Source organism: Salvelinus fontinalis, chromosome 11 (assembly GCF_029448725.1).
Source record: "Salvelinus fontinalis isolate EN_2023a chromosome 11, ASM2944872v1, whole genome shotgun sequence".
Lineage (NCBI taxonomy): Eukaryota > Metazoa > Chordata > Actinopteri > Salmoniformes > Salmonidae > Salvelinus > Salvelinus fontinalis.
The window spans coordinates 22,362,064-22,588,594 of NC_074675.1; the positions used below are offsets into that span (position 1 = coordinate 22,362,064).

The following is a 226,531-nucleotide window of genomic DNA, read 5'->3' on the forward strand; positions in this document are numbered from 1 at the left end:
TGTGTCTGTGTGTGTTGTGCACATGTTTTATGACTGCGAGCATACATGGTTATTGGATATTGGAATGTTCCGCCTGCCTTCGCCTGGTATGGACAAATCATGCATGTGATCCAGGTTCTAGTCTCTGACAGAGAAAGGGGAAGTTTACATTCACACGACCCAGATTAATTCCATTTTTCTTATTTGATCTCTTATCTGTTATTTCTAGCCAGGGCTGCGTGTCAATATTCGACAACAGCTTCCTCTTGTTGCCTCCCTTTCCTTTATCCATGGTGATCTGTGAGTCCTGGACAGGTCTAAAGTGAGTAACCTAGCTCGCACACTTTGCATCCTGGGACGGCAGGTTAGAGCGTTGGGACAGTAACCGAAAGGTTGCTGGATCGAATCCCCGAGCTGACGAGGTAAAAATCTGTTCTGCCCATGTTCCCCGGTAGACCGTCATTGTAAATAAGAATTTGTTCTTAACTGACTTGCCTAGTTTAAAATATTTTTTAAATCCTCCATTCTGGTCTCACCAATCCTGTCTTCTCAATTTGGCGCAAACAAGAAACCCTGTGTTTATAAATGTTGATATCGGCTTTGCCACTCCAGCATGCTTTTGTGGCACAGTCGATGCCAAGCAGGGCTAAGGGCCAGAAGGTGGAGGGTTCACCGACCACCACGGACGAGCTCCCTGCCTGTTTCATTAGGCGTACATTACGATCAGAGCCAAGGGGGAAATCCGATGTTCGACATTTTGATGCCATATTTATAATTATATAAAATACTGTATATGCAACACATTTTCCACCAACAGGTTTCTGTATCACACAATCGACAAACAAAGCATAACGATTTCGGGCGCTTCAGTATCATGCTTTGCGTTTTCAACACCACAATAAATAGACTATGTCAATCTCGGCCAACAGAAAATATATCCCGCCCTATCTTGGGAGGCCTACCCAGTATTGAAGGCTTGCCGATAAAAGTATGTGCGAAAAATACGTAGTGCACATAAAAATAACTTTTGCAGTTAAATTCCCATGTACTGAATCAAATTAATCGTTTTCCATCACATTTTCAACTTTAGGCCTACTGATGGTTTTACCATCAGGTATAGCAAATATGCCCAGTCTGGTATTGGCACGTGCGCTCTAGCACACAGCTCGCAGATACAGTGTGGGTATAACCTACATGATGAGATTATTGTGGACAAAAGCGCGATATCATTTTTATTTGTCAAACAGCAGCCAAGCATCGATGATCAGGTCATCAGAATAAGACCCTCGATATTTATTGAAAGGAGCATCAAGCTCATCCCCTTGCACTTTCACCACCCTGTAAAGGTCATCATTATTTAAATTGCCTGCTTTCCCCTGATAGCGTGGTAGTTGTTATCCTACATGTACTTTACTCACACAAAAAGGTTGGATGGAAACCTAGTTAATGTCAAGCCATTATGAGGATGCTGGAATGATATTTTGGACGAACGTGCATATGCCTAAAGGAGACTTTTGAAGTAGCTTAAATCAGATTAAAACACTGTGACTGGTTGTGTTTATGCCACATATAAAAAGGTAACATACTTTAAAAGTTAAATGACAAATATTTAAACGTTAGCTTTCCTGAATAAATGGGCCTGCCGGGAGCATATGTGGCATCATTGCTATAGGACAACATGGGCGAATGATGAACCGCAACAGTCTGCGAATCACCAGTCTGCGCACATCACCCTGTCCCCATCCCTGTCCCGAGCTAATGAATATCTGACATCATCCAGGCCCCAAACTGGCCATCATCAATAACCCTGTGACTGTCACCTGAAAGATGTCCAAGGCGACCCACACCTAGAGCCATGTTTCCACTCTTACTTTCCATTTACCCTTTCTAATGAAAGGCCATCATTCAGTTCCATAAACTAAGCAGACAGACAGGGTACAGGAGGGCTGCCAAGCCATTACACACACACACACACACACACAGACAGAGACAGAGAGAAAGAGAGAGAGAGAGAGAGGGAAAGCATTTTGTTCTAACAGCCGGAGGAGAAATATATATATATATATATATATTATATATATATATTTAAATATATGTATCCTTTAGTTATCTAGGTGAATCCCATTGAGATATGATTTGTTTAAGGGAGCACTGGCCCAGCAAGCTTTCCCTGACTCTCTGGATTAGACTTGTAGATTTATAATTAAACATGTTTATTTACATTTTGGTGTTCGGAGAACACACCGGGGGGGTTTCTTATCCCTGAGGTTGTGCTGTGTTTCAGGCCAAAACAAACTTACTCCCTCAAACAACAGTCTTTTAGGGAGTAGGGGAGGGTAAGCACAGAGAAACAGTCAGGCATGGTCAACCTGAAATAAACTCAAGAAAAAACTACCACAAAACTTTTGGATTGATAATAGTGGCTGTCATTAAGTCGGCCAATTGGTGACAGTTGTGTTGATAAGAGGAGAGGCAGTCTCACAGAGAACGAGATGGAGAGGGAGATCTGACATCTAAGGACGCTGTCAGAGTCAGTTACACACTGACAAGGAGAGAAAACCCAGGAGAGAGGGGGAAAGGGGAGAGAGGAAAGAGACAGGGGGAGGGGACAGACACATTGACAGGTATCCAGGAAAAAGTGAGGGAAAGAGAGGAACGAGCGAGAGACAAGACGAGTGAGAAAGTGAGAGGTGTGAGAAAAGGGGAGAAAGGGAGTGAGAAAAGGGGAGAAAGGGTACACAGCTGGGCCCAAACATGTCAAGGTACCCCTGGTCCCTGTGGAGCTCCTGGTGCCCCCCTGCCCTCCTCTTCAATCAGTGAGGTAATGAGGCCTCCAGCTCTGACACCTGTACTCCTATCACTGATTAGACACATCCCTGAACAAGCACTGAGAAACCCAGACACCAAAGATTACCATAAGCACAGCCAGACACCACACATGAGTGATGTTCCCCTAAACAACAGGGAACCACACACTACACTACAGTACCACAGAGACAACCAGCCAGATACCACAAATCAGATTTATGTACCATGCACGGAAATAGCAAGATAATGCAATATCCAAACAATTCATGCATTCTAACTCAGAGAGCGGTAGAACCAATCACTGGATTGGGAATACAGTGCTTGTACAATAAAATACTTCATGAAACAGTTAGGCCCGCTTTATTACACCATGCCAAGGAGCAATTTACCCAGGAGGATCCGAGGGGTACTGAGAAATGCAGCAGAGAAGAACACCTCATAAATATCCACCAACTTATTCATATTAGCTGGACTCTGGTCCACACAGAACTTTACCGTGTCATGAGGACAGTAAATAGGCATAGCCCAACCTAACCAGAGCAGAGCCATCCAACTACAGTAGCCTACCGTACCCAAATGTAAACATGACATCAGATGACTGCAGGCAGGGAGGGAAGAGATATAGTTATCTGTACTAACAGTCTGGGCCTCCATTGGAGCTCTGGGCAGAGAGAAGAAAGTAAGTCAGAATGAGAGATAGAGCAAGAAAGAGAGAAAGAGAGGGAGGGACTCTTATCCTTTCGTCAGACACACAGTGCATGCTTGTGTGTGTGTGTGTGTGTGAGAGTGTGTTTGAGAGCAGAGCCTTGTTTGTTTGTGTGTGTGTGTGTGTGTGTGTGTGTGTGTGTGTGTGTGTGTGTGTGTGTGTGTGTGTGTGTGTGTGTGTGTGTGTGTGTGTGTGTGTGTGTGTGTGTGTGTGTGTGTGTGTGTGTGTGTGTGTGTGTGTGTGTGTGTGTGTGGTGATAGAGAGAGGATGAGAGATCAGAGCCTTTCAGGCAAGGACACACACACACACACACACACACACACACAGACCTGGCCACGTTACCATGGTACCTCACCTCCTCTCTGGGTTGTAATGAGTGTGAAGGCATTCCCTACAGACCCCCTCTATGCCCAGCAGGCACTAGAGCGTGACTCAGTACCAGCATTTACCTAACATCCCTTATGTATATAGTGCCACAACCCTCCATCTCTTCTTCAGAGGCTGACACATAAGGGGTAATATGTGACTTATTCCCTGGAGATGATAGAAATAACACATTTTAATGGATTGATTCCCCTAGAGAAGTAGGCTACTGGTTCAGTATGGTATGGTCAGATATTGTGTAACTAGTTATTGTTTATTGTGTGTGGTTATTGCGAAATTAATTTCCCTTTTATTCAATTGAGTCCACTGTGAGAGATCGAAAGGGAATTTCCTTGGGAAGTAGGCCGACACGTTGTTCCACTATGACGTGTTATTGAGCGCTTACAAAGTCTCACTGTGTGTGTCCTCTTTCCTTCAATATCTGTTGATTAAATATTGAGTGACAGTCCAGTGACAAAACGATGATTCCCATTCCAGTGAGAGAAGCATTCCCTCAGTTGATCTATTCTTAAGGGACCCCTTAAAAATACATAAGGTTTGGCAGGGACGGGGGGAGCCGTTACGCAACAGGAAGCCACCGCTCCAGAGAGACAGGGTGGGTATGAAAGGGCTAGTGATACACCCTCAACCCGCAAATACACTAGTCTGTCTGTCGTTGCACGTAGGCTATGCTACATCAAATCCCTAGCCTACTCCTGGCATATAGCTTACATTTTGTAAAATGTCAATGTAAATCTATTTATGTTCCTCTGTTCAGTTCGTGAGTGACAGCCCACAACAAGCCACGAGTCAGAATAAAATAAGTGTCAAATTATTCGGTGAGAACAGCCTTCTAACATACGGCAGTATACCAACATAGGGAATGTTGGTATTGTTGATGATGCCTGATAAAGCCTGTTGATGTCCATTGCCTGTCCTCTAACAGGCAGAATGCCAGGTTACTGCCTATTAAATACCTGACATACTACAGTTGAAAAATAATTGTAAACTTACCACCCAAAACTAAAACAAAGTAACAACTTGAACACCTCACTCTTATCTAGATCCAACGTAGCCTAAAATAATTAGAAACAGTACCGTTGGTTGAACAACATTGACTTTTCAAAATGTTACTACAACCAGAACTTGTTTGACAGTTGGCCAATTGGAATGGCAGATAAAACCCGGAATACTTGCCCATACCATATCCTTCTACCGTGACAACAGTCATATCAACACCCGACAAAAAAAATGGGTTACACTGAAACCATTATCTTACCTGCAAGACACTGTGATTTCAACTTTGGTGGCGGGGATGGAAGCATTGAGCGGGTCGAAATCTCCTATCGACGCCATGTTGACGAAGCTATTACAGTTGTTCATGGTGAAAAATATTTTTGTCCAACCCCTTTTAGCAGCAACAATCGGACAAACTACACCTCCTTTAGCGAAACGAGAATGAATGCATGTGGACGGAACGAAGAGGAATGCTCGGAGCAGGCTACTAGCGGTGGGTTGATGTCACTTCAACAGTCAGCGTCACCTACTTGCGCTGCGAGCGGAATGTGCGCCTTAGACAAAATAATTCCACAGATACCCATCAAATAGGAGTTAGGCTAACACTGCCCATGTCATTACTTATAATAATAGATAGAGCGAGTGTGTGTGTTTGTGTGTGTGTGTGTGTGTGTGTGTGTGTGTGTGTGTGTGTGTGTGTGTGTGTGTGTGTGTGTGTGTGTGTGTGTGTGTGTGTGTGTGTGTGTGTGTGTGTGTGTAATAGGTCTTAAAGCGTTCCAAATTATATTTTATTATTTCTTTTCCCATCATAATTTTCCTGACACCAGGAAAAGTAATTACAAAGAAAGTATGTGTTTACTATGTTTGGATAGAAGACATTTGATCCTTGGGGTGGCTCATCCTTTTCATCACCCAGTATTTTTCAGCCCTGACCTCCCCCTCTAAATATAGCTAAAAAACAGCCCCCATGTTAGGTGGTGAGAGAAACCATTACCACACCTTTAGGCAACCAGCCAGCACTCATCAAAGAGTTACTGTAAGTGATGCCCAAATAGATCCTTTGAAATATGTACACTCACATGCACGCACACACAACACACACAGTCATGACCGCGAATGCGCACATGCATGGACGCACACACATGAAACCACACACACACACAGACAGAGAGAGAAGGAGAGAGACAGAGACACACTATATACACTACTATATAAACATATACATAAAACATGAAACAGCATCCATTTCCACTCATAGGTGTGAGGAATCCGGGTGAAAGTAACACGGTAGCCTATTTAACGCATGACCACACAGGTCAAGAAGGAGAAAGATGAGTCCATGTGGAAGTCCATGCCTGTATCCTCTAATGTTTTATACAGTAGGCCTATTTCACTTTATTTAGTGGCGTGTATGTATGGCAACAGTCTTGCGCTCTCAGACCAGGAGTAATTGACCCCACTTGTATTGCGTGCCCTCCTACACATCCCTACAGAGCTGCTTGAATATAATAAAACAGCCTATAATGTCAGCTGCCCACTCAGCTGTAATAGGTCAATGTGTTAAAGATAGTGAGTCTACTGCAAGGCATATGGGCAATTCTACTTTAAAATGTATGCCAAACAAAAAATATTGATTTCACAGTTTAACAAACCATACAACTTTATGAACAAGGACTACTTTTAACAATTTCCACTGAAAAATGTACAAAAACAAATTAAGTGGAAGAACTGTGCAGATGCAAACTTTGGTAACGGAATTATGGTAAAATCTCCCTCAAGTTTTTATGTGACCGCGTTTTCCAAAAGTTATAACATGGCTCCTTGAGTTTGAAAAAAATCTATTTTGGTTATTGAACTACAGTAAGTGAAGTGTATTTACACCCGTTATCAGAATTATGGTAACATAATGACATCATGGGTCCCTGAGCTGTAAAACACAGAAATACATGATTATGGATTTGATTGTCATTCTCCCCATGTTTCACAAGTTTGGACATCACAGCACAGCACAGCAGAGCACAGTAGAGGTCAATTGTAGTACAATACAGCACAGCAGAGCAGAGTAGGGTAGAGTTCAGTACAGTGCAGTAGAGTAAAGTAGAGTACAGTACAGTATTGTTCAGTGCAGTACTACTGTACTTTACTGTACTGTACTATACTCTACTTTTCTTTACGGTACTGTCTCGTATTGTATTGGACTGTACTTTACTTGCTCGACTGATTGTACTGTACTGAACTGCATTGTACTGTACTCTACTTATTGTAATGTATACTGTACTGTGCTGTGCTATCCAAACTTGTGAAACACCAAACTTGTGAAACACACGTCTATGATAGGTTCAGATTTGGTCCAGTCATGTCCGTCTGTGGACATTAACATCAAGGCTAGGGTGGACTGGTCAAATTTCAACTACTTTTTAACGTCCATGGACGTCCGGTGTTGGTCGGTGCTCAGCAGGTGAGGATGCTAGTAAATGGAAATGGAAAGAGGGAAAGAGAGAGGGGTCATGGGTAGGTGTCAGTAAGAGCTGGGAGGGGTGACATTAACTGGAGAGTGAGAGACAAAGGCACACAGAGAGAGAGAGGGAGAGAGGTGAGGGAGGGGTAGTCCAGACTGTTATAACACTCTTGCTTTGATCACGATGTGACCAAGAAAGAGAAAGAAAACAGTTATGAGCTGAACATAACAGTATGATAACCGAATTACGAGTTTTAATCACTTAATAATTCATAAACAAAATGAATATCAGTAAAATCACTTCAATGAATTGGTAAGTCTACCACTGCTTGTTACTTCTGCGAACTTTAATTATCCTCCCTCCTCATGAGGGAGAGAAATTAGAACATATCTCAAAGATGCATATAAGGCCTTTTGGGAACGGAATTGCAAGGCACGAGGCAATATTTCTTGAACTTACAGAAGGTAAACAATTTCTCCAAAACGTTAATATTAGTTGGCAGGAGTCCCTATGTCAACATTATTGTGTTTTGACATCATTTCTGGTATCTTTTAACTTCTGGTGAATGTTTTGTCAGACCCCCTTTCCATCTGTTTATCCAGAAATCAAAGCATTTAATTATGCCACATTTTTAAGATAGAAAATGGTTGAAAAATGTATCTATGCCTTAACTTCCCAAAAACATAGACTCTTTCATTTGACACCCAATTTGATATGCTCCCATGAACTTCACATGTTGGTGCTCATGGGTCTTTTAGATGGAAATTCCCTTATGTAATTAATAGAATACACCTCATCATAACCCATGATCTGTGTACTGAGGTCCAGAATTTCTTCCCCTATTCCTCTCGTCCCTCTCTCCATCCTCTCATCCTCTCACCACCCTCTCTATGCTCCCCAGGCAGATGCTAGGAAACTCACTCTGGCTGTGTCCAAAATGGCACATTATTCCCTATATGTGAGGTAAGCACTGTTGTGTTTGGTATTGACCCTCTCACTGTTTCTCAGTCTAATCAATCTATCTTACTCCCTCTCTTGGCCAACCCTTTATTCCAAAAGTCAAATGACACAACCTGTGACTTAACAGGGAAATACAGGGTATTGCAGAAACATCTACCTGTATATCTACAGGCACTGAAGGGAGTGATGATTCAAGCAATGATTCACAGGGTTACTATGATCACACACACACGCGCACGCACGCAAGCAAGCACGCACGCACGCACGCACGCACGCACGCACACACGCACACACACACACACACACACACACACACACACACGCACACACACACACACACACGAGAGATTGGATGAATGTAGCCAGTCACATAATCCCCATTACAAATTCCAAAGCCTAAAAATACTATCAGTCTCTGGCTACAATGGTTGCATCCCAAATGGCACCCCATTCCCTATGCTGTGTAATACACTGCGTTTGGCCAGAGTATGGACCCTGGTCAAAAGTAGTGCACTATACAGGGAATAGGGTTCCATGTGGGACACAACCTATTTACCATACACCTCAGCTCTTTTCCCTCAGGTATAAAGGATACTAAACCAGGTTCAGAAAAGCACAGAATCCCCCTGTCAAACCCATATAGATTGAGCTTAAAATAAACCCGGACAGGAACTCTTATCCCATGTAGCCGTTATTGAGGTCGGTCTGTACATTCATTTATTATGAAACTGTAAGAGTACCGTCTGGGTCTTGGTGATAACTTGGGATAAAGTATGTTATAAATCCGAGAAACAGAGAACAGACCAAGAAACCCTATAAGAATATGCTGACAGTGCAGTAAGAATCATGGTTATTTTAAAACTCTGATGTTCAGCGTTTTAAAATGGAAATAATAATTGATGGAGAAACAATGCAGTGATTAGACCAATAAACTATGTCAGATTGTGTTGACAGTTCAGTAAGAATCATGGTTATTTTAGGAACACTGAATTAACTCTATATGGCTGGACCACATTGTATTACAGTTTTTTAATTGCTAACATGCATTGGTCAAAACTGAAGTCACACTGTCAAAACTCTTCACACAGTCAGCGAAACAGAAGTGTATGGGGACCAAACTGTGAATCATTTTTCATTGCTTTCACACAAAATGCATTCTCCGAAATCCAAGAACTCTTTTCTCAGTCATTCTCCACCACCTGCAAAACTATATATTTGCAGCACATGTTTTCAATTGCTAACACTGTTTCCAAAACTGTTAAAAACACATTCAAAACAGAATGATGGCAAACGTCGAGCATTTCTGCAGTAACCAGATTGAAATAGAAAACCTCCGAAGAATATTTAATCAATCCAAACACAGCTAATTGCAATTTCAGCTGAAAGACCACCCAAGTGTCCTGTTTTTAGTCTCGTTACCAAACAGGCAAAATAGGACGGCTTCAGAATGATTTATTTTGGAAACATGGATCAAGGAAGACAGGTTGGTGGGGAAAGAAGAGAGGCAGGGAGAGGGAGAATGTGTGGAGGACAAAGGAGAGGAAGACCAAGAGCGGTGGTCTCTGATGAGATAAGGGCCACAATTATTGACCATGTTGTAAACCATGGTCTCTCTTTGAGAGAGGCCGGTTTAAGGGTGCAACCAAGTCTTCAGCGTTCAACAGTTGCATCAATAGTACAAATTTTGCAGCAAATCAACAGGTGAGATGTGCATCCTCCAATGATAATTGAACAACATATTACAGTACGGTACAGTATGTTCACATTTTTACATTTACTGACATTTTGAAATATATTGATTGTTTTGTGTTTTTCAGTAGGATCCAAAGGTTGCCTCCCACAGGAAGGAGAGGCAGAATATTATCAGATGCGCAGGAAATTGCCATTGTTGACATGGTAATAGGCAAAAATGCCAAAAAACTGCGGGAAATTCTGGACAGAGTGCTGGCAGACTATCACTTTTGGGAATGTGAATACGGTCAGCACAACGACAATGGCTATGTCAGGTTTTGGCCAAGACTGTTCGGGTTTTGGTGACTAGATGTCCCCATTGCACCTTTTTTGTACCTTTTGTTTTTCTTGCTCTAATTATTGTTTGCACCTGTAGGTCATTCCCTTGTTAGTTTTTAAACCCTGTGTGTTCCTCAGTGCCTTGCTCAGTGTTTGTAAGTTAGCACCCAGCCCCAGCCCATGCCTTGTTTTATACAGATATTTCTCTTGTTGGATTTTCCAGAGGTTCTCTGGTTTAGTTCTTGTGTATTATTTGAGTAGTCTTTTGAGGTTTGTTTTTCCCTGCTGTTTTTTACCACTTTGTGGAGTTTCTTTTGTATTTTTTTCATTTTGTGCCTCTTGGCTTTATTTTTGGACATTGTGGATTTAGTTTCTTTGCCTGAAGATTTTGTTCTTTTATTAAACCACCATCTCTAGTACTGCTGTGTCTGCCTCATCTTCTGGGTTCTGACGATTATTAGTGACTGTTTCTAGCACCGGGTCCTGACAGGCTAGAGTCCTAGAGAAACATTAAATAAGGATGAAGCAGTTGTACCCTTTGAGAGAAACGGTGAACGTGTGAAAGAACTCTGGTATCAATATGTCCAGGTAAGATGTCTGTTCAATAACCAAACAGGGTACATACACAGCTATGCATAATGTAAAGTACTGTAAAACTGTGGATTTACTATATTTTAGAGAGTAATGGAGATGGAAGCCAGGCAAACTGCACACGCATTCATTTTTGTGGATGAAGCTGGATTCAACCTGGCAAAAACAGGGGAAGAAATGTGATTGGACAGAGAGCAACCGTGGATGTCCCAGGCCAGAGAGGAGCTAACATCACAATGTGTGCAGCACTGTCCAATTGTGGTTTGCTGTTACACAAACCACTCATTGGCCCCTACAATACAGAGAGACTTGTTTCTTTTCTGGATGACCTGCATAATCGACTTGTGCCAGCGAGGGGCAAGAAACTCCCCTACCTTCGTTGTTGTGTGGGATAATGTGGCATTCCACCACTCTGCTGCAGTCAGACTGGTTTGCTGCACATCCCAGGATGTCAGAACTATTCCTGCCTCCATACTCCCCCTTTCTAAACCCCAGAGTTTTTCTCTGCGTGGAGGTGGAAAGTTTATGACCCCCCTCTACATGACCAGATGTCCTTACTGGATGCCATGAATGCGGGGTGTGGAGACACTTCTCCTGAAGACTGCCAGGGTGTGAAGACACTTCTCCTGAAGACTGCCAGGGTGTGAAGATACTTCTCCTGAAGACTGCCAGGGTGTGAAGACACTTCTCCTGAAGACTTCCAGGGTGTGAAGACACTTCTCCTGAAGACTGCCAGGGTTGGATTAGACATTCCAGAAGATACTTTCCAAGATGCATCGCCAGAGAAGACGTAAGGTGTGATGTTGATAAGAACTTGTGGCCAAATGCAGGAGAGAGGGAGAACTAGAACCCTCACAGTACTGTACAGTATGAGTGATTATACTATACATGTTGTTGATGTTTTTTTTTTGTCATTATTATTGCAGCCCTGGAATTTCAGGATTTTGTTTCAACTTTTTATTTTTCACAAGTAAATTACTAGATGCAAAGATATAGAAAAAATAAAGGCTGTTGAAGCAAATTGCTGCATCTCTGATTCATTCTTGTTACATATACTTTAGTACAGTCAATAAAGTAAAAAGGTGTTATTCTTATTCTATAATGAAATACGGATTTATGTGAAAAATCATTCAAACTTCAAAGAGAAGTTAATCATTTATGTAATGCTCCCTGTTGTCAGTGTTTTGTAGGTCAGTGTGTTATCAGTGACAACGTATGCTTTCTGACTGAGAACTGTTGCCAGTGTTATGGTCGAACGAGCTTATTTTGAGACATGTCTGAAGTGTTTTGGTGGTTTGAGTGAGTTTTGGAGGTGAGAGTAACTGTTTGGCCAAGACACATGTTGGTAATGCAGACCGTGTGAAGAGTTTTGAAAAAGTGGCCTCACTAATGACCGATGCTTGTTAGCAATTGAAAAAAAAACTGTAAATATACAGTAGCTTGTGGTTTTTGGAACAGTGTTTAGACATGGAAATAGTCCGTGGTACAGAAGTAACGCAGTGCTTATGGTGCAAGAGATTGTTCTGTTCTTATTGTACACATGAAACTCTGATGCACCAATTGTTGTACATTAAATACTGATTCATTCCCATCACTTCTCTTCTTCAGGGGATGTACGGAACAAAGTAAAGGAACATGATGATTCCACCTGCAGTGCCATCAAAAGGAGAAAGAAGCTAATGGAAAAAAACAAGGACTTTATCGTAGTTCCTCCTCTATAAATGTATACACTGTTGGTCACCTGTGTGCCTATGTAACCAGCGACCCATGATGACCCCACATATGTTGGGTCATGGGTCACTGGTCATATGCATAGGTAGGCACACAGGTGACAATGCAGGAAGTGGGAATTCACAGGTATATAGAAAGCCTACTGTATAGTTCTTACCATGGTTTATACCTTGGATCTATGATATGTGCCTTCAGTCTGCCTTTATGGAATTCTTGCAATGCTTTTATCTTCGCTGCAAACAAATGAGAAAACAGACCCAAACAAAGATCTACGTTTAGAAAGCAGGTTGATTTGTATGCGTTTATGAACATATGCAAATCCACCTGTGCTATCAGGAATGTACTACAAAAGTAAGGACACCTGTCAAGGAGATTGGTTCGTGGACATTGGATAGAATCGTTTTCCTGCAACAAATTAAAACTGCCATGGACTGAATATCTACCGAAGAACAGAAGAACAGCAGTAAAACAAATCTCCCGCACCAAAGCTTTCTCTGTTTTGAAACCGTGTCATGTTTCCTAATGTGATACTGTATTATACTGCCACCAATTGGTGGCATTATGGCAACACACATCTCCACGTTGAAAGATATACCAGTTCATGTTATTTTTGACAGAGGACATTTATTTCCACACTGCATCTGAAATTAGAATCACTAAAAAGTTGGAATTTGTGCGCAAGTTGTCCAGGAGGAAGAAAAACGGATTCTTATTTACATAAAGATGTGGTCATATAACCTATGTCATCCCAATCTAGGGATCCTGGGCTAGTCCACACAGATTAGGTTGTGATACTGTATCTACAGTATAAGATTGACAGGCACTGATAATAACACACACCTCTGTTTTGTTCTATTCTGTCCAGCCTGTTCCTAAATCAGATTGGGGGAATGGAATACGTGGGCACAGGAAAACTCACTCAGAAATGTTTTATTACTAAGTATTACTGCACTGTTGGAGCTAGAAACACAAACATTTTCGCTGCACCTGTGATAACATCTGCAAATCTGTGTAAACTGAGTTGATTTAAGATAGGGCATACGCCTGTGCACAGGTAACCTCACTTTACCTGGGCTCTGAAATGATTGACGCAGTCCATTGGATACAACATCAAATGGAAGCTCAGAACTTTGGAGGTTTCAAAGTCACCATGAAAACACACATAAATACAAACATTTTGACAGAAAATTAAAGATCAAACCACTTTTTGTAGTTTGAGGTTTGAATGTACTTGCATGATACAAAAAGAGTAAGACCACTTACCACAACACAGAGAAGGTTTGTACTTAGGCCACCCACAATCTGCAGGTAACAACATTAAAAGCAACACTTGAATTTGGTTGAGATGAAAATCCACAATCGCATTTGTGGTGTGATGACGATACACCCTCATTGAGCTTTGTTTCTGTAGCTAGGTCACTGTGCTATTCCTACTGAGACATCCCTATTCCCCACTAAGGCTATATGAGTCTCCCAAAGGGTTTGGCAGTAACAGCTGAAGTAAGACCAACTTCCATAGGGCCTTTATTTAGAAGACCCCCCCCTCCCCCTCCTAACACAGAGAGATGATTCCACGCACTGTAGTGGATGATTCCTCTACGATATGTATAGAGAGGATACAGCATGAAGCAGATCCAGGGGCATCACACTGGAGTTTCACTTTTCTTCAGGTGAATACCGTGACTGTTGTGTTACTCTCCTCCAACCTTGTTGAGTGAATGTCATATCTTGGTGAACTCAAGGGGTCATATGTGTGCCAGGGCTGGCCATCTGCCCTGTGACCATCTTCGGACGTCCTTCATCCATGGATCATTGTGCAGAGCAGCAGCAAATAGATCGAGTAGTAGATCCAGCAGGCAGCAATAGACCCATAGGCTGTAGTAGATCCAGAGTAATCTAGTAGGTCCCCAGAGTTGCGTCCGGTCACAGTCCAGAGGTCTCCTTCTCAGTGTCAATGGATCCCTTCCTCCAAAGAACCATTTGCTTGCCAAATCTTCACTGTCCGGTCACTGTCACACAAGAAAGAACATGACACAGCTGGATCAACATGTGTATCAGAGGTTTAGGTTAAACTATGAATTTGTTATTATAGTAACAGTGGGTTGATTTACTCAGATGGTTAGGGTCAGGGTATGAACGGGATCATGGTCAAAGTTAGGAGATATATTCTCTGAAAGTAGGGGTTGTGGTCAGGTTTGCCGTGAGATACAGCTGTAGACTCCTATGGCATTCGAGGGTCATGTTAGGGTTAGGCGTTAAACTCACTCTGAGGCAGTGAATAGTTGGCTGCTGTTGGTAGCCAGTCCGTTAACAGGGCTGTCGTGTCCCCTCAGGTCTCCTAGCGGTGCCAGGGTATCAGCGTGCCACAGCTTCAGCAGACCTCCCCTGTCTGCACTCAGCACTACCGGGCACCCTGGCACAACACCCAGCGCACTTACCCAGTCAGAGTGGGCGCTCGCCGCCTGCTGTGGAGGAAGCAAGTAAGCACTAGGTCAAAACAGGGCTACAAACTGTTGAAAAATAACTCCTTGGGACAATACATTTTGTTTACTACCACTACTGGCCTTATAATGATGATAATGTTGCAGCTAGCAAAAAACAATTCAACAGAACAAGATTTGATGCTTACAAAGCAACATGCAATGTGAAAATCACAGCTTTCAGCTCATTGTATGTTTTTGAGAGCCTTGTCTCTCTTTCAGGTACTAGCAGTACTGTATATACAGCTAGTGTCCAGTATGTCTCACCTGTACTAGTCGTTTCCGGGACAGATCCCACTTCTTGATGCAGTAGTCTCTAGAGCTGCTGTAGAGGCTGTTCCCCTGAACAGCCAGAGAGACTATACACTCCTGGTGTGGTGGCTCAAAGTTGTGACAGGACACAATGCTGCCCTGGACACCCTCCGTCACCTCAAACATCTTGAGGGTGTGGTCCTTGGACCCCGTTAGGACCACGTCTTGACCGTTGCCCATCTGATCGACGGTCAGACACAAGACTGGACCCAGATGACCAGTCAGCTTCCCAGTAGACACAAACCTAGAGCATAAGGTCAGGATTCAAGGGTCAGGGAGAGTTCCGATCTAGGATTCTTTGGTACAACTAAAGATCATACTTGGAAGTAATGATGAGCATTCACTAGCTATCTTTTCTACACTCTACATTCAGCACCTGTGCCTGTTTTGGCGAATGCAATTCCTCTCCTTTTATCTTCATTTTGTGCCACCTGCAGTCCTTACTTAAACTAAACAAGATATTCAACTACTCTTGGTGGGGAAAAAATAGATTTTTTTGGCCTTCATTCTTACTTCCTGAGGTCCCACATGCGGACTAAGTTGCCAGAGGCGGAGTAGAGGTAGGATCCCGTAGGGTTCAGAGAAATCTGGTTGATCTGGTTCTCTCCTGGAGGGATGGACAGGGACCTGAGAGACACACAGCTGTCCCCTGTACTCACCTGGCCCGACGACCTGCGACACACACACACACACACACACACACGCACACATTTAATACCATGTCAATGGGAATGACATTGTGTAAAAGTACTTTTTTCATGTAGCCAATAAGAAACTGAAGTTCCCTGGGCTGTGTTGGAATGTGTTAGAATCTCCTAGAATGTGTTGAAAAAGGAACTGGCACGCTCAACTCCAACTGTTGACATAACAAAGGTCTTTGGTTTATTACTAGAGGTGTATATAAATACTCTTGGTGTTGGTATATATATTTACTCACGTGAGTGTGCGTATGCACTTGGCGGAGTCTCGGATGTCCCAGACCTTGATGTAAGCGGTGGAGACAGTGAAGACCAGGCTGGAACAGTATCTAACAGACACCACACTGCTGGGATGATCTCCCAGAGACATGATCTCTTGACCAGTCACCAGGTTCCACACCTTACACGTACGATCTGACAACACACGTACACAAACACACGCAGACGCAGGGGTTAGAGGTCGATGGTTAGGGGTTACGATGAGTGTTCAATATGGCAGAAACGCCATCAACCATACCAGAAAGCTAGATGAAGCTAATACCAAATAATACGACTTACACTTATCTGAGCCTTTCAGGTGTGAGAAGTCTCTAGGGGTCATGGTTTAGAGGTCAAGGGTTGATTTTATTTCCGAACATTATAGAACTAGAGAGCTGTACCTTTAGAGCCAGTGAAGAGCAGGTCATCAGTGCAGTCGACACACATGACAGGTTTGGTGTGTCCCTCAGCCACATAGACACACTGTAGTCTGGCAGCATGGCTGCTCTTAGGGGATGACACGGGGTTGATCACCCCTCTGTAACAAGGACAAAATACACTGTTAGGACAGTGGTTCCCAGACTGTGGGGGGCAGGGGGGGCACGGGCTAGAAGGATGTTCCTCAATTCTGGAACGGGGGCCCAGAGTTAAAAAGTTTGGGAACCCCTGTGTTAGGAAATTAGACATATGCAGTAGTATAGTATATAGGTAGACATACAGTAGTGTTACATACCTTTGTCCTTGATATATAAGTGACTCTTCCAACCTGAAACACAAGACGTAGGTACTACTATGACCATCGGGATGTCGTACGAAACATGACATTTGTGGCAAACATTGTGTGGTGGTGTGTTAACGGCTTCATGCAACGGCTCTTACGTTGGTTTGGTGTCTGTGATTTTGGTCTTCTCTGTGGCTGTGGGTATGTGTGACTTTGTCTCTCGTGCTGGGTGACCCTTGGGGTCCATAGGTGTGTGTTCCTTGATGTCTAAGGGGGGTTGTCCTCCCTTCTCTAGCATCCTCCTGGGTGTTAGAGGCGAGCGTTCCAGTGATCTCCTCTCAGCTCCCATAGAAGACCACACTCCAGAACTACACAACACAGAGACGGACAGTTGAATTGATACCCACTGGATGATCAGCTGAAGTCATATGCATCATTGACGGTTACAATGCAGTCTGGGTCAAGTTAAACGTTCTATCCTTCTCGTGCTGATGCACTCGTTCTTTTAAACAATAACACCGCTAAAACGTGAAGCCTGACCCATCGAATGCACATACAGTAGGTAAGGATTTACTCCGCAAGTATCTCACTGTATTTCCTGTACTATAGTTCTAAAAACTAAACACAAAGACATTTGACCAAAATAAGGACTTACAGTCCAGCTATCCTGGTGGACAGTGCTGAGGGGGACACAGTGAGTTCCCTGTCCCTGAGATGTCCTGCTACTGTCCCCGTGTCCCTTGTCCCTTCCAGGGCCTCTGCCAGGGGTAGCAGGGAGGCAGAGAAGTCCCCCGTAGGGGAGTCAAATTCACCACTACCAGCATACAGCAGCTCCATCTGGGTGGTTGTCCTTCTGCGTGCCTGTGATAGAGGGATTGATCAAATCAATCAATCAATCAATCACATATCCATTCATAAAGAGTGTTTTACAAATACCATTTATCTCAAAGTGCTTATCAGTAACTTCTTTACTTTAGACATTATGAAAATGTAATACAAATGGCATTTAGAAAATTGCTTTGCGTGTGAAGTACTGTAGATGACTGTACCTTCCTAGGTTTGGCCTCTCCACACAGTTTCAGGAGGTCAGAGGCCAATAAACTGATGCAAAGATAGAGGGGCAATTTACATGTTACACATAGTCTATTGATCGTTTGTTGATGGACTACCCAAATAAAGTATAATCAGAAATGAAAGATGGAATCCGCAGTAAGAGAAACAGCGCCACTGAATAACCCACGGCCATTTTTATTGTTTAGTGACAAACTAGAGGTGATGAAGGGCGGCCAACGTGGTAAAAAAATTGCATACATATTCTGCTGTTCTATCTCACGTACAATGATGTTCAAGGGAGAAAAATACAGTGTTCATTTGCAGTAACTTCTTTGTTTTTGTAATATTGCAAACGGATGTGGCAGTCTCACCAATAAGGATTCCAGCTTTAAGTGATGAAATTCAATATTCAATATCCTCATTGTCTTGTCTGAGTCAAATGGTTTTTACCTTCCCTCTGTGGCTGGGCTGGGGGTAGAGGACTCATCACTACTGCTGTCATCTCCATTCTCTGCTTGAGGACAGAACCATACAGTACACCTTGTTACACTGGGCCCTCAGATACACAACATGCCTCAGTTACCTCATGTTCTGACATGGGGTAGTTATGGCTTCACGGCATGTTTTCAAATATCCCATTACAAGCGCTAAACTTGTGTTACTTTACTATTTTAAACTGTTAGAGGTAGACCATTTTCAAAGTCAATTTACAGTCTGGATATCACAAAGAAAGCAAATGCATACAGTGTTTTCAAACTAATGCTGCAGCGGGCAGCAAAACAATAGTTTGAATTCAAAAGAGCTCGAAGGTACAGGGTTCAAAGTTCAGAGGTCAGTTCAAATACATCAGGGGTCAGACAAGGTCAAAAGGATAGGATAGTATACTATATATTAGTATGATGCATCTGACGTTTCCATTTTAAGGAGGGTAACTTAGTAAAGGTTGGAGTTGGAGTAGTACTCTACTTAAGGCCTGAACTTCAGGTTTGCGTGGGGGTCAGGGTTTAAGCTAGTGCTGATTCTTATTATTCAGGTCATCCTGAATGAGTCTGCTGAACAGGAGAAAACTATACATTTGAAATTTTGAAATTTTTGTCATTTAGCAGACGCTCTTATCCAGAGCGACTTACAGTAGAGTGCATACATTTTACATACTGAGACAAGGATATCCCTACCGGCCAAACCCTCCCTAACCCGGACGACGCTATGCCAATTGTGCGTCGCCCCACGGACATACATCCACAAAGAGGACAGGGGAGGGTCAGAGAGGGAAGTTGGGGTCAGACGACAGGGGGCAACATACTACCTCATGCACCTCATGGCAAAGTTACGGTCTCACGTTAGTCTTAAAGGGGAATTTTAGAGGGAGGAGGGGCTTTAAGGGAGACCCACGGTCTCTGGGACCAGTCAGTCTGGTGTCTGTTACTTACCCACCAGTAGGTAACCTATCTCTGTTTGAATTCAGGGTGAACAAACAGGAAAACAAAACAAAGAAATCAAAGTCAAACAAAAGTTAAAAGAATGGAGACACTTTATTTTACAGTCCTGTTTCAGTGGGTATTTTACTGGTAGGCTATTTACTAAGAGAATATGTAATGGTACATGTTTTACTGAATCCAAAAGAAAAACAATATGGGAAATATGTTTCTATAAATTGTTATTGTTAGGTCAATCACTACCATTGTGAATGTCAGATAAAACAGTGGACTATAAAATAAAGTGTAACCAAAAGATGAACAGAAAAGCAGCGTGTTTATACCACCGAGCCATCTATACCTTGCAGTGCGTTGCCCAGCAGAGCGTCCAGCTCAGGGTTGAGTTCAGCTTTCTCCTTCAGCATGTGGAACAGCAGCTGGTTCTGAGTGGCGCTGTTGATCTCTGTCTGCTTCAGCCTGCCCTCCATCATCTTCACCTGGGAATCCTTCTGGGCTGCCTGCAGACCCTGGGAGATGCACGTACCAGCAAAATCATACATTACATAGACGACAAACACACACATAAATCTCACACTGACATCAACAGAGTGGTGTGACATTTAGCCCACAGAACAGCAGATACGCATGTTTAACTCTAAAATAAAAATTGTGTTTAAATTTGGTAGTATAAGTATAAAGTTCGTAAATTTACAATAACCTGAATGCCGCTTAATCGAAAGGTAGAGAGAACTCAGTAGGGACAGGTGTACTGTGGTTACCTTGTTGATGGCCATGTGCAGGAAGTGATCAAGCAGGAAGCGGGCTTCTGATAGGTTACAGGAGCTGATCACCGCGGTAATGTCCACTGTGTCTCCCTCCTCCTGCATCCCAACAACATCACACAGTCAGTCATAATAACAACTCTGAAGAAAATGTGTGTGCTGGCGTCAGCTGTACTAATAACTAGAAAGGGTCAACTTCCTGAGGAAAATGTGTGTGTTTAGCGTCAGCTAACCTTCGCTTCCTCCATCTGCATGATGTTAGCCTGGCAGTCAGCGATGCTGTCGTTGACGTAGTCGATGTTGGCCGCCAGGGCATCCATTTCTTCGTTCAAAGACTGGATGCTTCGGTCCGTGTCGGTCCCCTCTGTGGCGATCTTCTCCCTCTTACGAGACACCTTCTCCCTTCGCTTGGTCAGGTCCTCGCGTTGCTGTAAGAGGCAGGAGGAAGGGAGAGAGAGGAGGAAAGAAAAAGTTATAATAAAAGTGTTTCCGAATTGCGTTCCTTTCTAGCTATTGCTTTACGATATTAGAAGTAAAGGAGTCTAGAGGAACCTTTTGGGGTTCCAAAAATTGCCACACGGGGGGAACCTTTCCAGGTCACAAAGGTTCCTCGAGGAACACCTCTGAAAAGGCCATTTGAGGAACCCCTGTGACATGAACAATATGTTTTTCACATAAGTGCCACAGGAAAGGGTTAAAACTTTAGCATTCATTCTGACTGGACTTGCTGGAGATGGTGGAGGAGTCTAAGCCTCTGGCTCCAAAGACCGTGTGTTCAATCCCAGTGTTTATCCCCCCCCTTTTTTTCTTTTAGTGGCTAGTTTTGATACAGTCTCCTGACGTCCTGGGGACCTGCATAAATGTTGAATTTCGCCTTGGATCTGATGTGATTCCTCTGAATATAATATTAACTTTGCTGATTACATATACAGTGCCCTCAGAAAGTATTCACACGCCATGACTTTATTCTCATTTTGTTATGTTACAAAGTGTGATTAAAATTGAATACTTTTATTCGGTACAGGCTTCCTTCTTTCACTCTGTAATTTATGTTAGTATTGTGGAGTAACTACAATGTTGTTGATCCATCCTCAGTTACAGTATTTCCTCTCACAGCCAGTAAACTCTGTAACTGTTTTAAAATATCTATTGGCTCCATGGTGAAATCTCTGAGGAGTTCCCCTCCTCTCCAGCAACTGAGTTAGGAAGGGCGCCTGTATCTTTGTAGTGACTGGGTGTATTGATACACTATCCAAAGTGTAATTAATAACTGCACCATGCTCAAAGGGATGTTCGATGTCTTCTTTTTTTTACCCCTCTATCAATAGGTGCCCTTCTTGGCAAACCATTGGAAAAATCTCCCTGGTCTTTGTGGTTGAATCTGTGGTTGAAATTCACTGCTCGACTGAGGGACCTTACAGATAATTGTATGTGTGGGGTACAGAGATGGGGTAGTCATGTTAAACACTATTACTGCACACAGAGTGAGTCCATGCAACTTATTATGTGACTTGCTAAGCACATTTGAATACTTATTGACTCAAGACATTTCAGCTTTTCATTTTTAATGAATTTGCAAACATTTCTAAAAACGTAATTCCACTTTGACATTTTGGGGTATTGTGTATAGATTAGTGATACACAATCTCAATTTAATCAATTTTAAAAATGTGGGGAAAGTCCAGGGGTGTAAATACTTTCTGAAGGCACTGTAGAGCCATGACAGTCACCTGAACGCAATGCCATCTTCATATAGTAATAAAGTAGTAACTTTCCAACATTGGGCTTTGCATACAATATCTTCTTATGGCTGCAAGGGGCAGCACTGAGTAACCTGAAAATAGGTGGCCATTTCAAATGGCCTCCTACTCAATTCTTGCTCGTACAATATGCATATTATAATTTCTATTGGATAGAAAACACTCTCTAGTTTCTTAAACCGTTTGAATTATTTCTCTAAGTGAACCAGAACTCTTTCTGCAGCCCATTTCCTATCCGGAAGTGAGATTTCCAAATGCGAGGTCTCTTTTCAAGAGCTTGTCTATAAAAGGGCATGTCACTTGGGACCATAGAAACACGTCATACGCCTTCCCCTGGGTGTCATGCGGAAGTGAGAGCAGAAAGGACTTGAATATCTCGTTCAGGGATTGAATACAGCCTCTTGGAGTGAGAGGACCGCCATAATTTTTTTTCTCCAAGACGCGAAGTTGGACTTTGTACTGCCTCCTGGAAAACTGTCTTAGTTATACGTGAATATAACCTCCGGCTTCGATTTGACTTGATACATGTCACAATATCATCCTAAAGTATGTTTTTTCAATATAGTTTAATTATATTATTTAAATTTATTCGGGACTTTAGACGTGATGCTTTGGAAGAATTGTTTCAAGAAGGAGAGGTTAGCGCCGCACGGCCAGTGTGCTTGCTAATTCAAGAGGGAAATAGTTTGTTCTGGATCCAAACAAAGACGGTACTGGACAATGGACCCCTTTACAACATTCTGATGGAAGATCAACAAAGATAAGGACCCAATTTGGGATGCTATTTAATATATCTGTCGAGCTGTGCTATCGCTACCGATTACTTGGAATCAATGTTGTTGTGTGTTAGCCATTGCAGTAAGCTAATATAACGATATATTGTGTTTTCGCTGTAAAACACTTAAAAAATCAGAAATATTGTCTGTATTCACAAGATCTTTGTCTTTCATTTTGCTATACACCATATATTTTTCTGAAATGTTTTATGATGAGTAATTAGGTTGTTGACGTTGGTGTCTGTATTTACTCTGGCTACTCCCGTGCGATTTCTGACTGTAGCTATGATGGTAGCAGTAATGTAAAACTGATTTATAGCTAAAACATGCACATTTTTTGAACAAAACATAGATTTATTGTGTAACATGTTACAGGACTGTCATCTGAGGTAGTTTTTTCTAGGTTATTTAGGTTGGTTCTAGGTTAGTTAGGTTGGCTTGTGCATGCTACTTGCATCCTACTTGTGCTGTGAAAAATGGCTGTCCTCTTTTTTATTTGGTGGTGAGCTAACATAAATATATGTGGTGTTTTCTCTGTAAAACATTTAAAAAATCGGACATGTTGGCTGGATTGACAAGATGTTTATCTTTCAAATGCTGTATTGGACTTGTTAATGTGTGAAAGTTAAATATTTAAAAGAAATAGATTTTGAATTTCGCGCCCTGCACTTGAGCTGGATGTTGTCATAGGTGTACCGGCGTCGGGCTGCAGCCATAACAGGATATGCTACAATATCACGAAAACGATACATGCGCTTCAATGGGTCAGAAGGTGGTGTGTTGTTGTGATTCTGGATGGCAAGATAGCCAGCAACAATGACAAGAAGCTGCCATATGGGAAATCGTAGTTGGCTCGTTTCAGCTAGTTTTATCTTGTTCTTGATACCATGTCTTGTTTTGAAGTGTTTTGACTGATGTCACATCTATGCTAATATGAAAAGAATTCGCTAGCTAACCAATAACTGTAACTATGTATTTATTGTGCAAATGTATTTGTTTTCAATAAGCATTGGAGACTAAATATAGTTTGCATGTTGTCTACAATCTAAGCCAACCCCGTCTTTTTTGCCACATTAGTTGCTAAACGACCAACCCGTCAAAAGGCTCTTGAGGAACTCATACAAGTCTGCAAGCCTCATTAAAGCTACAAATCTATCAGTGTTCCACCTTAACATGTGATGACAATACAACAGAAATGATTAATGGGAATTACGTTTCTGCCCACGGCTGGACAAATAGAACAACACCCTTACTAAATCACGCTCTGCAGTCTTCTCATCTGACCCGCTGGGTCATATCTTAATAACCCAGCATCAATAACCCAACCTGGCCCTTTTTAAAGAAAACAACCCAACTTAGTGACCCAATTCCTGCTACCCAGCAGTTGGGTCATCCAAACAACCAAGCATTTTTAAGTGTTGGCTAGGTTGAAGATACTGTAGCTAGCTAGCAACCTAAGCCAAAACCTAATAATTAATTATCATAAACACATGTCATTACCATCACAATAAACTTTTCGGAATTAAAACAGGAGCTACAGTCATATAATATAATTGGCTTGACAGCCAATCATGTATTATTCAACATTGGTATTAAAATAGTACCCGTATAGGAATGCGTAATTGTTTACAAGTTGCTAGCTATCCCATAAAGCCATCGGTGAAAACAACATTTTTATATTCTTCTGAATCTGGCAGGACAACAAATCCAATGGCGAAATAAATTCAAAGTGCTCTGCATGTGTCGACAAAAAGGTTCTCCGAGTAACCTTTGCTAAATTTAAACTTTAAAGGTTCCTTCAAGAACCCCTCAGCTAACCAATGGTACAAATATGAACCCATTGACTGCAATGGTTCATTGAGGAACTCCAGGGTTCCTTTAGTCACCCTTAATTCTAGAGTGTAGCAAAAACGGCAAAAATGATAAGTCTCTTTTTATACTCCCCTGTCGGTTTTTGCCTTTTTCCACTGACAGAAAACCATGTTGACATCAGTCTGATAGGAATACAGTAGACCTGGTAGTAATACAGTAGCAATACAGTAAAACTACAGTGGATCTATTTTACCTTGAGGAAGCGGTTCATATCAGCCTCCATGTTTGAGATGGTCAGCCTCTGCATGATGATGTCAGTGATGCGTCTCTCCAGAGACTGCCATTTAGCCCGGGCTGTCCTGGTGGTGTAGACACTCGTCCTCAACGGGTACTTCCTGATAAGTGGGATTCAACAGAGATCAGTTGTTGACTTATTGTTGTCCTGTTTCAGCTAGAGTAGGAGTCCTTTCATGTACACAAATCAAATCAAGTAAAAAATATAATAAAATGTTATTTGCCACATGCTTTGTAAACAACAGGTGTAGACAAACAGTGAAATATATACTTACGGGCCCTTCTCAACAATACAGAGAGAAAATATCGAAAAAATTATACCACAAGGAATACATACACAATGAGTAATGATAACTTGGCTATATACACAGGCAGAGATGGGCAGTATTTATGTTACATAGAATTGAAATAGATTGGTTTAATTACTTCTGAGTATTTTGACATTTGAATAACACTAGGCTGAACTACACTCCAATGTATTTTGTATTTTCAAAATACTCTAATTTGTATTTTCAAAATACTAAATACGTTTCTAAATATTTTATAGTGGTACACATTTTGTGTCCCCCCTGTCACCCTGCATTGGTATCAGTCTGATAGCGCTATGGTGTGATAAAATGATCTGCTAAATGAATGGCAGGTAGCCTAACGGTTAGGAGTGTTGGACCAGTAAACAACAGGTTGCTGGTTTGAATCCCTGAGCCGACTAGGTGACAAATCTGCTGACATGCCCTTGCTCTGGATTAGAAAGTCTGCTAAATGATGTATATATAACACTTGCAGAGCATGCTGAGTATTATTCTAATGAGCCCTGCCCTGAAACAATTCAATTTGGTATGTGCATTTTCATATATACATTTACATTTTGGTAATTTAGCAGACATGCTTATCGAGAATGACTTGCTCAACTAAGATATATAAACAACAATATATCACAGTCATAGCAAGCAAAACATTTTTGCAACCGTTACTGAGAATGTTGTTGCTGTTCGGGCCGGCTACTTGTATTTTAAAATACATGTATTTTTATGAAATACATTACAAATATGTATGTTGTAGTTTATTTTGACACATAGATCTTTTATGGTATTTTGTATCTGTATTTTGTACTTGTATTTTGTGATTTTAGGCCATCCCTGTACATGGGGTACCAGAACATAGTCAACGTGCAGGGGCACGAGGTAATTGAGGTAGATATGTACTGTAAATATAAGTAGGGGTAAAGTGACTAGGCAACAGGATAGATAATAAACAATAAGAGCAGCGTATTTGATGAGTCAAAAGAGTTAGTGCAAAGAGGCTCATCGCATATAGCTATTTGGTTAACGAACACATCATGCCTATGCACATGGCAAGCGCACGCGCACACACGCACACAAACACTCTCACCCACACCATCAGTACCTTGGGGTGCCATTGGGGGCTGCTGCCCCAGCAGAGTGAGGTCTGCCTGGGATGCCGCGGTGTGAAGGGTCCTGCAGGGGCTCCGGTAGGCTCACCTTTCTGTTCACCTTCCCTGAGGTGGGCCTCACCTGTCTCCTCAGAGCTGTCACCTAGTGAAGGGCGAAAGCAGGGCCACGTTCAATATGGATCATTTGAACGAGTCCAAAAAGTACAAAGATGTTTTGTTTTCCATTGCAAAACGTGTTGCTACAGTTTGCCATACTGAACATGACCCAGTTTATCTTACCTCCTCATTTTTCCTGCGTAGTATCAGGTCCTGCTGCCTCTTCTGAGCCTCCAGCTGTCTCAGTTGGAGCTGTAAGTGACATGCAGATAATATCAATATCAAAACCATTTAATTTAATTGAACTTTGTCACAGGCTAACACACAACTTCACAACACACATTATTTCCTGTCTGTAACATTACCTCATGTTTGCGCTGGTCCTTCTTCAGAGTAGCGATCTCTCGGTTGCGTCGGCACTCTGACGCTCTGTTTTTCTCCTGCACCTCCTTCATCTGGCGCATCAGACCCACCTAGCACAACACCCACCATTTACATGTCACTCAATCAATCAGTCAATAAAACCATCCATCCCCCAACCAATCACCTACCCCCAATTGACCCACCCATCTCTCCAACAAACCACCCACTCACTCACCCACTTTACCATCGCCCCACCCATCCTTCCATCCACAATTTTTTCTGTACCTTTGTTTTCTTCATCTCAGCCACATCCTGGTTGAGTTTCTTGAGCTGTTTCTCGTACTGTGATTGGTTCTTGAGGAGGCGTGCGTGTTCCTTCTGGGCTGACTGCAGTTTCTGCATCTCCTTGTTCATGGAGCTCAACTTCTTCTCATACTCTAACTTAATCTTCTTAGCCTTCTCCTCCGTGCCCGTCTCCACCGAGCCTGCAGACACAACTAACTCGGCTAAGCACAGGCACGGTGGAAACAACACAACACAGTTCAGTTCAACCGACACAGCTCAGCACAGCCACAATTGAATATCAATCAAATCAGTCATTCAGATGTTAGTCTTTTTAAAGCAACCGTTGTCCCAGTCACAAAGTGATTTATAGAATATGACAGCCCTCTAGAAATAAGGGGTTTAAACACAAGCGCATGTACTTTATGGTGTCTAAAATAACAAATATTGATAGAGAGACTTACACAAAATACACTCAATTGTTATGTACAGGTATGGTGTCATTGGTGGTGGATAGGATTAGTTAGATAGAGTTAGTTATATAACTCCATAATATACTCACTCTGAGATCTAGCGACATAGCACATACCACCTAAACAAATAAATGCAACCCTTCATTAATCTGTCACCATATTCCTGTGCGTTTCTGCTGTACCGATGTTGTGACCATGATACACGACATCATATCCTGTGCACGTCTCTTTGTCTCATATACGTACCCATGTTGTGCAGCACCTTGTCCCTCTCCAGCTGTGTGTCTCTGATCTTGCTCTGCAGCATCATGAGTTTCTGTTCATACTGCTGTTTGAGCGTGTGCAGGCGGCGCTGGCTGTTCTCCAGCTCGTCTATCAGCTTCTGCTTGATGGCGATCTCACACGTGATGTTGGCCAGATCCGCCTGGAAGTTCTCTGTTCAGAGAACACACACAGAACTAGCTATATGAGACAGGCTTCATTGACATATTCACTATTCTTCACTACTTTTATTAAAATAACAGAATAATCTAATCATGGTGAATGAATAAGGAGTGCTAGACCTGGGTTTGAAAAAACTCTTCATACACTCCCCACAGCCCTCCAGGACCAAAGTTGCGAGGGCATTCTGTATGACAGCGTAAAAGCACCTTTGGATGTGTGTGTGTAGGTGTGTGTGTGAGAGTGTTTTACCTTTCTCATCCAGTTCTTCAGAGTCTGACTCGTCCGAGCTCTCCTCTCCCTCCATCTCATACTCCTCCTCTTCTCCCTCCAGCTCCTCTCCTTCCTCGTGGTCACTGACGTGGTCATCCTGTTCACACACATTTACATGACGTGAGTACAAAGAACACACACACGGCACACACACGGCAGACACACACACACTGACATAAATATGCCAATTAAGGACATTCTAAGACGTACCACCTCAGCCTCGTCGTTGCCTCGTTCCTGTTCGTTGTCTGGTACCCCCTCCTTGACCACACTGTGAGAACAGAACCAGAGGTTTAGGTAGCCATTGACCGGAAAACGCAAGACATCAGGTCACTAGATTATCAGGGAGCACCACCATACAGCACATGAACACACTATCTTGATTTTTCTGCACACTGTAAAAATGCATTTAAGGTTAGAATCACGATTCAATCAGAACCCAAATCACTTGCTTGTTAGAATCATCCTTGAAGTAGACGTTAATGAATGATTGATTGACATTATGCGGTTGCATCATGGCAAAAAGAGCTGAATCCTTTAGTTAATTTATTTAGTTTAAGGGTCTCAACAATGCAGAAAGGGGGAGAGGGGTAAGGAGACGAACAAGAGATTTCAAGTGGGTTTTCCTCCAGGTGTGGCAACTACCTGCAGGTGTAAAAGCTGTGTTAGAGAGGTGGGAAGAGGGGAGTTAGATAAATGGAGGAGAGTGGGAGGATGGGGGGTTAGAGAGATGGGGGAGAGAGGGGTATAGCAAACCTGGGAAGCTTAACCTCATGGCGACTCTCCTCGAGCCGCTGCAGTCTTCAGAGTGGGGGAGGAGAATAGGGGAGACAGTTGGAGAGAGTGAGGTTGGCAGGGGAAGGGAGTGAACCAGAGAGCAGAAAAGAGTGTAGCAAGGAAGAACAGGTTAACCTTCGAGGATTTGGCACTAGTTGTCTTCTATTAGCTTGTTGATGTGTACCAGGTCATTTATGTGCTATGTTGTTTATCAAATGGTTATCAAATGTGTATTAAACCACAGAGAAAGAGAGATACCAGTTGTACAGTACAGGTACATCTGAACATGACTGGGCCTGTTATATAAACCCATCATCATGTATGGGGTATTACAGTAGATAGACATTAAAGAGGGAATAGGTATCTGCTGAAGTGGAAAGGCTGGGTGCCAGAACTAATTACCCAAAACACCTTGGGACAACAACGGAAACCAATTCCCCTCGCCTCTGTAATCCCGCCACACCCTTCTCTAATCCTCCCCCCTTCCCTCCCCAGTACCACCTCTCCCCCTCACCCCACCAGCCCATCTCTAACCACCTCCAAACATATCACTGTCAGACTCAAGGCCTACCATCAAAGTCTACCCATTGCTTAGTTTTATTCGTATTGTTTCATCCACAAGTTTGGACATATACACTTAGTTACAAATTGTAACAAACCTAATGCAATCGGTTTCATGACATGTACTGTATGTGAAATGTACATCAAAACAGCAACGTGGAGTGAGTGCAATATCAAAGAGTACAATATCAAAGGTATGAAGGGAAAAAAACAACTCCTACCTCTTCTTTTTCTTCCTCTCTTTCTTCTTGAGTTTCTCCAGATCTTTCTTGGCCATCTCGATGATGTCGGAAGCCACTATCTCGGGGGCGAGGGAGAAGGAGCCCCCACCAGCGTACAGGGAGGAGCGTGTGTTGGCACGGGACAGGGTTTTACGGAGGTTCTCATTCACAGACTCACTCTCCAGGAGCTTGGCTCTGCAGACACAAAACCAACGGTCAGAATACTGTTGTGGGTCTCCCAACACCAAAACCAAAGGTCACAATACTCCTGTCTTCCTTTCCACAGACACATCATACTGTACATGTAAGAGACATGTCATGCAATCATACCTGAGCTCCTCGATTTCTTTGATATAGTTCTGGATCATATTTCCAATTTCCTCATTCCCCTCACCTGGAAGATAATCGAACATGAGGGCATTTTCAGCACTTTTTCCATAGACTTTAATGGAGCACTTCCTATCCCACTAGCCGAGATTTTGAATCATCACGGTGCAGTGTGAATAAGGTCCATTATTCCTGTCCCAGTACGTACCCACTTTGGCCAGAACCTGGTTGGCCTGATCACTGAGGTACTGTGTGAGTCTGGCCCTCTGGGCATCAATGGTCTCCTGCATAGCTTTCACCCTGATCCTCAGGTTACTGTTCTCTGTCTGTAGCATGCTGTTCTCATGGACCATGTCGTTGATGCTCTCCATGCCGTCTTCCCCCACCATACGCTTGCCCTGAGACCAGAGAAAGACCAGAGGACTATGGTTATTATAGTAGATCATTATAGTAGATCAGTTAGGCCAATACAACTATACATTGTTATACCTCCCCTACCAGATGCCTGCCCTGCTCAGACCAGAGGGACCAGAGAGATGAGTGTAGGTCATAGAGAAATATAGACTCAAATCCACACTGAATATCCCTCCGTTTCACTATTGTTTAGTTGGATTCCAGGCTACCAGGAATACAGCCTCAATGGACACATGTGCAGCCGTTAGTATGTTTTTAAAATTATATAGATCCATATTATGGTACAGTTAACCATATGACTAGACCTGGAAAACAGGGCCTATATAATGACATCTAAAATAGCAAAAATAATCTGATCTCCCTCTCTCTCTCGTGCACCCTCCATCCCTCTTTCCTTCTCTTACCGTCTTGTACTCCATCAGTTCCATCTGTAGCCTGGCAATATCAGTCCTGAGAGCTGATATCTGCTGGGAGGCTTTGTCCTGGTTCACCATCACCTTGTTCTTAATGTTCCTGGCTCGGTTAGCGTAGTTCAGACAGCTTAGTGTCTCCATGAAGTCCCGGTCAGATGGGCTGATACACGCTATCATCACCGTTTGACTAGGGATAGAGATAGAAGACGGATGGAAGATGGACGGAATACAGACACGGACCGTAGACAGACACAAAAAAATAGGACTACATTAGAAACGGAATAACTATATAGGCAATGTCAATGTGAATCACTTTGTAAACTACTTCGAAAATAAATCAAATGAATTACTTGAATTTATTTAAAAATAGATAAATGTTCAAATATATGGTAATTAATTCACCCACTAGCGTAAAGAAATTCTGGTTTTAATAGATCCTTCATTACACAGATAATTAATTAATCTACATAATAAAGCTTCAAGGAGAGGTTCTAGTGATATTCTAGAAATAGAATGTCACGTTCGTCTTCCTCCTCTTCTGAGGAGGAGTAGTTGGAAGGATCGGAGGACCAATATACAGCATGGTAAGTGTTCATCTTGAATTGATTTAGAAAAGAGAACACTGAACGAACTAAACAAAAATAACAAACGTGAAGCTATCGAATAATAGTGCTGACACAAAACACTACACATAGACAATCACCCACAACCCACATTGACAAAACAGGCTACCTAAATATGGCTCCCAATCAGAGACAACGACAAACACCTGCCTCTGATTGAGAACCATATCCGGCCAAACACATAGAAATAGACAAACTAGACATACAACATAGAATGCCCACTCCGATCACACCCTGACCAAACAAAACATAGAAACATACAAAGCAAACTATGTTCAGGGCGTGACATAGAATACAACTGCTATCATATCTATATCTTCAAATACCATTACATACAGTGTCTTTATGCGGTTTATGAGGACATACAGACCTGTTTCCTCCCAGAGAGTCCTGCAGTAGCCGGGTGAGTTTCGAGTCCCTGTAAGGCACGTGGGTGGACCTCTTACTCCTGTCCCCCAGAGCACTGATCACGTTACCCAGCGCAAGCTGCAGCGAGAGAGTAAAAACAGACCAAAGAGACATGAAGATGAGATGAGATACTTAATAATGAGGCTTAAACATCTGCATTCTATCAAAAATAAAGGCATAAAATCCTTCCTTTAATGTGACGTTTAAATTCAGTTGTCAATCAAAAAGGTGGTGGCAGACAGTGTTGGTAGGACATCTGCAATATCTTTCTCAACCACCAGGTGGCGCTTTCCCCGATAGCTTCTCAGCTCTACACAACAAGTGTATCATTGAAACAGTTCAGGTCAGTCATCCAAGAAGAGGACATGGCATCACCACTGTCCTGACTCTCTAAAACCTCCTAGTGCTGAGTAACCTATGACCTTTACATGCACTATTCTAGCATTGGGAATGGTTCGGGTCAATTCCATTTAAAGTCCGTCAACTTGTAATAAATTGACCCAAACCAGGCACTGTGTGTTCACCCTTTTTTCTAACTATAGCATGCATTATTTTACAGTGAGAGTCTCACCAGTCCACAGTTGATGGAGATGCCTTCCTTGGCTCGATCCCCAGTAGCTCCTGTCCTCTTTAGTCTCTCCGACCCGGCCAGGTCCACAAAGTGAAACTTAGCCGTCAGCGTCTCGAACTCAGAGTTGATCTCAGAGGAACCGTTGGCCAGACGGTTGTCTGTCTCATTGGACTCCTGAAGGAGGAGATGGGCATTGTGAATCAAACAAATAAGAGACTGTGGGGGAAATAAACATGGTGATTGTGTGTGTAATTTCATGTCTTGGACATGTGTATCGACATTTCGGCTGTAGCATTGATTAGGCTTTTGAGAGAAATATAACTGGTGGTTTTCGTCTTCCCTTATAACTCTCAATAACAACACCAGTGGATAGACATATCTGTATCTGTAACAGCCTGTATGTTGTCCATGTAATCAGCGGAGCGAGAGTGACATCATGCCCAGCTGGTGTGTGTGTCCATTGGGATTTATGTGGGGAGATATGCTGTGTGGTGAGCTGTGTCACTGGCTGGGGAGCTGTGTGGGAGGCTTGGGTAATGCTGCATTTCGCAGTCCTCTTGTTTATCAGCTGGTGTGTTTATTGTTTATCTCATAAATACTAGGAAATGAAATGTTATTAATGTGTATTTTAACAATAGGCAACAAACGGGTGGTTGTATGTTACAACAACCCCCAAATAAAACGGTAATAATTATACAGCCTAAGAACCTTTTCGTCATGTAATTTCAAAAGAATGACAGGGTAAACAGATAAGTGAAACTAGTACAGCCAGTGAAATAGACTGTGAAAAGCTTATCCTATCCTAGGCTTGGCTCTGGAGAACTCCAGGCCACTGGTGCTATGCCACGTACGCTGTCGTCTGGAGTGCAGACTCTGACTTGGCACAGGTGGATGGTGAAGATGGCATGGGAGCGCGAGCTCTGGATGTTCATCTGGGTGCTGGCTGTAGTACGGGACAGAGCACCCAGCTTCAGACACTGCATCATCTGTACAGGAAGGGAGGGAGGGAGGGAGGGAGGGAGGGAGGGAGGGAGGGAGGGAGGGAGGGAGGGAGGGAGGGAGGGAGGGAGGGAGGGAGGGAGGGAGGGAGGGAGGGACCAGGGACAGGAAAAGAATGGGAGAGTTTAGAGTTAGTACAGTGTATTCAAGAGAGAAATTCTGTTTGACAATTTCAAACAAACTGTCACACCCTGATCTGTTTCACCTGTCTTTGTGCTTGTCTCCACCCTCCTCCATGTGTCGCCCATCTTCCTCATTATCCCCAGTGTATTTATACCTGTGTTCTCTGTTTGTCTGTTGCCAGTTTGTTTTGCTTCGTCAAGCCGGCCAGCGGTTTTTCCCGTGCTCCTGTCTGTGTCTAGTTCCTGTTTTCTAGCTTTCCCGGTTTTTGACCATTCTGCCTGCCTTGACCTTGAGCCTGCCTGTCATTCTGTACCTTGTCACACCACCCTGGATTACTGACCCTGAGCCTGCCTGCCGTTCTGTACCTTTCGGACTCTGCTCTGGACTACTGACCTCTGCCTGCCCTTGACCTGTTGTTTGCCTGCCCCCCTGTTTTTGCAATAAACTTTTGTTACTTCGAAACTGTCTGCATCTGGGTCTTCTCCTGAGCCTTGACCCAAACACATACACGGACAGATTTAGGCTCACAGCAATAATATATGTCTAACCAATGACCATAGGTACAGATTGGTGTTCTTCTGCTTTAGATTGTGATTGAGACTAACCTCTGCCTCGGAGGTGACCGTGCGCGTGGTGACTCCCACAGTGTAGATGCCTCCGTTAGCGTCCTCATGAATCTTGATGGTGGATTTCTGTCTCTTCCCATCCATGTCCCGCGTTGATTCAAACAGATCCAACACCTCCTCATTGTACAGCTGGGATAAAGGGGGGAAAAACAAGCCAATGAACCAATACCCCAAAGCCAAATAACTGTGCATGGAAAACATCAACAGTTAAGTGATTTTGGTTATGGAAAGTATACTGCTTTATTAGTTTTTAGAGACATGTATCAGCAAGCGATATCAGATTGGAGTGAGACACGTAATTCCCTAGTAATTACTCTATGGTGATAAATCATCTGCCTGTAGAGTTACATTAGCTGAACACATCACATGAGCAGACAGAAGTGCAGTATACTTCCATCTGCTCCAGGTTGCTACACACAGCTGCTGCAACCCCTAGCCAGAACCCTTTCCCCTAATACCTCTCTTGTGTTAGCAGCTCTAAGGGAAGGGAACCGGATAGGTTTAAGTAAGCAATAATGAAGGCTCCACACCTTGCCTTCCATGGCCAATGGGCTTCTTTTCAGAGATTTAGAATCCTGCATCTCCAAGCTTCCTCATGTTGCAGAGCTAATGGGAGACTACCGAGAGATTGTATTTCTGGTTCAAAAGTGTAACTAGTGGGGATTGAATACGGGTCTCCCGCTCCCCAACCCAACGTCTTAACCAAATCGCCTCAGCCACAAAAAGCACATAGTACGTTTTGTCCTTTCCATCACACATACCTCCAGGAACTGTGCGTTGATCTTGAACTCGGGTACAGGCTTGCCCTGCTCTGTGGCGGCCTGCCGTCGTTCCTCAATGCCCCTGAAGAGGTGCTTGACTGCCCGGGGAATGATGCCCAACTCCTCCTCACTGATGTTCACGTCAAACCCTGTACCCATGGTGTAGGTCTTCCCCGAACCAGTCTGGGGGAGAGGGAGAAGAAGGGGGATGATATGATAGGATCCCTAACCAATGATATTGTTTCATTTATTTACTAATCTATCTTACTTCAAACTTATTCAGACAGTCAGTGGGCCTATGCTGCTATTTCATGAATACAGGAAGTTATAAACGGGGAGCTTTTCTTACTCAAATTTAAAAAACAGTACAAAACGCCAGAATAGAAGAAAAACAAGCCCTGTCAAATGACTCTCCTGGACTAAAGCCACTCCTAATATATGTAGCTACTACTGCACAGTGCACACACATTGGGGTTGGGGGCTTGGTTGTCATGGTGACTACCATAGGAATGCGACGCCAATTCACACGTCACCTGACAGTAGTGTGTGTGTGTGTGTGAGTGTCTGTGTGTGTGTGTGTGTGTGTGTGTGTGTGTGTGTGTGTGTGTGTGTGTGTGTGTGTGTGTGTGTGTGTGTGTGTGTGTGTGTGTGTGTGTGTGTGTGTGTGTGCCCGTGCCTTTTTGTGTGTATTTGTGTAGATGTCATGTGAGTGTGTGTGCATGCATGCGTACATATACATTGTTGTGTGTGAGTGTGCATGTGTATGTGTGTTCGTGTGTGCGTGACCCGCTGAATGAGAGTCTGACAGGGAGACAACGGGGCTGAGAAGAATGGAGCCAGCAGAGGAGAATGGACAGAGAGATTAAGAGGAGGAGAGGAGTGAAAGGAGAGTTTGGCAGAGCTCCACTATAGAGCTTCAGATCAGAGGAAGAGGTGGTGACAGAGGCAAAAGCAAAAAATACGAGAGAGAAAGAGAGAGAGAGAGAGAGAGAGAGGAGATAAAGTGAATGAGTTTGAGAGAGTAAGAGTAAGAGCAAGAAAGGGTAAGGGGGATACCTAGTCAGTTGTACAACTGAACGCCTTCCACTGAAAGACAGACAGGCAGAGAGAGAGAGTAGAGAGAAAGAGAGAGAGAGAGAGAGAGAGAGAGAGAGAGAGAGAGAGAGAGAGAGAGAGAGAGAGAGAGATAGCGAAAGAGAGCCTGATAGATAGATATGAACATGTACTGTAGAAAGTCAGTCACATGTGCTAATCTATCAAGCCAATAAAAACCCTGAGGTTGGTCACGTTAGAACATGCCTGCTGTTGCTGAGTTGACTGAGTTTTCGTGGCCTGTTGGCTTCTCTCTTCATCTGAAATGAGCTCTATGAAGACGTGGAGCCTAACTGAGAACAGTTTCAAAGCAGTGCTATATCACTCACTGAGATTGGATAAATGACGTTGTTATGGCCAATGTGAGTTTAGCAGAGTTACAGTATATCCCTCACTGAGTCACAGATAGGGGTTTGATGAATGACGTTGCAATAGCCAGTGTGAGTTTGGTATTGGAAACAAGGTGTGATAACATGTTCTGCTTGCTTACAGTAACACCACTGTTTTTGAATTCATCCGCCAAGGGACCAGAGACCACAGGACACGTGGTGGATTCCTGTGTGTGGCAGAGCCACGCCCTTTCCTTGGGTGTGTCCAGCATTGCACCGCATTGCGTCTGTAGGCAAATATGGTGCGTGTATGTGTTTGTGTCTTTTATGCGTTTGTGCGCATGTTTGTAAATGTGTGTGTGCACGTGTGTATGTGTATGCATTTGTGCATGTACGCCTCTGTGTGTGTGTGTGTGTGTGTGTGTGTGTGTGTGTGTGTGTGTGTGTGTGTGTGTGTGTGTGTGTGTGTGTGTGTGTGTGTGTGTGTGTGTGTGTGTGTGCGTGTGTGCGTGTGTGTGTGTGTGTGTCATGCAAATATCTGACCTGTCCATAGGCGAAGATGGTAGCGTTGTACCCCTCGAAGCATCCCTCAATGAGTTTCTCAGTGCAGTGTGTGTAGATGCTGTCCTGCTGGGAGTCCATGTCAAACACGTAGTCGTAAGTGAACGCCTTGTCTTTACCCAGCATCACCTGGGGCTCGGCGGGCATGCAGAACGTACAGATGTGACATCCTTCGATCTTCTCCCTCGCCAGCTGAGGACGAATCCTGAGAGAGGGTCGAGAGAGATGCCGGGTTAGGGTTTGTAACTGTATAAAACGTTAAACATGAATAGATATACAGAAAAGGAGAGGGACGGAGAGAGAGAGAGAGATAGAGAGAGAGAGAGAGAGAGAGAAAGAGAGGGGGAGAGAGAGAGAGAGAGAGAGAGAGAGAGAGAGAGAGAGAGAGAGAGAGAGAGAGAGAGAGAGAGAGAGAGAGAGAGAGAGAGAGAGAGAGAGAGAGAGAGAGAGAGAGAGAGAGAGAGGAAGCGAGAGTTTATCATGGAGATGTTTTGTGTGCTTGGTTTCCATCTATGCTTTCTTAATTGCTGAAGGCAAAGTTACATTATAGAAGCTTTATTGCTTCTATAAAACAGTTAGCTTCATCTGTGCTACATACAGTAGATCTGTTGGTCCAGCTATTAGTAATACGTGTATTATTCACTAATCTGTTTTTCTAGGGGTCTGGAGTTTGTGTGTGTGTGTGTGCATACCTGCGTGTTTGTATGTGTGCCTGCGTGCGTGCATACCTGCGTGTGTGTGTTTGCGTGCCGGCGTATGTGTGTCTGTGTGTGCGATTCCCCTCACGCTGCCAGCACACTCCACCACTCTGCCCCATACAGAGCCCCCAGTGTTCGAGCATGGGCTCAAAGAAGAGTGGAAGCTGTGGAGCTACACTAGGTAAACAGTCACACCCTGCCTTGCAATTCCCCCATACACGCTGCCCCTGCGCCTGTCTAGCTCATCACAAAAGTCACTGGACAAATATCACAGGATTTCAACTAAATTCAAATGGGAAACATTCAGAAGACTTGATGGACGAGTACTGTAAGTAAACGCATCACTTGTGTTAGGCCTGTAATTGTGTTTATAAGGACAGTATTGTGATTGGAGAGTCACAACAGAGTCATGCTACAAAACACACACACACACACACACACACACACACACACACACACACACACACACACACACACACACACACACACACACACACACACACACACGCACACACACACACACACACACCAGTCAGGCTACAGTGGTGTTATTGTGCCCCAGTGACATCAGATCCCAGCTATTTAGCATCCTCTCTCTGGGATTACACAGTGAATGAGAAGAGGGGACAAAGCGAGGGAGGGATAGATGAGAGGAGAGGAGGAAGAGAAGAGGGGAAGGGGAGGCTGCATTACCTGTAATGTTACACCTCTAGTACATAATCTGGGTCATAACTTCCTTCTGTATTTGCTACAGAGTATTTCAGTATTTCCGTATTGATGCTGCCTCAACAGGTAGGCTAGTTGTTGACTGTATAGTGTACTAGTCCATTACTGATCTCTTTGTTCATGTTCCTGCAGAACACCCCTCTGACAAACCAGCCAAAGATGAGATCAAAGATACTAGATAATACACAGCACTGGTCATGAGATTACATTCAATAGCATTTCATTTGGTGTCAAATGTCCCAACATGAGGAAAGATAGTGAGTCCAGTGCAGTGTAAATCACATCATTGGTCTGATTGATTGTGATGAAAGCATCCCAGCCAAGGCGGTGACGCAAGACAAACAGTCAAACACTCCTCCTTGTGTGTGTGTGTATGTCTAGGACTCCAGCCTTGCTCTGTGACATCCCCCAGTGTCTTCCATACACAATGTCCTGGGGGAATCTCAATTGCATTTCCTTGTTTCCTTGCTTCCTCTCTCCTTGAGGCGAGGAGAGAGAACATGAGGAATCAAGGAAATTAAAGTGAAATTCTCCCAGGATATTTGACCAGCTCAGGATTGTTGACAGATTTCTCCTGAATTAGACCAATAAACTTAACTGATCACTGCCACTTCAAAGCTGCTTTCTCAACACCAGAAAGACATTCCAGACCAGAAGTTTGTTTAAACAGTATAGGCCTCTAGACCAGAGCCATATAGATCAATGTATACCACCGTTAAAAAGTTTGGGGTCACTTAGAAATGTCCTTGTTTTTGAAAGAAAAGCACATTTTTTGTCCATATAAAATAACATCAAATTGATCAGAAATACAGTGTAGACATTGTTAATGTAAATGACTATTGTAGCTGGAAATGGCTGATTTTTTATGTAATATCTACATAGGCATACAGAGGCCCATTTTCAGCAACCATCACTCCTGTGTTCCAATGGCACGTTGTGCTAGCTAATCCAAGTTTATCATTTTAAAAGGCTAATTGATCAGTAGAAAACCCTTTTGAAATTATGTTAGCACAGCTGAAAACCGTTGTTCTGATTAAAGAAGCAATAAACCTGGCCTTCTTTAGACTAGTTGAGTATTTGGAGCATCAGGATTTGTGTGTTCGATTACAGGCTCAAAATGGCCAGAAACAAATAACTTTCTTCTGAAATTCGTCAGTCTATTCTTGTTCTGAGAAATGAAGACTATTCCATGCGAGAAATTGCCAAGAAACTGAAGATCTCGTACAACGCTGTGTACTACTCCCTTCACAAAACAGAGCAAACGGGCTCTAACCAGAATAGAAAGAGGAGTGGGAGGCCCCGGTGCACAACTGAGCAAGAGGACAAGTACATTAGAGTGTCTAGTTTGAGAAACAGACGCCTCACAAGTCCTCAACTGGCAGCTTCATTAAATAGTACGCGCAAAACACCAGTCTCAACGTCAACAGAGACGAGGCGACTCCGGGACTCCGCTGGCCTTCTAGACAAAGTTCCTCTGTCCAGTGTCTGTGTTCTTTTGCCCATCATTTTTATTGGCTAGTCTGAGATATGGGTTTTTCTTTCTAACTCTGCCTAGAAGGCCAACATCTGGGAGTCGCCTCTTCACATTATATATAATGAGAAGTTTATGAGTGTTGAGCACACTTCACAGTGCAGTGTGAGTGAGTAGTGCACTTGTGTACATTATATTTGTCCTCTAGCTGGGATAGTTGACTGACAGGTTTTAGGCTATGAGTGAAATGAAAACACTGGCTCCTTCAGGGTGATGAATGGTTGACATATACAGTAGCTGCTCCATACCTTCATGTAGACTTTAGACTTGAAGCACTAATCCACCCTCTCGTCTACATCAGTGTTTTTCAACACTAGTCCTGGGGATCCAGAGTGGTGTAAATGTTTGTTCTCGCCCAGCTCTGACAAAACGAATCAAGGTAATCAGTGAATGTGTTGTTTTCGAGTAATCTAACTCTCCAGTTCCTGTACCTTTATAGGGGACCCAAAGCTTTTGCCTAACACAGTACAAGGGGACTGACTGACTGACATTTATCCTCCATGACAACTCAGTCAACCCCCCGGTCAGGTTAAGCCTGCTTCGGGGGAATATAAAGTATATGTTGAAAGTATTTAATAATCCGGGTCAGAAGAGGTGGGCTGTAGTTAACTGAGGTGGGTTAGGTCGCTTCTGCGAGATGAAAGGCTGACACGCACATGGACTGACGCACACACATACACGCAAGCAAACACACGCGCGTACGGACACACACCGCAGAGCTCCTGACAGACTCTCCCCATGTGACATGTCCAGTGAGCCTCACGCTGGAGACCTCATTACAGCGATTACAGTGACAGCCAGAGGAGCCATGCACCATGGCGGCGGCATATGCTAACTCACTAACTCCTCTCAGAATAAAATGGAACAGCGCCAGGCTAGCTCACTGTAGCTCTACCCCATTCAGAAGCAGCTGTCCTGGGCCTGAGCTGAGACTCTCCTTTCTCTCCTATGGACCCAGTCCGAATTATCTGGGGCAGCCTTGCCTGTCTGTCTCTCTTTGTCTCTCTTTGTCACATTCTCTCTCTGTCCTTCTCTCCCTCTCTTCTCCCTCTCATGTTCTGTCTCTCTCATTCTCTCCCTCCCTCCCTCTCTCTCTCTCTGTCCCCTTCCTCCACACAGCTACCACCACCACCACACATTGACCTGGTTCAAAGGGCAGAAAGACGCAGGACCAGGCGGTAGCACAGTCACATTTCTAGCCAGCATAATCTCCTACTAAACAAACACACTTCAAACAGAATGGCTCTTGTAAAAATTGAAATGTACTGCAGGCCAGAGGCCAGGGTGCACTGGCTGCACCGGAGAAGGCTGGTGACCATCATAACCAGTGTTCTCTGCTATGGATATGGTTGAGTCTATACAGTATGTGTGTAGATATCCTTGAATAATAATACTATGCTGGTAAGAAAGGTGATTAAGCAACAGCTTAATCTTGCTGACTCACTGCAGATCAGGACCTGACCTCAGCCCCTGCCTCCGCCTCAGCCAACCACAATGGTCCCCTGAGAGACCATCACGCATCATTTCCTATCTGCAAACCACAACAGTCACAGCCCTAATCTAATTCTAGAGCTACAACGAGTCCAGAGAAGCATCTGGACCCACACTGAAGGGAAACAACAGGCACGATACACAACTAGATTACAGGAAACAATCAATCATTCACTCATATAGACTTCTTCGGATTCATTTGAGAAGAAAACAGAAAGAAGAGGGAGGATTGCTGCCCTGTGTCCACACATTGCAAAGAGAGGAGAATAGAGATAGGCCGGTGGCTTTTTAACTCCACTCATATCAGAGGTTAAATTGTGGCCAAGTACCTGGGGAATTCAGGCACTAGGAACAGGGTTTTTAAAGGCCCAATGCAGACGTTTTTTTCCCATCAAGAACAAATCATTTCTGCGTAACAATTAAGTGCCTTACTGTATTTAATTAGGGCTCTCGGCGGCGCAGTAGTCTAAGACACTGCAACTTAGTGGAAGAGGGGTCACTGCAGTACCTGGTTCGAATCCAGGCTGCATCACATCCGGCTGTAATTGGGAGTCCCATAGGGATAAATAAGAATTTGTTCTTAACTGACTTGCCTGGTTAAATAAAATAATAATTTTAATTTGTCTGGGAGAGGTCTGTGTGGGGAGGGGGAAACTAAAAACTGGCTGTTATTGGCGGCAGGTAACCTAGTGGTTAGCGCGTTGGGCCAGTAACCGAAAGGTTGCTGGATCGAATCACCGAGCTGACAAGATACAAAAATCTGTCGTTCTGCCCCTGAACAAGGCAGTTCCCTGGTAGGCCGTCATCGTAAAAAAGAATTTGCCTGACTTGCCTAGTTAAATTTAAAGAAAATTGGCAGAGAGGTTTGGAACTCTCGTTGTTATTGCTCTATTAATCAATTTACTGCATGGTGATGTCTCCATGGAAAGCCCAAACTCCATGCAAACCTTCTGATTAGACGGCCTTGTGTAGATTGTATTTTCAACCAGCAACTATCAGTAAATAACAGTGATCAAATTTGTTCACACTTTTACAGTGTTAGTTCCATCAGCTATTGTACAATATGATATACTGTAAACCATAGTAAAAAAATATTTTGACTGCATTGGGCCTTTAATGAGCGTTGGAGCAGACCCTTTACTCCCCAGGTTGTCTTTACCCTGAGACACTGATGCTGTAGAGCAGAGGTTAATGAGGGACCGTTCTACACACACACATTCATACATACACACACACGTGCGCGCACACACATACAAAAACATGCCTACATACACAGGCATGCACACACACCCTTCTCTGGCCCTTCACTGCACCTGAAACGGAGACCAGGGAACTTTAGACACCAGATTTACAGTGAACTTCTGATACACACACACACACACACACACACTGATAAATGGTTCTGTTGTTGTGCTGCTTACGACAAGTGTCTCAATCAGTTTTGAAAGGTCCCCTTGAAAGAAGAATGAAAAGCTTCAGCTACGCCCTCTATTCTTCAGGAATCAGTAACTACAGGAAACACTACAGCAGCCTCTCCTCTCTCTCGTAAAGTACCTTTAGTTTGGCGGTTAAGTTGTACATGGTCATTATGTAACTAACTACAGCAGTCAAGGGAGCAGGCAGCTGATGTACAATGGCCTATGGCAAGCAGGTTGTATAACTTGTCTCCTCTGGAGCAGAACAGGCCTGGGTTAATGGATGCCCAGAGATAGAGGAAGAAGAGAGGGGATGGGGAAGGAAATGGCACTTTAGCCCTTTCCTGCAGTCAAATGACCTAGTGGCCTAATGGGTGGAATTGTATTCATATTTTTCAGGATTTCATAATTAATAAACATAATTTAAAATCTGGTGTTTCTATGTCTAAAGCTTTTGTTATATTTTAGTTTTCTGTAATGTACTGTACAGTACCAGTCAAAAGTTTGGACACATCTACTCATTCAAGGTTTTTTCTTTATTTATACTATTTTCTACATTGTAGAATAATAGTGAAGACATCAAAACTATGAAATAACACATATGGAATCATGTAGCAACCAAAAATGTGTTAAACAAATCAAAATATATTTTATATTTGTGATTCTTCAAAGTAGCCACCCTTTGCCTTGGTGACAGCATTCCACATTCATGGCATTCTCTCAACCAGCTTCACCTGGAATGCTTTTCCAACAGTCTTGAAGGAGTTCCCACATATACTGAGCACATATACTGTTGGCTGCTTTTCCTTCAGTCTGCGGTTCAACTCATCCCAAACCATCTCAATTGGGTTGAGGTCGGGTGATTGTGGAGGCCAGGTCATCTGATGCAGCACTCCATCACTCTCCTTCTAGATCAAATAGCCCTTACACAGCCTAGAGGTGTGTTGGGTCATTGTCCTGTTGAAAAACAAATGATAGTCCCACTAAGCTCAAACCAGATGGGATGGTGTATCGCTGTAGAATGCTGCGGTTAAGCATGCCTTAAATTCTAAATAAATCCCTGACAGTGTCACCAGCAAAGCACCCCCACACCATCACACCTCCTCCTCCATGCTCCACGGTGGGAACTACACATGCAGAGGTCATCCTACTCTGCGTCTCACAAACACACGGCGGTTAGAACCAAAAATCGCAAATTAGGACTCATCAGACCAAAGGACAGATTTCCACCAGTCTAATGTCAACTGCTTGTTACTTTGCAGCAATTAGACCATGAAGGCCTGAGTCACGCCGTCTCCTCTGAACAGTTGATGTTTAGAGGTGTCTCTTACTTGAACTCTGTGAAGCTTTTATTTGGGCGGCAATTTCTGAGGCTGGTAACTCTAATGAACTTATTCTCTGCAGCAGAGGTAACTCTGGGTCTTCCTTTCCTGTGGCGGTGTCACGGCCGTCGTAGGGAGGAGACCAAGGCGCAGCGTGGTAAGCGTACATTCTTCTTTATTAAAGAACGAACACTGAACAAAAACGAACAAAATAACAAAACGAACCGTGAAGCTAATATGGATAGTGCAGACAGGCAACTAAACATAGATCAAGAACCCACAAAACCAAAAAGGAAAATGGCAACCTAAATATGATCCCCAATCAGAGACAACGATAAACAGCTGTCTCTGATTGGGAACCAATTCAGGTCACCATAGACTTACATATACCTAGATTTACCAAAACCCCTAGACATACAAAAAACCCTAGACAATACAAAACAAGCACACCTACCCTCGTCACACCCTGACCTAACCAAAATAATAAAATAAACATAGATAACTAAGGTCAGGGCGTGACAGGCGGTCCTCATGAGAGCCAGTTTCATCATAGCGCTTGATGGTTTTTGCGACTGCAGTTTTCCGGATTGACTGACCTTCATGTCTTAAAGTAATGATGGACTGCCGTTTCTCTTTGCTTATTTGAGCTGTTCTTGCCATCATATGGACTTGGTCTTTTACCATATAGGTCTATCTTCTATATACCACCCCTACCTTGTCAAAGCACAACTGATTTTCTGAAACGCATTAAGAAGGAAAGAAATTCCACAAATGTACTTTTAACAAGGCAAACCTGTTAATTGAAATGCATTCCATGTGACTACCTCAAGAAGCTGGTTGACAGAATGCCAAGAGTGTGCAAAGCTGTCATCAAGGCAAAAGGTGGCTACTTTAAAGAATCTCAAATATAAAATATATTTGGATTTGTTTAACACTTTTATGGTTACTACATGATTCCATATGTGTTATTTCATCGTTTTGATGTCTTCACTATTATTTTACAATGTAGAAAATAGTAAAAATAAAGAAAAACACTGGAATGAGTAGGGGTGTCCAAACTTTTGACTGGTACTGTATATAAAGTGTAATGTCGGGATGCAAACTCAAAATTTCAACTCTATATGTAACATGTTACGGGTGTCTTTTTTTAAAGCCCATAACCATATTTGTGAGGTGCATACTTTTATTTCAAAGTAGACCCTGATTTAGCCCACTGCAGTAAAAGGTTAATGGGAATATTCTTATTGTCCTCATCATCATCATTATCTGACAACATCCACTGATGTCATATGATATGCCTCTGATAGAGATGGGCTGGGCTGGGGGAGGATGAAGAAATGGACTGGGGGAGAAAAAGGCACTTAAATGGGAATATTACTTCCACTGTCATATGACTGACATCATGCACTGTCGTCATATGGAGTGGATGTCATACTCCTGTCCTCATGCTCCAATGTTGTGGGTTTGCTTCAATTATGACATTGTGAAGCAAAACGCAAAAGGCAACACTGTGTGTTGTGCGTGTGGATGACAACGTCATCTGTCATCATTCACTGTTCAGGACATCAGTTGCCTTTTCCAGGACATCAGGTGTGATTTCTCTTTTTCCCTCTACCTTAGAGGCCCCTGACTCACTGACTGACACATTGTTTAGAGTCTGTCATAATATCAGGGTTGTAATGGGGAGTACGTGCATTAAGCTATGTTTACAGAGCATCACTGTGAGTAATAGCTACAGCAAAAAAATAACAGCTGACAACAGCAGTGTCAGTGTTTAATGCTCAGTCTTTCACTAAGTTATGGTCCATTGTACTTGCTTTTAGGAACAGTCTGTCCATTGTTAAGTACTGTACCGGAGTGGAGATCATGAAGCAAGTCATTGGATAATTCTCAACGTCAATGCGCTGTGATTAACAGGTAGTAACAGGCTTTTCCCCCTTAGAGCACAGAAAGACAAACTCTGCGGATTTCAACAACGATCAACTGATGCAAACGATACATGTAAGCGCCTCCAACCAAATAAACCAAAAAACTTTTTCCTAAACCTTTTTCCTAAAATGTCTTCAACAAATGGTCTTTGAATTAATAAATGTCTCTCTTAGTGTCCAGTCTCCACACAGGAAAATTATGTCACTTCAGTTACCAAGGCCACTAGTGAAAGAAGGGGAATATTCAGCCAGAGAATTCTGCAACTCAAGAACCCCGACTTCTCTTCACCTGGCTTAAATCTGTCAGGGCTCTTCTACACGGGTGAGTGATGTCCATGCACAGGGTCACCACACTGGGCGGGGTGGGGTTCACTGACCAGTGGCCACAGCTCTAATGCTTCCTGGGTCAGAGGTCACATTGCAGCTACAGGGAAGAGCAGGAAACGAGGAGCAGGGGTCCACGCAGTGGCTGTCGGTTTCACACTGTCAGTTAGGGGGGGAAACCAGGACAAGAGACAAAGGACACACACACATACACCCATCTTCTCTTCCTCAAGCCAAGCACTATGATGAATAACACAAAATAACAGCGATCATATGTGGAAACATTCTGTTGTGACAAGGGCAGTTAAATACCATTATGCCACAAAGGGAACTCTGTCAAAACACCAGATAAGAGGATGACACTAACAGACATACAACCTTGTGAGTTGGAGTTATTTCGGATGGGAGAAAACAACCCAAGAATGTTTTGCAATGACACAGCCAAGGGCAGAGAGTGATTTTTGCAGAAAATAAATTGAGAGACGCATTATTTTCTTCTGGCAATGGGATACCAGTAAGATTCCTAAAACACATTAGTTTATCAATCTGGGCTAAGTTAATGTATCTGACCTCAAGCCAACACAAGCTTATCTTGTGATATTCTGTTGTGCCGCTTTAAGGGCTTGTATTGTGGTCATGTTCGGGTTTAAGGGCATTTTGTGATGGTCTTGTTGTGTGAAAGATAAAAATCTCATATCTATGTGTGAAACTAAAATAAAACAAATTTTAGAAAGTAAACACTCTGTCCCTCTGGCTAACAGGCTGGGGCAATGTTGTCGAACTCGAGTATAAAGGACTTGGACTTGGACTCGGAATCGAACACTAGGAACTTGGGAACTCGATACGGACTCAAGGTTTAGTGACTTGACTACATCACTGGGCTGGCGGTTGAGTGCAGCAGCTCAGCTGTAAAGTGCCTGTCGACAGAAGAGAGTCAAGAGACCCATCTCTCTATATATAAACAAAGAAGCTGTAGGTGAGGGAACGATACAAGGTGCAACACTGACACAGACACAAAGAAGTACTCAGCTATCAGTTATGGCCTAAGAGTAAAATACATATAGAGACGTCTCAGCCAGAAAGATTAAGCTACAACACGTAGCCTTACTTGTATACTGAGAGAAGTTGATGAAATTGAATAGATACTGTAACTATTGTTATTGTCTCCCGTAGTAAGTAAGGACACGTTGCAATATCACATGATGTGTGCCTGCAGCTGGTTTGCATGTATTTGTATGGCGGTTCGTGCATATGTATCATGAATGTACTGTAAAACAATAACGTTTTCCAGTGCCGTGGCAGGAAGTGCACTCTTCTCCTAAAAAATAATCCACCCTGGGCTAAGAGCAAGAGGAGGAGCTGGGCTTTGATAGACACTGAAAAACCAATGGGAGGTGTGGATGGTCAGCATAGACAAGGTGTCCGAAGAGGAGCATCACGTGCGTTGGGAGTCATAACCACACCTTTTAAAAAAGGTACCAGGCTTGGACTGAAATTAGAAGTAGCTGTGGTGCTACAAAATTCCTTAATTGCAAAGTGTCTTAACTGCAAGGGGTATACGGCATTCCAAGACGGCGTAGCAGTGTAGACGTCTTTGTCCTGTCGTGTCCCGTGTATATATCTTTTTACATCTTTTTCTTCGCATATCTTTTAAAAATACTTTCTTAAACCTCAACTTCTAAATACTCTCCTGCAACCCGCCTCACCCAATGTGGCGTGGATCTGCTTTTTTCTAAAGTATTTCTATTTACTTCTGATCTGGAATCCATCTACTGAAGATAGCCAGCTAACTGCCTACCAGCTATCAGTTAGCAAACCATTGCTAGCGGTCATCAGCTAACCTTTAGCTCGGAAAGCTCTCGCTAGTTCGAACAACGTGACTAAAACCAGAGCATAACGGACCTATTTCTCTCCATATCCCCGGATTCCTACCGCAAACTCTGAACATTTTCATCTGGATCTTCGCAACTAGCTAACCACAATCCCGGGTGACCACTCCTGGCTAGCGTTTCCATCCCGGAGCAGGCACCGGAGCAGGCACCAATTAGCCTGAAGCTAATTGGCTAGGGCTCCTGTGCTACCACTGAAGCCCACTCCTGGGCTACAAGACCCGGACCCATTTACTGCCGGTACGGAGCACGGAACCCCGCCTATCCTCTACGACTGGAATACCGACATAGTCTGCCCGGGGACTCCAACAGGCCCCTCAGGCGTGACGCCCGCTGAAGGCCCATTCTGCTAACCTACTAGGCCTGTTAGCTACCTAGAGCTACCTGGAACCCTACTAATTCCACGACTGGTCTATCGACGTCACCGCACGAAGAGGCAAAAACAGACTTCCCCCCCATCGCGACGTCCCCCAAAGGCTAACTTGCCTGCCCCGGTCTGCTAACTGCTAGCTTATCTTGCAGCTAGCGCAGCCAGGAAGCTAGCACCAGTTAGCAAACACAATTCTACAATTCACAACCTCTCTTTCGCCATCGCTATCCGGCTTGGATTCTCTGTCGACACGACCACGTCTGGTTTGCAGACGTGCCCTCAACCGGTCTCCGTCTGAGCAGACCCCCTCCGTCTGAGCAGACCACCCCCCCGGGCTACTAACTTTAAACGCCGCGGGCTAGCTTAGTGGAGGCCTCACTACTCCATCTACGGCTGCCCCGTGGACACTATGATCACTTGGCTACATAGCTTATGCCTGCTTGACTGTCCATTAATTCACGGTACTCCATTCTGTTTATTTGTGTTTTATCTGTCGGCTCTGTGCCTTAACTCAGGATCTGTGTGTAGTTAATCCGACCCTCTCTGCCCAGTCGTCGCCATTTTTACCTTCTGTTGCTGTGTTAGCTGACTAGCTGCTGTTATCTCACCTGCTGTTTTAGCTAGCTCTCCCAATCATGACCTGCAATCACTTTATGCCTTATTGTATGTCTCTCTCAAATATCAATATGCCTTGCATACTGTTGTTCAGGCTAGTTATCATTGTTTTGGTTTGCAATGGACCCCGTAGTTCCACTCTCCGTACCTCTGATACCTCCTTTGTCCCACCCCCCACACATGCGGTGACCTCACCCATTGAGACCAGCATGTCCAGAGATACAACCTCTCTTATCATCACCCAGTGCCTGGGCTTGCCTCCGCTGTACCCGTGCCCCACCATACCCTGGTCTGCACATTATGCCCAGAATCTATTCTACCACGCCCATAAATCTGCTCCTTTTATTCCTTGTCCCCAACGCTCTAGGCGACCAGTTCGAACTTCTAATTTTAAAAATTAATCTCTCCAGAAATAAATCTCTCACTGTTGCCGCCTGCTACCGACCCCCCTCAGCTCCCAGCTGTGCCCTGGACACCATCTGTGAATTGATCGCTCCCCATCTAGCTTCAGAGTTTGTTCTGTTAGGTGACCTAAACTGGGATATGCTTAACACCCCGGCAGTCCTACAATCTAAGCTTGATGCCCTCAATCTCACACAAATCATCAAAGAACCCACCAGGTACAACCCTAAATCCGTAAACATGGGCACCCTAATAGACATTATCCTGACCAACTTGCCCTCCAAATACACCTCTGCTGTCTTCAATCAAGATCTCAGCGATCACTGCCTCATTGCCTGTATCCGCCACGGGTCCACGGTCAAACGACCACCCCTCATCACTGTCAAACGCTCCCTGAAACACTTCTGCGAGCAGGCCTTTCTAATCGACCTGGCCCGGGTACCCTGGAAGGATATTGACCTCATCCCGTCAGTTGAGGATGCCTGGTCATTCTTTAAAAGTTACTTCCTCACCATATTAGACAAGCATGCTCCGTTCAAAAAATGCAGAACCAAGAACAGATATAGCCCTTGGTTCACTCCAGACCTGACTGCCCTCGACCAGCACAAAAACATCCTGTGGCGAACTGCAATAGCATCGAAGAGCCCCCGTGATATGCAACTGTTCAGGGAAGTCAGGAACCAATACACGCAGTCAGTCAGGAAAGCAAAGGCCAGCTTTTTCAAGCAGAAATTTGCATCCTGTAGCTCTAACTCCAAAAAGTTCTGGGATACTGTAAAGTCCATTGAAAACAAGAGCACCTCCTCCCAGCTGCCCACTGCACTGAGGCTAGATAACACGGTCACCACTGATAAGTCCGTGATAATCGAAAACTTCAACAAACATTTCTCAATGGCTGGCCATGCCTTCCACCTGGCGACTCCAACCTTGGCCAACAGCCCCGCCCCCCCCGCTGCTACTCGCCCAAGCCTCCCCAGCTTCTCCTTTACCCATATCCAGATAGCAGATGTTCTGAAAGAGCTGGAAAACCTGGACCCATACAAATCAGCTGGGCTTGACAATCTGGACCCCCTATTTCTGAAACTGTCCGCCGCCATTGTCGCACCCCTTATTACTAGCCTGTTCAACCTCTCCTTCGTATCATCTGAGATCCCCAAGGATTGGAAAGCTGCCGCTGTCATCCCCCTCTTCAAAGGGGGAGACACCCTGGACCCAAACTGCTACAGACCTATATCCATCCTGCCCTGCCTAGCTAAGGTCTTCGAAAGCCAAGTCAACAAACAGATCACTGACCATCTCGAATCCCACCATACCTTCTCCGCTGTGCAATCCGGTTTCCGAGCCGGTCACGGGTGCACCTCAGCCACGCTCAAGGTACTAAACGATATCATAACCGCCATCGATAAAAGACATTACTGTGCAGCCGTCTTCATCGACCTGGCCAAGGCTTTCGACTCTGTCAATCACCATATTCTTATCGGCAGACTCAATAGCCTCGGTTTTTCTAATGACTGCCTTGCCTGGTTCACCAACTACTTTGCAGACAGAGTTCAGTGTGTCAAATCGGAGGGCATGTTGTCCGGTCCTCTGGCAGTCTCTATGGGGGTACCACAGGGTTCAATTCTCGGGCCGACTCTTTTCTCTGTATACATCAATGATGTTGCTCTTGCTGCGGGCGATTCCCTGATCCACCTCTACGCAGACGACACCATTCTGTATACTTCCGGCCCTTCCCTGGACACTGTGCTATCTAACCTCCAAACGAACTTCAATGCCATACAACACTCCTTCCGTGGCCTCCAACTGCTCTTAAACGCTAGTAAAACCAAATGCATGCTTTCAACCACTCGCTGCCTGCACCCGCACGCCCGACTAGCATCACCACCCTGGACGGTTCCGACCTAGAATATGTGGACATCTATAAGTACCTAGGTGTGTGGCTAGACTGCAAACTCTCCTTCCAGACTCATATCAAACATCTCCAATCCAAAATCAAATCTAGAGTCGACTTTCTATTCCGGAACAAAGCCTCCTTCACTCACGCCGCCAAACTTACCCTAGTAAAACTGACTATCCTACCGATCCTCGACTTCGGCGATGTCATCTACAAAATAGCTTCCAATACTCTACTCAGCAAACTGGATGCAGTTTATCACAGTGCCATCCGTTTTGTTACTAAAGCACCTTATACGACCCACCACTGCGACCTGTATGCCCTAGTCGGCTGGCCCTCGCTACATGTTCGTCGTCAGACCCACTGGCTCCAGGTCATCTACAAGGCTATGCTAGGTAAAGTGCCGCCTTATCTCAGTTCACTGGTCACAATGGCTACACCCACCCGTAGCACGCGCTCCAGCAGGTGTATCTCACTGATCATCCCTAAAGCCAAAACCTCATTTGGACGCCTTTCCTTCCAGTTCTCTGCTGCCTGCGACTGGAACGAATTGCAAAAATCTCTGAAGTTGGAGACTTTTATCTCCCTCAACAACTTTAAAAATCTGCTATCCGAGGAGCTAACCAATCGCTGCAGCTGTACATAGTCCATCTGTAAACTACCCACCCAATTTACCTACCTCACCCCCATACTGCTTTTATTTATTTACTTTTCTGCTCTTTTGCACACCAGTATCTCTTCTTGCACATGATCATCTGATGATTTATCACTCCAGTGTTAATCTGCTAAATTGTAATTATTCGATTTCTTGCCTACCTCATGCCTTTTGCACATTGTATATAGATTCTCTTTTTTCTACCATGTTATTGACTTGTCTATTGTTTACTCCATGTGTAACTCTGTGTTGTTGTCTGTTCACACTGCTATGCTTTATCTTGGCCAGGTCGCAGTTGCAAATGAGAACTTGTTCTCAACTAGCCTACCTGGTTAAATAAAGGTGAAATAAAAAAATAAAAAAAATAAAAAAAAATACGTTTTTTTGTTTTTTTTTATCATGGTGACAGTTTAACTAGTGGAATGGATGTTACTCTGTGAGGGTTTGGTCCCATTGCACAATAGCAGCTGTTTTGGTGACTTACGCCCCACGTGAAAATCTGAAACAGAAGCCGCACTCAATATATTACACTAACATAACAAGGCATATCCGTTATAGTGTCAATTGTATTGCTTTCTGAAACAATGGTCTTCTTTTGACTTTACCTGAAATAGTGTAAAAGGCCCGTCTAGCTTCTAACATGAACAACTTGAAACCTGAAACACTGTTTGTGACCACTGTAGCCTAGCTCCAGGCTTGAGGGTATGCATAATGCATTCACTTCAAGGATATTGATGAAACAACCACTTGACTGGCTCCTCTGGGCCCACTTTACTTTATCAAACATACTAACACTTACATGGGCCAAAGTGCTCAAATCTAGTTGTTTATTCCATTTAGACTGAATTCATATGATTATTATTTTATTTGTTTTACTGCCCAGTGAATAAATACTTTAATATAGTTGTGTCCAGGACAGCTATAGCATTGTCTGTGTGTTTTAACAGCACTGGCCTAAAAACATGAAACAGAAGTAATGAGCACAGAATGAAAATGTGTAAAGCACAGGAAAAAGTCGAACCAAAATCTATGCGGCAGTCATTTATGTTCAAGAACAGCTTTGGAAAACACATGTTCATGAGAGTCACTGACTGACTCTGTCTCAGTAATGCACCAATGAATTGGTGAAAACAGGACTGTGCACTTCTGGTGGCAAAACATTGAACTTTTACTTGTCACATTCATTAACTCCACCAGAAGAGCATTAGGATGATAATGGACCATTTGAGCCTTGTGCGTGAAACTGGGGCTGAAGCATTAAGCCTCGCTAACTGACAGCAGTTGGCCAACTGGCACAGGCAGGCTGTGTATCTAACAACAACAAGCTACATTGGTGATCGCTGTGTGTGTGTGTGTGTGTGTGTGTGTGTGTGTGTGTGTGTGTGTGTGTGTGTGTGTGTGTGTGTGTGTGTGTGTGTGTGTGTGTGTGTGTGTGTGTGTGTGTGTGTGTGTGTGTGTGTGTGTGTGTGTGTGTGTGTGTGTGTGCATGTGTGTGTGGTGACTGTTTCGAATGCTACAAGTCAGTGAAAACCTGTCAGTCAACCTGTCTTAAACATGTACTTAGTTGCTGCTCTACAGTCTCCACCACCACACAGAAGTAATTACAGTGGGGGGGTGCAAACTCAAAATTGAATAGTGGGTGGGGGTTCTCTTATGGATATTACTACAGCTCGTCAAAGCTAATGTGCAATGTAGTTGTAACGATAGCAGCTTTGATTATGTTGTAAAGTCATGACAAGAATGATTAAGTGGATGCTTTAACCTTTTGTGTCATGTTTTTGTATTTGAAGTAAGTTAGCTTCGATGCCAGATATGTACTCATTATGTGCTTTCAAGTCAGTAGGGTTGGATCAAGGCAAGCACATACAGATCTGGCGGCCACCAGGCTGCAAGTATTACATTATATCAGAATATGAAATGTCCTATATAATAGCATTATCCTTGAGACAGGTTGGCAGACAGCAGACAAAGCTTTATGTTACCATGCAAGAACTCCTCTGATACAGAGACAGATAGACAATCAGCCTAATGGACCCAAGGCAACAGCAGAAAACAGGCTTAGACAGACACGGGGCTATCTCTGAAATGACTCTCTAGATCTCAGGAGTGTGTGTAACATTTTGTACTGGAGGTCTGCGTCTGTCTGAGGGTTTTGCGAAGAAAAAACAGTGCCTATCTATTTATGAGCCAGTGTAACGGCTGTCGTGCCAGTGTGTGTGTGTGTGTGTGAGAGAGAGACAGGGATAGGTAGAGAGAAAGGAAAAGCGAGCTACAGGCTTAGAGAGGGACTTGGCAAGAATGTGCCAGCATGTGGGTGCAGTGAGTGAATGTGTATATAATGTGATAAAGTGAGCTTTGGTCTGCTGGGCCGGAGTTCTCAGAATAGCAGAGAGAGCAGTAAGGTGCAGGGAAGGTATCCATTTACTGTGGGCTTAAGGGATCTGCTTACTGACCCATACACTGGACACTTGGATTAGTGACAGGTACCAAAGTTTATATCAGGGCCCAAGGGCAGGTGAAGAGGCAATGGTGTGTGGGGGATTTAGAACAAAGACCCAGAGTTATTCGAACTCAGGGTCCTATATTACATATTATGAACATGTTATTACATGCTATCTGATCATCTGAGTCTATGCGTGTCTTCGTTTTCGTGATCACAGTTAGATACAGTAGTTGGTCTTGTCCTGTATAGACTCTCTCCACTGGCTCCTCCAGGAGAATAATGAGTGGGAGCCTGATTGTCGAGGAAACAAATGACCAAATTAAAGTTGCAAAAGTGAGAGAGACTAAAAAATAACTGGCAAATGCGCACAGTAATGGCGCTGACAGAGATGGTCGCCTCGCTTCGCGTTCTTAGAAAACTATGCAGTATTTCCTTATTTTTAATGTATTATTTGTTACATTGTTACCCCAGGAAATCTTAAGTCTGATTACATACAGCCGGGAAGAACTATTGGATAAAAGAGCAACGTCAATTTACTTGTTAGATTTGCGTGTATAAGTAGTTGTTGGGGAATTGTTCGATTACTTGTTAGATATGAATGTTGGAACTGGAAGCACAAGCATTTCGCTACACTCACATTAATATCTGCTAACCATGTGAATGTGAGCAATACAATTTGATTTGTACAAAGCTAGCAAATAATTCATGAGGCATGTGCTTTCTATGCAGATGGATACATGGGCAGGGTTTACACACACTTGTGTCTGTCTGCGATTGTGTTGTGGGGAGCTAGCTATTTTAACACTGAGGACAGTCTCTGTACTGTTTATGCTACCAACAGTTCAGTGGCTATTATGCAGTCATTGCAATTAGTACTTAGTCCTAGCAGTTAAATACCTTTAACGTGAAATGACATTATATCGTTTTTGAAAACTCTAAATGCTGTCTGCCTGAAATGTCTGCAATTAAAACAGTCTCTACAGTATCATGTTATGTAGATGTGCTTGCTGCTAGTATATTGTCTCATGAATATGGCTGCATGTATGGCTGCATCCCAGTGCAGACAGAGACTTGGTAAACAGAGTACTGGGTCAAAGTCTGCCTGCAGTAACGAGAGAGAGGTGTAACCAGGTCTTAGTCTGTCTTCCACCGATCCTTCTCACATGACATTACAGATCTATGACACACACAGACGCAAGCGGTATTGCTTTCTCTTATCATATCCGCCCCTTCTCCCTTCATTCATAAATCCATGTAGTCATTATGTCTGCAGCCAGGGCATTGAGAAAAGGTGTACTGTAGCTTAAGCACCAACAAAGGAAACCCATTAAACATTTCCTACGAAATTGTGTTGGTCTATATGGGGGACTGATGGTGACACTTAAAACAAATCCACGGCAGTGCTGTTTGACATTTGACATGCGTCCTAGAATAAATGCAAGGAGAAACATAGTGGTATTGCTATCACTAATCCCCACGTAAACGTCGATTGCTTTGCCACATTGTAGTCTACTGTGCGTTATTTTGGAACCAATGCGCAAATGTTTAGGCTATCCACACATTAATGCTATTACACAGTAAACAGGCCATTATAACAGCCCATGCTGTGGTTTATCAACACCGGCATTGTCACAATAATAATCTAGGTACATTATCCTGGAGAGGCGTGACCAGGATGACCATTATTTTCCGACAGAACGGAACACCATCCATGGTCAGAGGCTTACCTCAATGCGACCCGCACCGAACTTTCGTCCTGTCCACTCATGGTTACGACGTCCGGAGGGTCGTTGCCGCTGGAACAACCACGATATAAACAGCTTGGTTTTCTTTTTATTTAACGGTTTACAGCAGGCAGCTTCGTTGCCGATGCGCTTGAGCCGCCACAGCTCACATCCACCTTATACAAATCATTTCAATACGAAGTCAGCATTAGTGTGATATTCTCTGTGCTATATTTCAGGCGAGGCGCATTCTGAATAAACGTGGGCTACGATATACGAGCTAACATTTTCAATGACATTACATTATTCCCGTGTGGAGGCCAGCCTTGCTAGGTGATAGGGACAGACAAATACACTTGCCCGCTCCTGTGTGTGACCGGAGGAGTGAAACGTAATCAAGCCACGCCTTCTGAGATGTACCCTACCAACCTGACAGTGGGAAAATATCAACCCCATTGAATGAGTGAATAAACATCGTAGCCATTCTATTTTAACACCATTCGTTGTAATCATTAAAGTGAATGTATATCGTTTTCTTACGAATGTAAAACGGTTCGGGTAAATGATAACCTTCTCAAGGCCAATTATAGAGGCCAATTGATGGACAATGTTGGATTATTGATGACCACTAGCTGAGTCTCAAACAATCACACCAGCTTGTTATCGGCAATGCAATTTAAAACGTCCAATGCAGTTAAAAACCGCCGATCTAATTCAAAATTAAGAGCATTAGCATATTGTATGTAGCCATATAGTTTGACATTCCAATCTAACGTGAATATGTTTGTGAAATACCAAATGGTGTAGGCCTAATAGTTAGTGTTGCAATGACATTACTGATGTGCGGGTGCATGGATGGCGCATGGCACCATCGTGTGGTCATTGGTTAAGATTATAAAAGTGCAGTTTGATCCAAATAATTCCCGTCTTGATACACTAGATGGAATCAGATACACGTTACATTGAATGCCTCTGTACTCTGAGGCTGGAACAAGCAACCAACCACAAAATGCTGACTAATGACAACCCAACACAACAATGAATCAGTCAATTACTTGAGTTTTACAGTCTTAGTGGTTGTCTTATTTTATTTACAGGAAAATACATTTTCACATCGATGTAAATGAACACTCAGTGCACATCCTCACATGCAGAATGAACAACAGTACCAGAACAGGTGGGATTAATTAAAACGATTAGTCTGTTTTCTCACTGTAAAAAAATTCAAAAGGAGACTAGAAAAGAGGGGAGACAATGCCTCTTATTGTCTGTCAGTCCCATGTCTTTCTTGACTGAAAGAGCATCACTAGGCCTATTGCACGACACAGACCCCATTCACATAACATGAATGAGTTTCATAAAATAATGACACAACACATGCATTAGTTACAAGAGGAACCATTAAATAAACAACCATTTTGCAAATCAAACTTAAATTGTCACAGTTGCCAAAATTGAATGAATTGCCCATGTCAAAGTAAAATCCTATGATACATGTCAAATACAGTACATTCGGATGCTCCACTTATTAAAAAAATGACAAAAGAATTGTATCCATTAATTGTTAGTAAGTCAAAGTGTTGTGGGAACATACTAGAGTAGGCATAACTTAACAGTTGCAATTTTATAGAATATCAAAGTATATTTTATTTTGTTTGACTTTGATCCATAGTATTGGTTAGATAGCTAACTCACGGTCATGTATACAGTTTCAAGCATCACCTCTTGATTCTACTCATTTCATACTATTCTCAGTCACTTTAAGACACTGTTTCATCCAGTAGTATACTGTAGATACTCCCTATCAACAGGGCTGAGCAACACAGAATTTTTTTTACAGTACAGGGAAATCAGGTTTCACTATGTCAGGTGTCCATTTCAAGACACAAAGTATTAGTTAGAATCCCAAAGAATGAGGAGAAGCCTGAATATGTAGGTAATTTTCAGGCTTATAACCTATTTATAACAGTAGTTAAACCCAAGTATATTACCAAAGTGAAATACTTTACTTCCATGAACAACTAACTATTCATGGTGAAAGTGATTGTATTTATCCTGCCACAATGCTCTCTGTTTAGCAATGATTGAAAGAGACAGTTCAAATATAATGTGATTGAGGCATCACTCACACTCACCCATTCCATGCAAATATAAGTACCATATTAACAAAGTATACATTACAATATATAGTTTACATATTTACAACTTACATACATTCTTTTCCATGTCACTTCTCTTTAAGACAGTTTAGTCTGAGATGTAGTGGTAAAAAATATCGCAGTTGCACTTGTTCTACACTTGAATGTGTTAAACAAGTGTAAATATTCTGCCATATGCAGTTACCGACTTCATTCTGTGACACTGGTGTGTTACAGTCGGGGTATAAGCCAATCAAATAACCCAGCACTACTATGTGCCACCCAATCAGTATACTCAATGTTTGTAGGTATTAATGATTGAAAATACCGTATAGGGCAGGAATCATCAACTAGATTCAGCCACGGGCTGATTTTTTTCTTGAACGGATGGTCAGGGAGGCGGAACGTAATTACAAATAATTTGTAGACTGCAAATTGACGGCAAGAAGCGCAAACATATATAATATTTGACTTTAACGTAATCATTTCAAACCTTGCTTACATCTGTATTCGATCACATACACCTCTCTATTATGCTTGGGAATACTTTGACATTTCCAAAATGTAAATCACTGCGGGCCAAATTCGGTGCACGGACCGCCAGTTGGAGAACCCTGGTATAGGTGATACACTAACACAGCCAGGCTATAAGGCTACAGTACTAGAAGGACTGGTCTTGGATTTGACATATAGTAACCTCAGCAGAGCTGACAGCTTTGTTCAGCAGAAGATTTACTGTACATATACAGGTTGGAACAGAGGCAGCATTATCAAACTCTAAAATGCATACATTTTATGACATTATCAAAAAAAGAAACAACGAAGTTCACAGTGTACAGTCTGAGATAGGTCGCTGATAAACAAATATGAATTGCTGAAATAGATTGATTTTAGTGTGGGTGAATATAACAAGGTAACAGTTAATTAAACCCAGCAACCAAGTAAACTGTACTAAGCCACAACGGAAAACAACAGTGGTTATTGTAAAACACAATGTAAACCTCTTGCTGAAGATGTGACATATTTCTTATAGGGGTGAAGATTGTCGACCGAGACAACACTAAACTTCCTGTTCCACAGATACTACCCTAGTGACAGTGAGTAGGGCTTTGCCAGGTGATGTGTGTGTGTGTGCGTTAGCGGTCTTGTGCGGAACCCAGTCCAATTCCTGCTGTGCTCTGCCGAAGACAAGACAGGATGCCTTAAAATCCAAGGCATCCATTTGTTCAGTAAACCAGAAGCCTATTGCAACAGACCAACAGCTCTGTCACTAATGCACTAATTTCCAATAAAAGCTCCTAATATAACCATCTCTTAGCCACTAACAAAGGCAAATCTGGGCTGCGGTCAAAGTAGTGCACTATATAGGTCTAGGGAAGGGTGTTATTTAAAATGCAGAGCCAGATAACTTGAAACTACTGAGGTATTTTGAATATATTACTATACTGCAGTTCTGATGAGAAAACCCATGAAAAACACATTCAGTAATGTTATAAGGAAGATGTCCTTATGACATAACCCAGCACTAGTGGCTGAGATAACAGAAAGGGACACACATGTATTGTACTTTAAATTTGAGCAGCTGGGCTACCTTTAAAACTGTATGCTTATTAGCCTAACCTTAATGAATAACTTCATATGATTGTAAAAACGTGGATGATCATTGTTTGATGTCATCCAATTACCTTTCTAGTATTTGTTTTATATATGGATGTAGAGGGTGCTCAACCAAAGTGAGTCAAGGTTAAATAAAAACATTGGTAGACATCATTGGACAGGTAAAGGCGCAATGCTCGCTCGCCTTAATTAAAACAAAGTTTTATTAGACAAGTTTAAAGACTGACGTAGAAGGCTATTAAAGGCCGAAACGTCAATCTTTTAAACTTGTCTCATAAAACCACGCATTTTTTAATGGAAAGCTTTGCGCCTCATCCTGTCCATAGTAGTTTTTTATTAACACAAACAAATCTACACAATAAAATAAGGAAAACACTGTCTCACAAAAAAAACATAAGCCTACTACTTCACTTGATAACTACTACAGCAATAACAATTAAAATGTCCTATAATTAAATAAAGTGCTAAAAATGAAAAAATATTTTTACTTCATTGTTCAACCAAATAAAATGTAAGTCTCAGCTTGTCAGAGATTTTAAGTCTCAACCATTCCAGCGATGAAAACATCTATAAAACAACATTGTTGAATGAATTCTTAAAATTCAACCCCAACACTGGAAATGTATGGGAATATGCGGTCAGTGTGCGTTGAAACAAAAAAAAGAATACTTTGACTTTCCTGAACATCCATCTTGCTCTTTCTTTCATTCGTCTTCTTTTCAGTCCGTTGCTGCGTCGGCTGTTTTGAGGACTGAGTCCTCTCCCAGGATCTTACAGAGTTCGTTGAGTCTGTGTTGCATCTTGGGTATTCCTGCAAGTGATGATTCGAGGCGCTGTTTCTCCTCGGTCAGGGAGAGACGAGTAGCGGTGTCTAGCTGCTCGAACCGCCATCCTCCCTCGCCATCAAACTGTAACAGGTGGGTGTGGTACTTCCTGTCGGTATGAAAAGTGGAGCAAGAATATGGGTTAAGGATGGGATTATTTCATGGTTGCGCTATGTTTCTCTTTTTTATTCATTCATTATCCAGTCCAAGCACAACATTATTTCAAAATAGTATACAATTGTCTTTGACCTTATGTTATGAAACATTATTGCAGTGTCAATGATGGTGCATGTCTTCTGTTCTATTGTGGTTGCAGTTATGCTGTGATTATTTTGTGCTGTGCCCAACCTTGTTGCGTGGTGTAGTGTCATGTCATGTTGTGTAAAATGTCATAGGGTTATTAAGTGACTGCTAAGGTTAAACAAGCAACTAAATAGCAGCAGAAATCTCCTGAGAGGAACAGACTTGCACAATATTGTGCTAGTACTCTTTGTGTTTGCGCTGCAATCATGTTTAATGCCTGAGGCTAACTCAGAGAAAATACAGAACAGAGCACTGCTGACGTGACAACTAGTGGTGCATTTGCTTGTAGCCTATTAGTTGTTTTGCGTTAGTTTTTTTTTTTACATTTCCTTTAAAAATTCTACAGGTTTCTATACAGTTCTCCTTTAAAACTGTTCTACAGTGTTCAGTACAGAATCTGTGTGCTTCAAGACAAAAAGCGGCATAAAATATTACATATTGGACGTTGAAGAAACTATCTGACTAGTCTTGCTTGCCATACTCATGGTGCTCTGCCTAAGTGTCGGAGACACAGCGGCTGTCGGAAGAGACACTATGACTGCATTTACACAGGCAGCCCAATTCTGACATTTTTTCACGAATTGGTCTTTTGACCAATCAGATCAGCTCTGAAAAATATCTGACGTGAAAAGATCTGATGTGATTGGTCAAAATACCAATTAGTGGAGAAAATATCAGAATTGGGCTGGACAGACTGGTCCAGATATGATACATATCTCTTACCAGAGGGAGGGCCTGTGGGTGATTGACAGTAATGATATCCCAGCATCCTTTGCAGCCTGGAATATTTTTCCCTCCACGTCAATGCTGACAGCACTGGTGCACTCATCCAACAGGGCATATTTTGGCCTGACACACAGGAAAATGGAAATTAGTAATTTATAACTCTCTAATGAAAAATTAATTAAATCAACTAGCCACCAATCAATCAGCTGTCAAACAAGAGAGGAATATGGGCTATTCAATCAACAGAACCTCTAAATATCTACTATTATGTTTTCCAACAGGGTATAAGAAGGCCTAAGATGGCAGGCCAAGTCTTACCTGTTGTAGAACATGCGAGCCATGCCCATCCTCTGTTTCTCTCCCCCAGACAACACATCCTTCCAGTCCATCTCTGCATCCCAACCTACACACAGACAAACAGACACACATCACAGTCAGTTAATATTGGAAGTACTGTCATTGACTACAGTTTATTCTCCATTGGAATAAGTAGGTTAAACACTACACATAGAACAACGGAAAGGGTTTAAATTGTGTACCTGTGTAACTGTGGTTGTGTAACTGTGGTGAGAGTTCAAAGTTCAAGAATATTCAATGCAGTAAAAAAAAAATAATATTACAAAAACACCAACAACAAAAAATAAGAATAAGAAATAAAAGTAACAAATAATTAAAGATAGAGCTGATTGTTGGAGAATAACAGGACCACTGGTCTCCAATTAACTACACTCTTAACGTCCTTAATAAAATCAATGATATGGAGAGGGATAGACTGATGCCACTAGAAAAATACAGAAATAACTTATTGAGCGGTCAAATGCACTACAGACAGCGCATAGTATGAGATACAAAAAGAGAGAGAGAGATACAAAAACTTTTTGAGGAAGGATGTGTTAGCTGAACTAAGAGGGCCCCATTCAGTATATGTCTGTTGTTGTTTGGGAATCCCCTTGGAAACCATATCATTCATCTCAAGGGTAAATGGTTTAAAAATAGGTTACTGGGAGTTGTCAGGCTTCAGCTACCTCTTTTCAAAGTGCATCTGTTACTACGCCTTCAGACCCACGCAACCGTGTTGTTCTAGGCTGACTCGGATCGTATTTCCTTCACTGCCCCTCCCCGGGTTCTTACCGCCCTCGCGGGTCACTATCTGGTTGAGGTTAACGATGTCCAGTATGACCTCTAGGTCCTTGTCTCTGTAGCCTCTGTCATGCATGTCCTTTAGAGAGTCTGGGTAGATCACCTGGTCTCTCAGGGTTCCAATGGACATGTACGGCCTGAGGAGAGAGAGAGGGAAGGGGGAGATAGTCAGACACAACATTTAGGTAAAAACGTCTGTGTGTGTGTGTGTGTGTGTGTGTGTGTGTGTGTGTGTGTGTGTGTGTGTGTGTGTGTGTCACGTTTCACCATTCCAGTAAAGCCGTCAAAACACCTGGAAGATCCGGTAGATCTTTCACGACTCTAAGGTCTGGTTTCTCTCTCTCACTCTCCATGGAGAGTCTAGAGGGTAAGGTTAGCTACTGCAGATTTTTAATACATTTAACTGTGTGTGTGTGTGTGTGTGTGTGTGTGTGTGTGTGTGTGTGTGTGTGTGTGTGTGTGTGTGTGTGTGTGTGTGTGTGTGTGTGTGTGTGTGTGTGTGTGTCTGTGTTTTTATTTTACTATCCTTGTGGGTACCAGAAGTCCTCACAAGGATAGTAAAACAAGGAAAATTCTGACAAGTGGGGACATTTGCCGGTCCCCACAAGGAGAAATGCTCTTTTAGGCTTAGGGGTTAGGTTTAGGGTTACAACTAGGGTTAGAATTAAGGTTGGGGATAGGGTTAGGGGTTACGGTTAGGAGTTAGGGTTTGGTATAGTTTTAGGGTTAGGGGTTAAGGTTAGGCTTAGGGTAAGTTTAGGGTTATGGTTAGGTTACGGTTAGGGTTAGGATTTGATTTAGGTTTAGGGGTTAGGGAAAATAGGATTTTGGATGGGAATCAATTCTTTGGCCACAAGGATAGCAATACAAATCTGTGAGTGTGTGTGTGTGTCACGTTTCAGCATTATTGAAAAGCCGTCAAACACCTGGGAGATCTGGTAAATATTTCACTACTCTAAGGTCTGGTTTCTCTCTCTCACTCTCCATGGAGATTCAGTTACTGAGTCTAGAGGGTAAGGATCCCTACTGCTGATTATCAATACCTTTCACTGTGTGTATGGTGTGTGTGTGTGTGTGTGCATTCATACAGAATATTCATCTGTGCATGCCTGTGTGTGTGCCTCTATGCAAGCTTGCATGTACAAATGTAGGATCTTAATTTGAGCCAGTTTGCTACAGCAGGAAAATAATCCTGCAGCAACAGGAAATGTGAATTATTATGTGGATTATAATTAATGGAAATGTTTTGTAGGAGTTGATACATTTTTCGTTAGGGAAAATCAAGTCTGATATATTAAAGTGGTAATTACAAACTTCAGAAGCTTTTTTAAAACCTTGAACTCCCTACAAGTTTGCATTTCCTGCCGTGCAGGAAAATCCTCAGCAACAAAAGAGTGATCAAATGAAGATCCTACATCTATACATGGGTACATGTGTGTCAGAGTCAGTACATGTGTGGGCATAAGGATGTGTGTGACAGTGACAACCACTGACCTTTGTGGTATGTAGAACATGTGTTGTGGGGAGGGTTTGTGCAGCAGCCCCCCATAGACAGGCCACAGCCCACTGAGGATCCTGAACAGAGAACTCTTCCCACAGCCGTTAGGGCCTGTGATCAACAGGTGCATACCTTCCTCCACCTGCAAGAAACAGCATTCACACACACACACGTTATAGCCTTGGAGGACTGAATAGTCTCATCACAGCTGATGTGTCTAACAACCCATGACATGAGTTTGGCAAAGCGAGACTAGTCTGAGTCACTTGATTCTATATAGTCCCTACATATTTTTTTGACATGGTTTATGTTGGGTATTAGGAAGCCATACTGTCCTTATTTTATACAATGCAATTTAGTGTGTGTGTGTGTGTGTGTGTGTGTGTGTGTGTGTGTGTGTGTGTGTGTGTGTGTGTGTGTGTGTGTGTGTGTGTGTGTGTGTGTACGTGTGTGATTATTACATGTGTGCTTCCTTCTCTTAGCCAGGGTTCACTTCAAAAATAAATTCAAATCTCAAAGTAAGCTAACTTTCCGGTAACACAACAAAGAACAAAGCATGTCCAACCCTACCCTGGGGGAAGATGGCTAGAGGGTTAGGCAAATATAGTGACAGCAAACACATCACAGATATTGTGACATACTGTATAGAATGTTTTAGTAGGATGCTGAGCAGGATCTTCAGTAGGACACACTTTCACAACACGATGGAAATGGAAAACAAAAATCTGTTTTCTTATTGGATAAGTTCAGGTAGTACTTAATTTGAAGTTTTTCACTTAATTTGAAAACGTTTTATTACTACTGAACATTGCCCAGGATTTTGCTGTAATATTTCTCACCTTGAAGTTGAGACTGGAGACCACTATGTCTCCATTGGGAGTGATGATAGGGACACTCTCACACACGATGCCATTGTCCACATCGATGACTCTTCCTGCAGAAGACCGAGACAAAAAACAAAGGAGAAATCAGTCATTGTGTGTCGATCACTAATTCATATGATCAGTTCAGCCAATGAGAGTACATGTGGCTGCCAGAAAAATGTGTAGCAGCATTTAAAAAGTGTGAGAAAGTGTAAAAAAGTGCAGCTGTAGATACTGAGGATGTAGCCAACTGACTAACTAGCTGTGTTAGTGAAGAGTATGTCCAGATGCACACGTTCACCGTTAGTATTAGCCTATCGGTTAGAGCGTTGGGCCACTAACCGAAAGGTGGCTGGTTCAAATACCGGGCTGACATGGTAAAAAATCTGTCGCTGTACATATCAGGTGTATGTGAAAATAAAACATCACATAACATGATTACAGCTGAGTAATTTGACCAAGATGGTCGAAAAAAACAGCAATAAAGATACACTGCACAGGATTAGCCTATGCTGTGTCCCAAATCGCACCCTACTCCCTTTATAGTGCGCTACTTTTGACAAAGGCCCATAGGTCTCTGGTCAAAAGTCAGTGTTTCCCTGAGGATTCTTTTCAGCAGCGGTGGCAAAGTTAGCGTGGGGCGAACGTCTGTGACAAGGTCACTTCTGGTGACCTTTGAAAAGAGCATTCTACTCCAAAATGAAAGAATATATGATTATGTTGACACCATCTGAAATATAATTTCCACTTTAAAAACATTATAACCTGTAGCCTGAAATTAATAGGCTGAAGCTTGGGATGGCCCATCTGCATTTACAGTGCATTCAGAAACTATTCAGACCCCTTGACTTTTTCCCCCCAAAATTGAAATTGAAATATCACATTTACATAAGTATTCAGACCCTTTACCCAGTACTTTGTTGAAGCACCTTTGGTAGCGATAACAGCCTCGAGTCTTCTTTGGTATGACGCTAAAAGCTTAGCACACCTGTATTTGGGGAGTTTTTCCCATTCTTCTCTGCAGATCCTCTCAAGTTCTGTCAGGCTGGATGGGGAGCATCGCTGCACAGCTATTTTCAGGTCTCTCCAGAGACGTTTAATCGGGTTCCAGTCCGGGCTCTGGCTGGACCAATCAAGGACATTCAGAGACTTGTTTCCGAAGCCACTCCTGCGTTGTCTTGGCTGTGTGCTTAGGGTCATTGTCCTGTTGGAAGGTGAACCTTCACCCCAGTCCGAGGTCCTGATTGCTCTGGAGCAGGATTACATCAAGGATCTCTCTGTACTTTGCTACATTCATATTTTCCTCGATCCTGATTAGTCTCCCAGTCCCTGCCGCTGAAAGACATCCCCACAGCATGATGCTGCCACCACCATGCTTCACCGTAGGGATGGTGCCAGGTTTCCTCCAGACGTGGCGCTTAGCATTCAGGCCAAAGAGGTCAATCTTGGTTTCATCAGTCCAGAGAATCTTGTTTGTCATGGTCTGAGAGTCCATTAGGTGCCGTTTGGCAAACTTCAAGCGGGCTGTCATGTGCCATTTACTGAAGAGTGGCTTCCGTCTTGCCACTCTACCATAAAGGCATGATTGGTGGAGTGCTGCAGAGATGGTTGCCTTTCTGGAAGGTTCTGCCATCTCCACAGAGGAACTATGGAACTCTGTCAGAGAGACGATTTCTGATTGTTATGAAAACTTGAAATCGGCCCTATTTAATCGGCCATTCCGATTAATCGGTCGACCTCTAATATAGACAGGTGTGTGCCTTTCCAAATCATATCCAATCAACTGAATTTACCACAGGTGGACTCCAATCAAATTGTAGGAACATCTCACGGATGATCAATGTGAACAGGATAAACCTGAGCTCAATTTCGAGTCTCTTAGCAAAGGGTCTGAATACTTATGTAAATAAGGTATTTCTGTTTTTATTTTTAATACATTTGCAGACATTTCTAAAAACTTGTTGTAGCTTTGTCATTACGGGGTATTGATGAGTGTCACGCCCTGACCTTAGTATTCTTTGTTTTCTTTATTATTTTGGTTAGGTCAGGGTGTGACGAGGGTGGAATGTGTGTTTTTGTCTTGTCTAGGGTTTTGGTATGTCTAGGTGTGTGTGTGTAGTCTAGGCAGTATGTAGGTGTATGGTGGCCTAAAATGGTTCCCAATCAGAGGCAGCTGTTTATCATTGTCTCTAAATGTGTCACGATCGTCGTAGTGAGGAGACCAAGGCGCAGCGTGAGAGAAATACATTCTTCTTTTTAATAACGAAGAACACTTAACAAACAATACAAAATAACAAAACGAACGTGACCGCTATAATACTGAGTGCAAACATGCAACATCACATAGACAATTACCCACAAATCCCCAACACAAAACAAGCCACCTATATATGATTCACAATCAGGGACAACGATAGACAGCTGCCTCTGATTGAGAACCATATTAGGCTGAACATAGAAACAGACAAACTAGACACACAACATAGAATTCCCACCCAGCTCACGTCCTGACCAACACTAAACAAGCAAAACACACAAGAACTATGGTCAGGACGTGACAGATCCTATTTAGGTTGCCATTTTCTAGTTTGGTTTGTGGGTTATTGTCTATGTGAAGTTGCATGTCTGCACTCAATGTTTATAGCGTTCACGTTCGTTTTGTTATTTTGTATTGTTTGTTTAGTGTTCTTCGTGTTCAGTCGTCTTCTATTAAAAATATGTATTCACATCACGCTGTGCTTTGGTCTCCTCACTACAACGTTCGTGACAATGAGGAAAAACATGTATTTAATACATTTTAGAATAAGGCTGTAATTTAACAAAATTTGGAAAAAGTCAATGGGTCTGAATACTTTCCGAACGTACTGTACCTAATTGAAACCCCCCAAAAGACTGAATGCATAAAATTATACAAATATATGTTGTAACTTGTCACTCCAGGCGACTGAACATTTTAGAGGCCCTCCTCCTGGCCGCAGAGAAAAAATGTAGCTGTTTTAAAATTCTACACATTCTGTCATGGGGCGGAGAGAAAACATTTAAGTTTTAAAGCGAATTCCCTGCAATTGTATACATTTTGCCATGGGGCAGAGAGAAAATGTGCCGATTAGAGCAAATTTCCTGCATTCTACACACTTATGCATTGTTCTTATGCTATCTGTATGACTCAAACATTCTAACAAAATTATGCAATTGTGGGAATTTTAGATTCTGCCTGACTGTCTAGCTTTAATTTGGTGATTGTTAGTTCTCAAAGATTATCATATTTAATTTTTAATATATAGATCCATTATCGTTTATACATACTTTCTCTGTTTTAGTCATTTAACTTTACACTGAAAACGTTTTACCTTGGTGATTTCTTTTTTTTATACACTGTATATAAAAAATATATATAAATATATAAACAAATATTTTCTACAATGTAGAAAATAGTAAAAATAAAGAAAAACCCTTGAATTAATAACTTTTGACTGGTACTGTATACATACAGTTGAAGTCGGAAGTTTACGTACACTTAGGTTGCGTCATTAAAACTCGTTTTTCAACCACTCCATAAATGTCTTGTTAACAAACTATAGTTTTGGCAAGTCGGTTAGGACATCTAATTTGTGCAGGACACAAGTATTTTTTCCAACAATTGTTTACAGACAGATTATTTCACTTATAATTCACTGTATCACAATTCCAGTGGGTCAGAAGTTCACATACACTAAGTTGACTGTGCCTTTAAACGGCTTGGAAAACTCCAAGCTTCTGAGAGGCTAATTGACATAATTTGAGTCAATTGGAGGTGTACCTGTGGATGTATTTCAAGGCCTACCTTCAAACTCAGTGCCTCTTTGCTTGACATCATGGGAAAATCAAAAGAAATCAGCCAGACTTCAGAATTCGTTTTTAACCATAGGTCTGGTTCATCCTTGGGAGCAATTTGCAAACGCTTGAAGGTACCACGTTCATCTGTACAAACAATATTAAGCAAGTATAAACACCATGGGACCACGCAGCCGTCATACCGCTCAGGAAGGAGACGCGTTCTGTCTCCTAGAGATGAACGTACTGTGGTGTGAAAAGTGCAAATCAATCCCAGAACAACAGCAAAGGACCGTGAGAAGATGCTGGAGGAAATAGGTACAAAGTATCTATATCCACAGTAAAATGAGTCCTTATCGACATAACCTGAAAGGCCGCTCAGCAAGGAAGAAGCCACTGCTCCAAAACCGCCATAAAACAGCCAGACTAAGGTTTGCAACTGCAAAGTACAAAGATCGTACTTTTTGGAGAAATGTCCTCTGGTCTGATGAAACAAAAATAGAACTGTTTGGCCTTAATGACCATCGTTATGTTTGGAGGAAAAAGGGGGAGGCTTGCAAGCCGAAGAACACCATCCCAACCGTGATGCACGGAGGTGGCAACATCATGTTGTGGGGGTGCTTGCTCAGGAGGGACTGGTGCACTTCACAAAATAGATGGCATCATGAGGCAGGGAAATTATGTGGATATATTGACGCAACATCTCAAGACATCAGTCAGGAAGTTAAAGCTTGGTCGCAAATGGGTCTTCCAAATGGACAATGACCCCAAGCATACTTCCAAAGTTGTGGCAAAATGGCTTAAGGACAACAAAGTCAAGGTATTGGAGTAGCCATCACAAAGCGCTGACCTCAATCCTATAGAAAATTTGAGGGCAGAACTGAAAAAGCGTGTGCAAGCAAGGAGGCTTACAAACCTGACTCAGTTACACCAGCTCTGTCAGGAGGAATGGGTCCATATTCACCCATATTGTGGAAGCTTGTGGAAGGCTACCCGAAACGTTTGACCCAAGTTAAACAATTTATAGGCAATGCTACCAAATACTAATTGAGTGTATGTAAACTTCTGACCCACTGGGAATGTGATTAAATAAATAAAAGCTGAAATAAATAATTCTCTCTACTATTATTCTGACATTTCACATTCTTACAATAAAGTGGTGATCCTAACTGACCTAAGACAGGGAATTCTTACTAGAATTAAAGGTCAGGAATTGTGAAAAACTGAGTTTAAATGTATTTGGCTAAGGTGTATGTAAACTTCTTACTTCAACTATATATATATGCGGCAACGATTTAGAAGCGGTGGCCTGCCACTGGTAAATTAATATGGAGAAACACTGAAAGTAGTGCACTATATACATTTACATTTAAGTCATTTAGCAGACGCTCTTATCCAGAGCGACTTACAAATTGGAAAATTCATACATATTCATCCTGGTCCCCCCGTGGGGAATGAACCCACAACCCTGGCGTTGCAAGCACCATGCTCTACCAACTGAGCCACACGGGACCACCATATAGGGAATAGGGTGCCATTTGGGGCGGACCCTATGTCTCTCTGTAACCTTTAAAAAATATATGTTGATTCAACGTATACTGTAATTGTAAGGCAACAAGTTGCAATAGGATTGTGAGTTTGCTCAACATTTGTGCATATACAGTGAGCTCCAAAAGTATAGGGACAGTGACTCTTTTGTTGTTGTTTTGGCTCTGTATTCCAGCACTTTGGATATGAAATGATACAATGACTATGAGATTAAAGTGACTGTCAGCCTTAATTTAAGGGTATTTTCATCCATATCGGGTAAACCGTTTTAGAAATTACAGCACTTTTTGTACTCCCTGCATGCAGCTCGGGGATTCGAACCGGCAACCTTTTGGTTACCAGGCTACCAGCCCGCCTCTCTAACCCAGATGCTACCACCACCCCCTGATGTAGTAAAGGTAGTAAAGTGGTATACTATGGTATAGTTGTGTACTGAATAGCATTTAACATTTAAGTGTCTCAGAATGTGTATGTGTATCCTACGTACCGCTGGACAAATGCGTACTAAATGCTTAACATCTCAGACACTCTACCTTTGATTTCCAAAGGCCCATCAATGTGCATCTCTGGCCTGGCCACGTTCTTCTTCTCTCCTGTTCCCGTGGTAGATGTGGACGAGCGCTTGTACATGCCCCTCTGCACCTCGCCAAACACCAGGAACATGTTGTAGACACGCGTCGTGTAGCCCGCCAGCTCTGTGACCTATTACAGACAACCAGAAAGGTCAGAGGTCATTCGTAGAGGTAAATAACACTGGAGTCAGGCTGAACAGAAAGGGGTCAGTTAGGTCATCTTACCCAACAGAGTTCACTACCATTGCCCGACAGTAGATGTTTGCAAAGAAGAGCAGTGTGTGTGTCTTTGGGAAAACACTTACATTAATGCACGTGAACTACGGGAGCAGCCAGCAGCAGAACTGGTGTATAGCAGTGTATTGTAGCGTGCACTGAAAATCTGGTCAGGTCAGTACAAGGTGAAGGGCCATTATTTGATCAGATGATGCAAAAGCCCTCTGTATAATTTATGCAACTAATTTTCACTCATAGCTTAATGTGACTCTAAACAATGGCTGTTTTTGTTTTTTAATAGCTGTTTGTATCTGTGTTTAGGGAACACACAGTACTGATGATGGCCCGAGGCCTTCCTAGAGATAAAATAGCCTGTATAATGAGGCGGCTGTACACTCTTAGAAAAAAGTGTTCTAGAAGGGTTCTGCAGCCGTCCCCAAAGGAGGACCCTTTTCAGTTCCAGGTAAAACTCTTTTGGGTTCCATGTACAACCCTCTGTGGAAAGGGTTCTATTTTTTTTCCCTAATAATTGTTTTTACCTTTATTTAACTAGGCAAGTCAGTTGAGAACAAATTCTTATTTACAATAACGGCCTCCCCCGGCCAAACCCGGGCGACGCTGGGCCAATTGTGCGCCGCCCTATGGGACTCCCAATCACAGCCGGATGTGATACAGCCTGGATGACTGTGACCCAAAGGGGTTTTACCTGGAACCAACAGGGGTTCTTCAAAGGGTTATCCTATGGGAACAGCTGAAGAAACGTTTTTTGTTCTAGATAGCACCTTTTTCTCTAAGAGTGTAGTGTCAACAGGAGCAACAGCCTACACACACTTGGAGATGGAAGGGAGGGAATGAGGGGGATGGAGAGAGATAGTGACAAACTGTAGCCTAGAGACAGAAACAATTCCAGTCATGGAATCATCTCCCTATAGGGTACTGCTAGAGGGAACTCCCTGAAAACAACCTAAACCGACTAGAAATAGGCCTACAGTATATGATCATTACTGAGATTATCTAGCCATTACAGATTGCCTAGACACATACAGAGCCTGGACACAAACAGATTACCTAGACATTGCAAATTGCCTCGGCATTACAGAGGATGCATGGTCTACAGTGCAGCATGCCTACAAAAACCAAATCAGTCATACATACGTGATTCAAATGAGTTGCATGCAAAACCTCAAACATTTCAAGGAGATCTCTTCCAGGTTAGTTAGGGTGTTATTGGATTGGTAATGAGGAGCTGAACCCAGCCAGACAGGCTACATGGGTTGTGGCAGGCAGTCTCTGGGGCTGGCTGGCTGTGTTAACTCTCTCCTGGGAGAGAGGGCTACTTGGTATAGCCTTCCCTGGTGGAGGATTATAATTATAAACCAGGTGGAGGATTATTCACAGCTAGGCAAAGCCAGCCAGCCAGCAGAGTGGCAGAGGGGGAAAGCCTCTAAAGTGGAACTGACAGCACTTTGACAATATTCAATCTTATTCAAATCTGTACACCCCCAGGAAGAATATATTTTTTTTTTCTGACAAGCGAGCATTTTTCACGTTTTCATAAATTCATAGAATGTTTGGGAATGATGTAGTAAGGCATTTGTGACATTTCTATAGCAATATAGAGTGGGAAAGCGGCCGTGCGTTTGGACAATTAGGACACTGGAGAAAATAAAACAGAATAAAAACATATGTCCAGGCCAGGACCGGAGTCTACACAGACCTGTGCGCCATAGCCAATCAGAGCTACAGTAGGCCTATATGCAAATAAGCCATTTGCCACAAGGACCTGACGATCATTCACTTTGAACTGGACTGTGTGTTTACAGGCAGTAGCAACAGCGCAACTTTAGATCATTAGAAATCATTCGACAAAAGCCACAAAATACACCTGAATGGATTTCTGCAAATACTGTATGTAAATACCACTGGAGTCTTACATTTGGGAACTTTAAAATCCTATTGATCAAACAACCATGAAATGGTAGCCCTCGTATGCCTATGCACATCAACAAGATCAACAACTAATGCTAGCCAGAGTGGAATGAGCTAAAATCTATTGAGGGAACATTAGATAAACCCTCTCAAACTTTTTCAGTGGCCATCAAAATTGCACTGATGAACGATGGAGAATAGTAGCTTGCTCGTCCTCCTGCAGCTTGCCTGCCAATGCATGTTTGTCCCAACCCACGTTTTGATAACTGAATGGGAACTTGCCTGCCTGCCTGCCCATTTGATCAATGCCAAATACATTTGATTGACAACTAAGAGATATGCTAACTGTGGATAACAGTCATTCAAGTTCAGCATAGCTAGCTAGCTAGTCATCTATGCACTTAATTAGCGAATGGAGGACATGTTTCCCTTGCTTCATTTTCATGCCAGCCAGGTCGGCTATACTCCTGTTGTAAAGATAAACAATGTGCTTAATATTAGGAAAGTTGAGAAATAAATATAGTAGGCTCAGCCTATAGAAAGCTGATGGGATCCTCCTCTTTTTAATAGTGGCCATCACTTTGTTTTCTCACGCATTTGCATAGCCTATAGAACCACCTGGTGGTTTACTCAATAAATTACTAGTAGTTTATAAATAGAGTGTATGACTATTTTTCTTTAGATTTATTGTGATGGTGTAGGCTATATTACATGGATTTCTTAGACTTTTTAAAATGTAGATGCTCCAAAGATATGCATCAGTGGCTTGTAGGTGTCACGCTGGTATAAAGGAGACAGGCGCAGGAATACACAATAGGGGTTTTTAATACACCCGAAACAAACACGTATACAAAAACACTGGGCTGTACCCAAACAAAAGAGCGAGGGTAAACCTTGTTGACCGACACGGGATGATACTCGTAATACACAATATATATAGCACGCAGCATAACAGCTGCACCAACACATAGGTAATCACACCACCAACAAACATGGGAACAATAACCGACAATATATAACATACTAATCAGGGGAAATGGAAACCAGGGGTGTGTAATCTGACAAGACAGTCCGGGGTTGATGATAATGAATCCCGTTCAGTGAAGCCTAAAAGGCCGGTGACGTAGATCTCCGGAACTGGTGAACAGAATGAGCATCAGTACCGGGGGGGATCCGTGACAGTAGGCTATGTGTGGAAGCCAGAAGATGCTAAATGTGTTTATGTGAATTAAAGGTCAATTACCGTGAGACCGGCAGTTATTTGCTTGACAATCACCGGCTGACACAATGTCATGACCGCCACAGTCTCAGGCTGTGTTCAGACAGTGTGCTGTGACAGCAGCAGTAGCGTAACGTGTACTACCTGTGTCTGTCTGAATGTGTGTGCCCCTGCAGCATAACATACCATACTATTCCATAACCTATTGGGGTGTGTGGCTCTGTTCAGACACTGTGATAGGCTAGCTGCAGGGTGAGCTGCAGTGAGTGAATATTACCTCAGGAATGTATCTCTTAGGGTGCCACAACAAACACACAGCAACAATCCCTGCATGCACAGGCTTGTTGGGTGACAGCCAAAACACTACCTAATAATCACATTCTGTCCATTTTCATCCTCTGTGTGTTCTCCACACTGTATGGTATATGACTAAATGTAGCCTAACCTTCAGCAGGAAGTGTGATACTGTAGATCCAAAACAGAGACAGCTGTCTAATTTGCAAGGCAAAAGATTACAAAAACCAGTCTGACACCAACAATACTCAATTCCTCTTATTGAAAGGTCAACCCTCCCCCACAGAGTGAACCAGTGCACATTTTATTGTACATCAGCCCTTTTCTCACATCCATGTAATACCGTAGATATAACTGTCATATTCACAAATATTGAAGTGGGCATAATGACAACCAACACAGACAACATTCAAATCAGCACTGTGATGGGGGACATAAAATGTCCTTTTGGGCCAAATTCTGGTAACTCATAAATAAATGACTGCTAAAAATATATATGCATGAATAGTCATCATCATTTTGGGATTAAAATAAGGGATTACGTCCCTATGATTCAGTGAATGAGCGCGGCCCTTCTTTGGTGTTGCTTCATGTTGGTCTGCAACCTTGACAGACAGTTTGAAAGTCCTCTTGTCATGAGTGGGTCTAGTGGCTCACTCAAACACTGTCCTATCACTCGATAATGCCACTTGAATGTAAGAGGAGACGAGACAGGAGAGAGAGAGAGAGAGAGAGTGAGAGTGAGAGTGAGAGTGAGAGTGAGAGAGAGAGAGAGAGAGAGAGAGAGAGAGAGAGAGAGAGAGAAGGAGAGAGGACAGAGAAGAGTGAGACGTCACCTCTTTGTAGGAGGACATGATTCTCTCGATGGCGTCAGCTCCAGAGGCCAGGAGATTGCGTGCGGTGGTGAAAGCCTCCGTCCTCTCGCTCACCAGCACCTGAGTCTGACCGTCGGCAGTTTCTGTGAGAGGGGAAATGAAGGTGAGACACTATGAGATGACATACTGGGCCCCTAGCCCCTTGGCTTTCTGATCAGTGAACTCCTAGGGGGTATGGCCTAAGGAAGGGCCTAGGAACTAGGGAAAGGGGCTAAAGACTGAAATGGAACAGAGCCATTCTGTGCTTAGACCAGTAAGACTGTAATGACGGCTCGTTTTTTGTGGCCAAAAACCAAATAGTTGCCATGTTATCAGTGTGCATGACACTGATTGGGGTGGAGAACACAGGAGGTTGGTGGCACCTTAATTGTGGAGGACGGGCTCGTTGTAATAGCTTGAGCGGAATTTGCGGAATGGTATCAAATATATCAAACACATGGTTTCCATGTGTTTGAGGCCATTCCATTCGCTCCATTCCAGCCATTACTATGAGCCGTCCTCCCCTCAGCAGCCTCCACTGGTGGAGACAACGGTAGCATTCAGTTAGTTAGCAGCTAACAGGATAATAGGGACAATAGCATGAATATACCTTTATCGGCACAACAAAGTTCTTGACACCATTCAGTTGAATAACACCTTAAGGGTATCATTGAGATAGTTGGTTCCTGTGGGTTAACACATGCGGATCAGCTACTACTACAGTTGAAGTCGGAAGTTTACATACACCATAGCCAAATAAAATTTAAACTCAGTTTTTCACAATTCCTGACATTTAATAGCAGAAAAAATTCCCTGTATTAGGTCTGTTAGGATCACCACTTTATTTTAAGAATGTGAAACGTCAGAATAATAGTAGAGAGAACGATTTATTTCAGCTTTTATTTCTTTGTGGGTCAGAAGTTTACATACACTCAATTAGTAGTTGGTAGCATTGCCTTTAAATTGTTTAACTTGGGTCAAACGTTTCAGGTAGCCTTCCACAAGCTTCCCACAATAAGTTGGGTGAATTCTGGCCCATTCCTCCTGACAGAGCTGGTGTAACTGAGTCAGGTTTTTAGGACTCCTTGCTCATATACGCTTTTTCAGTTCGTCCCATAAATTTTCTATAGGATTGAGGTTAGGGCTTTGTGATGGCCACTCCAATACCTTGACTTTGTTGTCCTTAAGCCATTTTGCCACAACTTTGGAAGTATGCTTGGGCTCATTCTCCATTTGGAAGACCCATTTGCGACCAAGCTTTAACTTCCTGACTGATGTCTTGAGATGTTGCTTCAATATATCCACATAATTTTCCATCCTCATGATGCCATCTGTTTTGTGAAGCGCACCAGTCCCTCCTGCAGCAAAGCACCCCCAAAACATGATTCTGCCACCGCTGTGCTTCACGGTTGGGATGGTGTTCTTTGGCTTGCAAGCCTCCCCCTTTTTCCTCCAAACATAACAATGGTCATTATGGCCAAACAGTTCTATTTTCATTTCATCAGACCAGCGGACATTTCTCCAAAAAGTACGATCTTTGTCCCCATGTGCAGTTGTAAACCGTAGTCTGTTTTTTTAAATGCCGGTTTTGGAGCAGTGGCTTCTTCCTTGATTTGCGGCCTTTCAGGTTATGTCGATATATGACTCGTTTTACTGTGGATATAGATACTTTTGTACCTGTTTCCTCCAGCATCTTCTCACGGTCCTTTGCTGTTGTTCTGGGATTGATTTGCACTTTTCACACCACAGTACGTTCATCTCTAGGAGACAGAACGCATCTCCTTCCTGAGCGGTATGACGGCTGCGTGGTCCCATGGCGTTTATACTTGCGTACTATTGTTTGTACAGATGAACGTGGTACCTTCAGGCGTTTGTAAATTGCTCCCAAGGATGAACCAGACTTCTGGAGGTCTACAATTGTTTTTCTGAGGTCTTGGTTGATTTCTTTTGATTTTCCCATGATGTCAAGCAAAGAAGCACTTAGTTTGAAGGTAAGCCTTGAAATACATCCACAGGTACAACTCCAATTGACTCAAATTAAGTCAATTAGCCTATCAGAAGCTTCTAAAGCCATGACATCCCTTTCTGGAATTTTCCAAGCTGTTTAAAGGCACAGTCAACTTAGTGTATGTAAACTTCTGACCCACTGGAATTGTGATACAGTGAATTATAAGTGAAATAATCTGTCTGTAAACAATTGTTGGAAAAAATGACTTGTGTCATGCACAAAGTAGATGTCCTAACTGACTTGCCAAAACTATAGTTCGTTAATAAGAAATTTGTGGAGTGGTTGAAAAACGAATTTTAATGACTCCAACCTAAGTGTATGTAAACTTCCGACTTCAACTGTATGTGGCATATGCAAATTAAGAGGGACTGTTTTTTGGGGCTTTGTGAGATCAGCACAAAATTACCTAAAAAGAATCAAATGTCAGTCGGTTCAAATGAAAAACGGAATAGGCTACCTACTGGTATGCAGAAACAGAGATAACCCATTACAACTATTCCCTCTTCCACAGGAGATGCTGTACTCGAAAACAAGAGGGTTTAGAAGAAAACAAGATGATGTTGTGATGATTATTACCGCTGTCAGCGAAGCCAGTAGCTGTGATGATGGGCACAGCCACCATGACCAGTCCACAGCTACTCCACACGTACTTCATGAGGAACTGCTCTATCATGATGTACCACAGACGCTTGGACAGGATCAAGTTCATCTGCTCCGCCAGGGCCCGGTAGCACTTCTGCAGCTGACGCATCTCCACCTGACACACACAGGACAGACAGACACAAACAGGCAGTTTACATTGCAGTCACAAAAGTATCTAGCCTACACAGTATAGCACATTTACAACAAATGTACTACAATAGTTTTCACATTACATTCACATTGCACTTGAGTTATTTTGCGCTTGCAGATAGACAGTCTTATCTAAAACAAGTGCATATAAGGAGGCTGTCAATCAAATGATTGAAGATCACTTTTGGGAATTGGATATGATGTCATGGGTGTTCTTTGGATCCGACTCCAAGGGATCCAACCCATGGGTATTTATATAGTAATAAATATAGTGACTTTGCATGGAAAATCCTCCATGCATCCTTCCTCATATACCTTGTGGCCCCTGTAGAAGGCTATCTCCTCTGCATTGGCAATGATCCTGGAATGCACATAGCGCAAATGGCCTTTCCTGTGGGCCTCTTCAGCTACTAGTTTTCCGAATTTCGGCGAGCAGGCCCTCAGAACCTTGGCCGTGCAAAACACCACCAACCCAGCCAGCAGGGTCGGCCCGCTGGCGTTGGCCCCCCTGGACCGGGCCGTCTGAATGAGGGTGTAGGAGGTGAGTATCACATCCAAGATGGGCTTAGTGAGGTTCGAGTAGAGATGCGCCACGGATTGGGAAAACATCATTACGTCCTCGGTAAGAGACTGGTCCGGGTTGGTCAGTCTCCCGTCCATGTTGCTAACTTTGTAGTAGGTCTGGTCTGTGAAATAGGTGGTGTAGGCATGGTCCACTAGCCGTGTGCGGAAGGCGAGGGCCAGCTTGCATTCCAGGTAGCGGATAACGCTGTTCACGAATGTGGCCGGGATAGCAATAAGGAGCCATTTCATCAGTTGGATGATGAAGCTTCGTGGTTCTTTCTCAACGATTGTTTTCACAATCTTGCCATCCAAGCCTGCGACATAGATAGACAGAAACGTCCGGGAAATCAACGCGACCGAATGCAGAGAAAGCAATCCAAGCTCTTTGGAGACAAGCTTTGGAAAGAGAATTTTAATGAGTTCAAGTATCTGCTTAAAAAATTCTGCGTTTACACCAGGTGACTTTGTATGACTCAGTGCATCTGTTTGTGATTTAACCGTCGAGCCATTTTCCTCTCCTTTAGACCCCCTGCTATTCTTGCATTCTTTCCGTTTCACGAATTGTCTGCAGACGATGGGGTACAAGGTTTTCACTCCATAGGCAGCGGCCGCGAGAAAGATAGCTCGCTTCGCTGCAGTCGCCCGGTCCCATTTCACTCTGGACGCCGCATCAAGTATATTGGACATCTTTCCCCTACAAAGCGATCAAAGAGCTAGTCTTCTTTGATGTTATTCCGTTCTACATTCACCAGGAGTTAGTATCATGATGGAAAAACAATCTACCTCATACAATGGTGCGAGGTTTCAGCTAGAAAACCCAACCGCTAGCTACGTTCTAGTATTTCCGTCATTTGGTTTGGCAGTGTTTTCTTTGGGCAACACCCCGGAAGGACATGATCGGTTGTGAGTGACATATTAAAATGAGGTCCTACTGTACGTTTTACTGTACATACTGTATTGTGACTATTTCCCCAGCATCTGTGTATAGTACACTTAATAAACTAATGTCATAATTAAAACAATAATAATGTTATTTTGTTATAGAGTGTAATAACATAGTTACTACCAACGCCTCTCTCATCTCTGAGAGGGACATAGTAGCTACGTTATTTACGTCATTTATTTGATGTCTGTTGGCTTGGCTCCAGCATCTTTGTGTCACGCGCTGTACCTGTCAACTCAACTGAAGCATCGTTATAATCGGCTACTTCATGAGAAAGTTTCACTAGTAGCTAGCTAGCTATGTTTCATAAAAACTCAACAACTGTCACCTCTTTTATACTGTTAGATACATTTCAAAAGTGCTGATAAAATACATGGCCTAATAGAGTACATTTTTTCTGTCTGATTTTACTGGACAAAATGAATTGGGTCGGTGGTTCAAGGTAAGTTTGACAGCTAGCTAGCTAACGTTAACTTGCTAAACTAACGTTAGCACTTGTACATATGTTCTTTTTGACAGTCTGGGTGGAACGAGTTTTAGAAAACCTTGTTAGCAAATATTCAACATGAACTTTCTCTTTCTTTGACAAATAACATTAGAACTATAACATAACTGTTACTATTTAACAAAAATATTCTACTGAACCCCTTTTAAAAATATTATATTGACCCCATTTTAAATAGCAATTTTAACTTGATTTTCCATTATAAATATTCAGGAACCGGTTTATGATGAGAAATGACATGAAAAAGCAGAGGGTAAGTTAAACCCACAGTGGCCTTAAATAAGGTCCCATATTGTATACATTATAATACAGTATACACTACCGTTCAAAAGTTTGGAGTCACTTAGAAACAGACGCCTCACAAGTTGTCAACTGGCAGCTTCATTTAATAGTAACTTACCTGCAAAATACCAGCGTGAAGAGGCGACTCCGGGATGCTGGCCTTCTAGGCAGAGTTCCTCAGTTCAGTGTCTGTTCTTTTGCCCATCTTTTATTTTTATTGTCCAGTCTGAGATATGGCTTTTTCTTTGCAACTCTGCCTAGAAGGCCAGCATCCCAGAGTTGCCTCTTCACTGTTGACGTTGAGACTGGTGTTTTATGGGTGCCATTTAATGAAGTTGCCAGTTGAGGACTTGTGAGGTGTCTGTTTCTCAAACGAATGCACTTGTCCTCTTGCTCAGTTGTGCACCGGGGCCTCCCACTCCTCTTTCTATTCTGGTTAGAGCCAGTTTGCGCTGTTCTGTGAAGGGAGTAGTATACAGTGTTGTACGAGATCTTCAGTTTCTTGCCAATTTCTCACATGGAATAGCCTTCAATTCTCAGAACAAGAGTAGACTGATGAGTTTCAGAAGAAAGTTCTTTGTTTCTGGCCATTTTGAGCCTGTAATCGAACCCACAAATGCTGATGCTCCAGATATTCAACTAGTCTAAAGAAGGTCAGTTTTATTGCTTCTTTAATGAGCACAACAGTTTTCAGCTGCGCTAACATAATTGCAAAATGGTTTTCTAATGATCAATTGGCCTTTTAAAATTATAAACTTAGATTAGCTAACACAATGTGCCATTGGAGCACAGGAGTAATGGTTGCTGATAATGGGCCTCTGTATGCCTATGTAGATATTAGATTAAAAAATCTGCAGTTTTCAGCTACAATAGTCATGTACAACATTAACAATGTCTACACTGTATTTCTGAACAATTTGATGTTATTTTAATGGACCTAAAATGTGCTTTTCTTTCAAAAACAAGGACATTTCTAAGTGACCCCAAACTTTTGAACGGTAATGTATGTGACATGATAATACATACGCCAACATTTTATCAGGAATTCTTTGAAAAGACAAAAATGCAGAGAAAGATGAAAACATTAGGAATACCAACCTCTCCTAAAGGAGCCAGTTCTGGAAGTATGGACCTAGTGACTTTATTCATAGTAAACCAGATTGCTGCAAAGAAAGAAAACAATGGTGAGTTCAGACAGGCATCTATAGATTATGAATAAATACTAATAACATTGAAAAAGGATCCCACCCACCCACAACAATAACTTTGTTTGTTCCAGATCAGCCAAAGATAACTCACATCACTGATGATAAAGGAGGACCCAAGTCGATGAGGGAGGGGCCCCTGGAGTTACCCATGAGCCCTTGCTCCCCATCACGGCTTTCCCTTGTGGAGAGCCAGCCTTTGTACAGGTATCGGTTATATATATCAAATCAAATTTATTTATAAAGCCCTTCTTACATCAGCTGATATCTCAAAGTGCTGTACAGAAACCCAGCCTAAAACCCCAAACAGCAAGCAATGCAGGTGTAGAAGCACGGTGGCTAGGAAAAATTCCCTAGAAAGGCCAGAACCTAGGAAGAAACCTAGAGAGGAACCAGGCTATGAGGGGTGGCCAGTCCTCTTCTGGCTGTGCCGAGTGGAGATTATAACAGAACATGGCCAAGATGTTCAAATGTTGATAGATGACTAGCAGGGTCAAATAATAATAATCACAGTGGTTGTCGAGGGTGCAACAGGTCAGCACCTCAGGAGTAAATGTCAGTTGGCTTTTCATAGTCGATCATTCAGAGTATCTCTACCGCTCCTGCTGTCTCTAGAGAGTTGAAAACAGCAGGTCTGGGACAGGTGGCACGTCCGGTGAAGAGGTCAGGGTTCCATAGCCGCAGGCAGAACAGTTGAAACTGGAGCAGCAGCACGGCCAGGTGGACTGGGGACAGCAAGGAGTCATCAGGCCAGGTAGTCCTGAGGCATGGTCCCTATGGCTCAAGTCCTCCGAGAGAGAGAAAGAAAGAAAGAGAGCATTAGAGAGAGCATACTTAAATTCCCACAGGACACCGGATAAGACAGGAGAAATACTCCAGATATAACAGACTGACCCTAGCCCCCCCGAACATAAACTACTGCAGCATCATTACTGGAGGCTGAGACAGGAGGGGTAGGGAGACACTGTGGCCCCATCCGACGATACCCCCGGACAGGGCCAAACAGGCAGGATAAAACCCCACCCACTTTGCCAAAGCACAGCCCCCACACCACTAGAGGGATATCTTCAACCACCAACTGACCATCCTGAGACAAGGCCGAGTATAGCCCACAAAGATCTCCGCCACGGCACAACCCAAGGGGGGTGCCAACCCAGACAGGAAGATCACGTCAAGCAATTATAGAATAATTTTAGGAGGAAAAGTGAAACAGTAGCTCATCTTTAATGACATTAAAGTATTTGTAATAACGGTAGTGTACTACTCATGTATTTTAGTATCCAGGCTGCTAGAAAGAGAAAGCACTGCATTCCTGATCGATTCAAGTGTAGACAGGTCAGTCGGCATTTACACACACTGATTCATCTTTTCTGACAAGACAAATACATCACCTTACATCACTAGTACTCTTTTGATCATATTTCTGAACATACAGATACAGTAAGCTTTATGGAAATGTTGACTCAACCTTGTGACATTTGGCTGGTTCATTGGTTGTTGCTCTCAGCTCTCACCAGTGCTGGAGTCGAACATGTCAGACACCAGTACGTCAGACTACCAGCAACGCATCCAGGACACCCTGAGCCCCTTCTGCTCGGCATCATCGTCAGTCTCCCCCTCAGGGGCAGGCCTGTTCTCCCTCCAGCAGAGAGCACAGGTCCAGCCACAGCTACACTGCTCCCCTAGACCCCCCTGGGATACCTCCACCTCAGAGCAACTACAGGTATTCATACAAATACAGTCATAGTAACAGTATTTCTTCATTTGGAATGGATTTAACCCCACCTCTACCCCACAAACACATGAAACAAAGACAAATTAATGTGCATTCATTCCACTGTACTAACAGTTTTGTAAAGTAAAGAGAAAGTATAACTGAAACCTAATGGATATTTGATTTTGTAGTTTAGACCTTTCTCTCAGCCAGGAGGGAGGAGAGAGTGTTCCCCGTGGGCCACAGGACCAAGTGGACCCAAACAGCAGCTGAACATGGCCCCCCCTGTGTCCAGAGTACGGTTTGGAGGCACAGAGCCTGAGTGAGTACTGAACTGAAATATCAAAGATGTGTTTTTACCTGATATGCAGGAAATGTTGATTTTCTTTATCCATCTTCTGTACATACATTATTGAGATTGACAACCCCCTCTGAACTGATATTCTTCTTATCCTGATTTCCATTGCTGTATTGATTCTGTCCGTGAAGACAGATGTATTAGTTGATATTTCCATAACTTGTGCACTGACTAATGGGGTATGCATCTGCCTACCCAGTAGCACAGACACCAGAGACCATGTCATGCACGCAGTGGGGTTCTCTATCAACCAATCGGAGGGCAAAGACCACACCTTGGCGTTCTCTCTCAAAGATCAGACAATGAAGTTCTCTCTCAACCAAATAGAGAGTGAAGAGCAACACGAGAAAGCACTCTTCGGGGCCTGTAGTAATGAGGAATATGGAAGTGAAGGTACTGTTTAATCCCAGATGGCACCCTATGCCCTATATAGTGCACTACTTTTGGGCAGAGCCCATAGGGCTCTGGTCAGAAGTATAGCACTGTAGGTAATAGGGTTCCATTTGCTACGAATACACTGTGTAGTGTGCATTATGTAGGCTATTAATCATGTCCCTTCACTAAAACTATGATACATGTTTTTGCATAAAGTTTGCCAATCTCTCTTTATTGACATACAGTACCAGTCAAAAGTTTGGGCACACCTACTCATTCCAGGGTTTTCCTTTATTTGTACTATTTTCTACATTGTAGAATAATGGCGAAGATATCAAACTATGAAATAACACATATGGAATCATGTAGTAACCAAAAAAGTGTTAAACAAATCAAAATATATATTTTATATTTAAGATTCTTCAAAGTAGCCACCCTTTGCCTTGATGACAGCTTTGCAAACTCTTGGCATTCTCTCAACCAGCTTCATGACGTAGTCAGCTGGAATTAATTTCAATATACAGATGGGCCTTGTTTCCTTAATGCTTTTGAGCCAATCAGTTGTGTTGTGACAAGGTGTGTGTGTGTGTGTGTGTGTGTGGGGGGGTATACAGAAGATTGCCCTATTTGGTAAAAGACTAACTCCATATTATGGCAAGAACAGCTGAAATAAGCAGCAAGAAACAACAGTCCATCCTTACTTTAAGACATGAAGGTCAGGCAATCCATAACATTTCAAGAACTTTGAAAGTTTCGTCAAGTAAAGTCGCAAAAACCATCAAGAGCTATGATGGAACTGGCTCTCATGAGGACCGCCACAGGAAAGGAAGACACAGAGTTCTGAACTGTTGATGATCAAGTTCATTAGTTACCAGCCTCAGAAATTGCAGCCCAAATAAATCCTTCAGAGTTCAAGTAACAGACAAATCTCAACATCAACTGTTCAGAGGAGGCTGCGTGACTCAGGCCTTCATGGTCGAATTTCTGCAAAGAAACCACTACTAAAGGAAACCAATAAGAAGAAGAGACTTGCTTGGGCCAAGAAACATGAGCAATGGACATTAGACCGGTGGAAATCTGTCCTTTTGTCTGATGAGTCCAAATTTTAGATTTTTGGTTCCAACTGCCATGTCGCAGAGTAGGTGAATGGATGATCTCTGCATGTGTGGTTCCCACCATGACGCATGGAGAAGGAGGTGTGATGTTGTGGGGGTGATTTGCTGGTGACTGATTTATTTAGAATTCAAGGCACACTTAACCAGCATGGCTACCACAGCATTCTGCAGGGATACGCCAACCCATCTGGTTTGCACTTAGTGGGACTATATATATTTTTTCAACAGGACAATGACCCAACACACCTGCAGGCTGTGTAAGGGCTATTTGACTAAGAAGGAGAGTGATGGAGTGCTTTGACCTGGACTCCACAATCACCCGACGTCAACCCAATTGAGATGGTTTGGGATGAGTTGGACCACAGAGTGAAGGGAAAGCAACCAACAAGTGCTCAGCATATGTGGGAACTCCTTCAAGACTGTTGGAAAAGCATTCCAGGTTGTCACGTCTACTCCCGCTCCTCCCCTCCGTCGTTCGACGTCGCCGGTTTACTAGCCACTGGTCCTGGCATTCATCATTACGTGCACCTGGCATTCATCATTACGCGCACCTGCTCTTCATCATGAGGCACACCTGAACTCAATCACTTCTCTGATCACCTCCCCTATATCTGTTACTCCCTTAGTTTCATTCCCAAGGCAGTATTGACTATGTGTTTCATGTCTGTACACTGCTCGTGTTTCTTGTTTTGCTCCATTTTCCCGTTTATTATTAAACTCACCACCTGCACTTGCTTCCCAAATCCCAGCGTCCACGTTACAGAATACTGCCTCACCAAATGGAAGCAGCAGGAAATGTCAGTTTGTCCCTCCCGGATAAATATGACGGAACCCCATCTAAATGCTGTGGCCTCCTACTCCAGTGCTCCCTCTATTTTGCGTATCAGATGGGAGCCCCCACCACAGAGAGGTCCAAGGTTGCCACGGTTATTTGTCTGCTGACTGGGCGGGCGTTGGAGCAGGCTACGGCCGTCTGGGAGAGAGGAGAGGAGGAGCTGGCTTCGTAGGGCAGAGTGGGGGGTGAGCTACTACTCCAACTACAGCAGGATGACCAGACCGCTGCCGGTTACGCGCTCACCTTCCGGACAGTAGCAGCATCCAGTGGATGGAATGAGCTGGCGCTCCGTACGCTATTCCAAAGAGGACTGCGCGAGGAGGTCCAGTCGGAACTGGCATGTTGTGACGACAGCCTCTCCTTGGACGCACTCATCGCGATGGCCATCTGGTTGGATAATCTAATTCAGGAGCGTCGGTACCCACATCGCTTCTCTCCCTCCCTCAGTGAACACTCTGTAGCAGAGCCTGAAACTATGGAGGTAGCGGTCCTGCGTCTCCCCGCGGCGGAGAGACGCAGACGGAGACAGGTGAGGCGCTGTCTCTATTGTGGTCAAGGGGGGCACCAGCTTCAGAGTGTCCGGTACGTCCCAATTCGGGATCCACAAGCCCAGAGGGACGGTCACGTGATCTTCCACCTCCTGGGGCAGGTGTGAGTATCCCATCTTCATCAGTATCTGCTAAACCCTTTTAGTGTCGATCACACTAGCTGACTGTCCCTCATGTACTGTTTCTACAGCGCTAGTGGATTCCGGTGCCGCAGGGAACTTTATTGACCAGACCCTTGCCTCCTCTCTGAACATCCCCTCATACCCGCTCTACTCTCCGTTTCCGGTTCAAGCTCTTGATAAATCGGCCACTAGAATTCGGAACCATCACACACATCACCACACCACTCACCCTCATCGTTGAGTCCATTCATCAGGAAAACATCCCTTTCTTCATCACTAGTGCACCAGCTCACAAGATCATCCTCGATGATGTCTCCCATGTCCCATGTCTCCAACGCCATAACCCCACCATCTCATGGTCAAGGATGAGAATCACGGACTGGTCACCCGAATGCTGGAGGACCTGTTTTCCTGTTGCCTCTCGTGTCGTAGCCCCTGTGGTCTGGGACGTAGATGTGGACATTCGCCAGGCTCTGGAGAGGGAACCCGCTCCCACTACCTGTCCTCCTGAGCGCATCTACATTCCCATGGGGATAAGGGGACGAATGTTGACCTGGGTACACACAGCTGTCGTCGCTGGACATCCTGATCACCCGTACTAAAAAAAGTATTGGTGGCCCACCTTGGCGCAGGACGTTACTCGCTACGTGAACTCCTGTTCTGTGTGTGCCGAAACTAAGTCTCCCGGCACGCTCCAGCAGGGAAGCTCCTTCCCCTTCCAGTGCCTCAGCGTCCCTGGTCTCATCTGTCCATTGACTTTGTTATCGATCTCCCGTCCTCTGACGGTTTCACCACCCTTCTGGTGGTTGTGGACAGATTTTGGAGGGCTTTCATGGAGAATTTGGGGGTCACAGTCAGCCTCACTTCCGGGTACCGGCTTCAGTCCAACGGGCAGGTGGAGTGGATGAATCAGAAGCTGGGGAAGTTCCTGAGGAGTCACTGCCAGGACCGGCAGGGGAAGTGGGCCCAATTTCTTCCCTGGGCGGAATATGCACAGAATTCATTACGTCACTCCTCCACCGGGCTTACTCACTTCCAGTGTGTCCTGAGTTGTTAGCTGGCCCTGGCTACATGGCCTCCGAGCCATACCAAGGCCCCTGCGGTGGACGAGTGATTCCGGCGCACAGAGGAGGTTAGGAGTGATGCTCATGTGAGGATCCAGCGTGCCGTCCATCGCCAGAAGGAGCAGGCGGATCGCCACCTCAGTGTGGCGCCCGTGTTCCATCCTGGTGATCGTCTGGCTTCCCACCAGGAACCTTCCACTCAGCCTCCCCTGCAAGAAGCTGAGTCCCCGGTTTGTGGGGCCGTTCTCCAGAGGGTTAACGAGGTGACATAGGTTACAGCTTCCCAGTGATTATCGTATCTCACCTTCATTTCATGTCTCCCTTCTGGTGGTTCCTGGTCCCCTGGCTGATGCTGTCCCCCACAACACCCACCCGCCCCCCCCTGGACGTCCCGCCTATGCCGTCAGATCCCTACTGGACTCCCAACATCGTGGGGGTCGGCACCTGCACTTGCTTCCTGACTCCCAGTATCCACATTACACCAAGCATCCACATTATACAGGGGAAGCTGGTTGAGAGAATGCCAAGAGTGTGCAAAGCTGTCAGCAAGGCAAAGGGTGGCTACTTTGAAGAATCTCAAATATAAAATATGTTTGGATTTGTTTAACACTTTTTTGGTTACTACATGATTCCATGTGTGTTATTTCATAGTTTTGATGTCTTCACTATTATTCTACAATGTAGAAAATAGTGCAAAAAAAAGAAAAACCCTTGAATGAGTAGGTGTGTCCAACCTTTTGATTGGTACTGTATGTATGTCAATTCATCCCAGCAGCTAATTTTAAGAAGGGGATGTCTAAGATATATCTCAAGGAGGAAGTACCAACGTCTTCTAGAGATGTGAATGAATCACAGAGCCAAGACCCTGAACCTGATTTTCTGACTCAGGTAATTGCAGGCAGCAGCATTACATCAGGTGTCTAATGCCACCTAGTGGCAGAATTGGAATAATTTCAGAGCTAAACAATGATGATGATAAAATACAGTACCATTTAGCAGACAGTTTTTCCAAAGCTACTACAGTCATGCGTGATAACATTTTACATACTGGTGGTCTCGGAAATCGAGCCCACTATCCTGGCGTTGGAAGTACCATGCTCTACCAACTGAGCCACCGAGGACCTGATGAGAGAATGATAATAGGTAAAGGTAAGGGGAAATGTGTTCATACGGTGAAGGCTAGCCTGTTTCATTGTTACACCTGTATTCCAACAGGTTTCCAACTGCACTGATGTCAGCTCATGTAAGTTTCCACAGTATATTCAAAATCATCTGCTGTTCACCATCTGTCTGACACTGATAGGCTGAGTCCCAAATGGCACCCTATTCCCTATATAGTGCCAAATGAGGAGTTTAATGAGGAATAATAGGGTGTCATTTGGGACGCAACCTGGTAGAGACTTACCTGCAGATCTGTCTTCAGCTTGTCCTGGAAACACTCATAATGGTCCTAAGGAATGCTTTGAATCATCGCCCAGTTACTCTCCAAGAGGAGGCTACTTTAGTTCAGACTCTGATGATGACGTAAGTAAACAACAATTAATACTGTTTACATCTGCTTTGGTTAATATACTGTAAGGGGATGGTTAGATTTTCCATAGATCCCATAGGCCTACCATTACTGACTTGGTAACACTTTACATTTAATTGCTCTTATAAGTCTGCGTAATTACTGTTTATAACATGTTGTTACATAGTAACTGCTTTGCATTTACATGGTAATATCAACATATTTCTTAGCCTGAGTCCCAGATCTGTTTGTGCTGTCTTGTCAACTCCATTGCTGTCATGTAGGTTGACAATGACAGCAATGGAGTTGACAAGACAGCACATACAAATCTGGGACTTAGGCTGCATATTTTCATACTAATCTTTAAATGTCATACCAGGAGGTGGAGGATTATCACCAGTCTCACCAGGGTGGATCCTCACAGTCACATACAGTGAGGTCCTGTAGTGAAGAGTTCCCTGTCCTCAGCCAAGGCTCATCACATTGGAACACACAACAACTGGGTCACCCTCAGTCTCAACCCAGACCTTACACCCCACCCACTAGGCCTCAATGCACAGGGAACTGTGGAAACGACCAGAGAGATCATAGAGACCAGAGAGTTTTGGAGAGCTTTGGCTACACTGAGAGACGGTCAGGCTGTGTAGTTACAGATGACAGTAGCAGCCAGGTTAGGGTTATAAGTGATCAGTATGTCCCATATTGTCCTCTGTCTGAATCACAGTGCTCTGAGGTTCACCAACAAAAGATGGAAGCCACCGGAACACGAGAAACACAAACACGAGAAATGGGAACACAGACTGTCGCCAACATCACCTCGAAATGTCCAACATCGGACGTTTCAACTCAGTGCAATTTTGGACTGGAGTGTAAAGAGAACAACCTCATGGACTCTGAATCCCACAAGTCTGCTTACAATGTAATACCGACCCCAACTACCAGAGGGCAGGCAAGTCACAGAGATGAGTCTATGAGACAACAGACACACAGAGCATTATCAGACAGATCCAGGAGGGAGGGAGAAGAGCAAACGCCCTGGAGAAAATCAACAGCCAGAGAGCTTAAGGCTGGACCTGGGCACCATCCATCAATCATCCCTTCTAACAAGTGTCGTAACACTAACACTGAGAGTAGAGTGTGTATTCAGAGACCCACTTCCTCTATACTAGATGCTCTCCTCATCACCAATGATGTAAAAGGTATAAATAGCAAATGTTGGATGTAATTAACAAATCAGTGTAGCCGATATAGACATATCTATGGCAGATGATTGCCAAATCAATGCAAACAACTTCATATGTGGTGTAATTTGTCATAGATAATCGATTGAAAGTAAAGCTAGTGAATGCGTGTAACAAGCACACGTTATACTGCAATTATATTTACTCTGATCTGTATATGTTGACATTCTTCCATACAGTTTGTTGCAGTTATTTTCTTACGGACCGAGATTCATGATGGTGTTATTTTTTGTATTTTCAGTAGTATTTTGAAACTGGATGTTGCTCCCAAATGATTTTTTTTTCTCTTCCATCCAGACTTGAGAGATGAGCAGCTGCAGCATAGAGGACAGGGAGATGAAAGAGAGGTCCTGGACCCTGTTGAGAATGTTCCTCTTAGAGAAAACCTTCCAGATGACAAAGAGGAGAAACGGAGTGGGAGTGCAGAGGAGAGGGAGGAGGTCACTGCTGAGAGCGGAGTTAACAGGCTTTCAGAGGAGGTTGAGACACTTCAGGAAATAGCAGACATTCTGCTCATGCTGAAGCAGAGGAAAAAAGATTAGAGGTGGGAAGGACAGGAGAGGAGGGTATCCCTTTAAGAGTTGTGAACAATACTAGCAACTACATTCCTTTACCACAGAATCTGTTTCTGCATATTTAAAGATTTATAACAATGTCCTTGGGATTCTACATTAAAACGAAAGCCAGACATTGCAAGATAATTCGTTTATTTTTTCCCAATACATATTTAAGTGTTCAAGATTCTCATGAATATATGTACTTTGATAGAATAAAAATTCTAGCAAAACATTTACAGCAACAATAATTAAATGTATACTATACAGCACTGGATACATTTTTTAAAATCTTCACTAGTTCTTCATAAGCTAGAATAGAAACACTGCATTTAATTTGTTTTCACATAGAAAAAAATTGCGCCTGCTCACCATAAACACATTGGATGTCCCCATTTAGGAATTAAAGCAAAGAAGGCAATATAATAATAACACAATGGGTTGTCAAGGGGTTGTTGAGCATCTTTCCTAAAATCACAAAACATCAAATAACTTGTTTGACACTATCTCAAGTTTGTTACATGACGGCAATGTTGTCACCTCTGTGAAGGGGGTGTGCAATAAAGTGTTTTTTCTCTATAAAACGAACTGTGATAATAATAAAAAAGACATCTTCCAGTGAACCTCCAGTTTAGACTACCTATAGTATCCTCTCTTTTCTAATCACATTTCTAATCAAATACTCAAATATTGATAATAAATACTCAATAATCCAGTATTGACACTGATGTTCCAATGAACTGGCAAAACACATCTAGTGATCCTTTGAAATGTTGTCATTTCATTTCAGTCTAAAGAAAATCCTATTTGAATTCCCAATAGTAGCTATCTATCTTGTTTTGTCACAGACAATAATACACAGACATATTCTCATCGACATTATGTTGACCACTTTAAACAAGAGTCTGCTACACACAAATATATGTGTACTCAAGTACTCAACTAAAAAGGTGTCACCTTACATAGTTTTATGATATATAAAACAACATTAGCAAGTACAGTACAGTACTCCTTGACCCTTTAGAACACGAGAACCCCAGCTATTTTACGTGAAGAGTATGCTTTGCAATTTGTACATAAGGCTGTGGAGGAAGACAACGTAAAATGGAGACAAAATAAGACATTCTTTCTGACATTGTTTTCCCAAAGAACAAATATGTGTGACATTAACTGACTAAACTGTCCATTTCAATGCATGGTTATTTTCTCTAAGAGACTGAGGTACAACCCAATGAATAGTCTGGTCTACATTTAGCAATAAAAACATTTGCAACTTCTGAAATCAAAAAAGGCTATCATCACGCTGGCTGGCCATATAGTCAACTCCTTCATACATTTCACTTCAGTACAGGCACCGACATCATGGGTAAAATACATTGGAATAGGCCTCCCGGGTGGCGCAGTGGTATAAGGCACTGTATCGCAGTGCTAGCTGTGCCACCAGAGACTCTAGGTTCGACTCTGGGTTCTGTCGCAGCCGGCCGGGACCGGGAGGTCCATGGGGCGACGCACAATTGGCCTAGCGTCGTCTGGGTTAGGGAGGGTTTGGCCGGTAGGGATATCCTTGTCTCATCGCCCAATGTGTACGGTGTTTCCTCCGACACATTGGTGCGGCTGGCTTCTGGGTTGGATGCGCGCTGTGTTAAGAAGCAGTGCGGCTTGGTTGGGTTGTGTTTCGGAGGACGCATGGCTCTCGACCTTCATCTCTCCCGAGCCCGTACGGGAGTTGTAGCGATGAGACAAGACAGTAACTACTAACAATTGGATACCACGAAATTGGGGAGAAAAAGGGTGTAAAAATAAAATACATTGGAATAAATAACATAATAATCCATAGGTTTACTAATAAGAAAACAAAGACAGGTCATGTGCTACTGTAGTTTATCAACCAACATGATAAATCAAAAAGCAAAGCAAGACTCATCATCATAGACAGAGAACATGTTAGGTCCCAAATGGCATGCTATTCCCTTTATAGTGCACTACTTTTGACCAAGGCCCATAAGGCTCTGGTTAAAAGTAGTGCACTATATAGGGAATAGGGTGTCATTTGGGATGCAAAGCCCAGGTGTACTACTAGTGTCTGACACCCCATTTGTGATGCTACGGACAAGCTGAGACATTATTGTTTTGAGTTGTGTTTCATATAGAAAGGCATACTGGTATCAACACTATATATTACAATCCCTCTCTCTGATTTTAAAACTTGTAATATCATGGCCATTTTAGTGGACGTTTGGACTCCTACAATAAAGGTTTTGTTGTGAAGAGGTTTTATCTCTAATCATAGGGTTTTATGTGAGGGAAAAGGCAATAATTTTGTTAATTGTATGGAAATTCATAATAATGCGACATATGAACAGTAAAATGGATGTCTAAATGCTGAGGATAAATATGAATGTAATGTATGCTTAATACTATTTACATGATGGTTTATAAATCAAAAAGAAGAGTCTTATCAAACTATAGAAGTAACTACAACATTACATTGGCAAAATCAAATGTGTAAGTAACTTGTGTTATAAATAGCTACCCTGTGTGTGAAAAAGATGCAGCAATGTAACCTACGTGACTGAGGCAAACCAGAGAACAGGACTTGGGGAGGTTGTAGCTCAGGGGCTGTATGTATCAAGCTTCCTGTCCATGTAATATTATTAATTATGATCTAAAAGGATAAACTAATCCTAAATCAAACACTCCTACTCTGAGACACTTGATACACACTTTCTGAGATGAGAGAACAAGGACCATATCTAAGGCCAAAGTTACAAACTAGACTGGGACCAGATCTGTTTGTGTTCTTCCCAACTCCATGGCTGTCATCATAAAGCCATTATTTGGCATGACAATGAGTTGGCATGAAAGCACAAACAGACTGACACTCAGGCTAGGGCTAATCCACGTCGGAGGCATCGTTATCAGAGAGGTGGTAGTTGCTCCCCTTCACCCTGATGTACTCCACCTGCCGGTCCTCGTCGGCGTCTGTGGCCCCGCAGGAGCACAGCTGGTTGTCGAACAGGGACTCAATCTCCTCCAGCCTCCGGCTCTTTGTCTCAGGCAGACAGCCGTAGATGAAGAAGAACCCAAGCAGAGCCAGGCTGGAGTAAAGGAAAAACGCTCCTGGGAAATAACAATAACAACAACTACAAAATCAACAACAAATCATCTGTCAGTCATTAATAGGGCCTACAGTTTTTCCGTGACTACCGTACGTGACCAAGAAGGGCACAGAGGTTTTCCTGTACTAACAGCAGAGTTCAGCTCTAGTCTGCAACAGTGTATAATTCTGTCAAACATTATCCAGTATCTACAGCACATTATTAAATGACAGCAAGTAATTAAACATGATGAAACTACATTCATTACACATTGAGCCTATCATAAGATATCTCAAGTCTCTCTAGATTAATCAAATGTCCAACAAAGGTCAGATCCGGCTGTTCAGGTTGATTGATCGATCAAGGATGTCCTGTAAGTGGGGTATTGATCAGTGACTACGGTTTGTACTGTAGTAGGTGAGGGAATGGGCCACGTGGATGAAGATGTGCCTGTGTTACCGTAGTAGGTGAGGTTCTGAGCCACATGGAGGAAGGTGAGGGAGACCAGGAAGTTAAACGTCCAGTTGACTCCAGCTGAACAGGCGTTCCCTGTGCTCCGGGCCCACAGGGGGTAAATCTCAGAGTTGATTGTCCACGGCATTGGACCCATACCTGGAAGTGGAGGGATGACACAGGGCTTTACAGTACAGTACAGTAACTACCCCCCCCCCCCCCCCCCCCCCCCCCCCCCCGCATGCAAACAATGCTGAATCAAGACATATATCCAGTAAGCACACAAATCAAACCTTTAAGCAAGTATACCAAATGACATCAATGCATGGTTAACGCCAAACTTGAAATGAGATCACATTTTCTAATAATGCATTTCTTTAGTTAGTAGTTGCCTCAGTGAAAGTGAAATACAGCGTACATAGATCAGTGTTGCCTCTCACCTGGGGCGAAGAAGGCCAGATAGAGAACAAGACCCAGTAGGACCACCCAGGAGTAGGAGGTGGGACAGTAGTTATAGGCCCAGTACGTATTGACTCTCAGCTGGGTCGAGTTGGAACACCTGGTACAAGACAGTTATTGTATTGTAGCAACAGTAGTTATGTTATGGATAGAGGGGTACTATGAGTACAGTATTATAGAATAACCACTTCTCAAGCCTTCTTCAAGGATTCTTATTCAACTCCTTCCACTAACCACCTCCATCCCCTTCACAAACACACAACAAATAAGCCCACACACAGAGCACATTCTATGACTCACCTGCCCCCTGCTGCCCTATGCGCAAACACACCCTCTCTCTCTCCCCTTAGTGCCTCCTGTAGCTCACCTGCCCAGGCTGCCTTCTCAGTGGAGGCTGTATTGACAGATACGTAGCTCACCTGCCCCAGGCTGCCTTCTCAGTGGAGGCTGTATTGACAGGTACACACGAGGAGGCGAACAGAGCTGTGCTGTTCTCACGGTAACAGAAGCCACACCCCGGGTCCAGCATACACGGCTCACACAGCCTGGGATGACAGGAGGATTGGACAGAGATGTCATAAACAGAGACAAGATCCTTGAGGAGGTATAACAGAACACATTTACTCGCTGTGAATGGAGAAGATGCTATCTTGAGCTATTTACTCTGATAACATGAGAATAATCTATGTCTGTGTGGGTGTACGTATTTGTGTGTGTGTTTGTGCATCCATGTGTGGGCATGCATGAGTGTGTAGTGCGGCGAGCATATGGCAGACCGATTTCATTCACAGAGAGAGTAGCTCTAATTTTATTTTTATTTTTTAACAATTCACCTTTATTTAACCAGGTAGATCAGTTGAGAACAAGTTCTCATTTACAACTGCGAGCTGGCCAAGATAAAGCAAAGCAGCTCGACAAAAACAACAACACAGAGTTACACATGGGATAAACAAATGTACAGTCAATAACACAATAGAACAATCAATGTACAGTGTGTGCAAATGTAGTAAGATTAGGGAGGTAAGGCAATAAATAGGCCATAGTGGCGAAATAATTACAATTTAGCATTAACACTGGAGTGATGGATGTGCAGATGATGATGTGCAAGTAGAGATACTGGGGTACAAAAGAAGAAAAAAAATGTATAACAATATGGGGATGAGGTAGTTGGGTAGGCTATTTACAGATGGGCTATGTACAGGTGCAATGATCGGTAAGCTGCTCTGACAGCAGATGCTTAAAGTTAGTGAGGGAGATATAAGTCTCCAGCTTCAGTGATTTTTGCAATTCGTTCCAGTCATTGGCAGCAGAGAACTGGAAGGAAAGGCGGCCAAAGCAGGTGTTGGCTTTGGGGATGACCAGTAAAATATACCTGCTGGAGCACGTGCTACGGGTGGGTGTTGCTGTAGAGACCAGTGAGCTGAGAAAAGGCGGGGCTTTACCTAGCAAATATCAAAGATGACCTGGAGCCAATGGGTTTGGCGACGAATATGTAGCGAGGGCCAGCCAACAAAAGCATACAGGTCACAGTGGTGCGTAGTATATGGGGCTTTGGTGACAAAATGGATGACACTGTGATAGACTACATCCAATTTGCTGAGTAGAGTGTTGGAGGCTAGTTTGTAAATGACTTCGCCGAAGTCAAGGATCGGTAGGATGGTCAGTTTTATGAGGGCATGTTTGGCAGCATGAGTGAAGGAGGCTTTGTTGCGAAATAGGAAGCCGATTCTAGATTACATTTTTGATTGGAGATGCTTAATGTGAGTCTGGAAGGAGAGTTTACAGTCTAACCAGACACCTAGGTATTTGTAGTTGTCCACATATTCTAAGTCAGAACTGTCCAGAGTAGTGATGCTAGGCGGGCGTGCAGGTGCGGGCAGCAATTGGTTGAAGAGCATTCATTTAGTTTTACTAGCATTTAAAAGCAGTTGAAGGCCACGGAAGGAGTGTTGTATGGCATTGAAGCTCATCTGGAGGTTTGTTAGCACAGTGTCCAAAGAAGGGCCAGATGTATACAGAATGGTGTCATCTGCGTAGAGGTGGATCAGAGAATCACCAGCAGCAAGAGCAATATCATTGATATATACAGAGAAAAGAGTAGGCCCGAGAATTGAACCCTGTGGCACCCCCATAGAGACTGCCAGAGGTCCAGATAACAGCCCCCCCGATTTGACATACTGAATTCTATCTGAGAAGTAGTTGGTGAACCATGCGAGGCAGTCATTAGAGAAAACAAGGCTATTGAATCTGCTGATAAGAATGCGTTGATTGACAGAGTCGAAAGCCTTGGCCAGGTTGATGAAAACGGCTGCACAGTACTGTCTTTTATCTATGGCGGTTATGATATCGTTTAGGACCTTGAGCGTGGCTGAGGTGCTCACATGACCAGCTCGGAAACCAGATTCGATAGTGGAGAAGGTACGGTGGGATTCGAAATGGTCGGTGATCTGTTTGTTAACTTGACTTTCGAAGACTTTAGAAAGGCAGGACAGGATGGATATAGGTCTGTAGCAGTTTGGGTCTAGAGTGTCTCCCCCTTTGAAGAGGGGAACGACCGCGGCAGCTTTCCAATCTTTGGGGATCTCAGACGATACGAAAAGAGGTTGAACAGGCTAGTAATCGGGGTTGCAACAATTTCAGCGCATAATTTTAGAAAGAGAGGGTCCAGATTGTCTAGCCCAGCTGATTTGTAGGGATCCAGATTTTGCAGCTTTTTCAGAACTTCAGCTACAGTTGAAGTCAGAAGTTAACATACACCTCAGCCAAATACATTTAAACTCAGTTTTTCAAAATTCCTGACATTTAATCCTAGTAAATATTCCCTGTCTTAGGTCAGTTAGGACCAGCACTTTATTTTTAAGAATGTGAAATGTCAGAATAATAGTAGAGAGAATGATTCATTTCAGCTTTTGTTTCTTTCATCACATTCCCAGTGGGTCAGAAGTTTACACACACTCAATTAGTATTTGGTAGCATTGCCTTTAAATTGTTTAACTTGGGTCAAACGTTTCGGGTAGCCTTCCACAAGCTTCCCACAATAAGTTGGGTGAATTTTGTCCCATTCCTCCTGACAGAGCTGGTGTAGCTGAGTCAGGTTTGTAGATCTCCTTGCTCGCACACGATTTTTCAGTTCTGCCCACACATTTTCTATAAGATTGAGGTCAGGGCTTTGCCACTCCAATACCTTGACTTTGTTGTCCTTAAGCCATTTTGCCACAACTTTGGAAGTATGCTTGGGGTCATTGTCCATTTGGAAGACCCATTTGTAAGGTTTTTTATGCCTCCTTGCACACGCTTTTTCAGTTCTGCCCACAAATGTAGCACAGGGGAACCGAAGAGTAGACTCAGACCAGGAAACAGGGATGAATGAAGCAAGATATTTATTGTAACACAGGGAGAGATGAAGTGCAGATCCAGGGAAGCTTGGATGAGTTGTAGGAAACCAGATGTGGAGGCTGAGGTTGGAGTGAACTGGGTAGGGACAGGGTAAACAGGTCCAGAGGGGAATCCAAGGGAGTGATGATGAGTTGAATCCAGAACAGGGTAGCAGGGTGGTGAGATGTGGAACAGGAGACAGGAACCAGAGTCAGAGAGGCAAAACTGCAGTGATAGGAGAAACAGTGTCAGGCAAGCAATCTTAAATAACAACAAATAGCTAGAAGCATGACTGACTGAACGGAGATTACGATCTGACAGAGTGGAAGTGGCAGGACTGAGTCTTTGTAGAGGTCTTGATTATGGAACGGGTTGCAGCTGTTGTGGAACTGCTCTGACTCCAGCACACGCTCCTTTGTTGTCCTTAAGCCATTTTGCCACAACTTTGGAAGTATGCTTGGGGTCATTGTCCATTTGGAAGACCCATTTGCGACCAAGCTTTAACTTCTTGACTGATGTCTTGAGATGTTGCTTCAATATCCAAATTCTTTTCCTTCCTCATGATGTCATCTATTTTGTGAAGTGCACCAGTCCCTCCTGTTGCAAAGTAACCCCACTACATGATGCTATACCCCAGTGCTTCACGGTTGAGATGGTGTTCTTCGGCTTGCAAGCATCCCCCTTTTTCCTCCAAACATAACGATGGTCATTACGGCCAAACAGTTATATTTTTGTTTCATCAGACCAGAGGACATTTCTCCAAAAAGTACGATCTTTGTCCCCATGTGCGGTTGCAAACCGTAGTCTGGCTTTTTTATGGCGGTTTTGGAGCAGTGGCTTCTTCCTTGCTGAGTGGCCTTTCAGGTTATGTCGATATAGGACTCGTTTTACTATGGATATAGATACTTTTGTACCTGTTTCCTCCAGCATCTTCACAAGGTCCTTTGCTTTTCTTCTGGGATTGATGTGCACTTTTTGCACCAAAGTACATTCATCTCTAGTGACAGAACGCATATAACGTATACAAACAGCAGACCCGTACCACATTGGGTGGGGCGGATTGAAGGAAAGTATATTTAGATCGTAGGTGGAAAGTGAGATTAAAATATAAAAAATATATATGAAAAAAAAACGATGAGACCGACTATTTACATGGGACAAGACAAGACAAACACACATCCAACTGCTACGCCATTTAATGACAAGTCTGTCTTAAATGAGTCTGTCTTGTTTGTTGCAGCTGTGAGTGACCAGAGAGAGTGCTGGTAAATATACACTGGTGTTCAAAACATTAGGAACATCTTCCTAATATTCAGTTTCACCCCAGTTTGCCTTTAGAACAGCCTCAATTCGTCAGGGCAAGGACTTTACAAGGTATTGAAAGCGTTCCACGGGGATACTGGTCCATGTTGACTCCAATGCCTCCCACAGTTCTGTCAAGTTGGCTGGATGTCCTTTGGGTGGTGAACCATTCTTGATACACACAGGAAACTGTTGATTGTGAAAACCCCAGCAACGTTGCAGTTCTTGACACACTCAAACCGGTTCGCCTGGCACCTCCTACCATACCCTGTTCCACTTACAGTGCATTTGGAAAGTATTCAGACCCCTTGACTTTTTCCACATTTTGTTACGTTATACAGCCCTATTCTAAAATGGAACGGGGTATGGTAGGAGGTGCCTGGCGCACCGGTTTGGAAAAAAATCCTCAGCAATCTACACACAATACCCCATAATGACAAAGTGAAAAGAGGTTTTTAGACATTTTTGCAAATGTATTAAACATAAAAAACATAAATACCTTATTTACATAAGTATTCCGACCCTTTGCTATGAGACTCGAAATTGAGCTCAGATGCATCCTGTTTCCATTGATCATCCTTGAGATGTTTCTACAACTTGATTGGAGTCCACCTGTGGTAAATTCAATTGATTGGACATGATTTGGAAAGGCGCACACCTGTCTATATAAGGTCCCACAGTTGACAGTGCATGTCAGAGCAAAAACCAAGCCATGAGGTCAAACGAATTGTCAGTAGAGCTCCGAGACAGGATTCTGTCGAGGCACAGATCTGGAGAAGGGTACCAAAAAATGTCTGCAGCATTGAAGGTCCCCAAGAACAGTGTCATCCATAAATGAAAGAAGTTTGGAACCACCAAGACTCTTCCTAGAGCTGGCCACCCGGCCAAACTGAGCAAACGGGGGAGAAGGGCCTTGGTCAGGGAGGTGACCAAGAACCCGATGGTCACTCTGAGCTCTAAAGTTTCTCTGTGGAGATGGGAAAACCTCCAGAAGGACAACCATCTCTGCAGCACTCCACCAATCAGGCCTTTATGGTAGAGTGGCCAGACGGAAGACCACACCTCAATAAAAAGGCACAGCAGTGCGTTTGGAGTTTTCCAAAAGGCACCTAAAGACTCTCAGACCATGAGAAACAAGATTCCGTGGTCTGATGGAACCAAGATTGAACTCTTTGGCCTGAATGCCAAGTGTCACGTCTGGAGGAAACCGGGCACCATCTCTACAGTGAAGCATGGTGGTGGCAGCATAATGCTGTGGGGAGGTTTTTCAGCGGCAGGGACAGGGAGACTAGTCAGGATCGAGGACATCCTTGATTGGCCCAGCCAGAGCCCGGACTTGAACCCGATCGAATATCTCTGGAGATACCTGAAAATAGCTGTGCCGCAACACTCCCCATCCAACCTGACAAAGCTTGAGAGGATCTGCTAGAGAGGAATGGGAAAAACTCCCCAAATCAGGTGTGCCAAGCTTGTAGTGTCATACCCAAGAAGACTTCATGCTATAATCGCTGCCAAAAGTGCTTCAACAAAGTACTGAGTAAAGGGTCTGAATACTTATGTAAATGTGATATTTCATTTTTTGTTTTTTCATAAATTAGCAATAAATTCAAAAAACCTGTTTTTGCTTTGTCATTCTGGGGTATTGTGTGTAGTTTGATGATGAGGAAACAAATATGTAATCAATTTGAGAATAAGGCTGTAACGTAACAAAATGTTTAAAAAGTCAAGGGGTCTGATTACTTTCCGAAGTCACTGTAAATATTTTGTCTTACCCATTCACTCTCTGAATGGCACACATACACAATCCATGTCTCAATTGGCTCAAGGCTTAAAAATCATTCTTTATCTTGTCTCCTCCTCTTCCTCTACACCGATTGAAGTGTAACATCAGTAAGGGATCATAGCTTTCACCTGGATCCACCTGGTCAGTCTATGTCATAGAAAGAGCAGGTGTTCCTGTTTTGTACACTCAGTCTACATGCTGTTGTGTAAATTAGGACAGAGAGTGGCTCAGTCTTTCACAGGGCAGACAGGGTCTCTTTCACCCTATCTCTCTCTCTCCATCATTTCTATTAACAGAGACCCAACGCCTGTAGCACTGTCGCTAATAGAGTCTGTTGTTGCAGTTAAAATGAACCCCTGGTAGAATAAAAAAACAATCAGAGCAGAGATATTGGAATTATCTACTAGGTAAGTGTTCAGAAACATGTACAGCATGTACAATTAAATTGGAAATAACATTAATTTAATCCTAGATGGAAGAACAGGGAAAATGTATTAAGAAACAAACCCTGTAAAATGTTAATGTGTATTTGTATTTATTATGGATCCCCATTAGCTGCTGCCTTTGCAGCAGCTACTCTTCCTAGGATCCAGCAACATTAAGGCATTATACATTTTAAAAATATTACAATACATTCATAACAGATTTCACAACATATTAAGTGTGTCCTCAGGCCCCTACTCTACTACCACATATCTATAATGTGTGTGATTAGTGTGTATGTTATGTGTTTACTGCATTCATGAGCTACTTGATGTGGAACAGAGTTCCATGTAGTCATGGCTCTATGTAGTACTGTGCGCCTCCCATTGTCTGTTCTGGACTTGGGGACTGTGAAAAGACCTCTGGTGGCATGTCTTGTGGGGTATGCATGGGTGTCCGAGCTGTGTGCCAGTAGTTCAAACAGACAGCTTGGTGCAATACCTCTGTCAATACCTCTCACAAATACACTTAGCCAGGAGAGATTGACATGCACATTATTAATGTTAGCTCTCTGTTGTCATGACGAGACTATCATTAAACTGATGACTGTTATTTATTGAATCAAACGAATTATGTTTAATTGTTACCCGATTAAATTAATCATGTAACAATTAACTCATTAGGGAAGATATGTTTTTTTTAAGAGAAGAGATGTTTAACAAGTTACTATCTCCCGACTTAAACTGTAAAGATATACCGATATCTCTTACATCAATAAAAGTCAAGTATTCACTATTACCTCATCAGTCTCATTCTGAACATTGCATAATCCGTGGATCCGCAAGAACCCTAGTGATTTTGAATATTCAGGAATACACAAATTGATTTAATCATGTATTTATTAACTAACTAAATAATAACACAGAATACCATACACACTTACATGAGGTAAAAGTCCCTAGTGGACTGATACGATATGACGGCTTGTTACACAATGAAAAGGGGGTGGGGAAAGACAAAGAGAGGGAGAGACAAAGAGAGTCAACTTATCGTACATGCATTTGAAACTACACTCACAGTAACCAGAATACTTAGCACCCTAACCACCACTCATTCGGATTAGAAATGCAATATATAATTACGCGTAGCCACTACCCCGTCTATGGGCTTGATGTAAGGCTCCGGTTGTCCACCAGAGGTCGCAATGTCCTTCTTAGTTGTAGAGCTTCTCTGCTTGAAGTGTTCGTTAGAATAGTTACTTCAGACGTACCAACAGTTGTATCAGAGGGGATTGTCTTCCATCCCCCCTTGTGTCTTTAGTAAAAAATGTAGGACCATTTTTCCATGCACCACTGCAGACTGAATGTTCTGGTCTAGTCTTTACCTTCTTCACTTGTGTTGAGAGTTTCAGAGTTTCTAACCATTTCGTAACGTTCAGCTCCCACTGTACGTCGGCTGGTCTGTAGAGTTTAAACCTTTTTCAGTTGTGTAGCCACCACGCCACGCTGTCTGGTCTCAGTACAAAGTTTCTAACCATTTCAACGTGTGGACCACAGCCTCATGTCTTTTTGGTCTTATAGTTTTAACCATTCGTGACGTCCGGTTTCCACCATCCATCTGCTTGGTCTCAATGGTTGATTATTCAAGGTTCAGATCCCGACCACTTTACATGCCAGCAGCAACCCGGCAAGTTTTGGTCTGTATGTTGATTCTTGGCGAGTCCTTTTAAGCACTCTGGCCAAAGGGGCGTTCCGTCACGCTGACGCGAACTCTGAGCTCACTTGGGCGTGGCTACTGACTGGCAAGTTTATAGGAAAAACAATTCTCTCATTTATAAGGCCAAAATCACATTGCGATCTTCACAAAAGTATTTTCATACTTAATCATATATTTAAGTATCCTCAACTTGCTCAATTTCCACATTATTCATTACAATATTTAGTTGAGATTTAGGGTTTAGTGAATGATTTGTTCCAAATACAAAGCTTTTAGTTTTTTAAATATTCAGGATGAACGTAGTCCTTGCCACCCATTCCGAAACTAACTGCAGCTCTTTGTTAACTGTTGTCGTAATTTCAGTCGCTGTGGTAGCTGCCGTGTATAGTGTTGAGTCATCCGCATACATAGACACACTGGCTTTACTCAAAACCAGTGGCATGTCGTTAGTAAAGATTGAAAAGAGTAAGGGGCCTAAACAGCTGCCCTGGGGAATTCCTTATTCTACCTGGATTTTATTGGAGGCTTCCATTAAAGAACACCCTCATTAGTGACCATGTTTCAATTCATGGTGGATCAGGTTCATACTGAGATATTTTTTTACTCCTGCACTTAACAATAAAGTGATGTACATATGTCAATGTTACCTTCAGAAAATGTTTATTTTATTTTTACCCCCTTTTCTCTCAATTTCGTCATATCCAATTACGATCTTGTCTCATCGCTGCAACTCCCCAACTGCCTCGGGAGAGGCGAAGGTCGAGCCCGCTTAACCCGGAACACCGTTCTGCAGGCACCCGGCATGCCACAAGGAGTCGCTAGAGCGTGATGAGATAAGTAAAGCCCCTCCGGCCCCTCCCCTAACCTGGACGATGCTGGGCCAATTGTGCGCCACCCTATGGGACTCCCGGTCACGGCCGGTTATAACACAACCTGGGATCAAACCCGGGTCTGTGGTGACGCTTCAAGCACTGCGATGCAGTGCCTTAGACCACTGCGCCACTCGGTAGGCCCCCCAGAACATTACACTTAACCATTAATATTCAGAATAGTACGGCATAGTCAGTATTGTGTCAGACAGTAGACTACAGTGCAGATAGAGTACAGTATAATACAGTAGTAGAGTAGGGAGTACTCACAGGTGTCTGTTGCAGGTGGAGTTGACCATTGAGGGGTCAGTGGGGTGGAGGGTGACAGGAGGGGTGTGTTGGGCAGATAGCAGAAACCCAATGGCCAACAGAGACAGACTCAGACATGTACCTAGGAGAAACCACACAGTCATACACATACAGTCTAACCAAACAGTGTACTGCTTTAGAGATAATATGGGTTACGACTAGTGTCTGTGTAGTTACATGTATTACAATTTCACATAGTCCATGTAATTCCATTCAAATCTATCTGTGGAGCTATCTGTGAAACGTATACTGTGATCCAATATGCCATCTATTCACATACACTAAATGTGTCCCTGAACCATCAGGATCCATGCGTTCATCTTTACCCTGACCCTCTGACCCTTACCAATGATGCTCCCCAGGGTGAGTTTCCTGCGGCCAACCCTCTCCACTAGCCACACCCCCAGTAGGGTGAACAGAAAGTTGGTGAAGGCTGTGACCCCAGCCAACCAGATGGCCACCTTGTCATCCCGCACTCCCGACATCTGCAGGATGGTGGCGCCGTAGTACCTGCACAAAGAGGAGAGGGTGTTCCATCAGTCAAAAGAACCATAGAGAAAGAGAGAGAATTTGGCCCATAGAGATATAATGTATCTCTATGGTGGTGCCACAGTACCTGCACACAGAGGACAGGATACGATCATCATCAGACACCACATGGCTACCATGTAAAGAGAGAGTTTGGCTAACTTTGACACTAGCTGGACGCCATGTTGATGCACAAAGACAATAGGGTGGTGGCCACACTCTAGCCATGCTGGAAAGAACAGCCAGGTAGTAATGTCCTTCTGGAATGGCCATCTACAGACTATTGAGGACAGGACAGGAAACCCAAAGGTCATTTCGATTGTGTGTTGTATTGCATTGGATTGTCCCTCTCATGCCAATAAAGCTTGAGAGAGCGAAACAGAACTAGGGAACAGATTGAAAGAGACAGATCATCATGTGCTAATGATTCTCTCCATCGAGAAGAGGTAGACTCCATTATGTTCTTTAGTTGAGTGGCCACCAATCAATCACTGGTAAGGCAATCAACCCGGAATAGACACAATGAGACGAGTCTCCATCCATCCACCCCCTTCACTCGTGTACCTGCCTGTGTTCCAAATGGCACCCTAATCCCTAAAATAGTGCACTACTTTTGACCTGGACCCATAGGGCTCTGGACAAAGGTAGTGCACTATGTAGGGAATAGGGTGCCGTTTGGGAAGCAAACACTCTGGTGTCACTGTCTAATTAAAGTGCCACTTCTCTGCCTGGAGGATGCTGAACTCTTCAATTAGGCAGATTACACCTCATCAAGCTCAACAGACAGGGCCTCTAAACATTCTCTCCTTGACTTGCTTCATTGCTAGGGCGCCAGGTGATATAGACGGGGGAGGAAGATCCTAGCCCTGTGGAACTTGTAGACGCCCAGAGAGCAGCTGAAGGTAGAAGTTGCCACAGATCTAGGATCAGATTACCCTACAGTGACTGACAAAAAGAAATTGAACCGCATATCAGTGGTTAACTTCTTGAGAATACAGGGGGTGCTGTTTTCGCATTAGCATAATTTCCTCTACGGATTAAACTGCCTCTTATTCAATTATTGCTCTTACTATATGCATATAATTAATACCATTGGATAGAAAACAATCTATAGTTTCTAAAACCGTTTCAATTTTGTCTCTGAGTGAAACAGAAGTCATTTGACAGCACTTTCCCTGACCAAGAAGAAGAATGCAAGATGTGTATGCTCGCTTCAACGCTCTGCCTATATATGGTCACGCCACCTATGACCCGAAACACACTTAATTTGTCTTCCTCTGGGTGTCAAGAGGACGTCAGAGGAGAAATTTTTTGTTTATCTTGTACTGACGTGAAATAAGACCTATTTCTTTGGCGTGACCGACAACTTCCGGTTCTCTGAATCGCGCGATTTGGAGGTGCGATTGTCTACTGTTTTTCTGCCGTTACGGATGAAAACTATCTCCGTCTCGAAGTTTGTTTGATACATGTGACCATATCATCTTAATGTATGTTTTTACAATATAGTTTAATCAGATTATTTGAATTTTTTCGGGAGTTTTGCCGTGTTCCGTTCTGTGACTTTTTTTACTTTGTCCAGTCGACCAGTACATATGCTAAATGAAGAGGGAAAGTTTCCATTATGAATGGATTGAACGACTCATCAGGACTAAGGACACCTTGATCAACATTCTGATGAAAGATCAGCAATAGTAAGACCCAATTTACGATGTTATTTCATATATCTGTCGTGCATGTGAACTGGTCGTGGGCGCCCAGCTGGTTCTGGCTGGCGTGGCTATGCTAATTTAGCGCTACATTTTGTTTTCGCTATAAAACATTTAATAAATCAGAAATATTGTTTGGATTCACCAGATGTTGGGCTTTCAATATCTGTACGCTGTGTATTTTTTCTGAAATGTTTTAAGATAAGTAATTAGTTATATGACATTGGTCTCTGTAATTGTTCTGGCTGCGTCGGCACTATTTCAGATTGCAGCTGCAATGTAGAACTGTGATTTGTACCTGAAAAATGCACATTTTTCAAAAAAAAACTATCCTATACCATAAATATGTTATCAGACTGTCATCTGATTAGGTTTTTTCTTGGTTAGTGGCTATCAATATCTTAGTTTAGCCGAATTGGTGATAGCACCTGATGGAGTAAGAAACTGATGGAGTTAGAAAAGTGATGTCTTTTGCTAACGTGGTTAGCTAATAGATTTACATATTTTGTCTTCCCTGTAAAACATTTTAAAAATCTGAAATGGTGGCTTTATTCACAGGATCTGTATCTTTCATTAGGTGTCTTGGACTTGTGATTTAATGATATTTAGATGCTACTATTTAATTGTGACGCTATGCTAGCGATGCTAATCAGTGTGGGGGGGGGGGGGGGGGGGGTACACCCGGACCCGGGGTAGGTGCTCGTTATAGGTTAAGGGAAACTACCTCCCTCACAAGGCAGCATCCCAGCCTCTGTAGAAAAACACTGTCTACTCTCCAGGTTAAATGCGAAAATACAGACACTCTGGAACGCAACGCAACGATTCGTACCAAAAAAAGATGAGAGGAATACATTCAATAAAAAAGCGAAAAATAAAAGCCATTCCTTCGCTTTCTCTCTTGGTCCCTCACTTTGTCACTCATTCTCTGCAGGGAGCAGTGAATTAGCATTTGTTTTTCCATCTCTTGAAAAGCATCTGCACCCGTCTGCTCTTTTTCAAAACAAAACACTCCTACCGATTGCCTATTTGCATAAATCTTTCCTTTATGTAAGTCAGCCAACATGTTTCTCAACTTGAGACTAAGTTCAATACTTCAGAGTAAAAGTACAGGTGTAAGGGGTCACGAGGACCACACACAGGGTCAATACAAGTCAAGCAAAGCCAAGGGCAATAGCCACATGCAGCGATCTAACATGTTGGGCGGAAGGCAACAAAGCCGCCTGATTTCTGTCTCGCCTCTCAGAGGCTTTCAATCTCAGTATGCATCTGCCCACACACACACAGAAACACAGTATGACTGATGAGGGGTTTGTAGTAGCATCGGGTGTAAAAGCTCTATGCAGTAAAGGCCCGCTAAGCTCCATCTCAGGTCTGAATCAGATTGATTAAGAAGCAGCAAGGCCAGCCGGAAGGGAAGCACAGCTCACAGCTAACCTGCCCAGCCAGCTACCTTCTGCTCTAACAGAACACAGCATCACCACCACACCACATCAACAAACATGATATAACCAGCTACAAAGAGTGCTGTAAATAAGTGTACATTGAAACACTTCCAACATGGCCTCCAAATACTGCCATAATACAGACTATTGGGTGGAAACCACATGGTGCCAGTGAAAAATCATAGTCTCAAACAGAGTTAGCCAAATTGTGTGTATCTTTAGGCTCTGGGTCCATTCCAGAAATGTGGAAAAAAACGGATTTATTTTTGTGGGTGAGACCACCTCCCAGGCCACTTGCAGAGGGAAGATTGAACCTTCCCCGGTCTCTTCTAACGATGAAGCTGCAGGTTCATTCTTGGACTCCCGGGGAGCTCACAGCCCAATTATATAAATTACACTGCCCACTAAAACATTCTGCTAACAACGTCCATGTGGCCCTCTATCGCATGTGGTGAGATGGTCAAATGGCGATGGTACTGTAGATTGTAGATAATAACAGCCTGTGCTAATAACAGCCTGTGCTAATTGAAACGGCTGTTTGTAATTGTAATTTGTAATTAAATGTAATACATTATAGACCAGGGTAACTACTCTGAACTGGACACAGATGGCAGTACAGATGTCATTTGTCATTTCTGACAAATCTGGAAGATCTCAGACACTCAATAAAGCTGTCATTCATAAAAACAACTTTCAAATGATATAGCCTATGTATGACGACCGGAGTGGACGAGAAGTCTGAAGCTCTGTAGCCAAAACTGCTATTAATCCAACAACTAAAAAATACCCAGGGTTTATGCAGTAAAACTTAGGGCTGTTGCAGTGACCGTATTACCACCACACCGGCAGTCATGAGTCATGACCACAGTATAATTCTACATGACCGTTGAGTCAGGGTAATCTCCTTTTATGCACTCTGGACATGTGTTAGTAGTACCCAACTCTATAATGATCATCAGGTCGCTAATGGCCGGGTACTCAGAACTCTATTGTCCCTCTAACCACTCTGACATCAATGCAAATGCAATTGAAAATCACATCAAACACTTCTCATCGAAACAGTATCGTGCTATAAAACTAACCTCACTGTGATTGATCAATTTGAAGAAAGAAGATTAAAACTGAGTGAAAAACATGATCGTTGTGGATGTTGTTTCAAAGCCTAACACAACAAAATGGACAGTGTTTTCTAAGGTGATGATTAATTCAAAACACCTATATGCATATTAGAGCTTATGCATCTGCATAGGCCTATATGTGAGCCCAAGCCCCCAAAAAACGGAATTAAAATGATTGTGCCATTATACAATACATAGCCTACCGCATATTACACAAACTATTTAAATAAATACTGATTTAAGCTATCTCTGATACATAATTGGTCAATTCTAACTTAAACAAATTCAGAGTTAGCCTACAATTACAGTGAATTTATATTGGATTTTGAATAGCCTAGTAATAGGGCGATAGCCTAATTAATAGGCTGACACATTACCTTTTGCTACAGAATATCTCACTACCATGCGTTTCCATCTGCTCCCCTCTCTCCATCATTCCTTTCTGCAGCATGAAGAGAGAGGGGCTGCCAACAGTTTAATGTAAACATGTTACTATCGATGTTCCAGAACAGATTTCACTTGCTTTCCCAAATCAGGCACTGGGTAGCTACAGGAACAGAGTTGGAGAGCCCATGGCATACAGAGGTTGGGCGGAATATCACCTGTCACTCGGCAAAATAACCAGAGTTAGCTACCTGACATGAGTGAAACGAACCGGCCCCTATTCGCTATTCGAGTGCATACGGATTAAATGTATTTCTTCTCTTGCCACTGTTCCTGCCCTTTTGATAATGGGTCATTGGAAATCGAAACAAATTTGACATATTATTTAAGACAATATTAAATTGAGAATAGTCTGTTGAGTGAAAATATGATCACTTGACGAGAGAACAGTGTGTGCAGCCTGATGCAAGGCACAGCGCACAATCTTTTTTTTGTGACTTTCGCAAATCATCAACAGCCTAAAGTCGCTTCATGCAGCCAATATATCTTTTGATTTCTAAGGAATTCTATGGTTTGTATCATTCACAACTAAAGTTGCCAAATAACTCTAGCATATAGGACCTGTTTCAAATCATCACTTCTATGCTCAAAATAGCCACTTCATATGTGCACTCTCGCTCTGGAACGGGAAAAATATCCTTTCTATTTTATTCAGCTAAGTTCAGTTATATTCTTCTTACTATAAAATCATTTAACATAAAATAATGGCAAGTGACTTATGAGCATGTCTTGTCTGCTAAATGAACAAGGCTACAGCCTATGACATGGCTCATAGCCAGATAACTATCAGTAGGGCAACTCATATTCTGTTCATTTGAAATACATTTTCTTGGTATCATAATGTTTCTTTAAACCTGCCTAAAATAAATAATGGATTTACTGTGATGGTGGAAAATTCAATTCAAATGTAGATGTTCCAAAGGCGGCTTCAGCAGCTTGCATGCGTGGAGGCCTAGAGATGCCAAACGTGTTTATGTTAATTAATGCTCAATTACCGTGAAACCGCATGGACACAATAACAGACTTACCACAGTGTGATAATCTGGATCAAAGCTGAGAGAGAGAGCGAGTGAGAGAGAGAATAAAGAAAAGAGGAGAGAATTCTTGTTCTCCGTATGGGAGGGAAAAAAAGGGAAGCCAGGTCCATTCACCATGGTAACCACCATCTTTAATAAATGATATCTAGTAATAGGTCAGAGATATGCCATGGACATGTTCAATTACAACCCTCTAACACACCCTTCCGCACACGCACACCCTTCCGCACCCCACAAACGCACACCCCTCTACATCCATCTATAGCCCTGTACATCTGAGGTCTGTGGGGATCACTTGGGCCAAGTGTAGGATAGGGACAAATACACAGGACTGTTCCATATATTGGTCTGAGAGTGAACTCTAGAACGCAAATAGTACAAGACACCACAAGACGCCATACAGCCAAGAGAAAGACAGGAAGATGGAGAAGAGACGAGAGAGGTAGATAGTCACTTCCTCCTCCGTTTCAGTCTGAGTGAGAGTCATCAAGTGTAATAATCAAGTCTTCCACTGCATTAGCTGTGGTGCTTATGCTCAAATTGTGCGGCAACAACTGCTGTAATGCATTTTCAGGCTGTTATGCTGTGACTATTACATGATTACATTCTCTCAGTGTAAGAGGGTGCACTTATGCAAGTATAACAAGCTCAATAGGCACGTCACAGTGGAGTGGAGAGATAAACAAATCATTACATAAACAAGAAACACTAATCTCCTACTTGAGATGTTAAGAAAAAAGTCTAGCTAGATAAACATTGGCTGACTTTGATTGGGTATGAAGGAGGACACAAGCTGGCTCTTGAAAACCAAAACACAGAAGGTGACATGGTAGACTGTAGATTGTGTAAATACACAAAAACACCACAACTACAACAGCAGCGTGAACAAGATTCCAGTGTGTCACCAACACTGACCCCTTGACCTTCTCCGAGAGGATCGACAGATCCAAAATGGAGGTTATATAACAGAGTGGCACTCTATTCACTATAGGCTCTGGTCAAAAGCAGTGCACTATATAGGGAATATTCCATTTCAGATTGTGCCCGTGGCTGTATGTGATGTGAGAGGAGCAGGCAGAAGGTGTGAAATGGCCTTCAGAACCTCTGTTCTAAAAATGGAACTTGCACTCTGTCTGCACTCCACTGGCTATCCTCCGCCGTATATCCACTTCACACCTTTCTCCTCTCTCCACTCCGACATGAAGACAAGGTGACAACAAAGATGTCAGAGAGAGGGGAGGAAGAGAGAGTGGAGGAGGGGAAAGAGGGGGAGGAGGTGGAGTATGAGGAATGGAATGTCAGGGTGGAAGGGAGAAGGATGGAAGTGGTGTCTGAAAGAGATATGTTTGTGTGCACTCACCTCTGAGGCTTTTGTGCAAGGGCAAAAGAGAGATAGGTGGATGAGATGAAGAAAATGAAGAGAAAAGTGGGCCTGTATGTGTCTGTGTGAGAAAGAAAATGTTTCCCCCTCACCTCTCCTCCTTCGCCCTCTCGTCTTCCTCCTCACCCCTCTGCTCCCCTCTCACCTCACTCTGACTGTCACGACTTCCGCCGAAGTCGGTCCCTCTCCTTGTTCGGGCGGTGTTCTTCTAGCCGTCGCCGATCCACCTTTCATTTTCCATTTGTTTTGTCTTCCCACACACCTGGTTTCAATTCCATCATTACATGTTGTGTATTTAACCCTCTGTTCCCCCCATGTCCTTGTCCGGAATTGTTTATTTTGTAGTGCTTGTGCACGTTATGCTGGTGTGTATAGGGTTTTGTTTACCCATTGTATTTATTGTTCTGTTAATGGTGGTTTTATTTATTAAACTGCGCCGTTGTAAATCAGTTTTTGCTCTCCTGCGCCTGACTTCTCTGCCGCCAGTACGTACGCTCTACACTGACTACCTGTCGTGCTCCAGTTCATTTCACTCTAAAGGTGAGCGGGACATAAATTGTTCACTTACGGCTGACATTTACAAATGCATTACTGGAGCTTCATTGAATATGCTCCCGATTGAAAAGGATTAAAGAGGGAAAGAGAGAGCGAGCTGAAAAGCCCACTCCCTCCCAAGAGATAGAGCCTGCGTCCAAAATGACACCCTATTTCCTACATAGCGCACTACTTTTGACCAGGGCTGCGAGGGCTCTGGTCAAAAGTAGTGTAATATATACAGTGGGGCAAAAAAGTATTTAGTCAGCCACCAATTGTGCAAGTTCTCTCACTTAAAAAGATGAGAGAGGCCTGTAATTTTCATCATAGGTACACTTCAACTATGACAGACAAAATAAGGGAAAAAAATCCAGAAAATCACATTGTAGGATTTTTAATGAATTTATTTGCAAATTATGGTGGAAAATAAGTATTTGTTCACCTACAAACAAGCAAGATTTCTGGCTCTCACAGACCTGTAACTTCTTCTTTAAGAGGCTCCTCTGTCCTCCACTCGTTACCTGTATTAATGGCACCTGTTTGAACTTGTTATCAGTATAAAAGACACCTGTCCACAACCTCAAACAGTCACACTCCAAACTCCACTATGGCCAAAGAGCTGTCAAAGGACACCAGAAACAAAATTGTAGACCTGCACCAGGCTGGGAAGACTGAATCTGCAATAGGTAAGCAGCTTGGTTTGAAGAAATCAACTGTGGGAGCAATTATTAGGAAATGGAAGACATACAAGACCACTGACAATCTCCCTCGATCTGGGGCTCCACGCAAGATCTCACCCCGTGGGGTCAAAATGATCACAAGAACGGTGAGCAAAAATCCCAGAACCACACGGGGGGACCTAGTGAATGACCTGCAGAGAGCTGGGACCAAAGTAACAAAGCCTACCATCAGTAACACTACGCCGCCGGGGACTCAAATCCTGCAGTGCCAGACGTGTCCCCCTGCTTAAGCCAGTACATGTCCAGGCCCGTCTGAAGTTTGCTAGAGAGCATTTGGATGATCCAGAAGAAGATTGGGAGACTGTCATATGGTCAGATGAAACCAAAATATAACTTTTTGGTAAAAACTCAACTCGTCGTGTTTGGAGGACAAAGAATGCTGAGTTGCATCCAAAGAGCACCATACCTACTGAAGCATGGGGGTGGAAACATCATGCTTTGGGGCTGTTTTTCTGCAAAGGGACCAGGACGACTGATCCGTGTAAAGCAAAGAATGAATGGGGCCATGTATCGTGAGATTTTGAGTGAAAACCTCCTTCCATCAGCAAGGGCATTGAAGATGAAACGTAGCTGGGTCTTTCAGCATGACAATGATCCCAAACACACCGCCTGGGCAACGAAGGAGTGGCTTCGTAAGAAGCATTTCAAGGTCCTGGAGTGGCCTAGCCAGTCTCCAGATCTCAACCCCATAGAAAATCTTTGGAGGGAGTTGAAAGTCCGTGTTGCCCAGCAACAGCCCCAAAACATCACTGCTCTAGAGGAGATCTGGAAGGAGGAATGGGCCAAAATACCAGCAACAGTGTGTGAAAACCTTGTGAAGACTTACAGAAAACGTTTGACCTCTGTCATTGCCAACAAAGGGTATATAACAAAGTATTGAGATAAACTTTTGTTATTGACCAAATACTTATTTTCCACCATAATTTGCAAATAAATTCATAAAAAATCCTACAATGTGATTTTCTGGATTTTTTTTCCTCATTTTTTCTGTCATAGTTGAAGTGTAACTATGATGAAAATTACAGGCCTCTCTCATCTTTTTAAGTGGGAGAACTTGCACAATTGGTGGCTGACTAAATACTTTTTTGCCCCACTGTATATATATATACACACACTGCTCAAAAAAATAAAGGGAACACTAAAATAACACATCCTAGATCTGAATGAATGAAATATTCTTATTAAATACTTTTTTCTTTACATAGTTGAATGTGCTGACAACAAAATCACACAAAAAATTATCAATGGAAATCAAATTTATCAACCCATGGAGGTCTGGATTTGGAGTCACACTCAAAATTAAAGTGGAAAACCACACTACAGGCTGATCCAACCTTGATGTAATGTCCTTAAAACAAGTCAAAATGAGGCTCAGTAGTGTGTGTGGCCTCCACGTGCCTGTATGACCTCCCTACAACGCCTGGGCATGCTCCTGATGAGGTGGCGGATGGTCTCCTGAGGGATCTCCTCCCAGACCTGGACTAAAGCAACCGCCAACTCCTGGACAGTCTGTGGTGCAACGTGGCGTTGGTGGATGGAGCGAGACATGATGTCCCAGATGTGCTCAATTGGATTCAGGGCTGGGGAACGGGCGGGCCAGTCCATAGCATCAATGCCTTCCTCTTGCAGGAACTGCTGACACACTCCAGCCACATGAGGTCTAGCATGGTCTTGCATTAGGAGGAATCCAGGGCCAACCGCACCAGCATATGGTCTCACAAGGGGTCTGAGGATCTCATCTCGGTACCTAATGGCAGTCAGGCTACCTCTGGTGAGCACATGGAGGGCTGTGCGGCCCCCCAAAGAAATGCCACCCCACACCATGACTGACCCACCGCCAAACCGGTCATGCTGGAGGATGTTGCAGGCAGCAGAACGTTCTCCACGGCGTCTCCAGACTCTGTCACGTCTGTCACGTGTGCTCATGTGCTCAGTGTGAACCTGCTTTCATCTGTGAAGAGCACAGGGCGCCAGTGGCGAATTTGCCAATCTTGGTGTTCTCTGGCAAATGCCAAACGTCCTGCACGGTGTTGGGCTGTAAGCACAACCCCCACCTGTGGACGTCGGGACCTCATACCACCCTCATGGAGTCTGTTTCTGACCGTTTGAGCAGACACATGCACATTTGTGGCCTGCTGGAGGTCATTTTGCAGGGCTCTGGCAGTGCTCCTCCTTGCACAAAGGCGGAGGTAGCGGTCCTGCTGCTGGGTTATTGCCCTCCTACGGCCTCCTCCACGTCTCCTGATGTACTGGCCTGTCTCCTGGTAGCGCCTCCATGCTCTGGACACTACGCTGACAGACACAGCAAACTTTCTTGCCACAGCTCGCATTGATGTGCCATCCTGGATGAGCTGCACTACCTGAGCCACTTGTGTGGGTTGTAGACTCCGTCTCATGCTACCACTAGAGTGAAAGCACCGCCAGCATTCAAAAGTGACCAAAACATCAGCCAGGAAGCATAGGAACTGAGAAGTGGTCTGTGGTCACCACCTGCAGAACCACTCCTTTATTGGGGGTGTCTTGCTAAATGCCTATAATTTCCACCTGTTGTCTATTCCATTTGCACAACAGCATTTGAAATTTCTTGTCAATCAGTGTTGCTTCCTAAGTGGACAGTTTGATTTCACAGAAGTGTGATTGACTTGGAGTTACACTGTTGTTTAAGTGTTCCCTTTATTTTTTTGAGCAGTGTATATAGGGAATAGGATGCCATTTGGGACGCAGCCAGAGAAAGATCCTTGGAGGGTCTAAGGACTCAGCAAACAATACCTACCCCATCAGAGCTCCTTTATTAAGGCTGGCGATGCTGTTAGCTGACATAAAGACAAACAAGATGATATAGTTTGGAAAGGTCATGATGGACTTATCGTTAAAGCGGATGGATGCATTGGCAGCCTCAGTGTGACACGAGGAGTGTGTGTTTGTGTATATGTGTGTGTGTGTGTGTGTGTGTGTGTGTGTGTGTGTGTGTGTGTGTGTGTGTGTGTGTGTGTGTGTGTGTGTCAACTCAAATCAAATATTCGTCACGTACACTGTTTACAGCAGGTATAACAAGTTCAGCGAAATACTTGTGTGCTAGCTCCCACAACATTGCAGTACAATAATCAATATCAATAATAAGAGTAAAAAAAATACACATTATAATAATAATAGTATAGGTAGTATGCATAGTAATAGCCTGATATGTACACAATATGATATACAGTATAGATAATGAATGTGCTACTGCTATGTCAAGCATGACGGTATTTACAAATATATTGGATAGTGTCTTGGTGACGCAGTTGAATACATAGTGTATACTAGAGCAGCAGCTTTGACCGTGTGTGTGTGAGATGCGAGGAGTGAGAGGACCAGCTATCATATCCCTAACCAATAACCACTCCTGACTGGCAGTTCAATGGCACAATCATTTAAAACACATTGATACTCACAGACAGCACACTAACCAGGTACCAATAAGGTAATCATATCAATGGAAGAGAGGGAGGAGGGGAGGGAAAGAGAGAGAAACAAGAGAGATAGAACGCATATGGGGCCTAAGAGCACTCAGAGAGAGATAGAGAAAGAGAGAGAGACAGAGAGAGAGAGAGAGAAATGGAGAGATGGAGGCGAGAAATGTCTCCCTTGGGATCTGGCCTATTTCTCTCAAGGAGACGAATGCATTATCACACTCATGTCTAATGCTGCTGAACACAGAGACACACAGAGACAGAGTTCACTAAACACAGAGAACACCAGGATACTGCTCAACTCTGCTCAAACCTGTACAACTATACTAACAAACACGGTGACGCCTGCACACCTCTAAAAGAAAACAACAGCAACTACTGTATGTTAGTGTCCAGAGTTTTCCCTGGTCAGGTGGGTCAGACAGTCCAAAAAAACGAAACGAGTACCACAACAAAGTCATAACAGTCTCCGAAATGAACTACAACAGCAAAAGCAACACACGCCACAGCAACGTAAATCTCGACACACTTAGAGAAGACTATAAAATAACAATTAGCGCATCTAAAAAAAATTGGTTGTTGTGGATGTGTGTTACTGTGTGTGATTTAGACAGAAGAATATTACCATAGGCTAATTCCACACAGCTACGTGATCTGCATAAGCAACACGAGGCCTGTCTACTACGATAGCCTACAAGCTGCTTATCAACTATAAGAAATACACAGCAGACTGTCATCAGTCATCAAGGGCAATACAAGGGTGACACACACTGGACCTTTACAGCTTTCCTCCCAGGCTGTCCAGCTGAGTCACGAGTTAATTGGCATGTCTCAACATCTCTCAACATCTCCAATATGACGTTTCTATAGCTGACCATCTGTGTCTGCCAACTGCCTCCCGTAAACAAACATTCACCCATAAAAACGAAATGATACACTAAAATATGACAAACCAAAAGATTAAGATAGAAACAATATAATCTGAAAGGTTACCCTATGCTGGTTAATTCCAAATTGTGTATAATTTTACAGTAGGATGCACTATGGCATTTCTTAATAAATACAAAACTTTGAAATATACTGTAAGTAATCTGTGTGCATGAGTATCATGTTGAGACCGGAGCAAGACATGGCCAATGTTCAGCGACATCGTCACTAATAGACATGGTTTATTATGGATGGATCAACAACACCTGTGGCCTCTGCTGTGCTCTCATGCTTAACTTCTGGCAGAGGAGAAACAGACAGATGACCTTCCCTCTCGGCCCTTCATTCTCTCATTAATTTTCTCTTTCCCTTTATCTCCCCCCTCTCTCTCTCTGTCCACTTCTTAATCACCTCACTCTCTCTTCTGCCTGCATGTCTCTCTCTACCTCCCTCCCTCTCTCTCCTTCCTTCTTTACCTCCCTCTCCCTCCTACAGTGACCTTTGCGTGCTGGATAATGTGGCTAATCGAATCATTATGATTCCAGACCTAATAGGAGGAGGACACATCCTCACTGACAAGACAGGCCAGTTCATTCTTGTTCCTCATTGTGGCTCACAATGACAGAGAGACAGATAGACGGACGGGCAGAGCCAGAGAGAGGGAGAGAGAAGTCCGCAAGGATCCACAAACATATCCCAATCAAATATCTCAAACTGCCATAAAATCGGCACGTCCCGGGGGACCTTTAGTCCATGAGAGATATGGATCAATACATCTCTCATCCCGACGCTCTCTGGCAGGTGGAGACGTCAATCCGACAGCACTCTGAGTTCAGTTCACAACAACGTCTGTGTGTGTCTGTGTCTGTGTGTGTGTGTGTGTGTGTGTGTGTGTGTGTGTGTGTGTGTGTACTGTGCGTATGTGCATGCTTGTGTCTATGAGTCCGCTATAGGAGTGTGCCTGAGAGAGTCTGAGAGGAATCGAAGCTGGGATGTTGGCGGGAAGAGCATTTAGAGTCATCTCTTCATGACAGGGTCTGAACAAAGAAAGAGGTACTCAGAGTGGGTGACAGGATTCATACCATATGAAACTCTTCCAAAGCATCTTAGGAAGAGGAATCATGCTGTCTCACTTGAGGGCTGGGCAGAGGATGAGTAAGTGACACAAACAGGTCTGAGTTGAACAGAGGATGAGGGACTGTCTCTCCAGATACTCCTTAGCCAGCTGAGACGCTCTTGGGCTGGGCAAGGAAAGAGCGAGTGTCTCTGTGTGACTGCCCTGCACCATTGTCACTCTCTGTGCTGCTGTTCTATCTGGGCTGGGTTTGGTGAGGAGTGAGTGAGTGAGTGACACATAGGCATGTGCCCCATGTCGGATCCCACTGAGGCAGACAACCCATCAACCTGATTTGTTGTCACTTGGCTGTCTCTGCCACCACCTGTGGCTTTACAAATTACCAGAGGGAGAAGTAAACACAGCAACGGACCAAAACACACGCTAGCTACCTTAACAGACTCACACACACACGTAAAACCTTGGTTATCACCCACACGCGCGTACACACAAACACACGCTAGCACGCACGCACACCAAACCAAGCCGACACCCACGCACACCCACTTGTCCTATTCCTCTCACCTCGAACGGTTGCTTAGCAACAGCACATATCGCAAGATTGTTTACAATGCCCAGAATATGCTTGAGATCAGGGGGGATGAGAGCGAGGTAGACGATGCAATCTCACTCGAGATGGAAATAAAGACTCATTGGTCTACCACCTTACAGGCACGAAGGAAATTCAGTGAGCGATTGACCCTGAAAAGTGCATAAAAGTGCATGAAGCATTAACAGCAACAGAAAAAGGGGTGTGTTACGTGAAGGAATTTGATACACCCCAAAACATGTATAATAATGTAGGTTACCACTGTCAATTGTCAATTTTCTTCAGGCAAGGTTGCTTACCAATCACACAGGTGTGGCTCTGTGAACTATCTCCTTCACAGCACATGATCGTGTAGATCCTGCATGTCATTGTCTAAGCGTTGACTGGACCATTGCACTGGTATTCGACATGATTCATAGGACCATGCAAGCCCACTAAGCTAAAGGCTATATAGGCATGTTACTATACCACTCACATGTAAATATGAATGTACCTTAATCCAAACCACGTTACCTCACTTAGCTATAGCTTAGGCATGTTAGCCCAGCGAATTTGCACAAGAGCCTTGGTTTGTGCGAGCCGAAACGGCGCATAGGAGACAGAGCATATCTCCTGTTTCTGTAGCGTGAGGCAGCTTGATGTACAAGTACATCCCCTGGACAGGACGCTAGTCTATGACAGGGCCTTACCCCTTACATCAAAATCTAACTTTATGTGTCACATGCGCCACATACAACAAGTGTAGACCTTACAGTAATATTCTTACTTGCTCTTTCCCAACAATGCAGAGTTAAATAAGAAAAATCTCCTTAAATGTGGAAACTCTAACCAACAAGTTTCAAAGTTATTTGCCACGTGCAAAGGATACAACAGGTGTAAAACAGTACAGTGAAATGCTTACTTGTGAGCTCTTTCCCAACAATGCAGAAAAAAACATATCTAGATAATAAAAAGTCAAATATAAAACACACGAAACATGAGAATGCAAGTATATACAGGTCAGTGCCAGTACCATATTCAATGTGCAGGGGCCACTCAGGCCACTAAGATACTAAAGCTAGGCTGTGTACTCACATGACGGTGTTGATTCCAGAGAGCTGTTGGAACATCTGTAGTCCACATCCCACCAGGAGTGCTCTCCGAGTGGGGGGGTAAGTCAGCATCCTCCAGATCACAGGGCCATCTGGACACACACACACACACACACACACACACACACACACACACACACACACACACACACACACACACACACACACACACACACACAGAAGGAGCAGAGGTTAGGATAGACCTATTGATCATCATCAGGCTATCAATGGACAAACACAATACACATGAAACAGGCCAACAGCGACACCAGCAAGTGGCTGAAGTTTGTTCTGTTCTGTCTGAACGTAAAGTTGTGTCTGAGGCAGGAGCAGAAGCAGCAGGCTTACAGCCGAGACCTTCAAACAGAGACTCCGGGGAGAAGCAGTCATAATAGGACAGAACGTCTGGACAGGCATAGCTTTGATAACTCCACTGAGATATCAAATACACACAAGAATGGACAAATATGGACAACACACACACACACAGTTACAGACACATGCTGACAAACATACACAAACACACACAGAGTTGGCCTGGAGCAGCTGTGAGGGGGTGGATGCTCGCTGGGCTGGGAAGAGCTCCTTTAGCTCTCAGACAGGCTGAACACACACACACACACACACACACACACAGCTACCGGACAGCGCCTCGCTGAAACAGAAAACACTCTCTCCAGGACCAGTCACAGCAGGCTCTCCCGATAACCAATCAACACTGACCGAGCCATTCTGCACTTAGCCACACTCACTGGGGAGACCAATCAAATCACGCTGTTTTTCCCAGCACAACGCTTCCTGACTATTACTGCTGTCATTATCGTTGAATGCATGTATGGATGTCTCATCTTATGCCTCATAAGCTTAGTTAGCTATGTTATTAATCAAAATATAGATCTGTTCATATCATGTGTATCACAAAATAATACAGAGATGCCATAAACCTTCATGGAAGTTGACAGTCTCCAAATGTTACCGGTACACGTTATTATTTCTAGCTGACGGAAGTGAATGTTGACTTGGACTGTGTGTGTGTGTGTGTGTTTATCGACCGCGTGAGTAAAGTGAGCGTGGACATGAGCTGCCAGGTTACAAATGTAGCCATCAGGAAGTGAGAGGAAGTGATGTGTTTATGAGAGGCAACGATTTGTAGAGCACTAACATTGTAGAGGCAGGATTGAATGGGCCCAGGAGACAATACCAGAGGACAGAGAGCTGATTGGATGCAGCTCAGATCCTGAGACATGGACAGACAGATCGCCGTGATCCAACCAACCTAGGTAATGGGTCTGTCAATGAACGAAGCGCGAACTTCACAGAGACGCACAAACACAGACTGATAAACACAAACACTGCTTGTGCATACACTCACGTTCCCCAGCCAGAAAACCAAAAATGTCACTCAAACAGAAGGGGGAACGGAACAAAATGGAGGCGAGTCCCAGGATTTTGCTTCCCATGTGTGCGTTAGTCGCTCTAGACACCTACTCTGAAGCTCTGCTGTGTCCAGATAGTTGAGTGTTCAAAATGCACTTTAGTGAGTTCCTGTCACTGACATCCATCTTCATGGGTTATAAGATTGGTGGAATAATTTTGAAGTTGAGTAAACACACAGGCTAATAAAATTAAAATAAAACAATTGGAGGAAATTGTGGGAAAATCCTACATGGGAGATGCCATGCCAAATCCTGTCGTTTGTAAGGAACCCAGAGTAGAGTAACCTGATGGGTTATCAGAAAAGGACCCTTAGAGGGTTCCCGGCTTGTGCTGTTACACGTGCTGTCTAAGAAAGTCGCTGGGAGAAAGTCTAGTGTTGAAGAGGATGTCAGTGATCCCACCATAGTTGATCTGTTTGAGACGTTTATGGGTGATCCTTATATCGGTAAACCCCTGAGTTGACCTCTCCTTTGAAAACCCCAAAGGTGAGTCAGTTTGTAGGACCACTGAAGGAAGAAAGGGTTCCTAGAGTTGATGCTTCGATATCTAGCTGACTGTGGAACAGAGAAAAGATTTTTCCATCTCTCATATTTTTGCTGAGATACAGCTGAAATCGGAAGTTTACATACAATTAGGTTGAAGTCATTACAACTCGTTTTTCAACCACTCCACACATTTCTTGTTAACATCATCATTATCATCTTTGTGCATGACACAATACATTTTCCAAAAAGTTTTTACAAACAGATTCTTTTACTTATATTTCGCTGTATCACAATTCCAGTGGGTCAGAAGTTTACATACACTAAGTTGACTGTGCTTTTAAACAGCTTGGAAAATTCCCGAAAATTATGTAATGGCTTTAGAAGCTTCTGAAAGGCTAATTGACATAATTTGAGTCAATTGGAGGTGTACCTGTGGATGTATCTCAAGGCCTACCTTCAAAATCAGTGCCTCTTTGCTTGACATCATGGGAAAATCAAAAGAAATCAGCCAAGACCTCAGAAAAAAATGTGTAGACCTCCACAAGTCTGGTTCACTTTCCAAATGCCTGAAGGTGCCAAGTTCGTCTGTACAAACAATAGTACGCAAGTATAAACACTATGGGACACATTCTGTCTCCTAGAGATGAATATACTTTGGTGCGAAAATGGCAAATCAATCCCAGAACAACAGCAAAGGACCTGTGAAGATGCTGGAGGACACAGGTACAAAAATAGCTATATCCACAGTAAAACGAGTCCTATATCGACATAACCTGAAAGGCTGCTCAGCAAGGAAGAAGCCACTGCTCTAAAACCGCCATAAAAAAGCCAGACTACGGTTTGCAACTGCACATGGGGACAAAGATCGTACTTTTTGGAGAAATGTCCTCTGGTCTGATGAAACAAAAATAGAACTGTTTGGCCATAATGACCCTCGTTATGTTTGGAGGAAAAAGGGGGTGGCTTGCAAGCCGAAGAACATCATCCCAACTGTGAAGCACGGGGTGGCAGCATCATGTTGTGGGGGTGCTTTGATGCAGGAGGGACTGGTGCACTTCACAAAATAGATGGCATTATGAGGAAGGGAAATTCTGTGGGCATATTGAAGCAACATCTCAAGACATCAGTCAGGAAGTTAAAGCTTGGTCGCAAATGGGTCTTCCAAATGGACAATGACCACAAGCATACTTCCAAAGTTGTGGCAAAATGGCTTCAGGACAACAAAGTCAAGGTATTGGAGTGGCAATTACAAAGCCCTGACCTCAATCCCATAGAACATTTGTTGGCAGAACTGAAAATGTGTGTGCGAGCAAGGAGGCCTAAAAACCTGACTCAGTTACACCAGCTCTGTCAGGAGGAATGGGCCAAAATTTGCCCAACTTATTGTGGGAAGCTTGTGGAAGGCTACTCAAAACATTTGACCCAAGTTAACCATTTTATAGGCAATGCTACCAAATACTAATTGAGTGTATGTAAACTTCTGACCCACTGGGAATGTGATGAAAGAAATAAAAGCTGAAATAAATCATTCTCTCTACTATTATTCTGACATTTCACATTCTTAAAATAAAGCGGTGATCCTAACTGACCTAAGACAGGGAATGTTTAGAAGGATTAAATGTCAGGAATTGTGAAAAACTGAGTTTAAATATATTTGGCTAAGGTCTATGTAAACTTCCGACTTCAGCTGTATGTCCAGAGGAGTTTGATGACGTTTGTGTGGGTTACTTTGACAGAGATGGTGTTCTAATGACAAAATGGCGTCCTCACGCCAGTTCTGGGCAGGACAATTGGCCCAGAGTATCTCAAATTGTCATTCCAGTTACTCTTCGACAAGAGACTGAGGCTGGCTCATGATGGTAGTATGACAGGCCATCAAGACCTCTACTGCTCATCCTGTGTCTCCTTGACCTGCAGCCACTCCCCCAGTACTCTCTCCCTCTGTGTGTGTGTGTGTGTGTGTGTGTGTGTGTGTGTGTGTGTGTGTGTGTGTGTGTGTGTGTGTGTGTGTGTGTGTGTGTGTGTGTGTGTGTGTGTGTGTGTGTGACAGGTGTGCTGAAGTCAGAGCAGATCCCCACCAGCTGCAACCTGTTCCATAATCAAGACCTCTACATATACTCAGCCCTGCCACTTCCACGCTGCCAGATTGTAATTTCTGCTCACTCTGCCCGCTCTGCTCCCTGTCTCCAGTCCCACGTCTCGTCAACCTGCAACTCTGTCCTGGATTCCCCACTCTATTACTCCCTTGGATTCCCCTCCGGACTTGCTTACCCTGTCTCAATCCCTCTCGCTCCAGCCTCCGCACCTGGTTTCCAGCAACCCGCCCGAGCATCCCCTGACCTGCACTCCATCTACCCCCTGTGTTTCAATAAATACCTTGGTTACTTCATCCCAGTCTCCTCGTCTGAGTCTGCTCTTGGGTTCCCCTGTTCCACTCCGCGTAACACTTCTGGCCTGGTCTGAAACAGGATGTTATGTCTTACTGTAAATCCTGTTTGCCAGCGGATAGGTAAACCGAACCAAGCTGTGCCAGTTGCACCTTTGCAGCCTATTACTGCTTTGACAAACATTTCAGCAGGGTTCTGGGGGACTGTGTTGGTCCTTTGCCCAAAGCCAAGAGTGGTAACCAGATTCTCTTAACCATCATGTGCACTGCCACTCATTTCCCTGACACAATTCCAGAGGAAAATCATGGGAGGAAAGTTACTGAGGATATTGCAGGAGTTTCCCCTTGAAAGGACAACTTGGTTACTGATTGTGTCTCAAGGGTGGGCAGTCAAGTTTTGTGTTTTGCGTTTAGCTAGTGTGTTGTCCTGGCTCACAATTTATTTTGATTGCACGTTTTTCTCTATTGGAGATTAGTTTTGTTTGGGCTTGTTCCAAGGGGACACGAGTTATGTAAACATACGTGAGTTTTTCAAAAACTTGTGAAATAAGATCATTTTTATATACAGTACTAGTCAAAACCATTCCATGTTTTTTCTTTATTTTTTATTATTTTCTACATTTTAGAATAATAGTGAAGACATCAAAACTGTGAAATAACACATATGGAATCATGTAGTAACCCAAAAAGTGTTAAACAAATCTAAATATCTGTTAAATTTGAGACTCTTCCAAGTAGCCACCCTTTGCGTTGATGACAGCTTTGCGCACTCTTGGAATTCTCTCAACCAGCTTCATCTGGAAGTTTCTTCCAACAGTCTTGAAGGAGTTCCCACATATGCTGAGCACTTGTTGGCTGCTTTTCCTTCACTCTGCGGTCCAACTCATCCCAAACCATCTCAATTGGGTTGAGGTCGGGTGATTGTGGAGGCCAGGTCATCTGATGCAGCACTCCATCACTCTCCTTCTTGGTCAAATAGTCCCTACACAGCCTGGAGGTGTGTTGGGTCATTGTCACGTTGAAAAACAAATGATAGTCCCACTAAGCCCAAACCAGATGGGATGGCGTATCTCTGCAGAATGCTGTGGTAGCTATGCTGGTAAAGTGTGCCTTGAATTCAAAATAAATATATGACAGTGCCACCAGCAAAGCACCATCACACCTCCTTCTCCATGCTTCACGGTGGAAACTACATATGCAGAGATCATCCGTTCACCTACTCTGCGTCTCACAAAGACACTGTGGTTGGAACCAAAAATCTAAAATATGCACTCATCAGACCAAAGGACAGATTTCCACCGGTCTAATGTCCATTACTCATGTTTCTTGGCCCAAGCAAGTCTCTTCTTATTATTGGTGTCCTTTAGTAGTGGTTTCTTTTCAGCAATTTGAACACGAAGACCTGACTCACGCGGTCTCCTCAGAACAGTTGATGTTGAGATGTGTCTCTTACTTGAACTCTGTGAAGCATTTATTTGGGCTGCAATCTGAGGTGCAGTTAACTCTAATGAACTTATCCTCTGCAGCAGAGGTAACTCTGGGTCTTCTTTTCCTGTGCCGGTCCTCATGAAAATCACTTTCATCATAGCGCTTGATGGTTTTTGAGACTGCACTTGAACAAACTTTCAAAGTTCTTGAAATTTTCCGGATTGACTGACCTTCATGTCTTAAAATACTGATGGACTGTCGTTTCTCTTTGCTTATTTGAGCTGTTCTTGCCATAATATGGACTTGGTCTTTTACCAAATAGGGCAATCTTCTGTATACCACCCTTACCTTGTCACAACACAACTGATTGGCTCAAAACGCATTAAGGAAAAAAATTCCACAAATTAACTTTTAACAAGGTACACCTGTTAATTGAAATGCATTCCAGGTGACTACCTAATGAAGCTGGTTGAGAGAATGCCAAGAGTTTGCAAAGCTGTCAAGGCAAAAGGTGGCTACTTTGAAGAATCTCAAATATAAATGATTCCATATGTGTTTTTTCATAGTTTTGATATCTTCGCCGTTATTCTACAATGTAGAAAATAGTACAAATCAAGGAAACCCCTTGAATGAATAGGTGTGTCCAAACCTTTGACTGGTACTGTATATTTAAAAAAAAAAATGTTATGTTTTATATTTAATTGTTGACACCCAGCAGACGCCATGCTTACATTGGAGAAGGCGACGCATTTAAGTTGATCATGTTGTGAAATAGAAGTTGTTTGCTGTTGGTGGTGAGCAAACTTAGGATAGGATATATTTATGTCTTAAGGGAGAAGGTGTTACAGGCTTTGGTTTTTCCATTTATGTTTTGAGGTTGGACTTTAGCATGTACAATATAGCTTGTCAGCACGTAGGGCACACCGATTGGTGTCACCTCGTAGTCAGTATGTTTTACACCTGTGCTGGTTGCCATCTCGTTAGTGGGAAGGTGTTTCACCTGTGCTGGCCCAGGTGCTATTTAAGAGTGGCTGGCCTAATGCTTCAGTTGTCTTGATAGATGCAGTGGGTTAACAACTTTAGTTGGCACTCCCTATTTTGAGTTCTAGACAAGCAATCCTTTATGTGATTTTGGTTTGCTTGTTGTCTTTAAGTTTTGTGGGGGGGTTTCTTTTGTTTGCCTCTTATTGGGCAAGTTTAGTGGGCGCTCATGGTGGGTGGCTTTTAGGTTCCAGTTGTTGTTGCTAGTCTGAGTGACATGTTTGGTTTTCTTGCTGGGGAACGTAACATATGCAGGCAGAGACACGCGTGTACACACACACACGGGCATGAACAGCGCTCCCCTCTAACCTAATCAGAGAACAGATGAGTCCAGCAAGAGAGAGACTGAGAGGGGGGTGATGGAGAGAGACAGATAGAGGGGAGATTGAGAGAATGATTGATGAGTGAGAGAGGAATAGGGGAATGAGGGACAGATAGAGATAAATTGGAAGCTAAACTCACTCAAATGAACACTACATTAGGATGGAAAGCAGGGAACAAGGATAGAATGTGCTTTCCATCTTAATGTAGTGTTCAATTTGAGTGAGTATAGCTTCCAATTTATCTATATCTGTCCCGGTTGGTTCACGGCGGTCTGTCTGTCCAAGTAATGTGTTCCGCTGTAACCATAAAAGCAGTTTTAGCCATTATACTCGCACCACCTATCCTTTAAAAGTCTACCACAAAGACACTGCTCCTCTCTTTAATTGCATTCCATATTACTCATATCAAATCTACAGAGTGCAGTAGCCATACAGTAAAAAGGAAACACAATAGACACAGCTAAATTAAAACCTAATTAGTGTAAAGTCAGATGAGGTCAGTGTTATGGGGTATCTTCTCCCCTTTGATATCCACCAATGGAATCCCCAATTATCTCATTTCCCCTTGGCAAACTTTGCCAGGGAAACACCCAAGCGACTCCAATTAGAGGGAATTTTCCAATGTTGGTATAGCGATAGCTTCATGAACTGGGATGTTTTATTTTGCACATCAAATAACCCAGAAAGGGTTCCTAGTTCTCTCATGGAAACTTCTGCACAGGCACGCATCACTGTTTGATTACTACAGTGGAAACATTTAATTGATCTCTCTCCACTGCCTGTCTTAGGCTACACAAAGGAGAGTGACAGGATGAATGTAGCCACAGTGCCAAGAGGGAGAGAAAGCGAGAGACGGAGTGAGCATGGAGAGATGGAGAGTGACAAAGAGGGCATGTGGGGGAGGAAGAGAGGGAGAAAGGAAATAAGAGAAAGAGAGAGGAAGGGATGGGGGAGTGAGTGAGTGAAAGAGACCGAGACGTTTGACAACATGTTGATTATATATTACGTTCCTTTGAGAAGGATTCAACTTTTCAGTATACTGATTAGGATTCCAATCCAGCTACTGATAAGCAATGGAGATTAATGTCCCTATCTTATTATTGATCAATAAGTCATTTGTAAGGTTGTGGAATGCCATCCTCTGTCGTCAATAGATAGTTTGATTAGGTTCGTGACAGACAGGACCTTGGATAAACCCAATCAAGTTAACCCAAGGAACTTAATGAAGAGATCAATGGAACTCCCATCTACAGGAAGATTAACAACCAATTCCAAGAACACAGTGGCCTTAGAACTCTTGAAAACTTTGGCCTGAATGCCAAGTGTTACGTCTGGAGGAAATCTGGCACCATGCCTACGGTGAAGCATGGTGATGGCAGCATCATGCTGTGGGGATGGTTTTTAGCGGCAGGGATTGGGAGACTAGTCGGAATCGAGGCAAAGATGAACGGAGCAAAGTACAGAGAGATCCTTGATGAAAACCTGCTCCAGAGTGCACAGGACCTAACACCGGTGCGAAGGTTCACCTTCCAACAGGACAACTACCTTAAGCACACAGCCAAGACAACGCAGGAGTGGCTTCAGTACAAGTCTCCGAATGTCCTTGAGTGGCCCAGCCAGAGGCCGGACTTGAAACCGATCAAACATCTCTGGAAAGACCTGAAAATAGCTCACCATCCAACCTGACAGAGCTTGAGAGGATCTGCAGAGAAGAATGGGAGAAACTCCCCAAATACAAGTGTGCCAAGCTTTTAGCGTCATACCAAAGAAGACTCAAGGCTGTTATCGCTGCCAAAGGTGCTTCAACAAAGTACTGAGTAAAGGGTCTGAATACTTATGTAAATGTGATATTTCATAAATTAATAAACATTTCTAAAAACCAGTTTTTCCTTTGTCATTATAGGGTACTGTGTGTGTAGATTGATGAGGTGGAAAAAAATATTTAATCATTTTTAGAATAAGGCTGTAACTTAACAAAATGTGTAAAAAGTCAAGGGGTCTGAATACACACACACAAACACACACATGTACGCCCAATTCTCCTAGTCTGTCTGGACTCTCTGTTCCCTGACGTTGTCCTTTTGGCTGTAAACCTATCCCTGTGTGATAGCTCTGCTGTCCGGTCTGTGAGACACAGATCTAGTTATCCATCCTTTATGATCAGGCCTGTTCTGTTCTGTTCCATTGCATTTAGCTTTACAGAAAAACAAACACTGACACTGAGTTACGGTCAATAACACTGCTGTCTTATCATGAGACACTGATATACAGTTTAATATGAATGAGAAGAGAAAAGAGAAGAAGACAAGAGCACAATCAGGATGATAGAAGAGTAGATGACATGACTTTACTTTGAAGCAAACGGAGTTGTTGATGTCAGTAAAAAGACTGATACTGCTTTAAAACCTCCCCAGTACAAACAGGCAAATAAAACAATGCAACTAACATCTCAATGATCAATTGATCAATTAGATGAGAAAGCTTATCTCAGTGCAATTTCATCATGCATGGAGAGAGCAGAGAGCTACAGTTAGGTAGGTGTTCCCTTTGAGGTTGACGTGTTAAGAAATCTTGTCTTCCTAGTTAGAAATCTTTTCCAGGTTAGCTAAGAGTACAAAATGGAGACTGGTGAGAGTTAGATCACATTTCACATAGACAGCCAGGAGACAGGAGGGATGCATTTTTTTACATCTCCACTCTCTAGCTCAGTTTTAGTACTTGTATTATTTAACAGTTAGCTAAGCTTTTCAGTTGTCATGACTGTCCTGTGAGGATCCGAATGGGTCAAATCAGCTTGGCAATGGATGACAGTAACCAGACCCTCTCTCACCCACAGAGGGAGCTGGTGGGGGGTTTGACAGCTCACAACCTGTCATAAATTAAAGGAGATCCAGAGAACACCCCTCTCCAAAATGTCTCCAGAGACTTTTCCCGCCGAAACTCTAAAACGTTCTAAAGTGAATACTGGAAAAATATTCCTAACAGAGAACGTGGGGAATGGTCAGAGGCGAGCTATAGAATAATAATGTCATATGGGTTGTTATTTTGTGATGTCATTAAAAGTGTAATGAAGGAAATACTGTAACTTGAAAACTATATACACTACATGTACGAAGTCTCCATCCTTTACGTTGTGCATGAAATATGAACAATTATGACAGTATTTTTGTTAAGATAGGAATGTGATTTTAGAGCCATAAGAAATAATTGTCTTCAATAAACTTTGCACAGTAAGTAGCCACGCTCCGACTGAGGTCAGAGAGTGTGTCAGCCTGACATGTAGACCAGGAAAGACAGAGAGTTTCAGCCCACTTCTAAAGTGGTTTGAACTCTGAATCTCAAACGTGGTTGAGACAATAAAGTCACCTCCTGGACAATCACTGGTACGGCTGTCCTAAGTAAAATCTCTTCGAAAGTGAATTTAAGTGGGAACATTCTACTACTCTGTCAAATCACCGTAGTACGCTACTCTCATCACCCAACTGGAACCATCAACACGGCTGGCTAGCCTATCTTCAATAAATCTTCGGGAGCGAATGAGAAGAGAACAACAGAGAAACACCTCTTGGACAATCAGAGCCTTACAAACGTGCAGAGGAAAGGCCCAACACCCTTTCTAAGAAGGCCTGGTTCCGACAAAGATAAATGGCGAACGAAGGCATTCACACATAAATAGATTCATGATTTCTTACTCCATACGGGCGGCAGTTTGTGTGCAAAGTATATGATTACTGTGAGAGTAGTTCCTAAAATGTATCAACGATATGTGTCTTTTTCTCTCTCTCGCTCTCCCTCCCTGTCATTGTCCTTGGTAACAAGCCGCCATAGGTTGTGCCAGTCCGCTAGGGACCTTTTCTAATGTATTGTATGTTTATCCTGTGTTATGATTTAGTAGCTAGTAAATACATTTTTAAACCAATTTGTGTAGCACTGAATCATAGGTAAGGCTGTGTTTTTTGCAGATGCAGGAGGTTACGACTGTTCAGAATGATGATATGATACGATGTAATGATTAATACATTGACTGTTTTATGGATATGATCGGTAAAAGACCTTTAGAGTTAAATTCGGGAGATGGTAACTTTTTAAACAACCGCTCTCGTGGTGCTCCAAATTCCTAATGAGTTAGTTGTTACATGATTCATTTAAAATCGGGTAACATTTAAACAGAGTTGATTTGATAAATAACAGTCATCAGAGAAATGAAAGTAAAGTCACGACACAGTGTACGTTTACTGCATTTCATAGTTTAAGATTACAATCTGTATTCCCATCTCCCTTAATTCGTGATCATTCATTCACTGAAATGATGATACTTTCCTCTAGCCCACCTGTGGACCGTTATGATTGCATTGACACTGACCATTCAAATTGAGCATATACAGTTGAAGTTTACATACACCATAGCCAAGTACATTTAAACTAAGTTTTTCACAATTCCTGACATTTAATCATAGTAAAAAGGTCAGTTAGGATCACTACTTTATTTTAAGAATGTGAAATGTCAGAATAATAGTAGAGAGAATGATTCATTTCAGCTTTTATTTCTTTCATCACATTCCCAGTGGGTCAGATGTTTACATACACTCAATTAGTATTTGGTAGCATTGCCTTTAAATTGTTTAACTTGGGTCAAATGTTTTGGGTAGCCTTCCACAAGCTTCCCACAATAAGTTGGGTGAATTTTGGCCCATTCCTCCTGACAGAGCTGGTGTAACTGAGTCAGGTTTGTAGGCCTCCTTGCTTGCACAGGCTTTTTCAGTTCTGCTCACAAATTCTCTATAGGATTTAGGTCAGGGCTTTGTAATGGCCACTCCAATACCTTGACTTTGTTGTCCTTAAGCCATTTTGCCACAACTTTGGAAGTATGCTTGGGGTCATTGTCCATTTGGAAGACCCATTTGCGACCAAGCTTCAACTTCCTGACTTATGTCTTGAGATGTTGCATCAATATATCCACATCATTTTCCATCCTCATGATGCCATCTATTTTGTGAAGTGCACCATTACCTCCTGCAGCAAAGCACCCCCACAACATGATGCTGCCACCCCGGTGCTTCACGGTTGGGATGGTGTTCTTCGGCTTGCAAGCCTCCCCCTTTTTCCTCCCAACATAACGATGGTCATTATGGCAAAACAGTTCTATTTTTGTTTTATCAGACCAGAGAACATTTCTCCAAAAAGTACGATCTTTGTCCCCATGTGCAGTTGCAAACCGTAGTCTGTATTTTTTATGGCGGTTTTAGAGCAGTGGCTTCTTCTTTGCTGAGCGGTCTTTCAGGTTATGTCGATATAGGACTCGTTTTACTGTGGATAAAGATACTTTTGTACCTGTGTCCTCCAGCATCTTCACAAGGTCTTTTGCTGTTGTTCTGGGATTGATTTGCACTTTTCGCACCAAAGTACGTTCATCTCTAGGAGACAGAACGCGTCTCCTTCCTGAGCGGTGTGACGGCTGTGTGGTCCCATGGTGTTTATACTTGTGTACTATTGTTTGTACAGACGAATGTGGTACGTTCAAGCATTTCAAAAGGATGAGCCAGACTTGTGGAGGTCTACAATTTTTTTTCTGATGTCTTGGCTGATTTCTTTTGATTTTCCCATGATGTCAAGCAAAGAGGCACTGAGTTTGAAGGTAGGCCTTGAAATACATCCACAGGTACACCTCCAATTGACTCAAATTATGTCAATTAGCCTATCAGAAGCTTCTAAAGCTATGACATAATTTTTTGGAATTTTCCAAGCTGTTTAAAGCCACAGTCAACTTAGTGTATGTAAACTTCGGACCCACTGGAATTGTGATACAGTGAATTATAAGTGAAATAATCTGTCTGTAAACAATTGTTGGAAAAATTACTTGTCATGCAAAGTAGATGTCCTAACCGACTTGCCAAAACTACAGTTTGTTAACAAGAAATTTGTGGAGTGGTTAAAAAACGAGTTTTAATGACTCCAACCTAAGTATATGTAAACTTCCGATTTCAACAGTATGAAGACACAATACTCCAAGCCACAGCTTCATACCTCTTCTCAGACATAGAGAACTGATATTGTATACTGTCCATTTTGGCTGGGATTGGTGTGGGGACTGGGGCTTCCATGGGATACATTTGAAATGTTTTGGGGATTGCTTAGGTCTTAATTATTACTAGGAAGGACTATGGTCCAAGTCAGATGTCAGGTACTATATTTATAAAATATTATATGAATCCTAAAAATTAAAATGGCCAATTTGGGTACAATCAAGCAGCTTTATTTTTTAGAGATGAAACTATATTCCAGCAAAATAATGTTGCAGGAATACTTATGTTATCTGTTTCTAACTACTGCCTCCGTCTCTCTTTAAAATGTGATGCCTCTGTCCTTGCTGGTGAATACAAAAAGATAGCCTTTCTATCAGAGCTATTTTCCTCATGATTGAGTCCCCTTAGACATTAAGTAGAAGCTTGAAACCTGACAAAAAGGCTTGTATACCACCGCAATAACAGAATCTCTGTTGGATAGGATTCTGAAATCTTGCCAAAAGATGTCTGCTACAAAGTCACTTGGGGCCCTTTGAAATAAGGCATTCTGTGGTGCTTTCAGAAGACAAAAAAACAGCATTTTCTTCACAAAAAAATAGGACAAAAATCAATGGTGAAACTGATCCATTCAATCAAAGCAGGTATGGGGCTATCTCTGGGTACAGGAGGAAACGACTAACGTACAGTACATACGTCACTCACCGCCCTCGCATACAAGTGACAAACACTAACTGTACAACGTCATAGGGTTCCGTCCCCATGTGAACCCTTACGGAAAAACCAGATGAATTTCACGTGATCGCATGTGAGCTGTGAACACAATGCGCAACACACACACCTCCAGTTTCAACCAATCAACTCAGCCCCTAAGGTGTTGCTCTGGCTAGGAGCTGGGAGTCTAGAGGTTAATATCTGGGCCCATTATGTGGTTCGTCTGGAAAAAAAGGGTTCCCCGACTAACACCTGCCCCAATACAAATGGGAGAGAGCGAGAGCAAGAGAATTTACAACTCTGGATATTACTACTCACACAATGTTCTCTTAGCAATAATGAATATTGTGATGGAAGTGCACTGAGATTATTGAAGAGCTAATAACCTGTGTTTACTAGGTGCCATTTGAGTACCGAGAGGTTTGTGCGTAGGTTGTTCTTGGATGGCTATTATTATGGGGACTTTGTACTGTCAAGGATGTAATATTCATTAAACAAATACTTTAATTGGAAAAGTGGATATAGGTGAATCAAGGCAAAAATTATTTCCAATCCACCAGCAACCCTGAGCTATGGGGTATGACTAACACAAATGTACAGGGTTGTGTTCCTATGCTTCACAGACCTCAAATAAAAGAGGGGAAGAGAGCTGATGAGTGGGCCAGTATCAGACTGGTGGAGAGTGAGAGTATAGCTCTGTCTTCATTCACATCTCAACACAAAAGGTCAGTCCTAAATCTTCATTCATTATGCTTTCATAATGCTTTGACAGAGATAATCTGCCTTCCATTCTCCATTTCATTATGCTTTGACAGAGATAATCTGCATTCCATTCTCCTCTAATGCTTCCTTTACATCATTACATAATGACTTGATTGGGATCTTTGTTGAATTTAATGGCACTCTCTGTACAATATCCAATCGAATTCTATTTGTCACATGCGCCGAATACAACAGGTGTAGACCTTACAGTGAAATGCTTACTTACAAGCCCTTAATCAACAATGCAGTATTAAGCAAATACCTAAAAAAAAGTAAGAGATAAGAATAACAAATGATTAAAGAGCAGCAGTAAGTAACAATAGCGGGGCTATATACAGGGGGTACCAGTTCAGAGTCAATGACCGGGGGAACCGGTGTCGAGGAAATTGAGGTAATATGTACATGTAGGTAGAGTTATTAAAGTGACTATGCATAGATAATAACAGTCTGAGTAGCCATTTGATTAGCTGTTCAGGAGTTTTATGGCTTGGGAGTAGAAGCTATTTAGGAGCCTCTTGGACCTAGACTTGGCGCTCCGGCACTGCTTGCCGTGCGATAGCAGAGAGAACAGTCTATGACTAGGGTGGCTGAAGTCTTTGATAATGTTTAGGGCTTTCCTCTGATACCGCCTGGTATAGAGGTCCTGGATGGTAGGAAGCTTGGCTCCGGTGATGTACTGGACCATACGCATTACCCTCTGAAGTGCCTTGCTGTTGGAGGCAGAGCAGTTGCCATACCAGGCAGTGATGCAACCAGTCAGGATGCTCTCGATGGTGCAGCTGTAAAACCTTTTGAGGATCTGAGGACCCATGCCAAATTTTTTCAGTCTCCTGAATAGGTTTTGTCGTGCCCTATTCATGACTGTTTTAGTGTGCTTGGACCATGTTAGTTGTTGGTGATGTGGATGCCAACGAACTTGACGCTCTCAACCTACTCCACTACAGCCCTTTGGATGAAAATGGGGACGTGCTCGGTCCTCCTTTTCCTGTAGTCCACAATCATCTCCTTTGTCTTGATCATGTTGAGGGAGAGGTTGTCCTGGCACCACACGGTCAGGTCTCTGACCTCCTCCCTATAGGCTGTCTCATTGTTCTCGGTGTTCAGGCCTACCACTGTTGTGTCATCAGCAAACTTAATGATGGTGTTAGAGTTGTGCCTGGACGTGCAGTCATGAGTGAACAGGGAGTACAGGAGAGGGCTGAGCATGCACCCCTGAGGGGCCCCCGTGTTGAGGATCAGCGTGGCGGATGTGTTGTTACTTACCCTTACCACCTGGGGGCGGACGTCAGGAAGTCCAGGATCCAGTTGCAGAGGGAGGTGTTTAGTCCCAGGGTCCTTAGCTTAGAGCTTTGAGGGCACTATGGTATTGAACTCTGATCTGTAGTCAATGAATAGCATTCTCACATAGGTGTTCCTTTTGTCCAGGTGTGAAAGGGCAGTGTGGAGTGCAATAGAGATTGCATCATCTGTGGATCTGTTGGTGCGGTATGCAAATTGGAGAGGGTCTAGGGTTTCTGGGTCAATGGTGTAGATGTTCTTTTATTTCACCTTTATTTAACCAGGTAGGCAGTTGAGAACAAGTTCTCATCTACAACTGCGACCTGGCCAAGATAAAGCAAAGCAGTGCGACAAGTTACACATGGGATAAACAAACGTACAGTCAATAATGCAATAGAAAAATCTGTATACAGTGTGTGCAAATTAAGTAAGGAGGTAAGGCAATAAATAGGCCATAGTTGAAGTAATTACAATTTAGCAATTAACACTGGAGTGGTAGATGTGCAGATGAGGAGATGTGCTTGTGTGCAAAATAGCAGAAAAACAGAAACAAATATGGGAATGAGGTAGGTAGTTGGTTGGATGGGCTATTTACAGATGGGCTGTGTACAGCTGCAGCGATCGGTAAGCTGTTCTGACAGCTGATGCTTAAAGTTAGTGAGGGAGATATAAGTCTCCAACTTCAGTGATTTTTGCAATTCGTTCCAGTCATTGGCATCAGAGTACTGGAAGGAAAGGCGGCCAAATGAGGTGTTGGCTTTAGGGATGACCAGTGATGCTGGAACGTGTGCTACAGGTGGGTGTTGCAATTGTGACCAGTGAGCTGAGTTAAGGCGGAACTTTACCTAGCAAAGATTTTAGATGACCTGGAGCCAGTGGGTTTGGCGAGGAATATGTAGTGAGGACCAGCCAATGAGAGCATACAGGTCGCAGTGGTGGGTAGTATATGGGGCTTTGGTGACAAAACAGATGGCCCTGTGATTAACTGCATCCAATTTGCTGAGTAGAGTGTTGGAGGCTATTTTGATGACATCGCCGATGTGAGCCATGACCAGCCTTTCAAAGCATTTCATGGCTACAGACGTGAGGGCTACGTGTCGGTAGTCATTTAGGCAGGTTACCTTAGTGTTCTTGGGCACAGGGACTATGGTGGTCTACTTGAAACATGTTGGTATTACAGACTCAGTCAGAGAGAGGATGAAAAGGTCCATGAAGACACTTGCCAGTTGGTCAGCGCATGCTCAGAGTACACGACCTGGTAATCTGTTTGTCCCTGTGGCCTTGTGAATGTCGACCTGTTTAAAGGTCTTACTCACATCGGCTGCGGAGAGCATGATCACACAGTCGTCAGGAACAGCTGATGCTCTCATGCATGTTTCAGTGTTACTTGCCTCGAAGCGAGCATAGAAGTAATTTAGCTCGTCTGGTAGGCTCGTGTCACTGGGCAGCTTTCGGCTGTGCTTCCCTTTGTAGTCTGTAATAGTTTGTAGGCCCTGCCACATCCGACGAGCGTCGGAGCTGGTGTAGTACGATTCGACCTTAGTCCTGTATTGACGCTTTGTCTGTTTGATGGTTCATCAGAGGGCATAGAAGGATTTCTTATAAGTTTCCGGGTTAGAGTCCCAATCCTTGAAAGCGGCATCTCTACCCTTTAGCGCAGTGTGAATGTTGCCTGTAATCCATGGTTTCTGGTTGGGGTATGTGCGTACAGTCACTGTGGGGATGACGTCCTCGATGCACTTATTGATAAAGCCAGTGATTGATGTGGTGTACTCCTCAATGCCATCGGAAAAATAACGGAACATATTCCAGTCTGTGCTAGCAAAACATGACTACGTTTTTTTCAGCTCTTCTAATTTCAAAAAGTAGTTAATAGTTGATGTCTGTGAAAATTGTTGTTTGTATCCACATGTGAAATATATTTACAGGTAAAATCATTGAAAACATATTCAGCAAGTTAAACTAATTCAGTTTGTTTCAAAATTGTTTCATTGAGCTTAAAAATAAACAGAATAAATGACGGTGGAAGAAAAGGAACATTCATTCAAAACTCGATTAGCTGAACTGAATTAGAAGATAACCCCGCTAGCATGTTAATATTGAATTATCCCTTATTTCAAATAACAATGCAAATCCTCTGGTGTCTCCAGATAACGAAGCTAGGAAATTAACATGGGTGTCATTCGACTGTAACATACCCCGACACACCTCATACTAATTCCAAATTACCGAATAATAAGACAATAATACAACGGGTGAATGAGTTTGTCTGTGTACCAAATGGCACTCTATTCACAACATAGTGCAGTACTTTTGACCAGAGTCCTCAGGCCTGGAGGGAAGCCAAGTAATTCCGCTACTCAAGAGTGGTAAAGCGGCCTTTACTGGTTTAATGCTATTTCTCTGTAAACAAATTAACAACACATTTTCAGCATGCAGATAAAGGCACTCAACATGTACTGCGGTGACACAAATGACTGATGATTGGTTGAAAGAAATGTATAATAAAACTAAGAGCATTGTACTTGGTACAAATCATTCCTTAAGTTCTAGACCTCAGCTGAATCTGGTAATGAATTGTGTGGCGGTTGAACAAGTTGAGGAGACTAAAATACTTGGCATTACCTTAGATTGTAAACGGTCATGGTCAAAACATATAGATTCAATGGTTGTAAAGATGGGGAGAGATCTAGTTGTAATAAAGAGATGCTCTGCTTTTTTGACACCACACTCCAAAAAGTTCTGCAGGCTCTAGTTTTGTCTAATCTTGATTATTCTCCAGGCGTGTGGTCCAGTGCTGCAAGGAAACACCTAGTTAAGCTGCAGCTAGCCCAGAACAGAGCGGCATGTTTTGCTCTTAAATTGTAATCAGAGGGCTGATATTAATACTATGCATGCCAGTCTCTCTTGGCTAAGATTTGAGGAGAGACTGACTGCATCACTTCTTCTTTTTACAAGAAACATTGTGTTGAAAATCCCAAATTGTTTGCATAGTCAACTTCCACACAGCTCTGACACACACACACTTATCCCACCAGACATGCCACCAGGGGTCTTTTCACAGTCCCCAAATCCAGAACAAATTCAAGAAAGCGTACAGTATTATACAGAGCCCTTATTGCATGGAACTTCCTTCCATCTCATATTGCTCAAATAAAGAGCAAACCTGGTTTCAAATAACAGATAAAGTAACACCTTGTGGCACAACGCCTCTCCCCTATTTGACCTAGACACTTTTTGTGTGTGCCTTTTTTGAAAATATACGTAGTTCTGTCCTTGAGCTGTTCTTGTCTATTGATGTTCTGTATTATGTCATTCTGTATTATGTTTCGTGTTTTATGTGAACCCCAGGAAGAGTAGCTGCTGCTTTTGCAACACCTAATGGGGATCCTAATACAATACCAAATACCTTGGGGCTATATAGGGTACCAATTGGGATGCATCCCATCTTGAGGCAATAATGACTTAGGGAATCTATTTGAACATCTACATTACATAAGTCCAAATGATCCTAGTTCAACAGATACAGGATTTAATCAGATCTAAGGCACCAACCAACAGGATTCCATAAAATGGTAAATGATGAATTAAGCAGAAGAGGAGCAGGAGAAGAGACATGACTTGCGCTACACTCTGTCTCCTGGATTAATGTCTAACTGTGTAATATCTCATCTAATTCCGTATCTGCTTCTTTTGCCCATATCTCAGTGCGCGAGAAAGAGAGAGAGAATGAGAGAGAAAGAAAGAAAAAGAGAGAGAGAGAGAGAGAGCGAGAGAGAGAGAGAGAGGGAGGAATATTGCATAAAACATTGAAAATTTGTACAGCGAGCAGAAAACAAATATAGTAGCATACAGTACCTTGTATTCATTATGATTGACATACTGCATAATTCAATTACCTGGAAGCACTGAAGCCATTGAGAGCGAAATGGCAATTCTGAATCAAATGGGGAGATTGTGCTGTGTGGAAATTGCCGTGGTTTGTAAGCATAGGATAAAACATTTATGGCTGAAAAATATGGTTTAAAAAAAATTTAAAAAAATTTAAAAAAGGGCTGTAACAATCATTTCTGAGGCAGTTAGCTGTGAGGTATCTCAGAACCTGTCAAGAAACCAGTTGAAGATCAGTTAATTATATAGTTGAAAGACAAAGCATTTGACAGCTGTAACATCTATATAGTAGTGCAGGATAGATCATCACTCTCTCCCACTCAGTTTCCAATCTGGGTGTTAAAACTTGATTCCTCCCTGACCTTTGACAGCCACATCAAACAACTGTGTAAAGCGTAATTCTATCGCCTCAAGAACATTGCCAAACTCCGTCCTACCCTCACTCAGTCTGATGCAGAGAATATCGTCCATGCCTTATCTTCTCAATGCTGCACTACTGCAATGCACTCTTCATCGGGTTCCCTGGCAGGAGTCTCCAGAAGCTCCAATACATCCAGAACAACGCTGCCAGGATCCTGATGAGAGAGCGGAAACACCATCAGACCCCCCCCCCCCCCCCCCCCCATCCGGGCACCTCTGCACTGGCTCCCCATCTCATTCCGGATCAAATTCAAAACCCCCCTGCTGACTTTCCAGTGTATGGAAAGTCATGGCAATGCCCCTCCTTATCTCAAACTACTCTCCCTCTATAACCCCACCCGCAACCTATGGTCAAGCAATAGCCTGCTCCGCCATGCCCCCAGGACCAAGCACTGCTCCTTGGGGGAATCGGGCTTTCAGCTCGACCACCCCCATCCTCTGGAATGCTCTCCCGGGCCACCTGAAAGCACCACAGACTCTGGGCTCCTTTAAAACGGTCCTAAAGACTTTTCTCCGTAGGAAGGTTTCTGTTGATAGCTGGGCTCCTTGGTATCCTTGTCCCTTGTAGTGTCAGCTACAAGTACTATATGCAGTACAGACAGTCTTAGAAAAAAAGTTGCTATCTAGAACCTAAAATGGTGCTTTGGCTGTCCACATAGTAGAACCCTTTACACAGACGGTTCTACATTGACCTCAAAAGAGTTCTACCTGGAAGCAAAAAAGGTTCTACCTGGAACAAAAAAGGGTTTTCCTATGGGGACAGCCGAAAAAACCCTTTCGGATGTCAAAGAAAGCTTTAGCTAAAAATAAGTCTCTAATTCCACTCTTCCTTGCCATCCCCTTCTCTCTAAACCTCACATTCTCTTTTCTTAGCTTCTCTAATTCTCTCCCTCGCTGGAAGAGAATCTGTGTTTGTTCTCTCTCTCTCTGTTGTCTATCTCTCTCCCTCTCTTTTTTCCTCCCCCCTTTTTCTATTTCTCTCCGTCTTTCATCCCCCCCCTCTCCGCCCTCTCCCCTTTCTCCCCCTCTAAGGACACAGTAATCAGAGTCCATTGACTAGTGTGTTGTGTTGTTAGTATCAGTCCTGTGATTAGTATCATCGGGGGCTCTAACAGCTCCTCTGCCTCTCTCTCCAAATCAACCAATAGTCTTGTTCACACAGCCGCTGCACATCAAAACAGCACACACAAACGGAGACGCACACACAGAGACACGTGGATATACTGTACACACAGAGAGAGAGAGAGACAGACACATGGATACACACACGTAAACCACGCTCTCACTCTCTTCTCACAGAATATTACCCCACAGACCCATCAATATTTCAAAATATATTCAATCCTCTCCTGTCTGAAACTCAGTAATATAAAATACCAACAATCCGGGGTCAGTGAGTAGCTCAGAGGCTGTCGTTCCACCGTCACACAGAGGTCATTATCACAAAGGAAACAGCTTTGAGAAGCACGGTGCCTCTTCTGTTGATTGAATTACCTGTGTGTCTGACTTACTGTGTGTGAGCCTCCTTCACCCTATTAGGCTACTACTGTGTCTATCTAATGCTGGTAAAATAGGTTAATATATGTAGATATAATAAGTTCAGTAGGCCTGAATAAAAACATGGGGTGAGTTTCCTGGAAGCTTCGTATAGGATTAAGCTAAATTCACTTTAGGAAAGATTATCTTAGATTAAATATTATCTTAGTAGTACTAAGATGACAGGAAATTCATCCATGACAGGCATTTCTAACATATTCTACAGCAGAGATGGAAGCCCAATGCTTTAATAAGATATACTCTAACAAAGAGAAACAGAGATCAGAGAGCAGTGATTGATACAGATATTTCTTAAGGGGTAGATCAGCTTTAATATTGCGGAAAGATTGTAATTGTAATGTAATTGTCTGCATCATTTCCAATACATACATACATACATACATACATACACTTTTTTTAGAATATACCTTTATTATTCCCCGCAAACCCTACCACCCTTCCCCCAATTGCAGTAAATGAATTAACAATAATACTTAAGCTTCTTCCTTCAGTTAATACATATTATACACATTTTTTACAGACACAATCTATTTTACAATAGTCATATTTTGTTTGTTTTTAATCCTTCCTCTATTTCTTATATCCATCCAGTTTGATTTCTATTTGTAGCTGTGCTATTTCACAGAATTTCTGAACCTATATACATTTTACAGACCCTGTATGTTTAACATTGGTTATTAGTCCCACCCTTTAGCTCCATTCAACCCCTCCCATCTATCTCTTAACACCATCCATTTTGGATTTCTATTTGCCATATATTTTTCAACTGTGATGTGATGTTTCACAAAAGTACTGAACCTTTCTATTCTCATAGCTTCTACAGATTGTAAATTAAAGATAAACAATTTTGCAAAAATAATGATTGTATTATTGATTGATTGACTAACTTTTCAAATCACTCTGTATTGCTATCTGCAGCATTAGTTCTAGGCAAATGTTGCAATTCTTCAGCCATCCCTGGACCTGTGACCAAAAACGAGCTACAAATGGACAGTAACAAAATAAATGATCTAATGACTCTGCCTCCTCACAGCAAAATCTGCAGACCTGGGAAGATTGTATCCCCCATACATATAACATTCTATTGGTTGCAAGAATTTTGTATAATAATTCAAATTGAAAATTTGAAGTTTTGAATCTGGCGTTGTTTTGCATGTCAATTCGTAAACCATGTGCCATGGAATGGGTACATCGAAAATCTCTTCCCAACTTTTTTGCCATTTATATGGCAGAGCTGTCAATTGTTTGGTTCTTAAATTAAATTGGTATGTTTTTATCAATCACAATTTTCTTTAACAATTTATGTTCTTTAATGCAGGGTCGACAGACAAGTTCCTTACTTTCCCCCCTTCTACTTGCATGTTCAATTTTTGTGGTAATGCTGCAATTAGTTGGTTGTAATTTGGGGTAGAGCAGACATTTCCATATGTCTGTGTTAGCTGCATGTGTGACATAACTCAACCAGTCCTATTTATGATATCATTTACAAAAATACCTTTTTAAACATTTTATCTAAAAATACATTTTTTAAATCTATTAGTATATTTGAGTTTAACCACAATATTTGTTGTATTATGTGTTCTGTCTTTTCAGGTGGATTAAACTGAAATTGCAACCAATTTTCTAAGGCTTGTTAAAAAAATTATGATATTTTGGAGATGATTTCGTTTTCAAACAACCGAAAGTGAGCAGTTGTAATCTGAATAAAGGGGAAAATGCAATTCTTGAACATGGGGTGAGACATTCCTATCAATTTACTAGAGAACTATTTCGGAATTAAGTAGAACTTTTGTATGACTGATGCCTTTAATGAGAGGTCTAATGCTTTAATATTTAATCATTTCTGCCCTCCGAATTCATATTCGTTATATAAATAGGCCCTTTTAATTTTGTCTGACTTGCCATTCCAAATAAAATGGAATCTTTTTTTGTTCATATAATTTAAAAAGCAGGTCACTAGGGGTAGGAAAAACAATAAGCAAATAGGTCAACTGTGATATGACTAAAGAGTTAATCAGGGTGATTTCTCCACAAATAGACAGGTATTTTCATTTCCATGATAGCAAGATCTTATCTATTGTTGCTAACTTTCTATAAAACTGTATTTGGAGTGAGAATTTCTTTCTTTCAGGATTTGTATACCGAGTATGTCCACATCCCCGTCAGACCCTTTTATTGGTAAACTACACAGTAATGTAAAAGTTGAATTTTTTTTGTGATCCAATACATAATATAGTACACTAATCCAGCGAGGTTAGCAAAAGTATCTAGATCCTCTATGAGGCTGTGGAGGGATTCTAATTGTGGTTTTAAAAGAAAACATGAACCATCAGATATAGTTGTCAGTTGTGTTGTTGTTATTGATGTTGTGTTGCTCTGTACAGTATGTGTTATTGTGTTGATGATTGCTCTTTAATCCTGGCTGTGTATGGGTGGATGACTGACTGGTGGTTAGAGTGACACTCACTATCATCACATCAGAGGTGTGATGGCGTCAGGGAAGAAAGGGATGAGGTTATCATGGAAAACAAGTCAGGGAGCAAGGGGACAAAGTAAGCACCTGTTTCCCCAGGTGTGAGCCTGCCCCCCCCCCCCCCCCCCCCCCCCCCCCCCACTGGCCCCACTGACCACACTCTAGCACTCTGATTGGCTAGGGCTTTATTTTCCCTCGCCTTTCTTTTCAGGAGATGGTTCTGTATCATTGCAACAATACGAGTTAATACATGTGCACAAGGCTGGACTGAGTCTACTGTATACAATGTCATTGACTTGGGATTGCAGTACAAAACAATCATTCATCCAACCATTGGATGTCCATATACTGTAGGCTACATTCAATACATGTGTATATCAGCTATTCATGTCAACAAGGGGATATTGAAGTTTATCATGTATGGTGGTTTCATTACTTAGGTCTATGGCCATGCCTTGACTGATACATTTCCATACACTCACACATATACATTCATTTTCGCACTGACCTTCAAATGGTGACACGGTGACTACCATAATTAAGCTTATTTCAGAAAATGTGGTCTATTCGGTGTCTATTCTGAGTCGCCTGGCTCTGACAGACTGACGTTTAGTGCTGTTTTGTGATTCTCAGAAGAGGTTAATGTTCTCAGGAGAGGCTAACTGTTTTGTATAACACAGCGATTATATAACATCTGATAAAGCTTTCTCGTCTGAGCGCAGAGAGAGAGAGAGAGAGAGAGAGAGAGAGAGACGGGACACGTGGGCCACTCCTCTCCCTGTGTGTGTGCATGCAAGTTTGTTTGTGTGTGCATGTTCATTGATGCATTCATTTATTAATATGTGTGTGCGCTTCTCCTGTGCCTCCTGCTCCCCTCTCACCTCCTCCGCAGTCTTTCTCCTCCTCCTCGACGCTGTTCTTGATGCTGTCGTACTCCTCGTCTATGTTCTGATTGCCTCTAATCTGGCTGAGCACGCGCCGGGCCTTCTGGGTAAGGCCTTTCCGGATCAGCCAGCGGGGGCTCTCTGGCAGGAACAGAAACCCCACGAACTGGAGCACCGCAGGGACCACCGACAGACCCAACATATACCTGGAGAAGAGGAGAAAAGGCAGAGAGAAGGGGGGAGGGGTCGGTGAGGGAGAGAGAGAGAGAGAGAGGGAGAGAGGGAGGGAGAGAGCGATATATTAGTTGTTTCATCTGTGAGAGTGACTCTCTGGCAAAAGGAGGAACCCCATGAACCTGAATACAGCAGGAACCACTGGCAGGAGGGGGGTGCGAGGGAGAGAGAAAATGTTATATATTAGTTGTTTCATCTTTGAGAGGAGAAACTCCATGAGCTGCAGCATAGCAGGAACCACCAATAGACCCAACATAAAGTATACCTGGAGAGGGGGAGGAGGAGAGGATAGGGAGAGGGGGGGAGATGCAGTGGAGGTGAGGGATGGAAAAAGGGAGGAGGAGAGAGAGGCGAGAGACAGAGATAAATTAGCTGTTTCATCTGAGAGGGTGAGAGAGGAGAAACCCCATGAGCTGGAGCATAGCAGGGACAACTTAACCTCCCACAATGTAGCAATGTTCCAACATACATGTCTGTAGCCTACTTAAGCCTCGTTCACATTACCCATAAACACTCCGTTACGTTGCACTGGATGTCATGCCCTTCAATGGGGAGGTCCACAACGGAGTGGAATGGCAATCCCCCAATGCAGTTGAAGGCTCTGTTACGAGATGGACGCCGCATACCTTAAAATGTTCTAAACCTTGTGTCGTCCAAGGAATTATTATCCTGATGTTAAGGAAATAAGATACCAGCCCGTGCTCTTTTTCCCACAATGCTTAGGTTCTGACTTCAAGATGCAATTGGTGAGGAGCAAATGCTGAAATTCACAAGCCTTGTTTTGTATTTTCTCAAAATATAACCAGGTAGGCTACTAGAGTGCGAACATACACTACCGGTCAAAAGTTTGAGAACACCTACTCGTTCAAGGGTTTTTCTTAATTGTTACTATTTTCTACATTGTAGAATAATAGTGAAGACATCAAAACTAGGAAATAACACATATGGAATCATGTAGTAACCAAAAAAAGTGTTAAACAAATCAAAATATATTTTATATTTGAGATTCTTCAAAGTAGCCACCCTTTGCCTTGATGAAAGCTTTGCACATTCTTGGCATTCTCTCAACCAGCTTCATGAGGTAGTCACCTGGAATGCATTTCAATTAACTGGTGAGCCTTGTTAAAAGTTCATTTGTGGAATTTCTTTCCTTATTAATGTGTTTGAGCAAATCAGTTGTGTTGTGATAAGGTGGGGGGCAGGAGGGGAGGTCGATTTGCTGCAAAGAAACCACTACTAAAGGACACCAATAATAAGAAGAGACTTGCTTGGGCCTAGAAACATGAGCAATGGACATTAGACTGGTGGAACTTTGTCCTTTGGTCTGGAGTCCAAATTGGAGATTTTTGGTTCCAATCGCCATTCCTTTGTGAGACTAGATGTGGGTGAACGGATGATCTCCGCATGTGTATTCCCACTGTAAAGCATGGAGGAGGAGGTGTTATGGTGTGGGGGTGCTTTGCTGGTGACACGGTCAGTGATTTATTTAGAATTCAAGGCACACTTAACCCGTATGGCTACCACAGCATTCTGCAGTGATACGCCATCCCATCTGGTTTGGGCTTAGTGGGACTATCATTTGTTTTTCAACAGGACAATAACCCAACACACCTCCAGGCTGTGTAAGGGGTATTTGACCAAGGAGGAGAGTGATGGAGTGCTGCATCAGATGACCTGACTTCCACAATCACCCGACCTTAACCCAATTGACATGGTTTGGGATGAGTTGGACTGTAGAGTGAAGGAAAAGCAACCAACAACTGCTAAGTGTATGTGGGAACTCTTTCAAGACCGTTGGAAAAGCATTCCAGGTGAAGCTGGTTAAGCGAATGCCAAGAGTTCAAAGGATGGCTACTTTGAAGAATCTCAAATATAAAATATATTTGGATGTGTTTAACACTTTTTTTGGTTACTACATGATTCCATAGTTTTGATGTCTTCACTATTATTCTACAAAAAAAACAAAGAAAAACCCTTGAATGAGTAGGTGTCCAACCATTTGACTGGTACTGTATATATACAGTGTATACTGTATATATTTACCAACAATTATATGGGGGATTGGAAATGATGTAGACAATTATATTGATGGAATCGACAATCTATCTGCAATATTAAAGCTGATCTACCCCCCCCCCCCCCAAAAAAAAGAAAAATCATATATAATAATCATCAAATTGGGTAAATGATGGACCTTGATGAGATATTCAAAGATGAAGCATGTAGAGCAATTACATGTATGTGTGTGTGTGTGTGTGTGTGTGTGTGTGTCTCACCTCCATCCATCATGGCGTAGGTAGCTGAAAGCCCCGTCAATGATGCTGGCAGTGAACTGGCCTCCTGTGATAAACAGTGTGTTTACTGTCACCAGCTGGCCTCTCAGGTGGGGGGGAGACGTCTCAGCTATGTACACTGGCACCGTCATGGACGCAATACCTACTCACGTGGGATGGGTCAGAGGAATAGGGAAGACACAATGAGGAGTGTAGAACTGTACAGTGTAGGGTGAAGATGCCCCTAGAGGCTAATCTTGGATCAGTTTAGCATTTCCCGCACTAATGGTTAAGGTTAAGATTAGGGGAGGGGAAGCTGATACTAGATCTGCACCTAGGGGAAACTTCACCCCGGAGCATACAATACGGTCAAAGTTTATGGATAAGTGCAAATTCAGCTTTTATGATCACTTCACTGGTTTACCTAATTCAAGACCAATGGTATAGGGTCTGAGTTAGGCATGAAACAACATATCCTCTCCACACTCCCCTACATCTGTCAATCAAGCGGAATCTGAGTGTCCTCAGTCACAGCTCTCATCTAGAGAACCTGACCAATCAAAACACTCTACCACAGAGCTGCTGCACCAATCACACACTAGCCATTAGGGCACTGAAGAGCCCTCATCATTTCACACAACATCAATCATGTCTGACAGACTGAACAACATCAACCACATCGGTCATCTCTGTAAGCAGATCTACAACATATCTCAAGTGCATCCACTACATCAGAGATATTGTAGCCTATACAGCATGTAAGTCAGTGTCGTTCTCAGCTGCTGCAGCCACTGACCATGCCAAAACGACTACATATTTACACTGACTGCTAGAACAAACAACATGCGTTTGCCCGGATTCATCTGACAAGGGCCGTGACATCACCGCTCCGTTCTGCGCCACACCGATAAGGGACTATTAACAGCACCCAGAGTGCACTACTTCCTGTCGCTCCTCCAGTTATCCGGCAGACGACGTAGCTACCTGTTGCCGTGGGAACCGCTTGCTTCGCCATGCAGCCACTCAATTATAAGACACCGGCTGGGGTTAATCAAGATCTGGGAGACGCTAGACGTTTTATTGGCATTTCGTTCATTTTCTTTTAAACACACGAGGGCTGGAGGGACGGGTCCTACTGTTAAAAGGTAGTGGCCCTAGGGTTGCCACTCATACGGTACACACCTGGGGTGACCAACCCTAGAGGTGTGGTTGATAGAGTTGCCAACTACACCTATAGAGCTACTTAGTGGCCAGATTTTTGCTCCAGCCCTGCAGTGACCTAACACACCTGATTCAGCTGATCATGGTCCAGACTCAGTGTCGGCCTTGATTAGTTTACCATTTCAGTCAGGTGTGTTTATGCAGGGCTGGAGCAAAAGCATGCATACCCATACATACTCCAGTGGGTAACACTACCATGTAAACAACTAGAGCTGAGCATGCTTCTACATAGATAAAGGGTTCTACTCTGTTTGCTCTTCTGTCAAAGGCTGCTCCTCTACATATCACATTTTACATGTTTGTCATTTTATTTTCATCATACACATGCAGAGAGCAGAACAAATACCTGAACCAAACACGTGGTTGTGAATGGAATTAAGAGTAGATGGTATAATATAATCAAATAAAAGGAGAGGCAGAGAGAGAGATAGAGACTGAAAGAGAGAGAGAGACTGAAAGAGAGCTCGCTGTTTGCGTTGGCATTTTTTTCCTAAGACAACTGAGAATTGCAGTGGAAGATCAATTAGGGAATCATTGTGTAATGTGAGCACCACCGTCCTGGGGTTGAGGATGGACGGAATTAAAGATTTGGGACAAGGAAATCTGGAAATGTGAGCACGTCCAAGTTGTTAAGATTTAAGAAGTTGTGTAGTGCATGCCCAGCATAACTAAAACTTAATGTAAATCTTCACTAATGTTCTAGAAATGTTCCCGGTTTGCTGGGTGGGTTCTGAGAGTGGGAGAGCCCTCCTTTCCTCCCCATCACTCCCTCCTTCTCTTGTTATCAGCGGCAGCCTTTGGTCAGTCCCTCCGGTCTCCCCAGGCCTCTACTCAGACACATGTGGAGTCCACCACCACCAAGACTCGTATTTTATTAAACCTTTATTTTACTGAGACCAAGGTCTCTTTTACAGATGAGCCCTGAATGACATAAATACACACATCAAAATATAAATACAAAATGCAAGAAAAAGAAAAACACGGTGCGAACGAATCAGCTTGTCCGAAACACCCTAACACAGGCGGGAGGCACAAAATGAACAGACGAGAGGCAGTGGTTGGGATTCCTTTTCTTGTGAATGTTTACTAGACGGGTCTTCTTTTGCCCGACAAAATAACTCCTGTACAGGGTAACGTCCAACGCTGAAACACCAGCGTAACAAAACAAATAAACATAAACTTAGCCGTTGACCAAAAGGCTGTGGCCAAAAAGGGGAAACAAAACATCTAGTCCTGTCTTTAGACTATCTTCTACACATAATAGTTACAGGAGGAACACTTCGTTCTACCTATAGCCTGCCTTGGTTAACAGAGAGACAAGGTGCCCCAGTAAAAGACGCTTTCTCTGAGGTAGGAATATCCAACATCCTCACAGCTCCCTGTCTCTACTCCCAATCCCCCCTCCAGCTCCTCTCCCGGCACACCTAATAAAGAGGAAGACAGAAAGCAATTAATGGGCCCAGGTGTGTACTAATTGGCTTTACACTGAGTACCTATCCCCTGAGGAGGGTGCTGTCGTGTCGTCTTCCTCCGGCCGGTCACGGAACTCTCACAACGGTCATAAAAAACAAACACATTCATCAGTAATAAGGTCCTCAATCCGCTTTCTGAACTGCCCTCAAGGCGCAACAACATCAAATGTAAGAACATTTTGAAGATTCTTCTACCTTATTTGCGAAACACAACTAAAAGCTGATTTACCTAACTCAGTAGAGACCAAAGGAATTTTCAGTTACCACACCCCGTCTCCGGGATGGCTAACCCGTATGTCTAAAGTTTAGCAATGACTTTTTTGTAAAAAGGGCTTTATAAATGAAAACATAGCAATGCATCGTGCAATGTAACCTACGTGACATCAAAGAGGGCCAACCAACTTTCTGGTAGAGAATGCAGTGATGAGTACTAAAATTGTCACCCGTAATAAAGTGCAATGCTCTGTTACGGCTTTAACCCTAGGATGTATAATAAACACGGCGCCCCAAGAATGCATATGCCGGGTCAAAATGACCCGATAACGTAATATGCGTTTTATTTATATGGGTTTTGATAGTATCACTGCTCATTAATAAGCTTTACGTATCGGCCTCACAGCCTTCGTCAGAGCGGATTCCTTATTTAACGGTTACCATGCACCTGCAAAAAAGATAGATCCGATGTGCGAATGCCTTTTTGAATTTATATGGGTCCAAAATATTATCCATTTTGTGGAACATAATTATTTTGAGTGATGATTTGGACCTTTCAATAATTATTTTGTTTGAAATGTTTTTAGTCGCTCTTCAACAGTTCGATACACATTTCAACGAGAACATATTTAGAAAATTCATAACAGCTATTGAAAATATTCGCATATTTTTCTGACAATCAATCTTACAATCAAAGTTTCACATTCAACCTTTTAGTGTGAAGAACAAAATAAAACCACCTTAAGCATGTCTTATAATATTTCAAAACATTTATTTGAAAATCCAAAGTTCATCACCAATATAAACGACAATTTAGAAAACATGAACAAAAGGAACAAGTGCGCATGTGTGTGATGCTTACTTATGCTGTCTTAGTCCATGTATTTGATACAAACCACAAGCATGTGACTGTGCTCTTTGCAGACGGGTGTGTTGCACTGAGAACACCAGCAGCTGACTTTTCTATCCTTTGCTCTTGGGCAGAGCTGGCACCTCTTCCTCTTTTGGCCCTGGCTGCTCTGAGTGGTGGTGGCATGGCTCTCTTTCATCACCCCACATCTTCCCATTGCCTCAGTTCTTCTGTGGAGATGGGAGAACCTTCCAGAAGGACAACAATCTCTGCAGCACTCCAACAATCAGGACATTATGGTAAAGAGTGGCCAGACGGAAGCCACTCCTCAGTAAACAGCACATGACAGCCCGCTTGGAGTATGCCAAAAGGCACCTAAAGGACTCTCAGACCATGAGAAACAAGATTCTTTGGTCTGATGAAACCAAGACTGAACTCTTTGGATGGAATGCCAAGCGTCACGTCTGGAGGAAAGCTGCTCATCCACTGTGACGCAGTCGCTGGGGATGAACCTTCCTCGACAGTTTGCTAGGAAAAAGATCCCACACATACCGGAAGACTGCCAGGTGGGTCCATTGCCTCTCGGAACACTGGTCCTCCTGTCATCAAGCCTCAGGTAGCGACGGATATCCTCATATCTTCCAACCGACATGGTGGCCTTATACATTGGATTCTGCAGTGGATCCAAAAATAGCTCCAGTGGGGAGACATCCCACCTTTTCTCCATGCCAGCGAGGAGGGTTAAACCAATAAAGGCCTTAAATCCCTCTTTGTTGAGCTCTCTCTCCACTCTGTCCCTTTTGCTGTCGCTATTCTCCATCCTTCTGAATGTGTACACTTTAGAACCTCCTCAATTATGTTGTCACTAATGAACAGATCCCAGGCAACTTTTGGTGACACAACTGTTGACCCCGGCACAGGCCCTGGGCAGCTCCTCAAGATGTTAAGACTAGGGTGTGTGTAGGGGGGGGGGGGGGGGGGGGGGGGGGGGCACAGTCTGTGTCATCTGAATTGGATACCTCAGATTCTTAGTCAGAGGCACCAATGGCTTCCTCATCCAGCATCTGTAAAACCATTTTGGTTGTATATCTGGCAACATTCTTATGAAACTCTTTTTACTCCGTGAGTTAAAAAGGATAAATGAAAACGGTGATTAGTTGAACATTGAAAAACAAGATATTTAATACATATTTTATTAATTACTTAGATTTTATTGTTGTAGGAAAAAGAAAGGTCAGTGTGACGAGTGCAATGCAGTGAATTACATAGGAAATACATACGGGTCATATTTGCCCCACATATGAAAACTTGGGGTTGTGATGCAAAAACAATTTTTACTTAAAAAATAAGAAATTTAAAAAAATAAAACCTAGGATAGTAGAATATTAAAGACACGTTATTTAAGGAATATTAGATGACATTTTTTGGGGGGGGGGGGTCAATACAGCAAAATAACCATTAGGCCGGGTCATTTTGCATCCTAGGTTTAATGAAGTGGCAGCTGCGTTCATATAGATGATGTCGCCATAATAGTCTAGGACCGATTGGAACGTCGACTGAATAATCTGCTTTCAACTATTTAGCGAGAGGCAGGACTGATTTCTATAGAAGACCATTTGTATACTCAGCTTCTAAACTAACACATCAATGTGCAATATCCAAAGTACATATGCTTAAATCAAACTTATTTTTATGCACTCTAGAGAACAACATATACTTAGTTTTACCTGCATTCAGTACTAATATCAGGTCAACAAAGTTTTTCTGTAATACAATGAAGTCAGACTGTATTTCAGATAGAGCCTGGTCAACCGTGGGGCCAATAGAATACACAACAGTATCATCAGCGTACAAGCGCAGGTTAGCATTTAATGAAGCTGCCAGTTGAGGACTGTCATGGTTCAACAAAACTGCTGACACAGGCTGTGAACAAGCGATTCGGTGGTATTCTCTCTTTACTGTGTCGCCACCATGCTATGTACAAAAATCGCTACTTCGATGAAGACAAGAAACAGGGTTTACGTGAAATACATACACAGCTGGACAAGATAGAAACGGACACAGTGACAACCGAGGAAGAGAGGCCACGGACAGACAGAGCTGAAACTTCACTGCTTGACATGCATGATGAAATCCTGGTTGAGAACGAAACGACTAAACAAATGAACAACGAAACAGCACAGCAAGTCAGTGAAATAAATAGGTTTTGATTATGTTTATACTGGTAATGGGGACATACGTAAATGCCAACAAAATAACTTGTTGGTCTGTGTGTGTGTCCTTTATTTAACTAGGCAAGTCAGTTAAGAACACATTTTTATTTACAATGACGGCCTCCCCCAGCCAAACCCAGACGACGCTGGGCCAATTGTGCGCCACCCTATGGGACACCCAATCACAGCCGGATGTGATACAGCCTGGATTCGAACCAGTGACTGCAGTGACGCCTCTTGCACTGTGATGCAGTACCTTAGACCGCTGCGTCCATGTGAGTGTGCTAACTATTTAACTGTACTAGAATGCTTAAAAGGCCCAAATATATATATCAGTTATCGGTATCATTTTTATCGGTATCGGCCAAAAATGTCATATCGGTGCATCACTAATAATAAAACTGACAATATCATTCATTAGAAACAGATCATAATCATTCTGTACCTTATAGACAAACCACAGAACAAGGATGCATCCCAAATGGCATCCTATTCCTTATTTAGTTCACTATTGACCAGAGCCATATAGGCCCTGGTCAAAAGTAGTGCACTATGAAGGGAATAGGGTGCCATTTGGGACTACGCACAGTTCACCCCTAGCTCACCCCTAGCTCTCACCTAAAGGTCAGCTCACCAATAATTTGCCCAAGATGGTGAGATGGACCAAACACCAGGCTTGTGTTAAAGACCAGTCAAAGGTATTAATTTCTGCCTCCTCCTGACAAACGGCACGAATGACCTTCCCGCTTTCCCTCAGAAATGCTAAGCAATTAAATGTATGAAGAGCCCGGCCTGCCATCATGTAAATGTGATTGGATGTGTAACAGGGTAGGTTCGGAATACAGTGGGGTCCGAAATTATTGACACACTTGATAGAGATGAGCAAAAATGACTGTATAAAATACTGAGGTATATTGTATACTAAAAAAAGGGAAATTATATTCTGTTATACTAACACAATTGCTCAGAGAAAGATTTTGTTTAACGAGTAATAATTGTTTTTCTCATACCCCTGTTTCAATACCTTAACCGTGCGAGGATAATGGCATTAAGGCTTTTTTCTAAAATGGGAGGGATCTTAGACCATTTCTCCATACAGAATCCTTCCAGATCCTTGCTATCCATATGGGAGCAAAACAGCTCCATAACATCAAAGGTCCACCACTATTTTTTTTTACAATAGGTATGCAGCCTTATGCTCATGCATTCTCATTTCAATGCCAAACCCACCACTGGTGTGTGTGGCCAAAGAGCTCTATTTTCATGTCATCTGACCAAAGTACCGGTTCCAATCCGAGTGACAACGCTGTTTAGCCAACTCCAGACATTTACATTTGTTGGATGACATGAAAATAGAGCTCTTCAGCCACACACACACCAGTGGTGGGTTTGGCCTCGAAATGAGTAACGAATGATCAGAAATAAACCCCATGCCTAGAGATGGAGAGGCAAATGATATCATTGTAAATCCGTGTGACCTGATCAATTAACTATTTCGATGGCCCGACAAACTGCCTCTTTCAATCTTGGGAAAATAGCAACAATTCAATGTTTTGAAAGATTGATGTGTCGGTGGGGTAATATTGAGAGAGAAGAGAGTTCACTGTGTGTGTGTGTGTGTGTGTGTGTGTGTGTGTGTGTGTGTGTGTGTGTGTGTGTGTGTGTGTGTGTGTGAGAGAGTGGGAGAGAGTGAGAGAGAGTGAGAGAGAGTGAGAGAGAGTGAGAGAGAGTGAGAGAGAGTGAGAGAGAGTGAGAGAGAGTGAGAGTGAGTGAGAATGAGTTAGAGAAATGTGAGAGAGATGTGAAGAGAGAGAGTGAGAGAGAGCGAGAGAGAGTGAGTGAGTGAGAGTGAGTGAGAGTGAGAGTGAGTGAGTGAGAGTGAGTTGAGTGTTTTTGAACTTGAAAGATAAAAGGCTGATTCATATTCTCACAGGCTTGCTCACTGGGTCTAGTGGTGTACAAAACAAAAACAAAAGATTAGCTAAATCACTATGACTAGTACATTCAAACAGCAAAAACACAAAGCATAGCACCCTTCATCCATTCCTCCACTTATTGTGCTCAATGAAAGCAAGAATTAAGACAAGGCTTAACAGTGATGACTTCCAAGCATGGCACACTACATGATTTTCCTGCCCAAAGTAACTCCAGATTATGAACATTATTCTACTAAACATGACACGCCAATCTTCATTCCCAATCAAAGACAACGTCAAGACTATGAGTCACCCGGAAGTTGCTAGAAATTCCTCTGGTACGTCAAATTCTCATTGAATGTTAAACAGCGTGAAATCTTGTAAAAGCCTCCTACCTCCAAAAATACCATAGGCCTAGGCACTGAAGTCAAATATCAGTAACCCTGGAAACAAGCAGTCTCAAAGTAATGTGATGAAGTTAGCAACTTCTGGTTTGATTATTGTTTTGGTATATGGCTAAATAAAGTATTGACTATCCTTTAAATTTAACCAACATAGATTTTGGGCAATATAACCCATCACATTCATAACTAGTTAGGCCTGCCCACGAGGATACTATTGACACACGTCTCACTTATAATTCATTTTAGATGACTCGATAGCCTAAGAAGTAAACTTTTTCAGTTTTCTATTAGGTTTGCTAATCAAAATACTGCAGCCTACAAGACGAATGCAAGTAAAACTAAATGCATGCTCTTCAACCGATCGCTGCCCGCACCTGCCCGCCCGTCCAGCATCACTATTCTGGACGGTTCTGACTTAGATTATGTGGAACACTACAAATACCTAGGTGTCTGGTTAGACTGTAAACTCTCCTTCCAGACTCACATTAAGCATCTTCAATCCAAAATTAAATCGAGAATCGCCTTCCTATTTCGCAACAAAGCATCCTTCACTCATGCTGCCAAACATACCCTTGTAAAACTGACCATCCTACCGATCCTCGATTTCGGCGATGTCATTTACAAAATAGCCTCCAACACTCTACTCAACAAATTGGATGCAGTCTATCACAGTGCCGTCCGTTGTCACCAAAGCCCCATATACTACCCACCACTGCGACCTGTACGCTCTCGTTGGCTGGCCCTCATTCATACTCGTCGCCAAACCCACTGGCTCCACGTCATCTACACATATCTGCTAGGTAAAGCCCCGCCTTAACTCAGCTCACTGGTCACCATAGCAGCAGTCACCCGTAGCACCCGATTAAGGAAGGGATATTTCAATGGTCACCCCTAAAGCCAATTCTTCCTTTGGCTGTTTTTCCTTCCAGTTCTCTGCTGCCAATGACTGGAACGAACTGCAAAAATCACTGAAGCTGAAGACTCATATCTCCCTCACTAGCTTTAAGCACCAGCTGTCAGAGCAGCTCACAGATCACTGCACCTGTAAATAGCCCATCCAACTACCTCATCCCCATACTGTATTTATTTATCTTGCTCCTTTGCACCCCAGTATCTCTACTTGCACATTCATCTTCTGCACATCAACCATTCCAGTGTTTAATTGCTATATTGTAATTACTTCACCACCTATTTATGGCCTTACCCCCCTTATCCTACCTCATTTGCACACACTGTATATAAACTTTTTCTACTGTATTATTGACTGTATGTTTGTTTATTCCATGTGTAACTTTGTGTTGTTGTATGTGTCGAACTGCTTTGCTTTATCTTGGCTAGGTCGCAGTTGTAAATGAGAATTTGTTCTCAACTAGCCTACCTGGTTAAATAAAAGGTGAAAATGTGCTGTAATGGCCTACCGGTACACAGATAACCTAGTTTAGTTGAACGAGATTAGCCTGAAGTGAAAAGTAAATTCAGCAACTCTGAGGACAGTGGAAGTGGATAAAGGAGATTCTTTATTGTTAAAATTAAAAAGCCACGCATTCTGGTCGTTGGCCTTCATCAAGGTTTTACTAATCTCTCGTTGACAGACTATATCTTCGGTTCTGGCCTTCTGTGTTGGTTGTATATGAAAAAGGAAGATGCTTTTATATATTTCAAAATGGCCTCCTATAGGCTAGGGGATCAATCACAATCAGACACAAAACATGATGTGATTGGTTGCAATCAGTTGCAAAAACCTGACCAATAGGTGGCCATTTTAATATACATAGCCTAGGCCCTACAGCTAAACACCTCCTCTAATATTCTATATGTAAAACCCTGAGAACCCCAGCGGCATATTACCCCTTTTAGGTTGGACATTTGTTTCTAGTATTAATGTAAGCCAATTTCAGGTGAATCTGGAGGTTATAAGTCATACAATATCTTTAGAAATGTTGATTTTGACTAGGAACGTGAGTTAGCAAGCTAGTTAGCATCTGCTGGGAATTAAGATAATTTGCAGTTAAAAAAACGCATGTGTTAGGTCTACATAAAAACCTAAGCATAGGTTATTAATAGTGAGATGTGCAATGCCATCTTGTTTCTATATTTGATTGGTCTAATAAAAATGATAATTAGCCTTCAAGAGTCAATTACTCAAAAGTGACTAAATGAAACTGATAAAAATGGGTTTTATCACACATTTTCAGCGGACCTCTTGCCCCAATAGTTGGGCAGGACACCCCTTTTCTATCATTTTTATTTTAATAACTAAAAAGTTGTCAACTGTGTCCACTTATTTTCTGTGTCCATATATCTAATTCTTACCAAACTTTGCTTTTTTTGTGTGAGCGATTTTGTTTTTAAATGTACCTTCCCTGTAAACAGGTAATCTCGTCCCAGGCTAATTGCGCACGGTGTCTTGTGAATGAGATAAGTAAACAAGTGAAAAGTTGCAGAAACCTTACCAAGTCCAAGCCCGACAATGAGACGTCCGACCAGTAGAACCTCCTTACCAGGAGCTGCGCTAAGCACTATTCCCCCAGCTGTGAAAATAAAACTAGCCAGGAGGATGCAGACCCTGCGCCCGAAAACTCCGTTCAACAACCCGCCAGCCAACGCGGACAGCGCGGCAGTAGCCACAGTACTAGAGATCAGAACCTCCTGCCATAAGGCGCTGAGATTCATCTCCCTCTTGAGCAGGAGCATCGCTCCCGAGATCACCCCGGTGTCATAGCCGAACAGAAAGCCACCCAGCGCGGAGAACGCAGCTAGAACATAAACAAACGCAGGTGTGACATCTTGCTGGAACTGTTTACGCGCCTCTCTCTCCAGGTCCCGGGTGGAGGTGGCGGCATTGGCATTGGCAGGGACATCGGCAGCCTGGCTGTTGATGCTCGCGTTGGACGAAGCTTTGATGAGGCTCCGCTCTCCGTCATCGTTCACTTTCTTCCTCCTCTCACCCATCAGGTTGCTCATACTACGAAGATTATAGTCATTGTCGCTCGATTTTCGGGACATAAGGGAAACAAACGCACCCACGAAATGTTCACAGGACTGTAATTGGTTGGTTAATTGTTAAGAGATGTTTGTTGTCCTCACAGTCAAGCAACTGGTCCAAAAACCGTTAATTATTAATAATTCGAGTTGACAGAAGTTGGTTTGTTTCCGTGGTCACAGACTACAGAAGTGTCATCGCAGTGGTAATGATGAGGGTTACTCTTTCATTCTCTCTCTCTCTTGCGCTCTCTCGCTCTGACGTAGAAGGTATTGCTTTCCTGCAAGCTGCCATATAGGCACTGGCCGTGTTCCAGAGAATCAAAATAACTGCAGGTGACTGCCTACTGACTGATTTACCAATCACCTTGCATCATAAATAACCTATAGTGCAGGGCTATTCAACTAGCGGCCCAAAGGACAAGCACTAGCGGTTTTTAGTGGTTTCTTGCACCTTTGTGGCATATTGATATTTTTTATATGAATTTGGCTCTAACATTTTAACGGTTTAAGCTAAAAAATATTATGACCCCCATTCCTGAAAGCTACCAGTCTAACACATATGTGGCTTCGGTTTCCCTTTCTGGTACTCACAAGGACTTGTTAGAAGGGAGTGTTACAAAAAACGCACCTAATGACTGAGGGAAACGAATTCAAAGCATACTTCTTTCAAAATGACTTATTACTTTGAAGAATCTTTTAAATAAAACATAATGGGTGAGCAAGCGTTGTGCCTTTTCGTTTTCTATGATGATCACATTTTTGGGTTGCACATGGATTCACGTTGGTTGAGTGCTCTCCACTTCTATGCAAACTACTTTTAGCAACATTGAATTTTAAGGAAAGTGCTTCATTTGCGTTTGCATTTAATTTTTTTATCCTCAAAATGCTTTGCATGTTTCGTCACAATATTGTTTTGAACTGATGCCCGACTGAGCGTTCTACTCACAGGAAGTTGGTGGCACCTTAATTGGGGATGACGGGCTCGTGGTAATGGCTTGAGCAGAATAAGTAGAATGGTATCAAATACGCCAAACAAACACAAGTTTCCATGGGTTTGATACAATTCCATTCGCTCCATTCCAGACATTATTATCCCTCAGCAGCCTCCACTGGTTCTACTCAATGCATCGTCAATGAGCACATATGAAGATTTCATAAAAAGTGCATTACAGGGGCGGGGAAATACTATGATATTCAAAAGAGGCAAATCATTGTCATCATTTTGATGTCTCCAGATTGACTTTAGATGCAGTATAACGTTAGCTAGTTCAAATTGTGGGTTAGGCCACCAGATTTTAGCTAGCTAACGTTAGCATTGCTAGCTATTTTTTACTAACTTTGCTAACTAATGACAACATTGCCATATGTCTGAAGTAAATTTGACGACATGATAATGCTGGAAAAGTTGTTTCCTACTAAATATTTGACTACTTTAGCAATGTCATTGTATTTCCAGGCACTATAGTGTAATTTAGTCAATAGTAGTTAGCCTCCATCCAGAATGACTAAGTTTACCACTTTTTTTTATTTTATTTATTTTTTATCCCATTTTCTCCCCAATTTTTTCGTGGTATCCAATCGCTAGTAATGTTCTAGGGCACTGCATCGCAGTGCTAGCTGCGCCACCAGAGTCTCTGGGTTCGCGCCCAGGCTCTGTCGCAGCCGGCCGCGACCGGGGGGTCCGTGGGGCGACGCACAATTGGCCTAGCGTCGCCCGGGTTAGGGAGGGTTTGGCTGGTAGGGATATCCTTGTCTCATCGCGCTCCAGCGACTCCTGTGGCGGGCCGGGCGCTGTGCGGCTAACCAAGGGGGCCAGGTGCACAGTGTTTCCTCCGACACATGGTGCGGCTGGCTTCCGGGTTGGAGGCGCGCTGTGTTAAGAAGCAGTGCGGCTTGGTTGGGTTGTGCTTCGGAGGACGCACGGCTTTCGACCTTTGTCTCTCCCGAGCCCGTACGGGAGTTGTAGCGATGAGACAAGATTGTAATTAGTAGTGATTGGATACCACGAAAATTGAGGAGAAAAGGGGATAAAATAAAAAATTTAAAAAACATCTGTGATGTATGGTCATATTTTCCCAAATGACTATAAATAGCATACCGGTTTCATTTAATTTGGTCTTCCACAACATCTCAGCCATTAAGACATCATTGTTTTGTGGTCTCATCATAAAGGGATTTTGTTCAAAATTTTCTCCCTGCTGGATATAATATATTTCTATGGGACTTTACATAGAGTGGCAGGTTTGTTGTTACATTTCTTAAAAGTGACACAGCATATAATATCACATTATATATCATTTAAAAACAGTCGACTTCAGGGAACACTTACATCACTTTTTAGAGTGTAAAAGTTAACTTTGTATTTAACCCACCACTTTGAAAGTGAGAATATCAACATTTTACAGCAATTTCGGGAGTTTTTTTTCCTAATTGGAAAAAACAAAGGCGTGTGGTGTTGGTTGTTGATCGAATGTGTTCCCCAAACAAACATTGTAGACATGTTCTAGTCTCCGGCAAGGGTACTCCTTATAAGGGTAATATGTGACTGACTGGGTTAAGACTTTGTTAGCCTGCTGAGCTAAAGCCGAGGCATTGGTCCTGTGACTTGGAGGGGTCTCTTCAAGGAGGAGGTCAAAGTAATACAGGTGGTTCGTTGACCACGCTCATATGTTAAGTAACTTTTAAGAGACCTGAAAAGTTACATTGTCTGGTGCACGGAAGACCTAAGTCAAACCTATCAGTCAAACTAACACGTCTTCAGGTCTCAGGCAAGGTTGCTCATCACATGGATAGATCACTAAGCCACCTCTTTTGCACTCTCATTAAATAGGGTGCACAGATCTTTCTGCTTCTCTTTATGTCATAGAAAGTGTTGTTGTTGTTGTGCAGTAGGCCTGATTTCGAACCCAGTCTGTTATGTTGGTACCGTGGTCTCTGGGTATGAGGTCAAAGGGGGTGAAATGTAACTGAGGTGGTTCGATGAACCACGCTCTTTTGATGAGTAACCTTGCTGGGGACTTGAAGACTTGTGTTAGCTTCCTGAACTCACCCCTATGGGCTTTTGCTTAGTGGGCTAACACAGTCTTGTGACATGCAGGAGACCTGGTTCGAACTCAGTCAGTCACAAGAGCAAGATTAAATAGGGGTAGGAAAGGATATCCTTAGAAGGGCAATGACAGGGCTATTTTCTTATAGGGGCCAAGTTGCATTTTTTGTGAAACTCCCTTCTATCGTGTCCTGCGTTGCATGTGATCATCATAGCCAAAACAGTTAAAATACTAGAGCCACAGTTATAGGAAGAAAATAAATTCAACATGCCACATTGGCTTCAGAAACCACCAGAAGCTTCTGTTGACCACAGAGAGGGTTTGATTCTATCTGTTCTCCTCTACCTCTCCTGGCTGGCAAAGTACCAGGATGTTGTCTCTGGTTTTGAATCTGAATTTAGAAAACTGAATCTGAATATATAAAGTTGCATTCAGAAAGTATTCACAACCCCTTGACTTTTCCCACAGTTTGTTGTATTACATAATTCATTTAAAATTGATAAAATGTAGATTTTTTGGACACTGTCCATAATGTCAAAGTGGAATTGTGTTACTTTTTTAAAAACAAATTAATAAAAAATGAAAAGTTGAATTGAGTCAATATGTATTCAACCCCTTTGTTATTGCAATCCTGAATAATTTTAGGAATAAAAATATATATTTTTTTACCAGCCATTTTGAAGTTAATAATTATACTTTGGATGGTGTATCAATACACCCAGTCACTACAAATATACAGGCTTCCTCCTAACTCAGTTGGCGGAGATAGAAGGAAACCACTCAGGGATTTCACCATGAGGCCAATGGTGACTTTAAAACAGTTAGAGTTAAATGGCTGTGATAGGATTAAATTGAGGATGAATAATCCACATTGTAGTTAGTCCACAATACTAACCTAAATGACAGATTGAAAAGAATGGAGCCTGTATAGAATAAAAAATATTCCAAAACATGCGTCTTGTTTGCAAACAGACACTAAAGTTATACCGCAAAAAATTAGGCAAATCAATTAACTTTTTGTCCTGAATACAAAGCGTTATGTTTGGGGAAAATCCATTACAACACATTACTGAGAACCACTATCCATATTTATATTTAGTGGTGGCTGCATCATGTTATGGGTATGGTTGTAATCTTTAAGGACTGGGGAGTTTTCAGGATAAAAAATAAATGGAAGGGAGCTAAGCACAGCCAAAATCCTAGATTAAATCCTTGTTGTCTGCTTTCCACCAGACACTGGGAGAGGAATTCACCTTTCAGCAAGACAATAACCTAAAACACCAAATCTACACTGGAGCTGCTTACCAAGAAGACAGTTAATGTTCCCGAGTGGCCGAGTTACAGTTTCGACTTAAATCTACTTGACAATCTATGGCAAGACCTGAAAATGTTTGTTTAGCAATGATCAACAACCAATTTGACAGAATTATTTTGAAAAGAATAATGGGCAATGTTGCACAATCCGGGTGTCTAAAGTTCTTAGAGACTGACCCAGAAAGACTCACAGCTGTAATCGCTGCCAAAGGTGCTTCTGCAAAGTATTGACTCAGTTGTGTGAATACTTATGCAAAATATATATTTATGTATTTCATAGTTTTTTTCCAAACATTTCTAAAAATATCTTTTCAATTTGACCCTATGGGGTAAAAAAATAAAAATAAGAATACATTTTGAATTCAGGCTCTAACACAACAAAATGTGAAATAAGTCAAGGGGTATGAATACTTTCTGAAGGCACTGTATGAAACTTTGATAAGCTTGAAATTATAGTTTGTAAACTTGATACACAGACAATTAATCCAATATCGAACATATTTCAACTGAATATATAAATATATACACTACCGTTCAAAAGTTTGGTGACACTTAAAAATAATACTTTTTTTAAAGAAAAGTACGTTTTTTTGTCCATTAAAATAACATCAAATTGATCAGAAATACAGTGTAGACATTGTTAATGTTGTAAATTACTATTGTAAGCTGGAAACGGCTGATATTTTTATGGAATAGGCGTACAGAGGCCCATTATCAGCAAACATCACTCCTGTGTTCCAATGGCACATTGTGTTAGCTAATCCAAGTTTATCATTTTAAAAGGTGAGTTGATCATTAGAAAACCCTTTTGCAATTATGTTAGCACAGCTGAAAACGGTTGTGCTGATTAAAGAAGCAATTAAGCTGGCCTTCTTTAGACTAGTTGAGTATCTGGAGCATCAGCATTTGTGGGTTCGATTACAGGCTCAAAATGACCAGAAACAAAGGACTTTATTCTGAAACTCGTCAGTCTATTCTTGTTCTGAGAAATGAAGGCTATTCCATGCGAGAAATTGCCAAGAAACTGAAGATCTCGTACAACGCTGTGTACTACTCCCTTCACAGAACAGTGCAAATTGGCTCTAACCAGAATAGAAAGAGGAGTGGGAGGCCCCGGTGCACAACTGAGCAAGAAGAGGACAAGTACATTAGAGTGTCTAGTTTGAGAAACAGATGCCTCACAAGTCCTCAACTGGCAGCTTCATTAAATAGTACCCGCAAAACCTGTCTCAACGTCAACAGTGACGAGGCGATTCCGGGTTGCTGGCCTTCTAGGCAGAGTTGCAAAGAAAAAGCCGTATCCAGACTGGCCAATAAAAGATAAAGATGGGCAAAAGAACACAGACACTGGACAGAGGAAGATTGGAAAAAGTTGTTATGGACAGACGAATCTTAGTTTGACGTGTTCGGATCACAAAGAAGAACATTTGTGAGACGCAGAAAAAATGAAACGGTGCTGGAGGAGTGCTTGACGCCGTCTGTCAAGCATGGTGGATGCAATATGATGGTATGGGGGTGCTTTGGTGGTAGTAAAGTGGGAGATTTGTACAGGGTAAAAGGGATCTTGAAAAGGGAATACTATCACTCCATTTTGCAACGCCATGCCATACCCTGTGGACGGCGCTTAATTGGAGCCAATTTCCTCCTACAACAGGACAATGCACAGCTCCAAACTATGCAAGAACTATTTAGGGAAGAAGCAGTCACCAGATCTCAACCCTATTGAGCTGTTTGATCGTATGGTATGTAAGAAGTGCCCATCAAGCCAATCCAACTTGTGGGAGGTGCGTCAGGAAGCATGGGGTGAAATCTCTTCAAATTACCTCAACAAATTTACAACTAGAATGCAAAAGGTCTGCAAGGCAGTAATTGCTGCAAATGTAGGATTCTTTGACGAAAGCAAATTTTGAAGGACACAATTATTCAATTAAAAACTTTGTCAACGTCTTGACCATACTTCCTATTCATTTTGCAACTCATTTAATGTATGTTTTCATGAAAAACAAGGACATTTCTAAGTGTTTGTTCAGAACATTAACCATCTGTGTACGCTTCTTTTGTACTGTTCTGTAGTTTCAACCCGATGATTCGTCTGATAAACAAAGAACTTTGCATCCTGCAGGCCCAGGCATGGGTCAAAGCTGGCGAGACATTCAATGACATCTTCACAGACGAATCAACCGTGGCCCTTGAGCAATTTGCTCAAAATTGCTATAGAAAAAAAACATCAAACAAGCAGGGTCCCAAGCATCTGCTCAAACTCCATTTGTGTGGAGCAATTTCTCACCAGGGACCAGGCCCAAATTTGATTTCTGTTGGCAAGTTCAGCTATTTACAAAGCAAAAGGTACATACAATATTGTAGCCTACATCTCATGGACTGCTATGTGTTCCACAATAATTCACTGTTGCCTCCTTTTTCAGGTATCATGGCTCAAGATTTGAGGAAGAAATCGTCAAGAGATATGCTGGACCCTGTGTCAGAGAAGTGTTTCTGGGACCACATCGTTTCTTTCAATTATAGCAATATTTTGTTACGTTTAGGCCTATTTAGATGTATATTTCTAGTAATTGTACTAAATGTTGGCTGTTTGGCTAAATGTATTTTTTCCCTTCTCCAAATGCAGACAATGACCCAAAACACACTTCCGCCCGGGTTTGTATTGCAAACGAGGGCATAAACTGGGTCAAGATGCCAGCAGAGTAAGTAGACCTTTATGTAGTGAAATAAAATATCTACAACACCTACGGTAGGCCTACAGTATATCTAAAAATGTAGGTCTCCTGATTTAAACCCGATCGAACTTGTTTAGCATCAACTGAAACTTTCAGGTATGAAGGGAAGACCCAGATACAGACCACGTCGAATAAACAATAGTTTAATGTTCCAAACAGGGACAGGCAATGGACAGGTCAAGGCAGTCAGGGGTCAGAAAACCAGAGGTGGGGCAACGGTACCGGATGGCAGGTAGGCAGAGATCAGTAATCCAGAGGGGGGCAGAGGTAACGGTCGGCAGGCAGGCTCAGGGGCAGGTAGGCTCAGGGGCAGGCAGAGTGGTCAGGGAGAGGCAGAGTGGTCAGGACAGACAAAGGTCAAAACCAGGAGGGCGAGAAAAGTGAAATTGGGAAACCGCAGTCGCTGAGAAACAAACCACTGGTTGATTGGAACAAACAAGACGAACTGGCACAGACAGAAAACACAGGTATAAATACACAGGGAATAACGAGGAAGATGGGCGACACCTGGACGGGGGTAGAGACAATCACAAGACAGGTGAAACAAATCAGGCTGTGACAGAAACATCAATCCATAACTCTGCTAAGCCTACAAGCAAAGATGAACTGTTCAAGGCCATCAATACGCTTTGGCTAGAGAAATTGACGAAACAACAATGCAACAAATGCATTGATCATCTCAGCAAGGTTTGGTCATGGTCATGGAGCTGGGTGGAAGTGCAACTAAAATGCATTGTATAATGTATTTTTTCTCGTTATTTTATTAACGAAAGCATAAAGATGTTGATGAAGAAATACTGTACTGCTGTTTTGAGTTAGAAATGTAACATTTTAGAGTACTTAATCATAGAATACATTGAAGTTAGGGGATTTTCACACCTACAGTAGCCAGGCTATAAAGAGTATTGTCCTGCTAATAGGGCTACACCTGCTATAGTACTACAGTACAATTGTGCAAAACAAGTGTTTGAAAACCTGTTTTCAAAATGCCTCCAACTGTCCATCAGTACTGTAAATAAAAACCCAGCATCTTGTTTACACCTTGTTTACATTATTTATTGTAACCACAATGTCACAAATAATTTGTATCTACCTTTTAGAGATTGGGATTTACAAATGTGTCAATAAAAACCCAGCATCTTGTTTACACCTTGTTTACATTATTTATTGTAACCACAATGTCACAAATAATTTGTATCTACCTTTTAGAGTTTGGGATTTACAAATGTGTCATTTTTTGTTAAATCCATTTAACAAAACATGTAACAGACATTTAAATCCCGAATTCATATATGAGGGGCATTTTTCACGCCATTATTAGTTACATTGTTTTAGTTTGAACGTGCAGACAGGCACTAAGAACAGCGGGAACGTTTCCCTAGTCGGCGCCATTATTAGTGCAATGCCCCTTAAAGTGTTGCTCTGTGCTCCCCAGTGGGGTGGGGTGGGGTGGTTGTCCACCCCCTCCCCCTTTATCCTCCTCCCTTCCCCATGGGCTACGTAGGTCTGTCTTCTGTGCGCTGCGTTCTGTCCCGTGCCCCCTGCCCTCGTGCCTTGAACCTCGTGCGCCCACCGCTATCTCAGTGACTAAAGCTGGAGAACTGCAAGGCAATCCCACTGTGCGCCACTCGGGAGCCGGGAGCCGGGAGTCCTGCTAATAGCCTACCCTAGAAACGTTGTTTGCAGAATTCACAGCCTGCTCTGCTTGTGAAAAACCGGGTAAATAATACATCTGTGAGAATATCTAAGGGGCTTTTATATAATTCTAAATTATTTAATAATAATACGTTTAAAAAATAACTATATTTTGGAGATGCTTTCGTTTTCAAATAACCTAAAGTGAGCGAGAAAAAGGCCATTCTTGAACATGGGGTGAGACATCATGACTAATTTGTAAATAAAGCCAGTTTGTTATATAGAATGATTTATTTATGTTTTTAGATGGAGAGAAACCGAAAGCCCACCATTGCCTCATGGTCTCGGCCGGCATGGAACCAGCATCTGTAGCAACGCAGTTTGCACAGCGGTGCATTGTCGTAGACTGCTGCGCCACTCAGGAGGCCCCATCCACAAAGTTTTTTAATGCTGATCAATTGCCTTGCACAAAGTATCAAAATAAAGTAAACAATTGTTGGAAAAATTACTTGTGTCATGCACAAAGTAGATGTGCCAAAACTATAGTTTGTTAACAAGAAATTTGTGGAGTGGTTGAAAATGAGTTTTAATGACTCCAACCAAAGTGTATGTAAACTTCCAACTTCAACTGTACATCCTGGTCAAGGAGAAAACGCTGCGTCACCATCTGACTGTTGCTGTGAACAACTATTTTTGTATTCCTGTGACTAAGGCATCATCCTTCAGTACCAGAACAACACGGCCACTGTCAGCGTCATACCAGATGAGTACAGGGTGAAGGTTCTGCCGGTCTTCAACTTGATTTATTGATTGATTGTTTTAATGATTCATTGATGTGTTTAATGATTCATTCATTGATGTGCCAAAACAGTGTGTTGTTAAACTACTGAGACGGTGTACACTGTACAGTATTTTCCTGTATGTTGATCAGTCCGTTTATGTGTCATTATAGAGTTTTTGCAGATTGCACTAGGCGGGTGGATCTGAGCCCGCTTGAGACGAACTGTAGGTTTGATTCGTGTGGGTGGAATGACATGGCTTGTTCTCCTATGGAGCAGGCTGCTAAGGAGCGTAAAAAAGCAGGCATCTGTGTGAACTGGAGACAACTCACCAATGGGACCTGTGGTAATTTAACTTTTTTTTTTATTCTTAAGCTTCCTAAAATATGTATTGGTGTTTGGAAAATCAACTGAGACATTGATTACATTTTATTTGTATTTGTGTATTTAAAAAAAAATCATTCATCCAACATGGTGTACTGGTGCTGGGGAAATTCATTAAGATCCAAGGACAAGAAGGGAGAAATAACATTTATTCACTAAATTACTTTGTTAATTTCTTCAGTTGTCGGGTGCCCAACAGGGATGGTGTACATGGAGTGTCAAGGCCAGTTGGATGACTTCTGTTGTGAATGAATTCTGCTACCTTGCTCCTTATAATACTGTCTTGGTCGGTGTGTTGAGGGTATACCGTACGGAAAGTGCAAAACAATGGCTTAATGTTCCCTTAGTATAATAGGTTTTTCAGCTAGTGCACATCGGTCGAAAGGCCTTTTTCTATATTGCATATACTCTGTTCCAGTGCAGGAAGTTGACCATTGTATGTATCATATTGTTGATTGTATGTATTCCATAGATTTCACATAGGAAATCTTCCACTGATCAACACAGCACTTTTCAATCTAAAAGACTGCATCTCCAATTTTAAAATGATTTTCTTATTTTATTGAAATGTTTATTTTAGTTATACGAGTACTGTATGTTTGCCAATCGTTTCATGAACTGTAACCACATTGATTTTGTGGATTTAATTTAAATAAAGTACTGAAGCGTCTACATTGAATAACCATTTACTTCACACAATCAGTTGACTTTCATTGATTAATTTGCACTAGCATAAGTATTTATTAAGATTCATCTGAGACATTAACATCAGTATTGATTAGCTGAATTCAACGAAAGTTGCTAATTCAGTGCTAATCCTATCAGAGATGTATATGTACATTATTACCTACCAATCAGGATCAGTTTCTATGGCAATTCTATGGCTGCCAGGGTTTCTCAACCTTTCCTCTCCGGGGCCTACTGAGACACCCGTCAAATCTGGAGACCACCTGTAAGAATAGTACATATATTTTCTGAGATAACATTTTAAAGAGGAAACCCCACTGAAATTAAACGGCGCAATGTCGCTAACACAAACCCTTTAGTCTTCATATTAAACAAGAATAATATATTAACATTTAAAACAACTAACAGTGCTCTTCCATAAAATGTTGCCGTCTTGTTGCTGATGTTTTTCTATTCATGTTGGCATGTTGTTAGTTTATTACGTTTTTCCATAGACCCGTCAGAACTCTGTAGGCCCACTAGGTGTTCTAGCTCCCCTGGTTGAGAACCATTGTTCCACAGCCTCCTGTCCCATCCTCAGTTGAGGGAGAACAACATTGTTTGAAACTCTATATCAAAGACCTGGAAGACTTTGAATTGGCATGGCTACACCCTGCCTTCGAAAAACATTCATGAGTTTCATGAGGGAGGAAAAAGCACCTTAATCACTGCAAGTCTGTAGAAGATTTATACTTTAACTCTACATGACAGGCTTGTAAAATACGTTGTTTTTAGTAGTAGGACTCAAGGAGAGGATTTACAGTGTATCACGGAGTCTCTCATATGATATTCTCTCCATGAGGACAGCGGTTGTGTGTGTGTAAATGTGTGAGCGTGTTTGTGTGTGTAATTGTGTTTTGCATCTGTGCCATAGTGTTCCGTGAACCTTGTGGACTCTCTTCTCCAGGATACCTATGGATGGGTACTACCTCTCTCATGGACACTCATGTTTTTTAGGGGAAGAACTACATGTTGACATGATCAAAGAGTTTGCGAGTTGTGGCCTGCGGTTACTGACTACTGTAGAATGGATGTTATCGTTTCAGCCAATCAACATCCAGGATCCAAACTACCTGTGTTATGATACCTCTTTGAGATAAAGGTTTGCTCTTTGACCAAAGTCCAGTCAGTGAAGTCCTCTGCCACTTTAACACATCTCTCCATCTCCTCGTGAGACCTCTGCTGCTGAACTGGTAAAAACGTTTTTTTTTAAATCAATATATTGTATTTCACAACATTCCTTGTGTTAGATAGTGTGTGTTGCCCACAGTATGTTGACTGATTTGTTTGATAATTTATATAATGACTAGAGCAACAGGAGGATACAAATATTATTTAATTCTTAATCTGCATAGCTGCAATGACATTTGCTGTACCTGAGAAAACTAGGTTCTCCAGGTTTTGATAATCGCAGTGGCCAACCTCAGATCTTGCCGTCTGTCTATAGGTCCTGGTTCCTTCTACATTTACCTGTGTCAACTGCGGAGGTCATCATGAGTGCTGAAACTAAGGCACCCTGGGAGCTTTGCTGCTCCGAACTGAAGGTTGGTGTAATAATTCATAATATCATCACCCTGAATCTCTGTGATGGTAACTAGCTGGTACTCGTTTCATCATCAGGGCATTCAGTTTAGTAAGGATGTATGCCTCCTAGTAGATGATGATGAGAAACAGTACAATTAGATGCACTTGGAAAGAAACATTTGCAACTTAATAGTGGTACACTGAAATGGGTGTCTAGTTCTTCCTCCTCCTCGGACGAGGAGAGGAGAGAAGGATCGGAGGACCAAAATGCAGCGGGTTGTGAATACATAATTAATGAATTTATTGAAAGACAAAGACGAACACGAAAAACACTTGGAGAATTACAAAACAACAAAAAGACGTAGACTGACCTAAAACATGAGAACTTACATATAACATGAAGAACGCACGAACAGGTACAGACTACAACTAACGAACGAACGAACAAACAAACCGAAACAGTCCCGTGTGGTGCAACCTACACAGACACGGAAGACAATCACCCACAAACAAACAGTGTGAACAGCCAACCTATATATGGTTCTCAATCAGAGGAAAACGTCAAACACCTGTCCCTGATTGAGAACCATATAAGGCTAATTACAAGTGACCTAAACATAGAAACACAAAACATAGAATGCCCACCCCAACTCACGCCCTGACCAACTAAACACATACAAAAATAACATAAAACAGGTCAGGAACGTGACGTCCACACAGAACTTGCAAGGAGAACCTTCTGGTGTCTCTTGAAAAACACATATCCTGGAAAGAGAAAATTAAAGGTTAAATAAGATGAAATAAGCCTGATTGAAGTATTGGCCAGACAGGCAGAAGCTAGGGAATAGTGGCATTATCTTGTGGAAGCTTTATGTTCCACATAGGAAGGAAGACGACTAAGTAAGTTAAGTTTTGAAAGGCCGCCTGGCTTTTATATGTGCTGCTGTTGACTATGGCAAATGGGATTACAGTGATTGTGTAAACCTAGTCCATGGATAGCCTCTGACCCAGTCCTTTACCGACAGCTTTTAATCGTTTATTCTCTTTACAGCTCAGTTTCAGTATTTTACAAAAAAAACACCAATGGCAGATTGACTAATAAAAGAGCAAACAAACTCTTAACTACCTGTATATCTGAACTGAAGGAACTGAAGGGGAGGGAGGCCAAATATGTAAATAGGTGAATAGGTAGGAGGGGTGGAGAGGAGGGGGCAGATACAAGAGTCAATTTTTTTGGTGTGTCATTCAACAGCCAGACCTGTAAAATGACAAAGCAGTTTTTCAACCTAAACATTTTGTTGAAACACAGTGTTTGTATTTATTCAGCCATACATACTGTACACACACATACATTCACTTACAGATGTGTACACAAATTATTCCCTAGAACTGACTGTTATGATGGTCGATAACCTTTGTTGTGACTCCATAACTCAGGCGACATGAGCACATGGCTGGATGAAAATGGGAGTTTTCCGAGTTTTGTTTTCTGTGTCTGGGTATTACTCGTTGTCTTGAACTACAGTAGATGTTCTGTCTGAACTGAATGTAGGCCAGGGGAAGTGGTGTCAAACAAAACAAACTCATGTTTTTCTGACCCCTCTGGGTAGATTTAGGATATCAGTTTACCCTTCCCAAACCCCAAAATGAACCATAGTCTGGGCAACACAAATCTGGCCTCAGATCAACATCTAGACTCTAGGGACATTGCCTTCATCGAACTCTGCTTTGTGTTCATTTTCACAGCTGCTCCTGGTTTCCCTGTCCTTTGTGTATTTCGCCAAAGCCTTTGTGGGGAAGCTACATGAAGAGTTCTATCACCCAGATAGAGAGACGCTTCGACATCCCCAGCTCACTCATAGGAGTCATCGACGGCAGCGTTGAGATGGGTAGGCCTAATTTCCTAAGTACTTAGTCCTAAGGCCTTGTTTGCCCAGGGCCCGAAATCAACAGATGATGTTTATTGTTCTTCAGGAGGACATCAAACCCTGGCCACTAGCCCTATATACTTGTCCTGAACATCTGAAAGTGTGTAAGCAGTGCAGTTATAGGGCTCCACCTAAACATACCATGTTATTTTTTTTGTATTTTTATGTGTGGTCTTGCTGCACAACCAACATTCCTCTGGGACAAATAAGGTTGAATGTTAAAGCCCTGTGATGGGCTAGGTGGAATTTTCAACATTTTGCTCACAATCCTTTCAGATATACAATCCAATAAGTATTGGGGTTGATTTGATTCTGAACAGTAAAATCCTGTGCCCTGTGAGGTTTTGCCTTCTAACTTTAGCTCCATAAACATTACTCATTGGCTATACCATGGTTGTCTGTTCTCTCTCCTGCCAGGTAACCTGCTGGTGATAGCATCTGTGAGTTACTTTGGGGCGAAGCTCCACAGGCCCAGACTGATAGGGATTGTCTGTCTCATCATGGCTGCTGGGGCCTTCCTCACCGCTCTGCCACACTTCTTCCAGGGACAGTAAGTCTACCTCTTATTTAGTTTATTGTATCTAGACTATGTATATTTGTGCATAGTATATACATGTAAGTAAACATAAGAGGTGACAATGAAGATTTGAAAGAAAATCTTAACACTTCTTTAAGAAGCGGTACAAAAAACAATAAAGAAATGCTTGGGTATGAAGAAGGGATATGGGGTATCTCAAAACTTCTCAAAACCACTGTATCACTTTATAGAGGAAACATACATTTCATTTCTTTCCCATTCAGGTATGTATGAAACAACCCTGTCACATATACCCGAGGAAAACACTACAGAGTATTCTGTCTTGTCGATCCAACACGAGTCATCTGGTCATAAATGATCAGGCTACAGCTGCGAGTAAAGCAGGTAACGAGTCAATCACCATCACAGCAGCATCCGAGTCTGGCTGCATCTGGGTACCTTGAACAATATATTATTCCTATGAATTTTCGTGTTGATACAGTATTACCGCCAAACCAGATGAGGCTAGTGGGAGGGGCTATAGGAGGACGGGCTCAATGGAATACATGGAATGGAATAAATGGAGCGGTATCAAACATTTGGAAACCACGTTTGACTCCGGTCCATTAATTGCATTCCAGCCACTACAATGAGCCCACCACTGTATAATTCCTCCCACCAGCCTCCACTGCGCCAATCTCAGATAAATGGTGTGCCACAGGTTAAAAGCTTGCCACAGGGTCTCCTGAGTAGTGCAGTGGTTTTAGGCACTGCATCACAGTGCTTGAGGTATCACTACAGGCCCAGGTTCGATTCCAGGCTGTGTCACAACTGGGAGTCCCATAGGGCGGTGCACAATTTGGCCCAGCATTGTTAGGGGAGGGTATGGCCGGAGGGGCTTTACTTGTCTCATCGTGCTCTTGTGGTGGGCCGTGCGCCTGCAGGCTATCTTCGGTCGTCAGTTAAACAGTGTTTCCTCTGACACAGTGGTGCGGCTTGCGTCCGGGTTAAGCGGGCGGGTGTTAAGAAGCGCGGTTTGGCAGGTCAAGTTTCGGAGGATGCATGACTCGACCTTCGCCTCTCCCGAGCCCGTTTTGGAGTTGCAGCGATGAGACAAGATCTCAATTGGATATCACAAAAAAGGGGGTAAAATAAAAAATAGTTTTCCATAAGGTATTTTTTATAGAGCAGCACTGTGTATTCAAGACCATTTTACCCTTAAGTTGATCCTATCCTAGTTATATAAGCCAGTTTTTTCAGAATCCTGGTTCTAGGAACCCAAAATGGTGTACTTTTTTGTTTTTGTCCTAGCCCTAACACACCTGACTGATGAGTGGATTAGTGGAAACAAGTGTCTTATTGCTAGGGCAAAAACCAAAATGTGCACCCCTTTGGGTCCCCAGGATCAGGATTAAGAAACCGTGTTCTAAACAGAAATTGTGTTCCCGCAGCGTGTGAGAAGGAGGCAGGCTCATCCATGTGGATCTATGTATTCCTGGGTAACATGCTGTGTGGGATTGGTGAGACCCCTGTCATGCCTTGTAGAGTGTCCTATCTGGATGACTACGCCAGAAAGGTGAACACTGCCATCTACCTTGGTTAGTAAAAAACACTTTCAGGTGTACCATATCAACATTGGATAGTAAACCTCTTTTTATACCAAATTGCTCCCGGTTGAAGTTTCACCTAGATGCAGGTCTAGGAACAACTTCCCCTCCTCAATCCTAAGCTTAGTGGGGGAAATTAAAACTGACCCAAGATCAGGATCTTGGGGCAACTTCACCCAACACCTACCACATTAAAACTTTAGCTGTTACTTGATTTGTATCGAACTGTATTTTAGTCTGGCAAATCATGTAAACCTTGGTTAGAAACAACCTCTTCAGGCATTCCATATCAAAGTCTGCCATCCTACAAATACCGGTAACTGATTTAGATGTATCAGCTACAGCAAACCACATGACAAACGAATCTGGCCAAACTACTGGACTGATTTCAGTTAAATCTATTGTCTTTTCTGTTGCTTGCTGCTTGAACTGTATCTGAACAACTCTCTCTGTCTTCTCTGCCTCCCTTGTTTACAGACTGTTGGCATCCTGAGGCCCGTATTTGACTTCCTGTTTGGATCCTTCTGTGCCAAGATCTATGTGGACTGGCTCTGTGGATTTAGGTCACAGACCCTTGAATTAACAAATCATACATTGTCTATTTTATGTAAGCTGGGTTGTATTTATATGTGCACATCAATATTGTATTTATGGCGGAATATGTGTTACTAATAATCATGTTGCATTTGCTTCATTTTATTAGTTACTAATTCGTTAATCATTCTATTTGGGTTGAATCTGAAGATAATTCACTTCTATGATGTTGCTATGTCATGTGAGGGTAGTTGTTTGTGTATGGTTGGTTGCAGACTGTTTTGCTACTGAATATTACAGTATGTATTTTTGAAATTCTTTCTGAATTGTGTTATTTATTGTCATTTCCAGATTTTGGGCCGTCCTTGAAAAGGCTGTTCAGCAACAAAGTCTATCTGTTGATCATTCTGATGTCCCTGGTGGCAGTCAACGGCTTCATAGGGATGATCACCTTCAAACCCAAGTTCATGGAGCAAGTCTACGGGCAGTCTCCCTCCAAGGCAATCTTCTTTATAGGTAGGCTACAGTACAGGAGGCACATATATACACACACACACACACACACTTTTTCTCTCCTTCTCTCTCCTTCATTCAGAAGAAAGCCGAAACAATGTTGTCATTGAAAGAACATGTGCTTGAGATTAACAGAGATAATTATGACTAAAAGTCAGTGTGTGTGTGTGTGTGGGCGGCAACTTTAAACTGAAAGAGCACTCTGAACTGTTATTAGATAGTACAGTAGCTAACCTGATTACTCACCACTTGTCAATGAGTATCTAGCTCATACTGTACATGACTGTCATGCAACACTTTTCCCACACAACTTACACTCAGCAGTAACATAAGTGTTTTTACAATACTCTGCTGTGGATTAGTTTTACACGTGCTAGACATTATAAATCATGCTGTAACACGTTTATCAATCTATGCTTCCTAACTAAATATATTCAACTACTTTCCTGACCGTTATTACAAATCTATCAATTTAGCCTGTTGCATTTCATGTTTTTAATGTTGTATGTGGTTTTAAAATGTGATGCATGGCAAATGATTTCACTGCTTTTAGGACAATAAAGTACTACAAACTTGACTTGTCTGTCTGGCCAGTTTTAATGAACCTGCCTGCGGTGGCAATTGGGATCATTGTGGGAGGCTTTGTGATGAAGCGGTTCAAGCTGAGCGTTCTGGGAGCGGCCCGACTCTTCCTCTCCTTCTGCCTCCTGCTCATCCAGTGCTTCCTACAGTGTGACAACTCAGAGGTGGCTGGCCTCACTATGTCCTATCAAGGGTAAATCAAATCAAACTTTATTTGTCACATGCGCCAAATAGACCTTACTGTGAAATGCTTACTTACAAGCCCTTAACCAACAGTTCAGTTCAAGAAGAGTTAAGAAAATATTTACTAAAGTATTTAAAGTAAAAAATGATAAAGTAACTGTAACGGTATTCCTCCTCCTCTACAACCGAAGAGGAGGAGTAGTGATTGAACCAAGGCGCAGCGGGTTGTGATGACATAATTTTAATAAAACAAGACGGGAAAAACACGAAACGAAACCACTTGAAATAATTAACAAAATAACAAAACAAATGTAGACAAACCTGAAGTATACGAACTTACATATAACACTAAGAACGCACGAACAGGGAAAATAGACTACACAAAAGGAACAATGTACAAACAATATGGTGCGACACACACTGACACAGGAGACAATCACCCACAAACAAACAGTGAGAAACAACCTCCCTATGTATGTCTCTCAATCAGAGGAAAACGAAAACACCTGTCTCTGATTGAGAGCCATACAAGGTCAATTAACCCTGACACTTAACAAGGAACAAACACAGAGAATGCCCACCCAGCTCACGTCCTGACCAACAAAACAAAGCTATACAAAAGGAAAACAAGGTCAGGAACGTGACAGTAACACAATAAAAGAACAACTGCAGTTCATGCTATATACAGTGCTATCGGAAAGTATTCACACCCCTTGACTCTTTCCACATTTTCTTGTGTTATAGCCTGAATTTAAAATTGATGATTGAGATTTTGTGTCACTGGCCTTTACACAATACCCCATAATGTCAAAGTGGAATTATAATCCGAAAAACAAACCGCTCAAGGATTTCACCATGAGTCCAATTACAGTATTGAATGGCTGTGATAGGAGAAAACTGAGGATGGATCAACAACATTGTAGTTACTTCACAATACTAACCGAATTGACAGAGTGAAAAGAAGGAAGCCTGTACAGAATAAAAATATTCAAAAACATGCATCCTGTTTGCAACAAGGCACTAAAGTAATACTGCAAAAAATGTGGAAAAGCAATTCACATTTTGTTCTGAATACAAAGTGTTATGTTTGGGGCAAATCGAATAAAACACATTACTGAGGACCACTCTCCATATTTTCAAGCATAGTGGTGGCTGTATCATGTTATGGTTATGCTTGTAATTATTAAGGACGGGAATTTTTCAGGATAAAAAAATAAACGGAATGGCGCTAAGCACAGGCAAAATCTTAGCGGGAATGCTTTCCAGGACAATAACCTAAAACATAAGGCCAAATCTACACTGGAGTTGCTTACCAAGAAGACAGTGTAACGATTCTCGTTGGTGGAAGGAGAGGAGGACCAAAATGCAGCGTAGTAAGTGTTTGTCATATTTAATTGAAACTGAACACTACACAAAACAACGAGGAAAATGAAACAGTTCTGCCAGGTGAACATACACTAAACAGAAAACAATCACCCACAACACACAATGGAAAACAGGCTACCTAAGTATAGCTCCCAATCAGAGACAACGATAGACAGCTGCCTCTGATTGAGAACCACACCAGGCCAAACACAGAAATAGACAACCTAGACATACAACATAGAATGCCCACCCACATCACACCCTGACCAAACAAAACATAGAAACATACAAAGCAATCTATGGTCAGGGCGTGACAGACAGTGAATGTTCCTGGCATGACCCGGAAATGGTTGTCTAGCAATGATCAACAACCAATTTGAAAATAAAGAATAATGGGCAAATGTTGCACAATCCAGGTGTGGAAAGCTCTTAGAGACTTAACCAAAAAGACAGCTGTAATCGCTACCAAAAAGGCCTCTACAAAGTATTCACTCAGGGGTGTGAATACCTTTGTAAATGAGATATTTCTGTATTTCATTTTCAATAAATTAGCAAAAATGTCTACAAACATGTTTTCACTTTGTCACAATGGGGTATTGTGTGTAGATAGGTAAACATATATATAAATTAATCAATTTTGAATTCAGGCTGTAACACAACAACATTTGTAATAAGTAAAGGGGTATGAATACTTTCTGTAAATACAGTAATGTTAAGGTTAGGTTTATGGTTAGGGTTAGTTATTCTCCTTCCACCTGCTCATCCAATACTTCCTACAGTGTGACAACCCAGGAAGTGTCTGGTTACACCAGGGAGCCTTTTGCCATTCCATTGGTGTCAGGGGTGCATGAGTGGTTCTGCCTGATTTCCCACTCATCGGGCATGCTGTGCAGTCCTTCACAATATACTCTATATCACTGTCAATATTTCGCTGCCAGACCGTGTCCCTGCACCTTTGCTTCCCCTTAACGATGCCCAGGTGCCCCTCATATGCCATGCGAAGCACTTGCACTTTCAGGACCTCTGGAATCAGGGTGCGATGTCCTCTGGTGATGCACACTTCCTCCCAGCATGAGACCTCATCTCTCATGCTGTAGAATGGCAGTAATGCAGGGTTAAACAAAACTGTGGCCACCAGACAGATTTTGACAACAATGCTAAAAAAAATGACAGATAAATTCAAAATGAGAGGCTACAAGGACAAACCTCTTGATGCTGCAATGATAAAAAATATCTAAAAAAACAGGAGAGGAATTGCTAAAAACTCAACCAAAGAAGAAAAACAATGCAACAACCAAGTGTTCGGAGAAAATGAAAGAAATCCTGAAAAAACACTGGCATATTCTGCAATCAGACAAAAAACAATCACACACCTCTTCAAGGAACCCCCACTGGTGTTCTATAAGCGTGGTCGCAATATTGGAGATAGCTTGGTGAGATCTAACCTGCCCCTTTAGCCCACTCAGACACTCTTGACACCCATTCCAAATGGGAACTACAAATGTGGTTCATGCCGACATTGCAATAGCACTATAAAAACACCCTTCTTCAGACACCCACATACAGGTTGAACAATCCCTGTTAGGGGTATCATCTCACGCAAGACAAAGGGAGTAATCTATCTCATAACCTGCTCATGTGGGAAAGCCTGTGTAGGACAAACGAAAAGACAATTAAAACAATGCATAGCTGAACACCACAGCTCAATCAGGTGTAAGAACATTGACTATCCAGTAGCAGCTCACTTTGTTGAAGCTAACCATCCTATCTCCTCCCTCAAATACACAGGCATTGAGCATGCTGCACTACCAAGCAAAGGAGGTAACATTGAGATCCCACTACTACAAAGGGAGGCTTACTGGATATCCTTTCTAAACACATTTACCCCTAGTGGTCTGAATATTGACTTTGATCCCAGGCCCTTCTTGTGAACAATTCTCTCTTTTATGAACAAGTCTTATAAATGGAAATATTATTTCTACAGCTTATCAGTGTACACTCGATATGTTCCACTTGTTGATGATGCTTATTATGCATTATGGTTGAACCAAAAGATTACATGTAAACAAAAAATAACAGGCGGAGGTACCGGTCCTGCTGCTGGGTTGTTGCCCTCCTACGGCCTCCTCCACGTCTCCTGATGTAGTGGCCTGTCTCCTGGTAGCGCCTGCATGCTCTGGACACTACGCTGACAGACACAGCAAACCTTTTTGCCACAGTTCGCATTGATGTGCCATCCTGGATGAACTGCACTACCTGAGCCACTTGTGTGGGTTGTAGACTCCGTCTCATGTTACCACTAGAGTGAGAGCACCGCCAGCATTCAAAAGTGACCAAAACATCAGCCAGGAAGCATAGGAACTGAGAAGTGGTCTGTGGTCACCACCTGCAGAATCACTCCTGTTTTGGGGGGTGTCTTGCTAATTGCCTATAATTTCCACCTTTTGTCTATTCCATTTGCACAACAGCATGTGAAATTTATTGTCAATCAGTGTTGCTTCCTAAGTGGACAGTTTGATTTCACAGAAGTGTGATTGACTTGGAGTTACATTGTGTTGTTTAAGTGTTCCCTTTATTTTTTTGAGCAGTGTATATAGAGTGTGTGACTCACCCGACATAGAAAACCTCACAATTAAATGCCAACCATATTATCTCCCAAGAGAGTTCTCCTCCGTCATCGCCACGGCCGTTTACATCCCACCTCAAGCCAATATCTCGACTGCCCTCAAAGAACTTCACTGGACCTATGCAAATTGGAAACCACATATCCTGAGGCTACATTTATTGTAGCTGGGGATTTTAACAAAGCAAATCGAAGTTCTATCAACATATCGACTGTACTATTTGGGCTGCTAAAACTTTCGGCCATGGCTATTCAAACTTCCGGGAATGCTTACAAGGCCCTCCCCCCCCTCCTTTCGGCAAATCAGACCACAAATTAATCTTGACCCTCCAGTCCTATAGGCAGAAACTCAAACAGGAAGTAAACCAGCTTCGTACTATTCACCTCTGGTTTGACCAATCGAAATCCACCCTTCAGGATTGTTTTGATCACGTGGACTGGGATATGTTCCGGGTAGCTTGCGAAAATAATCTAGACGCATACACGGATACGGTGACTGAGTTTATAAGGAAGTGTATAGGATATGTAGTACCCACTGTGACTATTAAAACCTATCCTAACCAGAAACCGTGGATAGATGATAGCATTCGCAACCATGGCAAGGTGACTGGTAATATGGCAGAATATAAACAGCGTAGTTATTCACTCCGCAAGGCAATCAAACAAGCTAAACGCCAGTATAGAGGATAAAGGGGAGTCACAATTCAATGGCTCAGACACGAGACGTATGTGGCAGGGACTACAGACAATCACAGACTACAAAAGGAAAACCAAGTCGGTTAGGACATCTACTTTGTGCATGATACAAGTAATTTTTCCAACAATTGTTTACAGACAGATTATTTCACTTTATCACAATTCCAGTTTGTCAGAAGATTACATACACTAAATTGACTGATTTAAACAGCTTGGAAAATTCCAGAAAATTGTCATGGCCTTAGTGTAACAGCTCTCTTTCGGTGAGTGAGTAGACCAAGGCGCAGCGGGTGATGAATACATAATGTTTATTTGACAAGACGGAAAAACACGAAACGAAATACACTTGAATGATAAACAAAATAACAAAACGAACTAGACAGACCTAAACTATGAACTTACATGAAACGAGGAAACACATGAACAGACAGGAACGACCGAGACGAGACAGTACCGTGTGGTGCAAAATACACAGACACAGTGACAATCACCCACAAACAAACAGTGAGAACCTCCTACCTTACTATGACTCTCAATTAGAGGAAAACGCAAAACACCTGCCTCTAATTAAGAGCCATACCAGGCAACCCAAAACCAACATAGAAACGGAAAACATAGACTGCCCACCCAAAACTCACGCCCTGACCATCACACACATACAAAACAACAGAAAACAGGTCAGGAACGTGACACTTAGAAAGCTTCTGATAGGTTAATTGACATAATTTGAGTCAATTGGAGGTGTAACTGTGGATGTACTTCAAGGCTTACCTTCAAACTCAGTGCCTCTTTGCTTGACATAATGGGAAAATCAAATGAAATCAGCCAAGACCTCGGGAAAAAAAGATTGTAGACCTCCACAAGTCTGGTTCATCCTTGGGAGTAATTTCCAAACCTCTGAAGGTACCATGTTCATCTGTACAAACAATAGTACACAAGTATAAACACCATGGAACCACGCAGCTGTCATAACACTCAGGAAGGAAATGCGTTCTGTCTCCTAGAGATGAATGTACTTTGGTGCGAAAAGTGCAAATCAACCCCAGAACAACAGCAAAGGACCTTGTGAAGATGTTGGAGGAAACAGGTTCAAAAGTATCTATATCCACAGTTAAACAAGTCCTATATCGACATAACCTGAAAGGCCGCTCAGCAAGGAAGAAGCCACTGCTCCAAAACCGCCATAAAAATGCCAGACTACGGTTTGCAACTGCACATGGGGACAAAGATTGTACTTGTTGGAGAAATGTCCTCTGGTCTGATGTAACAAAAATATAACTGTTTGGCCATAATGACCATCGTTATGTTTGGAGGAAAAAGGGGGAGGCTTGCAAGCCAAAGAACACCATCCCAACTGTAAAGCACGGGGGGTGGTATCATCATGTTGTGGGGGTGCTTTGCTGCAGGAGGGACTGGTGCACTTCACAAAATAGATCGCTTCATGAGGAAGGAAAATGATGTGGATATATTGAAGCAACATCTCAAGATATCAGTCAGGAAGTTAAAGCTTGGTCGCAAATGGGTCTTTCAAATGGACAATGACCCCAAGCATACTTCCAAAGTTGTGGCAAAATGGCTTATGGACAACAAAGTCAAGGTATTGGAGTGGCCATCACAAAGCCCTGACCTCAATCCTATAGAAAATGTGTGGTTAGAACTGAAAAAGCATGTGCGAGCAAGGAGGCCTACAAACCTGACTCAGTTACACCAGCTCTGTCAGGAGGAATGGGACAAAATTCAACCAACTTATTGTGGGAAGCTTGTGGAAGGCTACCCAAAACATTTGACATAAGTTAAACAATTTAAAGGCAATGCCACCAAATACTAATTGAGTGTATGTAAACTTCTGACCCACTGGGAATGTGATTAAAAAAATAAAAGCTGAAATGAATCATACTCTCTACTATTATTCTGACATTTCACATTCTTAAAATAAAGTGGTGATCCTAACTGACCTAAGACAGGGAATTTTTACTCGGATTAAATGTCAGGAATTGTGAAAAACTGAGTTTAAATGTATTTGGCTAAGGTGTATGTAAACTTACGACTTCAACTGTAGGTAATTGTAGCTATTCTATTTGTAGTAGTGTATTTCGCCGCAGTCGCTAATTACTTTGTGACATTGTAGCTAGCTTCATTTCTGGACTGGTCATGGTTGTTGTCAAAGTTTCTCCATTCCCATTCCTCACTTAAACCCCATGTTAAGCGGTGTGCTCGACAATACATGTCTTCTTGTTTGTCTTCCTGTCTGACCGACTGTCTCCACCTTTCACCACCATGCACCAAATACTCAGACTGTTCACAGCCAGAAACGTATGTGTGACACAACTCATAATAACGTATTACTTGTTTAACAACCATTACAGTCCATCCATTCTGGTTTACAATACATTTTAACGTTCCACTAATAATAACTATAAGTACAATGTAAAACAGCATTCTATAGGTTGAATGATGAGTGTTTCCAGTTCAACCCATTCCTCACTTGAACCCCATGTAGTGATGTGCTCTACAATACATTTCTTCTTGTTTGTCTCCCTACCAGCAGACTCTGTCTCTCCACCCGCAGTCTCTCTGATGGCCTGTCTCCACCTATCACCGTGCACCAAATTCTCAAAATGTGAATCTGAAGGCTGGCGATGCACCCCCTGAGCCTGAGCTGGTGTGGCTGGACAGTAAAGGATTAAATCTCAAATGTAAAAACTGTTCACGGGTGTGTTGACTTCCATTAGGCACTGTATAGCCATTGATTCTTGAAGAAAATAAGTTATAAATGCTTGTTGAGCTTAGTTTAACTGTTCATCCCGATCAGAACCAAACATAGACCTGTTTAACTGAAAACAAACACCTCATAGCCTATAACTAGAATTTTTATATAATGGATGGCCAGACCTTGCATCTGGGCTCCTGAGTGGCGCAGTGGTCTAAGGCACTGCATCTCAGTGCAAGAGGTGTCACTACAGTCCCTGGTTTGATTCCAGGTTGTATCACATCTGGCCATGATTGGGAGTCCCATAGGGCAGCGCACAATTGGCCCAGCATCGTCTGGGTTTGGCCGGGGTAGGTCATCATTGTAAATAAGAATTTGTTCTTACCTGACTTGCACAGTTAAATAAAAGTTTTTAAAAAAAATAATAATAATCCAGGAAATTGATCCGAGGCCTTTGGGGCCCGCCAATCTGGGTGAATCTATGGCATCTATGGACAAATGTCTTTCAACGCAATATTTTCCAGACTAGTATTTCAAACAACTGACCAAAAACATTAATGTGGGCGTAGTCTGGCACATAAATGCGTATAAATCAGACACAGATATTTGTATCGCAACTAAACTTTGTACACATGTTCCAAACCCTGTCAAGACTCCACATATGAAAGCTTTCAAATTGACCACACGGTGGCGCTACAACAGGAACATATTTACATCTCTTGATCTGTTTGACTGAGTGTTGAAATTGAAAACCTCTGTGGTTATTGTGTTGTGTTCATGTGCTTTGCGTTTGAGGTCTGGAGTGTCATTCCTAGGATTTGTCTGTGGTGTCAATATCTGACTAATTGTTGTAACTACTTATTTTGCTCTTTATTTCTGTGGGTGGTGGTGTCAAGAGAAACACTTTCACATCCAAGGCTACAGATGGAGAGACGGAGAAGTTTGTCATACGGTGGCTGCAGCTTGCACCAGAAAGATACTGGGGCAGAAAGGAGAGGACCAAACACAGCAAGGAAAGGACGGATAGACCCAGAGAGACATCTATACATTTACATACACACGTACATGTAAGGGATAAACGCTGAAGCGTTGTACATTATTTGGAAAAAATGGACGACTTGGTACTGCCCGAGTTTATTAGTTCCAGATAATGTACAGGGCAGAAGCTTTTATCCCGTTTACACCACAGTTGCTAAAGAAAACAAGCTCACAGTTACTGGTAAAAAATGACATATTTTCATTGAGATTTAAATGTCGATAAGTAAATTCATACTATTTCATACTTCCACTAAACCTGGTTGTTAGTTCTATTGGTAAACTTTGTTTACCCTCAATTTTATCTTTGTTCTAAATGTTGTAATCTATCTTTTGCAATTGAAGAATATTAGTTCGAGAACATATTAAGTGAGTGACGAATATTAATTTCTCTGGTCCCCATGTTGCAGTTATGACGCAAGTGTCGCTATGTTGTCAAATCCTCCCACATGTTTCTAGGTTGACCAGCTGTTTTCAGCAACTGGTATTTTTTAATTCGGTTGTAATATTGGCAGGTTTGCTAGCAACAGCCTATTTAGCTAGCTTGGTGTTTGATATTCAATGCGATCTCCTCGTAATGAACAGTGTGGAGTGTCCTGATCAGAAAGCAAACTTTTCTTAGGCATTAGGCATTCTAGACCGTGCATTATTTCCATATAACGCATAGTATTATTTGCATGGTACAATTCAATGGCTATAGTTCATTATATGTTTGAGCTACCTTTGAAAGGAAACGACGATTTTTTGTTGTTGCCATTGTTGAATTCGATTTTCATAATAGCAAGTTAGGACTGATCATTTGGTTAGCTAAACTAGAAAGTCTGTTTGTTTGGTTACCAAGGCAACTTCTTTCACAACTTCTGCTAGCTACTTCAGTGGATGTTGAACATATTTTTAGCAGCAAATGAACACATTTCTAGAAGAAAATTTGTTAAATTATAGCCATGGTATATAACGGATAATCAACTCGTGGCTCTATGCGTTCTCTGGAAAATAACTCTGTGGAAGGTCAGTTGTTCCACTCACATTTTAGAGCGTGCATTATTTCCCTTTACAAAACTGTGTGGTTTGAGCCCTGAACGCAGATCGGCTGAAAGCCGTGGTATATTGAAGCAATAAGGCCCGAGGAGGTGTGGTATATGGTCAATATACCAAAGCTAAGGGCTGTTCTTACTCTCTTTTTAAAAATATTTTTTTAAATTAACAAATATCAATAAACAAAAGAGGAATAGTCACATGCAAACAAGCATACATACAAACTATTTACATTGCCAGGAATCCTAAACAAACAAATCATATTCATTAATAATACAAGTTTTAATTGCCTTTTGTAACGGTCCTGACCAGTTTTATGTTGTTTTTGTATGTGTAATTGGTCAGGGCGTTAGTTTTGGGTGGGCAGTCTATGTTATCTGTTTCTATGTTGGTTTTGGGTTGCCTGGTATGGCTCTTGATTAGAGGCAGGTGGTTTGCGTTTTCCTCTAATTAAGAGTCATATTTAGGTAGGGCGTTCTCACTGTTTGTTTGTGGGTGATTGTCTCCTGTGTCTGTGTTATGTCTTACACCATACGGGATTGTTTCGGTTGTTCGTTTCGTTTCGATGTAGTATGTTTCCTGTCCGTAAGTGTTACGTGTTAGTTATGTAAGTTTATGTTCAGGTTTCGTCTACGTCGTTTTCTTGTTTTTGTATTTTTGAAAGTGTTTTGTTTTGCCATCAGCGTTATAAATAAAGAGATGGCTTATTTCCCTCAAGCTGCATTTTGGTCTGAAGATCCTTCTCTCCTCACCTCGTCCGAGGATGAGGATAGAGACAGCCGTTACAGAATCACCCACCACGCTAAGACCAAGCGGCAAGGGAAAAATAAACGGAGTAAGGGACAGGAGAAGAAGGAGCAATGGACATGGGACGATTTATTGGAAGGAAAAGGTGTCTACACATGGGAGGAGATCCTGGCTGGTAGAGATCGCCTTCCATGGGAACAGCTGGAGGCACTGAGGAGAGCAGAGGCTACCGGAGAGAGGAACCGGAGCTATGAGGGAACGCGTCTGGCACGGAAGCCCAAAAAGCCCGTAAGTAATTCCCAAAAATTTCTTGGGGGGGGGCTAGGAGGTAGTGGGCCAAGGGCAGGTAGGAGACCTGCGCCCACTTCCCAGGCTTACCGTGGAGAGCGGGAGTACGGGCAGGCGCCGTGTTACGCAGTAGAGCGCACGGTGTCTCCTGTACGAGTGCATAGCCCAGTGCGGGTTATTCCACCTCCCCGCACTGGTAGGGCTAGATTGGGTATTGAGCCAGGTGTCATGAGGCCGGCTCAACGCGTCTGGTCTCCAGTGCGTCTCCTCGGGCCGGCATACATGGCACCTGCCTTACACATGGTTTCCCCGGTTCGCCTACATAGCCCGGTGCGGGTTATTCCACCTCCCCGCACTGGTCGGGCAACCGGGAGCATTCAACCAGGTAAGGTTGGGCAGGCTCAATGCTCAAGAGTGCCAGTACGCCTCCACGGTCCGGTATTTCCGGCGCCACCTCCCCGCCCCAGCCTAGTACCTACAGTGTCTACACTACGCACTAGGCTACCAGTGCGTATCCTGAGCCCTGTTCCTCCTCCACGCACTCGCCCTGTAGTGCGTGTATCTAGCCCGGTGCCTCCAGTTCCGGCACCACGCACTAAGCCACCTGTGCGTCTCCAGAGCCCTGAACACACTGTATCTTCTCCCCCTACTAATCCTGATGTGCTTGTCCTCAGCCCGGTGTCACCAGTGCCGGTACCTCGCATCAGGTATAGAGTGGGCTTTGAGAATGCAGTGTGCCCTGTCCTTGCTCCCCGCACTAGTAGGAAGGTGCTTATCATTAGCACGGTGCCTCCAGTTCCGGCACCATGCACCAGGTCTACAGTGTGCCGTATCCGGCCAGAGCCATCCGTCTCACCAGCGCCATCTGAGCCATCCGTCTCCCCAGCGCCATCTGAGCCATCCGTCCCCCCAGCGCCATCTGAGCCATCCGTCTCCCCAGCGCCGTCTGAGTCATCCGTCTGCCAGGAGCCTGCAAAGCCGCCCGTCTGCCAGGAGCCTGCAAAGCCGCCCGTCTGCCATGAGCCTGCAAAGCCGCCCGTCTGCCATGAGCCGCTAGAGCCGTCTGCCAGACAGGAGCCGCTAGAGCCGCCCGCCAGACAGGATCTGCCAGAGCCGCCCGCCAGACAGGATCTGCCAGAGCCGCCAACCAGACAGGATCTGCCAGAGCCGCCAACCAGACAGGATCTGCCAGAGCCGCCAACCAGACAGGATCTGCCAGAGCCGTCAGAGAGCCATGAGCAGCGAGAGCCGTCAGCCTGCCATGAGCGTCGAGAGCCGTCAGCCTGCCATGAGCGTCGAGAGCCGTCAGCCTGCCATGAGCGTCGAGAGCCGTCAGCCTGCCATGAGCGTCGAGAGCCGTCAGCCTGCCATGAGCGTCGAGAGCCGTCAGCCTGCATAGACCTGCCAGAGTCCCTCAGCCAGGATCTGCCAGAGTTTATCAGCCGGGACCTGCCCCTTGTCCCGGTGTTGCCCCTTGTCCCGGTGCTGCCCCTTGTCCCGGTGCTGCCCCTTGTCCCGGTGCTGCCCCTTGTCCCGGTGCTGCCCCTTGTCCCGGTGCTGCCCCTTGTCCCGGTGCTGCCCCTTGTCCTGGTGCTGCCCCTTATCCTGGTGCTGCCCCTTGTCCCGGTGCTGCCCCTTGTCCCGGTACTGCCCATTGTCCCGGTGCTGTCCCTTGTCCCGGTGCTGCCCCTTGTTCCGGTGCTGCCCCTTGTCCCGATGCTGCCCTTTGTCCCGGTGCTGCCCCTTCTCCTGGTGCTGGATGTTTATTTAGGGGATGTGAGTTTTAGGGTGGGCATTGGGAGGGGAAGACAAAAACGGGGAGTGACTATGGTGGTGTGGGGACAGCGTCCAGAGCCGGAGCCACCACCGTGGTCACCTGCCCACCCAGACCCTCCCCTGGACTTTGTGCTGGTGCGCCCGGAGTTCGCACCTTGAGGGGGGGGTTATGTAACGGTCCTGACCAGTTTTATGTTGTTTTTGTATGTGTAATTGGTCAGGGCGTTAGTTTTGGGTGGGCAGTCTATGTTATCTGTTTCTATGTTGGTTTTGGGTTGCCTGGTATGGCTCTTGATTAGAGGCAGGTGGTTTGCGTTTTCCTCTAATTAAGAGTCATATTTAGGTAGGGCGTTCTCACTGTTTGTTTGTGGGTGATTGTCTCCTGTGTCTGTGTTATGTCTTACACCATACGGGATTGTTTCGGTTGTTCGTTTCGTTTCGTTTCGATGTAGTATGTTTCCTGTCCGTAAGTGTTACGTGTTAGTTATGTAAGTTTATGTTCAGGTTTCGTCTACGTCGTTTTCTTGTTTTTGTATTTTTGAAAGTGTTTTGTTTTGCCATCAGCGTTATAAATAAAGAGATGGCTTATTTCCCTCAAGCTGCATTTTGGTCTGAAGATCCTTCTCTCCTCACCTCGTCCGAGGATGAGGAGAGAGACAGCCGTTACACCTTTTTGTTTTTCATTTTACTTAACGTAGTGCCATATTGTATAAATTAATTTATAAAGTGAAAAAAGTTAGGTTATGAATTAGACCATTTGTATTTGTGAATATGAAATGCAGGGGCGAAAATCTGATATCAACCTTGGAGGGGACAATTACATGAAATTTTCTCAGGAGCAATTCCTGAGGGGGACAACAAAAGTAGTGCTGTAACACATAGCCTACGTTGTAATATGTTAAATGTATATTGAGGGACCATAATCACTACTACTGGATAATTGTTAGGTACAGTAGTTAACTGAAGGGTTGTCCCAACTTGTTTAAATCATTATAATACTACTACTAATAATAGTTATAGCAGTGTTCCTTATCAGTCCAGTATGTATGCAGGTATTCGTACTTATAACCAGCAATATCAAGAAAGGCCATTAGGCGGCAATGGTACTGTACACTGTATGTGTGTAGTTTTCATAAATACAATGAACATGGTGTGATCTCATCGTAAAGAATCTCCATTGAGAACCATCACAAAGTTGGTCTCCGTTTTGAATTTACCTTTTAATTTGACATTGTGATACATTTATATAGTCATTAAATATGTGCACCTGGCCTGAGTCTACTACAATATCTTTACAAGAACAAAAAGCTTAAAATAAGTACAGTTCTAAAAGCAAAATAACTACTTCAATGAAAAACCCAAATAAATCAAACAAAATATCCTTCAGTCAGTGTCTCAACTCTTCAAACAGCAGCTATGGACAAGTATGTCACACAAAGTATGCAATTTTAAATAAAATAACATGAAATAATAATAATAATTTGTAAGTGTACTGTCATGTACTAAAAACTGAAAACTACTAAACAAAATAACAAATATCAATTACACCAGGGGTTCTCAAACAGGGGTCCATGGACTAATTGCAAGGTGTCCGTGAAATAAAATAAAGTGTAATGAACGTATTCAGTACCACAAGGTTTCCAGTAAGTTTACATATAATATAGAGGGGGTGGAGGTCCCTGAGGACCGCTCAAAACCTTGCCTGCCTTGCCTCAAAATATGCAGGGGTTCCAGTACCCAAAAAAGGTTGAGAACCACTGCTATACACACTACTGAACAAAAGAACCGAACATATGTTTGCGGGTTTCAATGGATCCAACAAATTGCTGGCAGATATTTTCCCTCTTGAGACTGTCCAGCCTGTCTTTATGTACATTACAGACAACTACGCCGTTCAGTCTCTCTTGGCCCATGCTGGCCCGTAGCCAAGTCTTTAACCTGCGGAGTGCACTGAAACTCCTCTCAGCCTCACATGAACACACTGGCACCACAAACAAAATTCTGATCAGCACCTCAACTTGGTCAAACAACCCCCGCACCTCCACTGGAAGCCTCCTGAGGACCTCTGCTGCCTCTCAACTGCTGCTACAGGGGTATTTGTTGTGAAAGTGAGGGATCTGCACTGAAAGAGAATCTATGTTCAGCTCAGGGTACTGATCTAGAGACTCATCCAACTCGCCCGTGAGAAGCGCTCTTTCCAACTTTTGCAGGACGTTTAGACTGTCCTGGTCAAAACGGTCGCCAAACTGAACCTCCACACCATCCAACACTTAAAAAAATTCTGCCCTATAGTGATCCAATGCTTTGCCAGCAAATCGTCTTGAGTGCGTCTCAATGGATTCAATGGATTCAATAGAGTCAATCAAAGTTGTTGCTTTCTCATACAGTGCAAGGTAGCTTTCGTCATTTCTCTTGCCCCTAAGAGATGACCGCACACACTCGACTGCAGCCTGCATACCAGAGACAGGGTGTCGGAGACAACAGGCGAGTCCTCGTGAGGGACAAGGTCATGGTCAACATAACGCAGACAGACACTCTCCTGTTCAGCACCAGAGACATCTTGAGTACCATCAACAATTAATGAAAATTGTACAATCGGAAGAGACCTAATCTCAGCTGCAATGCCTCGAATGACTGTATTGGCCATGTTCAGAATTTCATTCTGTGCTTTGGGGCCTGTGTACATTGTGGTACGCTCTGTTAACCACTTCAGTAAAATGGGATCATCCTCTTCTGCCCTGAGTTTCAAAAACTGGTATAAATTCCCACTGTCATCCGTGTGGCCTCTAAAGGCTTGTCCCTGTCTTACTACATGTCGCACCGAACTAACAATTTTCATCAAGCAATGCCTTGCGTCCTCCTGCTGTTTACCCCACGCGCTGGATAACTGGACACTGATTGGATTTAGCTGGTGTGCTGTTACAGTTACAAAGTGGCGGTGGGTTTGGCAGTTTTGATGTGCTGTGAATTTTTCAATGGCTTTTCTCCAGTTCCTAAATCCTGCACTAATGAAGGCAGCATCTGCTCTTTGGCCAAAAGATGGCTGGCTTGAAAACCCTTGCCTACAGTGAAAACACAACACTCCTTTTATTGATGGATTATAATGTAGCCAGGGGAAATCGCGAAACCATCTCTCTTGAAACGTCAACACTCTGTTGGCAAGAGTTTGCGGTTCTATAAATTGTGGGTGTGGCTGATATGGTTTTGTGCCATCACTGAGGTAACTGGACGATGCTGTGCCACTGTCCCCTATACTGGTGCTGCTGGCAACAAGGGTGACACCTGGTCCTGCCGTGGCTGTGACACTGTCCTCTGAAGTCTCTCTCCTTGGCTCTTTCCCTTTCACCACCCTCACTGACTCACAGTCTGACTCCTAGAAAAGAAATAAGGTGTTTGCTGTACTCCTAACTACCGGTACCCAAAACTACACAATTAATCACAACAGCAATACCATTGCCTTTAACAAATCTTAGTTTAGTCACCAGTTTAAGTTGAGAGTGGGGGTATCCATGGCATTTTCCAATTATGTCCCTATTTTACAAATCAAAAAAATTGAGAACCTTTCATAATGTTGCCAAACAAAGACTCAACAAACTTACCTGAGACTCCCTGTCTCTGCCAGTCTGTCCCTGCATATCTGTCCCCAACTCAGCTGTCTGTGTGCCATCTGTTGCCTGCTCTGCCTAATGACATCATTGTGAAACATTTCCATTAGCATTTCACTTCTTTCTTATGAACATTTTATCAACTCGTCTTTGAGATATTAGGCTACTAGAGTTCTTACTTTGCGTTTTGGTGTACTGAAAAATACTCTGATATCCGTCTTTTTACTTTTTTCTGACATTTTTCTACCTGACTGGCTGGCTGGTCTAGCTGCACACACACACATTTACACAACACATGCTGCAACCTTTTGTAATTTTAACATAGTTTGTTTCATATTGGCTAGCTTCCAATAATAGCTGAATTTGCAAAGCTAGCGAGCACCAATTCCGTTTCTGTGGTGTTTGCTATAATCTTTGCTACCTGGTTAAATAAAGGTGAAAAAAAATAAAAAATCACTAGCGACAATTTAGCTTTTGCAATGAGACCATTAAATATATTTAAGACAATGGTATAAGAGAGTGTAGTTCTGTTCAGTTTGGACTTCAGTTTATCGCTAACCTTATCACAGGGACTTTGAAGCACTACAGCTGCATGCTAATCTTGGAATAAACTGACGATAGCAAATATTCCATCTTTGACGACGCCACATAAATGGAATAGGTACTAGCTAGCTTGATAGTTAATGTTTGCTTTAGTTTGCGCGTTAGCTCTGCAAATTCAGCTAGTGTGTGAACCCTGCAACATTAGAAAAATATATACATTGCTATGTTGCAATTGACTGAATTACCTCACGTCAGTTACGTACATCGAGTGCCTTTCGGACAGTAGATACGAACCCTCTATTACCTTGCAAGCTAAAGAACTGGCAGTGGATCAAACCATCGTGAGGCAAAGGGCGGGGGGTCACAATCTTGTTAAACTTAAAAACGCGCTATTAAGTGTCTATAATCAGCACAAGTGCTTTCATTGCGTGTTATTAATATTATTGAAATTACATAGTTATGTTTACAGTGATATATTGGGGGGGACAAGTCATATTTTTCCCAGGATGGGGGGGTCGTGTCCCCCCCGTCCCCCCTGGGATTTCCGCCTATGATGAAATGTATTATTAGGTACACTAGGTACATCTTCAATGTCAGAATTTCTGAAATAAATCATTATATCAAAACAATTAAATTGTACAACCGGTCCTATTTTTTATTTATTTTTTGTAACAAAATTCTCTGTCATTCCCAAAAATTCTACTATAAACACAGGCCAAAAAAATATGCTAAATGGTCTCCTTCTCCATTCCACAGAAATCACAAATAATCTTGCTGAGGGAATTGTAGTATCACAAACAATATTCCTAATCTGGTTATTACTACATTTATCTTTGATGTTAATATTGCCAATTAATATATTTTCATGTAAATCTATGTTACTTACATCAACCACAGAGGAATTTAAAAAGAGATAAAACCCCCCTTGGAATCGCATCAAAAACAATTTGTCACGTTCCTGACCTGTTTTCTGTTAGTTTTGTATGTGTTAGTTGGTCAGGACGTGAGTTTGGGTGGGCAGTCTATGTTTTCTGTTTCTATGTTGGTTTAAGGGTTGCCTGGTATGGCTCTCAATTAGAGGCAGGTGTTTGGCGTTTCCTCTAATTGAGAGTCATATTTAGGTAGGTTGTTTCACAGTGTTCGTTGTGGGTGGTTGTCGCCTGTGTCAGTGTTTGTCGCACCATACGGGACTGTTCGGTTTGTGTTCTTCGTGTTTTATGTAAGTTCGTATAATTCAGGTCTGTCTACACATTTGTTTTTTGTCCGGTATTTCCGGCGCTACCTCCCAGTACCACCAGTGCCTACACCACGCACCAGGCTTCCAGTGCGTTTTTGAGAGCCCTGTTCCTCCTCCACGCACTCTTCCTATGGTGCGTGTCTCCAGCCCAGTGCCTCCAGTTCCGACACCACGCACTAAGCCACCTGTGCGTTTCCAGAGCCCTGTACATACTGTTCCTTCTCCCCGTACTCGTCCTGATGTGCGTGCACTCAGCCCGGTGCAACCAGTGCCGGTACCACGCACCAGGCAAATAGTACGCTTTGAGAGTACAGTGTGCCTGTCCCTGCTCCCCGCACTAGGCTTGAAGTGCGTGTCTCCAGTCCGGTGCCTCCAGTTCCGGCACCACGCACCAGGCCTACAGTGCGTCTCAGCCGGCCAGAGTCTGCCGTCTGCCCAACGGCGCCTGAACTGTCCGTCTGCCAAGCGCCGCATGAACTGCTCGTCTGTATTGAGCCTTCAAAGCCGCCCGTCTGCCATGAGCCTGCAAAGCCGCCCGTCTGCCATGAGCCTACAGAGCCTTCCGCCAGACTGGAGCCGCTAGAGCTTTCCGCCAGACAGGAGCCGCTAGAGCCTTCCACCAGACAGGAGCAGCCAAAGCCTTCCGCTAGACAGGATCAGTCTGAGCCATCCGTCTCCGCAGCGCCATCTGAGCCATCCGTCTCCTCAGCGCCATCTGAGCCATCCGTCTCCTCAGCGCCGTCTGAGCCATCCGTCTCCTCAGCGCCATCTGAGCCATCCGTCTCCCCAGCGCCGTCTGAGCCATCCGTCTCCTCAGCGCCGTCTGAGCCATCCGTCTCCTCAGCGCCATCTGAGCCATCCGTCTCCCCAGCGCCGTCTGAGCCATCCGTCTCCCCAGCGCCGTCTGAGCCATCTGTCTCCCCAGCGCCGTCTGAGCCATCAGTCTCCCCAGCGCCGTCTGAGCCATCCGTCTGTCCCGAGCCATTAGAGCCGCCCGTCTGTCCCGAGCCGTCAGAGCCGTTAGTCAGCCAGGAGCCGCTAGAGCCATTCGTCAGTCAGGATCTGCCAGAGCCGCCAACCAGACAGGATCTGCCAGAGCCGCCAACCAGACAGGATCTGCCAGAGCCGCCAACCAGACAGGATCTGCCAGAGCCGCCAACCAGACAGGATCTGCCAGAGCCGCCAGCGAGCCATGAGCGTCCAGAGCCGTCAGCCAGCCATGAGCGTCCAGAGCCGTCAGCCAGCCATGAGCGTCCAGAGCCGTCAGCCAGCCATGAGCGTCCAAAGCCGTCAGCCAGCCATGAGCGTCCAGAGCCATCAGCCAGCCATGAGCGTCCAGAGCCGTCAGCCAGCCATGTGCGTCCAGAGCCGACAGCCAGTCATGAGCTGCCCCTCAGCCCAGAGCGGCCATTAATCCACAACTGCCCCTCAGTCCAGAGCTGTCTCTCTGTCCGGAGCTGCCTTTCAGTCCGGAGTTGCCCCTCTATCCTGAGCTACCTCTCTATCCTGAGCTACCTCTCTATCTACCTCTCTATTCTCACCTACCTCTATGTCCTGAGCTACCTTGTCCCGGAGCTGTCCCTTTATTTTGTGTTGCATATATTAGGTGGGTGGAATAGAGAGGTGGTCATTCTGAGGGGGATTAGCAAGCTGGGATTGACTAATGTGGGGTGGGGACCTCGTCCTGAGCCTGAGCCACCACCGTGGTCAGATGCCCACCCAGACCCTCCCCGAAACTTTGTGCTGGTGCACCCGGAGTTCGCACCTTAAGGGGGGGGTTATGTCACGTTCCTGACCTGTTTTCTGTTAGTTTTGTATGTGTTAGTTGGTCAGGACGTGAGTTTGGGTGGGCATTCTATGTTTTCTGTTTCTATGTTGGTTTAAGGGTTGCCTGGTATGGCTCTCAATTAGAGGCAGGTGTTTGGCGTTTCCTCTAATTGAGAGTCATATTTAGGTAGGTTGTTTCACAGTGTTCGTTGTGGGTGGTTGTCGCCTGTGTCAGTGTTTGTCGCACCATACGGGACTGTTCGGTTTGTTTGTACATCGTTCTTTTGTGTAGTCTATTTTCCCTGTTCGTGCGTTCTTCGTGTTTTATGTAAGTTCGTATAATTCAGGTCTGTCTACACATTCGTTTTGTTATTTTGTTAGTTAATTCAAGTATTCTTCGTTTTCTGTCTTCGTTGTTTTGTCGTGTCTTTATTAAATCATGTCATTTCACAACGCTGCGCCTTGGTTCAATCCATGCTCCTCCTCTTCGGATGAGGAGGAGGAGGAGGAAAACCGTTACACAATTGCACATTATTTCGGTGGTTATTGGAATTTTAAACTTATCAAGAAATTCCCCATATGAGAGTAGATATCCATCCTCATTCAGTAACTGACCAACCAAAATAATTTTATTTTCAAGCCAGTTACGAAAAAAATGAGACTTATTTTTAAATCGTATAATTTTGTTGTTCCATAGAAAGTATCTGTGAGGGGGGAAAAGTGTGTTTATACGCTAACATCCAAGCTAAAATTAATTACATTGCTTCTACAAATTACATAGAAGCAAAAATTCTAAACCACCAACAGAGTCAAATAAATACTTAGGGAAGACATTCCAAATATTGTTCTGGTTTTTAATATACTTCAGAATCCAATTTATTTTACAAGTATTATTTAGAGTATTGAAATCTAAAACCTCAAGACCTCCTTGTTCATGGGTATTAGTGAGAATATCTTTCCATAGATAGTGAGGCTTGTACCTCCAAATAAAATTATAAAGAATCTTATCTAAGTCCTTTACAATTTTAGGGATAATTCAAGTGATAACAAGACATAAACCGATCTGGATAACCCGTCAGCTTTGGACAATAAAACCCAACCATATAACGAGATATCTCTCAGCAACCAGAGGTTAAATTTCTTCTTTGTTTTCTCAATAATGGGGTTAAAGTTTAATTCACTCCTTTGTTTTTCGTCCTTGCAAATAACAATTCCAAGATAAGTAACCGTATCTTTAACTGGGATACCATATACTTCCTGTAAAACACAATCCTTCAGTGGAAATAAGACTGACTTATTGATATTAATGTTCAAACCTGAAACTAAGGAAGTCTTCAATACAGGAAACTGCTTTAGAAACCTCATTCCTGTCTCTCAAAAATATGGTGGTATCATCAGCCAGTTGACATAGTTTAAATTCATTGCCAAGTGCAAACACCTTAAATTTCCTTTCTTGATATGAAGAGACATAATTTGAGTAATCAATAAAAAATAGAATTGACTAATTGGGAAGCCCTGCCTAATTCCACACCCAATATCACATTTTTGGGATGTCCCTTGAGGTAATTTTACAGAGCTAGTACAACCACTATATAAAGTTTGGACTGCTTTATATAAAAAAAAAAGGCTTTATATCAAAAAACGTATTGCTTTGAACATAAACCCATGTTCTACAGTGTCAAAAGCTTTATAAAAATCAACAAACATAAGAAAACTATCATCAAGGATGAGGTCATTATAGTCAATCATATGTAAGATCAACCTGATGTTATTACTAATGTGTCGACCATGCATAAAACCAGATTGTTCTTCATCAATTATATGATGCAAGCCTTGTGTAAAGGCAGTCAATGTTGTTCTCCCCCTTAGACGAGAAAGAGCATGGATAGGACCAAGATGCGGATTGAGGGAAATAAGCCATCTTTTAATGAAGAACAGCAAACAAGACACTACAAACTACAAAACAACAAACTAACAAACCTTCAACCGTCCTGTGTGGCCCAAACACTGACACAGGAACAAACACCCACAAAACACCAGTGAAACCCTGGCTGCCTTTGTATGACTCTCAATTAGAGACAAACAATACACACCTGTCTCTAATTGAGAATCATACCAGGCCGAACACAAAACCCCACATAGAAATACAAACATAGACAAACCCACCCAACTCACGCCCTGACCAACTAAAATGAATACAAAAACAAAGGAAAACAGGTCAGGAACGTGACAGAACCCCCCCCTTAAGGTGCGAACTCCGGGCGCACCAGCACAAAGTCTAGGGGAGGGTCTGGGTGGGCGTCTGTCCACGGTGGCGGCTCTGGCGGTGGACGAGGTCCCCACCCCACCATAATCAATCCCCGCTTCTTTATCCCCCTCCCAATGACCACCCTCCCACTAACCCCACCTAAATGAAGGGGCAGCACCGGGATAAGGGGCAGCACCGGGATAAGGGGCAGCACCGGGATAAGGGGCAGCACCGGGACAAGGGGCGGCACCGGGACAAGGGGCGGCACCGGGACAAGGGGCGGCACCGGGACAAGGGGCGGCACCGGGACAAGGGGCGGCACCGGGACAAGGGGCGGCACCGGGACAAGGGGCGGCACCGGGACAAGGGGCGGCACCGGGACAAGGGGCGGCACCGGGACAAGGGGCGGCACCGGGACAAGGGGCGGCACCGGGACAAGGGGCGGCACCGGGACAAGGGGCGGCAGGTCCTGGCTGAGGGACTCCGGCAGGTCCGGGCTGAGGGACTCCGGCAGGTCCGGGCTGAGGGACTCCGGCAGGTCCGGGCTGAGGGACTCCGGCAGGTCCGGGCTGAGGGACTCCGGCAGGTCCGGGCTGAGGGACTCCGGCAGGTCCGGGCTGAGGGACTCCGGCAGGTCCGGGCTGAGTGGCAGCTCCGGACTGTAGGGCAGCTCCTGACTGTAGGGCAGCTCCTGACTGGCGGGCAGCTCTGGCAGCTCCTGACTGGCGGGCGTCTCTGGCAGCTCCTGACTGGCGGGCGTCTCTGGCAGCTCCTGACTGGCGGGCGTCTCTGGCAGCTCCTGACTGGCGGGCGTCTCTGGCAGCTCCTGACTGGCGGGCGTCTCTGGCAGCTCCTGACTGGCGGGCGTCTCTGGCAGCTCCTGACTGGCGGGCGTCTCTGGCAGCTCCTGACTGGCGGGCGTCTCTGGCAGCTCCTGACTGGCGGGCGTCTCTGGCAGCTCCTGACTGGCGGGCGTCTCTGGCAGCTCCTGACTGGCGGGCGTCTCTGGCAGCTCCTGACTGGCGGGCGTCTCTGGCAGCTCCTGACTGGCGGGCGTCTCTGGCAGCTCCTGACTGGCGGGCGTCTCTGGCAGCTCCTGACTGGCGGGCGTCTCTGGCAGCTCCTGACTGGCGGGCGTCTCTGGCAGCTCCTGACTGGCGGGCGTCTCTGGCAGCTCCTGACTGGCGGGCGTCTCTGGCAGCTCCTGACTGGCGGGCGTCTCTGGCAGCTCCTGACTGGCGGGCGTCTCTGGCAGCTCCTGACTGGCGGGCGTCTCTGGCAGCTCCTGACTGGCGGGCGTCTCTGGCAGCTCCTGACTGGCGGACGGCTCTAGCGGCTCCTGACTGACGGACGGCTCTAGCGGCTCCTGACTGACGGACGGCTCTACTGGCTCGGGACAGACGGGCGGCTCTAATGGCTCGTGGCAGACGGCTGACTCAGATGGCGCTGGGCAGACAGATGGCTCAGACGGCGCTGGGCAGACAGATGGCTCAGACGGCGCTGGGCAGACAGATGGCTCAGACGGCGCTGGGCAGACAGATGGCTCAGACGGCGCTGGGCAGACAGATGGCTCAGACGGCGCTGGGCAGACAGATGGCTCAGACGGCGCTGGGCAGACAGATGGCTCAGACGGCGCTGGGCAGACAGATGGCTCAGACGGCGCTGGGCAGACAGATGGCTCAGACGGCGCTGGGCAGACAGATGGCTCAGACGGCGCTGGGCAGACAGATGGCTCAGACGGAGCTGGGCAGACGGGCCGTTCAGGCACCGCTGGGCAGACGGCAGACTCTGGCCGGCTGAGACGCACTATAGGCCTGGTGCGTGGTACCGGAACTGGAGGTACCGGGCTGAGGGCACGCACCTCAGGGCGAGTGCGGGGAACAGGAACAGGGCACACTGGACTCTCGTGGCGCACTCTAGGCCTGGTGCGTGGTACCGGAACTGGAGGTACCGGGCTGAGGGCACGCACCTCAGGGCGAGTGCGGGGAGAAGGAACAGTGCGTCCAGGGCTCTGGAGACGCACAGGAGGCTTGGTGCGTGGTGCCGGAACTGGAGGCACCGGGCTGGAGACACGCACCATAGGGAGAGTACGTGGAAGAGGAACAGGGCTCTGGAGATGCACTGGAAGCCTGGTGCGTGGTGTAGGCACTGGTGGTACTGAGCTGGGGTGGGAAGGTGGCGCCGGATATACCGGACCGTGAAGGAGGACACGTGCTCTTGAGCACCGAGCCTCCCCAACCTTACCAGGTTGAATGGACCCCGTAGCCCTGCCAGTGCGGCGAGGTGGAATAGCCCGCACTGGGCTATGCAGGCGAACCGGGGACACCACCTGTAAGGCTGGTGCCATGTACACCGGCCCGAGGAGACGTACTGGAGACCAGATACGTTGGGCCGGCTTCATGGCACTCGGCTCGATGCCCAACCTAGCCCTCCCAGTGCGGCAAGGTGGAATAGCCCGCACTGGGCTAAGCACGCGTACTGGGGACACCGTGCGCTTCACCGCATAACACGGTGTCTGACCAGTACGACGCCCTCTTACTCCACGGCAAGCCCGGGGAGTTGGCTCAGGTATCCAACCCGGCTTCGCCACACTCCCCTTTAGCCCCCCCCCCAAGAAATTCTTGGGTGAGCCTCTCGGGCTTCCAGCCTCTCATCCGTGCTGCCTCCTCAATCCACCGCTCCTGGGCTGTGGCTGCCTTCTTCACCTCCCGAGAGCGGCGATTCTCTCCAACCCTTCCCCAGGGTCCTTTTCCGTCCATGATCTCCCAAGACCATTCCTCCTGTGTCCAGTGCCTTAGTTCTTTCTCTCTCTCCTCAATCCGCTTGGTCCTGTTGTGGTGGGTGTTTCTGTAAAGGCAGTCAATGTTGTTCTCCCCCTTAGACGAGAAGGAGCATGGATAGGACCAAGATGCGGATTGAGGGAAATAAGCCATCTTTTAATGAAGAACAGCAAACAAGACACTACAAACTACAAAACAACAAACTAACAAACCTTCAACCGTCCTGTGTGGCCCAAACACTGACACAGGAACAAACACCCACAAAACACCAGTGAAACCCTGGCTGCCTTTGTATGACTCTCAATTAGAGACAAACAATACACACCTGTCTCTAATTGAGAATCATACCAGGCCGAACACAAAACCCCACATAGAAATACAAACATAGACAAACCCACCCAACTCACGCCCTGACCAACTAAAATGAATACAAAAACAAAGGAAAACAGGTCAGGAACGTGACACCTTGTTTCAACCTCTTAGCAAATACAAGGGCAAATAATTTCCCATAATTATTCAACAGGCTAATGGGTCTCCAGTTGTCAATATAAAGACTATCCTTATTAGGTTTGGGAATCAAAGTAGTTACACCTTGCTTTAAGGAAGCCGGTAACTCCCCTTTTTCTATTGATTCTTGGAACCTAGCAAGAATGAAAGGAATCAATTTATCATTGAATGCTTTATAAAACTCGCTTATTAAACCATCATTTCCAGGGGACCTATTGTCCTTAAGGCTTTTAATACAGTCTTTTATCTCAATTTCAGATAACTCATCATCACAAAAATCCCTGAAATCATTATCTATCTTCTTAGCAATGTTTGCTACATTGTCTAAGAAAAGATCCATATTGGAAGTTGACTGGGGTGATGTATACAGATTCTGATAAAATTGGGCAACAGGCTGAGAGATTTCATTTGGATTTTCATTGGGAGTATTACTGATCATTAATTTACATATGGAAGTCTTTTCGCCTGCCCTTTTTTCTAAATTAAAGAAATATTTTGTATTTCTCTCTCCCTCCTCCATCCATTTTCATCTTGATCTTACAAACGCTCCCCGGGCCTTTTCCTCGTAGATACAGTCTAACTGCATTTGCAATGATGATAGCTCCAGTAATTCCTGATTAGTTAGTTCAGTTTTTTTAGTATAATCCATTATTCCCTTTATGATGTCATATTCTTTCTCTCTCTTGGCACAAGCAATTTCTTTCCCCATTGAAATAGCCAAAAGCTATTTCAAATTTCATTAGCTCCCAGTAACTTCCAAACGTATTCATAACACAGGCACAATTCCAGTATTTATCAATAATTCCTGCTACTTCCTTCTTAAATACTTAATTCTCTAGTAAAGTCTTATTCATTTTCCAGTAACCTTTACTAACTTTTTTTGTTGACAAACCATGCATATTTATCTTTATTGAGTACCCTTTGTGGTCTGTTAAAATCGATGGTTCAATTGAGACTGTATCAACCTTGTCAGCCATATCTTCAGCCAGAAATCAATACGGGATTGTATACATAAATCTTTGGTACTCCATGTAAACATAATCTTATCTGGGTTCTTATGTCTCCAAATATCTAGAACACCTAACCTTAGACATATATTCCTTATCTCACAAACAGAATTGCTATCCTTAGGAGGCCATCAATCTACATTATCATGTAATACTGTATTAAAATCTCCGCCCCATATTACTTTGGCCAATGGAAATTTAGACATAATTTTAATTATTTTCCTCTCAATGTCTCTAAATAAAATACAGTTACTTGACTTGTTATTGGTAGCATAAGTATTTACAACAATGAATTGAATCTACCAATAGTGTAAACCATCTCCCTGTATTATCTGCTTCATGACTCTATATATGACCCTTAAAGTTGCCTTTTAAAATAGCGACACCTGCTGACCGATTAGTACCAAATGAAAACCAAATATCATTCCCGCATTGACACTTCCAAAACGCAGTATCTGTTATTAGCGGAAAAGGGTCCAAATGATTAGGGTGAGGCACATTGGCTACTAACAGCGTACTACACAATATACACTTAGTATTACTTTCTTAGCTACAGTCTCCCTGGCATATTACATCATTTACGCAACAGCATACAATACATTTTTGGACTCATCTTGTTGTGCTATTCTCACTTGAGCAGGAAGGTGACGCAGCAGTCCTTCGGGGGCAAATTTCGTCACTAAACTTTGTCATCAAAGTCTGGCATTCTCTGGATTTATGGTGCTTTCAAGACTACTGGGAACTCTGAAAAAACAAGGTCGAATCATGATGACGTCAGTGATCATCAGGTCGGAGCTCTAGAAAGAGGCCCGAGTTCCCTACTTGCAATTCCAGTTGGATGACCTTCAAAACCTATTTTCCCAGTTGGAGCTCATTTTTTTCAAGTTCCCAGTTGTTTTGAAGTCACTAAAATCAGATTTCCCAGTTCTGAGTTTACAGTTGTTTTGAGCGAGGCAGAAGTCATGCTGGATTGACAGCATGGCCAATGTTTAATGTTTATCCTTTTAAGCTCTTAAACCCATACTTGGGACCACACACCTACCTGTCCTCCCGGGTGGCGCAGTGGTCTAGGGCACTGCATCGCAGTGCTAGCTGTGCCACCAGAGTCTCTGGGTTCGCGCCCAAGCTCTGTCGCAGCCGGCCGCAACCGGGAGGTCCGTGGGGCGACGCACAATTGGCATAGCGTCGTCCGGGTTAGGGAGGGTTAGGCTGGTAGGGATATCCTTCTCTCAGTATGTAAAATGTAATAAAAATGTATGCACTCTACTGTAAGTCGCTCTGGATAAGAGCGTCTGCTAAATGACTAAAATGTAAATGTAATATTAGTGGCGATGGAATGTTGTTGGTTGTACTATTTTTTACCTTGTAAAGCCCTGTTTTTAAGCGATCTTGTGAATTTATATCAATAATTCTTGTCAATATTGAGAAGGCTGTATATACAGTACTGTAGCCAGTGATTAGGACATTTATATACTGTAATGGTGATATTTTGTTGTGCCGTTGGTAAACTTGCATATTCTTGTCATTTTCAATGATTTCCAATGATTTGTAAATCGGTCATTAAACAAGTGTATAAATACTGATAGAAATAAAAACAGACAGAGGCCCAGTCTACAAAAGTCAAATGTTTATTTACGGGAACGTTCTGCCTATCATTTCCTGTACATTGGTCTATATACCTCACATTTCGTCATAAATGTCCCTCCTCCTCTCAGAAACAATGACAATATAGTTCACAAGTCTTCTTCTCATACATTGTCTGCCACCTGTTATACAATCTACTACAAGCCCAAGGTCTCTCCCCTCCCTGGGTGGGGACAGAATGTCCTGAAAGGAAGACAGTAGTACAGCTTGTCTATCGATTGCTCCTCTTATCTCATACGTTGTCTCACACTTGCACCCTGCTTACATACTAACAAGGAACAAAAAGTCATTGTCCTAATTCTGACTAAAACTACACACCAGATTTATAGAGGTATGATTCTAATAAATGTCATACAATCATACAATGACAGGGTCGTTTTAGTTATAGTTCTACGTTAAATGTATACATCATTTAGTCATTATTCATAAAAATCGCATAACAAATCTCAACCGTTGATAGGTCTTCAACAACTGGTGAAAATAAGCAGTAACCAATATCACCAGAAGGCTACAGTGTCTACAGAAAGCATAACATCTTCTTTGCACTGGTATTCTGCTGAACAGTACAGCGAAAGGAAAGGAATGAAGGTCAACTAGACCTTGAGTCTACACATGCGTTGTAGTGCAAACAACGCCAAATCCACCAAAGTGTTAAACCTGTATGTTCAATATATATCTTAAGCTGCAGTACCTTCCTAACATCACCCGCTGGCGCTTCTATTACCTACAGTATGGAAGTTAGACGTACAAATGTGTCTCTGCCATGCCATTTGACAAAAGCGTGAAGCAATAGTAAGGTCTCAACACATAATGGGCACTTTCCCTTGGTTGGTGCCCAGGAATGTGTCAGGTTCTTAACTGTTAATCCCTAAAACTCCTGTTGGGGCAAAGCTGCTTTCAGGGCGACCTGTCTGCCTGCACCACATGCATGCGGGTTAAACATGCTAATAACACATTCCCCTGACTCAGACCCAGCTGGGTCCACCCATTGGGACACATTTGGCCGAGCTGGTTTTGTAACCGGCAATGTTGCCTTCTTGTCGTCCTCTTCGACAGATGAAATGCTTAACAAGTGCAGCTGAGGTTTTTGTGGTGTACCAAACCTGCAACCTGCACTCGCAGGTGCCCCCAAGGACCCTTAGGGGTGCTTGATGTTTGGCATCCAGAAAGGTTGGTTTTGAGGAAAGCAGGCTGTGTGAAAAAGGGAGATGCTGTGCAGCCTCTCAAGTGTTAACTAAGTTGATTTCTCTCTCTCTCTCTCTCTCAAATTCAAATTCAAGCTGCTTTATTGGCATGAAAAACATTGTGTCAATATTGCCAAAGAAACAATGTATACAATATCTCTCTCTCTCTCTCTCTCTCTCTCTCTCTCTCTCTCCACACTCGCTCCACTTGTTTCTATCTAGGCTTGTGTGTGGAATAGAAATGTGCCAGGCCTTTTGTTAGGCCGGTCCTCAGTACCTCCACTGCCACCCGCTCATAGAATAGGGGCTCAGGCTCAGGGGGCAGAGAGTAGGAGGGGAAAGGTCTGCCACCAGAGACAAGGAGGGAAAGAGGCGGGAGACTCATCTGTTTGTCTAGGATACACAGGAGGAGAGAGGAGCCCCAACTCAGGTCAGGTACTTTAACATTTATCCAGTCAGGTTCTGTGTGTGTGTGTGTGTGTGTGTGTGTGTGTGTGTGTGTGTGTGTGTGTGTGTGTGTGTGTGTGTGTGTGTGTGTGTGTGTGTGTGTGTGTGTGTGTGTGTGTGTGTGTGTGTGTGTGTGTGTGTGTGTGTGTGTGTGTGTGTGTGTGTGTGTGTGTGTGTGTGTGTGTTTTGGAGGTACTTGATTGATTCTGACTGCTATTATGAGACTTCAGGTTGGAGTGCTGAGAATTTGGGAGGGGAGAAAGAATTAGCCAGGCTAAATCTGGGGGGGATTATCAGAAAACAGAAAGAATGCTAGTGCCTTTGTCCAGCTATGCTCCCTGCTTCCACCATCTAACTCATGTACATATTTGCATTGTGTTGGCCTGTGTTTCCTATTGTTACTAGCATTCAAATGAAGCCAAAATCATCTTCGTCATCTCAGAACATGGATTTGATTTCCAGTACCTGACAGTAACTGTGCCGAGGTGTTTGTGAATAGCCACTTTTGGATTCTCATACTCCAGAGGTAAGAGTTATTAAGAGTTATTAAGAGTTATTAAGTCAGTATTTTCTTACTCATATTAATAGGCTACCATGCTCAGTTTGGGGGCTAATTACGGTCGTGTAGGCTCTCAATGTGTGTGTAAAGAATCAAGAGTGTTTAGTTGGGTCTACTCTACCTTTATAAAACTATTTGTTGAATGGTTTAAAATCCATTGAAAGCTGCTTTCAATTCATGTTGGCTCTGAATAAGTCTTGACTGACACATAGCTTGTTTTGCCAAGGAAAGTGAAAACGACTGAGGGAAAGTAAAATGGAAAATAAATGGAAAGGAACATGGAATAACCTCAAAGAACATTGCCTTTTCAAGATCATGTAACATCAAACATAACATCAAAATGCATGCTATATTCCTGCCCTTACAGATAAACCACATTATTTCACTTGTTGAAAGTCACATGATTTCAAATGTGACATTTTATGTGAAATCATGTGAAAAAAAAAATGTTTTGGAACACTTCAAGTGATCACATTTTCACATGTGTAGTTTCGTGTAATCACATGTTGCTTTACATTATCACATTAACTTCACATAAGATCACGTGATCATGAAAACGTGTTTTTGGAATACTTTGCGTGTTCACGTGTGAAATTCATGTGTTTTTTTGCATAAGGGTGAGCAAGCTGAGAGGCAGTGTGCTGCCCTGTATCTGACTGGATAGAATGGGTGATCCAGCGGAGGACAGATGGAAGCTGACCAGCCAACAGGAACTGTGTGTTTCTGACAAGCAGGCCACCAAACGCCCCCGCTGTTCTACACTCAAGGTGCTTAATAATGCTTTAAAATGCACACAAATGAATGTGCATGCACTCTGTCTGCACACGCATCCACGCATGCACAGACAGATGTGCGAAACATATGCACTCACGTCGTTCCCACGAGTACACATTGGCACGCACATAAGCATGCACACACACACACACACACACACACACACACACACACACACACACACACACACACACACACACACACACACACACACACACACACACACACACACACACACACACACACACACACACACACGTTGACAAACAACCATTGGTAAGCACATACACATGGATAAACACACACTAATGTTCTCTCCCTTGTGTTTGTCAGCTGTTCATCGTGGCCCTGTCATTCGCCTATTTCTCCAAGGCTCTGTCAGGGACCTACATGAAGAGTGCCATCACTCAGATAGAGAGACGCTTTGACCTGTCCAGCTCTCTCATCGGACTCATAGACGGCAGCTTTGAGATGGGTATCAACAATAACATTGAGTTGCTTGAGAATTCATGTAGAGAAACTAGATATTCGCTACAGACTACAGTGTGGTCTATTTTTGTTGTGATTCAATCAGTCTGCTCTCAATACTGTTCCGTTTTGAAGTTGTTCCTATTAATTGATTAACTGGCAGTTCGTCCATAACTCTAACAAACTCCTAACATTGTTTTATGTGCTGCTATGTTGTGGTAGTCTGGAACCCAAACTGTTATGCTATTTATAGTTTTTTTTTAAACAGAGCTTAAAGTTGTGTTTCCAGGCTACTGTAGTGTTGTGGTTTCTTGCAGGTAACCTGCTGTTCCTGGCTGTGGTCAGCCATTTTGGGGCAAAGCTGCACCGGCCCAGGCTCATCGCTGTGGGCTGTTTCCTCATGGCCGTAGGATCATTCCTCACAGGCCTGCCACACTTCTTCATGGGACGGTAAAACAATTGAAATACTGGTTAAGCTTATACTTGTAGAGATACTCCAATACGGATGATAGTTTCCCTTTAGAAATAAAGAAACATATGCAGTCGCTGATTCATCTCGGTTAATTTAGAACTAAAGTCTTGCGTAATTGGTCAGCTGCTTGATTATGTTATGGGGCTACACACGTTAACAGATGGGATTAAGAGATGCTATAAGAAGGAGCGTAATCGGAATGAGGAGCTCCACCTTCTCTCTTTACAAGTTGCGGGCAAGTCCGTGGGCCAAATGTCCCCTCCCCTTTCGGAAATCGAAATCTGCTAACACACAAAATAACCAGTGACAAAAAAAAACACAGAAACTACTGCCGCTCGTTAGCCTACGCATCCCATTCCTTCCTGACAGATTCTACACAAGCAGTTGTGTTTACGTAGATCTGTCCACGAAGTATTGGTTGTTGATCAGCGTCTCATCTCAACAAATCATGTCATTGTTACACTTAAACTTGAGTCCTTGCTCATCATAAGGCCTGCAGAACATGACATGACAACTAACTGGTCTGTCTCTTCTACAGCTACACATTTGACACAGTCATCCGAGGCTCAATGAATGACAGTGTCAGTATAACTCCATGTCTGGACCTTCTAAAGCAGACAGACCCTGAGATCCAGAGGGAGACATCCTCGGACATCAACACAGGTACCAATCGCAGAGAAACATCTTCACCTGTCTCTACCACTATAATTGTACCTTCCTGCAGTAGTCTCGCTTGGCCTGACTTGTCAAAGGCTGAACTAGCATGAGACTTTACTTACAATACTATTTCTGCAGGCCCTACAGATGCCTATTGGCTTCATAGGGAACCATGGTGCAGCGTATAAGTTGTACATACGTCGTCCCTGATAGAGGAGTTATACTATGCACCTGTGTGTCTCTGTATGATTCCCTCTGTAGACTGTGTGAGGGACTCCAGCTCCCACATGTGGATCTATGTGTTTCTGGGGAACGCTCTGAGGGGGATAGGAGAGACCCCCGTCACCCCACTAGGCATCTCCTACATCGACGACTTCGCTAAAGCTGAAAACTCTGCTTTTTACATTGGTGAGTTAATTCCACTCGCAGCAGAGCGGAAGCCATTGTGTGTGTGTGTGTGTGTGTGTGTGTGTGTGTGTGTGTGTGTGTGTGTGTGTGTGTGTGTGTGTGTGTGTGTGTGTGTGTGTGTGTGTTAACCGTACAATGAGTGTGTGTCATGTATTGTAAATATGTCATGACTAGGTTTTGCATTTATTGAAAGTTCCAGGAATTTTGCAACCCGAGTCATGACATATGTACAGTAACTGAGTAGATCAGGCTGTAGGCCTAACTGTGTGTTTTATGATTGACAGCATGTCTACAGACCATCACACTGCTAGGTCCCATGTTTGGTTTCCTGCTGGGGTCGTTGTGTGCCAGTCTCTATGTAGACATTGGATATGTCGATCTGAGTAAGAGAATCACATACTGTACACATTATTGTGTTTAGGGTCCTTTCTACTAAGCAATGTATATTAATTTTGGATCCAAATGAATTCAAAACCACTCGAAAATACTCAAATAATTCCCTTTATGCTATTTGTATTCTCAGTATAGTATGTGTATCAGTGCTTATGATAGAGATGTCTCACATCTTCCAGAGACTGTGACCATCACTCCGAAGGATGCCCGCTGGGTAGGGGCCTGGTGGCTGGGTTTCCTGGTCTCCTCTGTCATCATGCTCCTGTCAGGCATCCCCTTCTGGTTTCTGCCCCGCTCGCTGCCAAAGCAGGGAGAGGAGAGCAAGCTGCCCCCTAGCACCTCTACCCAGGATGGGACAGAGAACAGCGACGCCACCTCACATCAGGCCATGACGCTGGCTGAAATTGCAAAAGGTAGTCAAGACTTTCATTGCCGATTTTCAGATAGTTTTTCTCAGTCACTCAGGTCAGGTGAACAAGAAAAATGCCTGGCCCTATTTATGATGTACAGGAAGTAGAATCCTGTGCCTATCTTTTATGATGGACATTTATATTCCTATACAGGAACCATACATTATATACAGGGCCCTCTAACTGTAAATAATAAAGACTCAAAGCATTCACATAACCCAAACCAGAAAAAGTAACTGTGTTGTATGTTTTTCTTGTATATCTTCAGGTTTCATACCGTCACTGAAGAAGCTGCTGAGCACACCAGCGTACTTTCTGCTTCTGTGTGGCAGCCTCCTGAAGTTCAACTCCTTCATTGGCCTGCTCACGTTCAAAGCCAAGTACATGGAACAGCAGTTTGGCCAATCAGCAGCCAGAGCCAACTTCCTCATTGGTTAGATACTGTAGCTACATGTTTCTCAATCAGCTACCGTCTATATAAATCAACTATGGCCCCTCCGTCACGTTTTTTTCTGCTTCGTTTTCATTGTAAAGTCAAACTCTATTGGTTTGATTGGACCTGAGGTTTGGGTCAGAGACAGAGAGACAAGGGCTGCGTTTAGACAGGCAGCCCAAATTATGATATTTTTTCCACTAATTGGTCTTTTGACCAATCACATCAGCTCTTTTTCATATTTGATCTGATTGGTCAAAATACCAATTACTCAAATAAAGATCTGAATTGGGCTGCCTGTCTAAACAAAGCCATAGAAACCTGGACATGCTCCAACTGAAATGTTCCCTCCTGTCAGCATTGATGTTGAATGGCATTAAATCAATTTAAAAAATTCTCTCTTGTCCCCTGTAGGTTTGTTGAAACTGAGTAGAAATGAAACTCCAGTACACTGGTGATCTAATGCATCTTTAGATACAGTATATATATTTTTCCGGTAACACTATAGATGTGTGAGTATTACTTTTCCAGGTGTGTTGAACCTGCCTGTGGTTGCCGTGGGGATATTCCTGGGCGGTCTACTGATGAAGAGGTATAAGCTTGGCGTTGTGTCTGGAGCCCAGCTGTCTTTCGTCACCTCCTTCATGGCCTACCTCCTCCTCCTTCTGCAGTTTGGCACTAAGTGTGACAACGTTCAGGTGGCTGGGCTGACCGTGTCCTACAATGGGTAAATATAACATCTGATTGGTTGGTTGGTGGGTTGATTCCTTCATTCAATCATTGAGTTCATTCATTTATATAAAAACAAAGAAAGTTTTGATCAGTGGAAAATGAGGGAGAGTGAGACCAAAACACACATGGGCTTGTGCCGGGGCTCCCTCTTGTGGGGAATATACAGTATGGTTGTTACTGAGCCAGGATCCCTGGCTGTCTTGTCGCTGTGCCTATGTCATTGATAGTTCAGCAACAATTATTTAAACATCATTATGATTGGCAGCCATTTTCTCTGTCCCCCAGGACCCCTGCTGTGGTGTACAACGGCAACCTGTGGTCGGAGTGTAACAGAGACTGCTCCTGCTTGGCTGGGGAGTGGGACCCTGTGTGTTCAGACAACGGCATCACCTACACCTCCCCCTGCCTCGCAGGCTGCTCCAGCTCTACAGGATACGGCAAGAGCACGGTACAAATACTATTCATGTACTGAGTGTACAAAACCTTCACAGGGATGCTGGCCCATGTTGACTCCAATGCTTCCCACAGTTGGGTCAAGTTGGCTGTATGTCCTTTGTCTTGATGCACACGGGAAACTGTTGACCGTAAAAAACACAGCAGTGTGTCAGTTCTTGACAAAAACTGGTGCCCATGGCACCTACGACCATACCCCGTTGAAAGGCACTTAAATATGTTGTCTTGCCCATTCACCCTCTGAATGGGACACGTACGCAATCCATGTCTCAATTGTCTCAAGGCTTACAATACATCTTTTCAGTCTCCTCTTCATCTACACTGATTGAAGTGGATTTAACAATGACATCCATAAAGGATTATAGCTTTCACCTGGATTCACTTGGTCAGTCTATGTTATGGAAAGAGCATGTTTAATGTTTTGTACACTCAGTGTAACTCATTGGCATTGAAAAAAAATATTTTCAACAATTACCTGGGGCCTTGTTGGGTCCTTATCTCCCACCCGGGACGAAGTGGACTAAGTAAGTAATTGCTGATTGGCAATCAAGTATTATTTTGATGTATGGAAAAAAAGATGGTATTCAATTCCCATGTAGAGCAGGTTCTGTCTGGTAGTTGTTCAATATGACATCAACACAAACACAGGATATGGGGTTAACATGGTATTACATCATTACATACTAGGCCCTACTGCCCTGAGACTCGGCTGTCGACTCCTGTGGCTTTGACAGTTGTGTCAAAGAGCAAATACTTTACCAGATCAGAGCAATGGAAGTCCCTCAGGATAACCCTAACCCTTAGACATGGGTTAGGTGAGTCTACAGCACAGGAGGTTGGTGGCACCTTAATTGAGGAGGACGGGCTCCTGGTAATGGCTGGAACGGAATTCCATTCCATTCGCTCCGTTCAAGATATTATTATGAGCCGTCCCCCCTCCAGTTGCCTCCTTTGGTTCACAGCCATGTTGTGTCTATTGTTTGAACTACAAGGTGTAAATAATTGACAGTGTGTGCTCTTATCGCCACTGAACAATGTTGACACTGTGAAATAGTAGAAAAGTATGTGAAAAGTATGTGATATCTGCACTCTCATAATTGCAATAATCATCTAACTGCGAAATGATCAGCAAATTGTAAAGATAAAAAATAGGTTACAAAATAGTGAACGAAACAGCTATATACTGTATATATAGAGAGATTATAGACAATAACAGAGAAACTATAACTACTGTATTTGTTGTTGTTCTACAAGGTATTCCACAACTGCAGCTGTGTGTTGTCCTCCTCTGCACCAGAGGGCAGTATGTCAGTAATATTAGGCCAGTGTCCTCACAGCAGAGAGTGCAGCCGCAGCTTCACTTCCTACATGGCTGTATCGGTACTCAGCTCCTTTATCAACTCCCTTGGGACCACGCCTGGATACATGGTCATCATACGGTCAGTCGCCATGTTCCAATACTTGTGTGACCAACCAGGGTTGGAACCTGGGACACCTGCTGCCACAAGACTGTGTTAGTCTGTGTATGTGATGTGTGATGTGTGTTTGTAGGTGCATCAAGCCCGAGCTAAAATCCCTGGCGTTAGGTATCCAAACTTTGGTGATGAGAGCCCTAGGTAAGTCTCCATTTTCTCTGTTGTATGTAAAGACCCCTTGATATTATAGAGGTCCTATATACAGCGTACTGAACTCTGATCTCTTTGTAGGGGGTATTCCAGCACCAGTGTACTTCGGGGCTTTGATTGACTCAACATGTTTGAGGTGGGGGATCAAGAAATGCGGGGGCAGAGGTGCCTGTCGAATGTATGACTCTGATATGTACAGGTAAGTTCATTGTGTGTGTGGGCTCGCGCCAATGTGTGCGTGCGTCCATGTGTGTGTGCATACTCTGAGGTGTGTTTGAATATGAATGAGCAGCAGTGTTGTGATGTGTCCTATCCCCGTCCTTGCAGGGTGATCTTCCTTGGCCTCATCACATGTCTCAGTGGCTCCTCCTACTTTTTCATCATCGCAGTCATTGTCCTGCTGAGGATACAGTTTAGGAGGGAGGGGGACACCACCACGGGACAGCCCCCACAATCATCGCTAGAGATCGAACTTCAGACTCCCCCCAAAACCACTGAACCCCTCAACACACTGAAAGAAATTGAGGTGCACACCCCTAAAGAGGGAGAAAGAGAGGGAGAGCCGGAACAGGATAACTCCCCCCAAACTCAAAAAGACACAGAGGAAGAACTATCCAACACCCAGGGGGAGAGAACGAGTGACCTCAGTCAAACTCGCAGCCAGAAAGAGGAGGTGGAAGAGGTGTTCTATAGAAGAGAGGAGGAGGTTACTCCAGATGCCATCGCTCCTGCTCCTGTGAGCAAGGAAGAAGAGAAGCCTTCTGATCAGGCCAACGAGCAGGCGGAGGGAGAGGTCATAGTGATTCACACCCACAGAGAGAAAGACAACCCACACAACCTCTTGGCTGAGATGAACCACACAGAGGTAGAGGCAGAGGGCCTTCAGGGCTAGCCAGTCAGCCTGCCTGCTCTGATCCTCAAGTCAATTGTATTTAAATTCATGTTCATGAAAGATTTGTACTCAAGAATTGAAATGTGCCATTTACTTAAAATTATACTTTTTCACTGTCTGCAACCCTCAAGAAGCAGGGTGAGTCTGGGTCTCCCTTTTACTGGGCAAACACAACTTGCATATTGTCATAGACTAGGCCGAAACGTTAACCTTGCTTGAATAAAACAATGCATTTTGATTAAAGTTTTTGGTTGCACCTCAACTGGTTGAGCGCCCTCCATTTTTTGGTCAAATAATACTGTAATAAATGAAAATGTAATAAGTAAATTATTAAAAGCATTAAAATTGCAATTGGGAAGTTTCCCACTTATTTACACAACCTACTCCACACTTGCAAAGTGAAAGTTTATAGACATTTTCTGAAATGAATGAAGTAGTAAACAGAAGAAAAGCAGAATTGAAGCCAATTATAACGCAAAATAATTGAATGGTCTATGGATCAATTCCATTTCTGAAAGTCTGATGAATAATTCATATTGTTCATCCTCTTCCTTGTGGCAGGAGCAGCAGCACACTGCCCTCCAAAGCCTGCAAAAAAAAAATTGCGTGACCACAGCAACAGAAAGTGAAAAAAGAGGGACAGAATGTATTCAAATGTAAACTGTAGGTTCTAAACTCTGGCCAGTTGAAAGGTTCTACCAAGATGTCATGACAAACGGCACCTGTCAGAGTGCTCTATATAAGTGTTACTCACCTGCTTGGATGTCAGCTGGCAGAGTGGCGAAGACAACCATCGTGAGTGTCTTTTCTTCAGGTGTGACGTCCACAACCTCCAAGAGGGAAGAGATGGGCTCTGCCTCTGTGTTAGGGGTGCTGCCTCTGTTAGGGGCAATGTCTACAACCTCCAGGTAGGAAGAAGCCAGGTCTGCCTCTGTGTTAGGGGCAATGTCCACAACCTTTAGGTGGGAACAAGCCGTGTCTGCCTCTGTGTTAGGGGGGATTACAACAACCTCCAGGTAGGAAGAGACGTGTTCTGCCTCTGTGTTAGGGGCAATGTCCACAACCTCCAGGTGGGAAGAAGCTGGGTATGCCTCTGTTTTAGGGGGAATGTCCACAACCTCCATTGGGAAGAAGCCGGGTCTGCCTCTGTGTTAGGGGCAATGTCCACAACCTCCAGGTGGGAAGAAGCTGGGTATGCCTCTGTTTTAGGGGGAATGTCCACAACCTCCATTGGGAAGAAGCCGGGTCTGCCTCTGTGTTAGGGGTGACAACAACAATCCCGATAGGCATCTGTCAGAGTGCTCTCTATCAGTGCTACTCACCTGCTTGGATGTCAGCTGGTAGTGTGGCGGAGACGTCCACCGCGAGGACAGGGGGGACTGGTAGTGTGGCGGAGATGTCCACCGCGAGGACAGGGGGGACTGGTAGTGTGGCGGAGACGTCCACCGCGAGGACAGGGGGACTGGTAGGGTGGCGGAGACGTCCACCACGAGGACAGGGGGACTGGTAGGGTGGCTGCAGGGGGCTGGAAGCAGCTCTGCACCTCGTCCGCCACAAAGGCACAGACAGAGCTCATTAAAAAAGGCAGTGCGTGGAGAAGGACCGACTGATTCTCCCGAGGATCGACCGCACAGAGTCAAAAGCAGCAGCCCGGGAGAAAGGGATTTGAGAGGAAGGGGCCTTCAACATGGTGGAGAGCTTCTCCACCTCTGGCTGCCGCTGTGCACACGGCCATCCTGCTTAGGGTGCTCTGAATGGCCTTCCTCTGGCTGAAGCCAGAGCGCCAGGAGGAGCCTGGGCACCACCTCCACCACCACCTGTGATGGGCTGAGCAGGTTGATACCGGGCTCATTGGACAGCTCGCACGGAATGCTCCTCACAGCTCTCTCCGCGATGCTGTGGACCTTAGGGTCGCTGAAATCAACAAAGCTAAACGACGTGCAATGTGTACAGAGAACACTGCCCTAGTCTTTTTCTGCATAGCTCCAGATATGTAGATGAATGGAGCAAGCCGTTTGCAGGGCAGTACATGGAACACGTCAGCTGGAGAGGTGGGGTGCATGGAGCAGTGGAGCTTGCAGAAAGCCTCATGTTCTAAATCCATCATTTTTAGGCAAGTGTTTACTTCCCAGACCTGCCGTAGGAAACAGGAAGTCCCATTAGTGTCATTTCACAACAGATCTATTCTGCTGTAACAACTAGTTGTTGAAAGGCTAGAAAAGAGCTCACTGACTTGTAGTATGTCTCTAACTCTCATTCTCTTACCAGCCGAGCAAGGTCATTCACCTCCTCCAGGGTTTCCTTCCATGCCCTTTAAATAAAACAGAGCAATTCAACTTTCCTGGCTTCCTATTTTTCTGTTGTTTATTTTGGCACTGAGGGTGAGTGCTGATGTGGTACTCACCTCTCCCTAAGGGATTTTTTGCCCTGAGACACCAGCCAGTCGCTCATGTGCTCCGTGGTGACATGGGGCGGGACCTGGCCTTGACTCAGGAGTAACAGATAGTGAACCATGAGCTTCTTTTGCAAGATGAGGTAAGGTGTGAGACCGTGCCACAAAATAACATATAATGTGCTTTCAGAAGGGCCTCTCACAACATTTCACAACTGCTCATGCCTCACAATTTGCAAGTGATAGTTAGAACTCTTATGACCCCCTTCTCTAAACTGTCTTGAAATAAAACTTGTTTTGGGATGAAATCTCTCTCTTTTTTCTGTTGTTCCTGTTTTTGTGGGATGCATCTTACCTGTTTATTATAATATGTTGCCTCCCAGCAGGCCTGCAGAGTCTGAAAATAAAGGCTGCTTCTACAGAATTCCTTTGAAGAGAATGAAAATAATTATGCTTTATTAAGCACATTATGCACAGGCATTTACAGTATGCTAAAAATCAATATCTCCTAAGATTACCTTAATGGGACCATCCGGAATGCTCCCACCCCTATTCATGGTCAGATGGGGAAGAAATGCGGCACTATTGTCACGACTTCCGCCGAAGTCGGTCCCTCTCCTTGTTCGGGCGGCGTTCGGCGGTCAACGTCACCAGCCCCACTACAGCAGGCCCCACTGTCCACCCGGTCCCAGTGGGATTCGGCTCGCGCTCCCGATGGGAGTATGATGGGACGGCTGCCGGAGGCCAGGGGTTCCTACTCCAGCTGGAACTCTACCTGGTGACCATCCACCCGGCTCCTTCGGGACGTGAGAGCGTGTACGCCCTCGTCTCCTGCCTCTCAGGCAAAGCCCTGGAGTGGGCCAACGTCGTATGTAGTGAAGGAGACGCGGCGTTGGACCATTACGCAGAGTTCACCCGGAGAACGTCTATTCCACCAGAGGCAGGGAACGAGGAGCGCGCAGGATTTCGCTTTGGACTTCCGGACCCTGGCTGCCAGCGCGGGATGGAACGACAGGGCCCTGATCGATCACTACCGGTGCAGTCTGCGCGAGGACGTCCATCGGGAGTTGGCCTGCCGAGACACCACCCTCACGTTGGACCACCTGGTGGACCTGTCCATCCCGCTGGACAACCTGCTGGCTACCCGCAGACGTCCGGATCGGGGCCTGTCAGTTCCATCCCCCAGCACCTCCGCTCCGACGCCCATGGAGCTGGGAGGTGCTGCACTTAGGGCGACCGGAGGAGGGGCCATTCCCTGCACCATCTGTGGCCGCAGAGGGCACACTGCTGGTCGGTGCTTGGGGGGTGTTCCTCAGGGAGTCGAGGCAGCAGGCAGGGCACTATCGTGTCACCCCAGGTGAGTCGGCACCAGGCTCACCCAGAGCTCCCTGTTGCTCACATGTATGTGTTTATTACATTTCCTGAGTTTTCCCCGCATTCCCAGCATAAGGTGCTCGTAGTTTCAGGAGCAGCTGGGAATTTTATTGACCGTTCATTTGCCCATAGTTTAGGGATCCCCCTTGTTCCTGTGGATATGCCCTTCCCTGTGCATGCCCTAGATAGTTGACCATTAGGGTCAGGGCTGATTAGGGAGGCCACCGCTCCACTAGACATGGTTACGCAGGAGGGTCACAAGGAGAGAATCAGTCTCTTCCTTATTGATTCTCCTGCGTTTCCTGTGGTGCTGGGCCTACCCTGGTTGGCCTGTCATGACCCCACTATTTCGTGGCAACAGAGGGATCTCAAGGGGTGGTCACGAAAGTGCTCAGGGAGGTGTGTAGGGGTTTCTATCGGTGCGACTACGGTGGAAAGTTCAGACCAGGTCTCCACCGTGCGCACCCCCTCAGAATGTGCCGATTTGGCTCTCGCCTTCTGTAAGAAGAAGGCGACTCAATTACCACCCCATCGACGGGGGGATTGTGCGATAAATCTCCTGGTAGACGCAGAACTTCCCAGGAGTCACGTGTATCCTCTGTCACAGGAGGAGACGGCGGCTATGGAAACATATGTCTCCGAATCCCTGGGGCAGGGATACATTTGGCCCTCCACTTCACCTGCCTCCTCGAGTTTCTGTGAAGAAGAAGGATGGAGGTCTGCGTCGGTGTATTGACTATCGGTGTATTGAGTATCAATCAGATCACGGTGAGGTACAGCTACCCGCTGCCTCTCATCGCCAGTGCGATCGAGTCAATGCACGGGGCGCGATTCTTCACAAAATTGGATCTCAGGAGCGCTTACAACCTGGTGCGTATCCGGGAGGGGGATGAGTGGAAGACGGCATTTAGTACCACCTCAGGGCACTATGAGTACCTCGTCATGCCGTACGGGTTGATGAATGCTCTATCAGTCTTCCAGGCCTTTGTTGACAAGATTTTCCGAGACCTGCACGGGCAGGGTGTAGTGGTGTATATCAACGACATTCTGATATACTCCTCTACACGCGCCGAGCATGTGTCCCTGGCACGCAGGGTGCTTGGTCGACTGTTGAAGCATGACCTGTATTTCAAGGCTGAGAAATGTCTGTTCTTCCAACAGTCCATCTCCTTCCTAGGGTACCGCATTTCCACGTCAGGGGTGGAGATGGAGAGTGACCGCATTTCAGCCGTGCGTAATTGGCCAACTCATACCACGGTAAAGGAAGTGCAGCGGTTCCTAGGGTTTGCCAACTACTACCGGAGGTTAATATGGGCTTTGGTCAGGTAGCAGCTCCCATTACCTCACTGCTGAAGGGGGGACCGGTGTGACTGCAGTGGTCGACTGAGGCGGACAGGGATTTTGGTTATCTGAGGGCTCTGTTTACCTCGGCTCCCGTGCTGGCTCATCCGGATCCCTCTTTGGCGTTCATAGTGGAGGTGGGCGCGTCCGAGGCTGGGATAGGAGCCGTGCTCTCTCAGCGCTCGGGTACGCCACCGAAGCTCCGAGCAAAACTATGATGTGGGGGACCGGAAGCTGTTAGCTGTCGTCAAGGCTCTGAAGGCATGGAGACATTGGCTTGAGGGGGTGAGACACCCTTTATTTCATCTGGACTGACCACCGCAATCTGGAGTACATCCGGGCGGTGAGGACGCTGGGCGTCTGTACATTTCGTCTGCTGTCTGCAACCGGTTGATCTATAAGGCCCACACGTCACCCTCCTCTGCCCAGAGGGAAGTTACAACCTCTACCCGTTCCACAACGGCCGTGGTCGCACTTGTCGGTGGACTTCCTGACGGATCTTCCTCCCTCACAGGGCAACACCACGATCCTGGTCGTTGTGGATCGGTTTTCTAAGTCCTGCCGGCCCCTCCCTTTGCCCGGTCTCCCTACGGCCCTACAGACTGCGGAGGCCCTGTTCACTCACATCTTACGGCACTACGGGTGCCTGAGGACATAGTCTCTGATCAGGGTCCCCAGTTCACGTCCAGGGTATGGAGGGCGTTCATGGAACGTCTGGGGGTCTCGGTCAGCCTCACCTCAGGTTTTTACCCAGAGAGTAATGGGCAGGTGGAGAGAGTAAACCAGGATGTGGGTAGGTTTCTGCGGTCATTTTGCCAGGACCGGCCGGGGAAGTGGGCGGCGTTCATCCCCTGGGCAGAGATGGACCAAAACTCACTCCGCCACTCCTCCACTAACCTCTCCCCCTTCCAGTGTGTACTGGGGTACCAGCCGGTTCTGGTGCCTTGGCATCAGAGTCAGACCGAGGCTCCTGCAGTGGACGACTGGTTCAGGCACGCGGAGGAGACCTGGGACGCCGCCTATGTTCACCTCCAGCGGGCCGTGCTGCGCCAGAGGGCCAGCGCAGACCGTCACCGCAGTGAGGCTCCGGTGTTCGCACCGGGGGACCGGGTCTGGCTCTCGACCCGGAACCTGCCCCTCCGCCTGCCCTGCCGGAAGCTGGGGCCGCGGTTTGTGGGGCCATTTAAAGTCGTGAGGAGACTGAACGAGGTTAGTTACTGGTTACAGCTTCCACCCGATTACCGTATTAACCTCTCGTTCCATGTGTCTCTCCTCAGGCCGGTGGTGGCTGGCCAGCTCCAGGAGTCTGAGGTGCGGGAGGTTCCTCCTCCGTATAAACAAATACTTAGCAATTGGAAAATGACAGGAGGAAGCACACCTTAAATGGCGACATCATTCGATGGTGCAGACAGTTTTGCATAGGAAAATGCCTATGCAAAACTCCGTTCGCTCCATACTGGATATGAGGCGTCGGGCGAGGGGTCTTCAGTACCTCGTGGACTGGGAGGGGTACGGTCCGGAGGAGAGATGCTGGGTCCCGGTGGAGGACGTTTTGGACCCTTTGTTGCTGCGGGAGTTCCATCTTCGTCTGGATCGCCCTGCACCTCGCCCTCCGGGTCGTCCCCGAGGCCGGTGTCGGCGCGCTGCTGGAGCCGCGCGTCAAGGGGGGGTACTGTCACGACTTCCGCTGAAGTCGGTCCCTCTCCTTGTTTGGGCGGCGTTCGGCGGTCGACGTCACCGGTCTTCTAGCCATCGCCGCTCTACCTTTCATTTTTCATTTTTTCTGTCTTGGTTTTCCGCACACCTGGTTCACATTCCCTCATCTGACTAAATGTATATTACCCTCTGTTCCCCCCATGTCTGTGTGTGGAAATGTTTGTTTGTTACGTGTGGTTCGCATCAGGCTGGTTTGCGCCGGGTATGTGTTTGACCCGTGTGTTTTGTTTATTGTACCGTTTGTGTACTTTACTTTTATCGCTGTTTTCCTTGGGCATGAATAAAGTGTGCCTGTTATCACCCATCTCTGCTAGCCTGCACCTGACTTACCTTCAACCAGTTGCGCACATCGTGACATCAATACAGAACCACTACCTTTCCATGTCCATTTCATCTGTGTGTCAATAAAGTATCCTTGTATGTAACTCTGAGGTTACTTTATTCCCCTCTTACCAGGGGAGGTGTTAGCGCAACCTGGTCTCAGAGCATTTCGTATTATTCTGTATGTATATCAGAGACACTCCATTTAGTATGGTATGCTATGTTTTGTATGGTATGTATTAATTTGTGCATGTCCATCAACTATTTCGTATAATATGTTACGAATTACAATTAATATTATACTGTATGTTACGAATTTGCAAAACATACAATGTTACAAATTTGCAAAACTTGATCAATTCTAGCTCGGTGGCTAACATTAGCTAGCTGGCTACCCTAAGCTAGGCTATGGGTTTAGGCTTGAGGTTAGGGTTAAGTTTAGGAGTTAGGTTAAAGGGTTAAGGTTAGGGGAAGGGTTACCTAAAAGGGTAGGGTTAGGGTAAGTGGTAGCTAACATGCTAAGTAGTTGCAAAATTAGCTAAAAGTTCCTTTAAAAGTTGCTAGGTAGCTAAAATGCCGTGATGAGATTCGAACTCGCAACTTTTGGGTTGCTAGATGTTATATGCCAACCCATCCACCCCGACCAAGCACCTTACTTTTGTTTTTGCCTTAAGTAACCATCTGTCTTGTGTAAACACACCAAAACGTAACATATAATTGGAAATCGTAGTGTTCTGGTCCCCGGATTTACATTTACTATGCCTACGTCTAGTCTATGAGACCAGGCTGGCTAGTGGGTCACAGATCAGCCCAAATGGAGTCTCTCTCTTTCACTCTTAGGTGTGGTGCTGCCTCTGGATGCATGTGCCTATGTGCTACTGGGCCTTTGTCATCCTGCTGATTAAGAGGAATCTAGTCTAGTGCAGCACTACTTTTAACAATAACCATGTGCTAGGTTAAAGGTTATTTGTCTCAACAACAGTTGTTTTAAGGAGTTGGTGTTGTTTTCCTCTCTTTTTTCCCTGTATTTCCATTATTATTATGATGATGATTACAACTATTACTGTAATGAACATTAGTCACCACTTGGTGACAGCACAGAGCTAATGTGTCGTGTCTGTCAAAATATCTGATCAAAAAGAGACTCACACATCTTTTTCTGGCCCAAAGACTAATTGTTGCATGAGACATTCAGAATGTGCTTGGTGTCCTTTTTCATGTTTGCATGCCTGTCTCTTTCCTCAGTTCTTGTATCAAACACTAAATATGAACGCCATATTGTTAGCTCATCCCAACTTTTGATAGACTCATTCAATTACACAATACAAGTATTTTCTCTCTTTGCTCTGTCATCGTTGTCTCTCCACCTCCCACTCGTTCACACCCCAGACTCCTTCATCACCTCTTTCTCTCCTTATCCAATCATCTTAACCCACCCTTTCACTGTCTCTCAATTCTCCAGATCGTCAGTAACACACTCAACAGTCTAAACTTTCATCCTTTAGGCATCAGAAAACGTCTCACATGAACCATTATGTATACGGGGGCTGGGATTAAAAATACAAATGTAGGACAAAACACACATTACGACAAGAGAGACACCACAACACTACATAAAGAGAGAACTAAGACAACAACACAGCCTTGCAGCAACACAACATGAGAATAACACGGTAGCGACACAACATGGCGGCAGCACAACATGGTAGCAGCACAAAACCTGGTGCAAACAGCACAGGGCAAGAAGGTAGAAACAACAATACATCACACAAAGCAGCCACAAGTGTCAGTAAGATTGATTGAGTCTTTATATGAAGAGATGGAGATAAAACTGTCCAGTTTGAGTGTTTTTTGCAGCTTGTTCCAGTCGCTAGCTGCAGCGAACTGAAAAGAGGAGCAACCCAGGGATGTGTGTGCTTTGGGGACCTTTAACAGAATGTGACTGGCAGAACGGTTGTTGTATGTGGAGGATGAGGATTGTATTAGGTATCTCATAGGGGGGAGTGAGGCCTAAGAGGGATTTATAAATAAGCATCAACCAGTGGGTCTTGCGTTGAGTATGCAGAGATGACCAGTTTGCAGAGTATCATGGAGTGCAGTGATGTGTCCAATAAGGAGCATTGGTGGCAAATCTGATGGCCGAATAGTAAAGAACATCTAGCCGCTCGAGAGCACCCTACCTGCCGATTTATGAGTTACGTCTCCGTAATCTAGCATGGGAAGGATGGCCATCTAAATCAGGGTTAGTTTGGCAGCTGGGGTAAAAGAGGAGCGATTACGATAGAGGAAACCAAGTTTATATTAACCTTAGCCTGCAGCTTGGATATGTGCTGAGAGAAGGACAGTGTACCGTCTAGCCATACGTATTGTCTTATAATAAAACACGTGTAATGTAAGATTGTCTGAGAGAGAAATCATATTATCTCATGGAATTTTAGAATTCGATGAACATAAGGACATCATGGTAGAACAGTTTGGGGTCAAACGCTTCCATAAATGGGGTGAGTGTGTATGTATTAGAGGATCACTGGAAAGACTGGGGAAGAATCTTGCATCCAACAGGCCTAGCTAAACCACAGGTCGGCGTCAGTCACCTCTCCCCTAACTCAGGCCTTTGGGTAAAACTCTGCACTTGACTAGGACCATGTCTCTGTCTGTCTCTGTCTCTTGTCTACAGACCACCCTACAGGGCCTGTATGTGGTGGTGTTGGCAGAGTCTCTGAGGGGAGGATTCTGGGTAATCAGGGTGTGTGTGAGCGCAAAACAACCTCAGAGATAGCCATGCTAGCAACTGAACAAAAATATAAACGCAACATGCAACAATTTCTAAGGTTTTATAATGAGTTACAGTTCATATAAGGAAATCAGTCAATTGAAATGAATTCAATAGGCCCTAATCTATGGACTTCACATGACTGGGCAGGGGCGCAGCCATGTGTGGACCTGGGAGGGCATAGGCGCACCCACTGGGGAGCCAGGCCCAGCCAATCAGAATGAGTTTTCCCCGCTAAAGGGCTTTAATTACAGATAGAAATACTCCTCGGTTTCATCAGCTGTCCGGGAAGGTGATCACGGACGATCCCGCAGGTGAAGAAGCTGGATGTGGAGGTCCTGGGCAGGCGTGGTTATACGTGGTCTGCGGTTGTGAGGCCAGTTGGACGTACTGCCAAATTCTTTAAAAAGACGTTGGAGGACGTTTATGGTAGAGAAATTAACATTAAATTCTCTGGCAACAGCTCTGGTGAACATTCCTACAGTCATTATGCCAATTGTGCGCTCCCT

General features: G+C 43.6%; 7 protein-coding genes, 1 long non-coding RNA gene and 1 pseudogene across 19 annotated transcripts in view; 4 read left to right on the forward strand and 5 right to left on the reverse strand.

Annotated features, from left to right (window-relative positions):
* LOC129865281 (copine-8-like) overlaps positions 1-5,359 on the reverse strand; it is a 134,989-nt gene extending 129,630 nt beyond the window's left edge. Inside the window, exon 1 of the mRNA XM_055937927.1 lies at positions 5,136-5,359. Within this exon, the coding sequence (XP_055793902.1) occupies positions 5,136-5,239 (104 nt within the window). The 5' untranslated portion in view covers positions 5,240-5,359. The remainder of the gene's footprint in view (positions 1-5,135) is intronic.
* A 7,869-nt stretch (positions 5,360-13,228) lies between these two features.
* On the reverse strand, positions 13,229-56,936 carry LOC129865282 (kinesin-like protein KIF21A). Of its 7 annotated transcripts, none has more exons than XM_055937930.1 (35): positions 56,561-56,936; positions 37,113-37,335; positions 35,149-35,331; positions 34,367-34,516; positions 33,491-33,625; positions 32,640-32,813; positions 32,031-32,146; positions 31,029-31,224; positions 30,419-30,608; positions 30,214-30,277; positions 29,884-30,078; positions 29,081-29,125; positions 28,535-28,595; positions 28,304-28,421; positions 27,857-28,045; positions 27,700-27,729; positions 27,141-27,340; positions 26,858-26,965; positions 26,676-26,744; positions 26,390-26,538; positions 24,945-25,086; positions 20,577-20,771; positions 20,341-20,442; positions 19,923-20,088; positions 18,597-18,657; positions 18,143-18,194; positions 17,749-17,954; positions 17,252-17,461; positions 17,106-17,138; positions 16,774-16,910; positions 16,354-16,528; positions 15,930-16,088; positions 15,372-15,660; positions 14,890-15,089; positions 13,229-14,633 (listed from the first exon to the last, which is right to left on the reverse strand). In XM_055937930.1, exons 1-35 carry the CDS (start codon positions 56,599-56,601, stop codon positions 14,576-14,578), a joined length of 4,821 nt encoding a protein of 1,606 aa, XP_055793905.1. In that variant the 5' UTR covers positions 56,602-56,936; the 3' UTR covers positions 13,229-14,575. The 7 variants fall into 7 exon arrangements, with proteins under 7 accessions (XP_055793905.1, XP_055793904.1, XP_055793908.1 ...); XM_055937929.1 differs by having other exon boundaries at positions 18,597-18,660; XM_055937933.1 differs by lacking the exon at positions 29,081-29,125 and having other exon boundaries at positions 18,597-18,660.
* A 681-nt stretch (positions 56,937-57,617) lies between these two features.
* LOC129865285 (ATP-binding cassette sub-family D member 2-like) lies at positions 57,618-80,348 on the reverse strand. 2 transcript variants are annotated; one of them, XM_055937941.1, is made up of 10 exons: positions 80,259-80,348; positions 78,696-78,876; positions 76,094-76,215; positions 71,561-71,729; positions 65,643-65,737; positions 64,800-64,945; positions 63,297-63,442; positions 62,484-62,568; positions 62,163-62,288; positions 57,618-61,245 (listed from the first exon to the last, which is right to left on the reverse strand). In XM_055937941.1, the coding sequence occupies exons 2-10, from the start codon at positions 78,868-78,870 to the stop codon at positions 61,032-61,034; spliced, it is 1,278 nt and encodes a 425-aa protein (XP_055793916.1). In that variant the 5' UTR covers positions 78,871-78,876; positions 80,259-80,348; the 3' UTR covers positions 57,618-61,031. The 2 variants fall into 2 exon arrangements, with proteins under 2 accessions (XP_055793916.1, XP_055793915.1); XM_055937940.1 differs by having other exon boundaries at positions 79,227-80,338.
* A 16-nt stretch (positions 80,349-80,364) lies between these two features.
* On the forward strand, positions 80,365-91,998 carry LOC129865283 (uncharacterized). Of its 4 annotated transcripts, XM_055937939.1 has the most exons (13): positions 80,365-80,860; positions 81,137-81,176; positions 82,248-82,389; positions 82,485-82,617; positions 83,688-83,745; positions 83,918-84,133; positions 84,316-84,446; positions 84,682-84,875; positions 89,314-89,429; positions 89,757-89,784; positions 89,965-90,065; positions 90,431-91,250; positions 91,590-91,998. In XM_055937939.1, the coding sequence occupies exons 1-13, from the start codon at positions 80,838-80,840 to the stop codon at positions 91,832-91,834; spliced, it is 2,247 nt and encodes a 748-aa protein (XP_055793914.1). In that variant the 5' UTR covers positions 80,365-80,837; the 3' UTR covers positions 91,835-91,998. The 4 variants fall into 4 exon arrangements, with proteins under 4 accessions (XP_055793914.1, XP_055793911.1, XP_055793912.1 ...); XM_055937936.1 differs by having other exon boundaries at positions 81,137-82,389; XM_055937937.1 differs by having other exon boundaries at positions 80,365-82,389; positions 89,317-89,429.
* Positions 91,983-160,883, reverse strand: LOC129865286 (proton myo-inositol cotransporter-like). The gene is made up of 10 exons (XM_055937942.1): positions 160,046-160,883; positions 149,307-149,466; positions 146,794-147,002; positions 121,681-121,789; positions 105,980-106,143; positions 105,595-105,715; positions 96,276-96,401; positions 95,838-95,956; positions 95,404-95,556; positions 91,983-94,966 (listed from the first exon to the last, which is right to left on the reverse strand). Exons 1-10 carry the CDS (start codon positions 160,596-160,598, stop codon positions 94,740-94,742), a joined length of 1,941 nt encoding a protein of 646 aa, XP_055793917.1. The 5' UTR covers positions 160,599-160,883; the 3' UTR covers positions 91,983-94,739.
* Positions 160,884-169,185: 8,302 nt separating this feature from the next.
* On the forward strand, positions 169,186-171,071 carry LOC129864802 (uncharacterized). The gene is made up of 3 exons (XR_008761249.1): positions 169,186-169,392; positions 169,615-170,433; positions 170,653-171,071. It is a non-coding gene; the product is annotated as an uncharacterized LOC129864802 (long non-coding RNA).
* Positions 171,072-172,690: 1,619 nt separating this feature from the next.
* Positions 172,691-175,240, forward strand: LOC129866074 (solute carrier organic anion transporter family member 1C1-like; annotated as a pseudogene).
* Positions 175,241-187,862: 12,622 nt separating this feature from the next.
* slco1e1 (solute carrier organic anion transporter family, member 1E1) lies at positions 187,863-216,456 on the forward strand. Of its 2 annotated transcripts, none has more exons than XM_055937944.1 (17): positions 187,863-188,022; positions 207,605-207,817; positions 208,235-208,355; positions 209,005-209,155; positions 209,496-209,637; positions 209,948-210,080; positions 210,641-210,765; positions 211,021-211,167; positions 211,452-211,550; positions 211,740-211,973; positions 212,239-212,403; positions 212,935-213,130; positions 213,421-213,583; positions 214,843-215,027; positions 215,140-215,204; positions 215,295-215,412; positions 215,541-216,456. In XM_055937944.1, exons 4-17 carry the CDS (start codon positions 209,054-209,056, stop codon positions 216,103-216,105), a joined length of 2,439 nt encoding a protein of 812 aa, XP_055793919.1. In that variant the 5' UTR covers positions 187,863-188,022; positions 207,605-207,817; positions 208,235-208,355; positions 209,005-209,053; the 3' UTR covers positions 216,106-216,456. The 2 variants fall into 2 exon arrangements, with proteins under 2 accessions (XP_055793919.1, XP_055793920.1); XM_055937945.1 differs by having other exon boundaries at positions 207,605-207,812.
* On the reverse strand, positions 191,999-195,357 carry LOC129865288 (zinc finger MYM-type protein 1-like). The gene is made up of 3 exons (XM_055937946.1): positions 195,254-195,357; positions 194,460-194,543; positions 191,999-194,233 (listed from the first exon to the last, which is right to left on the reverse strand). The coding sequence occupies exons 2-3, from the start codon at positions 194,493-194,495 to the stop codon at positions 193,223-193,225; spliced, it is 1,047 nt and encodes a 348-aa protein (XP_055793921.1). The 5' UTR covers positions 194,496-194,543; positions 195,254-195,357; the 3' UTR covers positions 191,999-193,222.
* Positions 216,457-226,531: the final 10,075 nt, after the last annotated feature.

Coding starts and splice junctions, on each gene's coding strand:
- LOC129865282 (XM_055937929.1), bottom strand. CDS start 56,601: ATGAGTGGACAGGACGAAAGTTCGGTGCGGGTCGCATTGAG. Junction 32,814..33,490: donor TCTGCACTCCAGACGACAGC/GTACGTGGCATA, acceptor CTCCTCCTTCAG/GAGTCCAATGAGACAGACAA. Junction 26,745..26,857: donor AGGACCAGCGCAAACATGAG/GTAATGTTACAG, acceptor TGTCACTTACAG/CTCCAACTGAGACAGCTGGA.
- LOC129865285 (XM_055937940.1), bottom strand. CDS start 80,162: ATGTCCAATATACTTGATGCGGCGTCCAGAGTGAAATGGGACCGGGCG. Junction 76,216..78,695: donor TACTGGCTTCGCTGACAGCG/GTAATAATCATC, acceptor CCCCTCTCACAG/AAACTGCCGACGGTCAGACT. Junction 62,289..62,483: donor GCTCGCATGTTCTACAACAG/GTAAGACTTGGC, acceptor CCTGTGTGTCAG/GCCAAAATATGCCCTGTTGG.
- LOC129865283 (XM_055937936.1), top strand. CDS start 82,137: ATGGACCTAAAATGTGCTTTTCTTTCAAAAACAAGGACATTTCTAAGT. Junction 82,390..82,484: donor TGCAAAGAAAGAAAACAATG/GTGAGTTCAGAC, acceptor TGTTTGTTCCAG/ATCAGCCAAAGATAACTCAC. Junction 89,430..89,756: donor AACCTGATTTTCTGACTCAG/GTAATTGCAGGC, acceptor GTATTCCAACAG/GTTTCCAACTGCACTGATGT.
- LOC129865286 (XM_055937942.1), bottom strand. CDS start 160,598: ATGTCCCGAAAATCGAGCGACAATGACTATAATCTTCGTAGTATGAGC. Junction 121,790..146,793: donor GGAGAAAGACTGCGGAGGAG/GTGAGAGGGGAG, acceptor GTGTGTGTCCAG/ATGGCCCTGTGATCTGGAGG. Junction 95,957..96,275: donor GAGAAGGCAGCCTGGGGCAG/GTGAGCTACGTA, acceptor GTCTTGTACCAG/GTGTTCCAACTCGACCCAGC.
- LOC129865288 (XM_055937946.1), bottom strand. CDS start 194,495: ATGCAGGGACAGACTGGCAGAGACAGGGAGTCTCAG. Junction 194,234..194,459: donor GCAGAGACAGGGAGTCTCAG/GTAAGTTTGTTG, acceptor TTTCTTTTCTAG/GAGTCAGACTGTGAGTCAGT.
- slco1e1 (XM_055937944.1), top strand. CDS start 209,054: ATGGGTGATCCAGCGGAGGACAGATGGAAGCTGACCAGCCAACAGGAA. Junction 211,168..211,451: donor AAACTCTGCTTTTTACATTG/GTGAGTTAATTC, acceptor TATGATTGACAG/CATGTCTACAGACCATCACA. Junction 215,205..215,294: donor TTTGGTGATGAGAGCCCTAG/GTAAGTCTCCAT, acceptor ATCTCTTTGTAG/GGGGTATTCCAGCACCAGTG.